General features: G+C 48.3%; 7 protein-coding genes, 1 long non-coding RNA gene, 2 other non-coding genes and 1 pseudogene across 13 annotated transcripts in view; 7 read left to right on the plus strand and 4 right to left on the minus strand.

The window, feature by feature from the left end:
* Positions 1 to 5827: 5827 nt before the first annotated feature.
* Positions 5828 to 21887, plus strand: Stac2 (SH3 and cysteine rich domain 2). The gene is made up of 11 exons (XM_052195166.1): positions 5828 to 6259; positions 15165 to 15471; positions 16057 to 16154; positions 16295 to 16385; positions 16934 to 17046; positions 17131 to 17203; positions 17297 to 17358; positions 17800 to 17897; positions 18222 to 18273; positions 18590 to 18727; positions 20449 to 21887. Exons 1-11 carry the CDS (start codon positions 6170 to 6172, stop codon positions 20551 to 20553), a joined length of 1227 nt encoding a protein of 408 aa, XP_052051126.1. The 5' UTR covers positions 5828 to 6169; the 3' UTR covers positions 20554 to 21887.
* A 7216-nt stretch (positions 21888 to 29103) lies between these two features.
* On the minus strand, positions 29104 to 32556 carry Rpl19 (ribosomal protein L19). The gene is made up of 6 exons (XM_052196444.1): positions 32445 to 32556; positions 31506 to 31612; positions 30971 to 31093; positions 30113 to 30233; positions 29735 to 29845; positions 29104 to 29299 (listed from the first exon to the last, which is right to left on the minus strand). The coding sequence occupies exons 1-6, from the start codon at positions 32447 to 32449 to the stop codon at positions 29176 to 29178; spliced, it is 591 nt and encodes a 196-aa protein (XP_052052404.1). The 5' UTR covers positions 32450 to 32556; the 3' UTR covers positions 29104 to 29175.
* Positions 32557 to 36263: 3707 nt separating this feature from the next.
* On the plus strand, positions 36264 to 59619 carry Cacnb1 (calcium voltage-gated channel auxiliary subunit beta 1). 3 transcript variants are annotated; one of them, XR_007979814.1, is made up of 14 exons: positions 36264 to 36547; positions 39162 to 39248; positions 42263 to 42382; positions 47645 to 47767; positions 48304 to 48440; positions 48661 to 48737; positions 49099 to 49253; positions 50220 to 50300; positions 50655 to 50713; positions 50902 to 51011; positions 51158 to 51309; positions 55836 to 55931; positions 56301 to 57543; positions 58211 to 58299. XR_007979814.1 is itself a non-coding variant. In XM_052195708.1 (14 exons), exons 1-14 carry the CDS (start codon positions 36464 to 36466, stop codon positions 58667 to 58669), a joined length of 1926 nt encoding a protein of 641 aa, XP_052051668.1. In that variant the 5' UTR covers positions 36264 to 36463; the 3' UTR covers positions 58670 to 59619. The 3 variants fall into 3 exon arrangements, 2 of the variants coding, with proteins under 2 accessions (XP_052051668.1, XP_052051669.1); XM_052195708.1 differs by having other exon boundaries at positions 56301 to 56486; positions 58211 to 59619; XM_052195709.1 differs by lacking the exon at positions 49099 to 49253 and adding an exon at positions 49943 to 49962 and having other exon boundaries at positions 56301 to 56486; positions 58211 to 59619.
* On the minus strand, positions 54442 to 56599 carry LOC127694221 (uncharacterized). The gene is made up of 2 exons (XR_007979815.1): positions 56501 to 56599; positions 54442 to 56026 (listed from the first exon to the last, which is right to left on the minus strand). It is a non-coding gene; the product is annotated as an uncharacterized LOC127694221 (long non-coding RNA).
* A 5901-nt stretch (positions 59620 to 65520) lies between the features above and the next one.
* Positions 65521 to 72449, plus strand: Arl5c (ADP ribosylation factor like GTPase 5C). 2 transcript variants are annotated; one of them, XM_052196416.1, is made up of 6 exons: positions 65521 to 65708; positions 66381 to 66441; positions 67679 to 67826; positions 68897 to 68980; positions 69865 to 70016; positions 71649 to 71738. In XM_052196416.1, exons 1-6 carry the CDS (start codon positions 65663 to 65665, stop codon positions 71692 to 71694), a joined length of 537 nt encoding a protein of 178 aa, XP_052052376.1. In that variant the 5' UTR covers positions 65521 to 65662; the 3' UTR covers positions 71695 to 71738. The 2 variants fall into 2 exon arrangements, with proteins under 2 accessions (XP_052052376.1, XP_052052375.1); XM_052196415.1 differs by having other exon boundaries at positions 65535 to 65708; positions 71727 to 72449.
* A 561-nt stretch (positions 72450 to 73010) lies between these two features.
* Positions 73011 to 73082, plus strand: Trnac-gca (transfer RNA cysteine (anticodon GCA)). The gene has a single exon. It is a non-coding gene; the product is annotated as a tRNA-Cys (tRNA).
* Positions 73083 to 73710: 628 nt separating this feature from the next.
* On the plus strand, positions 73711 to 73782 carry Trnac-gca (transfer RNA cysteine (anticodon GCA)). Its single transcript has one exon. It is a non-coding gene; the product is annotated as a tRNA-Cys (tRNA).
* A 1673-nt stretch (positions 73783 to 75455) lies between these two features.
* Positions 75456 to 143356, plus strand: Plxdc1 (plexin domain containing 1). Its single transcript, XM_052197072.1, has 14 exons — positions 75456 to 75658; positions 82735 to 82913; positions 105680 to 105823; positions 106095 to 106164; positions 106726 to 106848; positions 107578 to 107696; positions 108747 to 108846; positions 124743 to 124838; positions 127325 to 127406; positions 131294 to 131354; positions 133155 to 133284; positions 138195 to 138230; positions 140622 to 140782; positions 142433 to 143356. Exons 1-14 carry the CDS (start codon positions 75580 to 75582, stop codon positions 142550 to 142552), a joined length of 1500 nt encoding a protein of 499 aa, XP_052053032.1. The 5' UTR covers positions 75456 to 75579; the 3' UTR covers positions 142553 to 143356.
* On the minus strand, positions 114709 to 122647 carry LOC127693395 (40S ribosomal protein S2-like; annotated as a pseudogene).
* A 33490-nt stretch (positions 143357 to 176846) lies between the features above and the next one.
* Positions 176847 to 210167, plus strand: Fbxo47 (F-box protein 47). Its single transcript, XM_052197023.1, has 11 exons — positions 176847 to 177013; positions 179963 to 180167; positions 181288 to 181458; positions 186529 to 186605; positions 190240 to 190317; positions 193676 to 193784; positions 196071 to 196247; positions 204579 to 204725; positions 206140 to 206282; positions 206869 to 207028; positions 208090 to 210167. The coding sequence occupies exons 2-11, from the start codon at positions 179987 to 179989 to the stop codon at positions 208200 to 208202; spliced, it is 1356 nt and encodes a 451-aa protein (XP_052052983.1). The 5' UTR covers positions 176847 to 177013; positions 179963 to 179986; the 3' UTR covers positions 208203 to 210167.
* Positions 210168 to 221585: 11418 nt separating this feature from the next.
* The window catches only part of Lasp1 (LIM and SH3 protein 1), a 39185-nt gene continuing 19864 nt past the window's right edge, over positions 221586 to 240906 (minus strand). Inside the window, exons 4-7 of the mRNA XM_052194970.1 lie at positions 236343 to 236450; positions 226995 to 227151; positions 226524 to 226627; positions 221586 to 224264 (exon numbers count right to left, since the gene is read on the minus strand). Coding sequence (XP_052050930.1) covers positions 224091 to 224264; positions 226524 to 226627; positions 226995 to 227151; positions 236343 to 236450 — 543 coding nt within the window. The 3' untranslated portion in view covers positions 221586 to 224090. The remainder of the gene's footprint in view (positions 224265 to 226523; positions 226628 to 226994; positions 227152 to 236342; positions 236451 to 240906) is intronic.

A 240906-nucleotide genomic window follows, 5' to 3' on the forward strand; every position in this document is an offset into this window, starting at 1 on the left:
AGGGTCTGGAGCCCCAGTGGCAAGGAGACCGACCGCTGTCCATTTTGTGTTCTTTCCAGATAATGTTTACTAACTTCCAAAGTCTTACCCAGCCTCAAGGGGTTCACGGTCTCCCTTAGGCTCAACCATTAGTCCTGGACTGAGGGTTCCCAAGAATAATAAGTCACTCACTAGTCATGTTCCTCCTCTCACCAGGTTTTTCCTCATTTCCTCCTCAAGATGGTAGGGAGAGGGGCAAGTGACTGGGCTGATAAAGGCAGTGTCTGTCAAACCTGAAGACCCAAGTTCAATCCCTAGGTTCTACTGAGAAATGAGAAATTCAGCTTCCAAACACAAGTCATCTTCTGGCCTCCATCATGCTTGTCCTGGCACAGGAGCACTTGCCTGTGTGTCTGTGTGGATGCCGGCCGTGGTGCTCCGAATCTGTAATCTCAGTACCAGAGCAGATGAGGCAGGAGACTCATCATGTGTCAGGGGCCTGACTGGGCTATGTTTTCCGTCTGCACTATACCAGGCTACAATATGAGACCCTGCTCAAAACAATAACAAAATTTCTTTCTTTCTTTCTTTTCTTTTCTTTCTTTCTTTCTTTCTTTTTCTTTCTTTCTTTTTTTTTTTTTTTTTTTTTTTTTTTTTTTTTTTGGTTTATTCGATACAGGGTTTCTCTGTGTAGCCCTGGCTGTCCTGGAACTCACTCTGTAGACCAAGCTGGCCTCAAACTCAGAAATCCACCTGCCTCTGCCTCCCTGAGTGCTGGGATTACAGGCGGGCGCCACCACCGCCTGGCTACAAAATTTCTTAAAAGAAGCTATGTGGTGATGGCGTAGGCCTTTAATCCCAGAACTCCGGAGGCAGAGACAGGCAAATTTCTTTGAGTTTGAGTCTAGCCTAGTTTACAAAGCAAGTCCCAGGACAGCCAGAGCAGATAGAGAAATCAGTCTTGAGAGAAAAAAATTTTAAAAGAATTCCAAGTTCTACAATACTGTCACCCACTATTTTATCTGTGAGGGGTAAGGTTGAGGCAAGGTCTCCGTCCGCGGTCTGGGCTGTCTTGGAACTCACTTGAGAACCATTTCGGTTTGCTTTCTGTTGCTATGTTAAACACCATGACCAAAAGGGAGTTGGAGAGGAAAGGGTTCCATTCACCTTACACAGTCCACGGAGAAACACTACTCACTGGTTTGCTCCCTGCCTCTGCTCAGGGAGCTTCCTTATATAACCCTGGACCATGTGCCCAGTGGTAGCACTGCCTACAGCGTGCTAGGTCCTGCTCCACCAACCAGCAATCGAGAAAATTATGTACAGCCGTGCGCACAGGCCAATCTGATGGAGGCGGTTCCTCCATTGAGGTTCCCGCTTGCCAGGTGTGTCAAGCTGCTGACTGAGATTAGTCCTCAGAGTAACCTAGGCTAGACTCACACTTGCAGGAATCCTCCTGCCTTTGCTTCTCCCCCAGTTCTGGGGTTTGCAAGCAGTGGACCACCACTCTGTTTATTACCCATATTGTAACCCAAATCATTCCAACCTAATTGATTGCACTTCAGCCATTCTGGAAAGAAAACCGGAGGTTAGCCCCAAATTAAGGCTCTATCTGGTCATAAAAGAGGAACAAAGGTCATTCAGGAATAAGAATGGCTCTCGATGTGATGGACATGGTTGCATCCTTAGGTGACTCTGAAGTCATCTGGTCCACCCCCACTGCTCCTGTCTCAAGTGTTTCTGACACTCACAAAGTTCGACTCTTGTATTAAGAAGCAGACAGCAATCCCTGGCCCCCCTAAGGGGGGCGTCCCAATCCCCCAAGTCTGCGTGGGGTGGGGGGCTTCCAGGCACCTGGCTCTCGCTCCGCCCACCCCACGTCTGAGCAGTGACCCTCCTCCTGAGGAGAGGCAGCCGAGGCTGCTTCAGCCCTGTCCCTCAGCCTCTGCAGTGGGAGTAGTCAGCTCTGAAAGCAATGACTCACACTTAGTTCATGAAAGACTGCTCTGAAATACAAAAGCTGCAGCCAGGAAGGACATCCAGAGGTCATGGGATCCAGCCCCCTGCCTCCTCCACTGTGGCCCCACAAAAGCTTAGACCAGAGCCCTGGGGGCAAGGGTCTACCGACTTCCTGACTCCCTGGGTTTTTCCATGGTGAGCGGTACCTCTGGCTCCCCTAGGAATTCTCCCCCGTGGTTCGTAAGGTCTCCCTGCCTAGCCTCCCTGCCTAGTCACTTTTTGGTCCCTTCTCCATGGACTGGAATACCATGCTTCAAGTGGTCAAGGAAAGAGAAACAAGGAGACCGTGTTCTTCCTGCTCCTTTGGGGAAAAGGACTGGAAAAGCACAAATCTCCCAGAAGAAGGAAGAGGAAGGGGGGAGTGAGCCGTTCACTGATTTGTCTACTCCTGGAATTCTGGTCACTCTTACATATTCCAGCAGAGAGGGGAGCGGGGCCAACTGTGGCACAATCACTGTTGTTCATCGTTATCTTATGTGTGTGTGTGTACACACGAGGTGCGTGTGCACCCTGGCATGTATGTGGGGGTCAGAGGGTCAGAGACCAATTTTCTGTTTTCTTTTTTCTTTTTTTGGAGCCAGGGATGGGTTTGAGACAGGGTTTCTCTGTGTAGCCCTGGCTATCCTGGAGCTCACTCTGTGGACCAGGCTGGCCTCCAACTCAGAGATGCACCTGCCTTTGCTTGGGACTGAAGGTGTGTGCAACTACTGCCTGGAAAAACAAAAAGTTTTTAAAGGATTAGAGAGATGTCTCAGTGGTTAAGAGAACTGGCTGTTCTTGCAGAGCTCGAGGTTCAATTGCCAGCACCTGGGTGGCAGCTTACGGTTCACAGCCGTCTGTAACTCCATCGTGTCCTCCACCCTCTTCTGGCTTCCACAGGCACCAGGCATGCAATGGTGCACATCATACATGCAGGCAAAACACTCGAGTAAAATAAATAATTAAAGTACAAATAAAATAATTAAAAAAGCAGGGTTGGTGGCATGAACCGTTTTAACCCCAGGACTCAGGAGGTTGAGGCAGGCAAGGGGTTTGTTTTGTTTTTGTTTTTGTTTTTTGTTTTTTGTTTTGGTTTTTTCGAGACAGGGTTTCTCTGTGTAGCCCTTGCTGTCCTGGACCTCACTCTGTAGACCAGGCTGGCCTCGAACTCAGAAGTGCTGGGATTAAAGGCGTGTGCCACCACTGCCTTGTTGTTTTTGTTTGTTTTTTTTTAAAAAGAAAAAAGAAAAAATTCCAAGCCCCAGCTCTTAAAAAAAAAAAAAACAAGGCTACCTTACCCGAGAAGAAACCTCTGTTTATTCTAAAACAGGAATCGTGTTCACAGTTTATGGTGCTGGGGAATAGATTCTGAGCTTTATGTACATTGGCAAATGGCAAGTGGTCTCGCACCAAGCTACAGCCGTGGCTAGCTGTCAGTTCTCACCGAGGAACTGAGAGTCTCTTCCAGTGTCTCCATAAATGGCAGAGGCGAGGCTGCCTTCAGGTCTCTCTCTAATGCGAATAGGCTTCTTCCTCAGCATCCTAGATGGCTGGGATTACAGATTTGCACTGCTGTGCTTACTCCAGTGGCAGGCTGGTAGACAGCCTGGTGACTCTCAGTGTCCTGAGCTGCCCAGTGAGGGGGGAAAAAATCCTCTGAGGGATGGGAGGGTCTTCAAAGGTGAAGAGTAAGGTTTCCTGTGGGGAGATAGTTTGGAGGGTTGAGTTCAGTATCCACCTTGGTTCCTTTCAGTGGAGTCAGGAGCCAGAGGAATTCTGCAGCCGTAATAAAGCTGGAGGGGGAGGGGCTGAGCCCCTACCCACAACAGCAACCTGCACCCCTGCCCTGCTCCTGTTCTACACACTGGCAAACAAGTCTCTATTCCTGGACACGGTAGCCCAAGCAGTGCTGCAAGGTGATCTCGTCCTCGAGAGGATAGCCACTCTGCCCTTCAGGCCTCACATGGAGCTGGACGCTTCCATCACCTGGGTCCTTGAGTGCCACCACCGAGAGCAGAGGGAGCAGTACGCATGGGCTCAGAAGTGTCCCCACCCGAGCTCAGAAGTGTCCCCATACACACGCAGCATCTCCCTTTCCTTGATCTGACCAAGAGATGAAATTGACTCAGGGCCAGAAGGGTGCTGGAAAACAGGAGGCCTGGGGAAATAGGTACCAGTTTATAGCCATGCTTTAGAAGATGCACCTTCAGAGATAAAGAGATGATTCAGTGGTTAAGAACACTGGCTGCTCTTCCAGAGGATCTGGATTCGAATCCCAGCACCCACATGGCAGTTCACAACTGTCTGTAACTCCAGTTCCAGGGAATCTGAGGCCCTCACACATACACATGTAGGCAAAACACTAATGCACATAAAATAAGAATAAATATATTTTAGAAGAAGAAGCACATTTAGACTGAATGGGGAGAAAACACCAGGCTCTATGCATGACCAAATTTCAGGTGTTGCAGGATTTTAGAAGAGCTTTTCTTAGAGAGCTTTGGGGACTTCCTGGATGACAATGGAAGTTCATTTCTGCTCGGGTCCAGACAGGAAAACTAAGGCTCATGGCTGCCTGATTTTCCATCCACGAGGAAAAGCTGTCTGCCCTGGCTTTATATTTGGTTTGTGGTTTGCTTTATTTTTATTTTTTCCTTTGAGGTAGGATCTTACTATTTATATCCTTGACTGGTCTGAACTTACTATGTAGATGAGACTGGCCTTGAATTCACAGAGATATATGGCTTCCTCTGACTCTCAGTTGCTGGTATTACAGGCAGGCACCACCATGCCTGGTTTGACTTCACTTTTGACCCATTCGGTGTCTTCAGTCTGTAGCCTTTACATTAGGGAGGATGAAGCAAGAAGATGATGAGTTTAAGACCAGCCTGGGCTACATAGAGAACTCCAGGCCAGCCTGGGCTACATAGAAAGACCCTGCCTCAAAAATAAAAAATACTGGGACTGCTGAGATAGTTCAGAGGGCAAAGTACCTATCATTCAAGTATAAGGGCCTGACTTTAATCTCCAGCATCTATTTAAAAGGGCCAAATCCACAGCACTGGGAAGGCAGAGAGAAGAGGATTTCTGGGGCTCCATAGCCAGCCACTCTAGCCAATGAGAGACTCAGACTCCAATTTCTTGGTGGATGGCTCCTGAGGAATGATACCAGAAGCTGACCTCTTGCCAACCAAACTCACACGTGCGCCACTCGTGTACCACGCAAACAGACATACGGGCACGCGGATCATAAACACACACAAAAACAGCCCGCTCTCTGCTTCAGGGATCGTCGATAAGTCTAGTAGTGGTATGTATAATTTGGTGAGATCCTAGAAAGGCATCAAGTTAATGGGGCGAACGGGTCCTTCCTCTGCCAAGGTGCGGCATCTTCCAATGTGCACTATCAGGACGCTGTAACTTTGATTTTCCTCTCTGCTATTCTGCGGCAGCCTCGAATTATTTGCATTTCCAGACGCTACTGTCATCGTCCCAGCCCTCCTTCAATTTTGTCCCCCTACCTTCCCCCCCCAGCCCCAGTTTCAGGTTTTTCAGTTTAAAAGTACCCCTCCACTTCTTTACCCTCCAAACCCCTCCCCATCTTGTCGAGCCCCCCAAGACTCCACCCAGATGGCCCTCCTAGCCGCCACTGCAGCCAATAGCTGAGAACCTTTATTTGCATAGCTGCGCGGGGGCGCGGCGGAGAGAAGGGGGAGGGACCAGGCGACCTCCTAAATCAAAGTTGGGAGGCTAGGACTGGGCGGAGGGGCCGCCGGGTGCAGGGCTGGGGCCGGCGCGGGGAGGGGGGAGGGAGATGGGGGGCGGGCGCAGAGGACGGCGGAGCCGGCCGGACTCGGACAGCTCCATCGCTCCCTGGCTCTGCACACCCGCGCATCCCTACTTCCCTCCTCCTCCCGCGGAGCGCAGCATCCTCTGCAGACCCTTGGTCCTCACGCCCCGGGTCATCCCGCTCCCGCGGCTCGGGGTAATTGCCTCTCTCTCCCCTGCCACACCGACAACTTTCTCCCCTGGTGCCTGGGGTTAGGGGTCTGCTGGGTTTCTCCTGGGGTCACTGGAGAGCTGCCCCTGGAGAAAGGCTTGAGAGTCCCAAAGAGACGCCCGCCACTCACAGCCTGCCCCCGGAGGGCCTGCCGTCGGGTCTCCGCACCCTGTCTTCCTTTATACCCCAACCATGACCGAAATGAGCGAGAAGGAGAATGAACCGGATGACGCGGCCACCCATACCCCCCCAGGGACCGTCTCCACCCTCCAAGAAACCAAGGTAAGTCGTGGGGCGCGAGGCCTGGCCCCGCCCGGGCATCTCTGACTTGGAGCGCTGATCACAGTGACTGGGTCCCTTTGGGGTCACGGAAGCTAAACGGGGCCCGCGTGATTCCTTAGGCTGCGCGCCGTGCCGGGGAGGGAGGAGAGGGTTCGCGACGAGGGGACCCAAGGAGCAGATCACACGAGAGCACGACCCGCCAGAACGCGCGAGGCGCCAAGGCGCTCCGGCTCCCTCCTGGGCGGTTGTAACTCGGCTTTGTTGGAGGGAATCGGCGCAGCGGAGGCGCAGGGCGTGTGTGGCCGTGTGTAGCGGGTGTGGGCCGGTGTACGCGCGCGTGTGTGCGTGCGGGGCGCACCCCTCCCGGGGCCGCCAGATCGCTGCTGTCTGCGGCTCCCCGGGCCCCCTCTCTCCTGCCTCTCTGAATTCCTAGCCACAACCGTCTCCTCTCAGCGCGTGCAGACTCTCCAGTTCTCTTTGCTTCCCTACGTGCTCCTCTGTGTGTCTCCGGCGTCCCTCTCCGACCCACAGCAGCCTGGCACGCACCTCGCGGACTGGTTAGGCTGGGGCCCCGAAAGGCCGCGGCCCCGGGTGCGCAGCTTTCAAGCCGGCGCTGGGGGCTGCGGCAGCGCGGGCCGTCGGTGGCGGGCGGGGACCCGGAGTGTTGCGGCTCCAGAGCCAGAGGCGGCCCCACCCCCCCTGCTCGGAGAACCGGGAGAGGGGAGGGGAGAGGGCAGAATCAAAAGAAGAAGTCATCGTAATTAATGAATGTCATAATTAACCCTAATTATGTATGATTGTTACTCTTGCGGGAGTCACAATGAATAAATTATTCTCCTATGAAGGCAGGCGGAGCCCAGACTGCGGGCACTGAAAGGGGTGGGGGAGGCTGTCGCTCACATTCTACCTCCCACTCGGGATGAGTCTGCCCCCTCCCCAACTTCTAGGTGCTCATGAAGTTCTGTGGGAAGCTACCTGAGCGCCAGGAAATGGGAAGAGAGGACACTGTGGGAGGGAGCCCTCTCCCTTCCCTAGACTTTAGGCCAAGACTTCCTCCTTTCTCCCTTCCACCCTGATATTTGTTACCATCCTGGTCCTGTGACCAGGAGAGACATGATGAGAACCAGAAATGGGCAGTGTTTTGAGGCTCTCTGGGGCCACAAGCTCCCACACAGCACTCCCCACCGACCATCTTCCTTCTTGGTCCATCTTGATGACCCCTAAGAATATGGGGTTAATTCAAGGTCAAGGTCACCACACCGTGAGCAGGAGGAGTTGAGTAGGGTTAGCAGAGTCTCACCGAAGCTATCCAGGTATCTACCCTGGGCCTGCACCTGAGGACCCTGCTATACTCTCCATGTCCAAATATCCTTAGCTGGGCTAGAATTACTGTGTACCCCAGGCTGGCCTCAAACTTTTGACTATTTTCCTCTACCTCCAAGAGCTAAAATCACAGCCCTGAGCCACCATACCTGGGTCACTCACATCCAAGACACACACCTGATCTTCTTCTCCCTTCTAAAAATTAGACCATGTACGGTGCCAAATCTCTTCTGGAAAGGAATGAGCAGGGAGGATATTGCTTGGGTTATCTGCGACATGCAAGGGGAACCCTGGGAGCTGGGCTTCGCATGCACAGAGCTCTGGCTCACCTACCCGATTGTAACCCTGAGCAGTCAGACAGCCCTCCCCCCATCTCTCCAGAGTCTGGAGGGGCTCCCAGCGCCTGTCATATGAGAACCTGTCAGCTCCTTCCCCTCAGGGGCTCCCTCAGGCAGGCAGGAGCCTGGAATGGTGCTGCCTCAGCAGACCCACAGGCTGCAAGCTCAGCTGTGTGGGGAGCGGGGCTCTGACCCTGGCAGAGCTGTATCTCTGTCCTCCAGCACAAGGACCCTGCAGCATTATCTGCTCTGGGTCTGCAGGAGATGGACTGCTCAGCGGACCCCCTCGGTGCCAGGCCATTTGGGTCCCCAGCCTTGGCCCCTTCTGACCTTGTGTAGCTCTCTGAAATGACCTCACAGGCAGTCCCGGGGGAGGGGGGGAGTCGAGGGGCTGCTCTGTAGGATAGAGGTGAGCAGGGAGCAAACTCAGGGCTTTTTGTCAGCCTTCTTCAGCCCCTCACCAAAGAAGCTTTTGTCTCTAGACACCATGGACAGAAAGACTGAAAAGGGTGCTGCCCACCTAACTGTCTGTGAGGCAGACTCCACACTGGGCCAGGTGCCCGTTCTGGAGTCATCAGCTTGGTGCCCCAGGCATTTCTTGCCAGCCTGAACCCAGCTTCCTGCTTCGTCTATGGCAGGGTCTCAGCCCTGTACCCGGCCCTCTCAGCATCTCCTAGGTGGGACCACTCTCTCCTAGGATTCCCATTCATCCAATAATATCCTTATCACCTCCTGTGGTGTCATCCAGGAGACCCTACCATGCCTGTTTTGCCATCTGAGTCATTTTTTTTTGCCACATCCGACACCACCCACTGCCAGCTGTCTAGTACTGTTTCAGGAGATGGCATTGGAATCTGAGGGGGGAAAGGAGCCTCCAGGGAGCTCCGAGGGAGAGGACACTGGTGGATTGGGATCCTGTCTAAGAAGGGGTTAAGAACAGATCTGGTGACCTGGGCCCACACACCAGACCATCTGCAGGTGCGCCAGGAGGAAACCTGACCCGAGTGAAACAGCTTGCTGAAGTGTTTCGGAAAGGGACCCATGCAGCGGACACACCAAGAAAGCTAGTGGGGCTTGGTGAGATCCTTATCACTGTCTTAGTTACTGTTCTGTGGCGGCGAAGAACACCATGACCGCGGCAAGTCTTATAAAGGAAAATATTTAATCGGGGCTGGATTACAGGCTCAGAAGTTTAGTCCATTATCATGGAGAGAAGCATGCCTGTGTGCAGGTAGACATGGTGCTAAAGAAGTAGTTGAGAGTTCTACATCTGGATTGGCAGGCAGCAGGAAGAGATACACTGGGCCTGGCTTGAGCTACCACAACCTCAAAACCTGAGCCAGACACACACACACACACACACACACACTTCCTCCAAGGCCACACCTACTCCAGCAAGACCACATCTCCAATAATGCCACTCTGTACAAGTCTATAGGGGCCATTTTTATTTAAGCCACATCAGGTAAGGGTCCTTACCATCAATTCCGATGACTTGAGTTCAGTCTCCAGAACTCACCAAGATGGTGCAAAGAGAGAACCAACTCCCACAAGTTGTCTTTTGACCTCCACACATGTGTCATGAAATGCTCGTGATCACACACACACACACACACACAAATACACACACAAGTAAATAAACATAAAATGGAGGGATGGCTGCAGAGACCAGGAGTCTGAGGAGCTCGAATGCCTGGTCTGGCAGAGTCAGCCATTTGACAGCTATGTCCATCCTGCCCTCTGGCCAAAGCCCTTGACATCTGCCAGTCTTCCTGGGGGGCACTTCTTTCCCTCTTCTCTGCCTGCCTGGGATCTGGAGCCCACAGCTGAGTTAGGAAATCAGCAGGCAGAGTGGAGGCTGCCCTGATGCAGGGAACACTGTGTTCCAGACGCCTCTGGTACCATGCAGAAGTGGCTGCTGGCACTGAATCCCGGGGAGGGGGCATACCAATAAAGGGCACAGGCTACAGCTGGTGGGGGGAGGGACTCAGACTTACAGGAATCACTCTGGGAGCAATAGCCTCTGGAGGGGAACACTGAAGTCTTCGCATACTGGAATGTCCGATGTGGCTAGGAGGGAATTAGCCCAGCCAGAGCCAAGGGAAGAATGGGGGTGATAGGCAAAAGTCACAGGAGGTGGCTTCGCCACTGTATAGAGACGTGCTTCCTAGCAACTGCCATTGTCCAAAGATGGAATGACAATACACAAGGGGGTGTGCTTCCCATCACAAGAAGCGACCAAGAGCCACTCATTCAGAGACAATGTAGCCAGCAGTGTTGTGGGTGGGGTGGGAACTGGTCTAGGTGTCCAGTCTTTCTGGTCCCTTCTAACCCCAAATTCCTCAATGGACACAATAGACAAATCCATGGAAGAGTGAAGCCAAGGCAGGCAGAAGACCCAGGCAGGGCTCAAGGCGGCAGCATCCTCCTGGTTATTTGATCTGAGCAGCCCGAGCCACCATCCAGTTCCTGACTCTGCGATTAGCCAGCTGAGGACTCAGAGCAGAGGGGATTTAAACCCTTTAAGCTCCACCCCTCGTCTAAACTGTGGGTCAATGATGGTCTCCCCCAGTGGGCAGCACTCGGTTCAGTGTGAGACTTCATGTCAGGTGCTAGCCCACATCCAACCATCTAATGCTGAGAACCCTTTATGGGGCCAAATTTCTGCTTGGCTGATCTGATTGGACCCAGAGCTTTGCATTGCCCAAGGAGTACCCAGTGTTGCCTCCTTCTTCTTGGATGTGGGGAAACTGAGACTCAGAGAGAGGAAGTAAAGTGATTTACACTCAGAAAACACGTTGGTTTTGCCCTATCCCTAGCACGACTCTCTAAATTTTGCCTCCTGCATGATCTGTGCCTGTGCCACATTGGTGGCAGGAAGCGGAGGCAGGAAGGACAGCAATAAGATTCATTTTCCTCTTGGACCCATCGAAGCCCTCCCGCCCGCCCTGTTTGGTCCTGGCAGCCACAGCCTGACCTGGGCAGGTACGTGTAGGCTGGTTAATTTTTCATTACCTTTCTGGCTCGACACCTCTGCTCCTGCGCACAGGCATCTGGGGCCCCCGGGCCTCGCTTCTCACAGAAGCACAAAGAAGCCCACAGTGCTATCCAGGAAGCTGAGCTTGGAAGCAAATGAACAGTTCAGTGTGCCAGGTGAACCAGGCCTCTGGCCTCCCAGCTAGCTGGCTTACCAGAGCCTGCCTTGTGCCCAAACATCCCCTCTGCTTCTCCCTCCATTGTGCTGCCTGCTGGCCTCGGGGAAGCTGGAGGGGCCACTACCTCTGTCCCTTTGGCATACACAGGTGCTAGGCAGTCAGCCACAGCACACAGGCTGCCTGGCATGCTGGCTTGGAACCCTGGCCAAGACTCCCTGCCTAGAGCCAGGCCTTCCCCCCCCCCCTTTTCTATTGATGGTGGAAAAGAGTGAGCAGGAACAAGGGAACTCTCCACAGGGTGAGAGAGGGGCCAGGCTCTGGATAAGGTCACCATACCGTGCTCTACACAGACTCCAAGAGGTTGTATTTGAGAGAAGCGTGTCAAGAACTCCAGGTTCAGAGCACCTCAGCGCTGTTGGTGATGTATTTGGCAGAGGCATAGTGACTAAGCCCCTACTGTGTGTTGGGAGCCTCGAGGACTGGAGGTGACGGGGCCTCCGTCTCACTCAGCCTTAGATGGGGTTAGAAGTTGGCAAGAGGAATGTTTGCTGATGCAGTTCTGTCCTAGGGCAAAGTCAGGAAGCAGCAGAGGAGGAAATGGATCTAGTGGGAAGGGAAAGGCTCTTCTCAGACAGGGAGGAGGGCCTCTGGAAGTGTGGCAGGCAGAGAGAGCAAGGAGAGCATCAAAACTTCCAGGTGTAAGCACATAGGTAAATTTGAGATTCCTGGTGTTGGCTCCAGGAAGACATAAGTGGGAAGGACAGACGCCATCTGTCCACGCCTGAGGTGTTCCCCATGGGAACAGGGTATTGAACTGTCTCCGGAGGATCCAGGAGAGGTTTCTTTTCTTTAAGATTTTCTGTCAGGCAGTGGTGGTGCATGCCTTTAATCCCAGCACTTGGGAGGCAGAGGCAGGCGGATTTATGAGTTCGGGGCCAGCCTGGTCTACAGAGTGAGTTCCAGGACAGCCAGGGCTACAGAGAGAAACCCTGTCTTGGGGGGGGAAAAAAGATAGTTTTTTTCTTTCTTAAAATCATGAGTATGGCCGGGCGGTGGTAGCACATGCCTGTAATCCCAGCACTCTGGGAGGCAGAGGCAGGCGGATTTCTGAGTTTGAGGACAGCCTGGTCTACAGAGTGAGTTCCAGGACAGCCAGGGCTATACAGAGAAACCCTGTCTCGAAAAAAAAAAATCATGAGTATGTGTGTGGGTTCAGGAGCCCCACAGAGGACAGAAGAAGGTGTGGCGCCCTCCAGAACTGGAGTTACAGAGAATTGTGAATCATCATCCTCCATGGGTGATGGGAACTGAACTCTGGTCCTCTGTCAGAGCAGTACATCCTCTTAACCACTAAGCCATCTCTTCCAGCCACAGAAAAGGTTTCTTAGCAAGGTCAGGGGTCATGGCCTGAGAGATGGCGGGGAGCTTGAAAAACCAGACTTTGAAATAAAACAAGACAATTATGGTGACAATTTGGCTGTAGGGGACGGACTGGAGATAGAGTCTGGGGGAAAGAATAAGTTTTGAGGCTATAGGTGTAGGGTGACTTTCCTGCTCAGCCCCACCTGCTGGAGACTACAGCAAGATCTTGTCTCACACAAACAATAACACTAAACTTTTACAGGGAGTGATGGAGCATACTTTAATTCTAGCACTCGGGAGGCAGAGGCAATTGGATCTCAATGAGTTCGAGACCAACCAGGGCTACATAGTGAGAGGCTGTCTCAATATAAAACAAAATAGGCCTGGAGAAATGGCTCAGAGGTTAAGAGCACTGATTGCTGTTCCAGAGGTCCTGAGTTCAAGTCCCAGCAACCACATGGGGGCTCACAGAATATCTGTAATGGGATCTGATGCCCTCTTCTGGTGTGTCTGAAGACAGACACAATGTGTATTCACATACATAAAGTAAATCGTGTGTGTGTGTGTGTGTGTGTGTGTGTGTATAAATATATATGCTTTTTTTTTCTTAACAGCATTGGATGTTCTTCCAGAGGACCTGGGTTCAATTCCCGGCATCCACGTGGCAGCTCACAGCTGTCTGTAACTCCAAGATCTGACACCTTCACACAGACATATATGTGTAAAGCAGGCAAAATACCAATACCTATAAAAAAGTAATTATTTTAAAACAAGATGATGTCTCATGCATCTCAGATTGGCTTCAAACTCTATGTAGCCAAGCAAGATGACCTTGAACTTCTCATCTTCCTGTCCCTATCTTTTCTGTTGGTGGAAAAACTGAAGACCTGGTGTGTTTTCTAGGAGTGGTTGGTCTTGCCTTCGTGTGTATCTGTGTACCATGTACATGCCTGGTGCCCAGGGAGGCCAGAAGAGGGTGCTGTATCTCTTGGGACTGGAGTGACAGACAGCCATGTGCTTGCTGGGCATCAACCCAGGTCCTCAAGAACAGCAAGTGTCCTTAACTACTGGGCCAATTCTACATCCCACCCTTCCCTGGTCTGTTTTGTTTAGCCCCAAAGGTTGTTGAGTTTTTATTTGTTTGTGACAGGATCTTGCTATGTGAGAGGCTCCTGGGGCTTCATACCAAGGTAGTCTTCTTCTGTTTGCCCCCAAAGTACTGGGAGCTTAATACTGTTTGGTTTGTTTGTTTCTTGTTTTGTTTTTGTTTTTTGTTTTATTTTTCTTTTTTCTTTTTTTCTCTTTCTTTTCTTTCTTTCTTTCTTTTGTTCTTTCTTTCGTTCTTTCTTTTTTGGTTTTTTTGAGACAGGGTTTCTTTGTGTCACTCTGGCTGTCCTGGAACTCACTCTGTAGACCAGGCTGGCCTCAAACTCAGAAATCCACCTGCCTCTGCCTCCCAAGTGTTGGGATCAAAGGCATGCACCACCATTGCCCAGCTTGTTTTATTTTTCTTCCTTCAAATGTAGCCCAGTCTGGCCTCAGACTCACCATGTAGTCCAAACTAACCTTGAACTTCTGATCCCTTCTGATCCTCCTGCCTCCACTTTTAGAGTGCTGTGATTACAGATGTGTGCCACCGGGTATTAGATCCACAACTGTGTACACGTCAGGCACACACAGCACTCTACCAATGGAGCAACAGCTACCGAACAACTAGTAAATAGCACAGGGAAGTGGTATGTACCAGAGAAAAGCTGGTAGACCTCACCGGACGTCTGTGTAGGAGACCCAAGATCTACTGTCTGGGGCTGGTGGCGTACAGAAAAAAGTATGCTACATTTTAGTGAAGGAAAAGAGGAAAGTTTTACATCATTTCTCTATAATTCACATAGGAGGTCTGTTCTGGGAGGCTAAGGTTGGAGCTCAATTAATAGAACATTTGCCTGGCACATGCAAAGTCCTGAGTTTGCTCTCCGGCTACGAATAAAACAGGGATAGCTTTGCATGCCCATGATCCCAGCACTTAATAAAAGTAGAAGCAAAGGATCAAAAGTTCAAGGTCATCTTCTTTAGCTACGTAGAGTTTGAAGCCAGTCTAAGATGCATGAGACATTATCTGGAGGAGGAGGGGGAGGAGAAAGGAGGAGGAGGACGAGGAGGACGAGGAGGAGGAAGAGAAGGAGATGTCTAGTTTTATATTTGTATCGACAGGGTTTCACTATGTAGCCCTGGCTGGGTTTAAATCAACAGATTCACTGCCTCTGCTCCACCCCACTCTGCAAACGTCTAGTTTTATTGTTTATTTGAGACAACATTTTGCAGTGTAGCCCAGGTTGGCCTCAAACTTCTCATCCTCCTGTCTCATTCCCTGAGTGTTGGCATTACAGAAGCGTGCCGTCATATCCAGTCAAAGTCTAGATTTTGTTGTTGTTGTTGTTTTTTGGGGGGGGGGAGGTTGCAGGAGTGGAGAGGTGTGGGGGAGGGGATATGACACTGGCTTCACTGGGTCGCCTTAACTGGCTGGAGACCAGAAGCTGCTCCTTGGCCACTTGGCTTCCAGTCTTCCACTACTTCCAAGCATGTGTCTGCCCAGCTAGAACTCCCACAGAATTCCCTGCCGGCTCCCACGTGCTCTGGGAGGCTGCAAGGTCGGGGTAGGGGTCTCGGATAGGTTTTTCCTGTTGGCTGTGGACCTCAGCCACACCCTCACAACTCCTCTTTTCTCAGCTCCAGCGATTTAAGCGCTCCCTCTCCCTCAAAACCATCCTTCGAAGTAAGAGTGTGGAGAACTTCTTCCTTCGCTCAGGCTCTGAGCTCAAGTGCCCGACAGAGGTGCTGCTGACGCCGCCAACCCCACTGCCTCCTCCTTCCCCACCACCGGCATCTACAGACAAGGGTCTACCCACCCCAACACCGTCCCCGTGCCCAGTCCCTCGCCCCTTGGCACCACTCAAACCAGTAAGACTGCACAGCTTCCAGGAGCATGTCTTCAAGAGAGCCGGCCCTTGCGAGCTGTGCCACCAGCTCATTGTGGGTAGGTAGCGACCGGGGCCCTGTGACAGGCTGGCGGGCATCTGAGAACAAGCCATGGAACTGCCCGGCGTCGGAGTACCACAGTGCAGGGTCACACTGCCAACTGGGCTTCTCTCCCTGGGGAGGCCAATGAGTGTTGGGTGGGGGCTGGGCTTTGGGTCATTGCTAGAGCACTTGTCTAGCATGTATTCTTCCTTGGAGTCTATATGGCCAACTCTGGGAAAGAACAGAGGAGTCATGATTGGTGGTTGTGCCCGCTGTCTCTCCAACCTCACATTTTGGCATTCCTGCCGCTGAGGACATCTTCACTGTAGGAGGGAGAGACGCCAGGCCCTGAAGCCCAACACAAAACTATTAAGCATTTGCTGCCTTTCCTTCACGAGACAGAGTTTCTCTGTGTACCCCTGGGTGTCCTGGAACTCCCACTGTAGACCAGGCTGGCCTCAAACTCAGGCATGCGCCACCACACCGTCATCACTACTACTACCACCGGGCCCTCAGCCAAGTTTTTGTTGTTGTTGTTCCTTGTCTATGGGAGTGTCCTTTCCAGGCCGTTTCCTCTTGCTGATCCCACAATCTCTCCTAGGAAACTCCAAGCAGGGCTTGCGGTGTAAAACATGCAAAGTCAGCGTTCACCTCTGGTGCTCCGAGGAGATCTCCCACCAGCAATGTCCGGGCAAGACAGTGAGTGAGGGCTGTTTTGGGGAGAATGACCGAAAGGAGGCTCAAGGCTGTGGCTCCTCCTGTGGGGTGGCCCTGGGCTGGGGCAGGGCCAAGTGGGTCACTACATCTCTCTGTTTTCCCTCTGCCTCCTTGGACCTCAGTCCACATCTTTTCGACGCAACTTCAGCTCCCCACTCCTGGTGCACGAGCCGCCACCAGCCTGTGCCGCGAGCAAAGAGTCCCCACCTACTGGTAAGTGACCCACACTCTAGGGCCCCTGTTCTCAGAGGTCCCGTAAGACATCTACACATTTCTCAGTTCCGTACCTGAGTCACACAGTGTTCCTGGCACTCCCTGTTCCCCCTCCCTGGATGTTCTTGTCCTGGATGTGGGCTCCGTTTATTGATTTTTTCCATTCGTCTCCCAAACAGCAATTTATTGAGCACCTATTTAGTTTGAGGCCCTGGCCCAGACAGACACCCCTGAAGGAGGTGAGACTGAGTTGGGTATGGTGTTCCATACCAGGCATCCCAATATTCAGAAGGCAGAGGAGGGAGGATAAGCAATTCAAAGCTACCATCGCTACATAGAGTGTAGAGCTCTATGAGACACTGTCTTAAACACCAAATACTAATAATGCATAAATGGTTCGGGTTAGCGCTAAGTTAGCTCAGCAAGTGAAGCCCCTTGCCACCAAACCTGGCGACCTGAGTTCTATTCTTGGGACCCATATGAGGGAGCTTCAGGGTGAATCCAGGTTGGCAGCTGGATGCCAGGCACTGAAGATAGATACTCTGCAGGGACCGGCGGGAAGGTGGACCCAGTTTATGAGACCCTGCGATACGGTACCTCCCTGGCCCTGATGAACCGATCCAGCTTCAGTAGCACGTCTGAGTCCCCCACACGGAGCCTGGTAGGCCGAGGGGAGGCCGAGGGGAGGCCGAGGGGAGGCCAGAGGGGAGGCCGAAGGGCTGACCCTCCTCCTGTTTCTCTCCAGAGTGAGCGTGATGAGCTAACAGAAGATGGGGAGGGCAGCATCCGCAGCTCAGAAGAGGGGCCTGGTGACAGTGGTAAGCCAGGGTGAGAAGACCCCAGGGACAGGAAGAGGGCGGGGGAGGTATGTCTCAAAGCTTCACCTTTTGGCCTGACACTGCTGTTTCCAGTATTCACAGTTCCAGCAGAGAGTGAAGGCTCAGGACCAGAGGAGAAGAGCCCTGCGCAGCAGGTATGCCTGGGGTTAGCCGGGAACCCACAGGCCAGGGTGGGAAGGAATGTCACTTCTGTCATTGATCAGGATGTATAGTACAACACACTACAAAGGGCCTTGGCTGCTCCCTCCGTCCTGTGTTCTCAGGCCCCAGAGAGAAGCCACAGACAAGAAGGAGCCATGACGGTTGGGAAGGGTCCCTACTGGTCTGTAGCTCCACCCCTGCTCGCCCAAGGGCAGACCACTCTTGAATGCAGCAGACAGAGGGTGTCTTCCCCAGCTAGATCAGTTCCTTCCCCCACCCCAGGGTTGGGGAGATACACATTAGGTCCTATTACTTACCAGAAATTCACTCTGCCCTATCTCACAGACACCCAGAGCAGGCATGCATATTTGCAGCAAGTGGACAGTGGGTGGGGCAAGGAGATGGCCATCACTAACTCAGAACTTTTCCTACAGCCCCCAAAGCTGCCCCTGCGGAAGGACGTGGGGTCCATGTACTCCTATGTTGCCCTCTACAAGTTCCTGCCCCAGGAGAACAATGACCTGGCTCTGCAGTGAGTCCTTTCTGTGGTCTAGCTAGCCCCCCCCCTGCTGCGGCTCCTGCCTAACCCCCACTGACCCTGGAACATAGACGAAGGGGACCTTGGCTTCTTGCACATCTAATTATTCTGTACTCAGAGGGGCTGGGGCTTCCTGGAGTGATAGCTGTAGTGTCCTGCCTCCTGCCCAATTCTGGACTGTTTCAGGGAACATGGTGTATCTCTGGTCTCAGTGGCCTCTAAGGACACTGAGAATCCTTTCCCTCATGAGAGGGGTGTGCAGGGCACTTGGGTACCCACACCCCACATGCTGCCCCAGCTCTCTCTTCTCTTTCCCAGGCCTGGAGACCGGATCATGCTAGTGGATGACTCTAACGAAGACTGGTGGAAGGTACCCTGGCAGGATGGGGTCTGGGGCATGGGGGGTGGGGGCATCTGAAAGCTGTTACCCCACCTTCCCTTCAGGTGTCCCCCAGTGTCTTGCCCTGGCCAAGCTCAGGGCCAACCCTTGGGTCTTGCTTTCAGTTTTCCTCCCTTTCTATCAATTCCCCCTACCTACTCTACAGCCTTCCAGGGCCAGAAGCCACGCCCAGCTAGGGGCTGGAACAAGAGCCCAAGGTCTGGAACTAGACTAGAGTCCTGGCTCTGAGTAGGAGCTGGGTCTAGAGAAAGTCGGGGCTAAAGCTCACTGACAAACTCATCCCCAGGGCAAGATTGGCGACCGGGTGGGATTCTTCCCAGCCAATTTTGTGCAGCGGGTGCGGCCTGGAGAGAATGTTTGGCGATGCTGTCGGCCCTTCTCTGGAAACAAGGAGCAGGGTTACATGAGCCTCAAGGAGAACCAGGTGGGTGCCAGGGCCATGCTGGAGTTCAGGCACTGGTATATACTGAGTGAGAGTGTCAAGTGCCCCGCAGGAGGGTATGAAGGGTACAAGCGGGTTAGAAGGGAAGACATCAGAGCTAGGGAACTTCTGTAAACTATAGCTGGGGGGCGCTGATGACTGCTTGCCCTGGGTTCCATCCCCAGCCGCACATAAACTGGACATGTTGGCACACACCTGTAACCTCACTAAGGCAGGAGGATTGTCTTGGGTCTAAGACGAGATAGCAGCTGGGCAGTGGTGGTGTAGACCTGGGAGGCTGAAGTAGAAGGATTTCTGTGAGTTCAAGGTCAACCTGTTCTACAGAGTGAGTTCCAGGACAGCCGGGGTCTACACCTGGAAACCCTGTCTTGAAGAACAAAGAAAGAAAAATAAAGATGGTATATAGCAAGTGTCAAGGCTACATAGTGAGATCCCATCTCTAGAAAGACAAAAGCGAAGGAACAAAGGGATGGCAAGTCCTCCCTGGAGACTCGAGCTGGTGGCCAACTGATGTCAGAGGCAGTTGGAATAAACCAGAATGCTGAATCACGAGTCTGCGGGCTTGGCTGTTTTCTGTTGTTTGTTTTTAATTTATCTTTTATGTGTAGGGGTGTTCTGTCTGCATGCATTTCCGTTCATTGTGTGTGTGTGTGCGTGCCTGGGGCCCACAGAAGCTGGAGGAGGCTGTTGGGTCCCCTGAAACTGGAGTTACAGATAGCTATGACCTGCCATGTGGGTGGTGGGAATTGAACCTGGGTCCTCTGAAAGGGTGGTCAGTGCAGCTCTTAACCCAGTGGTCCTCAAGCTTTCTAACACTGTGACCCTTTAACACAGCTCCTCATGTGAACCCCAACTATAAGGTTATTTCATCGCTATGTCATAACTGTAATTGTGCTACTGTTAAGAATTGTAATGTAAGCCGGGTGGTGGTGGCACACACCTTTATTCCCAGCACTTGGGAGGCAGAGGCAGGAGGTTTTCTGAGTTCAAGGCCAGCCTGGTCTACAGAGTGAGTTCCAGGACAGCCAGAGCTATACAGAGAAACCCTGTCTTGAAAAAAAACAGGGAAAACAAAAAAAGGAATTGTAATGTAGCCAAGATAGTCAGGGCTACCCTGTCTGGAAAAACCAAACCAAACAACCAACCAAGCAAACAAAAACAAAGAAAGGAAGCATCTGATCCTCCAAAGGCGTCTTGACCACTCGTTGAGAACCACTATGACTTAAGCACTGATCCATCCCCCAGCCCTTGCTTTTTGTTTTTATTAGACAGTGTTTTATATGTGGCCTTAATCTTGGGCAGCCTAGAACTCACTATGTAGGCCAGGCTGGCCTTCAACTCAGACATCTGCCCACCTTTGTCTCCCGAGTGCTAGGACTTGGTGTGCCCCTGGCTAGTTTAAGCACTAACTATGCCCCCTGGCTTGCTGGGTCACCTCAGGCTAGCCCTTTCCCCCTCTGCCACCTCCTCTGTGACGTGGGATCAGGACTGAACGTTGGCTTACCTGATCACCAGGCTCAGCTCTGAGGCTGCTGTGCTGCTTGCTATCCCCTGTGTCCTGGTCTTGTGCTGCTCCTTCCTAGGATCTGCCTGCATCAGCTCCATCCACAGGACCTACACCAGCCCTGCCCTCCGGGGCGTGTCCTTTGGAGTCACGAGCTGTACTCTCATTCCTGGTCTCCTCTCTCTCTGTTTCCACTCAGATCTGCGTAGGCGTGAGCAGAAGCAAGGATAGTGATGGCTTCATCCGAGTCAGCAGTGGCAAGAAGCGGGGTTTGGTGCCAGCCGACTCCTTGGCAGAGATCTGACAGAAACCGAGAGAACCCAGATGCTACCCCTGCCCATGCCTGGCTCTTGCTTCTGGCCTGAGAAGGAAGCGGGCATCCTGGCCACACCCTTCCTCTCCCTGTCACTCTCCTAAGTGTCACCCGCCCCCACTTAGGAGCCTTCTGCACTGAGGAAGGTTTTATTTCTTGGGTGGGGTATCCTGAATGGGGTGATCTTCTGGGGCTTGGGAAAGGGAGTCAAACGTGGGAAGAAATGAAGAAGCTACAGGTAGGTCCACCCAGAGCTCAGGCACCGCCTAATCGGTTGCCATAGTGAAGCCCACCCTAGGGAGTCGCCTGCTGTCTTCCAGAGACTACCTGCCCATTCCGCCTTTGCATGCCTGACTCCTCTCTGCCCACAGCCTTTGCTTGGGTCTGTGTCTCCACCCCTTTGCAAGTGGGGCCTTGAGAGAGGGCCTGTTGGTGTGCTTCAGCCCTCCCCTGCAGCTTGAGAGGACGCTGAGGACACTGGGAGAGCCCTGAGTTAACCACCCATCACCCCTTCAATTCTCAGGAAAGTTCAGGAGTCTTTCCAATTACTTGAAACCTGGGCGACAGAGCGGGGTCAGGGCTGAGGTCTGGAAGGGATGTCACATGTAGAGTCTGTCCCATTGAGGACAGTCCTCACGGAACAGTCTCACTAGAAATCGGTGTCTAAGAGCAGCCTGGGCAAAGACCCAGGTGTGAAGAAGACACCGGCCCCTGCTTGGTCAAAACATTTCACTGTTGGGACCTCAGAAATCCCTCTCACCAGAAGCAGACAGTTGGGGAGGCGGCTGAGGTTATGAGGTCTGATTTCTCTAGAAGCCCTGCCCTCAGATGGACCTTCTTGTCGTGCTCTGCAGGGCCCATCCCTGGGAGGATTCCCTTGGGAGACTGAGGAAGGATATGGAAAGTTCTTTTTGGCCACCATCAATCAAATGATGCTCTAGGAACCCTTAGCCCCCCTGGCAGGACAAAGGACCTCTTCCTCAAAGGCTGCTTTTTTTTTTTCCTGGTGCCAGCCACCTCCTCCTTCCAAGCTTAGACCCTCCTTTTGTGCCCTGATCCTGTCCAGCCTATGCCACCCCCCAGTTCTGGGTGCAGTCATGCCTTCCACACAGTGAGAGGACACCGATTCTCTACCCAACACACCTTGCCCCATGTTTTCCCCTAAAAAGGGGACTAAAGCCACACTGCCCTGTTTGCTGCCATGAGGCCCCCCCGCAGCAAAATTCCCCGGGGTGGGCCCAATGCCCACTGTACACGAGGCTGCATGACGGGCCTGCGGGGGGCTGCTGAGTCCCCAGGCCCGTAATTAAATGTTTGTTGTCTCAGCTCGCCTGCCCTGTGTATCTGATTGGGAAAGAGAAAGCAAGCGGGTAGCAGGCTGGGATGGGAGGGTGGAAGTGGTATTGCCCTCTGAGAGGAGGGGCGTCTGAGGAGGATGCGCTCGCTTGGGGACCACCGAAAGAAGGACCCGAGGAAGGCGGGAAACAGAGTCAGGCCAGGGAGGTGGGACTGAGGTCACTTCTGGGTTCTGCGTGCACTTGAATCGCGCAGGGCACGGACCCACGGACCCACGGTGACCTTGATGACGCAGACCTGCACACTTCGGCTTCAGAGGCCGCCTCTCCCTGCAGCCCCTAAGCCGGAGATTCAAACGTGGTGGAGGGGACAGTGGAGGACGCTGGGGCCAGGAGATGACTCAGCAGCGTCCGTCATCCGATGCCTGGCATGGGGGAGGGGAGGAGGAGGGGACGGTGGGGGAGGGGTCTCGCACGCCCCTCTGGGGCTGCCGCCCACCTGCTCCAGCCCAGCGGCCGCCTTCCCGCGCCTGCCCGGCCGCGTCACTCGCGCGGCTCGCGTGTCCTGAGCTATTTATAGGCGCAGTGGGGAGCGAGCGAGCCCGAGGCTATTGCGGGAGTGCCAGGGCAGTGGTGGTGCTGCCAGACCGCAGAAGGTGGGAATCTGCCTGTCTTGACAAGTACCCCGCTCCTCCGTCGGAGTTTGGGTCCCCCCACCTCCCTCCACCTTCGGAGTTAGGTAGGCTGGCTGGGACCAGACTCTGGCGTCTCCTCCTTGAGCATCCTTTGGGCCCCTTCATCCAGTGTGAAAGCAATAGAGATTGAGGGTGGAGATTTCTAGAATTCCTCGCCCTGGAACTGGAACACACACCAATCTGAAGGCTTTTTTTTTTTTTTTTTTTTTTTGGAATGGGGTCGTGCTTTGAATCAGTAATTCCAAGCGCTGGGATTTCAGGTAGAAGGCACCACACGCGCCTCTGAAGACTGTAGCTAGAATTATGTAATCCAGGCATCTTCTCCTGAATCTCCTGATCCTCCAGCATTGGTGCATCTCTCTAGGAGCTGAGATTACAGGTGCGCGGCAGCATGCCTGCCTGCAAGACAAGTTCACTGACTGAACATCGGGTGTGGCCCACGGAGCATGCTGGGAACCTCATGCTATTTGGTCCCCTCAATATCTCAGACCATGCCGGGCAGTGGTGGCGCACACCTTTAATCCCAGCACTTGGGAGGTAGAGGCAGGCAGATTTCTGAGTTCGAGGCCAGCCTGGTCTACAGAGTGAGTTGCGTTGCAGGACAGCCAGGGGAAGTCATCCACTTTATACAGGACAACTCACCCCTTTTACCCTTAGGGAAACTGATGCCTATTGAAAACTAAAGACCTGTCCAGGACTGCCAAGCAATCAGGGACCTGACATCTTACTGCCCTGCCCTGTGTCCCTCAGTGCCTTAAGTCACCATGAGAGATGAGAGCAGCCTGAGATGGCTGGGCCCGGAGCTCCAGAAATGGACGCTCCCAACTCACTAGAGACAAGTGAGATTGTTGACTTCAAGCCTTTCAAGGCTTCTGCATACCCAGTGTCTGCCACCAGCCAGCAGCTGGCCCGGACCCCCTCCCCCAGTCTGTTTGCTGCACTGCTGAGCACAGCAGCTTTTTCGGGTGGCTGAGCCGCTGACAGCAGGCTCCAGCCTAGGGGCTGGGAACAGCTGGTGTCCCCACTGTAGCCTCTACCCTCCTCCATGCCTGTTCTCGGGGATCTGGACCAGTTGCCCTACTGGCCTGGGGATGCCCAGAAATCTGCTGCCAGTGCCATCTCTGACCTACACGGCCCTTCTCTCTTCCCTCTGCCTCAGCCTGAGATTCCCTAGTACACCCCACTCGAGTTCAAGGGAAATGCAGAAAGAAAAAGGTAGAAACCAGAGATGGGGGAGGCCTAGAAGGACAGGGTAATAGATGCTGGACATGCGGGGGACTCGGGCAGTGAGGTTCTTTGTGTAAATCTCACCACCTAGGTAGTCTAGTCCTCTCGCTTCAGCGTCCTGCATCCCCCAGTCCTCTAGGGCTGGGACCAACTGGGGACATGTTGAGACACTCAAGGAAGGCAGCTGTGCACTTCTAGACTCAGTCTTTTGTTTTAAAGGGGGTGGCATAGCCCATCCCTGTCTCCCCACTGGTGCCACCAGGGAGGAGGCCAAAGCCAGCCTCACTTTCCCAGCCCGGCTCCAGCTCCCAGCCTGCATCTGTAGCTCTGTTCTGTGGCTCTGCCCTGTGGTCCTGCCCCGTGGCTCTGCCGTGGCACTACTCTGAGTCATACCCACAGCTGGCAACCCAGAGCTGGACTTCCGTGGGACTAGTAACTAGAAAATGTTGAGATTCTGGGAAGTCCCTGGGTCCTCTGTTTCCTTACCTAGAAAATGAATTGGCTAGCTGGGTGACGGTACACACCTTTAATCCCAGGACTTAGAGATGGAAGCAGATGGATCTCGGAGTTCAGGGTCAGCCTGGTCTGTGGGACAAGTTTCAGGATAATCAGGGCTACACAGAGAAACCCGGTCTTGAAAACAAACAAAAAGAAAGAGAGAGAATATGAGTTGGCCTTTTTCAGGGTCTTTGCCTGGGAGACAGTGAGCCCTTGGAAAGGTATATGAAATTATCTGATGGGAATAGTTCTATGCTTTTGTTCTGTTTTGCTGTGTAGCTCCAGCTGGCCTCAAACTTGGAGCAGTCAGGTTCCTGGGTGCCAGAGTAGCATGGGCCGCCATGCTTGTCTAGGCCATACTTTTTAAAAGATTTGCTGTTTTTAAATTTTATTTATTTATTTATTTATTTATTTATTTTGGTTTTTTCGAGACAGGGTCTCTCTGTGTAGCTCTGGCTCTCCTGGAAATCACTCTGTAGACCAGGCTGGCCTCGAACTCAGAAATCTGCCTGCCTCTGCCTCCCAAGTGCTCGTTTTTATTAATTTATTAATTAATTAATTAATTTATTTATTTATTTATTTATTTATGGTTTTTTTGGATTTGGTTTTTTTTTTTTTTTTTTTTTTTTTTTGGAGACAGGGTTTCTCTGTATAGCTCTGGCTGTCCTGGAGCTCACTCTGTAGATCAGGCTGGCCTCGAACTCAGAAATCCGCCTTCCTCTGCCTCCCAGAGTGCTGGGATTACAGGTGTGCGCCACCACTGCCTGGCGCTTGTTTTTATTTTTAATGTGTGTGTGTGTGTGTGTGTGTGTGTGTGTGTGTGTGTGTAGATCTGAGTGGATGTGAAGGAAGTGCAGAAGGTGCTAGAGTTGGAATTTCAGGTGCCTAGAGCACTGCAGGCTCTGTGGATTGAAATCAAGTCCTCAGGAATAGCAGCAAATGCTCTAAATGGCTATCCATCTCCTCAGGCCCAAGTCACATACTCTTGAATGAAAGGGCCCATCTTTAGGGGCTGGAAGGGTTGAGGGAGGTGGCTCTGGGGCTGGAACTCATGCTAAGTACACCTGATACTGCAGAGCTATGGTTCAGCGCTAAGGTGGCAGATTCCCAGGGCCTGGAGTGCATCCAACAGTTACTTAAGGATCCTTCCTTCCTTCTTAAGATTTATTTATTTACTTTTAAAAAAAGATTTATTTATTTATTTATTTATATGTGAGTACACTGTAGCTGTCTTCAGACACACCAGAAGAGGGCATCTGATCTCATTACAGATGCTTGTGAGCCACCGTGTGGTTGCTGGGATTTAAACTCAGGACCTTCAGAAGAGCAGTCAGTGCTCTTAACCACTGAGCCATCTCTCAAGCCCCTATTTATTTACTTTTATGTATATGAGGTCACCACACCAGAAGAGGGCATCAGATCCTATTACAGATCAATCACTGCTTTTTTTTTTTAAAGGATTTAGTTATTTATTATATGCAAGTATACCTTAGCTGTCTTTAGACATCAGATCTCTTTATGGATGGTTGTTAGCCACCATGTGGGTGCTGGGATTTGAATTTATTACCTTTGGAAGAATAGTCAGTGCTCTTACCCGCTGAGCCATCTCTCCAGCCCCACAATCAGTGAGTATTCTTAACCACTGAGCCATCTTCCCAGCCCTATTTAGGGATCCTTTATGCTTGAAGCCCCCTGAAAATTAGACTCCCTTCATGTATTTTCCTGTAAAAGTGTCAGAACCCACACGATAGGAGAGATGTTCCTTCTAGGCTTGGGGTGGCTGTGAGGAAAAAATGACAGTGGGATAGAGAACAGTTCAGAGGCAGAGCACCGTCTATCATGAGGAGACCCCTCAGCCTATCTATTACGTCCTGTATCTTTCTTAGCTTACTTCTCTGTCACTGTGTGAATGTGACCTAAAACAATTTGGGCCAGGACAGGGTTTATTTGGGTTACAGATTACAGCCAAGGAAAACCATGGCAGGAACTCAAGGTAGAATCCTGGGGCTGGGAACGGAAGCAGAGACCGTTGGAGAGTGCTGCTGTCTGACTGGCTTGGGTCGGAAGGCTGGGTGCCTAAGCAGTCCTGCTCTGGCTCTGAACCTAGTCCTTAGAGAGCCACTGGTTCGAAGTCAGTGATGGGAGCCTGGAAGCGTTGATTCTGTCGTCAACGAAGGTGGCAGCAGCAGGGTGAATTAACCTGGTGACACATGGCAAGATCAGTGAGGCAAAGGAGTGACTGACCTTCTCCCAAGGCCCTTTTTTATCTAGACCCTTTGTGGGTGGGTCTTCCTAACAGCTATTATTAAGGCAATCAGAATTCTTCAGGGGAGGTTTCCTACTTGGTTGATTCCAATTTTTGGCAAGTTGACATTAAACAATTCATAGGGCCGGGCAGTGGTGGCGCATGCCTTTAATCCCAGCACTCTGGGAGGCAGAGAGAGGTGGATTTCTGAGTTCAAGGCCAGCCTGGTCTATAGAGTGAGCTCCAGGATAGCCAGAGCTACACGGAACCCTGTCTCTCTCTCTCTCTCTGATTTATTTATTTATTGTATGTAAGTATGCTGTAGCTGTCTTCAGACACACTAGAAGAGGGTGTCAGATCTTGTTACGGATAGTTGTGAGCCACCATGTGGTTGCTAGGATTTGAACTCGGGACCTTCGGAAAAGCAGTCTCTTAACCTCTGAGCCATTTGTCCAGCTTGAAACCCAGTCTCAAAAAACCAAAAACCCCCAAAACAAAAAACAAACAAACAAAAGAACAAACATTCATAGGACTGGAGAGCTGGCTCAGATGTTGCTCTTCCGGAGGACCCAGGTTCAATTTCCAGCTGCCAGTTCCCAAAATGGCAGCTCACACCTGTTTATAATTCCAGTTCCAGAGGACCTGGCATCTTCACACAGACATCCATGCAGGCAGGACAGCAATGCACATAAAAGCAAATAAGGCCTTAAAAATAAAACAAAATAATAATAAAAAATCATCATAAGCTTTCAAACATCACCCAATGTCAACCAATCAGAAAGACGGAGTCTACAAGCGAGTGAGTGAACACTGCCATCTTCTGGTGAGTGTGTGAACAGCACCATCTTCTGGTTTGGAATGAAACCGTGAATACAGTGCTTGGATCACTGCATTCCCCTTTTGCGGTCCCTATCGGGATGGGCAGTCTCTAACCATTGCCCTCGGTGTTGGGCTGGAGATTATGGCAAGGCCACTCCTCCTCCAGGCCTTGGAAGCCTCACTGTTGGGGAAATCCTATAGGAAAAGCCCAAGTTAGCAAACGCAGGCAGCTACAAAGGACAGAGTCCAGAAACCAACTGCTCTGTGTGCCAGGCTTTGTACCTGGCCATAGGAAGATCTGCTGCGTGCTTCTGTATCTGGGCTTTATAGCCTTCTTCCCTGCCCAGAATAAAGATGGATAAAGATGAAGCAGACCTGCGGGGTCTACTGGTCCTTGTGCCCCTGTTCACCTGCCTCCTCTACCTCCTTTCCAAAGTTCCTTCGAAAGGAGCTGCTTCTAAAGGGCTTTAAGCTTTAAGGTGGACCCAACTTTCCTTGGTAATCCAAGGAAACTCAGAGCTCCTGGACATCTTAAATCACCATACTTCCTCACCAAAGACCTGGAAATCATCTGAGGACCTGGGAATCAGTCTTAACTACCTCTGCCCATGTTCCTGCCAGTCACAATATGGACATGGCTGACCCTGCTTTATTATAGTGTGAAGACTACGGGGTCAATGTAATAAGTGCTACTCAGCTCACAGCAGTTATTTAAAACCTTGTGCTCCCAGCCAACCATTGGACTGAGCAGAGTCCCCAATGGAAGAGATAAAGGACCCAGGGAGCCGAGCGAGCTGTCAGCCCCATAGGAGGAACATCACGAACCAACCAGTACCCCCAGAGACTAAACTACCAAGTACACATGGAAGGACCCATGGCCCCAGATGCATATATATACAGCAGATGGCCTCCTCTAAGGGAGGAGGTCCTTGGTCCTAAGAAAGCCTGATGCCTCAGTATAGGGGAATGCCAGGGCAGGGAAGCAGGAGTGGGTGAGTTAGTGAGCAAGAGGAAGGGGGTGGGGTGGGATAGGGAGCTCTTGGAGGGGAAACCAGAAAGGGGTAACATTTGAAATGTAAATATATAACAATAAAAAAAAAAAAAAACAGCTAACAGTAAATTCGGGCTAAAGAGATGGTTCAGTGGTTAAGATCAACAACTGGCAGTGGTGGAACACGCCTTTAATCCCAGCACTGGGAGGCAGAGGCAGGCAGATTTTTGAGTTGGAGGCCTGGTCTACAGAGTTCATTCCAGGCCTGCCATGAGAAACCCTGTCCTGAAAAACCAAAAATAAAAAGAAATGCTGAGTTCAATTGCTAGCAAACACACGGTGGCTCACAACCATTTGTGATGTGATCCGCTGCCCTCTTCTGGTGTGCATGCAGAGCTCACATACATAACATAAATAAATCTTTAAAGCCAAGCAGCAGAGCACACACAGCTAAATGATGCTAGATTTTGGGACTAGAACCTTCAAACAGACTGAAGGACTTGGCCACTCTGGAGAATGGATACATCACTTAAAGTGACCCCTTGCCAGGGGAGACAGATTTCTGAGTTCAAGGCCAGCCTGGTCTAGAGTGAGTTCCAGAACAGCCAGGGCTACACAGAGAAACCCTGCCTCAAAAGAAAGGTGACCCCCTCAGTCCCAATACCACCCTGAAACCAAATCCTAGGCTGATAACCCTGTTTGTGTGGACAGCTCTGGACTTTGAATCATTAAGACGCAGAAGCCAAAACTGCTAAAAGAAGACAACAGACAAAGGCTTGTTTTATTTTAATGACTGATCCACGTGAGGCCATGGCCGGGCCACTATGTACAGACAGGGAAGCTCTATTTCTTGCTCTCTTCCTCCTTGGACAGAGTCTTGATGATCTCCTCCTTCTTGGCCTGGAGGCGTTCCTCCCGGCGCTTTCGTGCTTCCTTGGTCTTAGACCTGCGAGCCTCAGCCTGGTCACTAGTGCAAGAAGAGAAAGATCATCAGTCTGGGCACAGATGAACCGCTGGGAAGACACACCAAGACCTTTAAACCCTCAGAGCCTTATCCGTCCAAACAGCAGCTCCTGACTCACCTACATAGGTGAGGATGGGCGGGGCAGGTATGACAGCTGCCCCAAGTATCAAACAGTACTAAAGGTAGTATGTGAAGATGTTCAGCAGCACTGTGCCAAAATAATTCCCTCTAACATTTTTAAAGTATTATTTACTTATAGCCCTGGCTGTCCTGGAACTCACTCAGTAGACCAGGCTGGCCTCCAACTCAGAAATCCACCTGCCTCTGCCTCCCAGAGTGCTGGGATTACAGGCGTGTGCCACCACCGCCAGGCTAGGCCACAGTGCTCCTACTCCGAGATCTCTCTTCAGCCCCAAGATCACTCCTGAAGAAACTTACGCCAGCAGCTTCTTGCGGGCCTTGTCGGCCTTCAGCTTGTGGATGTGCTCCATGAGAATCCTCTTGTTTTTGAATACATTCCCTTTGACCTTCAGGTACAGGCTGTGATACCTGCAGGGACAATGCCCAGAAACGGGTGAACAAAAGGACCTGTGGGTGGGTCCTCTCCCCAAGGCCACCAAATCTGTAACTATGGGGACTACTATTCCCAAGCAAAGACTTTGGGGCAGCTCCTACACACAACTTGCCCGGCCAAGTCAAATCTTGGGCTACTGATAATACAAAGGGAAAACAACCTGCTAGATTTATACTCCCCCCCCCCTTGCAGGATTCCCACTCAGAGATGGATGAGAAGACAGGGCCGAGGGGTGGGCGTACATATGGCGGTCAATCTTCTTGGATTCCCGGTATCTCCTGAGAAGCCGGCGCAGGATCCTCATCCTTCTCATCCAGGTCACCTTCTCGGGCATCCGAGCGTTGGCAGTACCCTTCCTCTTCCCTGAGTTAGAAATGAGACTCTAAGCTTCAAGTCAATCGCCAGACAACTGGGCTCTCTTTCCCTCACTTGTCTTTCATTTTAAGAAACACTAACTCCAAACACTTAATTTCTTTGAGAACACAAACTCCAGAGGCAGACAGCCTGGCACAAGGCCGGTTGGAGCTGTACAGGAGACGGTTTCAATAAATACAAACATAACAATTTTTTCCTTTCGGGGCTGGGGGACAGCACCAAAGCTGGCCTTGAAATTGAGATCCAAGGGCTTTAGCTCAAACTTGGAAATTACTGTCCTCTTACTCTGTAAGCATGAGGATGTGGCAGGACAAAAGGTAGTATTATGACCCTTATCCCTTTGATTAAAACATGGCTCTAAAAGTCATTCCCCAAAACCATGTGAAGGAACACGTGCACAGGTGAGCCCTGAGTGCTGGGGCCAAATGTCACATCCTCTGCATGATCACACCCGACTTCTGGGCCAGCCCTCCAACCCCCAGTATTACAGCATCCAGCGTAATCCCCAGCACAATCACAATAACATAGGGACTTAATGTTGACATCTTTCCCCCATCAGAAAACTCAGTTCTAGTGCCAGCTGTGTCCTTGCGAAGGAAGACAGCATCACTGAGCAACTGCACAAGATGGGGGAAAAGGATCACCAGTGTCCTAAGCTTGCCAACCAAGTGCTCTACCATTGTACCCACTGTTTCAGAAGCAGGGTCAAAGGCTAGACCACTCACCTATGCCCATATGCCTGCCCTTCCGTCGGGCCAAGGTGTTCTTCCGGCAGCGAGCCCGAGAATGGACAGTCACAGGCTTCCGGATGATCAGCCCATCTTTGATCAGCTTCCTGATCTGCTGACCTGGGAAAGCACAACACACCTGTTTAGTTAAAGTGCCAGCCACAAAACCCACGCTTTTATCCTTGACCCAACATCCTCAAAAGAAGCTGAAATCCTGGAATACTTATTAAAAAAAAATATTTCGTAGCATATTGGTGTATTTGAAATGCAGGTTAAGAGGTACTTGGGAGCCACCTGTCTGATACTAACAAGCTTCTGTCTTAGATCCTCATCCAGTATCTTCTAGTCCTCAAGTATCTTTTAAAAATTTCCATGCAGCTATAAAATACTCACTTTGCTTATAATTTATTACTGTATCACTGGATGGTTGCATCCCATACAGTAATGCAAACATACAAATAGTACACACACATACACTCACACACCTCTCCATCCTTGTAGGGAGGTGGTGAGGACGAAGGATCATACTCACGGGAGTTGGCATTGGCGATCTCATTGGTCTCATTGGGGTCCAGCCAGACCTTCTTTTTCCCACAGCGGAGGACACTAGAGGCAAGCCTCTTCTGTAGCCTGAGCATACTGGGGTACACAGAAAGCACTATTAAGCCCCGCAAGCCACATCTAAACAACAACTAACACTCCAAGCAATATCTGTCCTCCAAAAGTCCTAAGAAATTGAACAAAAAAATACACACCAATACGCATACAATATTACCATTAAGGGCAAATACACCCTCCAGCCATAAAAATTTTTGCTACCCCTTTCCTAACCTCTAATAACTATTTCCAAAGCAAGGTCTTAAATCCAAACCCAAGACCAGGGCAATGAACGTGGCCAAGGTGGATAGTTTGGAGCGGGGGAGCTTAAGCTCTTCCGGGTTATTTGGCTCTGTTAAGACTTTAATGTTAAGGACCAGACACCAATGGATCAGGGCTGTAACGTAGCCTGTTTACCCAGGACAGGCGCAGCTCTTTGCTTCCCGGGATCCTTTTCATATAAATAAACGCCGTCCAGCCGTTCGGGTGGAGGCCAACCTGGCCCCTCACCCTCCGTACTCGGAGGCCGGGGATTGCCCGAGACTTGTCCCATATTACACGGCAGAGGTCCGCAGGGCTCCAGGGCGACAAGGTGCCACTCATTTCCCAGTCGCCGCCGCTCTCCCCGCGTGGTGCTCCACGACGCGAGCCAGGGGGAGAGCAGCGCCCGCGGGAGGTGTTCTCGTGCCTTGGCGTCCCGCGGTCCGCCCTCCCTAGGCCCAGGCCGTGCGTGTTCCCCGCGCTCCGGGCGCGGCCGCACCACGCCCGCCTCCCCTCTCCCCTTTGCCATCTGGGATCCCGGCCCCGATTCCCGCCAAGCTTGGCCAACCCTGTCGGCCCTATCGGCCGGGAACCGAGAGCCCGAGCCGCTCACCTCATGGCTGCGGACGCAGCAGCGAAAGGAAAGAGCTTGTGGGCCGCGGGCTCCTCCCATTATCTGCGAAGGGGAGAGCCCAAGCCCCAGCCCACGATTGTCTGCATTTCCGCTGCGCTATTTCATCTTCCTCCATCTCACATCACTTTTTTCCTTTCTAAAAAAATCGTGATCATAGATGGTCAAGATCGAGAATCGGTTTTAAAGTTTAAAACACAAAAGATGCACCCCTTTCGTTCGGCCAAATGGTTCAGTCCGACTCCCGGCTCGCATGCGCAGTGATCACGTGGATCACGTGGTTATCTGGACGGCCGGAAGTCACGCTAAGTCGCGCAGGCGGAGCGAGGAGGGTTTGGCCTGCAAGGCCTAGTCGTCACTGACGGCTAGGCTTTTCAATTAGCTGGGAGAAAATTAGCGAAAGAAGTGTTAGGGAATATTGACAGCAGAGAGCAAGCAAGCACTACCCCGCTTTCGCTCTCATGGAGTAAGCACTCGAGTGCAGGCTAAACAAAGAGATTTTTCTCAGTGCCACCGCAAATCCCTAATCACTGGTGTTTCAATTTCCTCCATTGTAGTCTGGACCTAATCCTAATATTTTTGTCATCCATTTGTGAAGATCATATGCATCTACTTTTACAAAAAAGGCATTAGCACAAGCGAGCGGGACCAATCTTGCTTGGCTCAGTCTGTACTGTAGCAAGCACGTGAGAAAACCTCAAGGAAGGGTTGTCAGAACAAAAAACATCCAACGTGGTTTTGGAGACCCCTGTCTGAAAACCCGAGGAGACCGTTCTGGGGGGGGGCAAACGTTAAAATCTCGGAAGATCCGAGTGGAGCAGCTGGCTTGGAAATGAGATGGAAGCCGGGCGGTGGTGGCGCACGCCTTTAATCCCAGCTCTTGGGAGGCAGAGGCAGGCAGATTTCTGAGTTCGAGGCCATCCTGGTCTACAGAGTGAGTTCCAGGACAGCCAGGGCTATACAGAGATTACCCTGTCTCGGAAAAAACAAAAACAAAATCTGGCCAGGCATGGGTTGTACACAGTGTAATCCCAATACTTGGAAGGCAGAAGGATCAGAAGTTCAGGGCAACCTCAGCTACATATGGAGTTCAAGGCCAGCCTGGATACTGGAAGCCCCAACTCAAAGCTGGGAATGCTGGGGAGTGGCACAAGAGATGGCACAGGTTCAAGACTGCCTGTAACTCCAGTCCTGCGCCAGCCCCCTCATGCACCAGAACAGAGTGGTATGCTGACATAGATGTACATATACACATAATAAAAATAACCCTTGCTTCTTAAAGTCCTAGACCCGAGCTGGGTATAGTTGTTTATACCTTTAATCCTAGCACTCAGGAGGCAGAGGTAGGTGGATCTCTGAGTTTGAGGCCAGCCTTGTCTGTACAGAGAGTTCCAGGATAGCCAGGAGTTCCCAACAGAGACCTCGTTTCAACAAACAAAAAAACCAAAGTTCTAGATCAGGGTTCTGGCTCTTTTTTGTTTTTTTTTTCTTTTTCCGAGACAGGGTTTCTCTGTGTAGCCCTGGCTGTCCTGGAACTCACTCCGTATACCAAACTGGCCTCGAACACAGAAATCCACCTGCCTCTGCCTCCCATGTGCTGGGATTAAAGGCGTGTGCCTCCACCGCCTGGCGATGGCCTCAACGCTTATCTTCCTGCCTCTACCTTCTCTCAAGTGCTCGGATAGCAAGTCCAGGCCTGTGCCCCATGCTTGGCAGTTATCTTCTTCCTCTGAATTTTCTAGGTAGTGAAATGAGCTGAGAGTCCAAAAGGGGCCAGGGGGTGGGGGGAAACATATTTATGCACTGCCTCAGAAATGTACGACTTTTTAAAAATCTTCATTTTGGTGGTGGTACATGCCTCCAGGCCCAGCATTTAGGACGCAGATGCAAGGCAGATCTCTGGAAGTTCATGGCCAGCCTGGTCATGGCTCTTACCACGCAGCAGGCCAGATGGACTACATAATGAAACCCTGTCTCAATCAATCCATAATCAATTAAAACAAACAACAAATCTACTTCATTTTACAACTTATGTCACAGTCTGAGTAGGTTTCTTTTCTTCCCCCTCCTCTTCTTCTTCCTCCTCCTTTTTTGAGGTGGGATCTGTAGACCATACCCAACATACACTCCCTCTGTAGACCAGGCTGGCCTTGTGTTCACAGAGACCTGTCTGCCTCTGCCTCCGGAATGTTGGGATTAAAGGCCTCTGCTGTCATTCCTAGCTAGAGAAACCCATGCTGCCTTCCTGAGCCAGGTTCTGTCGTCCTCAGTGTGCAGATGGGAGCCCTGCCAGTGTTGGTGATGTTCATGGAAGGATACAAGGTTTCCTCACTGCTCGCAGTCCTTATCAGAAGATGAGGTGACCAGAGAATGAGCGATCACCTCTCAGAATCCACAGTGAGGAGGACACACAGCGCACGGGCTCCAGGCAAGCAGAACACAGAAAACCGACTTTATTTTAGGACACTGGAACTTGGCAAGGTTTATCTCTCTGCTCTCTGAACAGAGAGCTGAGTGGAGAAGGGGGAACTAGTCCTCCGGCCACAGATGGCCCCCCACTCTGCTCGTTAGGCACCTCCAGAGCCCCGGCCATGTTTTTTGTTGTGGGGAATTTTTTTTGTTTGTTCATGTTTTGTGACAGGGTCTCTCTGTGTAGCTCAGGCTGGCCTCAAGCCCCCAGCATGGCTGTACACCCTCATACCCAGATTCCAGGTTCCTCATTGTTATCCCGTCTTGCCCATAATTTCAGCGGGCAAAGATTCCACAGTATTAGCAACATTTTAGGAAAGGAAGCAAAGAATGACTTTTTATTTGAGACAGGGTTTCTCTATGTAGCCCTGGCTGTCCTAAAGGTCACTATGTAAATGAGGCTGGGCCTGAATTCACAGAGATCTGCCTGGCCCTGTCTCCACAGGGTTGGGATTAAATTTGTGCCTCACCATTGCTTGGCTTGAGAGTGACCCTTTTAGGGTCCAATAACCTGCTGAGCCAGAGCCAAACTGGCACCGAGCTGCTAGGATCCTACTTCTAGCCACAGTTCTGGGGCATTCATTCCTCAGTCAAGGAGAGACAATCCTAGGTCAACAGTCATGGTGTATAATTTTGAATAGCCCCTCCCCCATCTTCATACTTCCTCCTCTTTCATTTCTCTTAGAAGCAACAGGGACTTGCTAAGCCTGACTCCAGGCCTTTTGGAAGAGCCTGAGGGACCTTAGTAACTGGTGAGGCGGGAGCATTGCTGGGTCCCTGGTCAGTATTCCCACTGTCCCTGTTGGCCTTCTCCATCCTCAGCCCCAGCTAGCAGAGCTACGTAGAGCCAGGTTGTAAAGGGAGGGCTACTAAGCTAGTTTCATGGCGGCCTGGGCCTCATACTGGGGAGAAAGGAGTTAAAGCCAGGTCCCAGATCACAGGGACCGGGAAGTTCCGCTGGCCCAAGCTGGAGTCGCTCAGGGAGACCAGCTGAGAGTATTTTGGGGCAGAAAGGGAGGCGGTTCCAGCCGTACCAACCTGTGCTTCGCCCCCCATTAAAGCTTGGCACACACTGGTAAACGCCCCCCACCTCCACCCCAGCCTCAAGGCCGGTTTCCTCTTGGTCCCCTGCTGGCCGCCCTCATCCCAGACTAATCGGAGGACAGCGATCGAGCCCCCTGTGCGTTCAGGAGGCCAGCCGGGCTCCGCCACTCGGCCATTGTCTGCGCTCAGCCGGCGGAGGGGCTCGAGGGGCGGGGCCGCGGCGAGGGGCGGGAGCGAGGGAGGGGCGGGGGGGGGGGAGATGCTGAGCCTTCAGGGGCGGAGGCGGCGGCGGCGGCGGCAGAGGCAGAGAGCAGAGCGCGAGCCGGGAAGGCAGCAAGGCAGCGAGCGTGCAGCCGGAGGTCCGGCTGGGCGACTGCACCCGGTGCTGGCTGCGCGACGCCGCGCTGTTCTCGGCTCGGACGGCCTCTCCCATGCGCTGAGGGCGCCCGGCTGGGCCGGGAGGGCGGCCGGACCGGAGGATCCTCTCCATGGTCCAGAAGAGCGGCATGTCCCGGGGCCCTTACCCACCTTCCCAAGAGATTCCTATGGAGGTCTTCGACCCCAGCCCACAGGTGAGGCGAGGTGCCAGGCTCGAGGGAAAGGACCGCTTCTGCGGACCTTGGGGATAGGCTGGAAAGCCCCGGGAAGGAAAGGGTTATATGTCCCGCGTGGATGGGAGAGGGGTGTCTGCGCGACCCCCCATTCTCGAGGGTTAATGTCCGATGGACTATTGGCCCGAGTCGGGCTGCGGTGCTGCGGAACGGAGAGGAGGCGGGTGGAATGCCTGTCAACCTCGCCTCCAGGTCTCCCCCGCGTCCAGGTTCCTGCTGCTGGGGTACCGGCTCCAGCAGGCTGACAGCGGGGATGCTGATGGGGGTTGGGGGAAATCCAGGCCTTGAGAAGCGGAGTTGGAAGGAGGCTGGAGAGCGAATCAGGCGAGGGGGGCGACGCAGAGCACGTTTAGGGGCGCTAGTAGATGTGGGTGGGGCGGGGGTAGTACTGGGAAAAGGCAGAGGCGATGGTCAGAGGGCGTTGCCAACAGGCCTTCGAAGGCTCAGACATTGGCTTTCGAAGGTGGAGAAGGGATCAGTTCTGGGAGGCCCTCTCCTAGACACCTGGTCCCCACCCTTCTCTTGGATGTTTCCCTACTCCCAACACCCATATTAGTTTACCCCTCCCCCTGCCCCAAGGGGTGGGAGCCTCCAAAGTTTGGAAAGTTGGGTGGGTGCCAACTCACTGTCTTGGAGTGGAGGACGCTATTTTACCTGGGGGAGGGGCACTGCCTTCTGGCACGTTCACTTTTCCTATGTGCCTGAGTTACCCCTAGGTAGGGGCCTTCTTGGGCATACAAGGTCCCCATAGAATGACCAGCAGGGTATGTGGTGGCCATGCCAGGGGATTTCTCTAGGACTTGTCCTTCTCCAAGGATAGCATTAACTCTTGCATTGCTGTGGCCAGCCTGGAGCAACTGTGAGCGACGTGATGTGGTTGATGGGTGTGTATGGGGGGTCAGGTCAGACCTAAAAATACTTCGTTTCTCCACCCCAGGCCCCTTGGAGTCTGGGAGGCAGCTGACTGACTGATGTCTTCCTTTCAGCTGTCCCCTGTCCCTCTGAAGGCCACTCCCTTTGCCCAGCTGGGGTGAGGTAGTGGTGCTCTTAGGTCTGTAGCGAGCCTCAAAACTATTTTAGCTGTATGTCTAGTTTTAAAGAAGGAAAGAGGATCATAGAATATTCAGTCCTATTATTCATTGTGTATGTGTGTGCGTGTGCGTGTGCGTGTGCGCGTGCGCGTGCGCGTGCGCGTGTGCGTGTGCGTGTGCGTGTGTGTGTGTGTGTGTGTGTGTGTGTGTGTTAGGATCTTATAATCCAGGCTGGCCTTGAACTTCTGATCCTCCTTCCTCTACCTCCAAGAGTAGAGAATTACAGGTGTGAGTCGTGAGTCACTATGCCTGGCTCACCACCGTCCTTGTTACCAGGTCTCAGGAGCCAGAGCCTGCAGTGTAGTTGAGATGCCTCTGGGTTCTTTGGTCAAAGAAAGTCTGGGATAGAGGCTGGGGGCAGAAGTGCTTGGGCATTTCTGCCCATTCTGTACTGGGCAAGGGCCAAGAATGAGAGTGTGTGTGTGTGTGTGTGTGTGTGAGAGAGAGAGAGAGAGAGAGAGAGAGAGAGAGAGAGAGACACGCAGAAGCAGCTCCCTTAGAGGAAGCATGGAGATACTCAATGCCGTACTTTGTGAGAGGTCAGGCAGGCTCCTCCACCCAAGTTAGAGCCCAGTAAGAGAGATTAACCATTTTACCCGGTACTGGCAAGACTATATGTTCTAGTCTCAGCTTGGGGTGGGGCCGAAGGGCCTTTAGATTGATGGGGCAGGGTTAGTACCATGGGCATGGGGCCTGGGCAGCAGAGGCTGGCGTGGGAGGAGAGAGGATCCTGCCTTGGGGAGGAATATAAACGCTGATTGCCAGGATGGAGGCTTGAGAGAAAGTTCTGCTAGGCTGGAGTGGGAGCCTGAGCCTACTCCGAGGCACCAGGCCACAGGTTGGAATGTTTACCTTCCTGACAGGGTTGGTTCTTCTGGACCGCCTCCCTCTTTTCCTTCCTCAGAACCCTGACTTTGGGTCTTCAGGAGCTGAATGTCTTTCCCTCCCCACTCCAGGAAGCAGAAAGCACAGGACTTGGGCTCAGGGGACGAATCGAGCCTGGCCCTGGGTTGCCTCTCCTCCTCTCTCTGGGGGCACAGCACACTCTGCCCCCTCAGCTCCAGATGCAGGGGAGAGGACATCCCCCTCTCTTCCTCCGCTCCCCTGCGCTGCAGGCAGCCTCTCCCTTCCCCCGAGGCTGCTGCAGCCTGCCCAGCATCTTAATTAGTTTCGCTGCCTAATGAGCCTCCCGTTCCTCGGGCCTTCCGCTTCCCAGCCTTCGGTTTGATTTGGGGGATTACTGTGTGTGCATCCCAGGGTCTCTTTCAAGGTCCGTCACGGTGGCTGTGGTCCAGGCACCGTCGGTGAGGGAGAAGACCCTCTTTCCTTTCAGGCTGGCCACCTCTAGATGGAGAAGCTGAGGACAGGGGTGGGGCAGAGCAGAGAGTCCACAGGCTAGGCTGGCTGCGTACGTCTCCAGCCCTGGCAGGAGGTGAACTGGGAAAGAGTCTGATTTCACTCTCGTTCTTCCCCCTCCTCTCCAGGGCAAGTACAGCAAGAGGAAAGGGCGGTTCAAAAGGTCCGACGGGAGCACCTCCTCCGATACAACGTCCAACAGCTTTGTCCGCCAGGTAACGGGGAAGAGGGGTTGGGAGATGCAGCCGGTGGGGTGCGGCTGGCTTGCCAAACCCTTCCTCCTATCTCTTGTCACCTACCTGGACACACCCGACACCCCGTGACCTCTCTGCACCCACTGCTTCCGCCCCTCCTCCAGCACCAGCTCCCAGCCCCTGCTGCCTGCCTGCCTGCCTGCGTCATCTCATTCAGGGACAGCCTGGCCTGCCTCCTCCTGGCTTGCTTCGGGCTGTCACCCACTCCCCCTGCCGGCTGTCTGCTTCCATGTCCTCCCCCAGAATCTGTGATGGGGTGGGGCTGAGGCAGGTGCTTGGAAAGAAGCCGAGATAGCCGGCCCTAGTTTGGTGTGGGTCAAGAACGCAGCCTCTCTGCTTCCAATGATGACTTTTTTAAAACATGCACACAGAGAGGCAAGATGTGGGGTAAGGGGCGTTTTATTGCAGAGGGATGTAGCCTGCATCCCTAGCTGAAGTTGGTGCTGACAGTAGCTCTGGGCCCTCACGCTGAGCTGGGAAAACTGCCACTTCCCCTCTTCCCTCAACCCCAGGCCATCTTAGGCTGGGGAGAGGCAGCGAGGAGGCATGTGGTTGCTATGGCTACTGAGCATCTCAACAAAGCCCAGTACCCAAAAAAGGCAAGAGGGGCTCGGGATCAAACAAGGAAAGGAGTGTGACTAAGGAGACAGTAGAGGAGTGTGAGAGGACAGAGGACACTTGGTGGGAGGAGCCCCCTGGCACAAGTCCCACTGGGTCCACGCGTGACCGTAGCAGCAGGCAGATCCTCCGTCACTGACTGAACTGAGTACTTTCTTTTTGATTCTTCTGTCTCTGAGTTTTTCCTGCATGAGCCCAGGCCTACCTCCAGAGACTGAAGGGAGGTTTTGATCTGAGTGTGTCTAAAATACACAAACAGAGCTGGGCGGTGCTGGCGCACGCCTGTAATCCCAGCACTCTGGGAGGCAGAGGCAGGCGGATTTCTGAGTTCGAGGCCAGCTTTGTCTACAGAGTGAGTTCCAGGACAGCCAGGGCTATACAGAGAAACCCTGTCTCAAAAAAAAAACAAAAACAAAAACAAAAACAAAACAAAACAAACCCCAAAAAACAAAACAAAAAAATACACAAGCAGATTCAAAGTTATTTCCTTAATCATTCCTTTAGCCCTTCTGTTCCAGAACTGGCCAGTGCCGGGCCTAGAACCAATGATGCCATGCTTTGGTTGTTGAGGCTGGAAGAGCCTCAGTCCCCCCTTGCCAGCCCAGGGGTTAGACCCCCACAAGCTCCCATTCTTCCTACTCCTAGCTCCCCAAGTCCTACCCCCAGTAGGTGGCGGGAGTGGGGGGCAGACCTTGCCACATCTCTGAGCTAAATATACCCCAGCAGTTTGCACATGTAGCAATTCTGCTTGTAACCTGAGCTCCTGGGGGAACCGGCTGTGTGGGCCACCCCTGGGGCGGCAGGGCCGGGCACTGAGGGCGCCCGCCGAGATGGAGGTGCCCAGCCGGACCCTGGTAGTGGTGAGCTGGGGATGGGGTAGGCGGTGGGTGGGTGGAGGAACCCCTCAAACTGCTGTGGAGGGCCTTTCTCTAGGCCGGTTCTGGGCTTCTTTACCTTTCCTGCCTCCCAGTTCTGGTTGTGTGTGTGTGTGTGTGTGTGTGTATGCGCATATGCGAGTCTGTTGGGGTCAATGGGTGTCTTTCTGCCTGTTTATCTCTGCTCGCCTCTGTCTATCTGGGCGTCTGTATTCTTGTTTTGGGGGGCTGTGTAACAAGGGAGAATGGGGGTCCTTTTGCTTCTCCCTCCCCCTGGTTTTGTGACTCTTCAGCTTTAGTTAGTGACCCAAATCTCCAGCCTCTGGTTCCCAGGATTTCCCTAGGAAGGTAATGCTTGTGTCACCTGATGATGCCATGCGTTTGTTGTTGAGGCCGGAAGAGCCTTCAGTCCCCCCCTTGCCAGCCTCCAGTAGGTCTTGGCCTCCGCTCTCCCATGCCAAACCAGCGGGCAATCCCAGCCAAGTGACTCTTTCCTGCCCTCAGGAGATATCCCTCACATGCCTGTAAATCCACATCTTCTTCATATCCCCGCCCAGGCTTGTCTGCCGCCCTTCCAGAAGTCACACCAAATCCATGCATCCTGTCCTCTGCCACCCTTTGCCTCTTACCCTCGGGGACATAGACCTCTCGGGCGTCCTCGGTGATTTGATTGTTTATACCCAGCACACACGATGGAGGACACCTATCTTCTCAAGCTCACCCTGTATTTCCAAATATACACACATGTCTGCACACTGCTGACCAGTGTCATGATGTCTGTGTAGCTTCTACGTGTCTCGTGTGTGTGAGTGTGTGTGTGTGTGTACCAGAGTCCTTGGCACTCTGGGATGGCAACTGTGGTCCATGTTGGGTTCCTGTCACACTCAGTCTTAACAACTTGACTTTACCCTGAAATCCCACAGCCTAGTGTCAGGGAAGAGACCTATTCCATCTTCCACTTCCCCTCCTACCTCCTGCTGAACTGCCCTGAAAATCATAAGGCAGCCTCAGCAGCCCTATTCAGAAATTCCCAGCTAAAGAAGTAGGGGAGGTGGGTGTCTTGCTCCCCTGACCCTCAATCAACAATTTTGGTGGCCCTGTCATTCCAATGGACCAGCCATGGACAATCGTGAGGATTCAGGCCTAAGAAGGCAGCTCCAGTCCCTGGAAAGGGTGGCGTTGAATTTCTGCTATGCCTTCTTGGCCATTCAGGGCCAGGGCAGAGGAGGAGGAGCTGGGAGTTAGAGTCATCCCCTGGCACTCCTCCCTTGGGCTGTGCCCCTATCAGGTTCCCACCCCTCCCAAGCCCCACGCAGCTGTCTTTAGACCTGCCTTAACCTCCCGCTGGCTGTTGTCACCTTTCCTAGGGTCACACTCATCCCACAGGCCTGCCAACTTTGACCCCTGGTGGCACCTCCATGCTGTCCCAGGAGGCAGAAGAAGCGGTGCTGCTGGCCTTCAGCTGGTCCCCTCTGTTTTCAGGGCTCAGCTGAGTCCTACACAAGCCGCCCATCAGACTCTGACGTGTCTCTGGAGGAGGACCGGGAAGCCTTAAGGAAGGAGGCCGAGCGCCAGGCCTTAGCCCAGCTCGAGAAAGCCAAGGTGAGACTAATGATAGGGGAGGCCCGTGGGCCTTCTCCTCATCCCCGCCCCCTCCATCCCGAGAGAGCCTGCGCAGACTTGGTCAAGCTTTGGACCAGCTGCGTACAGAGGTCTGTCCTGTGTCTTTCCCCTGTGAGGAAAGCGTATGGGCTGTGCTAGTTTCTTCTTCCTCATGCACCATTCGAAGTGTCTGACGCTATTTCCACATAGCTTGATAAGTGATGAACTTGCTTCTTCCTGGGCTAGGGATGCAGCTCAATGCAGAGTGCTTGTCTTGCTGGCACGAGGTCCTGGGTTCAGTCTCCAGCACCACAAGGAAAACAAACCTACTTTCTACAATCCAACAAGCATTCTGATCTGGAACCCAGCCATGGTCGTTGTTTGGCCTAGAGCAAATGCTGAGTATGTGGCCAATGCTAGCCTTGAACTTCAGTGCTCCTGATTCAGTCTTCAGAATACACCCAGCTTCTAGGCCTGATCCCTGCACCTACATATACACATTCACGCATACACACTCATGTATACACACATGCATATGCACACACTCATGTATACACACACACATACACATTCATGTATACACACACACTCATGTATACACACACACCTACATACACGCACACACATTTACACTCATGTATACATACACACACCTACACGCATATATATACACATACACACACATGTATATATAACACTTGTATACATGTATACAGGCACACACATATACATGCATACACACTCATAAGATTGATCTTAAGGTATCCCCAGCCCCCTCCCCCTTCTTTTTTCAAGGTAGGGGTTTCTCTATGTAATAGCCCTGGCCATCCTGGAACTCACTCTGTAGACCAGGGTGGCCTCGAACTCAGAGATCCTCCTGCCCTTTACCTCCCAAGTGCTGGGATTAAAGGCGTGTGCCACCTGCCCAGCCCTTTTTTACTGAGGGTGTCTACATTTTACATTTTTTTAAGCCACCCTTATTTGGGGAGGGGGAAAGAGACTGTGCATGCTGTACTGAACACAGGAAGTCAGGACAAGTGTGGAGCTGCCCTCTCCCCCACCAAGGGATCCAATTCAGGTGTCAGGCTTGGCAGCAAGCTCCTTAAATGCTTAGCCATCTTACTGGCCCTTTTCTTTGGTGTTTGAAGCAGGCTGTCTCTCATTCCGTAGGCCAGGATGTCCCAGAACTTACAGCAATCCTCTTTTCTCAGCCTCCTGAGAGGTGGAATTACAGACTGAGGCACCACATATGATGTGTGTGTGTGTGTTGTACATTTGTGTGTGCATGTGTACTTGCAGGTGAACACACCCACATCTGCTGTAGTGTAGGCCAGAGGTCGATGTTAGGAGTCTTCCTCAATTGTTCCTTACTGATGCCGGAGTTTCTGTTTTGACTCGACAGGCCAGTGTGCCCTATCTCTGCTTGTGAAACCCCTGTGCTCCGGTTCCAGGTGTGGACCTCCGTTCCTGGCCTTTACAGATGTGCTAGGGTGTTTGTCTAGGGGCGGGACATTGCCACCTCAGGAGCTGATGATAGCTAGGAGGGGTCTCTGACCACGCCCACCCCCTGCACTCAAGCACTTTACCACCCACTGAGCCATCTCAGTCCCGTTTGCCAGTTTGCCACTTTTCCATGACATCATAATGTATACAAAACAGGGTACCTGATGCCCTGGAAGCACCAACAGAGTTAAATGTCAAAGTCCAGGTTCCTTTTTTTTTTTTTTTTTTTTTTTTTTTGGAGACAGGATTTTTCTGTGGCCCTGGTTGTCCTGGAACTCACTCTGTAGACCAGCCTAGCCTTGAACTCACGGAGATCTGCCTGCCTAAGAGCTGGGATTAAAGGCATGCACCACCTGCAACCCCACCAAATTCTAGATTCTTTTAAAAGACTGCTTTATTGGGGTTAGAGAGACGGCTCAGTAGTTAAGAGGATTATCTGCTCTTCCAGAGGTCCTGAGTTCTATTCCCAGCAACCACATGGTGGCTTACAACCATCTGTAATGTGTTCTGATGCCCTCTTCTGGTGTGTAGATGTACATGTAGATAGGGTATTCCTATACATAAAATAAGTAAGTGACTCTTAAAAGAAAATTTTGCGCTGGGCGTTGGTGGCGCACGGTCTGTAATCCCAGCAATCTGGAAGGCAGAGGCAGGCGGATTTCTGAGTTCGAGGCCAGCCTGGTTTACAGAGTGAGCTCCAGGCCAGCCTTGTCTTGAAAAAACCCTGTCTTGAAAAAACCAAATCCCCCCCCAAAAAAAACCAAAAAAAAAAAAAAAAAAAAAAAGAAAAATTGCCGGGCGGTGGTAGCGCACGCCTGTAATCCCAGCACTCTGGGAGGCAGAAGCAGTCGGATTTCTGAGTTCGAGGCCAGCCTGGTCTACAGAGTGAGTTCCAGGACAGCCAGGGCTATACAGAGAAACCCTGTCTCGAAAAAACCAAATCCAAAAAACAAAACAAAACAAAAATTTCTTTATTTATTTGTTTTGAGACAGGGTCTCAATATATAGCTTTGGCTATCCTGGAACTCACTGTTATAGACTAGACTGGCCTCTCAAGTACTAGAATTAGAGATGCCCCCTATTGGGCTGTAGAATTGGTTAAGAGCACTGACTGCTCTTTCAGAGGTCCTAAGTTCAATTCCCAGCAACCACATGGTGGTTCTTGACCATCTGTAATGGGGCCCGACACCCTCTTCAGGTGTGTCTGAAGACAGTCACCGTGTACTCATATGCATAAAATAAATTAAAGAAAAAAGTGTACTACCACATAGGGCCTCAATATCTATCTTTCTACCTACCTACTCACCTGTCTGTCAGTCTGTCTGTCTAGCACTTATGTATATGTCTGTATGCTAAGCATGCACGGATGCCCATAAAGGCCAGGAGAAGGCATCTAAAACCTGGAGCTGGAATTAGAGTCTTCTGTGAGCCACTGGATGTGGGTGCTGGGAACCACCCATTGCCTGTCATCCTCTGAGTTTGTGCTCACATCAGCCTGTTTGACAGCATTGATCGTCACTGAGCTGAGAAGTGTCACGGACCTCACAGGGAGGTTACCCTGGATCTGGATGAGCAGTCGGCTCGGGCTTGATTTGAAGCTCAGGACTCCTGAAGAATGGCAGCCTGGACTGCAGACATCGCTCGGCTGGTGCAGTGCTTGCCTAGCATAGAGCTGGCTTCAATCCCTAGCATCACCAAACCAAACCAACCAACCAACCAACCAACCAGGCTTAGTGGCGCATGTCTGTAATCCCAGCACTTGGGAGGTAGAAGCCAGAGGAGAAGTCCAAGGTCATCCTTGGCCACATATTGGGTTCAAGGTTAGCCTAGAACACATGATATCTTTTTTTTACATCTAAAAAAGAAAAAGAAAAAAAAAGAAAGAAAAAGGGAGTGGGGCACTGATTAAAGTTGCTCAATTAGTAAAAGCACTTGCAAGGCAGGCCTGACCCCCAGAGTTTTATTTCTGGGACCCACAGTGACAGGAGAGAATTGACTCCTGACCAGATAGGTTACTGTGGCTTGTGAACACTCATGACTTGCTTCTCTCACACACATAGGCACACACATGCACATTTATTTATTTTATGTATGTAAGTACGCTGTAGCTGTCTTCAGACAAACCAGAAAAGGACATCAGATACTATTACAGATGGTCCCGAGCTAGCCTGTAGTTGCTGGGAACTGAACTCAGGACCTCTGGAAGAGCAGCCAGTGCTCTTGACTGCTGAACCATCTCTCCGGCCCCTAGATTCCATTTTTAAATACTTAAAAATTATCCTGCATTTGTGTGTCTGAGTTGTATGTCGTGGTGTATATGTGGAGGTCAGAGGCCAACTTGAGGCAGTTGGGTCCGACCTTCCTCCATATTAGTCCTGAGGACTGGGCCCAGGTTATCTATCAAACGTGATACAGACTCCTTTCCTGGCTGAGCTGTCTTCTCTCCAGCCCTGAATTCCAGTCTTTTTTTTTTTTCTCTTCTTTTTTCTTTTTTGGTTTTTTGAGACAGGGTTTCTCTGTATAGCCCTGGCTGTCCTAGAACTCACTCTGTAGACCAGGCTGGCCTCAAACTCAGAAATCTGCCTGCCTCTGCCTCTCAAGTGCTAGGATTAAAGGCGTGTGCCACCACCGCCCGGCTGTTTGTTTTCTTTTGAATTAACTAGTGTGTGTGTGTGCTCTTGTGCGTGTTTGGGCATGGTGCTGTATGTGTGAGGACATTTTCTGATAAATGTATGCCTATCATTTTATGAGTTTTATTAAAAATATTCAATATTATCAATTATTCTTTGTAATCCTCAATGTTATGATACATATGTATATGAAAATCCTCAGCTTTATCAGAAAATGTTTCCACTTCATTTTCAATTATATCCCAAATGTATTTATATGCCCATTATATTTCTGAATATTTCCAAATAATCTTAAAGATTATCAGTTATCCCGTATAATTCTCAATTTAATCATACATATGTTTTTGACAATATTTTTAAAATATCTCCCACATCTGTTTCATTTATATTCTAAATGAATTTGTATGCCTAGCAATTTGTCTGAATGTTTCCAAAAAAATTTTATATTATCAATAATTCCAAGTAATCCTCAATTTTTTGATACATAAATTATATGAAAATCTTCAGTTTTAACAGAAAATGTTTCCACTTCATTTATAAATTATATCGTAAATCTATTTATGTGCCTATAATTTTATCTGAATTTTTTCCAAAAAATCTTCAATATTATGAACTGTCAAATATAATCCACAATTTTATCACACACAAGTTAGATGTAAATCTTCAGTATTATCTAAAAATGTTGCCACTTCCTTTTTCAATTATCTTCTCCATGCTTTCATATGCCTATCATTGTATCTGAGTTTCTTCCAAAAATTTTTATTTATCTATTATCTTATGTAATCATCAATTTTATGAAACGTTATCTGAAAATCTTCAGTTTTATCAGAAATGCTGGAGCACACACATGGAGGGCACAGGCATGGAGGGCAGCTCTCTTCCTTAGGTTCTGGGATCCAAACAGACGGCCTAGCTTGTACCACTGATAGTGTTATCCAATGAGCCATCTCCCCAGTGCCCCACCCGGTGCTTTTTAGTGTAAAAGTTACGGAAAACAACACAACCCATTCAGTATACATTTTAATGAATAATTTACAAAGCAAACAACCACACTGTCACGATTCCAGTCATACAAGGTACCTTTTGGCCGCAGTTCTACGTCTTCATCCACCTCATGTGTCCCCTCTAGACCAAACCGGTGGCTTTTGCTGTTCGGACAAATGTTGGCTACAATCCGTCTCCAGGGGATGAGGTGCCTGTACAGGGTGTGGCCATCACCTTTGAGCCCAAGGACTTCCTGCACATCAAAGAGGTTGGCAGAACCCTTGGTACCTGGAGTGGGGTGAGGGTGGGTCATTAGGGGGTATATGGGAGGGGTGCTAGGAGAGGGGGGCTATCTGGAAATCTAGTGGGAAAAAGCTGTTGAGCTGAACACCACTGGGCTGAGTCTGCTGTGCACCCTTAAGCAAATCTCTTCACCTCTCTGAGCCCAGTAAATTTTCATTGGTCGGTAATACCTAAGTCACAGAGATGCTGAGAGGGCTTGTGATCCCTGTGATAGTGTTGGTGTGCCCTGTGGTGCATGTGTCTGCTTTCACTCCTACCCACAGCACGAATCTCAGGGAGGCAGGAGCCCTCTTACCTTCTCTCTAACAGAGGGTGGTCCATGGTCACAGAGGGTCCTGGTCTTGATCTTGTCTTGGGAACTGGGAGGATCTCAGAGGCTGAAGCCAGGAGTGGGGCTTCTCTGAGGGAACTGTTTCCTGGCAGGGTTGGCAACTTGGAGGTCTCTCCAGAAGGAAGCTATGGCTCTCACCTCCAGTCTCCCTCTTGGTCTCTTGTTCACAGAAATACAGTAATGACTGGTGGATCGGGCGGCTGGTGAAGGAAGGCTGCGAGGTTGGATTCATCCCCAGCCCAGTCAAGCTGGACAGTCTCCGCCTGCTGCAGGAACAGACCCTGCGCCAGAACCGCCTCAGCTCCAGGTGTCTGCTGAGGGGGTGGGCAGGACGCTTGCTATCCCTGGTGAGGCCAGCTGGGAGGGGTGGTGTCCTCAGAGCTGATGTTTGACCTCCAGGACCTGCCCATGGCCTGAAGGGGTGGGTGAGTTGGAGAACTACCCAGAATGCACTGCATGAGTGCTGCCGTCCCCCGGCCCCACGCCCACCTTTGCTCATCAGTTCCTTTGCATCTCTGCCCACACAGCAAGTCAGGTGACAACTCCAGTTCCAGTCTGGGAGATGTGGTGACTGGCACCCGCCGCCCCACACCCCCTGCCAGTGGTAAGAGCAGCCTGCAGCCCAGGGGAGGGAGAGTTTTTCCTGGGTGGGGTGGTCTCTCCACAGGGGTGTCCCCTCCTCCCTGCAGTAGGAGGTACCCCAATTCTGAGTCCCCAGAACACATGCAGTAGTACCCCTCCATTAAAGATAGGTTATCCTCTGAGCTGAGTCTGTCACGTCTCTCCTGTCCCTCTCTGTGGTAGCTCCATCTCTCTGCCTCCCCCCACACCCCCCATCTCCCATTCATTCTCCCAGCTCCGTTCCATTCACCTCTTCTTTCTCTCTTCCCCATCCCATCCTGTGTTCTGCGCTGTCTCCGTGCTCATCCCTCCTCCTCTCCCCACCTCCTTCCTGACTGGTCCAGGTAACGAAATGACTAACTTTGCCTTTGAGATAGACCCCCTAGAGTTAGAGGAGGAGGAGGCAGAGCTAGGGGAGCACGGCGGCTCAGCCAAGACTAGCGTGAGCAGTGTCACCACGCCGCCACCCCACGGCAAGCGCATCCCCTTCTTTAAGAAGGTAATTCTGTCTGGTTTCCTGTGAGGGGGAGTCAGGCTACAGCTCTCGGCCAAGAAAAAGAGCTGGAGTGGCCCAGATGTGACCCATTCTACAGCTCAAGTCCCTGGGCTGGATGTACGGGGCTGGGGCTGGGCTGGGGCCATACCTCTCTTTATAAAACCCCACTGCCCAGCTTCTCAGGGAGAGGCAGCTCTTGCTTTGTCTGGTAATAAACATGCCCAGTTTTGTCCTCCTGACTAACATATGCCCCACTCTGGGTGGCGTTCATTTGCCCCTTTCCAGCTCTGAGTGGATGGGCGAGGGGCTCTCCTAGATGCAGAACAGGGAATCCTTAAAATACACAGGAAGATGCACAACAGAGCAGAGTGTGGGCTCTGGGTTAGGGCTTCCAGTGCCTCTAGCTCTTTTCAGAGCTACATCTTGGAGCCAGGAGGCCTGACCCACTAGTCTCCGTCCACTGGATGACAGTCCATCCTGCCCCCAACCTCTAAGGCCACCTTTGGCTCCCCTGTGGCACGGGGATCCCATCCCCTCTCTGGCTCTGTCTGTCACTAACACGCATGTCTGTCGTTTTTCCTCGTCTTCCCGCTCTCTTGCCCCTTCTCCTGTCCTGGCTCCTTCCTGACCCTCTACCCCTGCCTGGTGCCTTCCCCTCTCCCCTTCCCCATCCTGGCAATCTCTGGACCCAGCCAAACAGAAGCAGAAATCGGTGAGTATGACGGCTTTCTATGTCTGCCCACTGGGGATGAGAAGGGGGGGGGGTGTTCTAACACCTGTTTCCACATCTTTCTCCCTTTACCCTCCTTCCTGCTCCTGCCTGGCCATCTCCCAACCCCAACCCTCTGACACCGACTTTTGGGCTCTGGGGTCAGAGGGAGGAAAGGCTGCATGGGGGAACCGGACACTTGGGGAGAGGGGCTGATGCCATCTCTACTTTGGGGTTTCCCGTCCCTGCTTCCCTCCCAGACAGAGCATGTGCCCCCGTATGACGTGGTGCCGTCCATGAGGCCCATCATCCTGGTGGGACCGTCGCTCAAGGGCTATGAGGTAGGAGCTCTAAAGGGCAGTGCACCCAGATGGGCCCAGACCTCCAGAGGGTCCCGTATCCCCAAAGCTCATATATCTTCAGAGAAAACCCTTGAGGGGACCTGACCCATGGGAAGCCCAGTCTCCCAAGGAAAATTCTTAAGAGCCCTTTTGGAGATGCCGCGTAAGAGACCAGTGGAATCAGGCTGCATCAGAGGCCCCAGCCATCGAGGAAGCTTCCACCCTTCTAGAGGCCCCTTCATCTCAAGAGTTTTGAAAGAAGGGGGCAAGGGAGGGTCCTGAGGCCCAGCAGGTGGACCTCCTGGGAGGCTTCAGGGCCTGACTTCTCCCTTCCCCTCCGCCCCTGCATGACAGGTGACAGACATGATGCAGAAAGCGTTGTTCGACTTTCTCAAGCATCAGTTTGATGGCAGGTAGGACCTGAGAGTTGGCTCTCCACCGGACCGGTTCCTTCCATCCGCTTGGGGATATACGAGGGACCACTAAAGGGATGGCTCTGGGACTTGTAGACAGAGACAAGGGTGGCAGGCCTGGAGCCAGTGAGTGAACAGTATGTTCTTGCCCACCCAACCCCTGACCCCACCCCTGCCTGCTGCTTCAGGATCTCCATCACTCGGGTAACCGCTGACATTTCCCTGGCCAAGCGCTCCGTCCTCAACAACCCCAGCAAACACATTATCATCGAGCGCTCCAACACGCGCTCCAGCCTGGGTGAGCCGCCCGCCCACTCTCCCCCTCCCGTGCTGTCAGGGTGGGTGGGGTGTGAACTGCTGGGAAAGTCTCCAGCAGCTTCCCTTCTCTCCGCTGCCTCCTGGGGGGACCTCACGATCGATCTCCTCCCTGCCCCCACGCCCCAGCTGAGGTACAGAGTGAAATTGAGCGGATCTTCGAGCTGGCCCGGACCTTGCAGCTGGTTGCCTTGGACGCTGACACCATCAACCACCCAGCCCAGCTCTCGAAAACGTCGCTGGCTCCCATCATTGTTTACATCAAGATCACTTCTCCCAAGGTGGGTGCAGGAGACTGGCTCTTATGGTGGACACGTTCTACAAGGATTGTTCTGGAGATGGGGTGCATGGGCCTTGATGGGGTGTCCCAGCCTTAGTTTCCTTCTCTGTAAGATTCATGGTTTTGGAACTATACAACCTAATATGGATGGAAAGAGTCGGGTACACTGTGCCTTCTGTGTATTCAATATTATAAACGTTATTAAGGTTACTCAGGTCAGTCTCATCTCCAAGCTTCTGGTTCATCATTGGGTCAGAAAAATGAAAGAACCTGGTATGGTTTGTTCTGGTGTCACCCAGCTGTGGGGTGGTTGGAAAGTTTTGGATTTTGTAACGTCAGGCTGTGCAAAGTTGTTCATGTGGACTTTGATACAGGGTAGTGGTAGGGAGGCCACCTAAAGGAGGAAGGAACTTTCTCCTTCCTCCTTTAAAATTTTTTCTTTTTATTCTTGTTAATTATGTGTGCGTGTGTGTGTGTGTGTGTGTGTGTGTGTGTGTGTGTGCGCGCGCGTGTGTGTGTGTGTGTGTGTGTGTGCGCGCGTGCGCGCGTCCCCCATCATTGTTTACATCAAGATCACATCTCCCAAGGTGGATGCAGGAGACTGGCTCTTATGGCACACGCACACACACACACACACACACAGATGTGTGCACGCACACGCATGCGTGCATCTGAGGCCAGAAGCTGAGAATCTCCCTGGAGCTGGGACTTCAGGCCGGGAATCGAATTTGCCTCACATGGAGGCCAGGAATCGAACTTGCGTCCTGCTAACCTCTGAGCCAGTCTTTCCTTTTCAAGGCAGGTTGCCCTGTGTAGCTTGAACTTGCTGTTCTCTGCTTGAGCCTGCCAAGTCCTGGGATGCTGGCATGTGACTTACTCCTGCCTCCATGAACTTCCCCTTGTAGATGCTAGTGAATTTGAGAGACATGGGGGAAGGACTTAGGTGACGGTTCTGTTCTTAATTTTTTCATTCAGGTCATCAGTTTGGAGGCAAGGTCATTTGTAGCCTAGGCTGGCCTTGAACTTATGATCCTCCTGCCTCAACCTCTCCAGGTTGAGGTTGCAGACCTAGGCCAGCACGCCTGGATGGTATCTGAACTTTGAGGGATTCGAGGTGAGGTATTTAAAGGCCCTTTTGCACAATCCAGCTCATGACGGCAGCCAGCATTAATGACCGTCTGTCCATGAGCTAAGACCCTGCACCATTCCCTTAAGCTTTCTGAGTCCCTGATTTCTACTGATATCTAACTGTCAGGATGGGATTTACATATCTGTGCGTGGAGAGCGTGCAAAGATCAAATGAGGTGATGGATGCAGAAACATTCTCTGGCCTAGAAAATAACGGAGGTTCTGCTTCCCCCACTGACGTTAAGGGTGTGGGCTCTGAGCGCCTGGGTTTCCCACCCTGGGCTGTCACTTAGCAGTACTGTGTTCTCCTGGCAACTCAAGTAACATCTCTGTGCCCTAGTTTTCCCATCTTCTGCCTAGTCACGCTTCAGTGATCACTGTGACAACTTAGTAAATGCGTGAATTATGTAAAGCGCCTGGTGCCCACGAAGGCGCCATATTCTTTCCGATAGCTTTGTTTCCAGCCTTTGGGACAGGCTCTCGTGTAGTTCGCTCTGGCTTCTAATTCACTGTCCAACTTAGGATGGTCTTGAACTCCTGATTCTCTTGACTTTGTCTCCCAAGTGCTAAGATTCCAGGCACATGCTAGCTTGGGTCTCTATGTTCTGTTGGTTTGGTTTGGTTTTTTTGAGACAGGGTTTTTCTGTGTAACATTCCTGCCCTGGAACTCGCTCTGTAGACCAGACTGGCCTTGGACTCACAGAGATCTTCTTACCTCTGCCTTCCTGAGTGCTGGGTTTAAAGGTGTGTGCTGCCACCACCACCTGGCTTGGGTTTTGTTGTTGTTGTTGTTTGTTTGTTTGATCTGAGAGAGTGTCTCCTCTGTCCCAGGCTGGCCTTGAACTCATTGTGTATCAAAGGATGACACTGAACATCTGTGTGTGTGTGTGTGTGTGTGTGTGTAGGCCAGAGGACTCATCCAGATTTTTTGAGACAGGGTCTCTCATTGGTCCGGTAGGCTAGGTTGACTGGATCCAGGGATCCATTTGTCTCTACTTCACCAGCACTGGAATAATGTTCACACCACCATGCCCAACTTATCTGAGACAGGGTTTCTCTGTGTAGCCCTGGGTGTCCTGGAACTATCTCTGTAAACCAAGCTGTCCTCGAACTCAGATCCTGTATCTTCCCAAGTGCTGGGATTAAAGGCGTATGCATGCATTAAAGGTGAACCCACTGGCTCACCATGCCCAACTTTTTGTGCTGATTCTGGGGTTCGAACTCAGGTCTTCAGGTTTGGGAGGCAAGCACTCTACTGACTGAGCTACTAGCAATCTTGAGCTTTTGGTCTGCCTAATTCCACCTCCTCAGTTTCATTTCCTTGTGTTTTTCAATTGCTGAGACCAAACCCAGTGTCTCTGCACGCGCTGCGCAAGTGCTGTGCCACCAAGCTATACCTCGAGTCTGATTTTATTTTATTTCAGTTGATTATTGTGCCCAGCTCCAATTTTATTTTATTTATTTTTGTTTATGGTTTTATACCGTGTAAGCCCTAGCTGGTCTGAAACTCACTATGTAGACCAGGCTGGGGTTACAGAGATTCCCTGCCCCTGCCTCCTGAGTTCGGGCACTAAAGATGTGCACCACCACCTGGGCCTTTCATTCCTATTTTTAAGATACATTATAAGCTCACATATAAAGTATGAGCCCCTGGATTCAGTTCTCAGCACACACTTAAAACAAATCCCACACCTACATTCCATTTATGTCAGCATGTATTTCTTAAGGCCAGGAGCTTTCTGGGAGAGTGAGTCAGGAGGATCTGAAGTTTGGGTCAGCCTCAGCTACATTGTGAGTTCATGGACAGCCTGGGCTTGCCCCAATACCTGCTCCCCACATACCCTATATTACCCTATATTATTTAAAAATGTGGTGCACTCAGGAGGCAGAGGCTGGTGGATCTTTGTGAGTTCAAGGCCAGCTGGTCTTCATATCAAGTTCCAGGCCAGCTATAGTTACAAAGTGAGACCCTGTCTTAAAAAACAAACAACAAAAGAAGCCCATATTAAAAAAAGATTTATTTATTTATTACATATAAGTACACTGTAGCTGTCTTTAGACACCAGAAGAGGACTCAGATCTCTTTTCAGATGGTTGTGGGCTACCATGTGGGTGCTGGGATTTGAACTCATGATCTTTGGAAGAGTAGTCATTGCTCTTACCCACTGAGCTATCTCTATAGCACCATATTGAGCTTTTTTAACTGTCCCAATAATTCTCCCTTATGATACCATTTTCCATTACCCAGGATCATACTGCATGTCTTCTGCCTCTTTTCTTCTTCTTCTCTTCCTCCTTCTTTTTTAGGTTTTTCAAGACAGGGTTTCTCTGTGTAGCACTGGCTGTCCTGGAACTCACTCTGTAGACAAGGCTGGCCTCGAACTCAGAGATCTGCCTCTGCCTCCCAAGTGCTGGGATTAAAGGTGTGCACCACCACCGACTCTTTTTTAAAGAATGATTTTTTAAAATATGCATTAGTGTCTTGCTTGCATGTGGAAGTGGAGTTACAGTCAGCCGTGAGCTGCCATGTAGGTTCTAGGATTCGAACCTGGGTCCTTTGAAAGAGCAGTCAGTGCTCTTAACCACTGAGCCATCTCTCCAGCCCCACATGTAGTCTTCTTAACATGGAGCAGCTCTTGAGCTTTCTTTAGATTTTTATGACAATGGTGTTTTGCAGTAGTATGGGCCGACCACGTTGTAGACTGTCTCTCCGTATGGGTGTGATGTCCCTCCGTAGCTGGATTTAGTTTGGCGACAACTAAATTGATCTTGTAAAGAAACACAGAACAGCTTCTCAGAATAGCCAGGAGGTGGCAGATTACCGGTGCCCAGGGCCTGTCGGATGCCAGCCTGGGTGATACAGCGAGTTCTCATCCCAGAGCACAAGGAGCAAGGCTAGTATCCAGGAAGGAGTTTCTCCGTGAAGAATGATTGTTACTGTTCATATGGACAAGAGGGAGTAAGACTGGAGGATTAAAGTCTGTAGACAAGGTGTGAGTATGTATGAGTGTGTGTGTGTGTGTGTGTGTCTGCATGTATGAGTGTGTTGCATGAATATTTTAGTATGTGCTCGTGAGTATGTGAGTCTGTGCATGTGTGTGTGAGAAAGTGAGAGTGTGAGCATGATTGTATGATTATGTGAGAAAGTGAGTGTGTGTGTGTGTATGTATGTGTGTGTGTCTGTCTGTCTGTCTGTCGGTGTTGCGTGTTGCCCTAACCCTAACCCTTCTGTAGTGGACACAGAGCTTGTGAGCTCATTCTGGCAGAGATGCCCAGGGCAGAGAATCATGGAACATTCCACGGCTCTGACTCTGATTTCCCACTGGCTCCAAGCAGAATCTGCCTTTTAGACTTGGGTCATTACCCATGTCCTTCTAGCCCTTCTTCCCCTCCAACCAGGTACTGCAGAGGCTCATTAAGTCCCGAGGGAAGTCTCAATCCAAACACCTCAACGTCCAAATAGCAGCCTCGGAGAAGCTGGCGCAGTGTCCCCCCGTGAGTGCTCAGACCCAGGGGAGGGAAGGCAAGGTGTCCTTTCGGGCTCTCCTGTTTCCTTCAGCCTGCATGGAAGACACCACCTGGGATAGGCCCTGGGTAAAGAGGGATGCCTGGTTGGCCAAATGGCCTAAGCACTCCTTATTGTGTGCGGAGCCATGGCCTGATTTCCCTATCCCTAGACGAGAGGGAGTTGGGCTGAGTTCCGTCTTTTGTAGGTCTGAGTGTCCTTTCCATGGGCCACATCTAGCGGCCTTTTAACCTTGTCCTTCAACCCCCTTGACTCCACCCACTGCACCCAGGCCACACCTTCAACCCTTGGTCACGCCCCCGCTCATCCCAGCCCCGCCCCTAACCCCACCTCCACAGGAAATGTTTGACATCATCCTGGACGAGAACCAATTGGAAGATGCCTGCGAGCACCTGGCCGAGTACTTGGAAGCCTACTGGAAGGCCACACACCCGCCTAGCAGCACGCCACCCAATCCGCTGCTGAACCGCACTATGGCTACCGCTGCTCTGGCTTCCAGCCCTGCCCCCGTCTCCAACCTTCAGGTACAGGTGCTCACCTCGCTCAGGAGAAATCTCAGCTTCTGGGGCGGGCTGGAGACCTCACCGCGGGGAGGCGACGCGGTGGCCCAGCCTCAGGAGCACGCCATGTAGCCGATGTTCCTCCAGTCTTTCCTCCCACCCAGGAGTGCAGAGAACATGAGGAAGGAAGGGAAGAGTTTTATTTTGTAAAAAAATGTGGTGAGCTGCAGCGTCTGGTGTCTGTGATTTTTGGTGGGACTGGTCCCTTAGGACTGCATCCGGACTTGAGGCTGATGGGGACCCATTATAAGTCCAGGCACTAGGAAGAAAATCTGAGGAAGAAAAATAGGCTTGTTCACCTGACTCTACACCCTTTTCTTTTTGTTGTTGTTGTTGATGATGATTTTTGGAAACCCAGTTTCATTTTGGCAGTAGCTGGCCCTGGAATTTCAGTGTTCCAGACTGGCCTCAAACTGGAGGCAATTCCTCCTGCTTCAGCCTCCTGGATGCTGGAATTACAAGCCAGCACTACCTTTGTCAGCTCCATTTACCCACGTTAGAGCTTACAGAGCGAGGGTCAGCAAATCGAGACAACTTGCCTTTTCCCGGCATGCCTCAATCCTTGAGGGACCCAGGCTGAAGCATCTGTGAGCTAAGCTGTACCTTCCACCGTCTCCCAGGGAAACAGAGTCCAGGAAAGGCTCTCCTCCCACGGCGCCACAGCCCATCTCTGAGCCCACACCGTTAAGTGTATGGTTTGGCTTAGAGCCAGAACACCATGACGTCATTCTAGGCTGCTGCATCTCAAGCGGGTTTTCAGCCCCAGGGCCCACTTGTTCAGAGAAGCGGAACCAGCCTGGATCTACTCTCAGGGAGCTGGGGGCCTAGCCTGCCCTTCCCAGCCCCAGGCACCACAGAAGCACTTCTTTGCCCAGCCCCACTCTGCCATAAAACAGCTCCAGGAAGCACTTTGGAAACTGGTGCTGTTGGGCAATTCCCATCCTGCTCTAACCAGGAAATGTTACCACAGAGAAGATAGCTCCGTCGCACAGCCCGAGATGGCAGGAACTGTCAGCTACTGGTGATGAGGGCTTGGGCCACCTTGTGATCTCCGGCTGTGGGTGTGAAGCTAGGGAGGGTAGAGACGTGTAGTCATGCGCCTTCTAAAAATTGGCTGCTCTGAGTGCTTTTGGGGGGGGCGGGGCGGGGCGGGAAAGGAATCCTGTCAACCTTGGAGACTCAGGGTTAGCTTAAGGAAAGTGTGGGTTTTTGGAAGCCTGTGGCTGACGTCTAGTGTAGGCAGAGGAAGCTAGGGGGTCAGTGAATCTGAGCTGAAATCTCAGTGTACTGGGAAAATTGGAGCAATTGACTAACCCAAGCAACAACTAATGAGCTGCAGTACTCATGAGCTGTTAACGATGATTAACCCAGGAAAGCACTAATAACACGCACTGAGAACGCGGTGACTAATTATTCAGGGCTCCCTACCTTGGTTACTAGGAGAGTTCGTGCTCAGATGAAGTTGGGTGCTCTCAGGCTGCTAGAGGGAGGGGCGAATGGCCTGTGGTTCGCCCTCAGGCTCAGCTCTAGAGCCTTCGCCCTGCTCCCGCTCTGGGTGCCCCTCCCCTAGAACCAGCGCCCTCCGGGAGCCAGGCTGGTGCCTTGGCGCCATCACTAACCTGCCTTGCTTTGTGTTTTTCTCACCCCTGCCTGATCTGCATGGTGCGTGCCGTCTGTCTGCTAACCAGGGACCCTACCTTGCTTCCGGGGACCAGCCGCTGGACCGGGCCACTGGGGAGCATGCCAGTGTGCACGAGTACCCCGGGGAACTGGGCCAGCCCCCAGGCCTTTACCCCAGCAACCACCCACCTGGCCGGGCAGGCACCCTGCGGGCGCTATCCCGCCAAGACACCTTTGATGCTGACACCCCCGGCAGCCGAAACTCTGCCTACACGGAGCCGGGAGACTCGTGTGTGGACATGGAGACAGACCCTTCAGAGGGCCCAGGGCCTGGAGACCCTGCAGGGGGAGGCACGCCGCCAGCCCGGCAGGGCTCCTGGGAAGACGAGGAAGACTATGAGGAGATGACCGACAACAGGAACCGGGGCCGGAACAAGGCCCGCTACTGTGCGGAGGGTGGTGGGCCGGTTCTGGGGCGCAATAAGAATGAGTTGGAGGGCTGGGGACAAGGCGTCTACATCCGCTGAGAGGCAGGGGCAGTCCTGGGAGAGGAAAGGCTCTGAGCTCGGGGAGGGGAGGGCAGAGGGGCGCACCACCCAAGATGCGTCTTGCCTCCAGGGGGCGCTGTGATCCTCATTTTTCAGATGCCTTTGCTTAAAGTTTGGGATTTCTTTGGTGATTATCATCCCAGCTTCTGGGAGGTCCTTAATCCCCAGCTGTAGGTTTTTCCCTAAACTGCAGTGGGTGGATGGGGGAATACCTCCTCTCTGAAGTGTCCCCTTTCCCCATCTTTGGGGGGTCTCTCCCTCCCAGAGAAAAGGTGCACTTCCTCAACTCTTTCTACTCGGGGCTGTAAGCGAAGGTCCTAATTGGGGTGGGGGTGGGGCTTCTTCTACCAACACAGGGGTACTTAGGAAAGGTTGGGTGCTTTTCCTGAAGAGAGCCCGCTGAATCTTCCCCAAACCCCAGACCTGGGATCCACACCCCCCCCCCCAACCTCCACAATGTCCATCCCATAACCTAGTTTCCTAGCAGCATTCTCTGGTGGGTGAAAGCCACAGCTTGGAAACCCACGCGGAGCTTGCCTTGGGGAGCAGAGCTGGGTGCAAGCTGACTGGGCATCCGTGTGCGCTCTCTGCCCTCCACGGTCATGGCAAGAAAGCAGGGCCTAGAAACTGAAACTTAAGAGTGAGGAACTCAAGATGCTGCCCCCCTCCCTCCGACCCTTCCCTCCCCAGGAATGAGCTTTTGTCTACAGCACACCCTGCCTGCTGACATCAGAAGAGAGGGGCCCTCTGCATCTGAGCCCCGCATCTCCGTGCCACTTGGGTGTGGAGACCATGAGTACTTTGGTCCACCTCATTCTAAACCAAAAAACCTGCTCCTTCTCCTTCACCCCGAGGCCCCAGGGAACAGGCTCCATGTGTTGGTGCCCACGAGATGACCACCATCCAGGGCCTTCCTGAGGACCTTGGGTCTCCCCTAGGGGTCTTGGTTGCTGCTGCTTCTCTGTATGGCCTCTTGTGATCTGTTCTTCCCCAGTGTCCACTTCCTCAAGAGAGGCCTTGGTAGCCCCTCTCCCCTGGGGCTCCCTTAGCCTCGGCATCCGGATAGTCCAGCAGCCCTGCCCCCTCCCCAGCATCACAGCTGGTCCAGAGAGAGCCGATTGTGCCAACGAGGACTGGGCTCCGCCCAGCTGCCCACCTCGGGGGGTGGGCACCTCACGCCTGTCTTGTCACCTCCTGTGCCAATGTTGCCCCACCCTCCTGGGGGGTGGGGTGCAGCTTCCACTAACAGGTTAGAAGATAGCACTGCCCAACCTTTCGCTCCCCCGGTCTACTGTCCTGTGCCCATCTGTCTGTCTGTCTGTCTGTCTGTACTCCTCTAGGAGAGATATTTTGCCACATATAAAACCGCAGTTCTGTCCTTTGCGGCCACCTCCTGAGCCTGTTTTCTTTGTTGCCATCACACGTGTCAGCCCCACAGCCTCACTGGCTCTCAGGAGTGGGAGTGGGGACCTGTTGGGGAGCCAGGGGGAGTGCAGGCAAATGCTCTGCCCCAGGGCGGATGAGGCAAAGGAGAGGTGGCAGCTTCTGGGTTGTCTACAGGTGTTCCTCATTCAGCTACAAGCTTGCTTCATGCCTGGTTCTCCCCTGCAAAGGTGGGATGGGGGTGCTGCTCACTGAGGTGTTGCTCTCTGGATGAGCTGGGGCCTCACTGGGTCACATCTTAAAGGCACATTATTTTATTTTATTTTTGCCCCTTTCTGCTCTGACTCCCTGTACCCTGGCAGCTCCTCACTAGGGAAGCAGCCTGAGCTTCGCTTACTCTCAGAGGTTTGCCTGCATCTGCCTCCTGACTGCTGGGATTAAAGACACACACCACCACACACTCAGCAACCAGTGTGATGGGGGGAGGGGATGTTGTTCACCTCCTCCAGAGACGGGGTCTCACTTGGTAGACAAGGCTCCCTGGAGTCTCCTGTGTATCTGCAGCTGTTCTGGGATTACTTCAGCTTCCCCAGATGCTGGCTCACAGCTGTGCATGAACCCGTGCCAGAATAATTGATCTTGGGACAGGATTACCATGTAACCCTGAGTGACCTGGAACTCATGTAGCTGAGGTGGGACTTAACTCATAGCAATCCTCCTGCCTCACCCTCCTGAGAGTACTGTGATTCCAAGGTTACAGATATAACACCACTCGGGTCCTGAGATCCACCTTTGGAGCTGAGGAGGTTATCTGCTTGTAAAGAGAAAGAGACCAGGCCCCCTGAGACATTTAAATAAGCAGGTGGCAGGCCCCCCTCCTCTGTCACCAGCTGACAGGATGTGGGCTCTCAAAGTTGTTACTGCTGTCGCCTGTATCCTGCCTCACACAGCACCTGCAAAGCTTCCTTACCCTCTCTGTCTTGTTTTTGAGGTAGCAGCTCTAGAGGACTTGAATGTCAAGGCCTTCTACCTGAGGGCTTCTGCTCATATGTGTTTAAGGGTCAATGTGATGTCAGAACCCTGATGGCCTCCAGATGAGCCAGCAGATCACAGCCTCCCCACTACCTTTGCGTGGGAATCAGTTGTTTGTTCTTTTTTTTTTTTTTTTTTTTTGGTTTTTTGGATTTGGTTTTTTCGAGACAGGGTTTCTCTGTGTAGCCCTGGCTGTCCTGGAACTCACTCTGTAGACCAGGCTGGCCTCGAACTCAGAAATCCACCTGCCTCTGCCTCCCAGAGTGCTGGGATTACAGGTGTGCGCCACCAGTCGTTCACTTCTATGTTAGGCCATTGAGCCAGCATTTGTTAAAGATTCCTGTGTGATAGGCACAAGGCAAACTGGAAACCACAGAGAGCGCTCCGAGTTTCTTGCTGTGAAGAGAGCGTTTGGTACTGGGAGCACCAGTCTCTTCACCAGGGAGCTCAGAGAGGGAGGTGAGGCTCACTTGAAACCTGGGAACATGGTTCAGTCAACCTAGGCAGAGACATGGGAGGAAGTTCCTAGTGCAGAGGAGAGGGGGGACATGCATGGCACGCCTGACTAACAAAGCATGGTGACAGCTGGTGGCCAGAGGGGACCTGGCAGGAGCAGGTCATAGCAGGCCTTCTGTTACATTAAGGAGTCTGAGTTTTGTTCTGGAACTGATATTCAGAAATGGAAAGACTGTAAATGGTAGTGGCAAAATACAGCCTTCCCCGCTGCTGGTGCTGAGCCGATACTCCTGGGAGGGAAACTTAGCTCAGGCCATAGTGGACGGCAGGCAGCTACTGATGCCTAGAGGAGCTGGCGGCATTTGAAGCTCTCAGAGGGGAGGTAGTTGGAGGTGGCCAGTAAGAAAATTGGGGCCGGGCGGTGGTGGCGCACGCCTGGAATCCCAGCACTCTGGGAGGCAGAGGCAGGTGGATTTCTGAGTTCGAGGCCAGCCTGGTCTACAGAGTGAGTTCCAGGACAGCCAGGGCTACACAGAGAAACCCTGTCTTGAAAAAAACCAAATCCAAAAAACCAAAAAAAAAAAAAAAAAAAGAAAAAGAAAGAAAAAGAAAATTGGGAGTCACCTGGGGCAACCTCACCAGTCCCCACAAACATCATTATGTGCTGTCTAGGATCCCCAAGGTCAACTAATTCTTCTGCTCCAGGGAACACTGACTTTGGAAAGGGGTCAGGAGGGGGAGGAGAAGGAAGCAGGTGCCCGAGTCATGTTGTCTCTTTCTGGGCACCTTCTGCCTACGACTGCATTTGCTCAGAACCTATAGGTAGGCATGTCTAGCTGGCACAGATAGAGATGGGGAGAAAGTCTTGGTTTTAAGGAACCACACCCTCTACCCACTCAGGCTGCTGGGTCAGCAAGCTCGTGGGTGTGAACACACGAGGATTTTTACAGCCATGACATTAGCCTGCTTGGTTACCGCCACCACTGCCAGGACAAAGAGGCTGAGGCAGGAGGATCCCTCTGAACGGGTTACCTTTCCCTCACTGCTTCTCTGACTAGCTGCTTCCATCTCTGGTGGATGCTGCCTCTGTGACAGAAGTGGGACAGGCTACAGATGCCAGGCCTGCCCTAAGGTCCACTATCCTGTAACAGACTGGGTTAAACTGAGGCCACTTTGGCCCAGGATGGGCTCGTGGTTCCAGTCCAATATCGTAAATCTTGTTTTAGCTTCCATAGTGGTGTCTAGGCTGCCTTCTAAATCAAATCTTCTCAGAGAAGTGTGTGTGTGTGTGTACACGCGCGCGGTGCACGCAAACGGGTGGGCGGGCAGGCAGGGGCTGTTTATGGAGACTCTTGAAGGCCACATGAGGAAGCTGCTTTGAACTCAGTGGGCAACAGAGAGCCATCCAAAACTTATGGACTGGGGAGTTACCGACCCTGAACTGTCTTTAGGAAAGGTTAGGACCTTAGGAGGAGGGAGACTCTGAGAGCGGTAGAGGTAGAGAGGTAAAGTCCCCTGCTAAGGGGTTGCTGCCTTAGTAGAGGGCAGACAGCCATAGAAGGCCTTCGGAGGATGCTCCAGTGTGGGGATATAATGGCTACAGCCCCTTTCTTCAAGGAGTCTGCCTTGATTTGTAGTACAGGAAAAGTGTACCAAAGATCTCTAGTTGTCTCGGGGCCAAGGAGAAGATGTGGAGTCTGGTACTCTGAGGTTCTCAGCGAAAGGTCGACGTGCCTTTCTCCACTTCTCTTTTGATTTTTTTCTGGGTTTCCCCTAGGTTGTGAAATCCACAAACAACACGTTTTGTTTTCTCCCTCTTCTTGCTGGAGCTGCTGTTTTCCCACGAAACCCACTGTTGGGTCTGCCTGCTGCTGCTGGAGCCTGTGAGGCCAGCCGCTCAGAGGGTTGAGGCAGGAGAATTGCTGGTGTTCAGGAGTTTAAAGCCAGCTAGGGTGACAGATCACATATCCAGATCCTCTGAAAAAAACAAACAAATCGACAAATTAAAAGACTTCTCGACCGGGCAGTGGTGGTACATGCCTTTAATCCCAGCACTTGGGAGGCAGAGGCAGGTGAATTTCTGAGTTCAAGGCCAGCCTGGTCTACAGAGTGCGTTCCAGGATGGCCAGAGCTACACAGAGAAACCCTGTCTTGAAAAAACCAAACAAACAAACAAGCAAACAAAGACTGCTTCTCCTCTGCTTAGAGAGACTGATTGGCTTATACTGTAAGAGACAATCTCACTATGTAGCCCAGGCTGGGTGTTTATTGTTTTATTTCCTTTGGGAGGGGGAAGGGGCCTGGAAGTCACATTGTCGACCAGGTTTGCCTTGAACTCAGAGATCTACCTGCTTCTGTCTCCCAAGTACTGGAATTAAAAACGTTGACCATCACCACCACTACCACCACCACCACCACCACCACCACGCAGTTTCCCAGGCTGGTTTTTAGTTCAGTATGGTCCCACTCCAACCTCCCCAGGACTGGAATTACAGATATGGGCCGTGAGCCCTGGCCGCTCTATTTGGCCTTCCTGCCTGGGAGCCTCTGCAGAGTCACTGCTGGAGGGGCCTCAGGCTTCCATCCGCCAGGGTTCTTGGACTGTCAGTGAACTGCAGAAGCAACCTTGATCTTCCAGAAAATGACTAGGGGTGTGTCCACAAGAAGATCAGAGACCCACACTCTTTCCCAGGGGAGCCCACTTTGAGTGGACCCAGAAAACTCCCTACTAATGAAACCACTGGAGACCTGCTAGAGGCAGGAATGTGACCTACAAGTCTGCCTGAGGTTGTAAGTTTATTTTATTTTTGGTTTTTTTGTGTAGCCCTGCCTGTCCTGGAACTTGATCTGTAGATCAGGCTGGCCTCAATCTCAGAGATCCACTTGCCTCTGCCTCCCAAGTGCTGGGATTAAAGGCGTGTGCCCCCACTCCCGGCGATCATAGTGATTTTAAAATTTTATTTTTATTATTTTTAATTATATATAGGTGAGTGTATTTGCATGTGGGTATGTGCACAAGAGTGCAGAAGCAACAACTTCCCAGGACACGGAGTTAACAGAGTCGTTATCTGTCCGATGTGGATGCTGGGAGCAGAGCTGGGTCCTGGGAAGAGTGGCCAGTGCTCTTAACTAACTGCCGAGCCTTGTCTTCAGCCATCTTTATGGTATTAGGCAAGTCTAGTCTGTGGCCTGCAGGCTGCACGCAACTGCATGCAGCTAAGGATAGCTATAAATGCCATCTAACACAAAATGGGAAAAATTACAATATTATGTAATTAGCAACTAGAGAGAGGGCTCAACAGTTAAATGCACTTGCTAGTCTTTAAGAGGACCTGAGTCGGGTTTCCAGTATTCAAGCTGGGATGTGAGGACCTCATCAACGGTACATATGTACCTAAATATGTGGCACACACACACACTAAATCTTAAAATGCCGGGCTTGGTGGCCTATGCCTTTAATCCCAGCATTCAGGAGGCAGAGGCAAGTGGATCTTTGATGTTGGAGTCCAGTCTGGTCTACAGAGAATTCTAGGACTCTCAGGGCTACACATAGAAACCCTGTCTCGAAAAACAAACAAAAATAATAATTAAAAAAATTTGTTTAAAAAATCAGGAGATTGGATTGTCAAAACATTTTGAGGTTGTTTTGTTGTTTTGTAACTGAGTTGCAGGGTTCTTCAGTCTGAACTTTGTAGACGAGAACGCTGTGTCGCAATGTGAGAAAGTTAGATGGCCCTTGAAGGGTTTTGCCTCAGCGGTGGCTTTGAGGAGGAAGAGCAGACATTCCCTTTGCGCTTTGCTGACTCTATTCGCAGCACTAAAGCAGCTAGTCCCAACTTCAGTTTTTCTCAGGGTAAAGAGGACTCTGGGATTTTCCTTGCACTTTCAGGGCCCTGGTCAAATACCTGGTGATGTCACTTAATCACTCTGTACAAGCGAGGGGCCAGCGTCCGGTGGGATTCCCAGATCTCCGAGGGTGACGCTTGGGGTTCCCCACATCTGATAGGTGCAGCGGGTCCGGCCCTCCTCCAGGCGGGGCTTTGAAAATTTGGGGCCAGACGGAGGCTGCTGAGCCCCGCAAACCCTTAGCTCCCGAGTGCCATGGGGCAGCTGATAGCCAAACTGATGCGAATCTTTGGGAGCCAGGGTAAGAGCAGCACCGGGCCGACCTTGATTCCGCTGTCTGGTGGGGCTCTTGGGATTCTGGAGTCGTCGGGGAAGACTGACTGGGAACCTTGCGCTGCTAGAGTTCGTTTTGGGCACTCCCATAGGCTCCCCCGCCTCCTGTCTGCTCTCCCCCCAGCCCCGCGACCCTGCGCTTCTGTGTTCTCAGTGCACAGGGGTGGGAGAGCCTTCTGCCCCCGACCCCACCTCCCAGCTGAACTGTGTGCAACCCGCAGAGGCCCCAAAGTCAGTTTCCTGAGATTGTGATCTAGAGCCCAGCGTGCATCGGATCCCTCAGAAAATCGCTGTCTAGAAATGCGGACGGAGGTGGGGGAGGGGTCAGGAGGAGTGCAGGGGTCCGGTCCGATGGCAAGTGAAACGGTACAGTCCCCGGTAGAGGTCCCCAGGCCATCGGGAACGCGTTTCCCTGAGCATCCTGGGAAAGGGGGGTCGTGGAAGCACACAGAAAGCTGAGACACCGAGCTTTAGCTCCTGGTGGTTGGGTTCGGGGATCGACGAGAACCGGGAGAGAAGGCATCCATCAAGGCAGGAGCGGAGGGTGAGGAATGGGCCAGGACGAGATGCCTACTAGGGACACCAAGCCCGTGGTCGTCCGGGTTGGCTCTGACCTTCCCCTTTCCCTGGATGCCTCCAGAGCACAAAGTCATCATCGTGGGGCTGGACAATGCAGGAAAGACCACCATTCTCTACCAGTTGTAAGTAACCACTGGGTGGATGGGGAGGGCTGGACTTCACACCAGACTGATAGTCATTTGCACCAATCACCGGAGCCCTTCCCTGGTTAGTGGGTAGCTGTAGGCAAGAAGACCGATGGGAGGACGCTGATGTGACCTTCCTGATTTAGTGGCTGCCGGCCTGGATTTGAATCCTGCCAGCTATGGGCGACCTCAGGTCCCAGGGCCTCCCGCCATCTACGCTGCCAAACCCGTTTCAGTGCCCGCAGGTGTGGAGTGCCAGGCGGCGTCTCGCCTCGCTGCTCTCGGCGCCCCCTGGCGGCAGGATGCTTTCTCCTCACCCTTGCCCCTTACACGTCTGTCTCCTTCTTCAAACCCCAGCCAGGGCGGACCCGCAGCTCGGCTGCACTATCCTATCCTACAAGCTGTGCCAACAGCCACCCTCGCTTTCCCAGCCGTTTGCTGGGATGTGGAGAGTCTATTGAGAGCCTGTGCTCCCCGAGAAAGGAGTATATGTAAAATTAATTAATTAATTAAATTCTATTAGAAAAGAAAGATCTGGAGGTGTTGGTCAGTGGGAGAGTGCTTGCTGAGAATTCTTGAGACTCTAGATTCCTGACATTGTTACATTAGGGAAAAAATTTAAAACAGTACAAAGATTTCGCTTTCAATCTTCTGTCCTTATAACTTCTTGGTAAGCATTCATAAAACATGTTCAAACATTGTGGTTGAGCTGGGCATTGGAGGCGCACGCCTTTAATCCCAGCACTTGGGAGGCAGAGGCAGGCAGATGTCTGAGTTTGAGGCCAGCCTGGTCTACAGAGTGAGTTCCAGGTCAGCCAGGGCTACACAGAGAAACCCTGTCTTGAAAAAACAAAACAAAAAGACAAAAAAAAAAAAAAAAAAAAAAAAAGGTCCTTGCCTATAATCACAACACTCCAAAGGTTAATACAGGAGGCTCTCATATCTGAGGTCATTGAGGTCATATCCTCTCTCTCTCTCTCTCTCTCTCTCTCTCTCTCACACACACACACACACACACACACACACCAAACACACATGTGTCTGATGGCCTCACTGGGGTCTGTCTGTTTCTTCACCGCTCCCAATGTTATCACACCTTTCTTTCCTCATATCAACCACGGGACATGGGACTTGGCCAGTGCTTGGTCACCCAGAGCTGAGTTGTTCTGGAACAGAGGGTCTGAGCTGGGAGCGAGCTAGGCACGGCCCTTAGGACCTTCTCCTGCCTCCCTAGCCTGACCAATGAGGTCGTTCACACCTGCTCCACCATTGGGAGCAATGTGGAAGAAATTGTTCTTCAGAAGACCCACTTCCTCATGTGGGACCTCGGAGGTCAGGAAGCACTGCGTGCCACCTGGGACACTTACTACACTAACACTGAGGTAAGAAGGGAACCAGGTCTGGGAGCTCAAAGAGGTGGTTGAGCATTAGCCTGTTAGTCACCCACCGTAGCCTCTGAGCCTTCTGCCACGGGGGACATGACTGATTGGGGGCCATTTCAGCTGAAGAGAAATTATAATGAATGCTGTGTCAACACAGTGTAACATCTGGGAAGACTTTTCAAAAAAGATTTATTTATTTATTATCTAATGTATGTGAGTACACTGTAGGTGTCGTCAATAAATCTGAAGGGAAATTATAATAACTGCTGTGTCAACACAGTGTAACATCTGGGAAGACTTTTCAAAAAAGATTTATTTATTTATGTATTATCTAATGTATGTGAGTACACTGTAGGTGTCTTCAATAAATACTGAGGGGAAATTATGATAAATGCTGTGTCAACACAGTGTAACATCTGGAAAGACTTTTCAAAAAAGATTTTATTTATTTATTATCTAATGTATGTGAGTACACTGTAGGTATCTTCAATAAATGCTGTGTCAACACAGTGTAACATCTGGAAAGACTTTTCAAAAAAGATTTTATTTATTATGTAATGTATGTGAGTCTTCAGACACAACAGAAGAGGGCATCAGATCCCATTTCAGATGGTTATGAGCCACCATGTGGTTGCTGGGAATTGAACTCAGGACCTCTGGAAGAGTAGCTATTGCTCTTAACCACTGAGCCATCTCTCCAACCTAAGACTTTTGAATCCTAAAGACAAAAGATAAGAGAAATAAAAATTTAAATATATAAATATGAAAAAAAGAAAGGAGGTTTCCAAATCCTAAGATGTGTGTGGTGTTTCATGCCTATAATCCCAACACTTGAGGGACTGAGACAGGAGGCTCATAAACTCCAGGCCAGCCTGGGTTACATACTAGGATTTTTTGTCTCCAAAGAATAAGATAAAAATGGGCCCAGCCTGTGAGGCTGGCAGGTGGCACAGGTCCTTTCCCGTGGGGCTGGCACTGGGGCAGGGCAGAGGCCAGGAATCAGAACCATCGTGGGGAGCATGTTCACCAAAAAGAAAGCTTGCGGCTCATGTCTCAATCCTGCTGGACAGTTTGTCATCCTTGTGATAGACAGCACAGACCGGAAGCGGCTGTCGACCACTCGGGAGGAGCTGTATAAGATGCTGGCCCACGAGGTAAGCCCCTCCCCCCACCGAACTCGGGACGCCATCCGGTGAGACCAGCTGTGCACTCTCAGACTGGTCACACACCCTCTCTGAGGTTCATTTCTGAGGTGCTAATTTGAGAGCTCTATCCTTGTGACATGGGGAGAGCCAGTTTACTACAGATAAAAGGGTTCTGTCAGCGCCCTCAGAAACACTGCTCACAGAGTTTCAGGTTCAAGGGCTAATCTTCCCTCTCACCCATTGTGAGCCTCTGGGAAAGTTGTTTCATTTCTAATAAGTTGCTCCACTTCTAATAAGGAGGATTGTTAGATCCTACCTCACGACGGGAATGGTGGCTCTTGCCTACAAACTGGGTAACCGAAGCAGATTGTCATGAGGTTGAGGCCAGCCTGGGCTCCATATTGAGTTCCAGGCTAGCCTGGGCTACGGAGTAAGATTTTTGTTGTGGAAAAAAACAAATGAGCAATGACAATAGCAAAAGAAGATCTGAGGCCGCCTGGCCTTGGTGGCGCACGCCTGTAGTTCCAGCTCTCGGAGGCTGAGGCAGGTGGATTTCTGAGGCAGGCGGATTTCTGAGTTCGAGGCCAGCCTGGTCTACAGAGCAAGTTCCAGGACAGTTACACAGAGAAACCCTGTTTCAAGGGGAAAAATAACAAACAAACCCCCAAACAAAACCCACCAATGTCTGTCTGAGGTTCTTGTCACCATCCCTTGAGGAATGCGCTCCATGAGCTGTGGCATTAGATGGGGCCCGCTAATGTCAGGGTGGGCCCACCTCTGTTCCACCCACCCATGGGCCTTTCTTGCTAGGACAGTGGGGCGGGGAGTGTGTGTGGGAGGGATGCTGGGCCGGCTGTCCCTCCCGCTGACCTGGGCGGCTCTTCTGCCCACAGGCACTGCAAGACGCTTCAATACTGATCTTTGCCAACAAGCAGGATGTGAAAGACTCCATGACCACATCAGAGATCTCCCAATTTCTCACGCTCAGTGCCATCAAGGACCACCCGTGGCATATCCAGGGCTGCTGTGCTCTCACGGGAGAAGGGTCAGTCCCCCACCCCACCTGCCCTGGCCCACCCAGTGGGCGGAAGGTTACAGGAACCCATCTCTGGTCTCTTTCCAGTCAGAATCTGGCCCACAGTTGGCTCCAGGCCCAGTAGGATGGACACAGGCCCACAGCTAAGGTGCTGTGAGCCTGCAGACCGCCTGTGCTCCGAGGGCTTGCTCTAATAAGGGTAAAAGGGTCAGACTCCCCAGAAACAACAGTGATTTTAGGGACTGAGAAACTCTTTGGAGAAAGTGAAAAGGATAACGTGGAAGAGAGTCAAGGGTTAGTCTGATTTTGTCTCCAGGGCAGGGGATAGCTAGGACCCAAAGGAGGAAGAGGAGGAAGAGGAGGAAGGAAAGGAAAAAGAGGAGCAGCAGCAGCAGCTGCTGCAGAAAGACCTCACAGGGACAGGGCAAACATTCCTGACGCTGACTTTCTTACTTGCAAGGGGAGGAGGTTGTATTTCCCTCTCCCCTGCTTCTGCAGAGAGTGACCAACAAGCCTTCTTCACTCGACTTTTTGAATACCTACTTGGTGCCAGGTACCATTCTGGACACTGGGCAAATGGTGGCAGGTAAATTCAGCAGAAAATGCGCCTTGGAGCTGGAGGTGTGGCCTCGTATGAAGCCCTGAATGTTCGCATACCTGTAATCCTGGCACTTGGGAGGCAGGGGCAAGAGGATTATTAGTTCAAGGTTATCCTCCACTATATGGTGAGTTCAGGCTAGACTGGGCTACATATGAAGGCCCCTGCCGCTAAAACTAAAACCAAAACAAAGAAACAAAGTGATAAGTGGGAAGATGGAGAAAGGAAAAGATTAGGAATAGATTGGGAAACACACAGCTTTGCATCTCTCTCTCTCTCTCTCTCTCTCTCTCTCTCTCTCTCTCTGTGTGTGTGTGTGTGTGTGTGTGTGTGCTGAGGATAAGGGATCCTAGTGCTTGCATCCACAGCTTCAGGGAGTGAAGGGCTAGACTTCTCCAAAATGGCCTTGCAAAAAGCCTGGAGAATTCCTTTCATCTCCCCTGTCTGGATACTTTGATGAGAAGAAACTTTAAATAATGATATCCAGGGGACCACGGGTTTCTGGCCACATATTTGTCACCTGAAACCATTTGGGACTCTCATGTTCCAATCTACAGTTTAGTTCACAGTGCTCCTTGGGTCCCCTGTGCTGTACCCTGGGCCAGGAGAGGCTGGGTGATGACAGACCAGGCCACATCTCCATCTTTGTTCTGGAGGTGTGTTTCTCACGTGAGGAGCCTCTTCCCAAGCCTTTGAGGTCACCCTGCACTGCCCTCCAGTGACAAAGCCTGACAACAAAAGGCTTGTCTAGAGACAGTGCTCAATGGTACACCGCTCAGTGGTCCAGTGGTCCAGGAAGGAGCGTCTCAACAGCGCCTTCCAGAGGAGCCTCCAGGGCTCGAGGAGGCCTCCCCGACTCCCCATTTGTTGGGTTATTCACCAGGCCTTTCTGCTAATCAGTGAGCCTCGTTTGCTGACTGCTTCCCCATAGGAACCTCGGCCTTCAGCACAGTGGGTGCCGATGTGTTCTGGGACTCAGCTCAGTTCCTCCCTACCGTTAAGTGATTGAATGTAACCTTGGCTCCTCTCTCCGTCTGTCTCAGGAGGAGGCTTGGGCCATTCCAGCCATCATCTTATAGGAAATGCTGATGGTCCTTTGTCCCACGTCTACCTCCCTGCAGGCTGCCGGCTGGGCTCCAGTGGATGCAATCTCAGGCCACCACCAACTGAGGTCCCAGCCTGAGGCCAACCAGACACCGAATGGTTTACGCCAGTGAGAAACACCAGTCATTTGTTGGTGGAAAGAGGGTGGCTACGGACAGAGAGATTCCTACAGTCCTTTCAACTGTCAAGTAGAGCTGGATCAAAGACTTCAAGTTGGTGCAGAAAGGACTACAGATGAAACTGTCCGCCCACTCCATCGCTGCCGGTGTGAAGAGACGCCAGGAACTTGCTGGGGATGTTGGGGGCAGGGAGCATCAGGTCTCTCCCAGCCCTCACCTTCTGTCTGCCCGGCAAGAGATCTTTGACATTGTGTCATATCCCCTGGACGAAGGAGATTCCGATAAAGGAGGCAATAGGACCTGGCCAAAAGCTGGGAGGATGGGGGAGGGGTGGAGTTGATGACTGGGAGGATAGAACCTTCCAGACTGACGCAGTCGTTCACACTGCAGGGTTCCGAGTCTCTCCACCCCCACCCGCTCTCGCTTTCCTGCTCCCTCTTAGATGCTGACTCCAGGACCACAGCTTTTGGGGCCTAAGTCACCACGTGGAATCTCCCTCCCTCTCAGCATCCTTCAGGTGTGAGTCCTACGCCTCTGAAATGTCAAAGATTTCTATGATTTGTTTTAAACATCGCATTAAGATTTAAAAAGTAAAGGTATCTAATAAGTGCTTCTGAAAAACGCCTCGCCTCTTATTTCCGTCTGTTCCTCAGACTGGCTTTTGTTCTTCGCGGAAAGGTTCTGGGGGGTAATACACCTTGGAAATGGGGTGAGGGAGCGGGGACTTCCGCAACGATCCATTTGGCTAGGGAACTTGGCCAAGGTGAAGGGCAATGCCACCAGCTAACCAGGATAAGTGGCCTGAGAAGGGGACCCCAGGGAGATGGAAAAGCCCCTGAGTCCCTTAAAGGCGGTGCTAAAGGTGGATTGGAGACCCATGATGACCTTCTGTATTCAGGAATCGGGACATATAGTCTTTCTCCTTTTCAAGCAGGCAGGGGACCTCTGGGGGGGTCCTGGACAGAGATACAAGGACCCAGACCTTTAATTTTGTGTTTTTCTTAGATGTGGTTATAAAGGGAGACCTTGTGAACGCTAGATATTTTAGTCATACTTTGGGTTTTCATTAGGTTTTCCTTGATACAATAAAAAATTTGAAGTACAAGAAATACTATCATGCAGCCACAGTCACAGAAATCTATTACAAAGAAATACATTCTGGTGAAGGCCTTCTACCGCATCGGGGGTATAGCTCAGTGGTAGAGCATTTGACTGCAGATCAAGAGGTCCCCGGTTCAAATCCGGGTGCCCCCTCACGGCTACCTGCCGTGTGCGTTTTTGTTATCTGCACACCTTGCTTGTCGAGACCTTAGACAGGGATACCATACCAGTCCACTCTATTTTGCTGGCGCTCGCTGTCCGACTGTGGCTGCGGTTGTTACTTCTATGTCCCTGGCCGAAATGTGACGCGAGCCTAGAGTCCAAGCCCACAGTATGATTCCCCTAGGCAGCGGCTCGTGACCTGCAGGGCGCGCTGTGCCCGTTGGCGCATTCAGGTGCGGGCGATTTCCACGCCTGTCCCTTAGGGAGAGCCGAGTGTCTAGGGTTGGGGTCGGGTTGGAGGCAGAAGGTCGGGAGAAGTCGCGTGGGCGTGTAGGAAGGAGGGAGGGAGAACGTGGAGACGCCGCGGCGGAGCTGCAGAGTGGGACCCCGCTCAGGAGCGCTGGACAGCGAGGCGTCGCCTCTATCTTCTGGTGGACGTATTCTTGTGCCTTCAGAAGCAAGCTCAGATTATCAGGAAACGGCTTTTGTTCTGAAGCCAGTCAGATCCTTGTGTTGCTCGATAACTTCGTACTAGATTCTCCCCTCACTTTCAGAGACGCTTCAGTGCGCCTGCGCTAGAATAGCACTAAGTAGTAACTGACGCAAAGCTGCCGGCAGAGGGGGTATAGCTCAGTGGTAGAGCATTTGACTGCAGATCAAGAGGTCCCCGGTTCAAATCCGGGTGCCCCCTGGCTAGCTTTTAATCTCCACTTTTTTCCTTTGACTTTCTTATCTCCCGTTTATTTTTATGGTAATATTTCCTTCACCAGCTCCGAAACAGTCGGGGAGCGGGGACGCTGGTCAGGAACTTTTTCTAGGGCAATGGCTCTCCGAATGTGACTAGCCCCAATCCTGGCCTCATCTCTAACCCAGTGACCTATCCCAGGGTGGGGCTGGAAATGCGCGTTCTGAGAAGTGCTTCCCGGGCGTGCTCAAGTTCCACTTGTCCACGCTGTTTGCTTCTAACATTTCCAAGTTGCTGCTTTTGTCTGAACCTTAACACAAGACTTCCTAAAATGGAGCACGGGCACCGAGACTGACCTCGCACGACGGCACCAGCACTGAGGCTGGAGGTCCATCTTGGGGCGCCTGCGTGGGCAGTGTCCTAACTCAGAGAGGAGCTGAGCCGCAGCCCCGTGGCTCATCACGGTCCACTGGGTGGCGGTAGGAGGCCGCAGCCCGAAGGGACGGTTTCCTCGCTCCCCCAGGGACCGTCCTGGGAGAATTCGGGCTAGGCATTAGAAATTCACGGGCAGGCTGTGTTTGGTGGGCTCACGCCTGTCGCCCCTTCAGTAGGCTGGAACAGAAAGAGTGATCGCGAGTTCGAGGCCAACCTGGTCGACATCGTTAGCTCTTGTCTGGAAAAAAATAACAAAAACCCCTCCAGTTGCGGGGCTTGCCTTGGCTCCTAGTATTACATAATATTCCACTGAGGTCTTGGGGAGGCTACCGGAATTTAGTCTTCATTTCCTTCCTCCATCCTCTTCTGACCTCAGAGCCAGGCCGCCCACCTACTCAGACCACACCCTACTTTTGTCCCCAGCTGCACCCCTCTTCCCGGGATCCGCACTCTTCAGGTCCCCAGCGCGGAGGAAGCCAGGGGCCCCTCAGCCCGCTCCACTCTCTAGGCCCCAGTTCTTCTTCTGAAGTAGGTCACGGGCACCTTCGTGCCTTGACCTGATTCCAATGCCGTCTATTAAATCTCCTAAATTGCGGGTATTTTTATTCCATCCTGGAAGGGGAACAAAAAGTGCCCTATTCTCAGAGTCCGGTAGAGAGTGGTGGGCATGGGCGCCACTTCTGGCTCTGGGTGGAGCTTGGATTGATCAGGCTTTCCTGGGGAGGGGGCACCCGAGCTGTTCCCGACTGGGAATGTGCCAGACTCCAGCACCTACTTGTCTGCTGGACGTGTGTGTGTGTGTGTGTGTGTGTGTGTGTGTGTGTGTCTGAGGAGAGTCGGTGCTGGAGATGGGGTGTGAAGCAGTCAAGTGGGGAAGATGCAATTCGTGCTCTTGGGGCAGAAGCTGGGGGTGGGGGGCTCGGCTGCGGGAGATTCCTGGTGCGTGTCTGTGTGTGCGCTCATGTAGACCACCAGGAAGCCACAGGAGTGCAAGGACCAGCTCAGAAAGTCTCCTGCTCCGGGGATGGGTGGTGGGAGCCAGTGGCCCAAGTAGCGGTACTTTCTGGGGTTCTTCACCTCCGTCGGCCTTTTCCTTAGGTTTCTGGGGCGGCGGGGTTCTCTCGGTAGCCAGAGCTGTCCCGGCGCGGTCCCGGGTCCTGTGGGGTGCGGCGCGGAGCTCCGGGAGGCGGGGACCCCGGCGTCGCGCCCCGCCCTCTGGGTCCTCCCGCCCGCGCTCCCCAAGGCCGCAGCACCGTGCTTCGCTCGCCGCGCCCGCTCCGCTCGCGCTCCCCGCTCGCCCAGCCCGGGACCGCTCCCTCTGCAGCCGCCGCCGCCGCCGCACGGACCCGGAGCTCGTCCGCGCCCACCATGCGGGCTCAGCTCTGGTTGCTGCAGCTGCTGCTACTCCGCGGGGCCGCGCGCGCGCTCAATCCCGCAACACCCGCAGGTAGGACGCGCGGCCAGGGCAGGTGCAGACCCGCCAGCGGGACCCGGGTGCTGTCCGCAGGACGCCGGGGAATAGGGGACAGGGACCCTGCTTTCCCTGTGCGAGCACAGAGGATGCGCACCTCCTACTGCTGTCGGAAGGACGTGGAGGGACCCCAGCCCGGGGCCCCCCAGAATAGTCACAGGGACCCGCGATCATTCCAGAGAGGCGTTTGCTTTTCTTTTCCGTGCCCTTCCCTGCTGCCTCCCTCAGCTGCTCTAGGTGGGGTCCCAGTTGGGCTTGTGACTGCGTGGGAGCCGCCGGAGGATGGGAGACACCCTGGCACCAGCGTAGCCGTCTAACTTGCTTCCCCTACTTAGTGCGTACTGGTGGAGAGGCAGGGACCCCGGGAAAGAACGGCGTGTTGCTCCCCGACCTCCCAGGGTCAAGGGTCCCCGTCTCCCTCCTGCTCGATTCTGCTCGCTCTCAGTTGTACTGGCTGTGCATGGAAGGTGCAAGGGGGGGGGGGTGAGAGCGGACAAAGAGCTTCCGTTCTGCACACTCTTTCCTCTAGACCAGTTTCTCAAGCCATCTCTTCCTCTTGGAGATCTTTTCAGAGATCTACTTTGAATCCTTCATGTTATCCCCCCAAAAGCCGATTTTAAATATATGGTTTAGGTTCTGCACCCAGGCTTTCTCGGGGGGGGGGGGCGGGGTGGGAATAAGGGTAATTTCTCAAGCTCCTTAAAAGAGAATTGAGTGTCCCATACTTGGGGTCAGGGAAGGGATAGTCCATGGGGCGCTGCTGTGGGCTGTTGTGTCAGCATCGAGCCTAACTGTGTTCTTGACTTTGATGGTCACGGTATGTAGTCCAAATGAATCTGGGTTGGTATGAGATGCACGGGTGGAGGAGGATGCTGGTGACCGCGGTGGGCAGAGGACAGAGAAGTCACGTGTCTAGAGACTAGTGTGGCGCCAACAGTGCTCAGAGAGGCCCCCGCAGAAGGTAGCTGGGCACTTGGCTTTTAGTTCTCCTGTCTCACTTGCTGTGTGACCTTGGGCAAGTTACTCGCTGTCTCTGGGCTCGGTTTTTGATTTATAAAAAGAGGTTATTGACAAAATCATCCTTTGGCTCTTGAAAGTGGAATTATGAAAGACTTTCCCCCCTTAAGATATTCTTTCCTTCTCAATCATGTACAGGCAACTGATACTTTATTTTAAAATTGTAACCAGTAAGGGACTGAGTGAGTTAATTCCTGAGTTCTTTTCCTTAGCCTGATGAGTTTCCTGAACTCAGATATGGCTGGGTTGATGAGGGGTTTGGGCGGTGCAGAGGGTTGAGGAAAGGAATTGGCTACGTCAGGGGGCAGGGACATGTGTCACTTCTGCAAGAACAGACTACTCGGCCTTCTCTGCTTTTAAAGATTCTTCTAGAAGACGAGGAACATCTGAGGCAAGTGAGATTGAGGTTAGCCCTTAGGAAGCTGTAAAAAACCGTGAGGGCAGCTGTTGACTCATTCCCAGGTTGGGCTGCATTTGGTGGTGAGGTTTTGCAGAGGCCATCTGAGGGTGTGTGGGAGTGGGGAAGGCTGGGAGGGGTCCTTCATGGAGACTGGCTGCTGGCTCTGTATGATAGAGCCCCTGAGGCCAGTGAGAGCAACAAGGAGGTGTGTGTGTGGGGGAGGCCTAGCCCTCCCTGAGGCAATGGTGTCCCTGTCAGGGCTAGAGGTCCCTCCATCCCTACAACCTTGTTCCCACGTTCTTACAACGGGACCAGGAGGCATCGATGGCCCAAACAAGGAGTCTATTGAGGAGAGTGCAGAAGCAGCCGGAAGTCAAGCAGAGAGGAAGATGGTGTCCAGGCCCAGGAAATAGTCACTGAGGGTCTGGTCCCAGGGGAACCAGCGGCATCTAGGACACACCCAGAAGGGAGGCCATTTTGAAACTCACAAGGAATCCCCACAGCTTCTAATTTTCTGAGCGAAGCTTGCCTATCTCTAGAGTCAGGACTGAATAGGTAGGTGTCTTACAACCCAACCAGCCTGAATCTGCTTCCAGTTTCCTCCCTGCCCACCAGGGGCCTCCCAATAAACTAATATACTGTGATTAAAATTCAGATCCCTCACAATGGCTTCTGGGATTGCTGCTGCTTCCTGTCAGCTGCAGTCTCCCCTCCTCAGAGAGATCTACCTGCCAGGAGGGCCTGACAGCAATTATACTGTCCCCATTCACTGTGCTGTGTCTATAGGAAGAAGTCTAGAGTGTTTGGGCTCGGGATCATGCCCACCCGTCACTGAGAACTCCTCCACACCCCCATACCCACCCACCCATGCCTTGTGTGGAAAGCTGCTTAATAAATGTGTGTGGAAAAAAGCTGGGCATGGTGGGCCACACTGAGAGCAAGGCCACTTGGAGGGAAAAAGGATCTGAAGTTCATGGTCAGCCTGGACTACGTGAGACCCTGTTTAAACAAACCTGTTCAACAGTGAGGACACAGGTGCTTCTGACTGAACCCTTCAGGGTACCTTCAGAAAGCAGAGCCCCATCCCTGACCCCTCTCCACCCCTCCTGCTACCTGGTGTCCTTCTCTCTTGTCCACAATTTTAATCTCCAAGGCGAGGGGCGGGGTCTCAGCAGGAGGGCCTATAATACACAGAGGATGGGATTTGCTAAGTCAGGGACAACCTTGTGTGACCTTGTATGAAGCAAAGAACAGGACTTAGAGACATAGTGTCTTATAGCCCAGGCTGGTTTTGAACTCACCGTGTAACTTGAGGATGACCTTGGTCTTCTGATGACCTCCACCCAACAACACTGAGCAATGGGATGTCATGTGTATAGAGCACTGGAGAATTGAACTCAGAGCTTCTGGCATGCCCTGTGAGCACTCTACCAACTGAGCCCCGCAACCCCCCCCCCCCCATGCCCTTGTGCTGCCTGCGAGGTTGGTTTTGTTGGCTGCTTTGTGTAGATGGTTTGCTGAAGATTCAACCCAGCAAGCGGTAGACCTGCTCTCAGCTCACCTTGCCTATCAGAGATGGAGGCTTCCGGAGAGTCTGTAAATTCTGGCATTCTGGTCCAAGGTTGGGCCTCCAGCCTGGTGGCAAACCTGTGTTCCTTCAGTCCTTCAGTGTGATAGGACAGTGAGGGTCTCCAGCAGGGCTGTGCCCAAGGGAGGGTCTCGTCCTAGAGGCTTGGTGCTGAGTTTCTCCCGCCTCCTGCCAGCCTCCCACCCCCTCTACTCACTGGTGCCTCCGGAACACCGGTCCTTGCAGTACCCAGAATTCTAGACGCAGAGGTGACCACGGGCTTGATGATCCAGGAGGCCTGCTTGGGTGGTGTCCCTGGCATCTGGGTGAAGGGGAAAAAAGTGTCAGGGAGACTCTGGGAAGCAATGACATCTTGTCAGGACGAGTAAGAACTTGTGGGGGAAAGGGTTATTTGGGAGCAGAGTGATCTTGGCTGAGAAGACTTTGTGAATCTATGGGGACTGAAGGCAGGGCTGGGTCCTAGAGGGCCAGGAGGGATGAGAGAAAGAGAAAGCAGGAGCCTGGCCATAAGAGCGCTTGGATGAGCCGCGGTGGTACGGTGACAGGGATGCAGGAGGATGGATCACGTGGGCCTTCTATGTGGCTTGCTCTATCTAGAGTGTGTGGGCAACTGGCTCTAGGGCATACGGGGTGGAAGGTGAAACGAATACCCAGGGAGGACATCCGTGGCCAGAGCAATATGGTGGCAGGATGGCTAGAAGGGCCAGCTTGAGTTGGCTCAGGCCCCAGGTGATGTAACCCAACTCTTCCTCAGCCCTAGCACAACTGAGGCAGGGCTGTACCCAGTCAGGGAATGGGAGCATGATCTTTGCACTCTGCTATAGATAATCCTGGATGACCCAAAACTCGCTCTGTAGGCAAGGCTAGCCTTGAACTCACAGAGATCCGCTTGCCTCTGCCTCCTGAGTGCTGAGTTTAAGGGAGTGCTACTGTGCTTGGCCTTACTGCATGGTAAGGTACTGACTGTGCTCCATGGTCCTGAGCAGACTGGAGCTAGCCGGCCCTAGTTGCAGTCCTGCTACGGAGTGAGTGGGTGACCCAGAAGCGGGTTGTTAGCCTTGTTTTCCCTACTTATAAAATGGATCTAAAGGTAGCGCCCATCTTCTGGGCTGGATTGGCATGGGGATGAAGGTCTAGTGCCCGCTAAGTGGCTTTGTCTCTGAGCCACTGCTGCCACACTGTGCCCTTAGAGCCCTGAGTGACGGAGATCAGTCTCTGTTCTGGAGGCCAAGGATGGGATGGGAACTGAGAGGCAGAATCAGCGTCAAGGATGTCCAGGGGTTTCCAGGCATGCCGTCTATGTAAGCCTGTTAGGCTGTGGCTTCCTTTAGGTTCCAAAGGCTGTGTGCCCAGATATCTATGTGGTCCTGCGCCTTTGTGACCAACCAGCTGCACGGGCACCTGGCACGGACTAAGAGGTGACATCATGCCCATCAACCAGAAGGGCAGAGAGACACTTCTGGGGATTCCTGGCTCTTGGCCTCTTTTGCTCTTACTCCATCATCTCACATAGAACCCATACCCCTGCTCCCGGATGCTTGGGATACCTGGATGGCGTTTACTCAGTACTGGGATCAGCCCTGTTATTGGTGTGATTGTTACACTGCAGCTTAAAGAGGAAAACTGTCAGGTCCTAGCTTAGGGGTAGTGGGCTGGACCGGGGAGCCCAGATATTTTTCTCTGCTATCTGTTGGGCCTCCTACCTCCCCATCTAACATCCCTCTCCAAGGTCAGTCCAGACTTGGTACTTCCTGCCTGTCCACCCATCGGCCCCTCCACTTGGCCTGCGTGTGCGGCTTTCCAGTCCAAGCTCCTGCCCTGCCCTTGGGGATACTTGCAGGAAGACTTGGGGAGAAGGCCACCAACTCAGTACAAACAGACCTGCCACAGCAGCCGTGATCTTGCTGATGAGCCCGGGCAGCTGCCACCCAGCGCTGGGCTTTCAGCCATTCGGTAGATAGCTTGGGGAAGAGGTCAGAACTGCCCCTCTGCCCATGTTCTCCGGGAGCATCTGGTTATGATTAGGGGCAGAGACGTGAGAGGGGGCCCGGCAAGAGTCCAGCAGGCACAGCAGCCAAGAATGACTTAATTGGATAAAATGTCTAATGGCAAATCAGCGCCCTGCAGCAGCAGCGGCAGCAGCCTGGCCGGGGCCTCAGGCCTGGTCCAGCCAAGCCCTGTTTCAATCTCTGTCCTTGCTGCTACCAGAGAGCTATCCCCTAGTGTGGTGTCCTCAATGAAGCAGTGATTGAGCACTTACTGTTTGCCAGGCACTCTGAGGAGCGTGGAGAGAGGCCTGAGGAGCACAGGTCTCCCTGGGAGAGGGCACAAAGTACCCTCGGGGAGGGGTTCTTGGACAGAGGGAGCCACTAGAAGAGCTTTGGTGAGCAAGGCAGATGGAGTCAGAGGTGGAGAGGAGAAGGGTATGTGACCTAGGACCCAAAATTGATGAAGGCCACAGGCAGGGTGCTCTGTGTCATATTATCCAGGGCAGGAGTGACTATTAGAATGTCACTCCTTTGGGAACAGGAGTTTGGACACAGCTTTGGGGACCTACCCCTCTGAAATGGAGGAGGAAGCTTTTCAGGATCGTTTAGAATTAGTTTATTGGCCCCAAGAGAGCTGGATGCATGGAAGAACTGCCTCTGAGGGGCCACTTGCCAGTCCTGTGCTCGTGACAGACATTACTAATCGATTGTGGCAATCTCTGCTGCAAAACACAGATGAGGCTTTGGGACTCCTGTCTAGAGTGCTTCTGGCTGCCACTAATTAATGGGAGATGGCATTTGAGATGAAAACCTCTCTGCCATCCCAGCTGGTTTCTGGGTCCCTTGTTACACAAGGAAAGTGATTTGCCTAAGGTCAAGCTTGAAATAGTGATGGAACTAAACCTCTGCCCCTCAGTGGGACAAGGGGGCCAGGTGTGGCAACCTTTAACCCTAGCATCGTAGGGGCCGATACAGGTAGATCTCTTCAATTTAAGGCCAGCTTCATTTAGATAGCAAGTTCCAAGTGAGCCAGGGCTAAGTACAGAAATCCCATTTCAAAATAAACAAACCAAATCAAGTTTGCAAGGGGGGAACAATTTGTTTCCAAGAAGTTTCTGTTAAAGTCAGGGGGGACTTCCAGCTGTCAAAGCCAGCGGGGGTCGGCAGGAGAGTGGGGTGTGGCTGGGTCTGCTAGGTAGAGAGAAAAGATACTGCTAAGTAGCTTCCAGAACAATGACCTAGGCCAACAGGCCAACAGGTTTAAAATGGGCCGAAGACTTAAACATTTTTCCAAAGAAAGTGCACAGACAGTCAATGGCATATGAAACAATGTGCATCCTCATTAATCATTAAAAAATGCAAACCAAAACTGCAAGCAGGTATCGCTTCCTGTCCACTGATTAGAGTGGCTACTACCATGACCCTGGAAAAGAACATAGCTTGATGGGTCTATTAAGGATTAGGAAATCTCAGGCACTGCTAAGAATAACAATTGTCCTTGGGAGTGGATAAAAGTACTACCTGGGATTCCAGAGGACCTGGTCTGATTCTCAGCAAATTGTGCTATAGCAGGGAATACCAATCAGTCTTCAGAAAGAACATGTCTGAACCTTGAAGACAATGTGCTGAGTGAAATAAACCAACCACAACAAGAGATGTAGTGTATGAATCCACTTATATGAGAGGTATGGAGTATTCAAAAGGCAAAGAGATAGGAAGAAGGACGTTGTTGGGCCTGCAGGTCAGGGACAAAGCTGGCTCGTGAGAAGCTCTGAGTTGCAACGCCAGCACCTTTAACCCCCGAGCCTGATTCCGGTTTGCCAGACATACTTGTCCACTGTGGCCGGTAGAGTGGCTTTGGTATTGCATGTGCATGGTTCTGGGCATGGTAGGAGACACAAGGCTCTCGGTCTGGGTTGTGAAGCTGCTGTCCTGGTCATCGAGCATCCCCAGAACCAATGATGGTGTAGTGTTGAGGCTTCTGTGGGATAGGTCTGAACCCCTTCTCACACCCTTCCTCAGGACCACCACCACTCAAGTGTTCTGTCCCTTCTCCCAGGTCACGATGAAGGTCAAGGCTCTGCAGGGAATACCAAGAGGACCAGGCGAGGCTGGAGTCGGAGACCCCGAGAGAGCCCCGGGCAGGTGCTGAGGCCAGGCAGGACCCAGCTAAGCCACGACCTGGGCGGGGACTCCCTGGCCATCGACACACTTCCGGACAACAGGACTAAGGTGGTGGTGAGTGCAGCACACACACACACACACAGGGAAAGGGGAGCTGGAGCCTGCCTGGGTGTCAGATACGGGGACTGGGATGGATAGGATCGCAGAGCAGAGGGGGCCAGCCAGCTCCAGGATCAAAGCACCTCAGAGATTCGTAGGCTGCTGGCCTCTGCCAGGAGAGATGAAGTAATCCACTACAGGAGTCACAGTGTAGGCTCTGAACTCCGCCAGGACTTGGAGAAGAGAAAGCCACCTCTTTAGACTGTGGGGCCCTAAAGGTTACAGACAGGGCCGCTGTAAGAGGCATCCTGAGGTGGTTGGAGTAGAGGAGAAAGCAGCCCAGGCATCTCTGAGGTGGAAGCTCCTGGATCTGGAGATGAGAAGCTCTCGGTGGGAGGGGTAGCTCTGAAAGCTAACGGTCCTCTGAAGCCACAAATGAGTGAGTTGGAGGCGCTGGGCACCTGTGGCTGAGGAATTTTGCATGTTATGTCTGAGGAATTTTGCATGTTATGTCTGGGTGCCCCGTTAGCCACTTCCGCCGGCGGCGGCTTATGTCTGGGATGAGTGTGAGTGAGTGCTGAGTGTGTGGTGGGAAGGGAAGGGTGCAGGCCCAGGATGCACAAAAGCTACTACGGAACGGAACGGAACGGAACGGAACGGAACGAGAAGCAGCAACGAGAGGGTGAACTTCCGCTGCATCGATTTCTCTTTGTCCATGGAACTTTCAGAAACGTCCAGTCACCGGGGAGTGTAATAGAGGCGGTGGGATGTGGCTGCCTGTGCTCGTGGTCCTAGCTGAGCAGAGGAAGGTCAGAGCCCTGGAGCCCAGGGTCAGCGAGGGCAGTATCGGCCCGTGTTCTGGTTCTAGAATCGCGTAGTCCTAAAGTTTCAGAAGCATAGAAGAATAAACCCAGAAGTCCCAGGCTGCCCTTCCACCCCTCCTCCATCTTTCCCAGAGCAGGATGCCTCTGGTTTGTTTGTTTGTTTGTTTGTTTGTTTGTTTGTTTTTTGTCTCTAGCTCTGTTAGTGAGTGAGCTTTGTTGGTTTAGTTGGTTTTGAGACACGGTAATCACCATATAGCTTTGGCTGGCCTTGAACTTGCTATGTAGTCCAGGCTGTTCTTAAACTCAGAGCTCCATCTGGTTGGTCTGCCTTCTAAGTGCTGGGCCTAAAGGTGTGGGCCACCAGACCCAGCACTGAGGGGGCTTTGGACATTATCTGCTTCTTGTCTGTCATGATAGAGAACTGGGCTCTGATGTTCTCCACAGAACTTTTTTCTCCATCATTCTTTCTCAGCTCATGTGCCTTTCCTTATAGCATCATCAGGTGATCCAAGCAGGACAATATTTCTTTCTTTCTTTCTTTCTTTCTTTCTTTCTTTCTTTCTTTCTTTCTTTCTTTCTTTCTTTCCTTTCTTTCTTTCTTTCTTTCTTTCTTTCTTTCTTTCTTTCTTTCTTTCCTTTCTTTCTTTCCTTCTTTCTTTCTTTCTTTCCTTTCTTTTCTTTCTTTCTTTCTTTCTTTCTTTCTTTCTTTCTTTCTTTCCTTTCTTTCTTTCTTTCTTTCTTTCTTTCTTTCTTTCTTTCTTTCTTTCTTTCTTTCTTTCTTTCTTTCTTTCTTTCTTTCTTTCCTTTCTTTCTTTCTTTCCTTCTTTCTTTCTTTCTTTCTTTCCTTTCTTTTCTTTTCTTTCTTTCTTTCTTTCTTTCTTTCTTTCTTTCTTTCTTTCTTTCTTTCTTTCTTTCTTTCTTTCCTTTCTTTCTTTCTTCAGTATTTTTGGATTTGGTTTTTTCGAGACAGGGTTTCTCTGTGTAGCTCTGGCTGTCCTGTAACTCACTCCATAGACCAGGCTGGCCTCAAACTCAGAAATCCACCTGCCTCTGCCTCCCAGAGTGCTGGGATTACAGGCATGCGCCACGACTGCCCGGCAAATTGTTTCTTATATTACTATTATTTTCTAATATATTTACGTCTGTGTTGGCATGAGGGAGCATGTGCTGTAGCGTGTGTGTGGAGGTCAGAGGACAACTCTCAGAAGTCAGTTTCTCCTTCCACCATATGGGTCCCAGGGATCAAACTTGGATCATCAGGCCTTTTGGGAAATACCCTTAACTGTCTCTCCATCCGATTCTTTTTCTTCCTTTCCCTTTCCTTCTTTTATTCTTTTGTTTTGTTTTTGTTTTAGGAGACAGGGTTTCTCTGTGTAGCCCAGGCTGTCCTGGAACTCTGTAGACCAGGCTGGCCTCGAACTCAGAAATCCACCTGCCTCTGCCTTGCAAGTGCTGGGTTTAAAGGCGTGTGCCACCACGGCCCGGCTCCACCTGTTTCTTGTTTGCTTTTTTCTGGGATCCTTGCTGTCTCCCTAGCCCTGCCCACTCAGTTCTCTGTGCTGATCCCAGGAATGCCATCTTAGATGCCTTCCTTCAGCTTCAAGTGTAATTTTCAGTGTGGTCAAACTTGTCATCAAGAGAGCTGGGGTTGTAGCCCAGTTGTTAGGACACTTACTTAGCATTTAGTAAGCTTGGGTTTGATCCCCAGAACTGTACAAACTGGGTGTGGTGGTGCAGACTTGTAATCCCAGCACTCTAGGACAAGTAGGAAGATCAGAAGTTCAAGGGCATCCTTGACCACAGAGTAAGTCCAAGGCCAGCCTGGGCTACATAAGACCTTGTCTTCAATGTTCAACAACAAATAGAAACAAAAATGTGCCTCAACTTGGAGGACCATTCACCCCCCACCCCCTACCCCCCTCCACCCTCCCACCTCCCTCTACCCCTGCTCCACAGTTGCCAGCTTGCATGTTCTCCTCCTCTGTCTCTGGAGTGTTCGAGCCCTGGCCCCTCTACCCTGTGTCGTCCCTTCCCGCTGGACTCTGTGGCAGCTAAGTTTCCCGTCAGAGGTCACCTCTCAGGAAAGACTCCCCTGAGGATCTGCATGTCTGAAAATTGGTTTATTCTGCTCTCCCTTTTGACCAGTGGCCTCACTGAATGTAGACCTAAAAATGAAAAATAAAATTCCAATAAATAAATTTTCTTTCAAAGCTTGAAGGCACCTCACCATTTTCTTCTAATGTCACGGTGGAGGGCTCTGCTGTAAGCACAGAGCATGGTGTCTCACATCTATAATCCCAGCACTTGGGAGACTGAGCAGGAACAACTACCTAAGGAGCCCCACATCTCAGCACATACTTACACCCCTGCTTCCCACCCCGAAAGAAATTTGGTCCAACATATGATATAGTGGCTCATACCTGTATTTCTAGTACTTAGAAGGCTGAGGCAGGAGGATTGCTCAGCCTGCATAGCAAGTTTTGTCTCCAAAAAGAAAAATGAAGTTTAATGTCACTCTTATTCTGACTTTGTCGTGTGTGTGTGTGTGTGTGTTCCTTTTAAAGAGTGCTCATGGTCACCTCAGCATTCTGAAATCATAGTTGGCCATCTAGGCTAGCCTGGAATTTATTATGTAGGCCTGGGGTACCTACAACTGGAGCAACGGCACTGTTGTGGGGCATCCACGAGAGAGGACTGATCAGACATGGGTTTAAGCCAATAGAAAGTCTTTATTGGGTAGTTGGCGTCTACACTGGGTGTTTGGGATCCCAGTGTATCCCTGAGCCTTTCTCAGCATGAGTTTTTCAGAACAAAAACCGTATCTTGAGTCGACATACTTCGGTTAACAAGAACAGCTAGCCAGAAGCAGAGCTACAGAAGCCAGATAGCAAAACCGGTACGTTTAGAGGCGTTCCCAGAATGATGGTCCTTAGCGTATCAGGTCTGTGTTTACATTTTGGCAGGTGGTGCTGTCTATGTGCTGAGTTTTACAGCCTGAATGGTATTTCCATCATGGAGTCAGTTGTGCTAAGGTTTCAGGGCCCTGTTACACACACCTGGCCATGTTTTAAATTCCTAAGACCTTCTTATGTGCGTTTGAGAATCCTCCTCCTTGTTTCTGTATCATGGATGAAATACCCTTTCTCACTAAGGGTATTTCATAAGCTTTGAGGATTTGGTTCTTTGCCTTGTTTCCATCTTCTCTGTCATTTCTGGTTCTGTGATGCTGTGTTTTCCTTCACCCCAGTCTCTGAAATTACCCCAGTCACGGTTTGTCACCAAGATTAATTCTGTCATTATTAAACATTTTAAGATTTCATTCACCCAAATAGCACCAGGATTGACACTAATGTTGATTTTTGTTGTTGTTTTGGTTTGGTTTGGTTGTTGGTTTTTTAAGACAGGGTTTCTCTGTCTCTGTGTAGCCCTGGCTGTCCTAGAATTCACTCTGTAGATCAGGCTGGCCTCGAACTCAAGAGATCCACATGCCTCTGCCTCCAGAGTGCTGAGATTAAAGGTGTGTACTATCACTATCTGGCTTATTAATGTTGGCTTTTAAAATGCCATATTTAGATGTTCTTCTCAATGCCTGAACCTTTTGGTTCCCTTACCACTGTACCTGACATTAATGGCTCCCTCAGCAGGCCCTCATCCCAGCTCTGAAGTGAACTTTTAAAGGACATGGCACACTCACTTCCCATTCTATCTGCTTTCTGGAACATTCAAAATGGAGGGAGGAGCAGGGTAGGCGTGGGAGCACGGAGAGCCAGCCCATGAGGTGTTCCTCAGGAAGGGACTCCTGTCACCTCACCCCATTCCTCATGGCTTTCATGGACTCTGGATTAAATAAATGATACCTGCTCAGGATCCAGACATGATAGTTGGGCCAGGTCCCAGTCTGCTTGAAGAGGACATCACAGTTAATGACCACAGAGACACAAACTTTTGGAAGCAATTGTCTGTGGGTGTCTAGAAGGACCAGCTGCATTCGGTGAGCCCTGGTGGATTCAATAATACCCAGGCTTAAAAACAAATACATATTCTTGGGCTCCACTCTGGATAGATTAGTTCAGAAGCATTGAGACCTGGGAGTTCATTTCTTTACAGTGTCTCACAGGGTGCTGGAGAGATGGCTCAGTGGTTAGGAGCACTGGCTGCTCTTCCAGAGGAGCTACATGGTAGCTCACAGCTATCTGTAACCCCAGTTCTAGGCATCTGACATATTCTTCTGGACTCCTTGGACAGCAGGTACACATGTGGTATACAGACATACGTGCAGGCAATACCTGTATACATAAATAAAATAAAATTTCAAAATTAGAAATCTGCAGGGGTGCAGCTCAATGGAGTAACATTTGCTTTGTGTGTGTGTGTGTGTGTGTGTGTGTGTGTGTCCCTGGGTTCTGTCCTCACTCCTGTAAAAAAGGAAATAGATAACAAAACTCCCTACATGGTTCTGCTGGTTGTCTGGGTGTAAAAGCTTCTCAGATCTAAGATGTCCAGGTGATTTTATTTTAAAAGATTTATTTATTTTTATTTATTGTTTATAGCTGGCTTCAGACACACCAGAAGAGGGCATCAGATCCCATTACAGAAGGTTATGAACCACCATGTGGTTGCTAGGAATTGAACTCAGGACTTCTGAGAAAACAGTCATTGCTCTTAACTGCTAAGCCATCTCTCCAGCCCTGTCCTTGAGGTCTTTAAAAGAGCTTTGTTTTACTTTATTGTGTATTTATGTGTATGAAAGTGTGTCTCTGTAAGTATATGCCACAAATGTGTGGGTGCCTCAGAGGTCACAGAGGGTGTCAGATCCCCTGGAACTAGAGTGACAGGCAGCTAAGAGTCAATGGATGGAGGTATAGGAATCCCATGTGATCCTCTGGAAGAACACCATGTGCTCTTAACCTCTGAGCCATCTCTCCAGTCTTATAATGGTGCAGTTTTATAATGGTGGCCAGGGCTGGCCCAGTTCCTCAGAAGACTGAGGTAGGACACTCAAAGCCTAAGTGGGTTGCAGAGTGATTTCTCAGCCAACATGGGCAGCTTAATAAAGCTTGTCTCAAAACAGGAAATAAATAGCACAGTGTGGTGGCGCATGCCTTTGATCCCAGCGCTTGGGAGGAAGTAGCAGGATTACCACCAGTTCAAAGCCAGTTTGGACTACATAGTAAATTGTAGATCTTGTCCCCAGTTTCCTGAAATAAATAAGTGATCATGTCAAGGTAACAGCTAGAATGGCAGGCTTTTGAAGCACCATTGTAGCAATACTTGAGCACAAGACTTCTACCATCTGGAAGCCTCATGACTCCCTTGACAGCCACACACCAAGACTTGAGAGATGGAGGCAGGCAGATCTCCGAGTTGGAAGACAGTCTGGTCTACAGAGTGAGTTCCGGGACAGCCAGGGCTACACAGAGATACTCTGACACCAAACAAACAAAAAAGCAAACCTTTAGTTCATTTTAAAAAAGAGGTCACATTACAGAGCAAGGCCGGCTGGGAGAGGCGGGCTCTGTGGAGTTGTCCCCAGCTCTGCCTAAGAGGTGAGATTAGAGGATGAAGGCCTGCGATGAAATCTATCTGGAAGGGACTTCAGAGGCCACACCAGGAAAGAGTCCCCCATTCTTCGTGGCCTGGAGTGACACCTGCCTGGACACAAATAAGTCAGGGGCTCAACGTGGGTCCCTCACTCAACCACAGCCCCTGAGGGAGAGGCTCCTCCCTGCTGTGGGCTGGAGTGAGTCAGGAGCAGGGGGCCTCTGCCAAGGATGGAGGCGGGGAAGCAGCTGCTAATGGAAACCCATGACAGCTAGGGACCAGAGCCAGGGCTCCGGGAATCTTGCAGGCTGTCTTGTGGCTTGAGTCCCTTTCAGGTAGCGAGGAGACTGTAGAGGGACAGTGTTCAGGGATCATGAAGAGACTGATCCCTAGCAACATGGAGGGAGACTTAGGGTGCCTCCCGTGCAGAGAAAGCTCCAGACATGGCTGTCTTCTGACAGCCCAGAGCTGCGGTGAGCCTAAGGCACGCTCTCCTTTCTGCCTCTTGTTTCTTGGCGCCCACACTGCAGTGTGTGTATGTGTTTGTATTGCTTGCTTCTGTCTGGCACTTCAGAGCCAGGCTGTCTGTCACTTGTGATCCCTGCCTGTCCCTGGTCGATACTCCTCTGAGAGAGCAAAGGAAGGGGGGCTCCCTACCCCCAGATCTCCAATGGTGTTAGAGAGAAGACCTAATCCCAGGGTGGCCCAGGGAGGCCCTCTAAGGATCTGTTCCACTGCCCTGGTGCTCACTCACCAGTGCCCTGTGTGAGGGGACTGCCTGTGTCTCCAGAGAGGCTGTGTCCGTTTTGCACTCAGCTCTCTCCTAAGCAACATTTAGCCAGGGCTGCAGATTACCCATCTTTTTTTTTTTTAATTAATTTATTTATTATATGTGAGTACACCGTAGCTGTCTTCTACACCAGAAGGGGGCATCCAATCTCATTACGGATGGTTTTGAGCCATCATGTGGTTGCTGGGATTTGAACTCAGAACCTTTGGAAGAGCAGTCAGTGCTCTTAGCTGCTGAGCCATCTCTCCTGCCCGAGATTACCCATCTTTACTGGTTGGTTTTGTGTGTCAACTTGACACAGGCTGGAGTTATTACAGAGAAGGGAGCTTCAGTTGGGGAAGTGCCTCCATGAGATCCAGCTGTGGGGCATTTTCTCAATTAGTGATCAAGGTGGGGAGGGCCCCTTGTGGGTGGTGCCATCCCTGGGCTGGTGCTCTTGGGTTCTATAAGAGAGCAGGCTGAGCAAGCCAGGGGAAGCAAGCCAGTAAGAAACATCCCTCCATGGCCTCTGCATCAGCTCCTGTTTCCTGACCTGCTTGAGTTCCAGTTCTGACTTCCTTTAGTGATGAACAGCAATGTGGAAGTGTAAGCTCAATAAACCCTTCCCTCCCTAGCTTGCTTCTTGGTCATGATGTTTGTACAGGAATAGAAACCCTGACTAAGACACCATCTTTGAGGCAAGGTCTCTCACTAAGCCTGGAGCTCGTCAATGGGCTAGGCTAACGGAACCCAGCTATCTCTGCTTCTCAGCACTGACAGGCAGCATGCAGGGCCATGCCCTGCTTTTACGTGGTTGGTGGGGACTCAAACTCAGATCCTCCTCTTGCCCACAGAACCTCTCCCCCAGCCCCCTGCTTGCTGACTGGCTTGCTTGCTTGCTGTGTCCGAGTCTCACTCTGTAGCCAAGGCTGGAACTTACGATGTAGCCCATAGTTATGCGCAGCCCACTGTATGGAAGACATGGCAATGAGCTCACCACAGGGAAAACACAGAAGCAACAAATGGCCAGTAAAAAGAAAATAGCATGGTACACACTTGGAATCCCAATCCTTGGGAGGTGGAGGCAGGAGGATTACTGGGGGCTGAAGGCCAGCCTAGGCATATACAGAGACTGTCTCAAAGACAAAATAAGGAGTGGTTTTTTTGCTTTTGTTTTTTCTTGTATGGACCAGTATGAAGATTTTAAAAGTGATAGCTAAGAGTACTACATTCACTATTAAAACCTCTTTTATTTTATGTATATGAGTACACTGTAGCTTGCCTTCAGACACACCAGAAGAGGGCATCAGATTTCATTATAGATGTTGTTAGGAATTGAACTCAGGACCTCTATAAGAGCAGTCAATACTCTTTAATTTATTATTATACATTGTATGCTGTCTTCAGATGCACCAGTAGAGGGCACCAGATATCTTTACAGATGGTTGTGAGCCACCATGTGGTGGCTGGGAATTGAACTCAGGACCTTCAGAAGAGCAGTCAGTGCTCTTAACCACTGAGCCATTATCTCTCCAGCCCCTAACTAGTCATTTCTTAGGAGCTGTCCACCTTGGCTTGTTTGTCTGTTATTTGTTATTTGTTGTGTAGCCCTGGCTATCCTGGAACTCACTCTGTAGACCAGGCTGGCCTCGAACTCAGAAATCTGCCTGCCTCTGTCTCCCAAGTGCTGGGATTAGAGGTGTGCGCCACCACCGCCCGGCTTGTTATTTGTTTTTTGAGACAGGCTCATTGCATTAAGCTAGGCTGTCTGGCCATGGAACCCCAGGGAGCCTCTCCTGTCCTCTTTCCCAGTGCTGGGGATCCGAGTATATGCTGTTTACGTTGGTATTAGAGCTGCAACCTCAAAATTGAACAAACAAACAAAAAACAGGTTTATTTAGTGCACGGTCCTGGAAGGCCAATATTTGAGGCTACATCTGGCGAAGGCCTCACTCAGTGTTATAATGTGTCAGGGAAAGAGAAGCTGAAATGGCTCATTGGGGAAATGCTGAAGACTGTAAGATGAAGTAAACCCTGTCCTCCCCCCTGGCTTTGTGCTGTGCTGGTTTACAGACCAACAGGAAGCCTAACTAAGACTCTCTGGCTAGCCTGATGGCCTGGGTTCAATCCCCAGGACCCACATAGTGAAGTGAACGGATTCCCACAAGTTGTCCCCTGACCTTATCACACCTGCAGTGGCACTTACACTAAAGAGAGAAGTGGGGTTTTGTTTATTTGTTTTGCTTTTTATTTTGTTTTGTTTTGAGACAGGGTTTCTCTACGTATCCCTGGCTGTCCTGGAACTTGCTCTGTAGACCAGACTGGCCTCGAACTCATAGAGATCTACCTGTCTCTGCCTCTGGAGTCTTGAGATTAAAGGTGTGCGCCATCACCACCCAGCTATAATTTTCTTTTTAAACTCAGAAGGAGTTATTTGCAGAAGAGAGAAAACACAGGTGGTTTCACCTTCTAACAGCTTGTTCTTGTGGTAGCCAAGCTAGACATTCAAGAACTTGAATCTCTCTTAAGGACCTCACTATTCTGAAAGGTCCCATCAGTGGTACCTTATGGACTAGAGTTTCTTATCATGTGCACAGCTGAGGTGAGAGGAAAATAGGAGATAATGTGAAATGAACCTTTCCTGGGTGCAGGTTTCTGCCACATCCTCCTCATTGGCAAGTATTTCTTTCTTTTGGTTACTGTGTCTTTGTGTGTGTGCCCTTGCATATGTGTGCATATAAGCACACATATGCCATCACAAGTGCGCAAGGATTGCAAACATGCTTTTGGGAATTGGGTTTCTCCTTCCACTATGTGGTTCTGGGGATAGAACGCCCATCTCAGGCTCAGTGCCAGCTCAGGACAGGTGTTTCAGATGTTTTATTTTCTCTTCATCCAGAATGGACAGAGGAAGCCACCTTCCTAAGGTCGTGCATCTACGGAGTGACAGACTTCAGACAAAAAGGCCAGTTCTTAGCCACCATTTCCTTAAGGATGAGTGTTGTGCAGGACTGACGCACTGTCTTGCCTTCCCCTTTCTTTCTTTTCTAGTTTAAGAGTTTCCCTCTTTAGCTCTGGCTGTCCTGGAACTTACTCTGTAGCTTGGTCTGCCCTTGAGCTGGTAGCAATCCTCCTGTCTCAGCTTCCCAAGTACTAAGATTATACAATGATCCCTCCATGTGTAGCTTTTTTTTTTTTTTAGAGACAGGATCTCACTGTGCAATCTTGGGCAGCATGAAACTCAATACGTAGCCTAGACTTCCTTGAACTCACAGAGATCTATCTACCTCAGCCTCCTGAAGCCCTGGCTATCATAGAATTCACTTTGTAGACCAGGCTAGCCTCGAACTCAGAGATCTGTCTGCCTCTGCCTCCCAAGCAGTGGGATTAAAGGCATGCGCTACCACTGCCCAGCAGAACTCTGCACTTGTAACAGACTCCTAAGTGACTTTGCTACTGTAGTTCCAGGAACGTTTGGAATAGCTGGAATCAAAAGCACATTCTGGGCGCTTTTGTAAACCCTCGCTAACAGGGGTGACTGGGAAACCCTTTCTCAGCAGCACTTCCCTGGCTGGCCCCAGCTGCCCAGATGCTATCCTGACAAGCCTGGCTTGTCAAGCTGTCCTGTCAGCTCTGCGGGTGCACCTGGTTGCTTGCCCAGCCTGTGTCCCAGCCAACTGGCTGGCAGGTGATGGGCTGACTGTGAGAACTCAGCTGGGGTTTCTTTTCCAGAAACATCTTAAGCTCAGCCAAGGTAAATACAGCCCCCGCTGTCAGAGCGTCAGAGCAAAGTGCCTGAGGTGGGTGGGAGGTGTGCATGCAGGAGCAGTTTGAGAGAGAAGAGCCCTTGCCATGCAGACAATAGGATGGAGGGGGAAATGTCTGAGGAAATAGCCTCTGCTGCCAAAACATTTTATAGAAAGGTTCAACAAAATCATATAAGAACTCACACTTACCGGACACCTGCTGTGGGCACTGCTGTGGGCGTCACTGTCCTGCTCAGTGGAAGCCTTGGAAGCCTTTCGAGACCGCAGCATCCGAGGCTGCTGAAGAAGGAACTGGACCCGGAGAGAAGGGCAATGCTTAACACCAGCCATCGTCAAGTTTGGGCTTTGAACTTGGATCGGCCTGACACCCAAGCCCACACACTTAATCCTGGAACAGTCGTTTTCAAAGGACTGTTTGAAACAGCCCCAACAGAGCCCTAAGAATTCCTTCAGGTGTCCCACAGGCTGTTATGGGATGGAGGGTGCTGGAGAAGGTACCAGAATTTACAGAGTCACTTCATTGTGAAGTGATGGAGGTGCTGACCTGCCAAGGAAGGAAACAAGTCTGAACTCACCCTGTTGTCTGTGAATCAGGAAGATCACTGACCAGGTGTTCTGTGCAAGTGCCGGAAACTACTCCCTTCATTACGCTGACCAGCTCTCTTTGTAATGTCCAACCAATATTGCCTCCAGTCCCAGCACCTAGGGACCACCCTCCAGGGGAAAAACAGCAGATGGTAGGCAGTGATGGTCTGCGCATGGTCCAAGTTCCTGGCCTGTGCATCCTGAGTAAGACACATGCAATATTGTGTCTGTGTTACCTGGCTAGGGAGACCAATAGGGCTTGCTTCCTTGCCCCCACCCCATATCTCTGTTTCTTTCTCTCTCTCTCTCTCTGTCTCTCTCTCTCTCTCTCTCTCTCTCTCTCTCTCTCTCTCTCTCTCAGATAGTATCTCTTACAACCCAGGCTGCCCTCAAACTTGCAGTGTAGCCAAGGCTAGCCTTGAGTTCCTGATTCTTCTGCCTTTACCTCCCAAGCGCTGGGATCACAGACATCACCGTGCTTTGCTGTTTGCATTAATGAGAATGCACATTCAGCCCTCACAGCAAATGCCTCAGGAACTGGGCCTTAAGATGCAAAATGAATCTCTTTCATCACAGATACTGGCATGAGCAAGTCTCCCTGGTGTGGGGAGCGCCCCTCTGATCTACTGCTTTGTCCTCTGCAACCCTGCCTTCCTTTTTTTTTTTTTTTTGTAATCTAAGGCTGCTGTTTCTATCCCAGCCATCACATCTGCATCCTATTCAGATTGTGGGGAGGCCACAGAATTCTGCTAATCTCCCATTGGTCATACATAGCTGTGTAGCTATCCCTAGCTAGGAGGACTGGTGGAGATACAGTCTAGGTTACCTGGGACTTTCTGAGGAGGAACATCTGCTGCTGAAGTGTGATGGGACAGTGGTTGCTGGAGACCCTTATCTGTCTCTGCCATCATGGACATCCTCCATTGAGACTGCCGGGGCAGGCGGCAACACAATAAGGGGCCTGTAGTGGCAACTGGGAAGTGTCCCCGAGGTTCATTCCAAGCTGTGGTACTCCTTGCTCTAGTGTTCAGGCAAGAAGCCAGCTGTGGTTGACTTTGTATGAGAACAACCAAACAAATATGGTGACCAGGGAGCAGCTGCCCAGAAACTTGTTTTTCTCCATCTCTCTTGCTGTTCAGATTTGTGCTATTTAATGAAGGGCTGCTGGGGGCGGGGGGTCCTCCTGAAGTCTTTCTCCTGGTCACCACACAGGGAAGACTGTTCCCTTTGGTTCCTAGCAGCCATCCTAGCAGTGTCACAGAGAAGGTCTAGACAACTGTTGGGAGTCAGCTGCTTAGTCTGTCTCTCTGGGCGTCACTTGGTTCCCGTCTCATTGATGTTCCTCAGTTATGACATAAAGGGTTGCATTGGAGCTGGAAGCAGAGGGCTGTTGCCTCTCCTGTCTGTGGACCTGTGTCTCCTGTTGACAGGGCGTGGCGGCAGCTTTGGCTCAGGTCTCAGCCACTAGCTCCTCAGCCATTCAATTTCATTCTCCTTCTGGAAGGATCAGGAATCTTGGAAGGCACAACTTGGTTTGAGCTGCAGAAGCAATGGACAATAAGGCTTCCTTCCTCTGGGGAGGGAGATGTCAGGGGTCCACTGGGGAGGGGGCGGGGCTTTGAGTCATGTGACCACAGGTTTCTAATCAGTGTGGCTGAGGAAGCACCAGGTTCCAGAACATGGTGGGTAAGACCTGAGATAAGGCAGACATTCTTGAATGGGGGTCAAGGAACCCTAAAACACATCTGCAACTGGGCGTGGTCCATACATACACAGCAAGGTGGGGCAGGCTGCCCAGGCCGAGCCTTTCTGAGGTATGTATAGTTAAGGAGAAGATCATCCATGGACCAAGATACAAGTCATTTTTTTTAAAAGACTTATTTATTTATTTATTATGTATATGAGTACGCTGTAGCTGTGCCATCATGTGGTTGCTGGGAATTGAACTCAGGACCTCTGCTTACTCTGGCCCCGCTCATTCCCGGCACAAAGATTTATTTATTGTTAAGTCTTTAGACACATCAGAAGGTGATGTCAGATCTCATTATAGATGGTTGTGAGCCACCATATGGGTGCTGGGATTTGAACTCGGGACCTTCAGAAGAGCAGTCAGTGCTCTTAACCACTGAGACATCTCACCAGCCCCCAAGTCAGCCACCTTGTATCTGCAAGGTAACCAGGCTTAGAACCAATAATGAAGACGACAGAGAAGGCCCAAAATACTTGATCTTGACCTTAAGGCATACTCATAATCAATGGTGTCACCAAGACACCAGGGTTTGCTTGCCTCACTCCTGACTTGGCTTCCTCTTGAGGCCCTGACCCCTCCGGTGGCCCAGTCAGACTGAAGCCAGCTGCTGCCTTCCAAGCTTCCTGAATGACCTTGAGGTGGAGCCTGAGCAAGATGTCCTGCCTCAGTGGCCGTGCACAGCTCTCCTCAGCGCCCGTGTGGTCCTAGTGTGAGGACACCTTGATGACATAAGAGCTCTGTGTGTCTGTCCTCCCCCACCCCTGTCCTAGACCCCCAGTCACTTGCTCACAAGCTCTTCCTCACCCCTGAGAGCATCACTTTCTTAGAGAAGAGGTCCAGGAACCAAGGTGCCAGCCTTTGTACAGAACAGCCTCACTGTGGAAATGTGCTCTGTGGACAGATTCCCTGAGGAAGGAGCTTTTCTTCACCGATGGCTTTTGGTGACAAAAAGATGTCCTTGCTCTTTTGCAGTGTGGCTTGAGAACATTAACTCTGAGATTGTTCAACTGTGTCACACCTCTCGGGTACAGGTGGTGAGATGGAGGGGACTCTGTCTCTGAACTCCATCTGTCCTCCATAAAACGCCCATGGTTGTCCCCAGTGTGAGAGAAACTTGATTTTTTTTTTTTTTGAGTTTCACAGTGTTGGCTGGGGCTGCCTTGAAGACATGGTCCTCCCCCTCAGCCTCCTGAAGAGCTGGGTTTCCAGATGTGCACCACAGCATTCTTAACAGAGAAGTGTCCCAGGTCACCTTCTAGAGAGATAGCTGACAAAAGTCATGATGGACAGTAAACAGAGCACAGATCACTACCTTTGATTTGGTTCCAAGTAGGTTTGTGATGCAAGGCCTTCATTTCACTACTTAGAAACTGGAGGTCCCAGCACCCAGGAGGCAGAGGCAAGTGGATCTCTGTGAGCCGGAGGCCAGCCTGGTCTACATAGTGAGCGCCAGGATAGTCAAGGCTATGTAGAGAGGCCCTGTCTCAACAAACAAAATGAAAAAGAAAACAGGCCTCACAAATGGTGGTCAGTGGTGTCTGTGAAATGGCAGCGTGGTGCCGAGCCAGCACCACAAATACTGACTTCCCTTCTCCCTTGGCTCCCAACCTCCCTGACTTGGTCCATTCCACCCCACTAAGTTTTATCCGGTTCCCCTAAGCACCTACTGTTCCTTGGCCAGTACTCTGAATAGGTATAGCTTCTGGCTGGAATGTTCTGTAAGAGTCATCCATGCTAGGAGAAGGGGCAGATGGGGGCCTGTGTGGGGCCTGAGATGACTTTGGGTGGGGCCATCTGGTGCAACCATCTCTGGCAAGCCACTGTGCTTGGTAGTGCTGGGGCCTGGGCAGAGCCCGGCCTGGCCTGGCCTGGCCTATGATCTCTGAGACCCTCCCTGCTCTCTAAGCTGCTGGGCTCTTGGAGAAAATTGAAGCCTGAGAGGTCACTGTGGTTGAGATTATGATTTAGATACACCCCCTGCAATTCAGTCCCCACAGGGTGGTATTATGAGGGTGGGAACTTACCCCACTGTGGAGAACTGAGGCGTTGGGGAGCTGATGAGAACCGGATAGGCTGTCAGCGAGGAACCCAGGACAGGACCCTGCAGGTTTTATAAGAAGCCCACTGTGGTGGTGTATACCGGTAATTCCAGCACAGAAGAAAGAGGCTGAGGCACAAGGCTCACGAGTTCAAGATCAGCCTGAGCTGCATATAGAGACCCGGTCTCTTTTAATGTATATACTTGCTCACATAAGTACCTGAGTATGCATGGATGTGTGCATACACATGTGCAGATGTGTGTCAGTGCATATGAGTTTTTTTGTTGTTTTTTTTGCATATGAGTTTTTTACATATGCATGCAAACACTTGTGTTAGCCTGTGTGCCTGCACACACATGTTTACACTTATGTATGTGGTTTTTGTGTCTGTGTACATTTATTTGTACATGTCTGTGCATCCATGCACATGTGTACTGTGTGTATACACTTGTATAATGTGCATTAGTGTGTAAGAACACATTTTTGTGTACACCTATGCTCAAATATGTGTGTGTGGTATATATTCAATTTTGTGTACCTTTGTGTACACCTGTGCCTTATTTGCATGGATGTGTATATGTGTGTGTGTGTGTATGTGATCTTGTTGGTGTGCACATATGTGTTTGTAGGTAACCACACACCTGTGTGTGTTCACATGTTGCATATGTGAGATGCATGTGTGTGTGTGTGTGTATGTTTCCATACATGTACATGTGTGTCTATGCCTATATGTGCATGGACACATGTGCTTGTATGTGCATGTGTGACCTGGAGTGTGGGTGCATGTTAGGTACATATATGTGTATCCTCTGTGTCTATGTTCTGAGGGCCTGCGTGCTTCAGGACCTGCCAACAAGAAGAGTCATCATTGGTCAGGTATAGCCCCTCCTACCTGGAGCAGAACCCAAGCTGCACTTATCCAGTCCGTCGGGATATTAGTGACTGGAAGGGACTGGGACAGAGTTACAGGTGACAGTTCCTTAAATGCCCTAGATCTGAACGAGTGCAATCTTTTGTCACCTCAATGATATCACTGGAGGGCTCCTAGGGGACTCCAGGAATGAGCCCACACACCTCCCTCAAATGCTGCAGCTGGGAGTTGGGCTATCACAGGCCTCTGGACCTGGCTATCGCCTGGCTGTGGACCGTGCTACCTGTTATTATCCCATGGTGTACGGACTCGGAGCCATGGGCCAGCCAGATGCATTCCCAGAGTCCCTGCTCTCTCTAAGATGGTGACAGGACATGCGCTTGTGTGTCAGTGTGGACGCTTCTTTCCCAGGTTTGGGGACTCTCTTGCCTTGTGAGTCCTGAGGAGCAGACCGACAAGTCTGTCTCCCTTCAGCCACTGTGCAGCCTCAACATGGCTGCTCAGGTTCCCAGGAGGCGGTGGGGCTCCCATGAGTCCCTGAAGCCCTGTTTTCTCCTTCTGTCATCCCTGCGTGGTAACACGGTCTGTGTGTAGAGCCAATGAGAGAAGCTGTGAAGCAGACAGAGCTTGTGCAGGCCGTGAACCGTGTCCCGTGTCCTGGTCAGCAAGCCCTGCTCTGGGCCCGAGCTCCCGAGGGGAGCAGCCTCGGGCCTGAGGGAACCTTTGTCCTATGAGTACAAAGTCAGTAAGGGCGACTGGAGAGATGGCTCGGAGGTTAAGGAACCAGGTTCAGTTCTCAGCACCCACACTGTGGCTCACAACTGTCTGTAACTCCAGTTCCAGGAGATCTGCTGGCCTCTTCTGGCCTCTACATGCATACACCTGGCACCCAGACACATATGCAAGGAAAACAGTCACACACAGGAAGTAAATGTTATAGTTTGGGTTGTAAGCCCAGCCTCGAACAGCTGAGCCATCTCTTCAGCCCAGAAGTAAGAACATCGTAATGAAAGAAAGCTTGAAGGAGCCAGATAAGATATCTCTGAGGGAGAGACTCAGAATGTGCGATAGCCTCTTAGGGGAGTAAGCCCTCACTGAGTAGCCAATTACTCCACTCTCACCCCAGACAGGGTCTCATGCATCCCAGGCTAGCCTCAAGCTCACTGTAGCCTAGGATGACTGTTGTTCTGGGAGTCCAGGCATCTGCACCAGGCCTGGTTGAGGAGCCATCTTTTGTATGGATCATGGGGAAACATTTTTTTAAGGACAGGGGACACAAAGGCCCTGAGGCAGACAAGTGTTGATGATTTTTGGAATAGAAAGAAGTCCAAACAGACAGAAACCCAGTAAACAGGGAGAGAGAGGAGGGTGCTGAAGTGTGTGGAGAGGAGTGGGGGAATCTGACCATTGCCTTCTGGAAGGGTTTGCTTAGGTGACGGGCATCAGAGACTTAAGAGGCATCCTTCCAACGTGTCATCAAAAGCCTAGCCCCACCCAGATCTGTGCTGCTCTATCCTTAGGATGTGGGACTTGCCCTTAAACTTACAATGTGGCTTATGCAACTCCAGCTAGCAGGTCTTCATGCCAGACGGGATGAGGAAGGGGATGAGGATGAGGAAGGGGATGAGGATGAGGAAGGGGATGAGGATGAGAAAGGGGATGAGGATGAGGAAGGGGATGAGGATGAGGAAGGAGATGAGGATGAGGATGAGGAAGGGGATGAGGATGAGGATGAGGAAGGGGATGAGGATGAGGATGAGGAAGGGGATGAGGATGAGGAAGGGGATGGGGATGAGGAAGGGGATGGGGATGAGGAAGGGGATGAGGATGAGGATGAGGAAGGGGATGGGGATGAGGAAGGGGATGAGGATGAGGAAGGGGATGGGGATGAGGAAGGGGATGGGGATGAGGAAGGGGATGGGGATGAGGAAGGGGATGGGGATGAGGAAGGGGATGAGGATGAGGATGAGGAAGGGGATGGGGATGAGGAAGGGGATGAGGATGAGGAAGGGGATGGGGATGAGGAAGGGGATGGGGATGAGGAAGGGGATGGGGATGAGGAAGGGGATGGGGATGAGGAAGGGGATGAGGATGAGGAAGGGGATGGGGATGAGGAAGGAGATGAGGATGAGGATGAGGAAGGGGATGAGGATGAGGAAGGGGATGGGGATGAGGAAGGGGATGGGGATGAGGAAGGGGATGGGGATGAGGAAGGGGATGGGGATGAGGAAGGGGATGAGGATGAGGAAGGGGATGGGGATGAGGAAGGAGATGAGGATGAGGATGAGGAAGGGGATGAGGATGAGGAAGGGGATGGGGATGAGGAAGGGGATGGGGATGAGGAAGGGGATGAGGATGAGGAAGGGGATGAGGATGAGGAAGGGGATGAGGATGAGGAAGGGGATGAGGATGAGGATGAGGAAGGGGATGGGGATGAGGAAGGGGATGAAGATGAGGATGAGGAAGGGGATGAGGATGAGGAAGGGGATGGGGATGAGGAAGGGGATGGGGATGAGGAAGGGGATGGGGATGAGGAAGGGGATGAGGATGAGGAAGGGGATGAGGATGAGGAAGGGGATGGGGATGAGGAAGGGGATGGGGATGAGGAAGGGGATGGGGATGAGGAAGGGGATGAGGATGAGGAAGGGGATGAGGATGAGGAAGGGGATGAGGATGAGGAAGGGGATGAGGATGAGAAAGGGGATGAGGATGAGGAAGGGGATGAGGATGAGGAAGGAGATGAGGATGAGGATGAGGAAGGGGATGAGGATGAGGAAGGGGATGGGGATGAGGAAGGGGATGGGGATGAGGAAGGGGATGAGGATGAGGAAGGGGATGAGGATGAGGAAGGGGATGAAGATGAGGATGAGGAAGGGGATGGGGATGAGGAAGGGGATGAGGATGAGGATGAGGAAGGGGATGGGGATGAGGAAGGGGATGGGGATGAGGAAGGGGATGAGGATGAGGAAGGGGATGGGGATGAGGAAGGGGATGAGGATGAGGATGAGGAAGGGGATGAGGATGAGGAAGGGGATGGGGATGAGGAAGGGGATGGGGATGAGGAAGGGGATGGGGATGAGGAAGGGGATGGGGACGGGGATGATGAGGATGAAATAAGGAAAGATAAGAAAAAAGCTAACAGGGACAAGCAGTTAAATTGGCTTTCTTCCCAAAGACACCATTAAAACCTCAATAGTCAGTTGTTTGTTTTCTGTTTGGTGTTGTTTGCTGGACATATTGCTTACTGTGATGGTCCGTTAGTGAAGAGGAATCGGGAGTTCATGTTGGCTAGGCAACGTTAGGTTCTGGCCCACAGGGCGTACCTAGTACATTGTGGTAAGAGGCACAACATTCATTCTCTGTAGCTTGGTGCCAGGGTATCCTAAGCAGGGGAGTGACATGGAGAGAGGCAGACAACTCCAGGCTGTCTTCACAGAACCATAGCAGCACACAGACAAGGGTACCTGAATTCATTTTCTGCCATAAAACATTTATTCCCTCTCAGGCCTAGAGTCTGAAGCCACCCTCCCTCTGGAGGCCCTGGGAAGAGCCCCTCCTGCCAGCCTCTTAGCTCTTAGTACTCCTGGGCATCCCTGGCCCTTCTTGGCCTGAGGATTCAGTCCAGTCCATGCTCCATGATCACATGACTTCCTGGGTCTCACTTCCTCTGTCTGGCTCTTGCCCTCCAGTGATAAAGATGGGCCAGGGTGGCTCGCACCTTTAATCCCAGCAGGCAGATGGATCTCTGAGTTAGAGGCCAGCCTAGTCTACAGAGCTAGTAGGGCTACACAGAGAAATCCTGTCTTAAATAACAACAACAACAACGACAACAACAACAACAACAAAGACAGCAGCCATTGGACTGAGCTCCTCTAATCCTGGGCGACCTTGACTCTACTTACCTGTAGAGACTTTGTTTTCTTTTCTTTTTAATATTTATTTTTGGTTTTTTCGAGACAGGGTTTCTCTATATAGCCCTGGCTGTCCTGGAACTCACTCTGTAGACCAGGCTGGCCTCCAACTCAGAAATCTGCCTGCCTCTGCCTCCCAGAGTTCTGGAATCACAGGCGTGCGCCACCACCGCCCGGCCTGAGACTCAGTTCTAAGAAGGGCATCTTCACAGGTACTGGAGAATGGGATTGGACATACCTTTAGGAAGGCTGAGCTCAAAGCCACTGCAGTGTGCCCAAGGACCTGAATGTCCTTCCTGTTCCTCCCCTTCTGTGCCAGCCAGGCCTTTAGCCTGAGATTTGAGGAGGCAGCTTTATTTCCAAATTCTCAACCCACTGCAGGGACCCCATCCCTCACTAGCCTCCTAATCATAAGAGAGCACATTGTGCCTCTAAGGGAGTTTGTTGACATTTCTTCTGTTGCTCTCCTGGGCACAGAACCCTGGGCCTTGCATGTGATCTCCCATGAGCTGGGTCCCAAGCTGTGGTTTTGCTTGCTTTGTGTTTATTTTTTATTATTCCTTTTATTTTGAGGCAGAGTCTCAATAAGTTTCCTAGGCTGACCCAGACTCTATGTAGCTCTGGCTGGCCTTGAACTTGTGAGCCTCCTGCCTTAGCCTTCCAAATTCCTTAGTTTAAAAGCATGTGCCACCTGACTCCCACACACTTCCTTGGTCTACAGGTGCAGAGGTGACTCGATTGCTCCTGTGAGTCAGGGTCTCAAGTTGAAGCAGAAACAGTCATCTAAGGCTGCATGGTTGCATATGCCTGAAATCCTAAGCACTTGAGAGGTAGAAGCAGGAGAATTGGGAGTTCAAGTCCAGCCTTGGCTACATAGAAAGTTCTAGGCCAACTTGAGCTACTCCATTGAGATCCTGTGTTAAAATCAACCTGTACTGGGACTGGAGAGATGGCTCAGTGGTTAAGAGCACTGACTGCTCTTCTGAAGGGCCTGAGTTCAAATCCCAGCAACCATATGGTGGCTCACAACCATCCGTAGAGTTTGAGGTCAGTCTGGTCTACAGAAGCCAGCCAGAGCTACACAGAGAAACCCTGCCTCAAAAGCAAACCAAAATGAACACCAACAAGGTGTGTGTGTGTGTGTGTGTGTGTGGTGGTGGTGGTGATGATGATGGTAGTGATGGGGGCTTGATTTCCTGTTTTCAAAATTTTTATATATATTTATATTTATATATATTTTATATATATATTTATTTATTTATGTGTATGTGCATGTAGGTGCCCACAGAAACCAGATCCCTTAGAGTTAGCTTACAGGTGGTTATGAAGCCTGCAGTGTGGGTGCTGGGAACTGAACTCTGGTCCTCCGCAGCAGCAGCAAACACTGCTAGTTAAGAGTGAACTGTGTCCCCAGCCAGAGCTGGCCTTTATTAAACTAATTTGAAATGGGAATGCAGCCTGGCAATCGCAGGTGGTCCCAGCAGGATCCCCCACCCCATATTCCTTTACTCACCCCCCCTCAGCCCACCCTAACCTTAGGGCTCCAAAATGTGCTCACAGGGAATTGCTTGTCAGAACCACATTCTGCTTCTCCGCCTCTCTGCACGCGGACAGTGGCCAGGGCCCCAGCTCCCAGCTTCCCCTGGGCTCAGGCCAAGCGCTGGCTGGGCAGTTGGCTGCTCAGCAGGAAGAACATGGTTTGCTCTGCCGTGTCTGCAACCTGATTAATGATCCTTGATGCTCAGGGCATCACCACAGCCCAGGTAGCCTTGGGAACCTGTGACCTCTCTGATGCTGCCTTCTGTGAGGTGCTGCTCTTGGGACAGCTCCAGGAAGTGCTTGCTGAGACAGCTTTCCCTGGTCTGCTGTGTGTTGGCCCCAGATGCTCCTCTGAGGGAGACTCTGGAAAGAACCCAGCCTGCTGTGGTATCTGCATCAGCCACACAAGGAGATGCAAAATTATCCCCTGAGGAGCTCCTTGCTTCTCTCGTCCATCTGGTGACCGCGGAGGGGACTACTGTTCTCTGCTTTCCTGAGGCCTGTCTGGGGGCCATTGCCTGTGTCCCGCCTCCACCAACAGACTAGCAACTCCCCAAGATCGGCGACTACCTTCTCCATTAGACATCTAAGACCTAATTGTTATAGCTGCTGCGTTTCTCTTTTTGCTACGGCAGGTCAGAGATTGTGTCTTCTGTGGCCTAGGCATGGTCCTTAAAACAAAGGTTTTATCTGTTCTGTGGCTTCCTCTCCGTCATGTCCCCAATGCTTTTTTTTTTAAGTTTTTATTTGAGACAGGGTTTCTCTATGTAGCCCTGGCTGTCCTGGAACTCACTCTATAGACCAGGCTGGCCTCGAACTTAGAAATCCACCTCTTTAATCCAAGTTCTAGGATTAAAGGTGTGTGCCACCACCGGCTGGATATGTCCCCAATACGAGCTTGGCCTTTGTCATGCTCTGAAACATTCAGAGTTATAGAATAAGCCTTTGGCTTGTCCAGACAATGACAGGGCTGAGTACACACGGAGCAGGTATGGATTTGACTAGGGCCAGACCTGTTGAGGAACAGACACCAAGTGTATTCTGGGAAATTTCAAGCCAAGAGACGTAGGCCAGGTGCTCTGGGACAGCAGGATATTGGGAAGTCTGAGTAGGGAGGGGCGGAGGATGGCGCCCAGCTTGCCTGCCTCCTCATACCACCTATGGGCTCTGTCCCTGTCCCCGCAGGAGGACAACCATAACTACTACGTGTCCCGTGTCTATGGCCCTGGTGAGAAACGTAGCCGGGATCTGTGGGTGGACCTGGCTGTGGCGAACCGGAGTCACGTGAAGGTTCACAGGATCCTCTCAAGTTCTCACAGGCAAGCTTCGGTGAGTGCCTAGGCCTGACAGGACAGCCTGGGCTGAGAAGCTCGAGGCTAGGCCAGCAATGGCTGCCTGGGAGTACACGTGGTTATGGCCTGAGATTTGTAATTGGAGTGGGTTCAGTCAGAGGAAGCTCAGTGGGGTACCCAGCTGTAATCCTAGGGGCCCTACCCTGGATATGCCTGTGCCCACATTGTTCAGATAAGTCTGGTGTAGGGAGGGTGCCCAGTGTTTGGCTGGCAGTATCATCCATGGGGACTCTCTCCTGTCCCTGCAGAGAGTGGTCTTGTCATTTGATTTCCCTTTCTATGGGCATCCTCTGCGGCAGATCACCATAGCAACCGGAGGTAAGGCAAACCAATGAGGTGAGGGGGGACTTGGAGGTCTCAGCCTGACTCAGGGAGGCTCTCAAAGGACTCACTGAAAACAGGTGGATGGGTGGGCAAGGGTGGAACTCAGGGGATGTCTCGGATGCCCCACTGAAATCAGATGATCTGTGTGCATGCCTGCCTGTTCGAGTGTGAGCATGTGTTCGTTCCTCTGGACCCAAACAGCTGGCATGTGTACCTCTGGGGTCTCTGTTTCTGAGACTGAGGGAGCCAGGACTCCAGTCCCTGCTGATATGAGGAGCCTCTCTGACTTCCTGTTACTTTCATCCTATTTCCTAAAACAGGAGAGTCACTTCCTCTTCCTTCTACCCACCTTGGTCTGTGCCTATCCAGAGATATGGGTCAAGCATTCTCTAATCTGGTCCACTTTTCTATCTCACCAAGTCCCGAGCCCACTGGGTGGGGGAGGGGTTGAGGCCATAAGACTCTTTTCTAGCCCCTGCCAGTTGGGGAGGAGGGACCCTAGAGGTCACCCTTTGAACCATCTCTGATGTCACCTCCAAATTTTTCTGCCCTTAGGCTTCATCTTCATGGGCGACATGCTCCACCGGATGCTCACAGCGACTCAGTATGTGGCGCCCCTGATGGCCAACTTCAACCCCGGTTACTCTGACAACTCCACAGTTGCTTACTTTGACAATGGTGAGGTCAGATCTCAGAGTGTAGTTCACCCAGCACTGGGGTGGGTGTTCCTGGTCTAACCATGTCCTGGGAGCCCTCGGCCCACAGTCACACAGGCAGGCAGCCATCTACCCTGTGCTGTCTTCTCACCTGTAAGACGGAAACTGAGGCGGCGCTGCCTAGCCTTGTTGGGCCAGACGAAGGTGTCAAAGCTTTCTCGGGGCCCTCATCTGCTTCTTACGCTCACATAGGAGGCGGGCATTTCCCTGGTTTCCTTTTGTCTCCAGGAGTCAGGAGAGGCAAGAGAGAGGTGTGCAGATCATTTTCTTGTTGTTGTTGTTTTTAGGTTTTTTGGGGGTTTGTTTGTTTTTGTTTTGTTTTGTTTTGAGACAGGGTTTCTCTGTGTAGCCCTGGCTGTCCTGGAACTCACTCTGTAGACCAGGCTGGCCTCGAACTCAGAAATCTGCCTGCCTCTGCCTCCCAAAGAGTTGGGATTACAGGCGAGCGCCACCGCCGCCCAGCTGAGGTGTGCACATCATAAGAGATGAGAAGTTTGGGGACCTGGAGCAGAAATGGGATCTTGGAAGGCGGGAGGCGGGGAGGGGAGGTAGGCTCTATGACTGGGAAGCAGGCTGGTGTCTGTGGGTTTCCTGGTTCCTGCTTCTCAAACTCACAAATGGCTCCCACCTCTGACCACTCTATCTGCTGGGTCCCCTGCACTGACAGCCGGGTCTCTGCTCTTCTCCCCAGGGACGGTGTTTGTGGTTCAGTGGGACCACGTTTACCTCCAGGGCCGGGAGGACAGGGGCAGCTTCACCTTCCAGGCGGCCCTTCACCAAGACGGCCGCATTGTCTTTGGCTACAAAGAGGTGAGTATGTTTTAGAGCCTGTGGACGTTCATCCGGCAAAGCTTTGTAGAGGATCTGTAGTGTGGTGGGGGCGGGGCTTAGCGCCAAGATCTGGACTTGGTGCTTACGCAGCTACAAATCACACAGAGAGATGATTACAAAGGCAAACACTGGATTTCCGCTATGACTAGGGCCCCCACATAAAGGCTTCTTGTGCTAAAAGTCTGCTGTGGGGATCTTCACATCCTCAGAGGCCAAGGAAAGCTTCCCGGAGGAAAGGAGTTAAAAACTGCAGGATGAATGGGGGTGAAGGAAGCAGAGATAAGAGTCGAGTGTATCCAGGAGTGAGAAAGGAATGTACAAAGGTCCTGTGGCAGGACAGACATGGTTTATATGAAGCACTGAAGCAAATGGTTCTCAACATGTGGGTTGCGACCTCTGGGGTGTTCAGTGACCTTTTCACAGGGGTTGCCTAAGACCACGGGAAAGCACAGATACCTTCATTCATAACTAGCAAAAGTACCAAGATGAAAGGATTGACAAAATGATTTTATTGTTGGGGTTGTTACAACTATATTAAAGGGTCACAGCGTTAGAAAGGTTGAGAACCAATGCAATTGAAGGAGGCTTCTCTGGAGTGGAGAGTCAGAGGACAGGATGGGCCAGAGGAACAACCAGATGGTCTTTTGAAAAAGCTACTCTGGCTTCAGAGCAGATAGGCCACTGGGGACTTAAGGGGATGCTGGGAGATGGTGTAGGGAAAGGGACACAGCTTGGACTTGGGAGACAGAGAACTGGACGGAGATGAGAGCCAACAGGTTGACAGCCAGGATTTGGAGATGGGTAAGAAGACACGGGGAGTAAAGGAAGGAAAGGGAGAAGCCTAGGGCAACTTGTGGCCTGTGGAGAGCCCGGGATCCAGGCTGGAGGAAACGTGGGAGTCCTGGAGTGTGGGTGCAGGTGTTTGGGTCCTGCAGCCCTGAGCAGACAGCTGGGTGCGAAGCCAAGTGGGGACTTCGTGACCACAGAGGGTTCCGGGTGGATGGCAGGTGCCTCTTCTTCCTGCTGCAGATCCCCATGGCTGTCCTGGACATCAGTTCTGCCCAGCACCCCGTCAAGGCAGGCCTGTCTGATGCTTTCATGATTTTCAATTCATCTCCAGAGGTGTCAGGTGAGTCCCCAGGGGGCCTGCATCTGACCCAGTTCCATCTGTGCCTGCATTTCGCTGTTAGAGCAGAGGGGTCATTTTGGCCTAACTGTGTCTAGAGAGAGGCACTGGTTTTTTGTTTGTTTGTTTGTTTTGTTTTGTTGGGTTTGTTTTTTTCGAGATAAGGTTTCTCTGTCTAGCCCTGGCTGTCCTGAAACTCACCCTGTAGACCAGGCTGGCCTCGAACTCAGAAATCCGCCTGCCTCTGCCTCCCAGAGTGCTGGGATTACAGGCGTGCGCCACCACCACCCGGCTGGCCTGATTGTTAAGAAGGAGATCAGGAGCTCCTGTACTCAGCTCCATTTGCAAAATCTCCGAAGACTCTTGTGCCAAAATGCACAGTTTTTTTGTTTGTTTGTTTTTGTTTGTTTCGTTTTGTTGGGTTTGGTTTCACCCCAGCAGTCAGTAAGCTTTCCAGAATTCAAACAAAATGACCTCTAACCCAGGGGATTAACAGGTGACCAGGGTGTGTCTGAGATGAGCACCCCTTACCCACCAGTTGTGCTGTGAACTTTCTCCTTTGGCAAACCATGCTCCCTTCAGTCTCAGTTCCCTCCTCTGTAACATGGGGGAGGGGTGGTGAGAGGGGATCTTCCTGTAGTGCTGACTTTGAGGGGACCTCAGCTTCTCTCGCACAGCTGTGGTTTGACATCTGGCCCATCAGGACAGAATGTTAGAATGTCTCCTATCTCACCTTTACACCTCAAAGCTTTATAAACCAGCACACCAAGAACTTCAGGAAATGGTGTAAGAACAGATGACACCCCAGTTCTGGCATGCCACAGGACTGAGGACGTTCAAGGCATGTGTCACGGTGACAGTGATTTCCAAGACATCCTTCTTTTACACATCCCTGTTGGACACCATTGCTATTTCTATGATCCTTAGGTGACAATGTTAAGTATCAAAGCAGGGCCGTGTACTGTAGCAGTATTATTATTCTCCTGATGTAATTGTTGTCTCCAAGGTTTACAGCTTCTGTCTGCTAACCTAGGCCTAGTCCTGGAAGCTTCTAGCTTTTGTACAATCTTATCTAGGCCTAGAATGTTTTCAGTCTCTGAGACTTGCTGCTGAATATGTTCATCCTTTCTAAAAAGATTTATTTATTATGTATACAGTGTTCTGCTTGAAGGCCAGAAGAGGGCATTGGATCCCATTACAGATGGTTGTGACCACCATGTAGTTGCTGGGAGTTGAATGCAGGACCTCTGGACGAGCTCTTAACTGCTGAGCCATCTGACCAACCCCCTTTCTAGTTCTTTCTGAACTCCGGCTGACTGGTTCAATTTAGCTGTTCTGGCTCAAACTCCTCTCCAAGCTGTCTGATTCAATCTGGCTTTACTCTTGGCCCCTGACTGAATTGCTCTGTTTGGTCTCATATAACTTTGGCCATATGTTCTAATTTCCTGCATCCTCAATTTCTGGCTTGCTCTGTCTTCACCTGTGTCTAGCTTCTTCTCTCTCTGTAACCTGACTTTATATAACTCTCCCTGGAAAACTTCTCTCCCCTCTCTCTACTCTCTGCACTGCCACTCAAGTGCTTCTCTTTCTCCTCTCTTCTTGTGAGAGCTGGGCATAGCCTATTCTGTCAAATCTTTCTCTGATTCGTCACTTTGTCTGCCACTCAGTAGAAATTACTTTCAAACATGGGCACTTTCTTCTACAAACTTTACCTTCATTGTTTGGGATTAAAGATAATGGGTGTCTGTATTCCAGCCAGAGGGATTAAAGGTGTGTGCTAACGGCTGAGCCACACCGCAACTAGAAAAAGGTTTTTTTTTTTAGTAAATAACACAATCTCGGGGTTCACATTATGTTCAAATATCCTGCAACACAGCACAGGTCAGGCAAGTGTTCTGCTCCGAGCTACAGTATTAGCCTTTAACTTCATTCATACAGTTAGATATGGGTTTCCTTAATTTTTATTAATTTATTTATATCCCAGTCCCACCCTTACAAATACCACCCTGTTTTCTCTTCTTTTTAAATTGTTTTTGCTGCTGTTTTTTCAAGACAGTGTTTCTTTGTAGAATAGCACTGGATGTCCTAGAACTTACTCTGTAGATCAGGCTAGACTTGAACTTACGGAGACCAATCAGTCTCTGTCTCCCCAGTGCTGGGATTAAAGGCTGACATGTGAGTACTGGGAATCAAACCCAGAAGAGTAGCCGGTGCTCTTAACAATTGAGCCAGCTCTCAGCCATCAAAGTTAATTTTTAAGCTAGCATACAAAGTAATGTTTTTTTTAATGAGTTTGTCTTATCTATCTATCTATCTATCTATCTATCTATCTATCTATCTATCTATCTACCTACCTATCTATCTAGCTAGATATCTATCTATCTAGATATTTAATGCATATGCGTATACTGTAGCTATCTTCAGACACACCAGAACAAGGTATCAGATCCCATTACAAATGGTTGTGAGCCACCATATAGTTGCTGGGATTTGAACTCAGGACCTCTGGAAAAGTAGTCAGTGCTCTTAACAGCTGAGCCATCTCTCCAGCCCCTCTTTCTTTTCTTTTTTTAAGAGATAGACTCTCACTGTGCTTCCTGTCTCGGCCTCAAACTGGACTCCAGTGATCCTTCCTTCTTCAGCCTTCCAAATAATTGGTACTACAAGCAGAATTATAACTCTGTTTCTCTTTGTGATAAAGTGTTTCTAAGATAAAACTCAAAAGATAAAGTGTAAGTTAGGTTTCTGCACTGTCCTGCCCTGTCCCCCAGGTTCCCTTCCCAGAGTCACCCAGGGCAAATAGAGTGATCCCCATGCCCGTACTGTTATCTCTGTATCAGCTACCTTACTCTTCCGTGACAAACGAAATGGCAGTGGCAACCTTGGAAGTGTGGGTTTGTCTGGCTCACGGTCTGAGGGATGCAGGTCACGTGGTGAGGCAGTTGAGGCTGCCAGAGTGCGAGGTGCTGGTCACATTGCGTCTGTTGTCAGGAAGCATAGAGAGGGAAATGCTGGTGTTCAGCTGGGTTCCACTTCTTTTCCTTGTACTCAGTCCTGGTCTCTAGTCCGTGGACACCACCACCCACACCCCAGCCCATTCTCCCTTCCCCAGCTAAACCTCTCTGGAAAAGCCCTTTGGAGCTGTGTCTTCCAGATGACCCTAAATCTAATTTAGTTCATGAGAGACTGACTTCCCTGTCCTCAGTATCCATGGGCCACTGGGCCTAGGACTCTTTAAGATCCCAACGTCCATGACTGCTCAAAAGTACCCACGTCTACAAAGCCCCTGTCCCTTTATCGTGTCCTGATGTCCTAGGATCTTCGTGTCCTTCATGGGGGACCGTCTCCTGTCTTGGCTGAATGTATAAGGAGCTGTCTTTGAACTTGTGCACAAGGCAGCAATTCTTCCTAAAGCTGAAGTTTGTAGTTCACTCTGCTTCATACTGTGTGGCTCAATGCAGGCCCTGTTGTCATTTCAGACCCATTCTAACCCTAGATGCTAGATTTAGGGTCGAAGGTCAATGAGTGCAACTCACTGTGGTGAGTCTGTTAGGACAATGAAGAGGGACTTGGCATATGACTCAGTGGTTAAAGCCTTTGTGTACCATGTTTTATCCATTGTCAAGATAACAGGGAGAGGCACATCTGTGCATTTTTCTGAGGCAGTGTCCCTGGCCTTCACTACGTTTTAAAGTGGGCCACATAACATGTACAAGGCCTTGGGCTCACTCCCTGGCCCCACAAAAATAAGTCCCAGTCTCTGCTTTCGGGAGTGATGACTCTGGTGGCTAAAATGTCAGGCTCCCCCCGAGTCTGTTCTGCTCTGCTCAGCAAGAAGGGAATTGGTTTGGATTAGCTTGAGCTGTGAGTTGCAGTAAACCCCAAATGCCCAAGGCTCAGCAGAGTGATTTCCAAGGGGAAATCACTTTGCAGTGCTGTTTCCGTGGATACCCCATTGTCCAAGCCCTGATGGGAGGCCCACTTCTGTCCTGTGCCCGTGTCCAGCTCTTTCCTGCCTGAGATGACACAGGGGAATTCAGTTTTCCTGATATTGAAGATTCCCCAGTGATCTGTGTATAGTGACACGTGTCTGCAACCTCAGCTCTCTGGTGGTCCAGGCAAGAGGATCAAGGAGTTCGAGGCCAGGCTGGGAGATGTTGTCTTGAGAACTAAACTAAAGCCAAACAATGGAGACAGAAAATAAAACCAAACAAGTGGCCTAGAGAGGTGACTCAGCAGATAAAACGCTTGCTGTGCTGGCTGGCGTACGAACCTGAGCTCCGATGCCCAGCATCCACGGAAAACCCAGGCATGGTGGCACATGCCAGGAATCGTAGCATAGAGGAGGCAGGCACCTTTGAAGGTGATGGCCAGCTAGTGTTGTCCCGGCAGCAAACTCCAGGTTCAGTGGAGATTATGTCTCCAAAAAATGGAGACAAGAGGGAGACACTGACCTCTGACCTCCACGTACATGCAAACATACATACCCCCCCCACTATAATATATAATATATACTATATAATAAAGCAAAGCATCAGCAACAACAAAAGATGCCCCAGCCATTCAGTCCTTCTGACAGGGGGAACTGAGTTGTCGCCCTGCCAAGATGGATGTTGAGGGGTCTTGGGAAGACCTCCTTCCGGGGACTAGAAGAAGATGCTGAACACAGCTGGGGTTCTTACCTCTACTCCGCTCCATAGATTGTGGCTCACACTGTGCCCAGAGTCTGCAGGGCATCTGGAGACAGAGAGAAGCTGGGCGTGTCAGCAGCGGCTGCTTGCAGAGGCGCTCGAATCCTTCACGGTGGTATAAATGCTCCTCATGTGCCTGGAGAGACTGCCAAAACGCCAGGCTGGCAGTGGTGGTGGTGGTGCACATCTTTAATCCCAGTATTCGAGAGGCAGATCCCTGTCAAAGAAAAAAGAAAGAAAGAAAAAAAGAAAGAAAGAAAAGAAAAAAGAGAGAAAAAAGAAAAGGAAAGAAAAGAGAGAAGCCTTATTTCATGTAACTGTCAAAACTGACACATTGTAAATTAATGGAATCTGTTACTAAGCCAGGCTATGAGAGGATCTGGATTGTCAGGTGACCTCTGGATGGTACCCGATGGCCTCAGGCGGCCCTCCTTGGGGACACGGCTCCTCCTTTCCCAGAACTTCCTTTCCACAGCTGACTTGAAGCCAGATGCGTGTCAGAAGCATGTGCTGTATCTCCAGGCCAGGCCGCCATGAAGGAGGCAGAGCTGGCAGGCGAAGAGGGTGGTGTGGGGAGGAACCACCACGTCTGACCCATTCTGACTTTACTCTCCTGATAAAAGATCCTTCATAGAGCCTCACATGATACTGTGCTCCTATAGTCTCAGCACTCAGGAGGTAGAGGCAGGAGGATGACTAATTTAGGGTCATCCTCAGTTGCTTCATGAGTTCCAGGCCTGTCTGGAATACATGAGGTCCTGTCTCGAAAAGGGAGGGTATCGGAGGAAGAGAAGGAAGACAAAGAAAAGTGAGAGTTTGTGTGTGTGTGTGTGTGTGTGTGTGTGTGTGTCTGTGACCCTGGCTGTCCTGGAACTCTGTTCACCAGGCTGGCCTCAAACTCACAGAGATCTGTCTACATCTGCTTTCCTAGTGCTGGGATTAAAGGTGTGTGCTAGCACCTCCTGGCTAAGAAAATTATTCTTTTTTTTTCTTTCTGTTAATTTATTATAAGAAAGTATTCTTCCAGTCCTCTTCCTTGGGAGTCTTCCCCTCCCCCACATCCCAAGGCCCTGCATCCACTCCCTTCCCCATTTATCCTGTCTTCCCAGCACTTGGCCTCTGGGATCTTGCTTTTTTCATTCTCTGACTTTTCTTTTTTTTTCTTTTCTTTTTCAGACTTAATTCATTTATTTGTCTTGTATAAAAACCCCTATGTGGTAGCCACAGCTGGAGCCTGGGTCCTCTGAACAGAGAGACTCTGGTGTGGGTTTTCACAAGATGATCAGCGAACTCCTGATAAGGAGACTTGGTGAACACAGTCTCTTTCCAGAGGTCGGGGGTCAGGTTACTGTAGGTCTTGGAGATGGCATCAAAGGTGGTCTTGGCAAAGTTGCTCAAGGTGGCAGTGCAGCCCCTGGCTGATGTGTAGCAGTCGTCTATACCGGCCATCATCAGGAGCTTCTTGGGCACAGGAGCAGAGACAATGCCAGTGCCTCTGGGGGCAGGGATGAGACGCACCAGCACAGAGCCTCAGCGGCCTGTCACCTTACACGGAACCGTGTAGGGCTGGCCAATCTTGTTTCCCCAGTAGCCTCTCCGCATAGGGACAATGGAGAGCTTGGCCAAGATGATGGCCCCGCGGATGGCAGTGGCAACCTCCTTGGTGCATTTAACACCAAGACCAACGTGACCATTGTAGTCCCTAATAGTGACAAATGCCTTGAACCTGGTCCTCTGGCCAGCCTGAGTCTGCTTCTGCACTGGCATGATTTTCAGAACCTCATCCTTTAGGGATGCGCCCAGGAAAAAGTCAATGATCTCAGACTCCTTAATGCGCAGGGAGAACAGGTAGATCTCCTCCAAGGACTTGATCTTCATGTCCTTAACCAGGCGGCCCAGCTTGGTGACGGGGATCCACTCCTTGTCTTCAGCTTTACCTCCACGAGCCCCGAGGCCTCGACCACGGCCACGGCCTCGACCACAGCCCCTGCCCCTAAGACCGCTGCCGAATCCTCCGCGGAAGCCGCCGTCGCAGCCTCCTAATCCTGGGCCCCCCGGGTCCTCTGGGCCCTCCCGCTGCAAAGAAGAAGGAGAAGAGCGACTTTTCTTTGCTCTAATGAACACATTTCATATTTACTGAATAGCCCAGGTTGGATTTGAATATATGATTGCCCTGCTCTGCTTCCTGCCCTGAGCTGAAAGTTTCTCAAGGTTTTCTACTGGGTTCTAATCTTGATATTGACTAAAAATAACCCAATAAGCAAAGCAATCAACATATGGATGGATGGATAGATGGATAGATGGATGGATGGACGGATGGATAAATGGATGGATGGATGGATGGAAAGATGGAGACCAGCCATTGCACATTTTCAAGCAATGATTCCAACACGCTGGGGTGACCTTTGTGACTGGACTTTCAGTATTACTAGTGGTGATCCTTCTCCTGTTTGCCCTCTTCCTTCCTTCCTTTTATCTCCCCCCTCCTCCCTTTCTCCTTCTCTCTCCTCTTCCATTTTTCTTCTGAAAAATTGAAAGTTGTAGCCCAGGTTCAATTTGAATTTTATGTAGATAGTGGAAGGTTACCCTGAGCTCCTGACCCTCCCACCTCCCTCTCCCCTCCCCCTCCCCAGTCCTGGGATTGCAGGTGAGCACTAACATTCCTGACCAAACAGAGAATGCTGGCCCACTGGTGTCAGGCAGGAGAGTAGAGCTGACGCGTGAGCCTGTCTTCTGAGCCTTTGTCAGGTCTGGATGGGGCAGCCGACTTTCCACAGAGTCCAGTGGTTCTCCGTCCTGGAAAGTTGAAGCAGAGAGAAAGCAGAACGTCTCCAACTGCCACAAGTGTGGCTTGGGGCTGCTCCCATCTGGGTTCCAGAAGGCTGGCTGTGCAGATGGATGTCATTGCCACCAGGTGAGCCCCACATGCTGCTGTAATAATCCAAAGGCAATGACTCCAGAATGAAGTTTAAGGATTCTGTTTATAAAAATTAAAATGTACCAAAGTCATACATAAGCTCGACTGGGTACAAGGTGGTGGTTGAAGCCCTTTTGGGTCAAGGCAGATTTCTGAACGTCACCCATACACTCCCAACACTACCATTCACCTGCTCTCCCACAGGCATGGCTGTGCGCTGTCTTGAGTGCATCTGACACCCCTGGGGTCATGCAAGCCCAGAGCACAGCCTTACCTCTGCCCCATCCTTTGGTGGGGGCCCTGCAGAGTTCTCACTTCCCTGGCTACAGAATTGTGTCTCTGTTCTTGGGATTCGCTTTGTCAACAAGTCTCGGTCTGTGCCTAGGTCCCATGTCCCCTTCCTTCTGACTGTGTCTGAGCTCTGTCCTACATCATTGAGGGAAGGGATTTCCTCACATTCATCTCGTGTCTTCTTTGTGCTCCAGCATTTGATCTGTCTGACTTTCTGTGGCCATCTGAAAACTTTCTTGAAAAGATCTTAGTCTGTGGTTAGCGGACAGGAAAAGGCTTCCTCTAGGCTGTGGCTGATATTATAACAGGCGGACACGGTTCTCAGAGCCAACTGAAATCTGTTCATTTGTTCACAGCCATTTCTTAAACCCGTTAGGTAGTAGACCTTTGCCAGGAGACAGGCAAAAGACAAGTGCCAGGTTAACACTGTCCTCAGAGATCTTGAAGTCTGGGCACAGGGTGGGTACGACAGGAATCTCAGTGCTGACAGGGCAGTCAGTCAGGTGAGATGCCACCAGAGACTCTGACTGAGAGAGGGAGCAGTTCGGCTAAGCCATGAGGGTGGAGACAGAAGAAGGAAGGAAGGTTGGGGGTGGACTTAGTAGGGATGTCTCCTGGGAAGAGTGGACAGCTACAGAGCTGCCAAAGCCTCTCTAGAATTTTCCATCCTCTACTTAAATGTTCCCAGGACCTCAGGCCATCCCCTCCATATTGTAGCATCACACTGGGGACACCTTGCAGCACAGGTGGGCCTCAGTTTCCCTCTGGACACATGAATGACCCTGGTGTGCTTAAGATCTCAATTCTTACATGGCTAGGCGCCGTCTAATAAAAAATAAAAATCTGTTTGGGGCCTAGAGAGATGGCTCAGTGGTTAAGAGCACTGGCTGTTCTTCCAGAGGACATGGGTTCAATTCCCAGCACCCACATGGCAGCTCATGCCTGTCTATAAACCATAGCTCTGAGGGATTCGACATTCCCATACATTCACATGTGTAGGCAAAACACCCATGGACATAAAAAATAAAAAAATAAAGATTAAAAAAAAATCTGTTTGGGAAGAGTTGAGCATGATGACACAGGCATAGACTCTCACCAGCCTAGAGGGTCACGAGTTCAAGGACACCCTGGTAGAAAGTGAGACCCTGCCTCAAACAATCATTCGTCTGTGTGACTTCTGGAACATAGGCCAGAGGTAGAGCAATTGCTGAGTATGCGTGCTTCTTAGGTTCAGCCCCCTGCATTTAAAACAACAACAACAACAACAAAGCAAAAAAAATACTATATGTACATACATATCTGTCTATCAAGATGGCTATTTGTATGCCTCTGTTTGTATGCACGTGTGTTGATAGGGAGAAGGAGATTCATTTCCATATACAAGACCCCATTCCATAGATTGGGTGTTTTCTTTCTTTGTTTTTGTCTTTGTTATTGTTTTGGGTGGTTTTTTTTTTTGTTTTTTGTTTGTTGTTATTGTTGTTGTTTTCCAGACAAGGTTTCTCTGTGTAGTTCTAGCTGTTGTGGAACTCACTTTGAAGCCCAGGCTGGCCTCGAACTCAAGAGAAGCATCTGCCTCTGCCTCTCAAGTGCTGGGATTAAAAATGTGCGCCACCACTGCCCAGCTTGTTTCTTTTGTTTTTGAAAGACAAGGACTCTCTACAGAGCCCTAGATGTTCAAGAATTCACTCTGTAGACCAGGCTGGCCTCAGGCTCTCAGAGATCCTCCTGCCCTGCTTCCTGAGTGCTGAGATTAAAGGTGTGCACCACTATACCTGGCTCACTCCCATAGTTCTTTTTTTTTTTTTTTTAAGATTTATTTATTTAATGTATATGAGTACTCTGTTGCTGTCTTTAGACACACCAGAAAAGAGCATCAGATCCCATTACAGATGGTGGTGAGCCACCATATGGTTGCTGGGAATTGAACTCAGGACCTCTGGAAGAGCAGTCAGTGCTCTTAACCACTGAGCCATCTCTCCAGCCCCCCATAGTTCTTTAGATCTATTTATTTTACTATTTTATGTGTTGAGTGTTTTGTATACGTATGTGTGTGTGTGTGTGTGTGTGTGTGTGTGTGTGTGTGTATGATATCATGTGAGTGCCTGGTGCCCTCAGAGGCCAGAAGAGACCATCAGATAGATCCCCTGGGACTGGAGTTACGTGTGGTTGTTAGCTATACTGTGGGTGCTGGGAATTGAACCCAGGTCCTTCCTCTATAAAACCAGTGAGTGCTCTTAAGTGTTTGTTGAGCTAATTCTCCAGCCCATTCTCATTGTTCCTGAGAGCACCCTCTCCTCTTAAGACCACAGTACTTGGTCTACTTGCCAGTTACTAAGAGATTTTTCTTCATTTGAAACAGGGTTTGTTTTTCTGGTTTTTTTTTTTTTTTTTTTTTTTTTTTTTTTGGTTTGGTTTGGTTTTTTAGTAGCTTTTGTTTGTTTGTTGTAGTCCAGGCTAGCTTCAAACTCAATATCCCCCTGCTTCAGCCTCCTGGTTGCTGACATGGACGTCATACAGATACACCTAGCTGATTGTCTGTCATTTCTGAAGCTTGTTTCCACTGGTTTTTCTTACCGAGACCAAACCTGTTTAGTAGGTGAGCTGGTTAGTTCTTGTCAACTTCACACAAACTTAGATACATTTGAGGAGAGGGACGCTTAACTGAGACTGTGCCTCCGTAAGCCTGGCCTGTAGGCAGCTCCGCTGGGTTTTATTTGTGTTTTTAGTTAATGATTGATGAAGGAGGACCCGGGCCACTGTGGGCGATGCCACCCCCGGGCAGGTGGTCCTGGCTTTTGTAAGAAAGCAGGCTGAGTCAGCCATGGAGAACAATCCAATCAGCAGCTTTCTCCCTTCTGGAAGCTGTAATACGAAATCAACTCTTTCCTCCCCAGGTTGCTCTTGGTTATGGCATTTTACCACAATAGTAGAAACCCTCAGACAGTAGGACAACAAGTACACCATTGTTCAAGTTTTGGATACTGGTTTAATTGTTTGCTTTCAAGACAGTTACATAAATGCTCCCTCTGTCTCTTGCTCCTCCAACTCATAGCAATCTTCCTGGCTTAGCTCCGAGTGCTGGGATTTCAGCCTTGTGCCAGAACGCCTTTCTGAGACCCGAGTCTTAAGGAAAATACCCAGGATCCCCTTGTTCTCGAATCTTCTTTTATAACGCAGTGCACAGGGACATCTGTCCTCAACCTCCAGGGCAAATGAGATGGTCTGGGCCTGGGAACTCTGACCAGGGCTGAAGAGAGCTGGCCAGGGGTGGCCGCCACCTTGCTGAGTGCTCGGGGGTTTAGCAGGTGCCCACACCTACATACTGGCACTCTCCACTGCTAGCTGGGCTCTCTCACAATCCCCCTCAACTGCAGGTGTCTTCTCTTTAAGGCTGTGGAAAGCCTTGTTGATAATGTGTTATTAAAAAAAAAAAGTATTGGTCTATGGGTTAACCTCAGGTTCCCCACCTGTAAAATGAACTGCAGGACAGTGCCTTGGCTCACTTGTGGCTCAGCCTGAGGCATCTGTGTGTCACTTCTGTCAGAGCTTACACTGGGCAGTGCTCCCCTGGGAGCCCTGGGCCACTCCCCCCACCCACTCCTTCTGACTGTTTGCCTGAGGTTCTGCATGGGCTGGAAGGGAGGGAAGGAGGAGCAGGAGCCTAGACCTCATTATAAACCATCTGGTTCCTCAGCAGGAGTCCCCAAGGAAGGAAGGAAGGAGCCTCAGGCCTGGGGTGGTCATCTTCCCTGGCAGGAAAGGAAGGGCAAGGCTCTCCACAGCTCCAGAGAGCCAGTGGGATGTGTGAGCATGGGGCAGGTGTGGTGGGGAGGGAGATCTCAGATTGGGGTTCCCTGATCAGTCCTTAGAAAGTAGTTGCCTGAACCCCAAGACCCCTTTACCACCCAAGCATTGACAGCCTAGTGTTTCCGGTGCTTCCTGGTGGTGGCCTACAGGGTGCCAGGCAGGGGCCAAGATGGCAGAGGCCGGGATGGCAGGGGCTGGGATGGCAGGGGCCGGGATGGCAGAGGCCGGTCAAGCAAGGGTAGGAAGGGTGCTCAGGTTGTTAGCAAGTGGTCAGGGCCTCTGTGGGGCTGAGGGGTGGGTAGGGACTCTAGCACAGCAACTTCCAAAGCAAGAGGGGATGGCAGAAACTGGTTGAGATTCTCTGACAGGAACTATGCCTTGGGAGGGAAGGAGAGGGGAGGGCAGGAAGGAGGGAACAAGCAGGCATTCTTCCTCTCCATATTAAGTTTATAAACATGAGGTGTTTGGAGATGCTGGAAGGGCCTTAGAATCTTATCCAAAGCAAAACAGAGGCAGAAATAAAGCAGTCGGGACGGAGAGGAAAGAGACAGGTTTGCCTCTTTTAACCTCAAACAAACTAGGGCATGGCGGTGGTAACTGTGGTTTTACTGCTGTGAACAGACACCATGACCAAGGCAACTCTTACTGAGGACAACATTTAATTGGGGCTGGCTTACAGGTTCAGAGGTTCAGTCCATTATCATCAAGGCAGGAACATGACAGCATCCAGGCAGATATGATGCAGGAGGAACTGAGAGTTCTACATCTTCAGCTGAAGGCTCCTAGGACAAGACTGACTTGCAGGCAACTAGGACGAGGTTATTAATGCCCAGACTCATAGTGACACACCTACTCCAACAAGGCCACACCCACTCCAACAAGGCCACACCCACTCCAACAAGGCCACACGTACTCCAACAAGGCCACACCTCCTAATAGTGCTACTCCCTGAGCCAAGCATATTCAAACCACCACAATGACAATGCATGGCTGATGGTGTCCCAGTTATCTAGATGCAGAGCCTGGCAGAACTTTGTAAGTTCAAGGCCAGCCTCATCTACATAATGAGTTTCAGGCCACCAGCCTAGGCTATATAACGAGGAAAATACACAAAACCACAACCAAAACAAAGAAACAAACAAACAAACAATCCAATGCCTCAAAACGTTGCCACAGTGGATTGTACTGGTTGGTCTTGTGTGTCACCTTGACACTGGCTGCAGTTATCACAGAGAAAGGAGCTTCAGTTGGGGAAGTGCCTCCATGAGATCCATCTGTAAGGCATTTTCTCAATTAGTGATCAAGTAGAGAGGGCCTCTTGGTGGTGGTATCATCTCTGGCCTGGTAGTCTTGGATTCTATAAGAGAACAGGCTGAGCAAGCCAGGGGAAGCAAGCCAGTAAGAAACATCCCTCCATGGCCTCTGCATCAGCTCCTGCTTCCTGACCTGCTTGAGTTCCAGTCCTGACTTCCTTTAGTGATGAACTGCAACGTGGAAGTGTAAGCTCAATAAACCCTTTCCTCCCCAACTTGCTTCTTGGTCATGATGTTTGTGCAGAAATAGAAACCCTGACTAAGACAGTGGATTTTAACTAGTGTCATTTCTCAGTGAGACACTCTGGACCTCAGTTCATCCAAGGCCGCCTGGGCAGGGTGGCAGCAACCTCACTTCCTCTTCCTCCTCCTAACAAAAATCGTCTCTTCTCTCACGGTTGGTCAGTTTCTCAGACTTCATTCCAGGGCAGCGGCAGACCCTGGCTGACGTGGGAGTGGGTGTGTGGGCCTCTCGAGCTCAGGCCCCAGGGCTACACCTCTGTGGTCACTCCCATTTGCCAAAGGTCTGCTGGGATGCCGCACAGACGCTGAGCAGTTTCCTCACTGGCTGCTGTGACCCCAAAGCAGACAGGCATGATTAGGAGAGTGCGGCAGCAACTGGGGTTCAGCCTTAGGATAAGTAATTGGAAACAGTTCTGAGGTTTAAGATAAGCCTCAATAGAACACAGGTGACATCAAGTGACACACGGGTGCCTCCTCACCCTCCTGGCATCCAGGCTCATTTCTGTGTTACGGACACCCCGACTGAGCTCTTCTGTCATCTTGGGAAGTTTTTCTCCAAACCACCTTCAACTGAATGAAAGCCTTGTGTTTCTACCTGCTCTGGGTTCCTAGTTGAAGCAGAGAGGGGCTTGTACTGAGGGAAACTGAGGTCGGCTGAAGATCTACAGGTGGAGCTGAGGATCTCGAAGGTCCAGGGCAGGTCCGTGCACACCTCCAGTATTTCCTGTTTCTCCCCACAAAATGGCTTCAATCTCAGGCTTTCCCCACAGGCCTGAAACTTCCCATCCACAGCCACGCTTGCTCAAAGAGAAAAAGGGTCCTAGGTCACAGGCTCAAAGGTTTCTTATCAGTCCAGCACTGAGCCAATTACTGCAAGGTAGAACCTTGGAAGGTCAGGATACCTCCAGGACCACATACATATACAAGCAGAAATGGGTTGGGCACCGTTGCCCCAGGAAAAGCTGTTTCCTGAGAGGAAAGGGAAAGGAGAGGGTGGGCAGACCCCAACACACACCTTGGCTCTTCACCGCGTGGGGAAAGTCACTACCTAAGGTCAGCAACTGGGTGCTGGCTGTGAGTTGTGGTTCTTAGGTAGGCCTGGTAATAGTAGGGGTGTCAGAACTTTCCAGAATGCCAGGTTAGCCTCGGTTGTAGTTTTTCCTCTTAAAGGCATTGAGTGTTTCTCTTATATTAGCAAAACACAGAGGCTCAAATGACTTAGCCAAGGTCATCCGGTAAGTCAGGGGCAGGGTGTGACTTGGACTTCCATTCTTCTGGCTGTGAGGGCAGGGGTGGGGTGGGTGTCTTTACAGATAGGCGTAGCATTCTTGGCTCTGAACCCGGCTTAAGCCTCAGCCAGGAGGGCAAGATGGCTATGGTAGGACAACCTGTCTGTCCATGAACTCCTGCAGAGCATTCACTGGGGTCAGGTTCACAGTTGGGTACTCACCACTCGTCCAATCAGAAGTTAGCACCCAGGGCAATGCAAGGAAACTGACAGAATCAACTGATCTATAGGGGCTCACAGAGACTGACCTGCCAACCAGAGAGCATGCAGGGGGCTGACCCAGGCCCTCTGCACGTATGTGACAGTTGTGTGGCTTGGTCTTTGTGTGGGATTCCTAACAAGGGCTGTCTCTGACTGTGTCGCCTGCCTTTGGGACCCTTTCCCCTAACTGGGGTGCTTTAACTAGCCTTAATAGTGAAAGACCCCCGAATTGAGGAGACTCTCACTCCAGTCTCAGGATAAGGCGGCGGCCCCAGAAATTCATAAGAGACCGTTATTGATGCAAGCACACAAGGTTTATTTGGGGACCCAGTGTACTAGGGCCAAGCTCATAACCCTCTCAGGGGCAGAGGAGTTTGACCCCAAGCAACTGAAGTCAGGGGTATTAAAAGGGGAAAATCACTAGGCAAGGGGTGGAGGACAAAAATCACAAGGCAAGGGGTGGAGGACAAATCATTCATGGAACCGGGAAGTACAGAATGAGGAATTCAGGCAATAGTTTATGCCTTAAGGAGGGTTAGAGATTATCTGGAGCAAACATCATTGGGGTGCTATCTTTCTTGAACTGAAAGCAGTAAAACAAGTCACTCTGTGCTGGGCTAGTTGTTAGAGGTCTAAAAACACTGAGCTGGGGTCTCTCAATAGGAGAGGATGTGCCTAGTCTTACTACAATTTGATATATCAAGGCTGTTTGATATCCATGGGAGGCTTCCATACCTTTTTCTGAAGAGAAAGAGTAGGAGTGGGGGGCGGGGGGCGGGAGAGGAGGGAAGAACTGGGAGGAGAGGACAGAGGGGAACCTGTGGTCAGGATGTAAAGCTAATTAATTAATTAATTAAAATTTAAAATAATATAATAAAATAAGTTAGTAAGGCAGTGTGGGGAAGGCTCTCTGCCTGAGAGGGCTACTCAGAGAAGCAGTCCTTCCCGTGTGTCTGCAGGATCGAGCTAGACGCACAGAGAGGGTGGACAGATGCTATAGGTAAAGTCTTCCTGTAGCTTTGGCATCAATTACCCCAGGCTAGCTCATTCCCTCCCTCCCTCGCTGCATGCTGACGTCTGTTGGGTCCTGGGCACACTCTGACTGTGATGTGTTCCAGATACAACAAACTCTGCTTCCTTTTCAGAGTCTCGGAGACGGACCATTTTCGAATACCACCGTGTGGAACTGGACTCCAGCAAGATCATCACCTCCTCGGCTGTGGAGTTCACCCCATTGCCAAGTGAGCAGGGGCAGTCTGCTATTCTAGAAAATACATTAGACTAAAAAAATACTGGGCTCTGATCTCAGACCCAACCTCCGATCCTTGGAGGGACCCAGTCACCTAACTTCTCGGGGCCTAATGTCACCAACCTGCAAAGTTGTGGTCAGGGCTGGAGCTGTACATGCCACCTGGGAATGACAACCTTGACTTGGACTAGCTCACTCCAGACCTGGGGTGTGGCTTGTGTGTAATCAATGTCATTTATTGCTAGGAACACATGTGAAGCCCCAGAGACCTTAGCCTTGAGACCACTTGGGCCGGGGTCCAGGAATAGACTAGTCTGTAGTCACTCACTGTCTTCCTCTAGATGGGTGGCTATAGTTGTCATGGAGTGCACTATGGAACCAAGGCTGGTTTCTCCTCTGCAGCAATCCTCCTGCCTCTGCCTCCCAAGGGCATATGCTACTACTGCACCTGGTTCAGAATCCCATTTTTGCAGATGGTTTTGTTCCTTCTTTTGTCTCTCTCTCTCTCTCTCTCTCTCTCTCTCTCTCTCTCTCTCTCTCTCTCTCTCTCTCTCTCTCTCTCTCTCTCTCTCTCTTTGAGCCAGGGTTTCTCTGTGTAGCCCTGGCTGTCCTGGAACTCACTCTATAGATCAGGCTGGTCTCGAACTCAGAAATCCACCTGCCTCTGCCTCCCAAGTGCTGGGATTACAGGCGTGCGCCACCATGCATGCCTGGCTCCTTCTCTTGTCTCTTGATGTCTTCCTGCTGCCACCTGAAACTGTAGCCGGTGTCTGAGAGTTCTTGGGTCCCATACCACTTCCAACCACACTTTTCTCTTCCCTGGAGGTTCTGGGAATAGATAGCAAGGAAAGGAAAAGATGACCCCTGAGCCTCAGCGCAGCCTGGACTCAGGCCAGTGCCTTCTCCTGGAATAGGGATCTGAGATTGACCAGAAGATGAGGGTACAGTTCAGCTCACGGCCACACATCAACCGAGTCACCCTCCACTGAGACAAGCAGCCCATAGACCTGGGAAGTAGAGGTTTACCTCAGGCTGGTAAGAGCAGACCTCAGGCTGGGCATGGTGACACAGGCCTGTAATCCCCATTGGGAAGTTAACGCAGGAGGACACTGAGTTCAAGGTTATCTTGGGCTCCATAGAGAGACTTTGGGAAGAATCAGTCTTGAAATCTTTGAGTCTCATGGAACGAGGATATCCAAGGCCAGGGTCAGCTGCCAGGACAGCAGTGAGTCATCCTAGGAGTGCATGTCTAAGACTAAAGTCTAGAGCTGGAGAGATGGCTCAGCGGTCAAGAGCACTGACTGCTCTTCCAGAGGTCCTGAGTTCAATTCTAGCAACCGCATGGTGGCTCACAACCATCTGTAATAGTGTCCGATGCTCTCTTCTGGTGTGCCCAAAGAGGTAACAGGGTACTCACATACATTAAATAAATCTAAAAAAGAAAAGACTGGAGGCTAGGAGCAGGGCTGCCGGGGCAGTAGTGAGCTGTCTGCTGTCCTGGGAGAGCATCGTTAAGTCTAGAGTCTGGGAGCAGGGCAGGGACCTCTGCAGTGAACCTCAAGGCTGGACACTCTGACTCCAGACCTGACACTCTCAGCTCCACAACCTGCCAAGCCTCAGTTTCCCTATGCCATGGGGTAAGGAAAGCTCCTACCCATGGTTTCCATGTGTTCTAGACCCCCAGAGTGTGTGAATCGCCTGTAGTGGTTATTCTTCTTGTGCATGGGACAACATACCTGTAAAGGGAATTTAATAAGATGCGGTCAGAAGTCCAGAAGCCTGAATTCTCAACCCACTGGGCTTCCCCTCAGCAATGGTCCCGCACACACTCAAGCTGGGACTCCATTCTTGGTTATATCTCTCTGGGTAGGTCCTTACAGGCACCCTTAGAGGTGTTTCTTGTAGGTAATTCAAAATTCAGACTAGGAGCTGGAGAAATGGCTCAGCAGTTAAGAGCACTGACTGCTCTTCCAGAGGTCCTGAGTTCAATTCCCAGAAACCAGATGGTGGCTCACAACCATCTGTAATGAGATCTGACACCCTCTTGTGGTGTGTCTGAAGACAGCTACAGTGTACTCACATAAGTAAAAGAAATAAACCTTTTTAAAAAAAATTCAGTCAAGTAGATAATGGAGAGCAATCATCCCAGGGACAGTAGCCAGGAGGGTGGGAGAAAAAGAAGAGGGCAGGAGGAATTGCTCTCCAATAATCCCAGCACTCAGGAAGCAGAGGCAGGAGGGTCGCTGGGAGTTTGAGGTCAGACTGGTCTGCATGGCGAGCTCCAGGACAGCCAGGGCTACACAGAGAGACCCTGTCTCAAACCATAACAACAACGACAAAAGGGAGAAGAGAGGCAATAATGACCTTTAGGGTCCCCCAAGTCAGAGACACTGTAGTCCAGGAAGGCCCCTGAATTCAGAAGCTTTGCCCCAGGAAGCAGTGGCGTGATGCTGACAGCGGCCACCTCCTCTCTTACAGCCTGCCTCCAGCATCAGAGTTGTGACACCTGCATGTCCTCGAACCTGACCTTCAACTGCAGCTGGTGCCATGTCCTGCAGAGGTTTGTGTCCAGGTCACACACCAAATTCGGAGAACAGACCATGGGGGTGAGGGTAGGGCGGCGCAGGGGGTAGCCAGAATCCACTGACAGCCTCAGACCTCACTGCCCGCTCTCTGAGAGCATTAGCATTTCTCTGTCCAGTCTCAGCATGGCTCTTAGGACAAGAATGTCGTAAGTAAGTTACTCTCAAGGCTTGCACCTCATCACGATGGGCGTTAGCAGAGTAAGACCTGGGGTGGCCAGGCCTCTGCAAGACCATCCGGAGTCCCCAGAGGCTATAGGTCTTCCTTGCTCCCAGGAAAGCTGACTCATTCTAAGCCAGCTTCACAAAGAGTCAGTCAGAGCTCTGCTCACACCAGAATCACTGGCCTCTTCAATCAGGATTTATAGAAAGACCCCAGGCCTTCATATTGACATGACAACCTATATATAAGCAACTGACAGGCCATAACACGAAAGCTCATCATTGTTGGGTGAGCTCTGTGGCCCCCAAACTAATCCAAGATCCCTGGTAGGCAGGAATGGGGTTTCCTAAAAACTAGGGGCATGGGTGCTACAGGTAACCATGGTTACCCAGGAAGCCACAAAGCTCTGTTTGCTTGCTTTTGGATAAGATTCAATTCCACGGTTAAAGTTCTTACACCTGACTCATCTCCTAATCCTTGGTCCAGAATCATCTCCTCATAGATTAGTCTCACAATTGAACCTCTGTTCTTCTAGCCAAGATAAATAAGTGGGGGGGAAGACTCCTTTGAGGATGACAACTCTCCTGAGAGTGGGAAGCCCTACACATTGTGTAGTGAGTGATTCTGAGGGACCAAAATCCCAGGAGCATGATTTTGGAGTGTTTCATCTTATACATTTTTCTTCCTTCCTTCCTTCCTTCCTTCCTTCCTTCCTTCCTTCCTTCCTTCCTTCCTTCCTTCCTTCCTCTTTTTTAGATTTTATTTATGTATGTGAGTACACCATTGCTGTCCTCAGACACACCAGAAGAGGGCATCAGATCCCATTACAGATAGTTGTTAGCCACCATGAAGTTGCTGGGAATTGAACTCAGGACCTCTGGAAGAGAAGTCAGTCAGTGCACTTAATGACTGAACCATCTCTCCAGCCCCATTTAAAAAAAATGTTTATTTCTATCTTATGTGTATGAATTTGCTTATGTGTATTTTCATGCAATACTCATGGAAGCCAGGAGATGGCATTGGATCACCTGTAACTGGAGTTACAGGTGGTTGTGAGCTACTGTGTGGGTACTGGGAATTGAACCCATGTCCTCTGCATCTCATTTCATGCATTTTTTTTTTTTGGATTTGGTTTGTTGTTGTTGTTGTTGTTTTGTTTTGTTTTGTTTTGTTTTGAGACAGGGTTTCTCTGTATAGCCCTGGCTGTCTTGGAACTCACTCTGTAGACCAGACTGGCCTTGAACTCAGAAATCTGCCTGCCTCTGCCTCTCAGAGTGCTGGGATTACAGGTGTGCGCCACCACCGCCCAGCCATCTCATGCATTTTTAAAGCTGGAGAGTGTTTTTGGAGCCTTGGGGTGATGCCTGAGATGACCTCACATGGTCCCTGGGATTCTGGGACGGCTGCCAGGCATGATTCAGCATCCAACCCATGCTCAGCCATAGGAAACCGGCTCCTGCAGAGAAAGCAATCTCTCCCTTCACCACCACCACCTCCCCCCCCCCAGTTAGTCACCACACCCGAACTCAGAGGCAAGACAGTTTAAGGAGACCAGGAGTTCCCTGGGTGTAAAGATGCTGGCAAGGTGGGGGAAATCTGGGGGCTCTGCTGTTGGATTGTACCTCCAATAAAACACAGATGCTCTTTCAGAGGGCACAAGGGAGCAGAAACTCCTCATCCCAGGAAGACACCCACAGCACTGGGCTCTCTCCAGCCCCATTCTTCCCCCAGCTAGCTCTCTGGAGCCTCAGCTCCAAATGAGAGTTAATCCCAGGTCCCTGAAAAGCCAGAGGGCAGGACCAGTGTCCCAGGCATACCTGTGGGTCTCTTCTTCCTCTCTTCCATTCCCCCTCTGTAGCCACTCAGGGCCTCCCCTCCCCTGCTCTTAAAAGAACAATTTCACTGGGCAGTGGTGGCGCACGCCTTTAATCCTAGCACTTGGGAGGCAGAAGCAGGCCGATTTCTGAGTTTGAGACCAACCTGGTCTGCAGAGTGAGTTTCAGGACAGCCAGGGCTACACAGAGGAACCCTGTCTCTAAAAACAAAAACAGAAAAATTTCACTGGCCATGCAGGTGCCTTGTTTGTATTCTACGCTGATCTACACTAGTCCCATTGACTCATGGAGGAGTCAAAGGATAGCTTCAGCCCTGCGGTTGCTCAGAAATTCTTACCTCACCAAGTCATCCTGAGGGTCCCTGAATATGGGTCTGGTGTGGTGACTGATATCTAAGAGGCACTCAGTAAGGCCCATTCTTACTCCCTTTTCTGAGACAGTGTTGGCTAGCTTGAGACTTAACATGTAGTGTGGTTAAACCCAAACTGAAGACTTGGGGTTGTGGTGGATTTTGTTTTTTGGTTTTTGATTTTGTTTATGTATATGAATGTTTTGCCTGAATGTAAGTCTGTGCACCATGTACACGCCTGAAGCCCTTGGAGGCTGGAAGAGGACATTGGATCCCCTAGAACTAAAGTTACAGAAAGGTGTGAATTTCCATGTAGTCGCTGGGGACAGAACCTGGGTCAACTTGCAGTGTACACCAGGCTGGCCCCCGAACTGATTCTTGGACATACACTGCCACAACCACTGTGAAGACTCGGGGTAGTCTGTTGGTTTGTTTTTCAAGATAGGGTTTCTCTGTATAGTTCTAGCTTTTCTGGGATGCACTCTGTAGACCAAGCTGGCCTCGAACTCAGAGATATACCTTCCTCTGTCTCCAGTGTCCTGGGATTAAAGGCCACCACTGCCTGGCTCAATCCAATCTTAAAGGAATCTTCCAACATCATCAAAGAAGCCTGACTTCCAGTCTCCAAACTCCTCTTTGTCTTCCATCCCCTAAATAGTGGGCTGGGATATCGGGAAAGAAAGAGTGACTGGTCCATCTCGGCCTCTGAGGCTCTATGGACAGTCCTCGGAAGCACTGCCTCACCCTCGCCGGAGGGCGAGCACACAGCAGCTGCTGGGACTGAGCTGACTTGCTGAGCGTGCGTTCTCTGTGCTGTTGACTTGGGATCTGGTTCTTCGGTTGCAGATGTGCCTGGGTTGAGTAGGGCTTAGTGGTTTCCTCTGGCACCAAGAAAGAAGAATGGAAATTTAAACAGGATGATGCAGAGAATATTCTCCAGCCCATGCTTGTGCCCCACCCGCTCCCTAGGAAAGCCCTTGGTATCTTCTGTCTGAACTGCAGTGTCCTCTCCAGAGAGCCGTCTCAGTCTCCGGCACCGTCCTTATGGCTGCTTCCTTGTGATCACATAGGGGGAGTTGGGCACATCAGCTGATGCCACCCTCCACCCATCATCCTCTGCTGCCAGGGGGAGACTCCTCCATAGTGATGGGTATCCCTTGAATGAGCAAGACTTTCTCCAAAGAAAGTATAGTCACGGACATCCCAGATTCCCAGCAGTGCCTTAGGACAGAGTTGAGGGGACCCTGAGAGTTTCCAGGATCCTTTTTGAACACAGACACGCAGGGCAGAGAAAGCCTTGATCAGAAGGAAGAATTAGAGGGCATGAGGGTCTGACTGCCAGTCCCATAATTATCCCTTCCCAGGGCACCTGTGCAGGGGCCCTTCTGGAGCCTAGCCAGCCAGCCTGGAACTGAGCCCCACCCCCTCAGTGTCCTCACAGAGCTGTACTGAGTAGAGGTGGGCATGGGTGGATTCTATGCTGAACCCCTCACATCTCCTGTATCTGGTCCCCTCTAGATGTTCCAGTGGCTTTGACCGATACCGCCAAGAATGGCTGGCATATGGCTGTGCCCAGGAGGTAAGCTGTGCGAGCCGTCTGCTGTAGTCTCTGCTTGTGTTGTGGGATACTGCCAGAGGACCCTACCCCTGATAGTGCTTCTCCTGGTGGCTTTGCCTTGTGGTAGCCTCACCCTCTGCTTCATCCCGGATATGTTCTCTGTTCTGCTCTGAGTCACTTTGGAACAAGTTCTAAGGCTCACTGAGTCCTTGACACTAGTCCTGCTGGTGGTGTGGCCTTGAACAGGCAGCCCTTGGTTACCTCAGAGAAGAGGTGCTGAGTCTGACCTCAGCCACAGCTGACTCCTCTGGGCCACCATACTCCTCGTAATGTTAATGAAACTCTCACCCTTCTGATTTTGAGGGGGGGGGGTGAGAATTCTGGGAGAGAGGGGGTTGTTTCATTCTTTTCCCACTTCTCCCTCAGGTAGGGCCTTCCTTTGAGGTAGCTTCTACCTCACATCTTCCTGGCTCTTCTGGCGCCCTGTACATACTGAGCACTTCACTGTGTGCTGTTCTGTAGTCGCTGTTATTTAACCAGGGCCCTCACTGAGCAGAGGGGAAGCGGAGAGACACGGAAGTTCAAGACTGGCCTGCCCTTTACGTGACAAGGCGCCAGGCTCAGTGTTTAAACAGGAACCCTCTGCCTCTCTGCCATGCTCCCATCCTTCTCTGTTTCAAGAAAAAAATATTCGGGGCAGCAAAACGGCTCAGCAAGTAGAGATGCTGGCTGCCAAGCCAGCGCTTGAGTCGATTCCTGGAACCCACGCGACGGAAGGCAGGTGTCGGCGCGCCTCGTTTCTCTGACTTCCGTGTGCTTGCTGTAGCGGTTACACACTTATTTTTTCTTTTTTAATTTTGCCTACTTAACAAGTGAGTGCCCGGGCTGGAGAGATGGCTCAGCGGTTAAGAACACCGACTGCTCGTCCAGAGGTCCTGAGTTCAATTCCCAGCAACCACATGGTGGCTCACAACCATCTGTAACAGGATCTGATGACCTCTTCTGGTGTGCAACAGTATATTCACATACATGAAATAAATAAAAGGAGCGAGTATGTCCAAGACTCGTTTATTTAAAAAAAAAAAAAAGTGAGTGCTCTGCTGTATATACAACCACAGGCCAGAAGAGGGCGTCAGATTCCCTTATAGATGGTTGTGGGCCACCATGTGGTTGCTGGGAATTGAACTCAGGACCTCTGGAAAAGCAGTCTGTGGTCTTAACCGCTGAGCCACCTCACCAGCCCCCTGCATGCTTTAAATAGATAACAGACATACACTAAAAAGATAAATGAAAACAAATTTCATTTTGTTTTCATATGTCTAGCCAGTCATATCTGACATTGGCTATTGGTAACTGTTAAGAAGTTGTTATTATTACTGTTTTTTTTTGTTTTGGTTTTTATTTTTTTAGATAAGGTCTGTGTATAGAACTAGGTGTCCTTGAACCCAAGCTGACCTCAACTCACAGAAATCTGTTTGCCTCTGCCTCCAGGTGCTGGGCTAAAGGAGGACACCCAGCTAGTGACTGTTAGACTTTTATCTATTTTTTTAGGGTTGATATCTCAGCCTCCTCCTTACTGAAGGATTTGAAGCATCTGACAGAGGGATTACCCTGTACAATAAGATGCTTTCAAGGTGAAGGGGGAGACCCCAGTTATTTTCTGGGATCTGGTCTCACTATGTTGACCAGGCTGGTCTTGAACTCCTGGGCTCAGACAGCCATCTCCCCTCCCTCCATATCCCAAGTAGTTGGGAGTAAGTGCAGGACTTGAGTGCGTTCAGGGCTGGCTGTGTCCAGAAGCAGCACTGGGGTCTCTTGCAGGCAGAGGGCAAGACCTGCGAGGACTTCCAGGATGAGGGCCACTACTCAGCCTCCCCCGACAGCTCCTTCAGCCCCTTTGATGGCAGCTCCACCTCTTCCTCCCTTTTCATCGACAGCCTCACCACAGAAGGTAAGACATGAGTCCCAGGGCAGAGGGGAGTCTCAGGAAGAGCCTGACCATCCCTGGTTGGGACCATCCCACAGGACAGGACTCATGTTCCTGACAAGGCACCACAATTAAGAAAGCTTAGCTATCTTGCTGGAGTTGATACTGAAGGAGAGGCTCTGACCCCTGGTAAGGCTAACCATGTGGCCATGAGATGGAGATCCTCTTAGAGAAGGAGAAGTAGGTGTTGGAGCACCCCAGTTCATCTCAACAGTAACTTCCCAGAGCTCTGAGGCCGATACGCAGTGAACAGTGAGAGAAGACTATGATTTTTTTTAATAACCTTCCTTTATTTTTATTCTTCTTCTGGTACTGAGATTGAACCAGGGCCTTGCACAAAGCTAACCACTCTCCCACTACACGGTACATCCAGCCCTTGTGTTTTACTGAGACAAGGTACATAGGCTAGTTACTTTTCTATTGCTGTGATAAAACACTATGACTGAGCCACCTTAAGAGTTTAGTTGGGCTGGTGTGGGAGAGCCAGAGTCCACCGTGGTGGAGCAAAGCTGTGGGGCAGAAAGAGCCGAGAGCTCACATCTCAAACCACAAACAGGAGGCAGAGAGAACACACTGGCTTTTGAAACTTCAAGGCCTCCCCTTGATGTCGATGTCACACCTCCTCCAACAAGGCCACACCCCCCAATCCTTTCCAAACAGTTCTACCAACTGAGACAAGTATTCAAACATGAACCTGTTGGGGGCTGGGTGCGAGTTCTCATTCAAACTACCATACAGGGTCTCACTCTGGTCTCAGCCTACCACATGGTCTTGAACTTGTAAGCAATCCTCCTGTCTCAGCTTTTCAAGTTCTGGAATCACAGATGTGAGCCTCTATATTGTACCTTTTTTGAGACAAGGTTTCATGTAGCTCAGGCTGGCCTGATACTCCCTCTGTAGCCAAGGATGACTTTGAACTTCTGATCCTCCTGCCTCAACCTCTCAAGAGTTGGCATTATTTTTTGAAGGAGTAGGAGTTGAGGCAGGATCTCTCTATGTAGCTCTGGCTGTCCTGGAACTCACTAGGTAGACCAGGCTGGCCTCAAATTCACAGAGATCCACCAGTGGTACTCACTAGGTAGACCAGGCTGGCCTCAGATTCACAGAGATCCACCTGCTGCTGCCTCCCTAGTGTTAGGATTAAAGGAGTGACTACTACCCCTCCTTCTTGGGTTGGTGCCCATCCGCTGCCCATAAGGCCTGACTCTCTGCATGACTTCTTTGCTGTCTCAAAGCCTGGGGCTCTTAGTTGGAGCTGCTAGAGATGAGGATACCCAGAGCATCCTGTGAGAGGGTCTCTGGCAGCGCCTGCAACCTCCTGTCTTAAGGGCTGTGAGTCTGTTCTGCTCCTCAGACCCTTTTAGGATTCAGACCTCAGTTGGTTTCTTTTTCTTTTTTCTTTCTCTTTTATTTATTTATTTATTTATTTATTTATTTATTTATTTATTTATGATTTGGTTTTTTCGAGACAGGGTTTCTTTGTATAGCCCTGGCTGTCCTGGAACTCACTCTGTAGACCAGGCTGGCCTCAAACTCAGAAATCCGCCTGCCTCTGCCTCCCAGAGTGCTGGGATTACAGGCGTGTGCCACCACCGCCCAGCCAGTTCCTTTTTCCTTAGGAAGGCTGAAAGACTTGTGAGTTATTTACAGTTTCCTGGGAAAAGGAAAAGCCAGTGTCTGAAAATACGACTCAGTCTCACATAATATGAGAGGACTTATACGAGGCCAAGTAGGTCACTAAAGGCCATATGTGTGCCTCCTGCCCTTGTAAACATCCCCTAGAGGCCTAGAGAGACAGCAACCTCAGACCTGACTGGAGGAGAATGAGCCATGATGAAGACACCGGACACCATGGGGAACCCGGGAGGATGTGCAGTCACGGGTTACATCTTACCCACAGCCCTGGGTGTTGATACTGTTGCATCCCTGTTTTGTAGAGAAGATGCTAGGACTCAGAGAGGTGAATGACCAAAAATGTGGGCGTGGTGGTGCCTGTCTATAATAATGCCAGCACTTGAGGCTGAGGCTGGAGCATTCCCAGATCAAGGCAAGCCTGAGCTATATAGTATAGCAAAGTTTTATGTCAAGAGATAAAAAACAGGGAAACATTAAAGCCAACAATAGAGCCTGATCACAGTAGTCTTAATTGCCGTTGGGCAAATTAACTTCAAGGGGAATATAGACTATCCAGTTACTTGAAGAACGTAATTTGTTTTTTTGATGTTATGTGTATAGATATTTAGCCGACATGCGTCCGTGTACCATGTGTGTGCCTGGTTACTGTGGAAGTCAGAAGAGGGCATTGGATCTCTTGGGAAAACTGAAGTTGGAGATGGCTGTGGGTGCTGGGGATCAAATGAATTCTTACAGAAGTTCTTGTGGCTGGAGAGATGGCTCAGTGGTGAAGAGCACTTGCTGCTCTTCCAGAGGACCTCCACACGGGCTCAGGAATCAAACTTGTTGCCTGCGCAGCAAGCCCCCCGACCTCTGATCCATCTCTACTGACCCAAGAGATTATTTTTTTACATTTACATTTTATTTGTTTTGGTTTTTTTTTTTTTTGGTTGTTTGGTTGGTTTTTTCGAGACAGGGTTTCTCTGTATAGCTCTGGCTGTCTTGGAACTCACTCTGTAGACCAGGCTGGACTCGAACATTTACATTTTATAATCATAAAGTAATTGAAGAATAATTGTTAGGATTTCAAAGTAAAATCTATAAAAGCAGGTATATTTAAAAATTTTTGGTTTCTTGTCTCCTCCCCCCTTCCCCCCAGCTTATTTCCTCTTGCCTCATAGAGAACAACTTTTGAAATATTTAGGTTTTTTTGAATATGTGTGTGTGTGTTTCCCAGCATGACGCATGTCTAGATACTGCATGCATGCAGTGCCCCCAGAGGTCAGAAGAGGGCGTCAGATCCTCTGGAATTGGAGTTACAGAGTAGTGTGAGCCCTGCGGGTACTGGGAACTGAACACTGGGAGAATAACAAGCACTCTCCCCCACTCCCCACCCCTACCCTGCTGGCAGGATTTGTCTGTGTAGCCCTGGCTATCCTGGAACTCACTCTGTAGACCAGGCTGGCTCCAAACTCAGATCTGCCTTCCTCTGCTTCCTTATCGCCAGATCAAAGGTGTGGGTCATGGCTGCCCGGCTAGCGCAGCAAGCACTGTTTTGTTTTGTTTTGTTTTGTTTTGTTTTGTTTTTCGAGACAGAAAGCTCTGGCTGTCCTGGAACTCACTCTGTAGCCCAGGCTGGCCTTGAACTCAGAAATTCTCCTGTTTCTGCCTCCCAAGTGCTGGGACTAAAGGCGTGTGCCACCACTGCCCGGCTTACCACTGAGCCATCTCTCCAGTCCCCAACCTAAATTTTTGTATCCTGGTTTTCTTCCATTATCTACATTTTGACACTTCAAGACCCTGAGAGAGCAAACAAGAGATGCAAACAAGTAGTCGCAGAGCCTCGGAGAGTAGATGCTAGGGGCAAGGAGGGAGGGAGGGAGGACACAACGGATTCCAAGAGTCCTACCCTTGGAAGTGGCAGGACCAGAGAGGTGAGCGGGGCAGTCGACTTGGGTAAGAATTTAAAGGAAACTCCAAAAGCGAGTTCCATGCAGTGCTTATAAAGATCAAAATTAATCTCAACAATTCCAGGATGCACCAAATACTAAAGTTTTCAACAAAGGATGGGTCTGTCTTACAGAGTTTTCTTTGGTGAGACTTAGCAGGGGGAAGTGGATGTGGTGCGGGGCTAGAGGAGAACAGGCAGGAGGCAGAAGTGACAATACACTGGGTAGCTCAGAAGTGTAGACAGCCAGGGCTGCTCTCTTTCCAGCAGCTTCTCTAGTGTGACACGTTACAGGAGGAAAAGAGGGCCTACTAGGGTCTAGAACCCATGTGAGCAAACATAGGACCCACTGAGAGTCTCAGAGAGTTTGGGACGTTGGGGGCGTGGTTAAGACAGTTTTAGTTGAAGTGATTAGAGCCACAGCCTTCAGTGCTATGGGGCCTTTGGACGCTGGCTTCCTTTGCCTCCTGTGGTGAAACCCCAGGGAGAGGGTTGGAGGCAGAGCCACTGAGAAACCACTGCTGTGTGCCCTGAGGTGTAGAGAGGGCACGAAAATTGCTGCAGGCCTTGGTGTCTGCAAGTGAACCAGAGATCACGGTAGCTCCCAGCTGCCCCTTAGGAGGCTGGGCAAGATGTCCACAGGGCACTCCAGCCAGCTGCCTGGCCCCTTTCATCTCTACCCCATAGTAGACACAGCTGGAAAACTCTTTGACTCTGGGCTATCATGTCTTCCCCTCTTACTAGCTTAGGACTCACATCCTCCCTTTGGGAAATGTTTGTTGATTCCCATGACCTGGGTAAGGCCTGAAAAACATCTTCATCATGTTAAGTTCGTTTATTTATAGGTTTGGGGGGGGGGTTGTTTTGGTTTTTGTTTGTTTGACTGAGGTTGTTGGTGTGTGTGTGTGTGTGTGTGTGTGTGTATGTGTGTAAGCTAAATCAGAAGCTTCCCACATGTCCCATGCTTGCCATGTGCTCGATGACTGAGCTACAGGCTGGCATTGCAAGTGCTCTTCTCTACAGGTTACCTGATGTAGGTGGGGATCATGTCCACCTGTAATCTCACTAACTCTCTCCCCAGTGCCAGCCCATAATAAACACTCATATAATGTTTGTCGATTGAATGACACAAGACAGGAAAAACCGGCTTTTCCCAGTCTTCCCTGTTACACTGCTGTGTGGTTTTTGGGCAAGACACCTTCCCTTGCGGGATGGAGAATTGAAAATGAACTTCCTTAAAGCCCCATCCAGAGCCAGGGTGCGAGAGGTCTGGATGATGCCACTAACTTTGCTCCTTCTGTCCTCTTTGAAGATGACACCAAGTTGAACCCCTCCGCAGAAGGAGACGGTGAGTACAGAACTTCTTGCCTCTCCTCAGCAGACAGATGGCGGTGGGCACACCCTGAGGCGTCAGAGCAGGCGAGGGAGAGGAAAGAGCAGAGCAGCCAGGGTCCCAGGCGTCCCGCTGGACAGGCGGTATGGAGTCTGAGGCCACAGACCTAGGTCGATGGAGCATGTCTACCCTAGACACCTCCTGTCTCAGCTGTGAGCCTCCCGTGTCTACTGCCCTGAAGGAACCCGAGGAAGCAGCCGAGCCAGTGCCACCAGTGGGGAGGGACGTGTGGCTGTGGCCTTGCTTCTCTGTGGACCTCTCAGCCGTGTGGAAGAGCAGTCTCTGCAATTTCCAGTCTCCCTCCCGGGCAGAGAGCATGCAGATGTTGTCCACTGCCTGCTTGTGGGGTACCAGAAGGTGGGCTATTCCCAGGCTCAGGGAAGATGCTCTCTGGTCATAGGAAAGGCCATCGTCCCCTGTCAAAAGCCCAGTTCTTGCTGTAAGGATGGACTAGGGAAAGCCTTTCCAGATCAAGGCTGGGGATAGTCCTTGGGAGTCCACTCACTGGGACATGCCTCGCAGTGGAGATGATGTCATTGTCCTGCTCCGTCATTGGGGGACTGTGTGGTGGGGGAGGAACAAGGCCAGGCTCTTCCAGTTTGTGCTGCATGCACATCTGCTGCAACCCGGAACGTCATATCACAGTATCAGCAAGCTAGGGAGGGGCTGGTGGCCAACCAGCAAGTCAGCAGAGGCTAGCCTGGGGTATGAGTCCTTTCAACTGTCCCTCTTCATGCTGGTTGGAGGCCCCAGCACACATGGGCGTGGCCTGGATAGTTTCTATCCTGGGTTGCTTCTGTGTAAACAGGGGTAGCAACAGTCCTGACCTCTTGACATCTTATTGAAATCCTCATTCTGTTGCCTCCCTTCCCACCCAAGACCCCGTGAGAAGAAGTGGGTGTTTCCATTGCTGACACCCACATTCGTCTTTTTGGCTCATTCCTTCATATTAAGTAAGGGAGGCAACAAATATCCACGCAGGTAATGTTAGGGAGCCTGCGTCTTAGTGGCTGACACACTCTGTGTGTCCTTAGGCAAACGGCGCGCCATCTCTGTGTTTCCATTACCTTAGTCATAGAAGAAAGGGAGGTCTGGGTGAGGCTCTCGTCCCTGGGGTGTGTTTTGGAAGCCTGGAGTGTTCTCTAAGAGTGGTTTGTGGTTTGTCCCACTGAATTCAGTTGAGATGGGATCCTCTACCTCCCCGCGGACCCTGCTGTGGTTAAGGGATGGAGAGTGTTCCTGCCCTCCAGTAGATCTCAGTCTGGGAACAGACAGAAGCAAGGACGACTATGGTTATCGGCTATCAAAGCAATTAATACTAGTTCAGGACTTCCATGACGCTGGGAGAGGTTCTCAGGGCTCGGCCTGAGTTCTGTTGTTTTATCCACTGTATGGTAACCCCAGCTAGATAGCTATTTCTTGTCCTACAAAGGTGATAGCAGAAACTCCCAAAGGCTGATCTGCCCAAAGTCACACAGCTAGTAAGTGGCAGAACCCAAGAAGCCAGCCTAGATTCTCCACCCCTCTTTATTTATTATTTATTTATTTATTTATTTATTTATTTATTTATTTTAGATAGGGTTCTTATTGTATAGCGCTGGCTGTTCTGGAACTCACTCTGTAGACCAGGCTGGCCTTGAACTCACAGAGATCCATCTGCCTCTGCCTTCAGTGCTGGGATTAAAGGTGCACACCCCTGCCTTCACCATCAGATTTTTTGAGACAAGGTCTCCTGTAGCCCAGGCTAGGTCACTCTGTAGGTTAGAATGACCTTGAACTCTTGATCCTCCTGCCTCCTCCCAAGTGCTGAGCTTACAGGCCTTTGAAACCATACTCAGCTAAGATCCCATTATTATTATTATTATTATTATTATTATTTGTGTTTGTGTGTGTAGAGTCAGTGGGTACCTACTACCCTCCCTGTGGTGGTCAGGGGACAGCTTGTAGGAGTCAGTTCTCTCCTTTCTACCATGTAGTTCCCAGGGATCGAACTCAAGTTGTCAGGCTTGGCTGCAAGCACCTTTACCTATAGAGCCATACCAGCCCCCAGATCTCATACTATTGACTCTCACATGTCCTTTGTGAAGTCCTTAAAACTACTTATGTGGCACAGGTATTTGAGAAAGCTTCCTACAACTTCTCAAGAGCAACCTCCAGATAATACCGGAAAACACCTTCAAGGCGTCAGAACGTTAATGTTGTTCTAATCATCCCCAATCCCTGCTGTACCGTTCTGTGGGTGTGGAAATGTGGGCGTTCATCTCCGGGACCTTGTCAGAACCCAGGTCCCCGAGGCCAGGCTTATTTTGCTCCCTGACACCTTCCTCTGTCCTACTCTCTCCACAGGCCTTCCAGACCACTCGTCCCCGAAGACTAGGGGCCCTCCCGTGCACCTGGGCACCATCGTGGGCATCGTGCTTGCTGTCCTCCTGGTAGCGGCCATCATCCTGGCTGGGATCTACATCAGCGGCCACCCTAATTCCAATGCCGCACTCTTCTTCATCGAGGTCAGTGGGAGATTTGCCTGCATCTGCTTCCATGACTCAGGACTGCCTCCCCCAATCCCATCCCTCACTTCCCCCATCCCATCCCTCACCTCCCCCATCCCATCCCTCACCTCCCTGAGAAGGTTTCCTCCACTCCATCATGTCTTTAGGACCGGTACCATGGTCCCTCTCCCCCCTCCCCCCGCCCCTCCCCCCCCCCCCCCCCCCCGGGGCCTCAGCACCTAGGCGTTCCCTGCCTGGGGAGTGGTCTCTCTGCTTTTCTGAGGTTAGGAAAACCCCAGAGGAAAGTGATCAAAGTGCCACAGCCTAGTGGCAGGTTGCTTTCCCATAATGACTTGAGGTTTCTCGTCCCCAAATTCTAGGTGTTGGTCTCATTCAGAGCCACCGCGTTTCGCTGCTTCTGTGGGCTCTTTAGGTGACAGGTGACAACCCAAATGTTAGTGAAGGCTGTGCCGTCCTGGAGCTTGTCCTGAGGACACATGCGGCAGTTTTGAATGTCCCAGAACTTAGTGTGAACCGCAGAAGTGCATCATGGGAAGTGAGGCTCAGCCACAGAGCTCAGTAAGGTGTGGCTCTTATCCCCACTGGTGAAGGCGTTTCCATGGTTTCTGAGGCCGTGAGGATGGAGACGCTGGCCCTGCCCTCTAGAAGGCCGCAGGCCAGTGACGCCCTTAGTGAATTCCCCAACAGCACATCAGGGTGAGCATCCCTGGGACTCTTATTTGGAAGGATCATTTTGCTGGGGGGCAGCGGGTGCATACCTTTAATCCCATGACTGGGGAGACAGAGGCAGGAGGATCTCTGTGAGTTCGAGGCCAGCCTGGTCTACAGAGTGAGTTCCGGCTCCGCCAAGGCAACACAGAGAAATTGTGTCTCAGAACTCGTCCTGACCCTGCCCCCAGAGAGTCATTTGAGTAGGTTCCAGAAGGTCATCTGTCTCTACCTGGGTTGCGAGCCCGCTGACCTCATCCCCCAGGGACCTAGGCAGTTCCCTCAGTTATTTATTTATTTATTTATTTATTTATTTATTTATTTATTTATTTATTTTTGTTGTTGTTGTTGTTAAAAATGAAACAGGGTCTTTCCAGTTGTTCTGAGTTCTTAGCCTACCTGGGTATCACCTAGGACTACCGGTGCACAGGCCACAAGGATGTCGATGGGTGGATTAAAGGTTGACCAAGGTATCTTCATTTAGAAAGACCCCTGCTATCTTGGCACTTCCAGAGTAGGCCCCTGAGGCCCACTTCATCGCCTCCTACGGCCTCACAACTCCAGTCTCCTGTTGAAGCTTCTAGCTCAGTTCTACAAACCACACAGCAGGCTCCTTCCAAGCCTGCTTCTAAAAATGCCACGCACAGTGGTGCACGCCTGGAATCCCAATACTCGGGAAGCATGAGCTGAGGGGTTGCTACAAGTTCCAGACCAGCCTGGGCTACATAGAGAGTTCTGGGCTAGCCAGGGCTATATAAGATTTCTAGTGGCTGAGGGTTGACTCTGGGGAATCTTGCACAGAAAGCAGTCCCGCCGCTGGCTGTCTCTCCATAGAGTGAGTGCCCATTCCTCCAGAATCCTTTTGAGAGGAGGTTTTGCACAGTCAGAGATGGGGTCCAGTGAGTGGTATTCACTGACTTTGCCTCTGTGTTCCTGCAGCGGAGACCTCACCACTGGCCGGCCATGAAGTTCCACAACCACCCCAACCACTCCACCTACACAGAGGTCGAGCCCTCCGGCCACGAGAAGGAAGGCTTTGTGGAAGCTGAGCAGTGCTGAGAGCATGGGACAAAGACCTGGGCACGGCATGACAGACAAGTCGCCGCAGAGAGAAGTGATTCCTTCCCCTGGGCTCCTCGGAGCTGGCCCTGGGCCAGGAAGACAAGATAACAGCTTACAGTGCCAAAACTACAGTTCAGTCCGCACACTCCAGATAAAGGGGGACTCAGTGACACAACCTTGAAGGTTTCGTAAAGGAAAACTAACCTCAGAGTTCCCTGTCTCAATGGGAGGAGGCTTCATTTGGGGGTCTCTCAGTGGTCCGCAGCTATGGTGGAGCCCCTGCCCACTGGAGACAGTCTCCTGTGTTCCTCCTGCTCACTGAAGCCCGCACTGGGCCATGGCATTCCAGGGTCTATAGACTCAAGCTCTGGTCTTCCTAGCTATGGAGTCAGTGCACTTGGCTCCAAATTTTGTGACTCTGGAAGCCTAAAGAAGGGGTGCCCTCCGTCTGAGAGCTCTTATCCCTGAGATAAGCTAAAAGAGAGGAGAGAGAAATAACCTTGGGGAACTTGTATTTTCTGGCCTTGGCCCTTTGCTTCATTGTTTCTGCAGAGGCGGAGGGCTGACTTCAGAGCACTGTAGCCCGAAGCTCATTCTGCACCCAGCTCTGCTCCTCAGCCTCCACCTTGCAAGCTGGTCTTGCATGACTGCTAGTAAAGGGTGGGGCCCTTACTGTGCCATGATATGTCTGGTGCCTGCTTTACTCGTTGACCTGTTCAGTCGTCAATGACAGTAGTTTCCTTCAAAGAGAGGGACAATGTTCCTGGCTCCTATTTTATTTGGCTGACCAGTAACCATTAAAAACAATTAGGGGACCGGGCGTGGTGGTGCATGCCTTTAGTCCCAGCACTCAGGAGGCGGAGGCAGAGGCAGGCAGGTCTCTGAGATCAGGGCCAGACTGGATTACAGAGTTTCAGGGTGTGTGTGTGTGTGTGTGTGTGTGTGTGTGTGTGTGTGTGAGAGAGAGAGAGAGAGAGAGAGAAAGCTTGACTTGAAGAAACAAAACAAATGGGGCTAGAGTTTTCTTTGAGACACCCCTGCCTCAGCAAGGGGCTCCAGTTGGATCCTGTTGAAGCTCAGCTGGTAGGCAGCTGAAGGTAGGGCAGAAGAGTTCTGTATGAGAGGGAGACACCTTGACCTGGAAAGCGGCCTCCATCTCTCTAGCTCTGCAAAGAGCTTTGGGAGCTGGGAGTTGATGTTCCCACACTCAGCATGGTTTTAAGGGACTTCTGTCCCTGTGGTGGGCCAGGACTGCTTCTAAAGGACAATGACAATCTAGAGCTCGCCCTTATCCCAAAGAAGCATCAGCAGCACATAAACACGGTGTAGCCTCCACCCTGTCATGCCTGCTGTGCATGAAAGGGAGCACCGGGAAAGAAGTTTGAGCTCTGGGAGGCTCAGTGGGAGGAGGGAAGGCTGTGTGCAGATACCTGGGCACATCCACTGCAGGAAATTCAGGCCACTCCACGGTTGACCCAAGAAGGGACACTGATGACATGCACAACTGGAAATAGGCTGGTGTCTGTTCTGCTTTGTAAACCATAGGGGGAAAGGCTATGGAGACAGGCTGTGGGTCTGGGGACTGTGGGAATAGGGGCTGTGGGGACTGGGACTGTGGGGACAGGGGCTGTGGGAGGGACTTGAGAAAATGATGGTGGACAGGGTAGAGTGCTTTGCAGACTTCAGAAGACAGCCAAGTCTGAGACTTTGGCATCCAGTCCTGTGGCTGTCTTTGCCAGTGGCCAATCAGTACAGCACCAAGGACCTCTGGGTCTGAGAAGGTTTTATAATTAGGTTTCTGCTGCTGTCCAGCAAGGCAAGGCAATGCCTCCTGTACTATGCACCATCAACCAGACTTTCCACCCCATGGTACATCCAAGATGACTGCCAGGGCCTTTTCTACTTGGTGCCTGTGAGTATCCTAGGGTAAGCAGGTAGAGGCTCTGTAAAAGTCCATCACACAACAGAAAGCGTTAATCTGTGAAAGTGGACCGGGGAGTTTTCCCTGTTGTCTGAAATGCTCAGCGGGTCTTAGGTAGGTTGTATTTTGTATCCATAAGAGACACCCAAAGAAACAGCAAGATGGCTCAGCAGGTAAAAGGTATTTGCTGTCAAACCTGAAGGCCTGAGTTGGATTCCTAGGACCAACATGATAGAAGGAGAGAACTGACTCTCACAGACTGTTGACTTCCACATATGAATATCATAGAACACACACACACAAACACACATACACACACAGAGAGAATACAATTTTAAAAGAAGAATAACCAAAGAGAATGGGAATATGATCAAGTGGAAAGGCTGGGTACATGGGCCCTCTGCCTACCCCATTCAGCCACTCCTAGATTTGCACACTTGTCTCTTGGAGTTTCTGATTCTAGAGCACAAGTCATATGAGCCCAACACCCAGGAGACCCCTACTCAATACCATAGACATGTTTTTCAAGCTTGCCCAGAAATCACTCTCCAGCCATGACCTGCTGCTACCCAGCCCAGCAGACCCTGGGTCTGTGGTTGCCACTTGTTAGCCTGGAGCCAGAGGTCAAAGATGTCCTTTGGTCACCATGAAAGGTTCTTGGTGAACCTATGGAAACAGTTTTTTAAATTGGTACATTTTATCAGGCTTACTGCATCATGTAACTCTTTCTCTCTCTCTCTCTCTCTCTCTCTCTCTCTCTCTCTCTCTCTCTCTCACACACACACACACACACACACACACACACACATACATACAACACACTTTACTGCTAAAATCATTGAACAAACACTTGAGGGGGGGTAATGGTAGGAGAATCAGGAGTTTGAGGTCATCATTGGCTAATATCAAGTTTGAGGCCAGTCTGGGCTACATAAATCCCTATCTCAATAAAAAGAATAACAACAGTAACAACGTGCAGGATGAGGCTACAGCTATGTTCAGCAGTTCACTGAGTTCGTTGGGACAGTGGCAAAAGTTGCTAGCGAGACACACTCGGAGTTTTCGGTGTTTCCTCGAGGAAACAGACTCAGTTTGGCCTGGAGTAGCACTCGGGCTGTGCCCAGACTCCCTGGCCATGAGAACACACAGCAGCAGGAGCGATGTCATCCTGTCCGTCTTTCTCCAAGGAGTTGCTGGAATTTCAATACAGTCAGAAGGACCTAAGTTCTGAGCGGACCCAGCCGCCCCTGTGACGGATTCCTGGTTCCTGTGTGAGTTCTCATGTTATGAATAAAAATAAGCTCAGACTAGTCTACAGAGCAAGTTCCATGACAGCCAGGGCTACACAGTGAAACCCGGTTTTGAAAAACTAAAGAATAAAAAGAAGCTGCCTTTTACAACCTCGGCTTTGTATAAAGTGTGGTGCAAAGGATGTGGAGCCACACCCTTTGTCTGAGGCCTGCTGCTCACTGAGCTCTTCACTCAGGCCCTGTCCCTGGCTGTGGAGGACTAGCCTCCAGCCACTGCCCAGCAAGTGTCCGTTCCCACTCTCCCGCCAGGCCCCAGGAGCAACCCCTGCCTGGTGATGGACTTTTGTTGGGCTTGCAAATCTCCAGAAGTCAACCTCACGCACTTTTAATCTACTATCTAGAAACACAAAATAAATCCGAGTGAGTCGATGCTGTCACATTGCTGGCTGCTTCACATTCAAACGACTTCACAGTCTCTTGTTTTTATTCCTTTGTGGGGGGGTTCCCCCCTCACAAAACGTGGGTTAGCAAACCAAACAAAAAGGAAAAAAAATTGAACTCCTCAGCCAAAACCACGGATGCCAAATTCCAGGTTCCAAACAAGTCAATTTATAAATAAACATGCTGCAATTGCCAAAGAGGAGCATGCTGGGAAAGGGCAGTGGAGCTGCTGGAGTCAGAAGGCAGAAGGCAGGAGCTGGAGCTACAGCAGAGTCCCTGAGTAGCTGTGTGACATGAGACAAGTCACTGGACGTCTCTGGGCCTGTTTCCACCTCTCTACAATGGGCTGGGCTGATATAGTTGGCCCAAGGAGAGGCCTCAGCAAGCGCCCTCACAGATCTCACAGCAATTCGGACCAAACTTTTCTCTCCCATCATCCTGACAGGACTGCCATATTGTTTTAGTTGGTTGAAGACTCTTCTGGCGATAATCCTGAGAGTCCTGCTTCCCAGAGGCGCTTTGACCTTTGCCACTCTCTCTTCCACCCCATTGGCTGAAGGGATAATGTTGACCCGAGGGCTGTAGTCAGAAGCCTTTCTGGTCCACATCTGTCCAGACTTTGTGAGCATAGCATGAGACAGTCCCAACCCACTCCAGACACACTGAGTCAGACGTGCATTTGTGCAGCCTTGGGGATTCGTGGGAAGCAATTCTACTTATGAGATCACAGCCTGGTGGGGAAGTGTTTTTCCCATTTCCCTGATGAAGAAACTGAGGCTCCAATAGAGCCTTATCATGTGTGCCGTGGACCAAGCGACCCATCCTAGTGTACAACAGACCAAGTGACTTATCCAAGGTCACACAGCTAGAGAGACCCAAACCCGGGTCTTCAAAATCTCCAAAATAGTTGAAGATTACTCTCGGTGTACCTCAGAACAGTGGAAAAACCATGCGGCCACAGTGTGGCAGAGAACCACAGAGGAACATGGCTGTACATTCTGACAGAATGCCCCTGGCCCATGAAGACCCCCAGTCAGAGGCACAGCCATGATTTCCAGTGGTCACCCTTGGCTCCTGAAGTTGTTTGTGCATCTTTGACTCATTTATACAACCCGACTATTGCACAGATGTTCTTGATGTTGCTGCTTGTGTCATCTCCGTCGGCTTTGGCATCTGGACCACAGGAAGAAAGGCCCGGAGGAAGCCATGATTGCTGCTGCTGATGGCGACGACCATGATGATGATGGTGATGATGATGATGATGGTGGTGGTGGTGGTGGTGGTGGTGATGCCTTACGATTTATTTTTTATTTTATAAGTATGAATATTACACCTTCATGTCATATATGTCTGTGTGCCAGGTTCATGACTGATGCCTGCAATGGCCTGACGAGTTACAGATGATTGTGAGCTGCCACACAGGTGCCAGGAACAGAACCCAGGTCCTCTGCTACGCCATCTCTCTAGGCCACTGCTCAGCTCTTGGCAAGAGCGTCTTTACTTGAGCTGCTAAAAACAAAGAGGAATTCTCTGGTATTCACAGAACATTTTTATATCAGGTCCCAAAGGACAGCTAGACAATTCCCACTGTTTTCCACCAAAAACTAAAAGCCCTGGAAATGAGGTGTCAGGCTGCAGGCCTGGAGCTGTGAGAGGGCTCTGTGGGCTTGAGGCTCTGGCCACCAAGCCTGACCACTGAGTGTGATCGGTGGAGCCCTGTGCTGGAAGGAGAAAGCTTGTTCGCACAAATAGCCTCCACCCTGGGCTGAGGCACGTGCACACTGCACACGCTGAGTGGATAATCAATCGGGCAGCTTTTTACATTCAGATTCATAGGCCATCCCCAGATCCCTGGGTGTGACTCTCCACTCTCTCCTTCACTCTGTTCTCTGCAACCACCTGGTGAGTGCCCAAAATGGGCGAGAGTCATCCTGCTGAGCTAAGCTGGGAAAAGCCAGAACAACAGATATGGTTCCTCCAAAGGCCTGCTCTATGGTCTGCTCCAGCTAAAGTCTTATTTTGGTTTGTTTATTTATTTATTTATTTACTTACTTACTTACTTATCTATTTTCTTTTATTTATTTGTTTGTTTGGTTAGTTTTTTGAGGCAGGGTTTCTCTGTGTAGCCCTGGCTGTCTTTGAACTCATTCTGTAGACCAGGCTAGCCTAGAACTCAGAGATCTGCCTGCTTCTGCCTCCCAAGTGCTGGGATTAAAGGCCTGGGCCACTACTGACTGGCTAGATTCTATTTTTATTTTTATTTTTATTTTTATTTTTATTTTTATTTTTATTTTTATTTTTATTTTTCTAAGGTCCTGGGGAAGAGGTCAGTGCTTCGCCAGCAAGCTATATCTCCAGCCCCAGTCGCCATCTTGAATTTAGTCACAAAGATATACTGTTATCAATCTACCCTAGCCTTCACTCCGTTCTCTCAAGGAGTATCTGGATCTGTCTCTTCCCCAGAGCTCCATGGCTGCTGACCCCTCTCTCTGTTCCTTAAGTCTCCTCCCCAGAGCCTGCCATGACTGAAAATCCTGGTTACCTTCAGCCTTCTCCAACCCCAGAGCACCCAAAATGAACAGCCGCAGACAACAGTGAGGCTTATAGCCAACAGTCCGAGGCCTGAGAGAAAGACGTAGACATTGTTGGGGACCTGGGGTGTCTTACTTAGGGTTTTATTGCTGTGAAGAGACAATATGACTACGGCAAGTCTTATAAAGACATTTAACTGGGGCTGGCTTTACAGATTCAGAGGTTTAGTCCATTACTGTTGTGGTGGGACGTGTTGGCATGCCGGCAGACATGAGTGTGGAGGAGCTGAGAGTTCTACATCTTGATCCACAGGCAGCAGAAGGCAACTGTGTGTCACACTGGGTGTAGCTCAGGCATAGGAGACCCCAAAGCCTGCCTCCACAGTGACATACTTCGTCCAACACAGCTACACCTGCTCTAGCAAGGACACACCTCTTAATAGTGCCACTCGCTAAGAGCCTAGCATTCACACACACACACACACACACACACACACACACACACACACAGGGGACCATTCTTGTTCAAACCACCACATGCAGAAGAAGAAAAACACCTCACCTTGGCAGTCTGAAGCTTCTCACCAATTGAGAAGCTAGAATACTAGCATTTTCTGTAGGAGCTGCTCACGGGGTTAATATTCCCTTTATAGAGAGAGATTTAGCGTTAAAGCAACAGTGAAACCTAAGGTTCTGAAGACATAAGACCTTAGGTAAGGGCTCATTGCTTGCCTCAGACATCACCTGAGAGTCTTCAACATAAATGAAGACTGTTAACTCTGGAGACTGAAGAGATGGCTCAGTGATAGAGTGGGAGTCTCTCACTCTCCTTCCTCAGCACTGTCGACCCTCTGTCTCTCAAGGGCTTCATGGACCCTTCTTCCACAGAAGCTCAACTTCCTAGACAGGAAGTGGATTCTGCCTCAGCTTCAAGAGTTTTGAGGTCCCACTGTTGGGTGACCCCATGTGGCTGGTCTCTGGCCCTCTCACCATTGGGTGATCCCATGTAGCTGGGCTCTGGCCCTCCCACCATTGGGTGACCTCGTGCTGCTAGACTCTGGCCTTCCAGGAAGAGTCTTCTCCCATCACTGGGACACTGAGTGAGCAGACTAGAGCCTACTGTTTTCCAGCCTACAGAAGGGCTTCCCCTATCCAATCCCCCAACCTTGTGGCATTCCACAAGGGAGACTGAAGCCGGATGAAGAGACTTGCCTGGGACCACAGAACACGTGGGACTGCGACATCAGTGCCGGGTGGCAGGAGAGTAAGCACTTGCCTCTGAAGCTACAGCCAGTGACTCCGTATCTCTATTTTACTTTTAATATCAGCATAGTGGAGATGATGGGATGCCAGCCCCAGCCACACCAGGCTTCTGGGAAGGTCAGATGCCTGCTCAGTGTCTGGAACCCATGCACCCCATCAAGCACCCCCTTGCCTTTTTTTTTTAATTAATGGCTTATTACACTCATCCATTGGCCCCGAGGTGGAGAAGGGATTTTCCTGCTGTTTTCTGCTATGTCTCCCAGAGGGAGGGGTTCTGCTCGGCTGGCTGCCAGACATCTTTCAGACACCACCTGCTAACCCAGGGTGAGGAGAGACACCCTCCATCCCACCAGGGACAGCTCTTACTATTCTGAGGAAGGAGGCATTTTGGACATTTACTCACCACAGGGTCTTGCTTCCCTATATATATCTTCAAAACATATCTTTAAGGCAATGACTTGGAAGGCTGAAGCATGAGAATCGTGAGTTTGAGGCTAGCGTGGGCTACACAGGAATGATTGTGAGCTTCTGTATCTGGAGGATATCTCCAGAGATAGCCTCTATGTTTCACACACAACACACACACAGACACACAGATAGACACACTCACACACACACTCTCTCTCTCTCACACACACACACACTCACACACACACATTCTCTCACACACACACACACTCTCTCTCACACATCACATAGACACACACTCACACACACATTCTCTCTCACACACACACTCTCTCACACACAGACACACACTCACACACACACAGACACACACTCACACACACACTCTCTCACACACACACTCTCTCTCACACACACAGACACACACACACTCTCACACACTCTCTCTCACACACACATTCTCTCTCTCACACACACATTCTCTCTCTCACACACACATACTCTCTCTCTCACATACACACACACCACTTTCTCTCTCTCTCTCTCACACACACACACACACAGAGACACACACTGACACACACATTCTCTCTCTCTCACGACACACACACAGACACACACACATCACACACACACACACACCTTTGGGAAAAGGGAAGAGAGCAGGCTGAGTACCCAGGATGTCATGTTAATAAGCCAGATAAGGCGCTAAGCTGATTTTTCTCTTTCATTTACATTAATCATTACAAATTCCTCCTAGGGACAGGTTAATCTGGAGCGGACCTCAGTGGTAGAGACAGGCTGCCCTAGCATCCAAGGCTCTGGGTTTGAGGTAAACATCAGCAAATAAAACCAACATTAGCCCAACACAGTCACTAAGTGACACTTTGCTTGTGACAAGTTCTTCACTGGATAAGGTAAAATGAGTGTAGGCCCAACATCTCCTCTCCTGTCAGAGCAGTCCCCGCCCCCACACACCCACCATGGATTTTATAATGAGAAGAAGAACAGGCTGGAAAGCCTTCAGGCTCTTTCAAGGACACAGAAGGAGACACGGTGATCTCAGGTGATGCTTTTCTTGCTCGAGGTATGTTAGGAGGGGCTCAGGCTTAGAGAGGGCAGGGTAGGGCTTGGGCCTGGCTGCAGGCTCCTCTAATCCTTAGGGGATGCAGAAACCAGACTTAGAACCGTCCCCTGCCAGTTTTCTGGTTCTTGGACAGAAAACTGAATCTCAGGTTCTCAGCGCCCAAATACATGACTCATAGGCAGTGGTGCTTCAGAGAGAGGGCACACAAAAGCCAGAAAGCCCCAGAGCACAGAAGTGGACAAACCCCGCCCGAGACCTCCTTTCCATCCAGGGTCTGGTTTCTGGGGAAAATCTCCTGCTGTAGAAACAGACACAAGAGGGAGGAGGAAATGGAGGGGATTCTTGGCCTACCACTAAGATCAAGCAACCCAAAGACACCTTAGCAACCGGCTCAAAAAAGCAGATCTCTGCAGGGCCCCCAGAGATTCCTCGCCTTCCGGCTCGCCTCTGATAACTAAAGGAAGACCTGTCCCATGGTCGCGTCCATCTTCTGTCTTCATTTTGCCCAGCTGTTTGGACTTGACAAGTAGCAATTATAAGAACCTAGATGCAGGCGCGTCTTGCCAGCCACCAATCTAGCAAAGGCAGCGCCCCACTTCTGCCGTCCCCCCACGCTTAATCAAAGGATTCCTCTGTAGAGCTTTATAACTCTCAAAACACTTCCACACATTCAAGTCTGAAAGACAGGGAGAGTGGGGAGTGCCCAGGTGCAGCAGCCGGGGGGGGGGGGGGGGGGGGGAGGGGGGGTGTGGCAGTGAGGGAAGGGCATGTGCCCCGAAGGGTGTGGCCACGGGAAGCCCTGATCGCTTGGCCCTCTCCAGTTTGAACGCAGGCGCACTGCAGAATTCAGAAGGAACACAATCATAGTTTCTGTTGACGCTGTTTTCAAAGCAGCTCCTCATCATCGCGGTGTCTCGTTGATCATCCCAGGTTTCTTGGAAGTCGTCAGGGTAGGGATTGGTTTCCTGTCTTTTTTTTTTTAAATCTTACTTATTTTGTGTACCTTCTGGGTACAGGTATCGGTGCACATGTGCCACACAGCACATGTGGCAGTCAAAGGACAACTTGCAGGAGCCTGATCTCTCCATGTGGGTCACAGGGGTTGAATTTAGGTCGTTGGTCAGGATTTTCAGCACGCACTTTCAGCCACTGAGTCATCTTGCTTGCCCAGCATCCTACTTTTTTGTTGTTGTTGTTGTTTTTGTTGTTGTTGTTTTTCGAGACAGGGTTTCTCTGTATAGCCCTGGCTGTCCTGGAACTCACTCTGTAGACCAGGCTGGCCTTGAACTCAGAAATCTGCCTACCTCTGCTTCCCAAGTGCTGGGATTAAAGGCGTGCACCACCACTGCCTGGCCAGCATCCTACTTTTTAAAGAGTCAAACAAGGATCTTGTATGTGCTGTGCTATACAATTAAAAGAAGAAGATGAAAAGAAAGAAAGAGAGAGAGAAAGAAAGAGAGAGAGAGAGAGAGAGAGAGAGAGAGAGAAGAGAGAGAGAGAGAGAAAGAAAGAAGAAGAAAGAGAAAGAAAGAAAGAAAGAAAGAAAGAGAAAGAAAGAAAGAAAGGAAAGAAAGAAAGAAAAGCATCGCCAAGTGATGGAGAAATGATTCAGCAGTTAAGAACACTTTGTGTTCTTCCCAGAGGGCCAGAGTTCAGTTCACAGCATCCATCTTGGGCCTATCATAACCTGAAACTCCAGCTACAGGAAATCTAATGCCGGATTCTGGCCTCTGTGGGGCATCATGTAACATACAGTGTGTGTGTGTGTGTGTGTGTGTGTGTGTGTGTGTGAGAGAGAGAGAGAGAGAGAGAGAGAGAGAGGGGGAGAAGGAGAGAGAGAGAGAGAGAGAGAGAGAGAGAGAGAGAGTGAGAGATCTTTATTTAAGAGGAGAGAGAGAGAAAGGCACATGCTGTCATCCCAGCACTGAAAAGGTAAAGGCAGGAGGATGAGGTGTTTAAGTCCAGCCCTTGCCTACGTATTGAATTCACTGTGGACTAGATGAGACCCTGTGTCAAACAAAAACATCAACAGACATTGCAGGCTGTAATCTGAGCACATAGGAAGTTGAGGCAGGAAGATCTTGAGTTCCAGGCCAGACTGGACTACAGTCTGAGAGTCGTTTTCAAAAATAATTTAATCCAATAGGGCCAACAAGGTGCTCAGGGGTAAAGGCTGCCAAGCCTAATGACCTGAGTTTGGTCCCCGGGACTCATACGTGGAAGGAGAGAACCGGTTTATAAAGTTGTCCTCTGACCTCCAGATGTGCACCCACACACAGCATGTATGTATATTTACACATATATGATAAGAATAAATTAGTAAAATTAAAATGACGATTTAAAAAAGACATTCTGTGTCTTACCTAAGGACATCTAGCTAGCTACCCGTGAAACTGGGACTTGAACCCTGGACCTATGCTGACCTCTGGTTCCTGTTTTTACCCTAAGATCTCATTAAGGTGGAGGTGAAAGGCACGGGTGGCAAACCTTTACCATGCCAGGTCTTACCTCTACAGTGGCTCCGGAAGGCAGCGCATTACTTACCTCCACAAATGGGGGACTCACTACCTTGTGAGGCAGTATTTCCCACTGTTATCCAACTGTGGGGTTTGATGTTTCAGATTATAAGTTTTTTTCCCCCATCACATGAGGAAAGTCTGTTCATCCTGCTGCGTGTTGGAGTGCTTGGGAGGATGTAGTCCACTCGAGCTGCCTCACACTGGCTTCTAGGAAGAGATCGCAGGTGGGTCCGACAGGCTCCACACCACTGCCTGGGTAGGACCCTAAGCTACATTCATGCCACCTTCATTGTGTCCTGCAGACCTGTTAGGGAACTCTTGCCTGCTTTGTGTGGCTTTGGGCCACAGCTGTGGCAAATGCCTGAACTTCCATTCATGGAAAGGCCTCCCACGGCTGAAAGGATAATTATCGGCATGCTGAGCCGGCAGGTTCCCATCTGGCAGGGCCTGAATGCTGAGTCTTTAGGAAAACAACACACACACACACACACCAGAAACGGCAAGGTTCTGGCTTTGACAATGCCCTCAGCTTCTTTTTGGGTGGGGAGGACCTGCTGAGGTGGGTGTGGGGGAGGAGAAGGCCTAGAAAGGGGGAGACTCTGGGATGCTGTGAGATCGCCCTCTTTTATCGCAGCACTTTCTCCTTTGTGAAACAGTGGGCTGCCTTGCCAGCTGAATCCTGAAAATATGCCCAGGTAGACAGAAGCCAGAGTCCCAAGACAGCCTCTGAAACCCCGGCTGCCTGCTCATGGGAAAATGTCCAGGTAGGAAACAAAAGGTGACTACTGCAGAGACCCTGCGAGAGATTTCACTTCAGCAGTCTGTATTCCAGGCTGACCCCTCCGCCTCTGCAGCCCCTCACCTTGACAACCAAGCTGCAAACCCAAGAACAGCTCCAGCCCACAAGTGGATCCTGCCCGTGGCCCTCCACTCCTCCCCCCTTCTCCTCTGCGCTCCCCATCAAGACAATGAAAGCACTGGCGTGGTGGCTCTTGACTGTGATGCTAGGAATTGAGAACTGTAGGCAAAAGGGTCAGAAGTTGAAGGTCAGCTTCATCAGCTATGTAATGCGTTAGAGGCCAACCTGGGCTACATGAGAGGCCAACCTGGGCTACAAGAGACCCTTTCTACAAAAAAGCCGAACCAAGCAAGCAAATAAAAACAAAAGAAGCTTGGATGGAGGTGGTGGCTCACGCCCTTAGTCTCCCAGCAACCACGAGGCAGAGGCAGGTAGATCTGTATGAGTTCAAGGCCAGCCTGGTCTACAGAGTGAGTTCCAGGACAGCCAGGGCTACACAGAAAGGCCCTGTCTCTAAAAAACCAAACCCAAAACAAAACAAAAAATCAAAACCCAAATCAGAAAAACCCACCCACAGCAAACAAACAAAACAATTTTAAAAACATAAAAGGAATGTTTTGCAGAGGCTTTAGTTGAGAGCCTGGGTGCCCAAGGCTGACAAGTTGGTCCACTGCACAGTCTCAGCTACTGCTGGCGTGCCAGACCACATACCCAGCCAGAGCAGGGGTAGCCTTTGCTAGGATTTACAATAGCGGATTACCGTGAGGTCAGGATAACCAGAGCCCTTAGGCTCGCACAAAGCCACTGATGGAGCCCTGTGTGCCAGGCCTGTGCAGGAGCTCCATGTGCGTGTGGCAAAGATGTAAGGCAGAAATTATTCTTATTACCATCTAAAGTGGGTTCAGGAGACTTATATGACAAGATCACCCAGATAATAACGGGGGAGTTTGTATTGTATTCCTTTCACCTCTCTTCCTTTTGTCTGTTTATACCCCACCCTGGGTGTGCAAACATGCACATGTGCATGTGAGAGAGAGTGTGTGTGTGTGTGTGTGTGCATGTGCGCGTGTGTGTGTGTGTGTGTGTGTGCACACGTGTGTGTGTGTGTGTGTGTGTGTGTGTGTGTCATTCTTCAGTGACTTCCACCCTGGCTGACTGGCCTGGAATTTTCTCAGATAGTGTAGACAAGGCAGAGACCTAACTATTCTGGCCATCCTTGGGATTACAGGCACAGGAAGCTTTTTCCATGCACACTAGTGAAGCTAACTCAGGCCCTTGTGCTTACCAGGGAAGTGCTCTACCAGTCCTCAGTTTTTCTTTCTGTGGTGCTGGGGATCGAACCCAGGGCCATGAGCATGAGACTGTTTTACCACACTCCCAGACCTCAGAAAAGAAAGTTAAATCCAGGTCTGTCCTATTCTAAAAAAAATCAAAAAAATCTGTGCTTGAAAAAAATAAAATAAACCAGACAGTGGTGGTGCACACCTTTAATCCCAGCACTTGGGAGGCAGAGGCAGGCAGATTTCTGAGTTCAAGGCCAGCCTGGTCTACAGAGTTGAGTTCCAGGACAGTCAGGACTACACAGAGAAACCCTGTCTCAAAAATAAATAAATAAATAAATAAATAAAAAACAAAATAAAAAAACAAAAAAGTAAAATAAAAATTTAACTTTCTAAAATGTAATTATGTAGTTTTCTAATATACACGAAGGCTCCAGAAGCTGGTGTGTGATGTGAACTCCCATCACTGTGAACAGGAGCTGCTCTAGTCTCTTGTCAAAGCTCTGTCCACCTGTCTTCTGTCACCATGTTGACACACATATAAGACATCATGTTATTTCATCACCTCAGTGTGCATCTCCAAAGGATAAGGACACACTTCAACCTCTTCAAATTATGACCAGACATGATAGCTTACCAAGAAAAGATCCTATTGTTCTTTGAAACAGATTATGCAATTTTTGTCATCCCTGAGGGGAGTAAAACAATTCCTTAGCTCGGTGGCATGTTAGCACAATGTGGCCGCGCAGTCAGTGTCTGCTGAGTTCAGGAATGGCTGTCTGGCAGCCCTGCATCCCACGGCCCTGTCCACCTAGCCTTGCGGAACAGCGTTACTCTTCACATTATCCCCCATGCAATATCGACCCACCCACAGAGGAAGGCGAAGGGGAGACTTCTTTTTTTTTTTTTAAAGATTTATTTATTTTTATTATATGTAAGTACACTATAGCTGTCTTCAGACACCCCGTAAGAGGGCATCAGATCTCATTACGGATGGTTGTGATCCACCATGTGGGTGCTAGGATTTGAACTCAGGACCTTTGGAAGAGCAGTCGGTGCTCTTAACCACTGAGCCATCTCTCCAGCCCAAGGGGAGACTTCTATCCGGCTCTTTCCATCTCAGAGAGAACCTCTCACACTGTTGGCTGGACGCTGTCTTAGGTGTGCGTTGAGTAACACTGACGTTGACTGAATGCTCCCACTGTGTGTCAGATGCTGAACTAGGCATTTCCATATGTGCCTGCAATATAGCACGTAGATTTTTAAATGTTAATTCAATGTTTGTGGTTTGAGTTTCCATTTGACTAGAAATTTTGTCCTGTATTTGAAATGCCACAGAAGGCAATAAACCACTTTGGGACTGAACCCCTCAATCAGTGTTAAAGAAAATGTGGGTATGGATATGCTGGATATGCGTGCATCTAAACCACCCCAGAGTCATCCTGGACGGCGTGACTCTTTCAAGCCTAGGATATGGTTCCTGCTCTGTATTACCCCTCCTCATCACAGCAGAAAGAAAGCATCCCGAATTCAAGGCCAAAAATAGCCATCTCTCACTTCTGTGTTTCAGGGTTTTTAGACAAGAGAGAAAGGAAGGAAGGAAGGAAGGAAGGAAGGAAGGAAGGAAGGAAGGAAGGAAGGAAGGAAGGAAAGGGAGTGGGAGTGAGGGAGGGAGAGAGGGAGGAAAGGAAGGAAGGAAGGAAGGAAGGAAGGAAGGAAGGAAGGAAGGAAGAGGAGGGGGAGGGAAGGAGGGAGGGAAGGAGGCAGAGGTAGGTCTATAAGGCAGGAGGTGACCACTGGCTTGGCAGATGTGGAAGAGGAAGCCAGGGTAGCCCAGTGGTGGTGTGGGAAGCAGAAACCAAGATGACACTGGACAGGCCTTCAGGGGACACAGGATACCTCCCAGGACTCTGTGTTCCCCCCACAGGCATGCGCAGATCTTGGAGCCACACACTGGGCCGCCTCCCAGCTCCTGCTGACGGCCTTTACCAAGATGGCTGGCTTTGTTCCTATCTATATTCTTTGACAAGGCTACGGGGGCCAAGCTGAGCTTGCTGCCCTCTGAGTCTCTAGCAGAAGAGGGTTTGCTCATCATTGTGGGTTTTCTGCTGCTGGACAGAAGGGTCACATCTGCTGGGGACAGACAGTTTGTTAAAACAGCCATGGGAGCTCTGAGAAGAGAGGTACAGGAACAGAAACAAGGGTTCTCCAGAGCTCTGGAGGGTGGGCTGTGGGAGGCAGCAGTGGTGGGGGGTGGGGGAGCCGTGGTGTGTGTGTGGGGGAGGGGGGGTTGGGCTGTGGTTGTGGGGAGTGAGCTGTGGTGGAGGGAGGGAGGGTAGGGGGGCTGGGGTGGGTGGGGGCCTATGGTGGGGGGGGTAGGCTGTCGGGGTAGCGGGGGACTGTGGAGGAGGGTGAAGGGAGAAATGGGTATTGGCTTTAGAGAAGCTGACTGGGGCACTTTGTAAAGACCTGATCAGGCATGCTGAGGCCTCCCACTAAGAAAGAGGACTGGCAGCATTGTCACAGATCTTAGGAATGCGTTCCTGGCACCGCAGAGAACATGGGTTGCAGTAGAGGATCATGGAGGCTGGGGAGCAGGCACTCAGTTCTGAGTGTACTTGGGGGTGGGGCACTCAGTCCTGAGTGCGTGCTACTTACCTCCTTTTCTGGCCCCCTTGGGTGGTGAGCCCTGATCTAAGCCCCTCCCTGGCTCTCAGCATCCTGGGAATAGCCACACAGGACACTGGTTTCTTATTTTCAAGTGCCCAATACATATTTTGTGTTTTGTTTTGTTTTGTTTTGTTTTACAAGACAGGGTTTCTCTTTGTAGCCTTGGCTATCCTGAAACTTACTCTATAGACCAGGCTAGCCTCAAATTCAGAAATCAGCCTGCCTCTGCCTCCCAAGTGCTGGGATTAAAGGCGTGTGCCACCACTGCCAGGCTTAGGTCCTACTTTCGTTTCTGTTTTTGTGATAAAAGATTCTGACAACAATAAGTTTAGTAAAGAAGAGGTTTATTCTACTGATAATTGCAGGCTATATTCCATTATTTCAGGAAACTCAAGGCAGGAACTTAAAGTATCACATCCACAGTCAATGCAAAGGGAGAATAAGCTGGCTGTCATCTCTCTTTATTCTGTCTTATATAGTTCAGGACCCCTACATAGAGAACGATGCCTCCCACAGTGGGCAGGGTCTTTCAACCTCAATTAACAACCAAGGCATCCTCCACAGACAGGCCTTTATAGGCCACCCAGATCTAGATCATTCTCCAATAAGATCTCCCAGAGGTGCTAGAGAGATAGCTCAGTGGTTAAGAGTCTGTGTTATGTGTTACTTTTGCAGAGGAACCAAACCAAAATTTGTTCCCAGCACGCTCTTTTAAAAAACAAAAAAAAAACAAAAACAAAAAAACAACAAAAAAATGTTTAAAAAAGATTCATTCTGAGAAGAGTCAAGGTGTGTCAAGTTGATAGGAAAAACAAAAACAAAAACAAAAAAACCAAGAGCAGGAGCCACATGCAAAGAGACGCTAACAGTTATCTCAGGAGAGTGAGGCCACCCACAGGGCAAAGAGAAGGCAAGAGCCTTGAATCAGCACTGAGGGGAAAAGAACGACTAGCTGTTGAGGAACAAAAAGGAGACTGAGGCAAGTGCAGAGTCAGAGCACACAGGGAGGAGTGGCTTAGGCCCAGAGATGACCCCAGGATGCCCCAGAAATCCAGTGAGCAAACCTGAGCTACCACCCAGCAACAAGAGAGTTCTCAGAGGACACAGTGATCAGGCTGCAGGAGAGCAGGATCCAGATTGTGTCTGTTAACAAAGAAGTGGGTGTGGGGCTGAGAAAGCCAAGGAAAACACTCTGGGGAGGGCTCTGGCAGGATGCAGAGGAGAAAAGAAAGTCCTGCTCCAGATGGAGGCGGGGCCGCCGGGAGCCTGTGTGCAGAACGGAGAGACGAGAAGGGGTTTGTAAGCAGAAGAGGAGTCAGGAGGTAAATGGTGTGTGGGGTGCAGAGAAGGCCCCAAGGCAAGAGAGCACACAGTCAGACTCACGATAGCTTAGCACAAGCCTAGCCTGTGTCAGAACCCGGGTTTCATGTCAGAACCGCAACAATAGAGTAAAAGCATGCAGATCAAAGGAGCGATTCATTTTGTGGACATACCAAGTCCTTATATTTGAGAAGTGGAATGCAGCTACACAGCATTATTTTGTTTTATTTTAATCTCGTCTTTATAAAGGACTTACTGGTTTCACTAAAACGCAAGAAGTTAAATGGGTCACCCAAGATCATGTAGCTTATTAAAGCTTGGGATCAAAGAATCAGTGAAGAGAAGCTCACGGGCTGAAGACGCAGCTCAGGTGGGAATTGCTTGCCTAGCATGCATGAAGCCCTGGGTTCGATCCCTAGTACTGCATGAAGTGGGCACGGTGGCTCAAGGCTGTGACCCCAGCACTTGAGAGATAGAGGCGAGAAGATCAAAAATTCAAAGTTATCCTTAGCTACATATTGAGGAGCCCAGCCTGGGCTACATGAGACCTGTCTCAAAAAGAGAGAGACATATTAGGTACCCAAGACCCAAAGAGAGCAGGAAGCAGGCTCTTGCCCTCACAGCCTTACAACCATTGTCAGTAGACTGGGCTCCACTCTACCAACAGAATGCTCAGAAGATGTGCATATAATAAAAATGTGCCCAAGTTCAGCTGGGAGAAAGGAGAGACTGCCACCAGGCGGGGTGCAAGAGGAGGTGACGGTTTGACCTGAGTCTGGAAAGTCCGAAAGGAAAATGTTGGCTGACAAGCAAGTGACGTTCCCGACAAATAGGACTAATATGCACAAGCCTGAGCCTCTGGGAACTGTGACCAATTATTCACTGTTCCCGAACACAGGGTAGGTGTGGCTGGCTACAGGACAGCAGTGTGCCAAAGATGGGGGTGGGGAAGGGGAGGAGGGGGGAGGGGGAGAACAGCACACTGTGCTGAAGAATCGTAATGTTTTCCCTTGATCAAGCAAGGAAAAAGCATCAGATTTGTGCTCTAGGGCAAGAGTGCTGGAGGTCTCCTGGGGACAGCATGGTGAATGAATGAATGAACTATGGGAATCCAAGGAGCCAGACATGGTACAGCGTGATAGCCAAGGCAGGACAGGATAGGCAGAGACATTGACATTTGTAATGCAACAGAGAATGAATATATATGCTTATATATGTATGTGGGCATACACATTGTGTGTGTTTGTGTGTGTGTGTGTGTGTGTGTGTGCACATATCATTCACATACACATGTGGTGGTTTGAATGAGATATCTCCCATTGTCTCAGGCATTTGAATATGTGGGTCTCAGTTGATGGTATTATTTGGGTAGGTTTAGGGGGTGTGGCCTTGCTGTAAGAAGTATGTCACTAGGCATGGAGTCTTCTAAGCCTTGGACCACTCCCAGTTCACTCTGCTTCCTGCTTAGAGTTTAAGATGCGAGTCCTAGCTTTCCAGATCTTGCCGCCATGCCTCTCCTCTGCCCTCTTGGACTTGGGTACCGTCCAAGCCTAAATAGACCCTTGCCTCCTTAAGGTGCCTTGGTCCTGGTGTTTTATCATAGCACTAGAAAAGTAACTAAGACACACAGATACCTATATAAACATACATACATACATGTGTATGTACACACACATATATGCATATTATTTACATACACACACACACATATGAAAAAAGTATTGACCAGCCTCAGAGGCAAGTAAGCTGATGTGGTAGTTCAGTCCTGTAATCTTAGCACTGGTGAGCTGAAACAACAGGACCACACAGGGCTCAGGGCCAGTCCAGATTACAGAGTAAGATCCTGTTTCAAAGCAGACAGACACAGACAGACAGACAGGCAGGCAGGCAGGCAGCATGATTCCCAGGTCTGGCTGGAACAGAAACAAGATGGGGAAGTGGATATGGCAAGTTGGGAAAGAAAAAGTCCTGGATGCTCAGGTGTCCAGGAGGCAATTACAGGTGAAGTTAGTGGATGTGAGGGCCTGGATCCTGTGAGGGGCAGAGCTGCAGGAGCCATTATCACAAGGCTATTGCAGCCTCTTGTGGGGGGAAGACAGCAAAGCCCCCCCACCCATACACACACACACACACACATACACCCATACACACACCCATACACACATATACACACACATACACATGCACACATACACACACACATACACGCACACATACACCCATACACATGCACCCATACACACACACATAGACACACATACACCCATATACACTCACCCGTACACACACACATACACACAAACATACACCCATACATACACACATACATACACATAGACACAGATACACCCATACACCCATACACACACACATACACATGCACCCATACACACACACACATAGATACACATACACCCATACACATGCACACGTACACACACACATATACACAAACATACACCCATACACACACATACATACACATAGACACACATACACCCATACACACACACACATACATACACACACCCATACACACACACACACACATATATACATATTGTGATCTGCAGTGGCATTTATAGAGTAGGTGACGGAGGAGACCCTGAGAAGGATGTGAGAGGAGGAGTGAGAAAGGAGAAGGAAGTCTTCAGAACACACAGAAGCCCGGGGTCACAAGGAGAGGTGCTACTGAGAAGGAGACAAGGGACCCACACTCACCTGCTTCCTTTAGAGAGAACAGCTTTCCTAGGAAAGGGGAGAAAGCAATGGGGTCTCTCCCCTCTCCCCTCCCCTCCCCTCCCCTGCCCTGCCCTGCCCCGCCCCGCCCTGCCCTTCCTTCTCTCCTCTGTGCTGGGTTTGCTTGACTCCTGCCGCCATTGGCCACTGCACTCACAGAAGATAAAGCATGGTATTTAACTAAAGGCAGCGAGTCCGACAGTCTGAACATTTCCACTGTGAACTTCAGGACTAGGCAGGCTACACATGGAGACCATCCAATATGATCACACTGTCCTTAAAAGACGTTCCTTTGATAATAATCATTTAACTGTTCTGTTTACCAGAAATGCTAACAAGGAAAATAAACAACAGGGCCATTTAGGAGAATTTCAAAATTGAAATTTAAGCCATGAGAGAAAACAAAGAACAAAAAAGAAAAAAAAAGTAACTGCATAAACATTGCAGACCTCGGCTGCTCTTGAGTCTTCTCTGACTACCATTACATAATTCTCCATCAGATATCGGTCTCAGATGCTACAATCCATGGTGTATGTGTCCTACTTAAGGGACAGAATATTGAAAAAAAAAACAAAAGAGCTGGGCAGTGGTGGCTCACGACTTTAATCCCAGGGACAGCAGGATCTCTGTGTTCAAGGGTAACCTGGTCTACAGCATGAGTTCCAGGACAACCAGGGCTACACAGAGAAGCCCTGTCTCAATGCAACCACCAACAACAACACAAAGAAAGAAAGAAAGAAAGAAAGAAAGAAAGAAAGAAAGAAAGAAAGAAAGAAAGAAAGAAAGAATTGTTCATAAAGACAATTCAGTAATGAATTTTACATTAACAGAGTAAGAGATAGGGGAAGTCTTAGACAAAACTGAATATCCCTTCAAGATGTTTTTAAAAATGTTAAAAATATTTGTCAGGCAGTGGTGGTTCAAGCCTTTAATCCCAGCACTAGGGATGCAGAGGCATGAGTTCAAGACCAGGTTTAGCTACACCGTGAGTTCAAGGCCAGCCTGAGCTACCTGAGATCCTATACCAAAAGAAAAAATTAACTAATTAAAACTAAATTTTGGCCTCGTGGTGGGTGACTCACACCTTTAGTCCCAGCTCTTGGAAGGCAAAGGAAGGCAGATCTCTGAGTTTGAGGCCAGCCTGATCTACAGAGTGAGTTCTAAGACAGCCAGGACTACATAGAGGAAAACCTGTCTCGAGATAACAAAAGTATTAAAAGAGAGCTTAGGGACTGGACAGAGGGTTCTGTGGTAAAAAGCACGGTTTGCTCTTCCAGAGGACCTGAGTTCAATTCCCAGCACCCTCACCAGGCAGCTCGCAGCCACCTGTAATCCAGCTCCAGGGAATCCAGAAACCTTTCCTGGCCCTCAGGGACACCACACATATGTGGGGCACACTAACACAGATGCACATACATACACACAAAATCTTGAAAAAGCAAACAAAATAAGACAGCGAGCAATAGTCTCTAGGAGGTCTGTGCATGTGGAGGCGGTGAGGACACTGTAGGAGTTGCCACAGGGCTGAACCCTAAACGCAGTCGAGACGATGAGTTTCGTGTCATGTGTTCTTTCCCACTACAAAAGTGGTTAACATAAAACCGCAGACAACAGTCATCTCCGGGATGGAGGCCGGCGATGCAGCTGGGGGTACAGACTCTCGTGATTCCCCAGATGTGCTGGCGTTTGCTTTCTTGGCTGGCTGCTAACTCAGCCATGTTCAGTTTATTGCTGGTTTTTAAAGCTGTTCTCTCTCTGAGACAAGGCTGTGCGGCTCAGGCTGGCCTGGAACTCTTGCCCCATTTCTGAACACCCGCGTCCTGCCTGGGATGCAGAGTACAGGTGGGCGTCACCACGGCCAGACTTTGTGTACATCTTTTCACGAGTTTTTGGTATGCCCGCTGTCCATCTGAGGCTAGTTTTGTTTCCTTTTGTGGTTTTGTTGTTGTTTTATTTGTCTGTTTGTTTGTTGTTGAGGCAGGGTCTCACTATGTAGCCTAGGCTGGCCTTGAACTCACAGAGATCCTCCTGCCCCTGCTTCCTGAATACTGGAGTTAAAGATGTATCCCACTAGCCTGTTGCCACTTATCTATCCATCCATCCATCCATCCATCCATCTATCCATTCTTCCATCCATCCATCCTTCCTTCTGTCTGTCCGTCCGTCTGTCCGTCCGTCCATCCGTCCATCCATTTGTCTAATGTGTATGTGCCTGGTGCCTTAGGAAGCCCAGAGATGGCACCAGTGATCTTAGTCCTTCAAAGGTCCTAAGTGAATACGACAGCCTGAAACCTTTTCAATGCCACGAGCCCCAGACAGCTCTGTATATATTAGACCAACTCTTCCATATGTGTTCCCCGGCTAAGGAGAACCCATCCCCCTCGGTCCTCTGATGGAGCCCTCACGAACGCTCCCCAACACCTACAAACTGAGCCACTTGGTCCTCTGGCGACACCCGGCCCATTTGATTCCTCTGGGTTTTTTTTCCAACAATACATAAAACACAATCATATAAAATAGCCTGTCATCAGTAACAGGGAAGACATTTCTAGGCTAAGGTACCAGATATCTATGCTCTTATTTTAGAAAGTGGGTAAAGCTTGTTTGTTATCATGGGACCTCTGAGAGATGCTTGGCTGACCCACATAGTCACAATGGCCCTCAAAATCGAGACCTTTGGGCTTTGGTAAAGCTTAGCGGTACTTTCGCTAGCCCTGGCAAGTCCTTGAGTCCTTTCCCAGAACAAACAAAGCACAAAACCTTTTAGATATCTGTCTTTGCACCCAACAGGATAACAAGACAATACGAAAGACATCAAACAAGCTGAAACAAAGACATTTATTATACTGATTTAAGGACATGTGCAAATCAGACCCCAATGTTAATGGTTGACAAATTGACAAATCCCAGCATCCACACAGGGCATCTCACAAAACCTTTAACTGCAGCTCCAGCCGTTGAGAGATGCTGTCTCGAAAACAAACAGTGGGATAGTGATGGCACACGCCTTTAGTCCCAGCACCAGGGAGGCAGAGACAGGCAGATCTCCGTGAGTTGAGACCAGCCTCTACAGAGTGAGAGTTCCAGGAAACCCTGTCTCCAAAAACTAAACAAATAAAAAAATAGACGAGCCTCAGGCTAGCTAAGGCTTCCCAGTAAGACCTTTTCAAAAACAACTAAAACTAAAACAAAGCCGGAGGAGCTCTCTCCAGGGCTGTTTCCTCTGTAAATTGACATGTGCTGTGTATCTGAGCCAGTGCAGAGGTTGCCAGATTTCTGCCCTTTGGATTGCACCACCTCGGTGGGAGAACATAATTCTTATACAGCTCTCTTCTGCCACCTGCTGGACAGGATGCCGCATACAGTTCTGAGCTGTAGTCAATAGCCACACTCCCTCTGATTGTGTGGCTTGTTTACTTAGTGGTTTCAGCCAATTAATGAGAATTATTGTTTTTCTGGATTTTCCATCTTACAGAGTTTCTAGTTTGTAACTCATTTCAGTGAGTCAGGCCTGAACTTTGCACATCTGGAAATGAATATTTTAACAGTTTTCCCATGATGATTTTTTTTTTAATATTTGCCTGATGTCTTGCAGCTGCTATCCTGCCAAACTGACTCAAAGAACGCGCTTTAATAATTCACAAGAACGGAGAAAACTGTTTAAATTCTATGTTGTTGTTGTTTTGACATAGGGTTTCATAATATAGACCAGACTGACCTTGAACTCACAGCAATCCTCTTGTTCCAGTTTCTCAAGCAATGGTATTAGAGGCAAGCAATACTACACCCAGCTTTAAGTAATGGTTGAAAAATTACTGGAGGTTGGCCTAGCGGTGCAGCCTACTTGAGAAGTGGAAGAAAGAAGATTGGGAGTTGCAGGCTAGCCTGGACTACGCTGTGAGACTCAGACTCCAAACCAACAAGAATTTCTGAAATGCTCTTCTGCTTCTTTTTCTTCTTTTTCAAAATTTATGTTTCCATTTCCTCAGGAAGCTGGGGCAGGAGAATCTGGAGTTCCAGACCAGCCTGGGCTATGTAGGAAGACTGTCTCAAAAAGAGAAGAGGGCAATGAAAGAAGGAAGGAAGGAAGAAAGAAAGAAAGAAGGGGGAAGGAAGGAGGAGAGGGAGAGAGAGAGAGAGAGAGAGAGAGAGAGAGAGAGAGAGAGAGAGAGAGAGAGAGAGAGGAGAGAGAGAGAGAGAGAGAGAGAGAGAGAGAGAGAGAGAGAGAGAGAAGACAAGCCAGGCCAAACTGTCTTCCTGTCTTCCCAAGTGGTTGGACTACTTGTACTCCCACAGCCAGCACTGAATGGCCCTTCCCTTCTGTTTCCAAATCCTCTGGCCATTTGTGTTATCAGTGTTTGGGATTTTGGCCAGTTTAGTAGGTATAGACTTGTATTATCACATTGTATAAATTTTCTGTTGTCTCTTTGTCTCTGTCTGTCTCTCTGACTTTGTCTCTATCTGCTTCTCTCTGTCTCTCTCTGTCTCTCTCTCTCTGTCTCTGTGTGTGTGTGTGTGTGTGTGCATGTGTGTGCATGTGTGTGCACATGCTCATAGAGAATCCACATCAATGTTGGGTGCTTTTCCTCCATCTCTCTCCATCTTTATTATTTCAAGAGAAGCTATCTCATTGAACCTGAAGTTTATGGGTGGGGCCAGGCTGTGTGGATGATGAGTTTCAGGGACTCACCTTTCCTTTCCGTGACCCCCCATTCCACCAGCACTAGGCTTTTCACGGGGATTCTGAGGATCCTAACTCAGACCCTTATGCTTGCAAAACAGGCATCGTTTGAATTGAATAAATGTCTTAAATTAAAAGTGTATCTAACATAATATAGATCATTTTTTCCATGTTTATTTGCCATTTGCATATCTTCTTTAATGAGCTAAGTGTCTGTTCAGGTCTTCTGCTAATTTTTAATTATATGGGTCATTTTGTGGGTTTTTGTTTCTTTTTTGGGAGTGTGTTTCCCATACGTATGTGTATAATATATGCAAATCTGTGCTTCTGTGCACACACTTGTGGAGACCAGAGGTCAAGGTCAAGGGGCCTTCTCTTACTGTCCACCTCATTTTCTGAGACAGGATCTCAGTGAATCTGGGCTAGCCTGGATGGCCAACTAGCCCCCCCACCCCCCACCCTCGCAAATTCTCAGACAGCTGTCATTGGCCTGCATATTTTAATACTTTCATTTATTGCTGCCTTTCAGTTTATGATGACATTCGTTTAAAAATATCCCAAAATACTTCCCTGCCCTTTCCTATCTCTTCCATTTGTGGTAATGTACAACAGAACATAGTTGAAATACTTTTCCTAATAGATAAAACACTGCAGCCTTGGGAGAGTTTAGAAAACTCTGACGCGAAGCGCAGAAAAACATAAATCTCTCTTAATCTTTTTTTGTTTGTTTGCTTTGAAACAGAGGTTTTCTGCTTAGCCCTGGCTATCCCGGGACTCAGTTTAGACCAGGTTGGCCTTGAATTCAGAAATCTGCCTCTGCCTCCTGAGTGTTGGGATTACCATCACATCAAAATAATAATATAATATGCTCAGTTATAATACTATTGTAATATATATTATAATACTATATTACTGCCCATATAACACTATAAGGTTCTAAATGCCACAGTCCCTGGTTCTACATAGTCTTAAATGTTTACATTTTTGTTGCTGTTGTTAGTATATGTTCTTATTGACTATGACGGTGCTACATATTGCTAAATCCACTGTAAACTGAAAATATAAGTTCAGGACTGGAGAGACGGCTCAGTGCTTTGGAGCGCTGGCTGCTCTTTCAAAAAACCTAGGTTCAATTCCCAGCATTCACAGAGCAGCTCACAGTCCCAGGAGATCTAACACCTTCTTTGTCCTGTGTGGGCACCAGGCACACGTGTGGTTCACAGGCAGACATGTAGACAAAGCTCCTATACACATAAAAATAAATTAAATTTAAGGAAAATATAAGTTCAAATTTTGACTTTAAGGGCTGGGAGATGGCTCAGTGTGTAAACTGCGTGGCATGTAAACACGAGGCCGTGAGTTGGCTCTCACTACACCTGGGTATATGGTATTAAAAAAACAATGTAGGCACAGGACACCTCAAGTTCTCAGCACAAAGGAGATTTACCTGCCCCAGAGGGACAAAGACCAGGGAGACAGGGGATGAGGGAGAAGGGAAAAGGAACATGGGAGAGGGGGAAGGGGCGTTTGCCTGGGAGTGACAAAGGCTTGCCTCTGGGTAGAGGACAGAAGTGGCCCATAGGCAGATGGCAGTTTATAAAGAAGAAGGGGAAGACCCCATGTTAGCATGAGTTACCTAATTTTGATTAGATGTATTAATTAAGGTAGCCAAAAGAAGGATTTTGATTGTTGGACTTTAATACTTGGATAGCCGGACTTTAGCAATCAGCCTTAGGAGGAGCAGGAAGTAGCTGTAAGAATGCAATCTAAGCCAGGAGTAGTTCATGCATGTGGGAGGCTGAGGCAGGGGGATCCTGCTGAGTGCAAGGCCAGATTGGTCTACAAATAGAGTTTCAGGACAGCCAGGACATAGGGAAACCCTGTCTCAAAAAACAATAATCAAAAAAGAAAGAGAGAGAGAGAGAGAGAGAGAGAGAGAGAGAGAGAGAAAGAAAGGAAGGAAGAAAGAAAGGAAGGAGCCCGGCGGCAGTGGCGCACGCCTTTAATCCCAGCACTTGGAAGGCAGGCTGGTTTCTGAGTTCGAGGCCAGCCTGGTCTACAAAGTGAGTTCCAGGATAGCCAGGGCTACAGAGAGAAACCCTGTCACATGTGTGTGTGTATGTATGTGTATGTATGTGTGTGTGTGTGTGTGTGTGTGTGTGTGTGTGTGTGTGTGTGTAAGTATACTGTCTTCATGCACACCAGGAGAGGACATCACATCACATTATAGATGGTTATGATCACCATGTGGTTGCTGGGAACTAAACTCATGACTTCTGAAAGAGCAGCTAGTGCTCTTAACCTTAACTACTGAGCCATCTCTCCATCCAGGAAATAGTTTGATACAGAATGTATTGACTTGGTATCTTATAACTGTTTCAGAATGTAACGGAATGGATTTTAGCAAGGCAGAGGAAGTGGAGGGAAGAACAAGGCCTGCTGGAGCCCTGTTTGAGGTGCTAGAGCTCTCGCTTAGTGTGCACTTGGGATCTCAGTGCCGAAGAGGCAGGGAAAACAAGAGGCAGGGATAACAAGATCTCTGGGGATCACTGGCCGGGCAGCCTTTTGGTGACTCATAGTCCAATGGGAGAACTGTGTCAAAAACATGGATGGCACCTGAAGAATGACACCTAAGGATAAGAACGCACATGGGTACACACACATAAACAAACATGCACACAAAATATGCATTTAATATGCTTAATCTGCCAAATATCACACCTCAACCATTCAACGAAGTGGAAATTTCTGGTTTCTCTGGAGAGTCCATTGTGTCATGTGATGTTTTTCTGGAAACTGTCTTATGAGAAGACTTTTTTGCTGAAGCAGACATGTGGGAAAATGCTTTGCTGAGAGCAGACACGTGGCAGTTTCTAGAAGCTGTCTGGGAAAAGGGCATGCGATGTTTTGATGGAGCAGATGCATTAGAGAACAGGTGATGTTTGGAAAGGGGTAAATGTAACTAACCGTGTGTGGGTTATATGGGTAAATATGACTCTGGGCAGCATTGGTTTGCCTTGCCACTCTTCCTTGGGCCTTTTAGACGCTGGTCTTTGAGGACGCTGTGGCATTGGTTCACCTTGCCTTCTTCGATGATCATCATTTATCATGAAACACATCAGAACGTCTGGTGGTATTCCGGCAGCTATGCCACCTCCCCAGATTCAGACCAACTGGCAGAGCCTCAAGGTTTCTACTGAATCTAACAGCCACTTGTGTGTTGCAGGTGGATCTAGCTACCATGGATGATTTGTGTGAAAGATTGGGATTGCCCCCCCCCCAAAAAATTATTTCTAAACAGGTCCACATCCTCTTTTGCCATATTAACCTTTCCTCTCTACTACCTCTGGTGGGCTAGAAGGGAGGTTACAGCATTTAAGTGCCCTTATTAAACTAGGTTTTGACAAATATTAAGTCTACACCGCAACATCAGTCATCTGCCTCACAGCCGTGTGGCTGAGTGGAAGCTGTGGATCCTTGCCCAGCAGCCCAGCATCGCCAGACAGCATCAGAATCATATACAGCTCACTGGCCCAGGAAAGGGAAAAATCAGAGTCCAGAACAATATGGTTTCTCTTGAGTGCCTACTATTTTCATGCATCTTAAAGTTAAATAACCCAAAATCAAATCAAAGTATGTCAGGGACTCTCTATGTATTTTTCCAACTGTCCTATATTGATTACTTGTAAATGCTTAGTAATATCATTTTGCATTTCTAGGTAAAGATTAATTTTTTTTCTTTCTTTTTTTTTTTCGAGACAGAGTTTCTCTGTATAGCCCGGGCTGTCCTGGAACTCACTCTGTAGACCAGGCTGGCCTCGAGCTCAGAAACCCACCTGCCTCTGCCTCCCAGAGTGCTGGGATTACAAGCGTGCGAAAAATTACTTTTTTAACTTTTTTTTGTCTGTCTGTCTGTCTGTCTGTCTGTCTGTAATGTGTATGCGGGTGCTCAGGAAGGTCTGCAAAGAGACCAGGACAGCCAGGGCTATGGAAAGAAACCCTATCTCAAACAAACAAACAAACAAACAAACAAAAAACAAAAAAACCAAACAAACCCAAAAACAGAAAAGAAAAAGATAAGAGAAACAATTAAAAGGAGCAGTAGCATCATGGTGCCCTTTCAGCATTATTTAAACAGGAAAAATAGAAACAAAATTTTAACTTACTTCTGTGTACAGGTGTTTTGCCTGCTTGTGTGTCTGTGTACCACACCGTGCATGTGGAGCCCGGGGAACACCTTAGCATTCTTCTTCTGACATAACCCTCCTTCTGAGAGGGCTGGGGTAGGCTAGGGAGGGTCTCTCACTGGCCTGGAGCTTTCAGGAACCAGCAATGGAGCTCCAGTGATCTACTTTTCTCTGCCTTCCACTACACCCACACGCCACATGCCAGCTTTACATGGACTCTCTGGATCAAACTGAGGGCCTTGTGTTTGAAAGGTAAGCACTTTACCGAGGGAGAGGTTCTCAACCTTCCTTATGCTGTGACCCTTTAATACAGTTCCTCATGTTGTGCTCACCCCTAACCATAATGTTATTTTGTTGCTATTTGTCTTAATTAGGGTTTTATTGCTGTGAAAGACAATATGACCAGTATGACCTTATAACTCTTAAAAGGGCAAACATTACTTGGGGCTGGGTCACAGTTTCAGAGAGAGGTTCAGTCCATTATCGAGGTAGACATGGTGCTGGAGGAGGCAAGAGTTCTACATCTTGATCTGAAGGCAACCAGGAGGAAGATCTGGAATTCCTTACTAGGTGGAGCTTTAACATAGGAGACCTCAGAGCCAACCTACATAGAAATGCACTTCCTCCGACGAGGCTACACCCACTCCTGTAAGGCCAAATCCCCTAGTAGGGCCACTCCCTATGGCTAAGCTTTGAAACACATGAACCTATAGGAGCCGAACCTGTTCAAACCACTACACTACTATAATTTTGATAGTTCTGAATCATAATGTAAATATCTGCTATGCAGGATATGTGGTATGTGACCCACAAAGGTATAGTGACCCACAGGTTGAGAACTTGTGCTTAAGGCATCTCCCCAGCTCCTTATGGGAATTTTTAAAGGAATATTTTCATGGGAAAACCTGCATGTTGGTTGTTTGGTTGTTAATGTTGGTGACTGAACCCAGAGCCTCACGTAACTAAATACACACTGTGTCACCTGGCTGGCTCTTCTACAGTTTTAATCAAGCAAACATGTGATGTCCCCGTCTTTCAAGTATCTGCATTATGCAGTATGAAAACAGCTGTTCTTGAATAATTTATCCTTACACTGGAATTTAGCACAAAGGAATAATCTTTGTGCTATACAACAGTAGCCAAGAGTGAAGAGAATGATATTCAACATATAAATAATTGATGTTTATTTCATTAAATAAAACAATTGCAGCAAATCTTTCCTCCTACACATGACATGGCAGAAAATCAACTTCCATTTGGATTCTTGAAAGATTCTGCATCGTGACTAAAACACAATCAATAACAACTAGGCCCTCAAGAGGGTTTCTTGTGTTTGGCAGGCTACCAGTGTTATATGTCAAAACTAGGAAGAATTGTACTCATATAAAAATAATAAATAAATCTTTAAAATCACACACTCTACTCATCCCAGACTGGGGACCCCACAACAGACCAAGTATGGATAGGACCAAAGGCCAGCTTGGTGAACCAATGAGTTTTATTAGGGTTACTTACAGGAGCATAAATGACTCAAAGACAGCTGCATCACTAGGCACTCCAACACTGGTGACAGACAGCTCACCAAAGCTGGGAACCGGAAGACACTGCAGAGCCTGCAGGCCGCTCAACTGGTTGGAGAGTGTCCTTTCCAGGAGCCTCAGTTGATCTGAACCTCTTTCAGGCAGTTATGCTGGTTTCTGTTTCTTCTAGACAGCTGCTGTAGTCTCAGAGTGGTCTTTGCAGCCTGTCCTGTCTGAGGATTCTTAGCTTTTCTTGTTTACTCTGGCAGGGCAGGACCTAGTGAATCTGGTCAGTTTCAGGGACTTCCTGAAGATATTTTGAGTTGTTTCCCTTTCTGGTTAAGAACCTTCCTGCAGGATAGAATTTTTGTTTGTTTGTTTGTTTTTTGGATTTGGTTTTTTCGAGACAGGGTTTCTCTGTATAGCCCTGGCTGTCCTGGAACTCACTCTGTAGTCCAAGCTGGCCTCAAACTCAGAAATCTGTCTGCCTCTGCCTCCCAGAGTGCTGGGATTACAAGCCTGTGCTGCTGGTATTACAAGCCTGTGCTACCACCACCTGGCTAGGATAGAATGTTTTAATCCTTGGACTCAGAGGAAAAGAAACAGTTATAAGATACCAAGTCAATACATTCTGTGTCAAACTATTTCCTGGATGGAGAGATGGCTCAGTAGTTAAGGTTAAGAGCACTAGCTGCTCTTTCAGAAGTCATGAGTTTAGTTCCCAGCAACCACACGGTGATCATAACCATCTTTAATGTGATGTGATGCCCTCTCCTGGTGTGCATGAAGACAGTATACTTATATATACATAAAATAATTTTTTAAAAAACTCTATTTTTAATGTTGCCTTCAAAAGTTCCACAGCCTAACAGTACCAAGACCAGTACATAAGTAACCACAAGCCAAGGGCGTATTGAAGGGGCTCCGGGCAGATTGAGAGTAGCAAGCATGCCTCTGGAAAGCCTTGACTTCTTCTCCCCCCCCACCCCCTACCCCCCACCCCCACCCCCACCCCGTTCCCTCTGCCTTGCTAAGAACCATTAGATTATATTCCTAATGCTAGCCACCAAGGTCTAGTCTCTTGTTTGGCCATTGCTGTCTCCTCTCTATCCAGAGGCAGTACTTTGTTTTCCTCCACGCCACCACCACACAAATATCCCTTCCCCTCCTCCTCTATCTCCTGTCTTCGTCCCTTATTGCCTGTTCTTTGTCCCTCTGGAGCAAATAACTCCCCCTTTGTGCTGAGAAGTTGGGGGTGTCTTGTGCCAATATTGGTCCCTTCAAACCTTCTCTTTTTTTTACTTTGTATTTTGAGACAGGGTCTTATCAACTTTCTCTGACTGGCCTTCACCTCTGCCGGTGTCTTCTAGGAAAGCCCTGAACTTGCGATCCTCCTGCCTCTGCCTCCTAAGTAGTTGGAACGACAGGTTTGCACCCAAACCTTCTTTCTGCTGTTGTTTTGAGTATCAGAATTATGGTAGACATAGGAAGGTGGGGGAACTAGGTGGTACAGAAGTATCAGTCCTTTAGTAAATGAGAGAGAGATATGAGACAGGTCATCTCAAGGTTACAGCACCACTTGGGGAAGAAAGTATGGCTTGGGAAAAAGTCATGTAGGGTGTGGTTTTTTGCTTTTGTGTGTGGGGGGGGGGGTTGAACCCAGGGCCTCACACCTGCTAAGTACATACTTTTCACTACTGAGCTAATGCTCCCAACCTCTAGGAGGTACAGATTTCCAAAAGAAATCCGGAGGAAGATTTGGAGGAGGGAAGACAGGACTTTGAGGATGCGTTCTACCGCTAGGCTACCCCACTCCAGGGAAGTCAGGGTATTTTGTTATTTAATTGCTTGGTTGTTTTTGTTTTGTTTCTATGTGCATAGGTGTTTTTCCTGAACATATATGCCTGTGTACCTGAGGGGTCTAGAAGACCTGGACTACAAGAGACTGTGTCTCAAATATGTATCATTCATTCTGTTATAGCTTTAAGGCCTCCCAGACAGCCTTCGCCACTACAGGTTTCCACACTGAATCAAGCCTTACATATTGATTGGATCATGATTTTTGTAATCCCAGCACCGTAATTGGCTCATGCGAGAGTCAGAGGTTTAGGCTAAACTAGGCTACCCAACAAGGTCTTGTCTCAAAGAAAAGGAAAAAAAAAATCACAGGATCTGTAAATAAATTCGAATTTAATATTGTTTTTTTTGGGGGGGGGTGCAGGGGTGTTGAAGCAGATTCTCAAGTCGCTGAGACTTAGGTTTAGTCCTCACGTATCCACCTTCTCCGTGTGTGGATTTTAGGAAAGTGCAATCACATCTAGTATCTAACAACTTTTTAATGAAAGGCTCTTGTGACTTATCCTGTTGACCCGGGGAATGAGCGAATCGAAAACTGCCTTAAAACTGAGTGTAGGGCTGGAGCGATGGCTCAGTGGTTAAGAGCACTGACTGCTCTTCCAGAGGACCTGGGTTCAATTCCCAGCACCCACAGGATGGCTCACAACCATCCCTAATGGGAACTGATGCCCTCTTCTGGCGTGTCTGAGGACAGCTACAGTATACTCACAAACATAAAATAAATATATCTTTAAAAAATAAAACAAAACTGACTGTAACACACGAAGTGGAACATGTGACTCCCCCAAGTTTGAGCTCTCCATCTTCAGCCTCCCTCCCCACTTCCCCTACCATAAGATCTCCCCTCTCTTCTGTTCAGCAACTTGGTGCTTAAAATGGAGGTAACACAGGCTTTAAAGGCCTCATTCTGAATAATGCTCCTGAAGAGGGCACCATGGGAGCCTCTCCTTAGTATCCACGAGGGGGCGTGGCCTCCTTGGTGGTGTTTCCTGAGAAGGTTCTGGGTATTCTTCAGAGAGAGAGAGACAGAAGAGCAGAGACGGCTCGCGATTCGCGAGGGGGCGGGGCCTCCTCTCGCGGGGGCTCCTGGGAGTGCTCTGAGCAATTCCTGAGGGGAGGCAAAAGAGTCGAGGAGCCTTGCGTTTGTCCTTTCCTGAGGCGGTGAGAGGCTCCTCCCGCAGGGGTTCCTGGGAGAGCTCTGACTAATCGGGAGGGGAGGGGCGGAAGAGTCGAGGCTGCTTGATATTCATGAGGGGGCGGGGCCTCCTCCCGCTGGGGCTCCTGGGAGAATTCTAAAGTCTACTTAAGGCGACGGGGGCGCCCGAGAGCTGAGGACTCAGCTCCGGGGCGGAGCGGAGCGGAGCGGAGGGAGCGAAGTAGGATCCTCCCCCGTCATCTGGCGGGAAAAACCTGAGGAGATTTTTTTTTTTTTTTTAATATTTAAGTATTATGAAATCTGAGGATGGTGGGACAAGACGACTAAATCCCACTTTCCTGTGATACTGTAGCCGGAAAACTGTCGAAATCTGTGGTAAAAAAGTGTTTTCTCTTCCCCAGTACTTCCTGGTAGAAATAATTCCGTGTTTTCCCCGCACGTCCTATTTGATTTTTATGCCAGTTCCTGCTATGGTTCCCTAGGTGACCTCTTTGGAGGGCTTCAGGGCTGACAAAGGAACGTTAAAACAAAGCCCGGCGACTTGCTGGGGTTTTTTCCTCCTCCGGAAGGGGGTGTGGGGGCGGGGACGAAGTCGGGGCCCTCGAGCCGCCCCCTTCCTCTCAGTGCGTGGGCGGAGGCAGCGCGTGCCTGCGACCCGGGTCTTCCGAGGCCGAGCGGGAGGGTCGTGGGCTCCACGCCCGCGATCCTAAAGGGATGAGAAGTGTCCCGCTGTCATTTGGCTTGTGAGCTTCAAACCCTCCAGGCTAAGGGGAAAGCAGGAAGAGTTACTATTTCCAGAGAAACCTGCGCTCCTCCACCCCTAAAATAGGTCTGAGTGAGGAAAGGGACGCTAAATTGTTTTGGTTTGGGTTTTTGTTGATGTTGGGGTTTCGTTTGGTTTGGTTGGATTTTTCTTTGTTAGTTTGTTTGCAAGACGGTGTTTCTTTGTGACCCCATCCCCACCCCCGCCAGCTGTTGTGGCTCCCTTAGACCAGGCTAGCCTCGAACTCAAGAGATCAGCCTGCCTTTGTCTCCCTGGTTCCCTGTGGGACTAAAGGTGTTTTCCAGCTGCGACTTCAGTTTTGAAATAAATGAGATCAGTTATTTTTTTAGAACTCTTAAAGAAGTTATTTTTTAGAACTCTTTTTTAAGTGAAAAATTATACATACACGTATGTCTACGCCCTTAGTGGGTGATAGACCCCTGGAAGGAGGTTGTTTAAAAGTCCCACAAACCCAACCCTAATCTAACTAGGATGGACCTTTCTGGAAAAAGAGGCAAATTTATATTTTATTGTAAATTCTGTTAAACGTTAAAGGTAAACATGGAAGTGGTGCTGCATGCCTTTAATCCCAACACTTGGTAGGCAGAGGCAGGTGAATCTGTGAGTTCAAGGCTAGCCCGGTTTGCCGGGTGAGTCCCAGGACAGCCAGCATTATTACACAGAGAAAACAAGAAAAAAAAATTAAAACAAAAATCCTTTTTGATTAAGTCAATCAGAATTCTTCCACTTGGAATTATTACATACTGATACTAAAATGAATATTTTGGTAGAAATACATGTATTGCATAGAATTAAATTGTAACAAGATTACTTTTTGTTGAAAATAAATACATAAATACAATTTTCACAATAATATGAACACCAAAATGCATTAAGTGAATTTAGTGTTCTTTAGTTTAGGTGTGTTTTATAAAAATTAACATATTGTGTAACTCTAGTCATTTTTACAATTACTAATCTGAAATTTCACTGAATGCTGAAGTAAAGCACAACTATAGTCATTTTGTTTGGTTGGTTGGTTTTTGTTCTGGTTTTTGAAACAGGATTTCTCTGGGTAGTCCTAACTGTCTTGGAAGTAGTTTTGTAGATCAGGCTATCCTCAGACCAAGAGATCTGTCTCTGCCTCCTACCCCGCCCCAGCTACAATTATGATCTTAATGGAGGTTCAGATTATGTTTTCAAATGTGTAGCAATTTTGACTTGATGTAAACTAAGATGTAATAAGATGTAACATTACAAGATAGATAAGTATCAATGTTTATTGCCTCCTGCTCCTTCAGAGACATTAAATTAGAGTCCCAAAACAAAATGTAGGGTTGAAGAGTAGAACAATACAAAGTCACTGTGTGATGCTTACTTTGTCTTTAAATTGTTATTGTTTAGTGTAAGCAAATAATCAATGATTTTAATATCATATTTAACAAATTCCCTTTAGGAAATGACTATAAAATCAAGCCCTGTAAGCCTTTCCTAAGACTTATCTGTAACTATTATTAACAAAAACTGTAAAGAAAGGAAATGTATTATTCACCTTTTATTTGACAGTAAGTGAGATGCAGTAGTAATATACCTTTAATATACCTTGGAAGACTGAAGCAGGACCCACATGGTTAAATTCTATTCCCAAATGTCCTTCAAAAGTAATTTTATATGAACAGAAATTTCCAAAACTTCAATGTCACTGCTTATTTTACTATTCAACACACAACTAGTGATAGTATTATTACCAGTTTTAGCCTATTATATTAAGGTGGTACATTTAAATCTATCATATTAGATTAGGTGATAAAATTAAATTGCTCTAAAATTAAAATGTTTGGGTTTTGTTGTTGTTGTTTTTACTGTTTGTAACAGAAGCCTGTCAGTATCTAGTTTTAATGAAATAAAATATTTAAAAATATTCTTACAAATATTTAAAGCTATATTAATACTCTGATTTTTTTTAGTCTATAAAAATTGTAAAAGTAACCCAGACCTGATGGTACATGCCTTTAATCCCAACACTCAGGAGACAAAGGCAGGTAGATCTCTGTGAGTTCCATGACAGCCTGATCTATACAGAATTCCAGAATAGCCAGTGCTAAGAAGAGAGACCCTTGTCTTAAAAAAAAAAAAAAAAAAAAAAAAAAAAAAGCATTTAAGGAAATATACTGATGGCAGATGTTATGTTACAGGGATTCGTTTGTCATTTTAATCTTGTAGGACTGCGATTAAACCCCAGGGTCTCAAATACTCCATAATTGCTGTTACTGAGCTGTACCCCAGCCCTCATACCTATGAGGGTATTGAGCATATTTTATGCTATAATAGCTTTTTGTTCTCTTTCCTCCCTCACCATGTTCCTTCATCCTTACAAAATTTCATATTGGACAGTAAATTCAGGTTGCAGAAGGATTTATTTATTTTTACAGTAGTCTAAAAGTCTACCCACAAGTTAAACTGTATTAAATCTTTTAGGTTTGTCCTATTTTGCTTTTTACTTTTCTTAGAATATATTTCATCCAATTACATGTTTGATTTCTTTCTTTTTGGTTTGTTAGATTTTTTTCACACAGGGTCTCAACAACCCTGCCTGGCTGTGAACTTGTAATCCTTCTGCTTCCATCTCTGGGATTTGCTTCCACATCTAATTTTATATGTTTTAATTTCTTACTAAAAGTCTTAGAATAGATAGGATGCCAAAACGTGTTAAGGATTTAAAAGTTTTTCAAATAATGCTGAGATGGATAGAGACTCTACTGATGGGTGTGTCGTAATTGGACATTACAGTAAGTATTTTGTAATATGGAAAGACAGGTGCTGCCCATTAAAGTGTACACTGTGGGCTGGGGCTGTATCTCACTTGGTAGAGTGTTTGTCTGGCATGTTCCAGGCCCTGGGCTTGATGAGCAACACAAGATGGGGGGAAGAATACAAAGTGTGACTCTTAATTTAAAAAGAAACAACTTCATTGCCTTAATTTTCTTTCTTTGTGTCTTGTGCTTTATTTTCCAGGATAAATCCATGGGATAAGAGAAGATGGCATCTAGAGTAAATAGCAGTTTCACTTTGATACCCAGCCAAAAATGTAGACGTTCTAATCATCAATCCAGCTATTTTTGCAACACCCTTGATTCAGACCCTCAACTCTTATCTACACTTGGAAATTTTAAAGTCTTACCATTGGAAATATTACACATAATTTTAAGATACCTGTCAGGTGAGGTTTGGGGCCTAAAAGTAGCTATATATGATATTAGAATATTATAATTTTCCCCAAGTATTTATTTTGTCTATGTTAATACCATCCTGGAATATTGAGTTTATATTCTGGAACATTTATATTGAGTTTATTTTCTAAGAGTCCACCGACAAAATCTCTTTTAGCTAAATTAAATGTAAATTCTATTCTTGCTTCCTCTCCCTGCCTGTCTCCAACAGAAACATTTATTTAGTAGACTACAAGAGGCAGCAGGCTTGGCAACTCCATGAGCACTGCTCATCATAATGTTCAAATTTTGTAAAGATACTGTAGGCACATACCTGAAGTTTCAGCACCAAGGAGCTCAGGCAAGGTTACAAATATCAGGCCAGCCTGGGCTATATAACAAGATTCTATTTAAAAAACAAAACAAAACAAACCACCCAAAAACAAAAACCAAAAAAACTTCTGTGATGGCACATGCCTTTAAGTCCAGCACTTGGGAGGCAGAAGCAGTAGTATCTGTTTGTCTTCCAGGCCAGTTTGACCTACATAGCAAGTATTTCCAGGACAGACAAATACTGGGAGGCAGAAGCAGGTGGATCTCTTGAGTCCTAGGCAAGCTTGGTATACAGAGTGAGTTCCGGGACAGCCAGGGCTACACAGAGAGAAAAACAACAAAAAAATTACCAAACTCCAAAAAACTACTACCATCTCTAAATTATCTGAACAGTAATAACATGATAACTTGATTGTTATTTTGCGACATGTTTTTAATTATTAAGAAATAGATTTAAAACAAAATTAAGATTTTTTTAAGCACTTGGCATATTTATCATTTTTGTTTTTTTGGACAGGCTCTCTCTCATAGCCCAGGCTGTCCTTGAACTTACTTTACAGCTCAGACTGACTTCAAACACCTGGCAATTTGCCTCCCTCAGCATCCCAAGTGCTAACATTACCAACACATCTGGCACTACGTTTATTATTAAGTTAGTTTACAGATTAATATACTGTATAAATCATGATACTTTTAAGTAATTTATATTATTGGTGAGTTAACATAAGTTAATAAAATATGCTAACAGTGATTTAAAGAATTTGCACTCATATATATACATTTATTTCTTTTTGATAGTGAAAGATATTGGCATGTTAAGTATGGTGTCCAAAACAGTCAGCCAGCACATAATTAATTATATCTCAACCTCATCTGGAAGTAGGAGACTTTTACTACAGAACTTTCATGACCTTGATCTGCCTGGCACAAAAGAGGAGACTGCTCTGCTGGAGCACTACAGAGCTCTAGGTAATTTATGAAATGCACACTGTAACAAAGAATATTTGTAGCTTTATTTTATTATATAATTCTGTAAAGCTAGTAGCTTATAAACTATTTCCTGGAAATTTTCCTTTTTTCTATAATATTTTATTTTCAGTGTAAAAACCTTAACAGTGCCGGGTGGTGGTGGCGCACGCCTGTAATCCCAGCACTCTGGGAGGCAGAGGCAGGCGGATTTCTGAGTTCGAGGCCAGCCTGGTCTACAGAGTGAGTTCCAGGACAGCCAGGGCTATGCAGAGAAACCCTGTCTCGAGAAAACCAAAAAACAAAACAAACAAACAAACAAACAAACAAAAACCTTAACAGTATTCCTCATACTTTAAAGATGAAAGCTGAACAAGGTAGCTCACAACTTGTGATTCTAGCATTTGAAAAACCAAAACCAGAGAATCACACTTTGAGCCTAGCCTGCACCCCATAGTAAGTTCCTGAGTTCCAGGTCAGCCTGAAGAAAGGCGTGAGACTATCTCAAAAAACCTTTATGGGACTGAGACTGCAGCTCAGTAGGTTGAGTGTTGCCTAGCATTTTTTTAAAAAGGAAAGAAAAATGCTATAGCATTTCTTTTGATAAGGTCAACTTAGTTACAGCATAATGATTGTTAGTAAATGTGTACTTAAAAAAGAAAATTACAGGAGGGGGGGGGTATCCAGGAAAGGGGAAATCATTTGGAATGTAAACAAAGAATATAGAAAATAAAAATAAAAAAAAAAAGAAAGAAAATTACAGATTCTGATAAGAGAATAATGATTTTGCTGTAGTGTGTTTAAATGCATTCCTGGTTTCTAAAAGTTAAGATTCACTAAAAGGCAAGAGTCACTCAACTTACTACATCTTTATTTCCCAACAACATCCTGATATTTGCCATGTTTTGGTTAATTATATTTTAGTTTCATAGTTAAGTGGGAATCATTAGTCAAACTGAAATTAGAATTTTATTTCAGCACTCTAGGGAAAATGAAACCAATAAATGGAGTAAAAACTACAAATTATTTTATATAAAGGGAAGAAAAATGGGGTGGAGAGATGGCTCAACAGTTAAGAGCAGTGACTGCTCTCCCAGAGGTCCTGAGCTCAATTCCCAGTAAACACATGGTGGCTCACAACTCTCTGAAATACCTAGCTTTAAAAAAGCAAAGTAATATGTAAATTTCTTGATAACAGCTTGTGGTATAGGCCTGTAATAGCAGTTAAATGGGAGGCTAAGACAAGAGCATTGTGAATTCAAGGCCTGTCTTTGCTGTGGAGTTCAAAGCCAATCTGAGCAATTTAGAGAAACTGTGTGGCAGAGGCTGTTCTAGCATGCATGAGATAAAGACTTAGATTCAATCTCTAATAGCACAAAAAAGAAAAGAAAAGGAAGGAAGCAAAGAAGAAAAGAAGAAAGAAAATAGTTTAGGGCTGGGGGGGGGGGTCTGAGAAATTAAGAGTCTTGACTGTTCTTCTGGAGGACCTGTGTTCAGTTCCCACCATGGTTACTTATAGCCCTCTCAAACTCCAGTTCCAGGGGATTCAACACCCTCTACTGACTGCCTCAGATACATGTAGGGAAAATATATAGATGGATAAACAGACAAACAAACAAATAAATAATTGTTTTTAATTTTTTATTTTGGTTTGTTTGGTTTCTGAGACAGAGTCTCACTATGTAGCCCTGGCTGTCTTGAAACTCACTCTGTAGACTGGCCTGGCCTTGAACTTGAACTCAGAGATTCACCTCCCTCTGCCTCCCAAGTCCTGAGATTAAAGCTGTGCACCACTAACACCTGACTTACAAATCTTCAAAATTTTTAAGTCTAAAAACATTGTTGTTGGTTTCAGTATTTATAAGTAGATTTGGTAAAGCCTATAACTGAATCTGGTAAGTATTTGATAATTGTCTTTTGGGTTTGCCATAAAGGGCTTTTTTTTTTTTTTAAGGATTTATTTATTATATGTAAGTACACTGTAGCTGTCTTCAGACACACCAGAAGAGGGCATCAGATCTCTTTAAGGATGGTTGTGAGCCACCATGTGGGTGCTGGGATTTGAACTCATAACCTTTGGAAGAGCAGTCGGTGCTCTTACCCACTGAGCCATCTCTCCAGCCCCAAGGGCTTTTTTTTCCTGATTAATTCTCTACTGCTTAAGCAAACCTAATTATATTGTCTGTGAATAGAGCCCAGTGGTAGAGCACTTGCCTAGGTTATGGCCCAAGCTTTTTAATCACAGCACTGGAGAGATGAAGGGTAGAAGAGAAGTTCAAGGCCATCTCAGCTACATAGTGAGTATGAGGGCAGCCTGGGCTCAGGTCTCAAACAAATAATCACACAAGGCCAGGGTTCCATCCTCAACTCTACATTGAAAATAACAACAAAAAATGATAATTACATGGGTAATTCAATTAAAACAATTCTTCAAAACAGGTTTGATTATGTATTAGCTTTGATTTTCCCATCAGTTTTTGTAGACACCTGTTTCAGGGTTGGCTCTTTTGGTACATGTCCGACATGCTCAGTGTTCCCATGATTTCATCCCATCTCATCTGTTTCTGTTCTTAGATATTAAACTTACATTTTTCAGAATCTTAACTTTGAACATTATAAATTTCAATTTGCATTTTCTACTGAATAGAGCAGATGGCCAATGTTGAAAGAATACTGCATCTGCATCTGACATTATTTTACTTTAAGAACCTAAAAGAAGCTGGTCTCTTTTAAGAAAAAGAGTACCTGTGTTTAGAAAAAACAGTCAGCCAAATGCAAGGGTTTTATGGTAAACTGAAACCCTTAAAAATAGGAGATTTGCAGTAGAAAAGGCAGCCAGTATGCAAATTTACCTTGCAGTCCCAGCTATGATATAACATGAGACACGATGCCAAAGCATGAAAGGAAAAGAACTTAGACTAAAGCCAAACACTGAGAATAACTCCCTATAAGCAAAAGTAAGGAGGGTTCATGTTTAAAATCCAATCCTGGTCATGTGTTACCCAAACATAGCAACGTCTAAAAATAAACTTGGTTCCTATAGATTCTTCAGGATTATATAATCATTTTATTATGTAAGGGCTAAATGTAGAGAAGTGATTATATTATATAAAGAATAAAAACTGGAGAAAGTGATATTCAAGTATATCTTTCCCTACCTTATATATCATTTTCAGTTGAATGCCTTTGTCCTTACAGGAATGTTAACAATGTATTGCCATTTTAGGAGGACACAGTACTTAAGGGAAATAAATCATACATTATAGGTCACTGTCACTATAGTTCAAAGAACATTTTACTGAGAAATTGGAAAGTTTTTTTCTTTTTTTTCAATGTCATGACATAGAATCCTACACATTATTAACATACTAGCCCTATAAAATATCTCTGAGGGGCTGGAGGGATGGTTCAGTGGTATGGGACACTTATTGCTCCGGCAGAAGACTGGGGTTTGTTTCCCAGCACCCACATAGTGGTTCATAACTATCTGTAACTCCAGTTCCAGGTGATCTAAAACCCTTGGCAAAACACACACATAAAGGTTTTTGGGTGTTTTTTGTTTGTTTGTTTGTTTTTTTAAGATTGATTTATTTTATTTATATGAGTACACTGTAGCTGTCAGACACACCAGAAGAGGGCATCAGATCGCATTACAGATGGTTGTGAGCCACCTTGTGGTTGCTGGGAATTGAACTCAGGTCCTCTGGAAGAGCAGTCAGTGCTCTTAACCACCGAGGCATCTCTCCAGCCCCCACATAAAGGTATAATAAAATCTAATGTGAGCTGGGCAGTGGTAGCGCACACCTGTAATCCCAGAACTTAGGAGGCAGAGGCAGGTGGATTTCTGAGTTTGAGGCCAGCCTGGTCTACAGAGAGAGTTTCAGGACAGCCAGGGCTATACAGAGAAACCCTGTCTCATAAAAACAAACCAAAACAAAAAAAAAATCTAATGTGGACGTACATACATTTAATCCCAGTACCCAGAGGCAAAGGTAGGCAGGTCTTTATGAATTGAAGGCTAGCCTGCTCTGCATAGCTAGTTCTAGGACAAGCAAGGCTAAACCCTGTCTAAAAGGTTATGATTTTTGAAGAGAAAGATAATTATTTAATCCAATCTACATAATTTCTGTGAGCAAAAATAACTTCTAACCTCAGAAATTTTAAATAATGACATAAAAAATTCCTTTTAGTTTTGTTTTTGTTTTTGAGACAAAGCCTCTGTGTATCCCTGGCTATCCTTAGTATGTAGACCAGGCTAGCCTCAAACTCACAGAGATCCATTTGTCTTTGCCTTCCAAATACTGGGATTGGAGGCATGCATGCACAGATTTTTTTTTCTTTTTTGAGACATATTTATTTATTTATTTATTTTTGGTTTTTCAAGACAGAGTTTCTCTGTGTGGTCCTGGCTGTCCTGGAACTCACTCTATAAACCAGGCTGGCCTCGAACTCAGAAATCCACCTGCCTCTGCCTCCCAAGTGCTGGGATTACAGGCATGCACCGTCATGCCCAGCGAGACAGTTTTTTGTGTAGCCTTGGCTATATTGAAACAAATAGCTCTGTTTCAGTCCTACCTCTGCCTCCCAAGTGTTAGGATTAAAGGTGTGAGTCACTGGCACCACACCCATCTAATTTTTTGTATTTTGAGAAATACATAATCTCTTCCTATACTTTCTATATATTGGACAATTTTTATAATGTTTTCCTTTGTTGATATGAGATTAATCCCAAGAGATACAAGAATATGTTATCAACAGAGTAAAGATAAAGTTTCCCTAATATATCTTTATGCCTTATTATTTTATCTTTTAAATCAAACACTCTGACATTTGTCTTATATTATGTATATCACAAGTTTTTGGCTTTTGCTAAAGCTAGATGGACATCAGCACCACATGGTGATTGTCATGCAGTGTATGTTTTTTTTATTATTCCTCCCAAATATTTGTGTAAAAGCTGTATTATAATCCACAGTGATACAGCATACTTAATTTTTAAGGAATGTTGTGCTATGCTGTTGATAAGTTTGAATTTCACTGTAACTTTTTTCTCATGTCTCTTTCCTTTCTCAGGTCTACTATTTAAAAGATGCACCTTGCTGCTTCCCACCAAGGAAAGACTGAAGTACATTCACAAGATACTCTCAGAAGTAAGGTCATACGCCAGAATTAGTTCACAATCTCGATTTCCAGCAAAGATAACTTTTCACTAATGCCATATATTCTTTTTAAGCCTATCTTTTCAAATGTGTGTGTGTGTGTGCATATGCATCATGTGTGCCTGGTGCCCATGGAAGCCAAAAGAAGGCATCAGATCCCCTGGAACCTGATCTACAGGCAGTTGTGAGCCACTATATGGATGCTAGAAGTCACACCAGGATCCTCTGCCAGAACAGCAAATGCTCTTAACTGCTGAGTCATCTCTCCAACCCCAAACCTATCTTTTTTCTTTTTTTTTTTTTTTATTATATCTAAGTACACTGTAGCTGTCTTCAGACACACCGGAAGAGGTTGTCAGATCTCATTACGGATGGTTATGAGCTACCATGTGGTTGCTGGGATTTGAACTCAGGACCTTCAGAAGAGCAGTCAGTGCCCTTACCTGCTGAGCTATGTCTCCAGCCCCCAAACCTATCTTTTAAAGACAGGATTTGTTTTATTTTTCAATTGTGTATGTGTATGTGTATGTGTATGTTTGTGGGTGCCCATTGAAACCAAAAGATGTCAGATCCTCTGAAGTTGTAGGTAGTTGTAAACCTCCTGATGTGGGTACTGGGATTCAACTTATATTCCCTGAAAGAATAGCAGCATGCTCTCTTAACTACTAAATTATCTCCTAAACAAAAATATTTTTTTTAAGACAGTGCTTCTCTGTGTAGCCTTGGCTGTCTGGGAACAAGCTCTTGACTGGGATGGCTTCAGATCCACCTGTGTCTGCCTCCTAAATGGTGGGATTAAAAGGCTTGTGCCACCACTGCCCAGCTCCCTAAACTTATAACTAATAAGATTTCATGAATTAGTACCAATAAGTGAACAATGATGATCTAATACTTTACCAATAACTTGGAGATTACAAAACATGATGTAATATAGTATAGTTATCTCTTTTGTCCACAATTTCAATTAACCACAACTAACTTCTATGAAAATGAGAAATGCTAGACAAAAAGACTTCATGAGTGTTAATTGTGTGCCATGAGTGATTGTGCAGTATATTTTATACCACACAAGAATATTAACGCAATGAGTATTCTGTAGTCAGGATTCTCTAGAGTCACAGAACATATGGGCAGTTTCTATATAGTTAGGGAATTTATTGATGACTTACAATCTGTAGTCCAACTCCCCAGCAATGGTCAGCAACAGCTATGGATGGAAGTCCAGGGATCTAGCAGTTGCTCAGTACCATGAGGCAAGCAGGCAAGGAAGAGTAAGTCTTCTTCCAATGTCCTTATATAGGTCTCCAGCAGAGGGTGTGGCCCAGATTAAAGGTATGTGCCAGCGTGCTTTTAATCCCAGATGACCTTGAACTCTGAGATCTCCTATCTTAATCTTCTGAAATTCATAGCCACTATGCTTCAAGATCTCCATGCCAAGATCCAGGTCAGAAACTTGTATTTCTGGGCCTCCAGATTAGGATCATAGGTGAGCCTTCCAATTCTAGACTGTAGTTTATTCCAGATATAGTCAAGTTGACAACCAGGAATAGTCACTACAGTATTCTGTAATATTTATTTTTGTGTGTGTCAGGGAGGTCAGAGTATAACTTTATAGTTATCATCTTTTTCTTCACATGGTTCCAGGATTGAATTCGGATCCTCAGGTTTATGAGACAAACACTTTATCTTCCAAGCGGTCATCTCTTTCACAGCTGCCAAAGTTGTTTAAAGTGGTGATTTAGGGGCTGGGGATGTAGCTCAGTTGGTAGATTATTTGCTTAGTCTGATTTGATCCTTAGCACCTCTTACCCAGGGCACTGGCACAAGTCTGTAATCCCAGCAATCAAGAGGCAGAGGCTTGAGGATCACGAATCAGTTATCTCTCCTAGGGAACCAATTCAAGGCCAGGCTGGACTACAAGAGACCTTGTCTCAAAGAATAAAACAAAGTGGTCCTTGTGAGCCACAGGAAACCTGGCTGAAGACTGAGAAAGGGGCAGCTTTTTTCCTCTTCTTCTTCTTTCTCCAGAACCTCATGGGCTTTTTTAGTGGTGCACAACTTTAATCTCAGGACCATAAATTAATGTCTGGAAGCTTGTCTACATTTTTGTTGTTCTTAGCCTCAAGGCTGGAGAAGTGGCTCAGTAGTTAAGAGCACTGACTGCTATTCCAAAGGTCTTGAATTTAATTCCTAGCAACCTCATACATAAAATAAGAGAAAAAAAAAAAAGAAAAAAAAAAAAAAAAGGACTGGCACAGGCCTCAAGCACAGAGATCCAGCTGCCTCTGCTTCATAAATTCTGGGATTAATGATATATACCAGCAAACCTAGCTCTCCACTTTATTTCTTTTAATAAGATTTATTTTTATAAACATGAATATATTGCCTGAGTGTATATGTATATACATATATTTACACACATGTGTATATACATTTATATATACACATGTCTATATTGTATATATGTATATATATGCATGTATGTATTATGTACATGACTGGAGAGTGCTAAAGCCATAAGAGGGCATAGGTTCCTCTGGAACTGGAGCCTGAGGATGTTTGTGACTCACCATGGGGGTTCTGGGAACTGAGCACAAGTTCTCTATAAAAGCAGCAAGTGCTCTAATCTACTGAGTCACCTCTCCAGCACCTTTACTTTATATTTTGTATTGTTTTGAGAGGGGAAGTTTTAGTTTTAGTGTTTGTTGTTTGTTTATTTGTTTGTTTGTTTTTGAGATAGGGTTTTAGTATGTAGCCTTGGGTAGCCTGGAACTCACTATGTAGACTAGGCTAGCATCTTGAGTGATGGGATTAAAGGTGTGTCTAATTATACTTGGCTCTGCCTTATGTTTTGGAAACATCTCTTGTTGAACCTGGAGCTCCAGCTTCCTGTCTCAGGTGTAGTCTAGCTGAACAGGGAGCCCTGGAGATCCACCTGTCTCTCTCCAAAACCATCCCATACTCAGCTGTTTTTTACAGAGATGCTGGGCATTCTGCTTCCCTCTGCCTCCCAAGAGCTGAAATTAAGTGTGGCATGTGTTGAAGGTAGTGTGTGCACCTTTTTTTGTTTTGTTTTGGGTTGGTTTTTTAAGACAGTTTTTTTTTTTTCTGTAAAACAGCTCTGGCTGTTCTGGAACTTGCTCTGTAGACAAAGCTGGCCTTGAGTCACAAAGATCCGACTACCTTTGCCTCCCAATTTTGGGGATTAAAGGCAAATGCCACGATGCTTGGCTATAAAAGATTTATCTTATGTATGTGAATGTTTTGTCTATTTGCATACCACATTTGGTCATCAGATTCTATGGGACTATAGTCATACATGGTTATGAGCCATCAATTGGGTGCTGGGAATAGAACTCAGGACCTCTGAAAGAGCAGCCAGTGCTTTTAACTGCAGAGCCATCTCTCCAGCCCAAAGTTTTTCCTTTAATAAGAGCTGCACTCTGTTTCAAGATGTCTCCATTAGCCAGACATAGTAGTGCATGCCATTAATCTCAGCAGAGGGAGGTAAAGGCAGGTGGATCTCTGAAGCCCTGTCTCGGGGCAGCTGTGTGTGATTTCTACAATAAACCTGAGTGTCAAGTTCATTATTGTATAGGTCTACTAACAGTTACTCTCTTTACAGGTTTCCTGCTTTAAATTCAATGGCTGTTCAGCTCCTTTGCAGTGTTTAGGATTATCATGTTACGGCATGTTTTTACAGGTACATTGTTTAATGAAAGAATGAAAGGAATGACTTTTAACTGTTAACAAATAGAGCATTGGAACCCCTGTGTGAGCTGTAGAAGGTATAATAATCTTAAAGTAAAGTTGTTACCATTTGTTAAGGGTCTGCTTGGGTTTGTAACTGGTGAGAAACACTTAGCATTTATTTACTCTACACAAGTGTATTAAAACTTTTCTTGTTTGCTTTTTGTGGCCTGGGGATTGAACCTAGGTCCTTAGGGATACTAGGTAAGCACTCTACCACTAAGCTGCAACCCAAACCCATAGCCAGGCTAAGAGACTATAGATTGTATATATGTACATGTGTTTATAATTTTTGGTTGTTTTTTTGTTTGTTTGTTTTGTTTTTTTTTTTTGAGTCACTATGTAGCTCTGGTTGTCTTGGAACTCATTTTATAAACAAAGATGGCCTTGAACTCAGAGATTTGCTGCTCCTATGTCCTAAGTGCTGAGATTAAAGGCATACACCACTACACCAAACATTTTTATGAGCATTATGAATTTAAACTTTTGGACTAGTTTTTTAAAATGTGACTTTAGAAATCAATTTATTATTTCAAAATATATACTAATCTCTTACAGGTAAAATGATAAACAGATAAAAATAAAAAGTGTCATTTGTTAACCCTTGTACCATGTGGCAGACACTGTCCTAAATAGTCTACATGAATTATCTAATTTAAAATTAATTGCCACCTTTGGCACTTAGCACATACCTCAGGACGCCACCTGAGAGTTTTATGCTGCATCCCAGGCTGCCAGCAATCAGCTTCCATGCACTGAGATTCTTGACTTCCTACTAACACTCTTCCATGACAGATTTTTTACTTTTTCTTATTTGTTTTGTACTTTCTATCTTTGGATTAAGTATTAAAATATGGATTCATGTATAATTCAAAAGGAACAAAAGAGATAAAGTAAAAAGCTTCTCTCCCAGGCCTGTCTCCTGTCTACCAATTTCCTTTCACCACAAATAATCACTGCTTGGCAATTTTCCTCATTCTAGAAGGAATTGTAGGATGCTGGGATTAAAGATTGTATGTTTTGGCTTTTCTAGACAGGGTTTCTCTGTGTAGCCTGGAACTTGATCTTTAGATCAAGTTGGCCTCACACTCAGAGATCATCTACCTCTCTGCCTCCCAAGTGCTGGGCACAACCATCATCTATCTGATTAATTTTTTTAAAATGTGTATAGGTCTGGAGAGATGCCTCATCCATTAGAGGGACTGTCTACTCTTCCAGAAGACCCAGGTTCAATTCCCAGCATGCCTATTCTGGCTCACAACCAACATAACTCCAGTTGTAGGAGGTCTTTCAGCCCTCTTCTGACCTCCATGGGTACCAGGCACACACATGGTATACATGCATGTATTTTTTGAATGTATGTATGTGTAAATATCAGAGGGACAACTTAGGAATTCAATGTTCCTTTCACCTGTGGCTTAGGTTTTACCACCTGCTGAGCCATCTCACTGTCCCAAAAAATTATTTTTTAAACCACTAAAATCCAGTTAAATATTTTAAGGATTTACTTTTGGCGCCAAGAATGGCGACACACACCTTTAATCCCAGTGCTCTAGAGGCAGAGGCAAAGGCCAGTCTCTTTGAGTTAGAGGCCACCCTGGTCTACCTAATGACTTCTATAGGCCAACCAAACTTACATAGTGAGACCTTGTCTCATTTCTTAAAAACAAGTCATAATCAAATACAGTTACCATGGGGCTGGAGAGATGGCTCAGTGGTTAAGAACACTGACTGCTCTTCTAGAGGTCCTGAGTTCAGTTCCCAGCAACCACATGGTAGCTCACAACCATCTGTAGTGGGTGGGGGTCTGATGCCCTCTTCTGGTGTGTCTGAAAGACACTGTACTTATATTCTTAAAATAATAAATCTTTTTAAAAAATACAGTTACCATGTTAAAATGGTAAGTGTATCATTTATAAACAATATTGAAATGACAGGTCTAAGAGTCTTAGAATAAAACTAAGCTACAGAGGCTGAAAACATGGTCCAAGAAATAAGAATACTTGCTATGTAAGACTGCATTCAAATCCCCAGCCCATAAGTAAAAAGTTCTTATTGCCCGATGATCTGTGACCCCGTCCATAGGGCTTACTGGCTGCCAGCATAGCCAAAACCTACAAGTTCTGAGTTTGATGAGATAGTGGCCCAAAGGTATGAGGAGTAGCATGTAGAGGAAGAAACCCAGCATCCTCCTGTGTGTGTGTGTGTGTGTGTGTGTGTGTGTGTGTGTCTGTGTGTGTGTAGCCTCCATGGTCACATACATTCTTACATATGCATTCACAAAAAGAAATTAATAATTGACTTAGTTTAGTTTAATTTAAGTTTAAAAACTAAGTCACAAAACTGGGACTACAATCCCATTACTCAGCCTAATGCAGGCATATGTAGAGTTTGAGGCCACTCATAGTACAGTAGTGAGTTGGAAGGCTATAGAAATGGTTCTTCAGTTATGAGTACTTGATGCTCTGGCAGAACACCAAAGTTTGGTTCCCAGCACCAATAAGGGCAGCTCAAAATTGCCTGTATCTCCAACTCTTCTGGCTTCCACGAGTATCTACACTCATGTAGCATAACCTCACAGAGACACATAAACATAAATAGGAAAAAAACCTTCATAAAAACTTAAAATATGCTGGACGGTGGTGGTGCATGCCTTTAATCCCAGCACTTAGGAGGTAGAGGAAAGTGGGTGTTTGAATTAGAGGCCAATCTGATCTACAGTGTGTGTTCCAGGAGAGCTAGGGCTACATAGAGAAACCCTGTCTTTTTTTGTTTGTTTGTCTTTGTTTTTGTTTTTGTTTCTTGAGACAGGGTTTTTCTGTTTAGCTCTAGCTGTTCTAGAACTCACTGTGTAGACAAGGCTGGCCTCAACTCAGGAATCCGGCTGTCTCTGCCTTCCAAGTGCTAGGGTTAAAGGCGTGCACCACCATTGCCTGGCTCACAACCATCTATTACACCCTCTTCTGACCTCTGTATATCAGGCATGCATATGGTACACAGATAAAGTAAAATAAAATAGGCCAGGCGGTGGTGTAAACCAAAAATAAATAAATAAATAAATAAATAAATAAATAAATAATAAAATAAAAAATAAAAAAAAGATACTTCCTTCTCAACCAAAAAGAAAGATTTTGAAGAATTTTTAGGTTGTAATTATGTAAATTTCTTGTGAATTTGAATAGCTCCAGAGAGGTAAACATTGCATATCACCTAGGTCATATGCTAAAAACAGCTTTTTTATATTAGGAAGTAGTGGCTTACCCTTCCAATTTGTGTCTGAACTTGTACACTGTTTCTTCTATTTTCTTCAGACCTTAACAGCAGGTTGGGATGAACTTGAATGCCATCGTGTGTATAACTTCTTATGTGAGCTGACTAATCTCTCCCGAAAGATGCAGACTCTTGTCTGCAACAAACCAGGTAAAGACCTTTGGTTCAGAGATAATATTGTGTAGAAATGAAATGTTAAGAAGAGGTAGAGTTCAAAAGTCTATGTAAGGCAAGTTGTGGGCGCTGGGCCTGTAGCTCAGGTAGCGGTAGGCTCAATCTCCAATGCCATGTGAGCTGGGATGCCCCATGGGTGTGATTGGCTTCCTTGGAAGTGGTTGTTTCTCTGGAGTGCCTTGACTAACACAGAAGGACAGGAATGACAAACCCTAAATCTAAGATAATTCTTCTGGGGAAAGTGACTGGAATTTATAAACAAGAAACTCAACATTTGTAATACTATTTATTTTATAAATACCAAAGCAAACAGAAAGCTGTAAAGCTTAGACTAAGCGACTTTATTTGTATACTCTATTTGTTACTATATTTTTCCTTTTCTGCTGAATTCAAACATTTCAATATAAAAAAAGGCATAGATAAAAGGGCAGATTTAGTTATGTACTTGCTTATTTGGAGTCTCGTGTTTCTTTTCTTTTGGGCAAGGAACTGCTGAGGTTTGAACCTAAGATATTAAATGCAGTAAGCTCTACCATTGAGCTACACCCCAACATCAAGAGTCTCACTGTGTAGTACAGGCTGTCTTCCAGCTTAATATGTAGGTCATTCTAGCCTCAAATTTACAATCTTCCTGCTTCACCCTCCTTGAAAAGGCAGATTTAGAAACCCAGTGACTGATAACACAATTTAAACCTGTCTTTCCTCTGATCAAAAACTTCTGTTAGCTTCTTAACCTTAAAAATTCAAAATAAAATCTAAGCTACATAAACTACATTTCAAACTCTGCCTGATGCAAATCCCATACTTGAGGTAGAAGCAGTAAATCTCTGAATTTAAGGCCAGGCTGGTCTATATACTGAGGTCCAGGATAGCCAGAGCTATATAGAGAGATTCTGGGTCCTAAATAACTAAATATGTAGTAAAGCATACCACCCACTGTAATAGTCTACTTCCACATGTTGTTCTTTACTCACTGAGTTTCCAATGCTCTTTATGCAGTTGTACCTCCCTGGTAACCTTTTTCCCTTTCCTCATTTTCTGAAATACCTTGTATCTCTTGTGCTTTAATACTTAATTTGGAGTCTGGAGAGGTAGGGTAGATGGTGGTTCAGTGCTTTCCCTGCATGCCCCAACACTGAGTAAAATTGATATGGTGGCACAAGCATGTCATCCCAGCCCTTTAGAGTTGGAACCAGAGACTCAGAGTCATCCTTGGCTATATACCCAATCCAAGGCCAGCCTGGAATACAAGAAATCCTGTTTGAAAAATAAGTAAGAAAGAAAGAAAGTAAGTAAATGAATATCAGGCCTTGCTCATACCTCTGATCCCATAACATGGAAGAAAAGCCAGGGATGTTAGGAGTTCAAGACTAGTCTCAGCTACATACACAATATATATATATAAATTCTGGGCTATATGAGGTCCAGTCTCAAAAAACAAAAATCGTGGGACTTGGCAGGTAAAAATAGTTGAACCTAAATTCCCTAGGATCTGCATGAGAGAGAGGAGAGAACTGGAGAACTGACTTCCATATGAGTGCCATGGCACATACACACATACACATAGGCATATAAAGAGAATTTAAAATGTAATAATCTTTTAACCATACATGTGATATACATATATATATATACAGTCAGAACACCCATATACATAAGTAAAAACAAATATAATTGAAAAATTATTAAGCCAAAATATTAATAAATCATATAACTTCTTAAAATGTTTATGGAAGAAAGTAAAGTACTACTTTTAGTATAGCTACGGTGATGATGTATGTCTGGTCTTTCTTTACATTTATTTCCCTTTAAAATGAAAATCTGGCTGAGGATGCAGCTCAGCTGGCAAGAGTACGTGCCACCACATAAGTTGGGTGCAGTGACAGACCAGACCTGTAACCTCAGTACTTAGGATGTGGAAACAGGAGGATCTGAAGTTTAAGGTTAGCATTGACCACATAAAGAGTTCAAAGCCAGTCTGGGATGTATAAGACCAAAATAAATAAATTTAAAACTATATAAGATTCTGGTAAAATTGAGCATGGATTTTGATTTATCCATTATTCAGATTATTGAAGATAAAGTAAAAACAAGCCAGGCAGTGGTGGCGTACTACTTCTTGGTGACTCCCTGTTTATACACTCAGCTTATGATCTTTCTTTTAACCACAGTGGTTAATGTCTGGCTCTGATCACTATCCAGTATGTAACTTACCTTTCTTTTTAAAAAAAAAAATGGCTTATAACTCCCTTTTCTTCATAGGAAGTGCTCGAAAACTAGAGTTAAGGGTTAGACTGTTCTGTCGGAATGTCCTCCTTGATCACTGGACCCATCGAAGTGACTCTGCATTTTGGTTAACTCGAATATTAAAGCCATGGCCAATGGTGAATCAGGCAAGATTGCTATATATTATCTTTGGACCAACATCTCCTCATGATGGTGAGCGCCATTTTTTTTTCAGAGATGAGTGTTATATACCTGGCTAATTAATTTTTCTTTTGATAAACTTTTTAAAAACTTTACTGGTAGCAAGCACTATGGCACACACCTTTAGTCCCAGCAATTGGGAGGCAAAGGTAGGTGGATCTACTTGAGTTCGAGACCAGTCTGGTCCACAGAGTGATTTCCAGGACAGCCAGGGCTACACAGTGAAACCCTGTCTTGAAAAACCAAAAACAAATAAACAATCCCACAACCACCAAAAAAAAACCCAAACAAACAACAACTGAAAACCCAACCCACCTTTACTGGTTGGTGCACACTTTTAATCTCAATACTCAGGAGGTAGAGGTAACATAGCTCTGTGAGTTCAAGGCCAGGCTGATCTATGTATCTGCTTACTGCTCTAAAGGCAGTGAAACCTAGAAAAATGGAGCCTAAAAGCTAGGCAAATCCATACAATAGCCTCATGCAATGGCCAACTTTATTCAGAGCATCAGAAAATGTATAACTCTGAGGGTAAAGAAGAGTCACATGATTAAAATGTCCAATCACAAGTACAAGCTGCATGTGGCAAAAATGTTTTTATATAGAGGCAAATAAACAATAAAAATAGGCAGTTGTAATGAGTAATCTGAAGTAACTCTTTATCTGATTCACCTGGGAGGAACATGAAAACGCATTCCAGGAACAATTTCATGTTTTTGAAGAAACTGAGGTCATAGGACTCTTGCCATGTTTTCTTGGAGTTTTTTCACAAGCACACAGAATTCTCCTCACAGTACTGCATTCTTGGACTACTGTTTTCTGACACGTATTAAGTTCCAGACCAGTCAGAGATACATAGTCAGACTCTGCCTCAAAAATAAATACAGAAACAAACAGACAAACGTACATTGATTGATTGATTATGTATGTAAGTGTAAAATGGTGTGTTTGTGGAGGTCATAGGGCAATCTGCAGGAATCACTACTCCCTTTATACTGTGGAGTTCTAGGGATGGACCTCAGGTCACCAGGCTTGGCAGCAAGCACCTTTACACCATTATCCACTAAGCCATACAGCAGGCCCTAGGAAAGCCTTCTGTCTTTACTCAGCTTCATCATTGCTAATGTTTAAAGTGTGCTTCAGGGGCTGGAGAGATGGCTCAGCAGTTAAGAGCACTGACTGCTCTTCCAGAGGTCCTAAGTTCAAATCCCAGCAACCACATGGTGGCTCACAACCATCCGTAATGAGATCTATGCCCTCTTCTGGTATGTCTGAAGACAGCTACAGTGTATTCACATATAATAAATAAATAAATAAATAAATCTTTAAAAAAGAAGTATGTTTCATTATTTCAAAGACAAATGACATTAACTGATGCAAACCCTAAGATTCAAGACAGAAACTATTCTGTTCTAATACAGAACCAGATATATGTTCCTGTCATCTTGTATTTACCTGAGTGCTGCTTTTCCAATCTGTGCTTGGTACCATGGAGAACTGATGATGCTGAGAAACAAAACAGCAGCCTGCGTCAGTAATTTACTCAGTTTTAGATTTTCAGATTCATAATTGGATTTTCTTTTGTTACCTAGGTTGTGCTTAGATTGGTGTTAAAATTTATCTTACATTTCTATATTCTACCTTTATCAGTAGATAACCAGTTTTAATGCACATTGGCTAGCAGCCAGGAATTTTATTTTGAAATTAAAATGTTGTGTATATGCCACAGAGAAGATTGGTGATAGATGAGCAGATAGAAGGTGACTGAGCTGCTCTGGTGCAATACAAATGTTTGAAAAAGGCTAACAGAAGCATGCTTCTTTCTAGAAGGATGCCAGTGGATTTTATTTGACTTTAGTAAAATTATAGCAATTGATGTACCATCTGTATCACAGGGTAATGTCATCTTTGAACTAAAAGTGCTATTTGAAGTGGGAAGATAGTTCAGTAAGTAATATGCTTACTGTATACACATGAAGATCTGACTTTGATCCCAGCACCCAGGTAATATAGGTCACTGGGTTGTGCTTGTAATCCTAGCATTGAGGATGTAGCAACAAATGTCTTCTCCCTGGGGCTCCCAGCCATCTTAGCCTGATCAATGAGCCCCAGGTCTCAGTGACACACTCTATCTCAAAAATTAAAGTAAATGAGTCCTAAGGAATGATCTCTGGCTTCCACATGCACACGTACTCACACATGAACAGGATAAAATAAATAATAAGTAGATAAAATCACTATTCTTTTATATGAAGCAGAGTTGTGACTTAATGTTAACATGTTAATATAGAAGACTGGAGAGATGGCTCAGTGGTCAAGAGCACTGGCTGCTCTTCCGGAAGACCTAGGTTTGTTTCCTAGCACCCACATGGTGGCCCACAACCACCTATAACTCCCATCCCAGGGGATCCAATGCCCTCTTCTGACTTTGGTGGCACCAGGCATGCATATGATACACAGACATATATTCATGGAAACATTTATACATATGTAATAATATAAACAAAATCTCTATAATCCCCAGTACCAGAAAAGTTGGATTAAAAAGATATGTTAACATATATATAGAAGTAATTCTGGCTTTTCTATGCCTACTCTGGCTCCCAAATAAAGTAATAGAGACCTTATATTCATTATAAGTTTTATTTAGAGCTATAGCTGGGCAGATACTTTTTTTTTTTTATTTTTTTTTTTATTTTTTTTTTTTTTGGTTTTTCAAGACAGGGTTTCTCTGTATACCCCTGGCTGTCCTGGAACTCACTCTGTAGACTAGGCTGGCCTCAAACTCAGAAATCCACCTGCCTCTGCCTCCCAAGTGCTGGGATTAAAAGCATGCACCACCACTGCCCGGCGGGCAGATACTTATCTATTATAATCCTATTATAAACTGTATATGGCTGTCCACTACTCAGCCAGGTGCCCCATTACTTGCCAACTTAGTCTTGCCTGGCTGCTCCTGCTCCATGGGTGTCCTCATGGCAACTGCCCTGGTGACCTGCTCATGGTAACTCTCTCATGATGAATCTCCCTCTCTCTCTCTCTGGTCCCCACCAGAGATCCTCTCTGGGATCAGAAGTCCTACCTCCTCCTTCTCTATAGGCTGGCTTAGCTGATCAGATCTTTATTAACCAATCAGAGGTGATGGAAAACAATTTTTATACAACATTACATATAGACTGCAACCAGATCTCTAGGCACAGTACTCAGCATCTGAGTACACAGTGCATAAAGCCATCTCCTTATATCTCTCCTTTTTAGTCCAATAAAGGCTCTTTCTCTTGTATTATTAAACTATGTACAATAAGAATAGTTATGAAAACTATCAGGAGAAATTGTATTCACGCTGTCCAGTCCATTTGTATTTGGTAACCTTGGAGAAAGTACTCTACTATTTATCCTCTCTTGGTAAGTTTAGAGTTCTGTACTTAATTTTCTATCATAACGTATATGTATCAACCTATGAATATACTTTTAGACTTTAAAACATACATTTTTTTAAATGTTAAACAACTTAAGCTTAATTATTAGTCTATAACTATAACTAGTCCTCAACCCCATCAGAGACCTGAGAATGATAAGTATTACCTGAGTAAACAGGAAGTGCAGAGCAAGCAGCTTCCAAAACTTTAGACATGACAGAGACAGTTGGCTACCTACACAATTATCCAAGATTCCTTTGCAATGTTGGAGCATCATCTTCGGTATATAACAGTATATAACAGACTTTTCTGTGAAGAAGGAATTATGAAGGACTTGCTTACCTTGTCCTTATAAAGGTTGGCAATCGAATTCTGTGTTCTGTTTGTCCATAGCTTATATGAAGGTTCTTTGATGTTCATTGTCTTAGTTAGGGTTTTATTGCTGTGCTCAGACACCATGACCAAGGCAAGTCTTATAAAAGACAGCACTTAGCCGGGCGGTGGTGGCGCACACCTGTAGTCCCAGCACTCTGGGAGGCAGAGGCAGGCGGATTTCTGAGTTCAAGGCCAGCCTGGTCTACAGAGTGAGTTCCAGAACAGCCAGAACTATACAGAGAAACCCTGTCTCCAAAAAAACTAACTAACTAACTAACTAACTAAATAAATAAATAAATAAATAAATAAATAAATAAATCGACATCACTTAATTGGGGCTGGCTTACAGTAGTTTCAGAGGTTCAGCCCATCATCATCAAGATGGAAGCAGGGCAGCATCTAGGTAGGCATGATGCAGGCAGAGCTGAGAGTTCTATATCTTCATCTGAAGGCTGCTAGTGGAAGACTGCTTCCAGGCAGCTATGACAAAGCCCTAGTCCACAGTGACACACCCACTCCAACAAGGCCACTCCTACTCCAACAGGGCCACACCCTCTAATAGTGTCACTCCCTGTGCCTAGAGAATACAAACCACCACACTCATCATCTTCCTAGAAGTGGATTGGGGTACTTCCAAGAGCTGAGACCTAAACTGGGCAGTGGTGGCGCACGCCTTTAATCCCAGCACTTGGGAAGCAGAGACAGGCAGATTTCTGAGTTCCAGGACAGCCTGGTCTATAGAGTGAGTTCCAGGACAGCCGGGGCTATACAGAGAAACCCTGTCTTCAAAAACCAAAAACCAAAAATAAATAAATAAATAAATAAATAAATAAATAAATAAAAGAGCTGAGATGTCTTGTTTTCTAAAAAGCCTTTTATTAATAAAACATCTTTAAATGCCATATTCTATACATCTCTGAAGTTTTTGAGGACCATCTATCTCTCTATATATAGTATAACTAAACAGACAAACATTGTTACTAGCTATTTACTATCTGTTCAACCTAGGAAACATATTTCTATAATTAACTATACTAGTACCTAACATAAACTTAAGTTTGATTGACTAATTACTAACTTGCTTTTCTTATTCTAAACAGTTTGTAATAGCAGATTTCAAAAGGACTAGAACATCACATTTCTTTTTCTTTCTTTTTTTTTGTTAAAGTCCCAAGTGCTGGGACTAAAGGCATGTTCCACCACCGCCTGGCTATCACAATGCATTTTTAAATAAGTTGCATAGGTACAATACCTTATACAAGAGTTGAAACATACATACAGCATGTAATAGCAAAAACTACCTTAAATTTATATCAATATATAAAACCCATACTAATGTAAAATATTTAGCTTGTTGATGTTCTTTAGTTTAAAAAAGTAGATTTAATAATCTACCCTTTTATCCTATCATGCCTATATCCCCGCCTTTTTTTTCTTTTTAATCCCTTCTCATCCTTTTCCCCACTAATACTAGATAGGAGAGAAAAAAGAATAAAGGAAAGAAAAAGAGAGAAATCCCTGAATCTAACCTCTTATTTTGTATTGTCCCTGACCAAGACTATTGACAACTTGTAACTAACCCCCTAAGATGATAACAGACATCCATCAACCATTGAACGACCAAAAGCCACTTACCCCTTTTTGGGGAATGGAGGGTCATCTTTTTTTTTATTTGATATATTTTTTATTTACATTTCAGATGATTTTCCCTTTTCTGGCTCCCCACTCCCTGAAAGTCCCATAAGCCTTCTTCCCTCCCCCTGTTTCCCCATCCACCCCTTCCCACTTTCCTCCCCATTTCCCCATCCACCCCTTCCCACTTCCCTCCCCCTGTTTCCCCATCCACCCCTTCCCACTTTCCTCCCCATTTCCCCATCCACCCCTTCCCACTTCCCTCCCCCTATTCCCCCATCCACCCCTTCCCACTTCCCTGTTCTGGTATTCCCCTATACTGCTGCACTGAGCCTTTCCAGAACCAGGGGCTACTCCTCAGTTCTTCTTGGACATCATTTGATATGTGGATTATGTCTTGGGTATTCCAAGTTTCTAGGCTAATATCCACTTATCAATGAGTGCATACCATGATTGATCTTTTGAGACTGGGTTACCTCACTTAGTATGATGTTCTCCAGCTCCATCCATTTGTCTAAGAATTTTATGAATTCATTGTTAGTACTCCATTGTGTATATATACCACATTTTTGTATCCATTCCTCTGTTGAGGGATACCTGGGTTCTTCCCAGTTTCTGGCAATTATAAATAGGGCTGCTATGAACATAGTGGAGCATGTATCCTTATTACATGCTGGGGAATCCTCTGGGTATATGCCCAGAAGTGGTATAGCAAGGTTCTCTGGAAGTGACGTGCCCAGTTTTCTGAGGAACTGCCAGATTGATTTCCAGAGTGGTTGTAACAATTTGCATTCCAATCAGCAGTGGAGGAGTGTTCCTCTTTCTTCACATCCTCACCAACACCTGCTGTCTCCTGAGTTTTTAATCTTCGCCATTCTGACTGATGTAAGGTGAAATCTCAGGGTTGTTTTGATTTGCATTTCCCTAATGACTAATGATGTTGAGCATTTTTTAAGGTGCTTCTCAGCCATCCGAAGTTCTTCAGGTGAAAATTCTTTGTTTAGCTCTGTACCCCACTTTTAGTAGGGTTATTTGGTTTTCTGGGGTCTACCTTCTTGAGTTCTTTGTATATATTGGATATTAGCTCTCTATCAGATGTAGGGTTGGTGAAGATCTTTTCCCAATTTGTTGGTTGCCGATGACACCCTTCACAATAGCCACAAACCATATAAAGTATTTTGGTGTGACTCTAACCAAACAAGTGAAAGATCTATACAACAAGAACTTCAGGTCTCTGAAAAAGGAAATCTAAGAAGACCTCAGAAAATGGAAAAATCTTCCATGCTCATGGATTGGCAGGATTAATATAGTTAAAATGGCCATCTTGCCAAAAGCAATATACAGATTCAATGCAATTCCCATCAAAATCCCAACTCAGTTCTTCAAAGAGTTAGAAAAAGCAATTCTCAAATTCATCTGGAATAACAAAAAACCCAGGATAGCTAAAACTATTCTCAACAGTAAAAGAACTTCTGGGGGAATCAGTATCCCAGACCTCAAGCAATACTACAGAGCAATAGTGTTAAAAACTGCATGGTATTGGCACAGTGACAGGCAAGTTGACCAATGGAATTGAATTGAAGACCCAGAAATGAATCCACACACCTATGGTCACTTGATCTTCGACAAAGGAACGGAAAATATCCAGTGGAAAAAAGATAGCCTTTTCAACAAATGGTGCTGGTTCAACTGGAGGTCAGCATGAAAAAGAATGCGAATTGATCCATTCTTATCTCCTTGTACTAAGCTCAACTCCAAGTGGATCAAGGACCTCCACGTAAAACCAGACACACTGAAACTAATAGAAAAGAAACTGGGGAAAACCCTTGAGGACATGGATATAGGGGAAAAGTTCCTGAACAGAACACCAATAGCTTATGCTCTAAGACCAAGAATTGACAAATTGGACCTCATAAAATTACAAAGTTTCTGTAAGGCAAAGACCACTATCAAAAGGGTCATCTTTTTTTTTTAATTTTTAATTTTTTAATTTTTAATTTTTAATTTTGTTTTGTTTTGTTTTGTTTTTTAGATTTGGTTTTTTCGAGACAGAGTTTCTCTGTGTAGCCCTGGCTGTCCTGGAACTCACTCTGTAGACCAGGCTGGCCTCGAATTCAGAGATCCGCCTGCCTCTGCCTCCCAGAGTGCTGGGATTACAGGCGTGTGCCACCACCGCCCGGCAAGGGTCATCTTAAAACTGCTTCCTGCTGTCTGGGGGTGACCTCTCCTTGGGGAGCCCTAAAAATTGGGATGTGGTCACTCTTAAGAAATCTAGCTGTAACATTTGTTGTCCAGTCTCTGTGTGATATAAAAGTGCAACTGAAGAACTGATTGGAACAGCCTGAGAGGCTAGATGACTGGGGTCATCTGCTTTGAAGCTGTCCTAGAAGCAAGTTTTGATAAAACAACAGCAAAGGCAGTCTGAGTTGAATCAAGCAGGATACTGGAATAAATATGTCTCAGTGTCTCAGCATCCTTGAGGATGAGTCTTGCTGCTTTAACTTTACTGGTGTTGGTTCTTTCTCTTTGTGAACATATAAATTTTCTGTATAGATAATGTACATGTCTGCATTAACACGTGCATGGAATGTGCAGTATGCACAAATCAGCTAAAGGTGATTCTTTGCCTTTTGTTTGATCAAGTAAGGCAGTTGTCTTTCTTTATTGATTAATTTGGACTATAACCAAGCTGTAATATTATTTTTCATCCTTGTCATTTGAAAGGATGGCACAATAAGTCCTGAGAACATTCTAGCCAACAAGAGTTATTGGCTATGCATAGACCCTTTCATGTCTCAGCAGTCTTAGTGCTGTTCCCTGTACTGGATTGTGTGATCCTTTTCATTCTAAACAATTCCTGAAGTCTTTATCACAAAACAATCTGTTTTATTATATTCTACCCTTTGTTTCGATCCAGGGCAGGTGATTTGGCAGGAAATGATAGAAGGACCTACAGATGAATCCAGTTTGAAAGGTTTGGCTAATGCCATTAAGTTACTGTATGACACAGGTGCTAAAGGCTGGACAGCAGATGATGTCATCAGTCTTGTAGATGAGCTATCAGGTAAAATATATATTTATTAATATGGAATAACAGAAATTTATTATACAACCATAAAGGTATACAGACAATTCTCTAGGTAACAAAGAATGTTTTAGAAATTACTAATTGTGGGGCCAGAGAGATAGCTCAGTGGTTAAGAGCACTGGCTGTTCTTCTAGAAGATTGAGGTTCAATTCCCAGCACCCACATGGCAGCTCACAACTGTCTGAGATCTGACACCCTCACACAGACAAGAATGTAGACAAAAATACCAATGCACATAATATTAAATGAATTATTAAAAATAAGTCACTAATTGCTCAATATGCAGTTTTAATTTTATTTTGTTACTTTCTGCTCCAAAACATTTCTAGTTTTGTATTATGTTTTTTCTTTTTTTCTTTTTTTTTCTTTTTTTTTTGGTGTGTGTGTATGTTTTTGGAGTGTGTAAATACTGTGATGTAAGAATGGGTTTATCTCACTTTCCAATGTTTTAAATTAAATTTGTTCTTTGACAATTCATGCGTTTATCCAATGCATTCTGATTACTCCTGTGCTTCATAGGATTACTTCATAGGATTCATTCTGATTACTCCTGAGCTCTCATAGCCCCCTCACACTCCCTTAACTGCCCCCTCCTCCCTATAAGACTTTCTCTCCATCGTGTCTTTTGTTTTGTTTTGGGACCCTCTAAGTTTACCCAGGGCTGTCCACATGAGCATGGATATGGAACTGTCCGTTGGAGGCTAGTGGACTCACCAGCAGGTACACAACGGCTCCCACTTCACAGCACCCATCAGCAGCTGCCAGCTCCCTAGGAGGGATTCAGTGCCCAGTTTGTAGATACCTATTATTAGATTACTCCATAGCTCAATGAGTTTGCTTACCCTCATTTTACAGGTTCACACACAGACACACCCTTCTAGATTATATAAAAAGAAAACCTGCTGATGGACAGGAGAGAGTAAAACAGTTACTTTAGACTCTGAAGTTTACAGGGCTTTATTCTTACATATGGTGCCACACTGGTGGCAGATGTATGTGAAGAAGAACTTTTTTGACTAAATAAATAGCACAACAGTAAAAGCACCACAGCGTGGAGGTGATCGATGTCTCTGGTTGAATGCTGTAATTGAAAAACTAAAACATGCTAGGCATGGTGGCCATGCCTTAAATCCCAGCACTCAGGAGGCAGAGACAGGCAGATCCCTAAGGCCAGTCTGGTCTACAGAGTGAGTTCCAGAACAGCCAGGGCTACACAAAGAAACCCTGCTGGGGGGGGGGGCGGGGAGAAAAACCCTAAAACATTATTTCTGAGGTTTTGTCTTTTCACTACATTCCCAATAAACTAATACAATATTGGATGTGTTTAAAGATGTTTACTACAGCAATTATATAATTTCTCATTAAATAACTGTTCTTCGTCTAATAAAAGTGGTTCCCCGGGAGTGGCTTCTGGAGAATAATGCACGCCTCCTAATCCTGAGCGGGAACAACATCTGCTTCACTTTCATGGCGAGTAAAGCTGTAAATGGGCGGGCCATTGAACTTGCAAGACTCATAGTCTTTTTGGCTTTGGTAAGGAAAACCTTTTTCTCTAGCAAGTTATTTAGCATTACATTTGACCAAAAGTGTCTGTGTGTGTGTGTGGGGGGGGGGATGTGTGTGTGTGTGTGTGTGTGTGTGTGTGTGTGTGTGTGTGGTGAGTGAGGTGGGGTACGGGGAGAGACACTATCAGGAACTGAGATACACAGAAAATATAGAAAAAGTAAGTATTAAAGTATATACTGTATTTGTTTGTCTTTGATTTTTGAGGCAGGGTTTCATATAACCAGGCTGGCTCCAAACTCAGTATGTAGCTAAAGTGGCCTTGGATTTTCTGGGCGCTGGGATTATAGGCATGCACCATCACACTCCATGTTATTCACTTACTAAGCATTTCCCATTTATGACTCAGTGGGATGCCCTAAGCAATAAACTATGCTATATCACAATCCTGCCCTCTAGTAAGCTATGCTATATCACAATCCTGCCCTATGTAATAAGCTATGCCCTATGTGATAAACTATGTTTCATCATAAGTCATCATTGCCACTGCCACTGAGCAGCTCTACTGCTTTCTTCACATGGAGACTGATAGCAGTGCTTTGTGCATGTGATTCAGGTGTGTGAGAAAGAGTTGTACTGCATGGACTGGACAGTTAGAATGATGCAAAAAGTCTGCAAAGTCTTCAACACTGCAGCAGAGAGAAAGAGCTTCCTGCAGAGCGTAGCAAATGCCTTTGCCTGTGTCACAATGGAGATGTTGCAGCCTGTTATGTCTGGTAAGTGAGCGTGCAGACAGTGCACAGGAGTGAGAGAGAGCCTATGGGGGGTGATTTTGTTTTTTGGGGTTTTTGTTTTCTTTTTTTTGAGACAGGGTCTTTCTCTGTGTAGTCCTGGCTGCCCTAGGACTCTCTGTGTAGACCAGAATAGCCTTGAACTCACAGATATCTACTGACTGCCTCTGCTTTCCAAATGTTGAGACTAAAGGCCACCACAGTAGACCGAGTTAATAGATATTAATTTAGTTTGGTGGCCAACACAATTTACACTTATTTGGGGTTGTTTGTTATTTTAAGCTTTTTTTTTTTTTTTTTTGGAATTCATGGAGATCCACCTGCCTCTACCCTACCTCCCAGTGCTCTGATTAAGGGCATGCATGATGACACCAGACCTTTATAAACATTTTTTTAAAATTATTGTCATTTTTATTTTATTTATTTATTTATTTATTTATTTATTTTAAATTTTTTTTTTCGAGACAGGGTTTCTCTGTGTAGCCCTGGCTGTCCTGGAACTCACCCTGTAGACCAAGCTGGCCTTTAACTCAGAAATCTGCCTGCCTCTCCCTCCCAAGTGCTGGGATTAAAGGTGTGCACCACCACCTCCCGGCCTATTTTATTTTATTTTATCTGTGTACCATATGCATGCCTGATACACAAAGGTCAGAAGAGCGTGTAATAGATGGTTGTGAGCCACCATGCGGGTGCTAAGAACAGAGCCAGGATCCTCTGCAAAAGAGCATTGTGAGTCTCCTAGAGATGAGCTCTTCATGATCCCAGTTCATAGGTGAGAAAATGGAAGCACAGATATAACTTGACTTACCCAAGGTCAAAGTTAAGAGATGACCAGGGCAGACCAGGGTCTTTTCCCATGTTTTCTCTCTAGTCTAATTTCATGGCTTTAGTGATTAATAAAAGTAGTGGCTTAGTAAAAATCACCGACAAAAATTTTTGTTTAAATATTATTAGGGACACTTAGAACATCTTACATTCATGAGCCATGTGTTAAAATGTTTAACTTTTCCCTTTCCCTGCTGTCTGTCCTTGTGTATGTATCACAGGAGAGCGTGATGATGATGACAGAGGCTTCCTGAATTTGTTCCATCTTCTCCATGCTCAGGCGAATTTCCATAAGGAGGTGCTGTATCTGACTATGAATGCTATCTCTTCCTAAGTCAGAAAGCTTGTCTCTTAAAGGGTATGTCCCCCTGGACCGGCATTCAGGAGAGTGATGCTTTTTCACATCCAAGGATAGAACCTATTGAACTCTTGAGAATTTAATTAACCAGAAACGTAAGTTGCATAGGACTTTAGCTATAACTGTTTCACTCTGATTATTAGAAAATAGCAGGCAAACCCAAGAATATATTGCAACTTTTCTGGAAAACAAGTTCTGGCTCTCCAGGTTTTGATAAATATAACATCAAACCAAATCATCAGAGTGTCAACTGTCCAAGAATCTGCCGCCGGTTCATCCTATCTATATGGCTTTTTGAAGCAAGAGCTAATTCTGCCTTATTAAGAGCAGGTCCACATTCAATGACTAGAGCTCTCTGTTCACTTTGCTTGCTTTGAGCAGATATGGCCCACATGTTCTCTAAGGATTTGTACTATTGTCTTTTAGAATGTACATTATGTAAGTTACATTCTTTACCACCTTCTTAGCATATGGTTACAAAACAATCTTATATTTCATTTATATTTGTATAAACAAAAAAATCCAGAATAAGTATATAAGTATTGTAGATAATATATATATGTATATATTTATATATGTATAGATACATGTTCATATATTTCCTGCAAGACAATCATACAAAAGTTCTACAAATGGAGGAAGGTGTGTGTGTGTGTGAACTGTAGTTTTCAGATAATGGAATCATCTTGTAACTTCCCTGGGGATTAGAGCAGAAAATTGCAAGCAGAAGAAAAACATAATAAAAGTAAGTAGCCAAAAAAAAAAAAAAAAAAAAAAAAAGCCGGGCAGTGGTGGCGCATGCCTTTAATCCCAGCACTTGGGAGGCAGAGGCAGGCAGATTTCTGAGTTAAAGACCAGCCTGGTCTACAGAGTGAGTTCCAGGACAGCCAGGGCTACACAGAGAAACCCTGTCTCGGAAAAAAAAATAAATAAATAAGAAGATAAAAAATAAAAAAATAAAAGTAAGTAGCTCTTCTGCTGCCAGAACAATCATCACAAGTCACTTCTCTTCTTGTAAGACTTTCCTTCCAGTTCCAGAAAGTGGGGTTCATGATGGGAACTGAAAGCACAGACTATAGAATATCCAAAGAGAGGGGACAGGGCAGGAGGAGAGAGAAAGTTTGTGGAGCCCCAGACACTCTAGGCCCATATAGTAGACCATCCACCTACCTTCACCTCCACTTATGTCAAAGTGGCTATAATGCAGGGGCCTCGTGTAGCTCCTCCTCCTCTTCTCCAGTCAAACCCAGGGATTTGTGCAGCTAAGCAAACACTTCACCACTGAGCTTCCCCAGCCCACACTCACCTTCCCACTGGATTCTCAGGGGCTGACCTTCTTATCATTGGCATACTGGGAGATCAGGAAATCACCTTCAGCAGTTGGATATAAAGAAAATCCATGAATTTTAACAAAAGGTTCAGTGAACATTTGATAATACTGAGGACAGTGAAAATTGTGGAGAAGTCAATATTGTGATATCAGACTTTTACTACATTTCAATAGCAAAAACACATGGAAGGATCAAATTAATTGCCTTGTTGTTGTCTAAGTATAATTCCACTAGTGGGAAGATTTGGGGGTTGTTTACTCCAAAGTTTATTTGAAGATTTAGGGAGGGAAACATTCTTGCTTTTTTTCCTCATTTAATTTTCTTCTGTTTAGTTGAAAAATTGATCTGTAACCAATAGCCTGGGCAGCCTGTGGTAACAGTTAGTGGCAGAGTACAAAGTAATACCTCAGAGAAGTTCACTCTTTCTCTGTCTCTGATAGTCCCATACCCACTTTGGAAAGATGACTAGATTTATCAAAACAGTGATTTCAAGTTGACATTTTCTTGGAAAGAAAAGGGAAAAAAGCAAATGTTACTGGGAATAGTATTTTAAAGATTATACTTACTTCTCTACTGTCTCTCTCTCTCTCTCTCTCTCTCTCTCTCTCTCTCTCTCTCTCTCTCTCTCTCTCTCTCTCTGCCTCTGTAACTCCCAACCTCTACCCTGAATAAACTCTATTCTATTAAAAAAAGATTATACTTACTTATATTCACTTACTATTTATTTTAGATTTCTTGAATTATGGTTTCTCTACATAACCCTGGCTGTTTTGAAACACACTATACAGACCAAGTTGGCTTCAAACTCACAGAGATCTACCTGTGTCTGCCTCCTGAGTGCTGGGATTAAAAGTGTGTGCCATCACATCTAGCTCTAAAGATATTGATAAGTAGATAATTTCATTTTAAGAAACTACAAGTACTACAGGCTGCTCTTACAGAGAACCCAGTTCAGTCTCTAACACCCACATGGCAATTTAACACCATCGGTAACTCCAGTTCCAGGGGATCTTTACCCTCTTCTGGCCTGTGCAGGCATATTTTACATTGTGCACATCCAGTCAAAATACCCATACACATAGAATAAATATAAACCTTTTAAAAGATAATTTCATTTTCTTTAAAATGAAATTTTTTGCCTGGCTCCTTTTTTCTTAGAGAAAGAAATGTATCATTATGAAGTTTGCTTTGAATAATGTAATTCTCCACAATTCAGATAATTTACCAAAGAAGCATGGTTTAATTAAAACAATTTATTGTCTGTACTGGGAATTGAACTCAGAGCCTTATACTTGCTAGATAACCACTCTACTACTGAACTATAATTCTGCAAATTTAAATTTTCTTTTATTGGGATTTGATTCTTTACACCTTTGTTGATACAACTCACTGCTATACTGCTATAAATTCTTTTTTATTTTTATTTATTTATTTATTTTTTTTTTTTGGTTTTTCGAGACAGGATTTCTCAGTATAGCCCGGCTGTCCTGGAACTCACTCTGGCCAGGTTGGCCTTGAACTCAGAAATCCTCCTGCCTCTGTATAAATTCTTTTAAATTCACATAATTTTGTTAATCTTGGTTACTTCCCCTACTTCTGGATTTAAATCTGAAAGAAAATTAAGCCATGAGTGCAGTAATGGCCTTTCTTCTTCCTGAGACAGGGTTTCTTTGTGTAGTCCTGGCTGTCCTGAAATTTGCTCTGTAGACCAGGCTGGCCTTAAACGCATGAGATTCACCTGCTTTTGCCTCCACTGGGATTAAAGGTGTATATCACAATTGCCCGGCTCCTCTTTTTTTAATCTCTAAAAACTAAATTACCAAATTCTTCATCTAATTATTAATAGATAAAGTAAATTTGGGAACAAATCTGAAGTCTCCACAGTTCAGTGATCCGGTTACTGATTTTGCTAAAAGTACATTTGTCATTAAAAAAAAAAAAGTGATTTTGAGTTTTAAAGAGAGACATTGAGGGGCTGGAGAGATGGCTCAGTGGTTAAGAGCACTGACTGCTCTGAGTTCTGAGTTCAAATCCCAGAAACCACATGATAGTTCACAACCATCTGTAATGAGATTTGATGCCCTCTTCTGGTGTGTCTGAAGACAGCTACAGTATATTCATATAAATAAAAATAAATACATCTTTAAAACGAGAGAGAGAGACATTAACTTGAAAAAGACATTTGTATAGCACAGAGGTTTAACAGGCAGTCTAAATAAACACACATACACACACATACACACACACACACACACAAAATGGAACATTTGAAAATAAGTAAACTTAAATGCTAGAACTGGCTAGACTAGAGGTAACTAGAATAGTCACAAAAACACTGTAAACTTTCCAATAAGTAGATCATTTCACCTGTCTTTTCTCAAATCATCTCAAGACACTATGATCACTGGAGACCCAGGCTCCCAGGATGTCTTTTCCTTTTTGTGTGGATTTCCTTTTCCTAGAAGGGAAAGTCCGTGGCATCACTACGGTGTGAAACCGTGCACTTGTGGCACACTGTTGTGGTGATGCCATCTGCCCTCTCAGTCTCTATGTGGTGGCGTGTGCATTCCAGTTGCAAAGTTCAGCACTTTGTCAGGCACCTGCTTAGAAGTTCCTGATCCCAGCCGGGCGGTGATGGTACACGCTTTTAATCCCAGTACTTGGGAGGCAGAGGCAGGTAGATTTCTGAGTTCAGGCCAGCCTAGTCTTCAGAGTGAGTTCCAGGACAGCCAGGACTATACAGAGAAACCCTGTCTCAAAAAAACAAAGAAACAAAAAAGTTCCTGATCCTGTGCCCCCGGCTGACTGTTTGCACTCCTAGGTCTTTGTTAGTAACAGTTTATTGCTAGGGTAACTGTTCACCTTTGGAGAACAGAGCAGGCAGGAAGTGCCCAGGAGAAGGTGTAATGACAGAACCATTTCATGTCTGAGAAATAAACACTACCCTCTTTGTGTGGTTAGCCTTAAGGTGAGCATCCTCACGCGACTAGTAGTCAGATGATTGTAGATTTGTACATGCCTTTGACAGCCTCTGGGCTTACTGGAAACTGCGTTAACACTCCACTAGGTGTGTACAGTGTTATCTCAAATGCATTGGATTGTGCTAAACATCTTTGAAAACTAATATTGTATTTGTTCAACTTTAATTTCTTATTCATTTTAATAAAATTAAGTTTAAACTGGAAATATTTCTAATGTACTAAGAGTTTCTTATTGTTCCATTCATTGAATTTCTGCAGTGTGCTTATATTTATTTAAGCTGTTAATGTTTTTCTCTTTTTTTAAGACAGGGCCTCACTATCTAGGATGGCCTAGAACTCACTAAGTAGAGTAGACTGGCCTCAAACTCACAGAGATCTCTCTGCTTCCTGAGTACTGGAATGAAAGGCTTGTGCCACCATTCCTGGCTAAGCTATCAATTAAACCCTATAGTGATGTTTAAAACTGAGCTGTCAGAGCTGGTGGATGCCTATAATGCCAGCACTTGGGAGGTAGGGGCAAGGGCAGGAAGGCTGCCGGTGATTTGAAGCCAGCTTGCTGTACATGTCAAGTACAGGCCAGTCAGAAGTGCATACACAAGACCTTGTCTCAAAGCAAGACAAAAGTGAGCACTTGTTTTCAAACCCTGGGAACAGGGAACTGAAGGCAGCACCTTGCACACACAAGCACTGTACCACTGAATATATCCGGGCCTGCCTGGCTGTCTGTTCAGGTGCTGAGGAAGGAACTTAGGGCCTCAAGCATGCTATACACACTCCACTTATATGCTAAGCTGCAGGCTTCAGGGAATTGACTTAATATAAACAGTGTTGCAGACAATTTTAATATATCAATATTATCCTTAGCAGTGTAGCATACAAACATTAATTTATGAGTAACTACTCAAAAATTAAACAATAATCTGTAAGTAGAGCAAAATTGTCCAATGTTCTCTTTAGTTCAGAGAGAAAGTCCCCAAGCATTATTCCAATTGATACTAAAATAGATGTTATAATTATCAGTTTAATGCCAGTTCCAAATCCTTAAATAAGCAAATACTATTGTTATTACCAGCAGCTTCCCAAAACTACATGGTTTCAGTGTCTCCCTACCTCCCTCCTTCCCTCCCTTTCTCCTTCATGGAAGGAGCAGATACAACCCAGGGTATTGTCCAAGATAGGTAAGAGCCTTACATGTTTTTAGCTGGCATGGTGATGCAAACTTTTAATCCCAGCATTGGGAGGTAGAGACAGGTGGATGGATCCCTGAGTTCAAGGTCAGAGGAGGTAGTGGTTTTCAACCTTACGAAAACCAAATCTGATAAAGCCAAAGCACAAGTAATAGACAGTTTCCACCTTGGCTTTCCTTAAGGAAAAATGTTACTTATAATTTCAAATTTAAATGATATGTTAAGAAATTTTACATTTTGAATAATGCTAAATTTAAATCATTTTTGAAAAGCCAGATCTTTTTTCCTGAAATTTAATAGATTTTATTTTTTTCAGCCCCATTTCAAGATGATAAACTTCCAATCTGAGTCCACACACTAAGAAAAATACACTGTGGGTGTCTGACTTTGTAGCGTTTCACTCCTCTCTCTTAACATTCTCAAAATATATCCTCAGTAATTTTTTTAAATAAATTATATAACTTCTATAATTTCATCAAAAATATTAGCATAATGATTCTTAGCATTATGTCATCTTAATTTTTGCAGCATAATTTACAGTTATTTAGATATATTTTATTGCACTGGCATAAACCAAATATAAGCTCCATTTGCATGATGGTACTGTAACAGATGTGTGACATGTATACAAACCTTTTTATATTACACAGTTTTATTTATTTTTATTGTGCTTGAGAATCCCAATATACATGTAGTTGAAATATGAAATAAAACATTTTCTAGCTAGACATAGTAGCTCATGCCTGTAATCCCAGTACTTGGGAGACAGAGCAAGAGGTAATTACCACACCTTCAAGGCCAGCCTATAGTACATAGTTGTATTAGGGTTTCAGTGCTATAAAGAGACATCATGACTATGGCAACTCTTATAAGAGCAAACATTTCATTGGGGCTGGCTCATAGTCCATTACCATCATGGCAGGAAGCAGAGTGGTATGCAGGCTGACATGGTGCTGGAGAAGGAGTGAGGGTCTTGATCTGAAGACAGCTAGGAGAGACTGTCTCTTCCACACCGGTTGGAGCTTGAACACTAGGAACCTGCAAAGCCTGCCTACACAGTGACACACTTCCTCCAACAAGGACACACCTAATAGTGTCACTCCCTGTGGGCCAAGCATTCAAAAACATGAGTCTATGGGGGCCAAACCTAATCAAATCTACACAATAGTAGATTCCAGGTCAGCTAGAATTAAAAAAAAATTTTTTTCTAACTATTTGAGTGGCAGACTTGAATCTAAAAGCTTGAGACCTACCTGAACATCACTCAGAGACTATCTAAAAAAGATGTTGGAGAGATGGCTCTGCAGTTAAAACAATGTCTTCTTTAAATATATATATATATATATATAATCTTTTTTTTAAAAAAAGATCTATTTATTTTTATATGAGTACACTGTAGCTGTCTTCAGACACACCAAAAGAAGGCATCATATCCCATTACAGATATTCTGTGAGCCACCATGTGGTTGCTGGGACTTGAACTTAGGACCTCTGGAAGAGCAATCAGTGCTACTCTTGCAGAGGACCAAGTTCAATTCCTAATTCCCATCTGGCAGCTCACAATTGGCTGTAACAAGCCTAGGAGATTCTACTTTCTTCTGGCCTCTGCTCCACTGGCTCCAGGCACACCTGTGGTGCACAGGCAAACATGCAGGCAAAACACCCATACACATAAGATAAGAATAAAAAAATTTAAAGCAAGTAAGTTCACCAAAACCAAACAATACTAACACTGGAGAGGTCAAAAGAGAAAGATAGCAAGTTGAGGCCAGCCACAGGTAAAGTGAGAGCCTGTCCTGAAAAAAACAAAAACAAAACAAAATAATACAACAGAAAACCTACTGTTATTTCTGGGTGTGTTATTGCCTGGGTATGTAGGCACAAAGTAACAATTCTCCAAAGTTTATTTCTTAAAACTACGAAGACATAAAGGTGCCTGTGCCTGAAAACCTGTTTAATTCTCTGGATCCAAATAATGTAAGGAGAAAACAGACTCCCCACAAGTTGTTCTCTGACCTCCATATACTGTGGTATACACACACACACACATACACACTTGTTCAAGCATGCATAAAAACGTTTTTTAAACTATGATATTTTATAAATAACATTTTTTAAAAGGATACTCTAGGCCTTTTAAAAAATAGGAGCCATCTAGGAGAGATGGTTCAATAGTTAAGCGTATTTACAGCTATTGCAGAGGACCCAGGTTCAGTCTGTTCTCAGCACCCACAGGGAGGCTCACAGCCATCTGGATTCCATATTCTTCTGACCTTCCTGGGTTCCTGCAGTTCCTGGTACACAGACATATACTCAAGCATGCAACACATAAATACAAGATAAAATAAAATTAAAAACATTAAAGGATAATTTATCTGATCTTATTATGTTGTGTTCACATCTAGAAGCATATGTATCTTCTCTGAGGTTAGCCTCTTTGCCCTTTCATGGGATTACTGACAAGTTGTTTCAATTTTAAATGGATACAGACTGAAGAACTTCAGAGTGAAACTTGATTAGAGACTATGCCATCAAGATTTAATCACCATAATCAACTCTGTACTTTGGATCCCTTCAAACCTTGGTACTTGCTTGGGTAAGGATACAGAACTGCTGCTGTCTTGGTAGAAAATTGAAATTTGGACCAGGCACAGTGCTTCAGGCCTGTAATCCCAGCTCTGTGAGAGTGGATGCTGTTAGGATTTCAGGTTTGAGGCCAGCCTGGGCTGCATAAGAGCACCCTGCTCCCAAGTAGGAAAGGAAGGAGGGAGGAGAGGAAGAAGGAAGAAGGAAAGAAGGAAAGAAGGAAGGAAGGAAGGAAGGAAGGAAGGAAGGAAGGAAGGAAGGAAAGAAGGAAGGAAGTGGAGTATGAAATAATAAGATTGCTGGTGGTGGCTCACACCTGTAATCCCAGCACTCTGGGAGGCAGAGGCAGGCGGATTTCTGAGTTTGCGGCCAGCCTGGTCTACAGAGTAAGTTCCAGGACAGCCAGAGTAGATAGGCTTATTTCTTCCAGGTAGGGTCTTGCAATGGAGCCCAGGCTGGTCTTGAACTCACAGTCCTCCTGCATCAGCTTTCCTGGGTGCTGAAATTACAGGTATGTGACCATCTTCACATAAGACTTTCTAGTGAAAATTCAACTGCAAGATAAATTTGAGGAGAAAATATATTTATTTACTGCAAATACATATTGCTGGTAATTTGTCAAAGGTGTTAGGACATCTTAAGAAATCTAATACTATGTGACAACATTGCCTTAAGGCAAATAATGGGCAGATTCACTAATGTAAAGAGCATGGCCCTGAGCATTGCTATATTTAGGGGTGATCTTCAGGAGCACCCTGACATTTCCCTCTCAAATAGTTCTCTGACTCAAGCATAATCTTATTATTTCTTTTTGTTGTTGTTTTTTTGGTTTTGTTTGGTTTTGATTTTTGAAACAGGGTTTCTCTGTGTAGCCCTGGCTGTCCTGGAACTCACTCTGTAGATCAGGCTGGCCTTGCACTCAGAAATCCACCTGCCTCTGCCTCCCAAGGGCTGGGATTGGGATTAAAGGCATGCACCACCACTGTCCTGTGGCTTGTTTCTTAAAACAGCAATTGAACAAAATATTATTACAAGAAATTATTAATTCATACTTTTTCCTTGTTTATTTTAACCTAAAAAAGAAAATCAATGCAGAACAGTTATGATAGACTCTTCAAGGGAATATTAGATACCACAGATTTGGGGTCAAATCCACTCTGTATCTTAAAACACATTTTTTTTCCAACCCTAACTGGACAAAGAAATAACAGCTTTGTTTTTTTAAAGACAAAAAAAGCAACGTTTAAAAAATTTTTAAAAGTTTTCAAACCCTTCCATTTAGGATAAAATTTTTCTCCTAAATTAATATAGCCATTTTGCTTTAATGCTTTATAGGTAGGCACAAAGAATAAGGACTTTACAACCATGCCCCTCTAGTCAACTAAGGAGCTGGGAACAAATGGGAAAAGGAGGGAAGAAATGATAAATCGTAAAGAGTGCAAATAACAGGTATTTGGGGGGTAGGGGTGGGTTATAGATCAAGAGAAGCCATGCAACCTCAGGCAAACTGTAAATTACTGATCAGAGTTTGCCCTTTAGTTTACAAGGGCACGCCTGCTTGGGAAGCAGAAGGAGAGAACATTTTAGTATCGAGTGCCGTTGCATTTAGACCTAGGGCAAGGCTGCCCGTATCAGTGTTGGGCACTCGCCACTCGGACTTCACCATCCATATTCTCAGGACCCCCTGTCTACAGCTCAGTCGCATGCAGCAGCTGCTAGTGGCTGGCGTCTTTGGACTCCTGGTGTCCCCAGGAGTGCCCCTGCCTCACAGAATGCCTGCGTGCCAAGGGTCAGCCACATCCGGAGACACTGGAAGTAGTCAGTTGGGCCTCAGGATTGCTGCTGGTGGTAGGAGGCCTCTTGCTGGACCCAACACAGGAGCTGTGGGAAACCCAAAAACAAAGTGGTCAGCTGCGAAGCGCAGCAGAGGTCAGGAACTAGCAAGAGCTCCTAGAAGCCTCCCCATTCCTCTACACCAAACTGTGCCCGCACAGCTGGGGAAGTGGGCACCTCCCCCACCCCTTACCCCAAGTAAGTTTCATTTGCTATTTTTTCTCAAGTGAGGGTTAATCCCTAGTGAATTAATGAATGCAGTTATGGCAGCAGCAGTGAATTAATGAATGCACATGTGCCAGTTGCAGTGAATTAATGAATACAATTATGCCAGCAGATTTGAAATTTGCCTTGTCCATACATAAGGATGTACTGTAGTCATTGTCAGGAGAGAATGGACAACTTGGTTTTGCATCTACCTTGAAGAAGAAATTAGGAAATAATAGTCCGCCAGCCCGGCCCCCAGCACATTCTTCCCTCCCATCCTACCTAAAACCTAGTGCATTTTATTTAAATTTATTTATTTATAGTTTAGTTTATTTTTAAGAAATCACATTTTAAATAAATTCCCAAAGAAAGCTGGCCTTTCTTACTCTTTTCAGATTGATCCAAGAAATGCTACGTCAATGTGTATGACAAATAGATACAAAAACAAGCTCTCTTTTCATTTTGTTTTTTTAATCAATACCCGAATAATGACCAGAAGCAAAAATCCACCGGTGCGTCAGCAAACAGGATGCTCGGCCCCTCAGCGCCATCCTTCCCCTCGCAGGCCCTGCAGCCCCAGGCCACTAGAGCAGGTAAATAATGTAGGACAGAACCACCAGGCCTATGATGGCAAAGAACATGAGGATGAAAATATCCAGCATGGCTCAGTACTGAGCAGAGGAGCCCCTAGATTCCGGGGCGGTGGGAGCTGCGAGCGCGGAGGTCGCTCAGCGCGGAGAAATGGCTCCTATGCCTTCCCGCTTCCTGTTCCCTCCCCCTCCCACTCCCGGGGACCTGAGGCTAAGGGATGCGGTAACTCCATCAGCAGCTTTCTCTCCACCTCCACTATCGCGGCCAGCCAATCACAAAGCCCACGGTGGGTAACCAGGGAACAGCTACTTTTAGAGCAGGCAAAACCAGAGAGGTTCAATCTCTTCCCAGGAAGCCAGCCCCGCCCCTTTGTGTGGAAAAACGCTATCTCTATTTAGATACAGTTTCTGCACTGAGTGGGCCGCTCCGGAAGGTGTGAGCGGAGGATTTATCTCTACAGACCTTAGGACTGGGTTCTCCTGCCTGCCTTTCCCTTCTTCCTCTCACACATCTCCGGCAATCGATCTCAGAAAACTAATTGTTGCCAGTTTTGTGGGCCATCGGCTAGTTCAGAGAACACAGAGGAAAGTCTCACGTGGGTATCGGAGGGCGGGGGCGGGGGGGATGGGTGACCCTGGGCATGGACGCGAGCTTTTCCACTATGCTGTGTATTGCACACGTGGGGTCACTTTGACCAGTCTGAAGTCTTTTATAGCCTGAGTTCAAGGGTGGTCAGAAGCTTGCCTGATAAATTGAACAAATTGTCAATAGGGGGCAGGAGTCAAAGCGAGGTTCTCACATTCCTAAATGCATATACTGTTTTGGAGTCCACCCGACACTGGCTTGTCATGTTGGTCTGGGAGATCCTCGGAGCCTGAGCTCATTTGGGTCACATGAGGTCTCTCCTCCCCATCTGTGCTGCCCTTACCTCCATTTGTCTTCTCTGGATCTTTCGGAATTACCCTATGTCATCTTCAGAGAAAACAGCAAGAAACCCATACACCCCACTCCGGGATAGTGTCTAGAAATGCAAATCCAACTGGGGTTTTGTGTTTCCTTTTTGTATTAATTATTGTTGTTGTTTTATTTTTGTCTTGAGATAGTCTCAATTAGCTCAGGCTGGCCTTCATTGGCTTCTCCTGTCTCTACCTCTCAATGTCTGTCCTGAGCATTGTGATTACAGCTAACTTTCAGGTAGTGGTTTCTTCTAAGGGAACAGTTACTAAAGCTCAGTGATAGGGTTCAAAGGGAAAGGGTGTCTCACACCAAACCTGATGACCTGAGTTCAATCCTGGCTCTCAATAGAAAGACGGGACTCTTGTAAGTTGTCCTGTGATGTCCACATAAACAATTTTTTTTGTTTTGTTTTGTTTTTTGGAGACAGGGTTTTTCTGTGTAGCCCTGGCTGTCCTGGAACTCACTCTGTAGACCAGGCTGGCCTTGAACTCAGAAATCTGCCTACCTCTGCCTCCCAGAGTTTACAGGATTACAGGCTGTGCTCCACCACCCAGTGAACAATCATGTTAAAAAAAAATACAGCCCACAGTGATGTATTTTGAAGCTTTCTGCTGTGTACTGATTCTTATTAAAGAGGAAAGGATTTCTGTAGGCCAGTTTCTAAGGTCTGGCATCTTTAGCCTCACCCCAAATATTTTCTTTAAAGAGCTGTTAGTAACCCCCTTTCTAACAGAAACTTAGGCCACTCTCAAGAAGGGAGCCTTCCTGAGCAGGCCAGCGCAAGGCCACACTGGGTCACAGGCTCTTCTGCTGCAATTGAGAACTCTAAGCTGCCAGCTCCTCCCACTGCCCAGAGCCCTCTCCACACTCAGCTCACTCAGTCATGCCATTCTCCTGATTATACTTAGCCCTCGCCTCTTTGACTGCTGTTCCCGCGGCCACAGCGAAGAATGCTTTCATGTGAAACTAAGGTAGAAAATGCCCCCTCCATAAAGCCTCTGGCCAGGAGTCAGGGTCCAGTGGTGTTGCATTACATGCCACAGGTGCCTTCCCAGACCTGCGGAGAGAAGAGGCTGCAGTGTTTGCAATCCAGCTGGCTGGGGAAGGGCCATCACAGGGCTGGGAGATGGGAGGGAAGTGGGAATACTGCCTCCCATCGTGGCCTGCCAGACCACCATAGGGAGGGTTCATCCAGGCTCCGTGGCACTGCGGGCTGGCCTACCTGCTATTACAATTCAAACGTGGCAGTGGGACACACTGGGCTAGAACACGCCTGGGACCAGCTCATTGGTTGGCTTGAACTCTTGTAGAGCAGCCTGCCCTCGAGGCCAGGAACTTGCAAGGCAACCCTGACTGTCCCTGAGGACACTGGCTAGAAGGAAGACGCTTAACTGAAAAGGGGGGGCAGAGTGGGGGTCCCTCTGAACTAGGGGAGAATGCTAGCCTCGAGTATAACCATACCCCAGGCTGGGCAGAGCTGTCACTGGTAGATGCCACTGAAGGGCTGGGCTACATCCTCAAGGAGAAAGCAGGTGTCAGGGTAGGAAGTAGCAACTTTGGTTTCTAGAGTAGTCCTCCTCTCCTTGAGGGGTAGCTGGGTTCACTGTGAGTGACAGGTCAATGTCCCTGGCAAATAGGACACACGCAAGAAGTTACTTCAGAGTCAATGAGGAAGAAGCCTAGTCAGCAGGTAAAAATTACACTTTTATTTGAGTCACTAGGATAAAGATTCACTTTGTGGTTCAAGTCAATGTTCAAAATCATAATAGGCCAGAAAGAATTGATCCCAAGCACTAGGCCAGGAGGGAGGGGACCAAACATACCAAAGAAAGATGATAACCTGATATAAAAGATGAGTGGGTGGCTTCACACACACACACACACACACACACTCACACACAGATGAAATGTTGGACAGAGGCGGACTTCACAGGGTCACTTCTGTTTCTGTTTAAATACAGGCTCTGTGTGGGGTGGTACTTTTTGTCTTGTGTCCAGCTATTAGAAAATAAAAAGTTCCCTGAAGGGACATGGGGAGGGAAAACAGGAAGCATCCCGGGGAGAATCCATGTCCCTCACCATGGGGCTTCTTGCATTATAGGATTGGTCCACAAAAGTTAAAGTTCACAGTCTAGCCAAGGCGCCTTCTTTCCTGGGTTTTGATTGGCTGAAAAGACCTTTACAAAGGAGGAGACCATGGGCTTGGGGATTCTGTGCTCTTCTAGGGGTGGATGCTCTTAGAAAAGTATGGACTCCAGCAGGCTTGGGGCCCTCAGCACCTTAGGTAGTTCCTCTTCCCTCTGCAGGTGTGTGAAAAGTCTCCCCCACTTCTAGGGCACTAGAACAGCTGACTTGACATGTTGGGAAGGGAGGTCCAACTGAGAGGAACCAGGAGACTGTAGCACCTCCTGAACACAGGCCCTCCAAAAACAGGCGCCCCTGACCTCTGCTCCCCAGAACCACATTGTGCTTTGAGATCAAGAGGAAATGAATGGAGTGGCACCTCCCCAGTGGCTCCTGAGATGTTCCTACAAGGCTCTCCCCATGCTGCCAACCAGACCACTCCTCGCCTTCACCCAGGCTAGAGTCAGAAGTAAAGGGATTGACTAGGCAGGAGGATGTTCCTCTAGTAAGCCCTCGTGACAACCACATTGCTGGCCTGACCAAGATCTTCAGGTTCAAACCTCATGTGCAGCAGGGTCTGAGTATGCAAAGGGACCTGACATCGGACTTAGGATAAAGATGAGAATCAGGGGACCCGGGAGGAGCGACAAGAAAACCCAGAGATGAATGAAGTTAGTGCTGTCCCAGGCCCCAGATGCAAAGGAGGAACTTGAACTTAGCACCAGCCCAGAGATGGTGCTGCCAGCTTTGGAGCCCTGGACTCTCTCCTTTGCTTCAAGGACAGGAGAGCCTCAGGTGAGGTGCCACAGTGTGGGTGACTTGGTCTGGAGTCTCAGACACAGATAGGAAGGCGCATGTCTAACCCGGAAGCCTTCTCCCACCTGCCCAGCGAGGGGGGGGGGGGGCTCCTGTGCTCCAGAGACTGTTCCCACTTTCTAGTTTTGCAGAGCTCTAAGCCAGTCCAGCCTTGTTCTGGGGAGACACAGAGACCTTTTCCCAGGGGAGCGGGAAGAACCGGCTAAGTCAAGTCCCAAAGGCATGCCTTGCTCTATGCTTTGCAGCAGGCTCCCTGCCAGGGAGATAGAGTCCCAGGAGGCTGGGGGAGGCGGGAAGCCAAGAGGCCAGGGGGAGAACACCCTGTTCCCTCCTTTCTGCTGCTGCCCCTAGAACTAAGGCAAGAATTTGACCCAAGCTGAGATTTCCGGGGAGCTCTTTGGCCGCCCTTTGGTTTGCGTGGGCAGAATGGCACACTCCGTGTGTGAGGACTGCACACAGGGGCAGGGATTTAGCCTGAAGCAGGAACTCTGCTCTCCTTTGGATGCCCGAAGGAGGCAGAGTCTGGAAGATGGAGTAGGGAAGAGGTCATCACATTGTTCTCTACATAACTGAGGCCTTAATACCCACCCCCTGGGAACGTGTGGAGCCCCACTGGAAGGAATGAGGAGTTTGCAGCTCACCCCAGCTCTAGGAGGAAGAGTGTCAGGGAGCTGGGCCAGGGGTTCCGAGGGGCCTAAGGCAGGAAGTGAAACTGGGAGCTAACCAACCCCCCAGCACCACTACCACTACCATCTTCCTCTGAGGCAGGGTCTCACTACACAGCTCTGGTAGTCTTGAAACTCATGATGTAGACCAGGCTGGCTTCAAAGTCATAGATCTGCCTGCCTCTGCCTCCCTTCGCTGGGATTAATCCTCTGCTGGGATTAAGGGTGTATGGTGCCACCCCCAGTCTAGCTGATTTCCTTAATGGGTCTCCCATTTCAGCCCAGCCCTGTGAGCCCACCCGCCTCAGAACAATCCTGCCCTCCCCAGAGTGCCCAGCCTTTTCCATCCAGAGAGAAAAATCAATCAGTTGATTGGTTCAAGGGAAAACCTGCCAGAGGAAGGAGCCCACGACACGGTCAGAACAAGGCTTGGATTGGCAAAAGAAGCTGGAGGAGGAGGGGCGGGGATAAAGAAGCAGTTGAAGATCTTAAAAGACAGAGACACTGAAGGGTGGACGGGTCAGGCCCCAGGACAGATGTGATGCCATGGAATGCATTGAAGACAGAGGGTGGGGCAGCACGGGGCTCAGATGGCCTCAACATAGTTGGCTGGCAGCATCCCAGTGTCACCGGTGCGCTCTACGGTCCCGTACATCCATCCGTCATCGATCTGCTGCACATTGACGATGGTGTCCCCATCCTGGAAGGAGACCTCGTCCTCGTCGGCAGCGCTGTAGTCATACACTGCACGGTACCGTTTCTGGGGAGCACAGCCAATAGTTAGCCTGGGCACCGCATGTAGACTCACCCACACCCAGACCTCCTCCTGTGCCGGACAAGGGCTCGACCAGGTCAGTCCCAGGCCCTGAGTTTCTCTCTACCTTCAGGGACCTTGGGGTGGGCTCGGTGGTGGAGTCTCTTGTACCTGTTTCCACACAGCAGCAGTAAAGTCCCAAGGACTTGACACAAATAGTGGCTTTAAAATGTACCATGCAGAGACTGCACATCATATAGCTCAGGGGTTGAGAGCACTGACTGTTCTTCTAGAGGACCTGAGTTCAATTTCTGGCAACACCTATCAGCTTATGACTGTCTGTTAATTCCAGTTCCAGAAGACCAAACACCCTCGCAGAGACATACATGCAGGTGAAACACCAGTGCACATGAGATAAAGTAATAAATGGGGCTGGAGAGATGGCTCAGCGGTTAAGAGCACTGACTGCTCTTCCAGAGGTCCTGAGTTCAAATCCCAGCAAGCACATGGTGGCTCACAACCATCCCTAACGAGATCTGATGCCCTCTTCTGGTGTGTCTGAAGACAGCTACAGTGTCTTCACTGTATAAATAAATAAATAAATCTTTAAAAAAAAAAGAAAGAGTAATAAATTACTAAGAAAAAAAATGTGATATGCCAATACTGAGCATGGCAATATAAGGAGTTTGAATTTCAGCACTTAAGACACTGAGATTTAAAATAAGACAAGATCCTGAGTTCAAGACCAGCCTGGGCTAAATAGCTCTTAATTAAAAACCCTTGTATCCTTGGGTCTTGGGTTTGATTCTAAATACCACAAAACAAAAAAGAGGTATGGCCTAATCTCTATTATTTGAAGGGCTATTATTAGTAGTATCGTAATGTTTTCTGAAACCATTATCAGTCTGACTTCAGTCCAAATAGGGAACAAAAGACTTCTAAGACTCCAAACCTATCGTGAGACGCCAGCAGATCCTGGTCTGCATACTGACTATCCTCGTCTCCAGCCAAGCTGCCACTGCAGTCTTTGGCTATACTAATCCCCAACACAGCCATCCCCTCAGTCTGCCACCTTTCTATTTTTGTTCTATTTTGTGCCACATGGGCACAAAGGTGAACTTCTCCCCTTAAAAAAAAAAAGAGAGAGAAGAGCCGGGCGGTGGTGGTGCACGCCTGTAATCCCAGCACTCTGGGAGGCAGAGGCAGGCGGATTTCTGAGTGCGAGGCCAGCCTGGTCTACAGAGTGAGTTCCAGGACAGCCAGGGCTACACAGAGAAACCCTGTCTCGAAAAAAACAAATCCAAAAAACCAAAAAAAAAAAAAAAAGAGAGAGAGAGAAAAATGTTCGAGATAAGATCTAGCTATGTAACCAGGCTAGCCTTGAACTCGTGGTGATTCTCTTGCCACACCCCGCAAGTGCTGAGGTTACACCTATACCCAACCGCCAGGGTGAATTTCACAAAGCAAAAGTCAAACATCAGTGGGGTGGAGTCTAGAGGAGTGTAGTCCCAGTGCAGTGTCGATGACTGGTCTCTAAGGCCTTCCTTGCCCTGGGTCTGAAAGTCCTCATCTACTTCCTCTTCCTGTCTCCAGGACCCCGGGCCTTCCCACAGACACGGATCCTTCCCTCCGAGGACGCTCTGTCATAGGGTCTTTGTATCTGCTGATCCCCCTGAGCCATCAATGTTACAGTTCGACTCTGCAGCTCTGCACAGGTCAGGCCATTCTCTGCCTCACCCTCCACACTGCCTCTTGTCGCCTCCTCCCTAGAGAAAGGTCCCATATCCCAGGCCACTTTAGTTTTCTTCGACACTGACATGAGTTGCTTTGAATCCCGGTGTGGAGATCATTCTAGCGCACCCTGGCGGAATGTGTCCCCCCCCCCCCCCAACACCTGGGCCAGGACTTCACACCCAGGGCCCCTTAGTTTACTGTTGTTCATTTTCTCAGCAAAACTATAGGCTACCATAGGCTAGCTCAAGACAGCAGCACAAAGCTACTTCCTGCCCACACAAGAGATACAAGTTAGTAGAATCCTTTTCTGGGGAAGGGGACATGGGCCTGGGGAACCCCAAGATCCTGTGTATATTAGGCCAGCACTCTAACATTGAGCTATATCCTTAGCCCTTATCATTTGTGTGTGTGTGTATGTGTGTGTGTGTGTGTGTGTGTGTGTGTGTGTGTGTGTGTGTGCGCGCGCGCGCGCATACCGCTGTGACCTCTTTCATCCCAGGGCCCCTCTAATCCAGACAGTTAGTTACTCACCCCACCGCCACCTGGGGCACTGCGCTGTACGGAGACAGGGGCTGCTGGCTCCTTGTATCCACCATAGGATGGGGTCACCTGCTGCTGTTGGGGCTGCTGGTAAACTGCAAGATGGAGGAGACAGCTCAGAAAGTGTCTTGCCAAACTCATCCCCCCCACCCCCAGGGGTCAAAGGTATGACTTTCCAACTCGACTTGGGCCTCGCTCAGCACGGGTCCCCCAGAGCAAAGGCTTGTGGGTAGGCATGCACACTCATTAGTGTCTTGGGCTTCATGCCAGGATTGTACGCTCCTCACACCAGGATCTGCTTCTCCAGATCTCCTGATCTCACATCCTTGGCAGGGATGGGGATGAGATTTGGGGGAGGGGACCTACATGCATAGATGTCTGTGTATGTAGCCAGTTTCATACTGCCCCCCTGACCTAACCCTCCCACCCCCACCCCCGCACCCCCCAGCTCCCCAGCCTCACCTGGGGCACTGGTCGGGATATGGTGAGGCTGTGGCTGTTGCTGCTCTGTGGGCCTCCGGTAGCTGCTGCCGTCCTGGGGGTCTCGGCGCTCTGATTCCACACCTTCACCTCCACTGGGCCCCATGCGGCTCTTCTCAAACTCCTCATGGTATTTGATCTGTAGGGCAGAAGGAATGGGTGAAGGGCTCTGTTTGGAGCCAACCAGTTCTCTCCTGTTGCCACTCAAGCTGGGCAAGGTGGTAAGTGCCCACTGTCCTAGCTACTGAGGTTGGGGCGGGGGAGCGAGATACCAGCTGTAAGACAGACATCTATGCAAGGACTGGCTGGTCACAGGTCAGTGAATGGAGGGCTTGGTCTAGGATAGGACGCACAGAGCCCCATATTCTGCACAAAATCAGGCATGGTACATAAAATATCATCACTCCAGAGGCAGAGACAGGTAGATGTGAGTTTAAGGCCAGCCTGGTCTACACAGACAGTTCTAGGCCAACCAGGGCTACATAGTAAGACCCTATCTCAAAACAAACAGTAAGTACAAACTGGCTTGGCTACAGGAGATCCTATCTATAAATAAAGAAACGGAGCCGGTGAGGAGGGAGAAGGAAGAGATTGCTTCCCCGGGGCAGGGCCTGAACTTTCCAGCGTCCCTGATGGTCAATATCAACATCATAGCCGCTCGTATTTACTGGCCTTCCCGTGAGCTAGGCTCAGTGCTGCATGCTTAGTGTCATGGGCTGCTGCTCGTTTTATATGCTCAGCACATGACAAGGTGACTGTGCCAGTGCCCAGATTGCCGAGAGACAGGCCACATACTCCTCTGGGTGACTTTAGTGCCATCCTCACAAAGCACACAGTACTTTAGAATAAGGGTACAGAACTGTCACTGTACAAATATGGAATGTAAGCCGGGTGGCGGTGGTGGCGCACGCCTGTAATCCCAGCACTCTGGGAGGCAGAGGCGGGTGGATTTCTGAGTTACAGGCCAACCTGGTCTACAGAGTGAGTTCCAGAACAGCCAGGGCTACACAGAGAAACCCTGTCTCAAAACAAAACAAATATGGAATGTATATTGTAAAATGCACAGACAGTGATGGACAAAACACGAGGCAGAGGAGCGGCAGGCAGGGATTCTCAGTGTCCTTCCTGCACCCTCACAGGGCACAGCCTCCCCCTCACTGATCCTCCATGAGACTCCCTGCCCTCCCACAGAGGAAACCTGGGGGTAGGGGTGGGGCAGGGAGATCAACCAAGGAGAAAGAAGGCCCAGGGTTTGGGTAGAAGGAATAAAAAGAGATAAGCTGAACAGCTAGCTGATCCTCCTGGGCAGACAGCAAGGTGACTGTCCCATCTCCGGTGGCTTCAGCATCTGCCCGAGGTTGCGTCTGGCTTGTTTACCAGGACGCTGCCCTGCCCTTTCCTTAACCCTGGAGAAAGGCGGCGGCGGAAGGGATGAGTAAAGAAGATGGGCAAACCCACTCGTGTTCTTACAACAGACAAGGAAGGAAGGAGCCAGACCCAGAGCTCTGCAGACCCAGGAGTCTGGGCGAGGACTTTCCCAGGCTCTCCCTGCTGCTTCCCTTACCCTTAGCACCCCCTGCACACAGTCCCCTTAGTCCCCTGTGCGGGAAGCATGGGGCTGTGGCCAACTGGGAATACCCAGCTCACTACCGCTGGCTAAACGACTGTAGTCTGGGCTGGCGGACAGGCAGCAGCCAGCACAACAATGGAGCGTGGGAGGGTGTAGTCTGGAAGCAGAGAGCCGCCCACTCAGGGAGTCTGGGTAGAGTCAGACCTCTCCCTTCCTCTGTCCTATCCTTCAGGACCAAGCAGGGACACACATCCAAACAGTGAAACAGGCTGGAACAAGGCAGCTGGAGTAATACTTCTCAGGGGTGAACCCCCACACCGCTTAGAAGGGCACCCAGGTGTGAGGTTCACACAGACACAGGGGACCTCTCCAGCTCCTTAGAGACCCTGCTCCGTGGCCAATCAGGAGCAGTGGAGAATGCCATTTGAAAGGCTCACAGGACAACTGCTCTTCCAACTACAACCTTCTCATATTAAAAAAAAAAAATCTTGTTTTTAATTTCTAATTCCTACCTACTCCCCTGTGGTCCTGAGGACGCCAGTTCTGAAGGCGGGTGTGCAGGCCTGTGTATTTCCACGTTAGCTCCGCCCACCTCACTTCTTAGAAGTCCCTGTGTGCAGCCCGGAAGAACGGCACATGCTTATAAACTCGGCAGAAGCAGGATGCCACAAACTTTCAAGGCCAGTCTGGTCTAGATAGTGAGTGAGCTCTGGGCCTGACAGATAACAAGGCCCTGTCTAACAAAATCAAAGTCGCCACTTGTGGGAAGATGCGTATAAAATTAGACCCCAAGACACAGGCCTCTTGCATTGCAGAAGCCTGACCGCAAGACGTTCCTCTTCCCTTGACCCGCGGACGCCACTGTCAGTCTCTATTAACAGCCTTAACAGCGCTTCACACCAAGGCCAGGGAAGCATCCCATACATTGTCTCCCCTGGACTGTAAGAAGGGGGCTGGCAAGATGACTCAGAAGGGAAAGGCAGTCACCTGATGACTTGAGCTGGGTTCCCAGAACTAACACAGGAGGAGAAAGCTGACCTGCAAGTTATCCTCTGACCTCCACAACACACACACTAAGTAAGTGATAATTCAAACCGGATGCACACTTTAACTCCCATTTCAAACAAGAGGAAATAGGACTTGGAGACCGCTAAGGGGGACCTTTCACTGGGACAGTGGACAAAGTCCCTTTTCCTGAGAACAAGTGTGGGGCAGGACCACACACCCCTCTCTGTTCTCTCAACCTCTGTCCGAACATCAAGAGTACCTCAGGCCCCCTAAAAATGGGGGATAATCACCGGGTCACCCTACCCTGGGGAGGACCTAGAAATGCCGACCCTGGAAGCATGGAGTGTAATGGGAAACGGGAGGCCCTATTCAGGCTGCCCGCTGCCCTCCACTTCCGCCTCAGCAATCAGCTGGGTGACTGACTACTCCTGGCCCACCTAGCAGCTTCCTAAGCAAACAGCCAAAGAAACGTGGGGTCCTGCCAATCACGACGCAGCTCTGATCATGAGCCAAGACGTGGGTGCTGGGAACTGAACCTAGGTTCTCTGCAAGAGCGAGATGCTCTTACGTGGAGAGTAAGCTCTCCAGCCCCCAAAGGTCTGATCTTTAAAAAGCCCAAATGCTGGACCTCCACAGAAGAAGCCAAGCCTTCCTGGACTGAACCATGAAGTCTCTGTGCACAAGGGTTCAGTGACCCGGACTGAACTGCCTTGTCGGGCAGGCCTTTTGTGTGACTAGGTAGAGTGCCCTTGAGGCCGGCTGGCTTATGTTCTGCTTTCTGACTACCTGCTTCCTGTCTGTGGTTGACAAAAAGCCTGACAGGCCACACGTCCCTCCACACATGATGCTGCGTCATGACTTACTAATATTGAGGGTTAAATGGAACCATCAGCTCACTCGCACAAGGCAGGCCATGAGGGGAGGGAGAGGGCTGAGGGCGAACTCCCGCTCGGTGGCCTCATATATCACCCCTTTTCTCACCCAGCTCAAGAATAACATGTCGCCATTGTCCCCATCTTATAGTCGGGAAAACCAAGGTTGAGGAAGGGCTAGGTTAAATGGATCACAACAGAATCTACTTTGTTAGCACATCAGAGCCTTCGTTCTCCACCAACACAGAGCCTGGCTTCCTATCAGAGATTCATGTTTTGGTTTTTGTTTATTTTTTATTTTTGAGAGTTTCTCTGTGTAGCCCTGGCTGTCCCGGAACTCCCTCTGTAGTCCAGGCTGGCCCCAAACTCAGAGATCCACCTGCCTCTGTCTCCTGAGTGCTGGGATAAAAGGCAGCTGGTGAGAGACTCATGGTATTTTTAGAACACACATAAGCTGGGCATGTAACCCCAGCACTCAAGCAGGAAGGACCAGTTTGACGCCAGACTTGGCTACATCTAACTCTACTCATGTGGCACAAGTGTCACATGATATGCCCCAGCAGTTACAAACACCCGCTCCTTATGCTGAGGACCTGGGCTTAGTCCTCACTGTCTGCAGGCAATCCACAGTGGTCTGTAACCACGGTTCTAGGGATTTCCATGGCCCATTCTGGCCTCTTAGAGCAGCAAACACACAGCTAGGTGCACAGGTACACAGGCAAGCAAACACCCCATAAAAACAGATCTTGAAAGCTATGGACAAGCCGGGTGTCGTGGCGCACGCCAATAATCCCAGCACTTGGGAGGCAGAGGCAGGCCGATTTCTGTGTTCGAGGCCAGCCTGGTCTACAGAGTGAGTTCCAGGACAGTCAGGGCTACACAGAGAAACCCTGTTTCGGAAAAAAAAAAAAAAAAAGAAGAAGAAGAAGAAAAGAAAAAAGAAAGCTATGGACAAATGCAGCCTTTCAAAACCAAACTCAATTAGGACACAGGGAAGGCTCAGTGGTTCAGACCACATGCTGCTCCTCCAGGAGACTCCAGATTGGTCCCTGTAGCACCCATTCTTATGAGGTGGCTTCACAACCTCCAGTAAATCCATTTCCAAGGGATTCCACGCCTTCATCCCGCCTGAGAGAGCACTGCACACAAGTGGTACAGAAACACACGCACATAAATGACAACAGATCTTTGTAACTGAGAAATCTAAAGGATTGTCTAATGAGCCCGCCTCCTGACCATTTCTCTGGGAAGGAAATGAAAATTTACAATTACTTACCTCTTTCTTTCTAGTTTGTCTGTCCCATCCATCCAAGCATCCATGCATCCATCAGAGGTCTCCCTGTATTGTCTAGGTGACCTTGAATTCTCAGCTCTATCCTGTCTCAGCCTACAGGGCACTCAATTACAGATATGCCTCACAATACCCCCGCAACTAATTACTATTTATTGATCAGGCCCAGACACTGAAGACTCAAACTGACTTACTGCATAGAATGTGGATTATTTTTAGCCGACAGAAAAGCAAAGGCTTCTCGCCTAGAGCAAAGGCGGCTGAGGAGTTTATGGTTGTACTGTCCTGTGGGCCATTAGCCAGTGTGGAACCAGAAAGTCTTGGCTCTACCTCTGCCCCTCTCCTGCCCAGAGAGTCTCTAGCTATGTATAAACTTGTGATAGGTGCTAATAGAGTCCCAGATCTAATGCTCTACAAGTCCCTTAGACTGGGCACAGGAATCGAACTTCCTTTCCTTTCCCCGTTTCTTTTGTTAAGGGGCTCTGAAGATTCACCCTGAGACCTCATGCATTTGAGGTGAGTGCACCACCAACAGGAGACACCCCTGGTCCTTGAGTTACAAAGTGAGAGAAGAGCTGTGTACTGTGCCTGGTTCACAGGGGGGGGCACAAAATTGAGGCTGGATATGTACTCATGTAAAAGACTGGAACAGGGGCTGGAGAGACAGCTCAGTGGTTAAGAGCACTGACTGCTCTTCCAAAGGTCCTGAGTTCAATTCCCAGCAACCACATGGTGGCTCACAACCATCTATAATGAGATCTGACGCCCTCTTCTGGTGTGTCTGAAGATAGCTACAGTGTACTCACATATAATAATAAATATTTTTTAAAAAAGAATTCTTTAAGAAAAGGGGGGGGGGCCTGGAGAGATGGCTCAGAAGTTAAGAGCCCTGACTGCTCTTCCAAAGGTCCCGAGTTCAATTCCCAGCAACCACATGGTGGCTTACAACCATCTGTAATGGGATCTGATGCCCTCTTCTGGTGTGTCTGAAGATAACTACAGTGTACTCATATGCAGAAAAAAAATAAATGAATCTTAAAAAAAAAAAAAAAAAGACTGAAAGGAAGGTTCGCACAAAGGGCTCCCTATGGCCAGGGCAAGCCTCCAGTGAAAACAATCATCATCATCAACATCATCATTTGTGTGTGGTTTTTCGAGACAGGTTTCTCTGTGTAGCCCTGGTTGTCCTGAAACTTACTCTGTAGACCAGGTTGGCCTCCAACTCAGAACTCCTCCTGTCTCTGCCTCCCAAGTGCTGGGATTAAAGGCGTGGGCCACCACTGCCCAGCAAAAACAGAATTATAACAAATATGTATAACAAAATTCCTTCTCCCACCTACAGATGAACGCCATGGCCTCCAACAAGCTAAATCTACACTGTCACTGAGCTGGCCCCAGGCTCTTCAGGTCCCTCCTCTACTCGCAGTGCACAGCTAACCCTGCCCTGAACACCCCTGACGACACAGGACTTAGCAGACACTAGGCATTTCCCGAGCTTCCTTCCCAGCAGCTGTGGACAGGAGCCCAGCATGCCTGGAGAGAGGCCTGTCTGTGACTCTCTCCCTCTCTTGCCTCACACAGGACTGAGGTAGACTTCACATCCCCAAGCCAACATGACCGCTCCAGGAAAGCAGGGACTGGGTTTTCAACTGCTCTGGCTGGTGAAAGTCCTTCGTCTGAAGTGATTTCTCCAGGGAAGCCAGTCTCCATCTCTATGAGACAAGTCTGACTTTCAGGATTGACCAGTAGTCATTAGGTGCTAAACTGGGAAGGGATGAGCTACACACAAGGATGCTATTTTGGAACCAAAATAACAGTGTGGCTCTGAACAGCACCTTTCTCAGAGAGAGATGCTGGAGGTAGGCCCAACTTAGCCACAGTTCCGCCTGTGGTTTAAAGTTCCCTCAGTGTCCTCGGACTTAGGGGCTGGGAAGACCTTTTGGGTTTAAGTGATGAATTTCAGTCAATACCACAGTAAGCTGATGACTCTCAATCTCAGGCCCCAGTCCAGGGGTGCCAATCTGGAAGGCTGGGGAAACAGAGGCCTGAGTCTTCTACGTAGCCCAGCTGACTGTTCAGGGCTCTGACAGAGACAGACTTTGGTCACATTCACTAAAACCAAGAGAAAGATTTCCAGCTTTGACACTTCTCCAGAGAGGCAGAAGCCCAAATCAAGGCACCTCCCCAGCCGAGGACCAGGGCAATCAGCTAATTGCCTCCCAGAAATGGCTGATAAGATGCTATCTGTCACATAGATACCTTGACTACAGTAGGTTTTTGTTACCAGAACTCCTTAGGCATTTAATGTGTCCAATGTCCAACAGCAAGGTACAGGGAGGTAAGTGAAAACGACTGGGTGTCAGAACACTCTGGAAACCTTCCAAGCAAGTAAAGCAGAGACGAGTAAGGCTGGCTTGTCGCCTCTAAACTGACCTAGGGAATCAATGAACGACTGTCCCAAAGGTTGACTGAGGCATCTCAAGAGTCACAAAGCCACCTGATTCCAGCTTTGTGAGCCAGCCATTCCAGTTTCCCAATCACCCACAGCCACACCACTTCCCCTCTTTCGGTTCACGGCGCTCCAGACACACCCTTTTACCCTTTGTGTGGTCTGAGCCAGAAAGGAAACTCCAGGGTGAGCTGGAGGAGGCTGGAAGCGGGCAACTGTAACAGGCTTTCTGGGGGGCCAAGAAAGGTTTGGAGGCTTCCGAGGCAGGTCCTCCAGCCCAGGAGAAGACGACGGTTTCATTGGGCCGCTCATTTTAAACTGCAGCTCAACAACTGGGTTGCAAAACCCACTTGGTTATTAGACTGTCCCCAGCATTTTTTATGAAACAAGAATAGAAAATACTGAATGAACTCTCCAAGCCCCACCCTCCCCTAAAAGCAGTTGTTCATGGCTTCCTCTTCATGGTGTGAAGGCGGGAACTCTGGGCCCTGTGCACACTCTCACTAAACTACATCCTCAGCCCCCCTTTAAGAAGTTTTCTTTGCTTTGTGTACGTGAGAGAGTGTGTGTGCACGTGCATGTGTGTGTGTGTGTGTGTGTTTTATTATAAAGCCCAGGATGGCTTCAAACTTTTGATCACCCCTCAGCCTCAAGTGGCCTTGAATCCATGATTCTCCTGCCTCAGCCTCCCAAATGTTGGGGTTTTAGGCATGTGCCACTAAATAGAGGAAACATTTTGTACTGGCTGGTTTTGTGTGTCAACTTGACACAAGCTGGAGTTATCACAGAGAAAGGAGCTTCAGGTGAGGAAATGCCTCTATGAGATCCAGCTGTAAGGGTGATCAAGAGGGGAGGGCCCCTTGTGGGTGGTGCCATCCCTGGGCTGGTAGTCCCCGGTTCTATAAGAGAGCAGGCTGAGCAAGCCAGTAAGAAACATCCCTCCATGGCCTCTGCATCAGCTCCTGCTTCCTGGCCTGCTTGCGTTCCAGTCCTGACTTCCTTTGGTGATGAACAGCAATGCAGAACTGTAAGCTGAATAAACCCTTTCCTCCCCAACTTGTTTCTTGGTCATGATGTTTGTGCAGGAATAGAAACCCTGACCAAGACACATTTCTTCAAGGCAGAGGGCAGAATAAGAAAGCTACCCCCCTGCGAGAGGGTGCTTCTGTGGATGCCTGGTGTTTATGGAAGCCACCTGACCCTCCTCACTAGCTCACCGAGGCACAGTCCAGCGGGCTATGAGACTTGGACCCCAGAGGCTGTGTGCAAGATGAATCATCTGAATCTCCATCCTGTCTTCCCATCCCCAGTCCCTCAGCCAGAGCGACACAGGCAAACCCTTTCCTCTTACAGACAGGAGGATATCAGCCTGCCTCAACCTTCATTTGTACAAGTCTGTTGCAGGTGACATGTTCTAGAACTTGGCATTCAGGCTTGTGCCCATTTTCTGTGACGTCGTTCCCAGCAGCACATACTTCAAACCAGGCCCCTGTAAGCCCAGAGCCATAAAAGCTGCTGGTCTGCGGCCATGGAAAAGAGGAACGGAGCAAGGCCTGCTCTCTAGCCCCAGCTGCTCTACAGAACCATATAGACACCGTCTGTCACTCCACCATTCACTCTCCATGGCTATGTCTAACAACCAGACACCAATGACCTGTCCCTGACTGGGCCTGAAAGGGCCTGGAGAGGGTGTAAGGCCTGTGGGCAAAGCCAGCTGGGTTTTCACACAGGAAGGAAGAGCAAACTGAAGTGGGAGGCGGGTGAGGGAGGGCGGAAACGACTGCTGTGTTAGCACCCAGAGGCAGACGGGAGCCTCAACCCCCAAGCCCAGCTTTGACCCTGGTGCTAAAAACAAGCATCTAATCTGTACTCTGACCCTGGCCCCCATCATGCCTAGGGAATAGGGCCTGTGCCAGAGAATGGGAGGTGATTTAGATACTCTGTGTGTCTGTCTGTAAAAGGGCAGTCTCTTTAAGGAGGAAATGCCACTTTGGCAGAGTGCCTATCAAAGAGGGAGAAGAAAGAAAAGGCCCTTGGGTACCTCAACCTCTCCCTTGCCTCTGGGCAGGCCACTGCCAACTCAGGCCTTTCCCGAGCTTGCAGAGGGTAGGTAGCTTGGGCATCAGGGGCAGGGGCTCACATTGCTGATCTGGTCCTGGGTCTTCTTGATTCTCTGCAGCTCGGGCGTGTCTGCCACCACGCTGAAGCCTTTGCCCTTACTCTTCTCAAACTCCTCCTTGTAGCGCACCTGGAGGGCAAGAGGAAAGGGAGAGCCTGGGGTCAGGTGGAGCTCGAAGATGGGCTTGCCTGGCCTGAGGGCCCTGGCCAGAACCCCCAACACAATGCAGGACCCTAAGCCAGGAAGTGTCAGAGCAATAATAACCACATTAAGACATATCTACAGGGTTCCGAAGGGAGGCCACACATTGAATGCCCACAAAGAAGTGATATCTTATGGGGGGAGAGATGGTTCAGCGGTTCCGAGTACTTAGCTGCTCTTCCAGAGGACCTGCAATAAAGACTTAGAGCACAAAATAAAGAAAAGAAAGATGGAGGTACTTCTGCTCAAACTCCGGACATCAGAATACACCAGAAGAGAGCATTAGCTGGGAATGGTGTGCACGCAATGCACATGGACGTGATGGTTTGCTGTGCTCTGGGCTTGCATAGAACTTGTCGCCTGCTCATGCCAACTCCACCCACTGTCTGGGAGTGAACTGTCTCTAGATATCACTTGCATTAACTCGGAGTTAGATTCATTTGCTGTGAGTTAGTCCCTTTTCCTGAAGTGTGGCATCTGAATAAACTGTCCATTTACAACAGATGCCAGACTGCCCACCTCTCTGTGACAGGTAACCCAGATCCAATTCCTAGCACCACATGGTAACTCACAATCATCTGTAACTCCAGCTCTATGGCGTCTGAGGTCCTCTTAGTCTCTGAGGGTGCAGGACACACATATGATGATATATAGGCAAAACACCAGTATTTATTTATTTATTTATTTATTTGGCACACACCTTTTAATCCCAGTGGTTGGGAAGCAGAGGCAGACAGATCTCTATGAGTTCAAGTCCAGAATTCCAAAATACCCAGAGACAACTACAAAGAGAAACCCTGTGTTGAAAAATCAGGAGGGGGGGGGGGGGAAGCCAAAAATCCATTTTAATTAAAAAGGTCACCGGGCAGTGGTGGCGCACGCCTGTAATCCCAGCACTTGGGAGGCAGAGGCAGGTGGATTTCTGAGTTCGAGGCCAGCCTGGTCTACAAAGTGAGTTCCAGGACAGCCAGGGCTACACAGAGAAACCGTCTTGAAAAACCAAAAAAAGAAAGACAGAAAGAAACAAAGACAGAAAGAAAGAAAGAAAGAAAGAAAGAAAGAAAGAAAGAAAGAAAGAAAGAAAGAAAGAAAGGAAGGAAGGAAGGAAGGAAGGAAGGAAGGAAGGAAGGAAGGAAGGAAGGAAGGAAGGAAGGAAGGAAAGAAAGAAGGAAAGAAAGAAAAAACCAACCAAACAACAACAACAACAAAAAAAGTCATTTCTACTGCCCAAGGTCACATGGTTTAATAGCAAATGTCCAGAGGCGTCAGGATGCCTGGCTCCTAACCCCACAACACTCCTCCTACCTACAACTATAAAAAACATCCTTGCCAAATCTGAGCGTCAGCAGCCTGCATCCCAGCCAGGACATGGGCGGACCCACCAGGGGTGTGGGGGAATTTTAAAGCAACTAGCTGAGGAAAGGCTGTTCCAAAGGACAGAGCCTCTGCCCAACAGAGTGGTGAGCCCATCAGTGGACAAGCCAGAACAGCTCCCTGGAGCCTGCCGAGCCGGCCTCTGAGAGTCAGGACAGGAGAGGGAGTTCTGCCAGGAAGGACCGCAGAACAGAGGTCAGAGCTCTGAGGAGACCTCTACCATGCACTGCTGCCCCGTTCTCCTGAGAACTCTACGAAATACTAGAGGCACACAGGACACACTACAGAAAGGACTTCCCCAATGTGGACGGAAGTCGAGTCTAAGGAACAGCTCATCCTTCTCTGGGGATTTTGGAGAAGGGAGGCTGGGAACTGTTTCTTGGCTTTGGCAGCTCACTGTCCACCTCAGTCACCATCTGTTTCAGGCCTCACCAGCTGTCTGGTTTTCCTGTACAACGGCTGCACTATCCTGAACCAGGTCAGTCCAGGACACAGGGGCCAGGATGTTGGGAATTTCCAGAATGCGAAGCAGAGGCATTGGTCACGGAACTGAGAGATTGCGCCAGGGATTCATAGCCCCTGAGTGCTCCTGTCAGGTCCTCCAGGGTCAGGATCACAATTCTGGGTGGATCTTTCCTTTGATGGAGATGGGTTAGGTAGCTCAGGCCTGAAATCCAGCATTCAATAGGCTGCTAAACTAGGACATATCTACATAGTGAGACCAAAAAGATCCAGGGGTTTGAATGCACTTGGTTTACACTAGAAGCCAGAGACTGAGATGTGGGCCAGGACTGACACAGGCTTCACCTCCCTTGGAACCACCCAGAGGGTGACCTATCATCCACCCTCCTAGAAGGCCGGAGACAGCACACAGCTCCTAAAAAAAACCCTTCAGAAAAAAAAAGTATCTGCAAAGAATGGAGACTGTAGAAATCCAAAAAGGTCCCACCTAGCCTCAGTTTCCCATTAAAAGTGTCATCACAGATACTAGTGGAAACATGAAAAAAAAAAAGCCAGTTAGTAGTGGTGAATGCCTTTAATTCCAGCATTTGGTGGCAAAGGCAGCCTGATCTTAGTGAGTTCGAGGTTAGCCTAGACTATAAAAAGGAAAAACCCTGTCTCAAAAAAACAAAATAAACAAAACAAAAAACAACAAAGCAAGCCTACAAGAAAATCCAGGATGGTAAAGTAATGTGCACCTCTAACACCTATAATCCCAACACTAGGGAGGTAGAGGACAATCTGTGAGATGATATGTGTATATATATACACACACACATACATATATATTTGAAGCCAGCCTGGCTATATGAGACTGTTTCAAAATATGCATGTGTGTGTGCACACGCACACATGCACCCCCCCCCCCCACACACACACGCTGAGCATAAGGACAGCTGCCTACACTCTTACTAAAGACAGGGACCAGAAGATCATGAGTTTGAGGCAAGTCCAGTTTATACAGTGTGATCAGTCAGTCTCTCTCTCTCTCTCTCTCTCTCTCTCTCTCTCTCTCTCTCATGTCAAAAGATAGGAGACTTTCCTGTCACTAAATATGGGCCTGGGACCAGGAGGAGCTTGGACTGATAGACCCAATCTCCAAACCTGCAGTGGCTTAACCTCTGAAGCCTCAGGTTCCACATCTGTTAAATGGGAAAGCAATGGTGTCGCTGTGCTGAGGCAGAAGTGCTGTGCTGCACACCACATGAGGACGACTGTGTTGAACCAATGCCAAGCCCCACTCCCCCCACTTTCCTGGCTTGGCAAGGGTCAGGTCCCTACTCCAGGGAACCGTAGCCATGGCAACACTGCAATGCCATCCACTGGTTCCCAGGCTTAGGGACCCGCCTTTCCTCCTCACTGGGAAAGGATAATCCATTTCGCACCAACATAGGAGGCAGAGAAGGTGGGGTGGGAGAGGGCAGGGAAGCCGGGTGCCACACAGTGTGGCCACAGGTGCCACGGCAAGCCAGTGCTCCTCTTGAGATTGGTGTGTAAGGAAGGAGAACAGGCTAGCTAGTCTCTAAAAGCTCGATTGTTCTGGAGTCTATGACCCTATATCTATCTAAGTAGTTTTTTGGATTTAACTAGAGAATAGTGGAGAAATTTCTTTGAGGGCTTTTTATTTTATTATTATTTTTTTGCTAAAAGGGGGTTGCCTAGAGGCCCTCAATCAGACTCTTTCTTCACCCATGCAAGAGTGCTTGCATTTGGACAGGGTAGCTGTTTGGGGGTGGGGGGTTGGGGGAAGGGGGGCGGGGAGAGCCTGCCAGGTCACTCAACTCTCTTGTCAGTTTGGCCACAACAGTGCCTGAACTTTGGCCAGATGACTCTGTCCCTGCTTGGTGCTGCCAGGGCCTCCCTCTCTGGAAATTCCCACAGCAGCATTGGGCGTGATGCCCAGACAGCCAGTATCCATGAAGATCTACCTTTCCTGGGTAGGTTTGATTACCCTCTTTGTTTATCCCTGCTGAGAGCAGCCACACACCAGTGTTTGCCAGATAAAGAAGAATGAACTGAACACAGCAGAGGACACATCATCTCCTGTGATCCAGGGGAAGCCAGGAGAAGCCAGGAGCTTGGCAGCACACAGTAAGACCAGTAAGACACAGGCAGGATAGAAAGTTCTAGGCCAGCCTGTGCTACAGAGCAAAACACTTCTCTCTCTCTCTCTCTCTCTCTCTCTCTCTAGTGTGTGGGGTGGAGCAGGAGGATGTGCGTGCCTTTAATCCCAGGCAGAAGTAGGTGATCTCCTTGAGTTCCAGGTACTCATAGAAGCAAGAGTCCCAGGTCAATCAGGGATATGTACTGAAGCTGTCAAAAAAAACAAAAACCCAGAAGCACTCTATCAACCATTTGTACTAATGCTGGACCCCTACTGTGTGGCAGATTCCCCTCTGAAAAAGCAACTGGATCAGACCCACAGATGTGAAGAGCTAACGATCAGAACTGGGGCGGAGGTCAAAGTCATCACATCCACTTCCTCTCCCTTTGCAGAGAACAGGAAACG

The sequence above is a fragment of the Apodemus sylvaticus genome, chromosome 10, assembly GCF_947179515.1.
Source record: "Apodemus sylvaticus chromosome 10, mApoSyl1.1, whole genome shotgun sequence".
Taxonomy (NCBI): Eukaryota; Metazoa; Chordata; class Mammalia; order Rodentia; family Muridae; genus Apodemus; species Apodemus sylvaticus.

Bases quoted from the DNA above. Each gene is read 5' to 3' on its own strand.
- Fbxo47 (XM_052197023.1), top strand. From the start codon at position 179,987: ATGGCATCTAGAGTAAATAGCAGTTTCACTTTGATACCCAGCCAAAAA. The intron at 204,726-206,139 runs GTAAAATATATA...GTCTAATAAAAG, and splicing joins TCTTGTAGATGAGCTATCAG to TGGTTCCCCGGGAGTGGCTT. The intron at 207,029-208,089 runs GTAAGTGAGCGT...TATGTATCACAG, and splicing joins GTTGCAGCCTGTTATGTCTG to GAGAGCGTGATGATGATGAC.
- Cacnb1 (XM_052195708.1), top strand. From the start codon at position 36,464: ATGGTCCAGAAGAGCGGCATGTCCCGGGGCCCTTACCCACCTTCCCAA. The intron at 48,738-49,098 runs GTAAGAGCAGCC...TGACTGGTCCAG, and splicing joins CCCCACACCCCCTGCCAGTG to GTAACGAAATGACTAACTTT. The intron at 51,310-55,835 runs GTGGGTGCAGGA...CCCTCCAACCAG, and splicing joins TCAAGATCACTTCTCCCAAG to GTACTGCAGAGGCTCATTAA.
- Arl5c (XM_052196415.1), top strand. From the start codon at position 65,663: ATGGGGCAGCTGATAGCCAAACTGATGCGAATCTTTGGGAGCCAGG. The intron at 67,827-68,896 runs GTAAGAAGGGAA...CCTGCTGGACAG, and splicing joins CTTACTACACTAACACTGAG to TTTGTCATCCTTGTGATAGA. The intron at 68,981-69,864 runs GTAAGCCCCTCC...TTCTGCCCACAG, and splicing joins ATAAGATGCTGGCCCACGAG to GCACTGCAAGACGCTTCAAT.
- Stac2 (XM_052195166.1), top strand. From the start codon at position 6,170: ATGACCGAAATGAGCGAGAAGGAGAATGAACCGGATGACGCGGCCACC. The intron at 15,472-16,056 runs GTAGGTAGCGAC...AATCTCTCCTAG, and splicing joins GTGCCACCAGCTCATTGTGG to GAAACTCCAAGCAGGGCTTG. The intron at 17,359-17,799 runs GTATGCCTGGGG...CTTTTCCTACAG, and splicing joins AGAAGAGCCCTGCGCAGCAG to CCCCCAAAGCTGCCCCTGCG.
- Plxdc1 (XM_052197072.1), top strand. From the start codon at position 75,580: ATGCGGGCTCAGCTCTGGTTGCTGCAGCTGCTGCTACTCCGCGGGGCC. The intron at 127,407-131,293 runs GTTTGTGTCCAG...GGTCCCCTCTAG, and splicing joins TGGTGCCATGTCCTGCAGAG to ATGTTCCAGTGGCTTTGACC. The intron at 140,783-142,432 runs GTCAGTGGGAGA...GTGTTCCTGCAG, and splicing joins CCGCACTCTTCTTCATCGAG to CGGAGACCTCACCACTGGCC.
- Rpl19 (XM_052196444.1), bottom strand. The intron at 31,094-31,505 runs GTGAGTATGATC...GTGCTTTCCCAG, and splicing joins GATCGCCAATGCCAACTCCC to GTCAGCAGATCAGGAAGCTG. The intron at 30,234-30,970 runs GTGAGTGGTCTA...TTTCTAACTCAG, and splicing joins GGGCAGGCATATGGGCATAG to GGAAGAGGAAGGGTACTGCC.